Source organism: Triturus cristatus, chromosome 1_1, assembly GCF_964204655.1.
Source record: "Triturus cristatus chromosome 1_1, aTriCri1.1, whole genome shotgun sequence".
Classification (NCBI taxonomy): Eukaryota; Metazoa; Chordata; class Amphibia; order Caudata; family Salamandridae; genus Triturus; species Triturus cristatus.
The window spans coordinates 86,338,148-86,626,505 of NC_140579.1; the positions used below are offsets into that span (position 1 = coordinate 86,338,148).

Here is a 288,358-nt window from a genome sequence, read left to right on the forward strand (position 1 = left end):
GAAACTCAAAATATTTTACCAGGTAAATCACACAATCCCCTGCTGAATCACCCTTCAGACTTTCTGTCCCATCTGTAGCCTCCTCGCCACTCCTCAGGACCTTGTGTGGTTTGTTAAATCTATACAGTGTGGTGGGTGGAATACAAACAACCTCACAAAGGGAAGCGTAAAGGGCAAAATGTTCGAGAAATAAACAGAGAAGGGTGTATAAATTGGCTGCTCCTTTGGAGACAATCTAAATGTATAAAATAGTGGATTCCCCAGATGTACGACACTGCCACTCATTTCTTTACCAACATGTTGATCGCTACAGTGCGGTTTATTACAACGTAGGTTTTTACAATCCATTATGTGGTATTGTTCTATATATATATATATTTTATTTTTGGGGGATAACCCTCAACACCCCCTTTTTTAACTTGTATATATATCCAACCGCACAACGTCCTGTACGAGAGGAGCACTTTGTCAGTCGGTGCTCGCGGCGAGATCAGGACAGCATCTCGCTACAAAATATCCCGCACCGATAATTAACGCAGCACTCCTTTTGGCTTTTCAGATGTTTATTCAATCGTAAATCTCCTACGCGTTTCGAACTCTGTTCTTGATCACGGTAGTGTTGACACAGACCTTTACCAGTTTCTCATTATTTATACATGTATGAGTTAATGTTAAACAAGATGCATTCTGAGTAGGGTAGTTTACCCAGGAGTATGTGTTATTTGTGTTTACAATCCGCTATACTGATCTCGTTTGCCCCACTGCACGATCACGCCATCACAATAGTCATATTTATAATTTAGTGAGCACTGGGAATGTGCAAGATCTTTTGCTTCAATCTCACACGCATCGTGTGTCAAATGACCCAAAGTTAATTAACCGAATTCTGATGTCGGATGATTCGGTCAATATCAGAGCTCCTATGTGGACTGAGTGTCCAATGCAATCACCGCTGAGTGCCTAAATTGACCGTTGTGATATTGTGATCCTCAGCAAGACAACGTGGCCAAAGTCATTAAGCATTGTATGTCCATTTCTCCATTTGCTTATTCTCAAGCATTAGTGTTCCTTCCACTAATTAATTGGTGTTCTACACCAATACTTGTAGTTGGAGACCGTAACTATTCTCATGGTAAAGAGAGAAATATGTAGGTCAAGGGTAGGTGAAGGAGAAAACGGTTGAGGAAAGAGGGTAGAAATAATAGAGGGGAAGAGGGTTGGTCAGGGGGACGGGTGTAAATGTTCACAGTATATATAGTTCTGATTTGATGTCCATTTCATTTCCATTGTCATATGCCTTTGGATGGTAAATGTATTTTTGCATCTTCTTATTGAGATTATATTTTCATAAATGTACATACATCTCTTCATCCCCGTTCAGGCCCAGGGGATGTTTCGTTTTGAATCTTATAATCAGCCTTGATTCCAGCCGCCTGAGTTTCTGAGTTCTATTCCCCCCCCGTTCATGCAGGGGGATCGTCGCTAATCCAGAATATTTTATGTCCAACCATGTTTTTCCTTTGTGGGTACTGAGATGTTTCATGGTCTGAGTTCTGTATGGCTCTTGTATGTTCCAAAATGCATTTTTTGAGAGGACAGGTGATACTCCCTATGTATTTCAGTCCGCAGAAACATTCTAGGACATATACTACATAAATTGACTCACATGTGATTGTTTCTTTTATTTGAAAGATTCTTCTTCTTGGATCTTTAAGGGACTTTAGATTTTTACCAATTCTGCAGGCCTTGCACGTTGTGCACTTAGTAAACCCTTTTGATCTTTGCTGAAGCCATGTTTCAGGTTTTTTATCTTCAGAGTGACTTCTTACCAACGAGTCAAATAGGCTCGGTGCTCTTCTGAACGACACCATTGGTCGGTCTCCAATTATGTTGCCTATGTCTGAATCTTTCTTCGAGACACTCCCGTATTTTGCTAGTGTTTTTTTTAATCTTATAGCTCTCTTTGCTATATTTCAGTATAAGACGTGGCTGATCTTCATTATTTTCCTCTCTTTTCTTCTTCATGTCGTCCCCATTATCAGATTTTTTTATTTTTCTTCACCAGAGTTTCAGCTCTTGTTTTATTTTTTGCTTTCGCTTCTCCACGTCTGATGTCTGCATGTTTGTATCCCCTCTCCAAAAACCGGGTTTTGGTTTCATAAAATTTCCTCGTCATTTCCCGCTGTTCCGAGCAATTCCTCTTCATTCGTAAGAATTCCCCGTAGGGTATGCTTTTCTTCAATGATTGCAGGTGGAAACTCAATCCGTGCAATAGGCTGTTAGTTACGTTTTTTTTTCTATGTACCGTTGTGTGCAACTGATTATCTTTGACATAGATCTTAGTATCCAAGAATTCAATTTCTTTTGAGTTCAGGTTGTGTGCGAATTTTAGCCCCACATCATTCTTATTGACGACCGTCAGATAGTCTAGAAATTCCATTTCCTGTTCCCTTCCATAGCAGGAACAGGTCATCTATGAATCGTAGCCATAAGCCTACGTTCATAGTGTGATGGTCGTTTTCTTCTCCCCAGGCTATGTTCCTCTCCCACTACCCCATCATGAGGTTCGCTTAGCTTGGAGAGAAGGAAACTCCCATCGCAGTACCACAACATTGTGTATAGAATTTTCTGTTGAAGAGGAAGACATTGTTATGTAGACACATTGTTGTCTTGTCAATTAACATGTTTGTGTGTTGCAATTCACTGACTGGTCTTTGGTTAAAAAAATACTGGATGGCATTGAGACCTTTATCATGATCTATTGAAGTGTACAGCGACACAACGTCTATTGTAACTAGCCGATAGTTTGATTGCCATTGGGTGTCCATAAGTATGCGAAGGAAGTCCCCCGCGTCCTTAATGTATGAGCTTAATGTCGGGACAATCGGTGCTAAAAAGAAGTCTACATATGTTACATTTTCATATAGACTGCCGCAGCTCGAGATAAGTGGGTGCCCCGGTGGTTTGTTGAGTGTCTTATGAACTTTCGGAAGAAAGTACATCGTTGGAACTATCGGACTATCCACCATCATAAAATTTTATTTTTGATTCTAGTTTGTTTCTCAAATCCATCATTAGTTCATTCATTGGGTTCTTTTTTAGAATTTGTTTAGTTGCCGGATGGCTTCTTCCATATAATGTTGTTTCTCCATTACCACGATGTTCCCGTCTTCGTCGGCTGGTTTTATTTCTATTTGATTATTATTTCTGAGTGTTTCAATAGCTGCACGTTCATTTTTGGTAAGATTTTCTTTACGTTTTGAATTGAGACATTTTGCCCGATATCAAGATCTCCTGTCACTAAATCATGGAATGTATCAATTTTGTTCCCAGGGTGGAGTGCGGGCAAAATTTTGATTTTCTTTTGAAATGAGTTGGTGTCCGTTTATTAGCGTTCATCCCCATTTCTTCCAGCATTTGTGTGTCAGTTATATGCGGATTAGCCATTTTGTTTGCCAGCTCATAGGCGATATAAATATGTCTATTGTGATGGCGTGATCGTGCAGCTGGGCAAACGTGATCAGTATAGCTGATTGTAAACACAAATAACACAATACTCCTGGGTAAACTACCCTACCCAGAATGCATCTTGTTTAACATTAACTCATACATGTATAAATAATGACAAACTGATAAAGGACTGTGTCAACTCTACCGTGATCAAGAACAGAGTTCGAAATGCGTAGGAGATTTACGATTGAATAAACATCTGAAAAGCGGAAAGGAGTGCTACGTTAATTATCCGTGCGGGAGATACACACATATATATATATATATATATATATATATATATATATATATATATATATATATATATATATATATTTTCTCCAAAGCCCACGTCATTTCCAGAGCAGAACATAATCAGTGCGGAGCTGCATGGCGCATAGAGGACCTGCTCTTGCCTCCCATGAAACCTACAAAACTCTCTACCTCCCCTTTATTTCTACTTTCCTCTAATCTCTAAGAAACCCTTACCTTCCTTTACTCTCACATGGACCCCCTAAATGCTTTACCTTCTTTACCTCTACGGGCCCTTATACTCTAAAACCATGAATTTTTTAAAATCCAATTTCTTTTTCAATCGATCTATCTTGCCTGAGTGTTAAAGTACTGCATTGTAAAGTACCAAAAATAGGTTGCATGGTACTTACCTGTGTGATAGCGTGCTGCATTATAAAGGCTACATACTGTTCACAACATAACTTCAACTCACTTTGTGTAGGTCTAAAACTGTAAACATGGAAGCGGAAACATTGTACTTTCTTCAGAAACATTATATGTTGTGTTTCTTCAGATGCAGCCGACTTTCACGGTTTGGTTATAATATTCTGAGTTCTTTGTTAATAGGATGCTTGTAGGTCACCTTTCTTCCTGCTTAAAATGCCTAAAAAGATCTATAGATTTGCGACCTGAAATGTACAGAATCCTAGTGGTGTGCAATTAAAGCTGCATCTACACACCTGTGTATGTCTAAAGAATATACATATTGCAGTGCATCACTTGTTACATTGTTGTAACCCTGAAGAGGCCAACACGTTTCTTAGTTTTAAATTAAAGCCTTCTTCAGGGCTGCAGGAGAATCCCATAAGACAATTGTATACACCTGTTAGTTTTATCTTAAGAATTCACATTCACTGGTTCTCATGACCAACATCAATTCAATACCTAAAATGAACTACTAGCTACCTGAGGAAGAAACCTTAATTCCTTAATTGTATATACACATTTAAAAACATCATTATTTTTAAGAGACAATGTGGATTGTTAATGGTTCTCCCATAAGTGACAGCAAGTGAAAATATTAAGGCTAAAAACAACAATACTTCCATTAAATCCTAGGCCTTAACGTAAAAAGTCTGTTTTTACTACTCCTACAAACATTATTATGATATTCATTTTATATATCACATGTATCTTTCATAAAATCCTAAAAAGTGATGACAGCTGATATTAGACACCTCTGATCATAAGGATAATCAAGATCTATTTTTACTGAAAACAAATATGTTTGTATTAAGAGTAGCAGCTGGTACCCATGGCTACCTGTGTCGTGCTCCTGGCAGTGCCTGCTACACCCTGGTTTCAGGGATCATAAAGGAAGAAGAAAAAATCAGAAAATAAGTGAGTCTCAAAGACGTTCTACACCCTTTCCAATCAATGACATCGTAGGTATTGTGGGGCCATGGGCAAGAGAGATTTGGGGGTCCCCTCTTTGGTTAAACTTTGAATTTTAATACGCTTGTTTGGCTCAGTCAAGCCCTTGCTGTACCACACAATATCAATTAAGCCTTCAAGAAAGGGGGCACAAAAAAAAAAAAAAAATACTATTTACTTGTAGTAATTTATATGGAATTCAATGTCTAACTAGTTTATCACTTACATTATAAGGGTGACTTGTTAGATGTTAAGTGGACTAGTGCATAATATTAAAGTAAGACATCTGCACATAGTGCTTGCAATTTTAGATTTAGTTACTGATTGTTTGTAATCGCAAATATATCTCCCTGCGCTACTGGCAACAGTGAAAATCAAAGCGCGGCTCTGACGGGTTTCACCGTTCCATTGGGTAAAATCTTATAACTATCTTCTAATCTCTCTTCCCTGCATTGTCCTCTTATACATGTGCATTGCCCTGGCTAAACTGTTGCCTGGGTCCCTGCAAAGTAAAGGAAATGGGACAGGGTAGAATGCAAGAGATGGCAAGTGACATAAAGACACTATAGTGAAAGGCGAGAAGTAGATGCAGAAGGGGTTAGAGGTAGAGATGATGTAGAAATGTATGCGAGGTAGGGAGAAAAGTAAAATGAATAGAGAACAGTGAGGTAGCCAGAAGGACCGGTAATAAGAGCTATGAAGAGGAAGATGTAGGCATAAAGAGGCAGAGAAACACCCAAGTGGAAGGAAAGGCCTCTCTCTGATGACCAAACCCAAAGTTTTGGACGGATGCTGCTGGTTTTTCACTCTGGGAGTGCACTGAGGCCTGCCAAGACAGACCTCAGTGCCAGTGCTCTAACCCTCTACAAAATGTACGCTGAATTGGCTACCCCCGGTTGGCATAAGCTGACTTTCCTGTAAGTCCCTAGTATATGGTACCAAGGGTACCCAGGGCAGGTGTTAGTGTCCACCCAGAGCGGCAGCACTGACTGTGCTACTCTGCGTGTGACAAGGTGCCAAATGTCTCCCAGCCTGGAAGAGCAGTTTTAAAGCTGCTTGTTCAACTTTGCCATTTAAACCAATGGCAAAGCCCCCAATTCCCCTTAACAATATATGTGAGTCTCCACTAAGGAAGGCCTATCGTGCCCCACGGCAGGGAGCTGTGTATTATTCAGTGGGACACATACTTTAAAATGTCCTAGCAGCGAAACCTGCAAATTGTTGATTTTTCAGTAGTAAAGTTAGTGGCCCCATTGACTAGTGCAGAGTTACCAGCGTACCTTTCCGCTTGGCTAACGTCTGAATGGGACTGCTAAAATGGGTACTTAATGGTATCAAATTAATCGTGACATTAAACCAGACTTGATGACAAAGTCGAATTTAATGTCACTTTTGGAGATTGGAGACTTTTAGAAAGTTGCAACTCTTCCCAGTTTATCCGGTGGCCTTCATAGTTGCTGGCCCCCAGACAGCCTTCTGCTCTCCTGGGGTGTCGTGTACAAGACTCCCAGGCTCGGGGACAATAGAGGCTTGCTATAGAGGGAGGTGTTACCTCCCCCTCACTGGAAACCAAACAGGATGTTGGCTCAAAAGGCAAGCTTTAATGGAGAAGCTGACTTTGGTGGGCAAATTGCGATTGCACTGATGTAGGGCTGTGCTTTGTTCAGGTAGACAGGCTGGCGGTGGGATCAGGGAAATCAGAGGCCAAACCAATTTTCCTAGAACGTGTAGCCTACAAGTAGACACATCTCTAGAGTAGGCTTCCAAGCTCCTAACACCCATTGAAGGTTTTATACATCTCGATAGTGGACAGAATAGTGCACTCTGCATTGCTACATGCCACAAAAATCCAGAAGTCATCAGAGGGTGGTAGAGATCCTGGTAACCCATTGGCTAGTGACCACATCACCCCCCAGGGCAGTTTTAAATGTCACCCTGAACCTCAGATCACATCTGGACTGGAGAAAGGGACGAAGAAGGACGGCCCTGTTGACCCCTGAACCTGGCAAGAGAGGTTGCACCACCCGCTAGACTGCGCACTCTGCTTCTTGAGCTAACTAGGACAGTTCCTTCAGTACCTGGCTCGAGGAAAGGATGCTCCTCTGCCCCAATCATGACTCCAAGGGGCAGTCTGCTGGCCCCCTGTTCCCGCATCAGGGCTGAAGTAGACCATTACAGCTATTTAGTATCCACTCGCAAGGATTCACCACTGACTGCCATCATGCAGCTAAGGATGCCTGCACCCGGACGCTAAAGTTGCACACATGTCTGCTGGACTCAGGAAAGTCATCTGTGTGGACTGTGGATTGGTTGCCAAAGATGTACACTAACCCTCACCAAAGGATATTGTTGGACCTACTGTGTCCAGGCATCGGTAGCCCAGCAGCAGCTGGACCTCTACAGGCTCAAAGGGGACTCGAGATAATCCGACCTCTGTGGCCAAAATTGCTCCACCTTATTCGTGGACTGAGGAATAACCCCAAGAAGATCACCCCACCCCCCAGTCAAACGCACAGCACCCAGAGCATCTTTCAGCATCCTGCATCCCCAGCATCAGAATCACTCCATTGAAGTGTATGATGTTCTTGATGTAAAGTGTGGAACTGAACTTGAGACGGCTTTGTTGACAAGGCAACTGTCCAAATACTCCTTATTGACTCCCCTGACCTTCTCCCTGTTGAAACTAGTAACCCAACTCGGGCCGGAGTAGCCAAGCACAACTTTTCCAAACTTTGTGAACTTTACGGTTACCAATGCTTGATTACGCTTTGGACCAAAAAGCGGAGATTTACGTTTTGCTTAAAATTCTATATCCCCGAACCTTCTGGTGGATCATGTTAATCTTTGTGCCTAAATATGCATACAATATAATGGATTTATATTAATTGGAGTCCGATGTCTTTTGTGTCTTTAATTATCTGGTGCTTGTAAATGCCTTACACTAGTTCCTTTATTTAAGCCTTGCTGCTCTAAGCCACAGCTACCCAGTGTTGATCTAGAAGTTTTACAAAGGAGCCTGACTGGACACAAGACTGTTTTGTGAGTGTATTACACTGTAGGTTTGCACAACCATACCATATAATACACCACAATCCTACCTTTAAGGTTTTAGAGTGTGGTAGGGATAGAGAAGTAGGAAGAAGGAAATGTAGAGTAAAAGGTAGAAAAAGAGTCAATGTAGCAAAAATGAAGAGGGAATGGTAGTGCGAGATACATGTAGACAGAATTGAGGAAAACAAAAATGGATGGTAGAGAGAGAGTGTAAAATGATGAGGTACAGATAAAATGTGTCCAGTAAAGGGGTAGTGGGGAAGAGAGAACGTTGAAAGATAGAAAGACAAAAATGTAGTAGAGCGAAAAGAGACCTACGTGAAATTGAGAAAGAAACGTGAGGTTTAGATAAGATGGAGGGTGTGATATAAAAAAGAGGAAGAGACGGTGAGGTAGAGAGATCTATAAAGAAAGGTTGAGAGAGACAGTTGGGAAGGAAAGGGTGAGTTGAAATGGATAAGGTGGACCAGACAAAGATATGCAGTAGGGTGTGTGAGTGTGAGGCAGAAGGAGCTGATGATAGAGAAAAAGGAGTAGAGGTACAGAAATAGTGGTAACCAGAAAGGAGTAAGATTTAGAGAGGTGACGGAAAGGGAACAGATGTAGAATGACATAAAGGGGAGATGGAAAGGTGCGTGCGTACAGTGCAACACGCAGGCAATGTGTGGAATATTTGCAGAAATTCTAACATTCTCTATGTTACTTCCTGCTTCAAGTAGGTGATTTGTTTGATGCAAAGCCTGGTCTGGCTGCGGACAAGATTCCTTGTGCTAAACCATCCAAGTTACACCCAATTAATGCTCCCTTGATGCATAGTGGTGCAATGCGCTATTTGTGCTGAGAAAAGTGCACATTCCTGGCGCATGATAGTTTTTGCGATGGAATGTAAATACCCTTGCAAGAGTTTGCGCTGCTTTGCCTGACTTTGCCCCGAAGCAGACCCTTCATAAATGTGGTCCTAAGTTTCTGTAAAACATGCTAGACTGTCAAATTAGACAAATAAGTGTTTTTTTAATTACCAACATTTTTATGAGAGGTATTTAGACTACCACAATTGCTTTACCAGGGGGTCACTTGCAAGGTGGGGGCCATGGGCAATTGCCCACTCCTTAAAACGTCTCTGTTTCCAATCTACAGTGAAAAGGATGCTGTGGAGGGGTCAAAGGAGGGACAATGGTCTCAAGTCTGTCGTGACCTCAGCGTTCAAGGGATGCATGACGTAATTTTTGCTAACCCTGTGTTTTTGCTGAATAACGTCCATAAGAGTTGTGCAGCCATATGGAGCAGTATTTTTGTCCTCGTGTGACCATCCAGGAGAAACTGAGCGAGACGAGGAGCTTCTCAGGGGGCGGGGCAGTTGGCATCTCCGGTGTTTGCATCTGTGGTACTGGAGTTCAGTCCTGGAGAGAGGAAAAAAGGAGGGGGAGAGAGGGTACCAGAAAAGTGGTTTAGGTATCAGACCACAGTGGAGTAGTTTACAGACTGGAGCATCTACCCATGTTTGTCAAATGCCCATCCTACAAGCCCTGACTGTATTTTGAAACCTGTTGTTGGTTCAGGTTTAAGACCCATAGTAAGTCAGACCTTTTGGAGAATGTAGTGTTTCTCAAATGCATTTGAAGTTTAGAATGTAAACATTAATTTGTATTTTGTGTCTGTGGGCTCTCCTAGCCAGACTGTCTGAGCTGGAGTTGCTGCACACTTAAAGAACCAGATTCCAGGATTAATGGACTTGGACATAAGCAGGTCTTCGTGGGAATTGCCCACTCAGTACAACGCACCATGAAAGTGGTCCAAAATTATCAAACGGAACTTAAGAACTGAAGAAGTCCAAACAGTCAAGAGTCCAAACACCAGTCCGGTTCTTCACGAGAAAGCACCTTAGTCGTGTTCTGCAATACACAGCTACCATAATAGATTCCTTAGCACTTCAAAAATGTGTAAATTAGCTTTTTCAAATGGAATAGATTCTTTAGTCTCTATGTATGTAGCTGAGTGCCCCCAGCCTCTCAAAGCCCCTTCATAATTCAACTTGAAAGCAGTCGCCCGAACCTCACAATATTATCCAATTGACTCCAACGGAACATATGATCCAAAACCCAAAGTTATCAAATGAATCATCAGTGCCCCATGATAAGGGTGTCTCCTCTTTGCTGCAACAACACAGACCTGCTCCATTCCAGTTATGATAGAGGTCCAGTCTACTGTTTTCAAGTTGAATTTGAAAGGAGAGCTAAGAAGTTGGATACAAATCAGCCCTGAAGAAGTGATTAGCTTCCATAAAAGGAATGGCCACGCCAATATTAAACATCAATATTACATCATCCAGGATGTATTATAGTTGCCTCTCTTGCACAGGATACGATACATGTATGTGAGTTGCTGGCGAAGTATTAATGCAACAAAAAAAACCCCACAAAAAATAGCAGGCATCATACGAGCCGGTGTTGATATACCAGTCAGAGATACGCTGTAAGATTTTTTTATTTTTTTATTTCTTTTTATTGTTAACAAAAAAGCATAGATTTCCTGATATTACAATCAAATTATCATAGTCAGTGATGCGGTATATACAGTTCAGCATTCATATAAAATCCTTCATGGCTCGAGTTAGCTAGTATGCTAGGGGTATGATTCTTCTGGGGATAACTGTGATGGTAACTCAGGTGGCACACATACATTTCCTCTATATTCGTTCCATTTCCCCCATATTTGGATCCATTTTCTAGAGCATCCCCTTGATACGTACACTGTTTTCTCTGTAAACATGCACCAAACCATATCGCCTTCCCACTCCCTCAATGTCGAGGCCGTCAGCACTCCCCACTTTCTTGCAATGTTCCTCTTGGCGACCATCAAACCTAGTGTCACCCATGTTTACTCTTTGCTACCCAAGTCCGTTGGTTCCCATATATTTAATAAACGCCGCTTGGCATCCGTTGTTATGGTCTCTCCAATGTTTCCCCCCCCATACATGAGGTGACATCGCTCCGGTATCTACTAATATAAGGGCACTCCCATATAATATGAAAGAATGTGCCCTCTCGGCCCCATAATAGTCTACAGCTAGCCTCATCTCTATACCCCATCTTGACCAATGTTGGCCCTGTAACATAGATTCTGTGCAGTATTTTCAGCTGTACCAATTTTAGTTTAGAGAATATTGCCCCCTCCCTTGGGGATGTTAGCGCTTCCAGCCACTCCTCCTCCTCTTCTAATTCTGCTAAGTCACCTTCCTATTTTGCACGGAGTTGTGGAAGAGGGTCAGGTGAGTGATTTACCAGTTTTAAATATGTCGGGGAAATTGCCTTCTTGGGCATATATCTGCCCAGGAGCCTATCCTCGAGAGGAGAGGCCTCAGGAGGGGTTTCTCCTTTTGGAATCACCGCTTGTAGAGCATGCCGCACCTGCAGATATCATAACCCGTCCGTATCAGCTAATTTGTAATTCTGCTGGAGGGCTGTGAAGGGCACCACCCCTCCCTTTAACCAGAGGTCGCCCACCCAAGAGATTCCTATTATATCCCATTTATCAAATCCCTTAGTTCTCCAGAGAGCCCAGTTGTTCGGTATCCCATAGTGGGGTGGTTTGTGTTATAGTCTTTGCCATCCCATGCTCTTTTTGACTGAATGCCACACCTGTACAGTGTGTTTTGTGGGACCCGTGGGGTGACATTTCGTGGGCTTTGAATACAATGCCCGTGTGTGATTGCTACCAGGGAATAGCCATCTGCTTATGACATAACCCGGATCATTCTGGGGTCAATATATGCAGTGATTGATGGCCGCTAGTTGTGCCGCCCAGTAGTACTTTTTAATGTTTGGTAATCCAATTCCCATGTCATACCAGCCTTTCACAAGTTTTGGGAATTAAATTTGTGGCGGACCATTTCACCAAACTAATGTTCTCTGTGCAGTTTCCACCATTCTAAAGTACGATGTGGGGACAAGAGCAGGTGAGTTCTGAAGAATGTACAAAAAATGAGGCAGCGACATCATTTTAAAGAGCGTGGCTCTGCTCAAAAGCGACAGTGGAAGAGACTTCCAGTGTTCCACATCACAGCTCAGCTGCTGCAGCGGTGGTAACAAGTTAGATGCATAAAACAATTTGGGATCCTTAGTAATAAAGATTCCAAGATATTTAAACCCCCCATAGCTATCGTAATCTGATACTCTTTTGGCAGGATTGGTGGTCTTTCCTTTAATACAAAAATGAGTAATTAAGAAATAGAAAAAACAAACAAATACATCCCTTTTGATAAGTTGAACCGTGAGTTTTGGTTTTTTGAAACTAATGATTGTATGATGGCTCCAACCCCTCCACTCAAAACTTAAATGTATCAAATGAAGTTGATTAACTGAAAATTATCTGCAGGTGAGAATAGATGACCTGAGGTACAAAAAGAATAGAGCATTGATGGTCCAAGAGGCAAATGTTCATTGTTTTGCTTAACCGATTCCAGCCTCTTTGGTCCTTTCTTGGAACTGCCTGTGAGTGTAGGCACCACGCATACGAGGGATCTATGTGGAAAAAAAAGAAATTTCCAGAGGCTATCACCCTACTTACAATGGATCTCTGAAAAAACGCACATTTTGAGCCGCTTAACTATCTGATTCCTTAACATAAACTTTCCAAACATCATCTTACCCATACTTCCCCACCACTTCCAAAACACACGTCCTTAAGTTACCGGGAGGAAGAATTTGAGGAGCTTTTAAAAAGACCGTCCAGTATATAGGGAATACATCAACTAACCCACGACAACAGTCCGAATTAGGAAAAATAACCAGATTGAAGAAAAAACAAATCCGTACAGCTCTACATGGAGAAGTATTACTGGAACATCTAAGAGCAGGCACCATCCCTGTTGGCCTCCAGGACAAGAACATTTCGGTCATCTTTGTTGACCAACCAGTGTACCTGGGTGACTTCAGTCACATATGAACGAAGTCTCCAGAGACTGGATGTTCCTATCTATCAAAACAGCTGAACGCATGAGCCAAAAAGAATTGGAACAATTAGAGAGCTTGAAGAAGCCTTTTTGAGGGGATTGAAAACGCGAAGGCCACATTAACAAAGTTGGAAAAAGAAAACGCTACCCTCAAAAATAACACAGAGGATTACAAAAGAGATAAACTACAAAAACACATAGCAAATTTCAGTGAGATAAGAACCTACGCCTACCTGAAAAAAGAGTACTACAATCAACCGGCCAACACGAGGATATTATGAACCTTCGGGGGAAGAAGCAAAAGACAATTCACAACCTTCTCTGATTCTTCTTCATACTCGGATAGCTCAAACGACGCTGAACCTACAACAAGCACAAGGGGCAATCTACAAGTACATTTCTATCAGGGACCACAACCTCTTTTAGAAAGAGGCAATGGCCGCCCGGAGTACGAAACAGACCTTAACAGTGGTTCAACCACAATCCCAACCAGTACCAGGGAGAGATAACCACACGGAGGAACACCTACAGGTGGTAAGTACTGCACAAAGTCCGATTTACAACTTAACCAAGCACAAGCTCACGACTGAAGAAATTCAAGTCTTAACCAAAGGACTCTCCTTCATTCCGGCAAGTCTGCCAGACATGTGCCAAATGAAGTTGGAAATGATCCAGCTCTTTCGAAAAATGCGTCTCAAGTCCTTCTTCGCTGAAAGACCGTACAATCCGGAGAGAAGCTATTCAGGACTTAAAGACCGATCATCGTTCTTCTCTCCAACAGGTAGCATCCCAATAGAGCTACTCAGTTTTGAAAAAAAATGTGATGAGACCTTGACCTCCTAGACAACAAACAAAGGTAGACGAAATGGAATATGACTAGGAATGAAAAAGCGGCACTCAAACTCGAGAACAACGAGGACATCTGTCGGGAATGCGTACTGTACAGGGAGTTTCAGTGCTTGGGTAATTTATCAACATCCTAGAAGTTTCCATTTAAATCACATTGCAGTTAATAAATGTGTGAATAAGATCACATTGCAGTCAATACATGTGTAAATAGATGTACTATCAATCAGGAGTGAATGCATGCCTTTTGTATGACAAACTATGTTTTTATGTTCTTCGGTTTTATTCTTAAAGCATTGCTGTCACAATCCTAGTGGTGCTGCCAATGCTTGTTTTATTCTATTGGCAGCTGGGACTTCGTGTAATGAGAAATGCTGAAGCACGCAAGACTGTGGAGCATGACAGGTGCTAGACACGTGGAAATAGAACGTGGCTAGGCACGTTATGACACGCCGACAACGTCCTGTCAGTAGCTATAAATAGACGTTCCCTTCAGCACACGATGCTTGGCTTTTGTTTTCATCTCATCTGAAAGTGCATTTAAGCCTTTTTCCTCCTGCTGCCTGAGATCGGACTTTCCTGTTGCTGAGCCTTTTCAAGGACTCCAGACCTGTCAAGGTCAAGAATTCCAGCTGGTTTCTCTGAGGATACATTCAGGACTTCAAAGCTAAGTGAACATTTCTATTTTTTGTGAGTGACCTCCAAAACTAAAGTGAACACTTTTCTTTTAATCAGGATATCTGCTCAGTGCATTTGATTATTTGAACTACCACTTTTTGTGTTATTGAATGGATTGCTTTACTATTGTTTAGTTTCCCTGAAAAAATCTTCTTTCAGTGTTATTACTGCAGTACTTTTATGAGGACATCAACATTAATATTTCAGACTTCTGTTGACATTCAATTTTGATTATTTTGTTGGAACAATTGGAGCAGCAGAATTAACAATTATCTTCATGCGCCGAAGATAATGATCACAGTGGTCATTTGATATCTCCATGTTTTCCCACTATTCAGGTGAGAGAGTGTAGGAGTGAGGGCATATCATTACTTCAAAAGGAACTGTTATTTGCTTCATACATAATATATTTTGAGTCTTTTGATTTCAATTTTTATATTTAAAGCAATACCACAAGATGAGAGAACGAGTAACCAGTGTCTTACGCCTGTATTTGTAGAGGTAATTGAAGGGTGTGGAAGGACATATATAAACCTATGTATGCCGTATTATTATTGTTTGATTATAATCAATCCCTGTTTATTTCTAAGGTACTAGGCGCTACTCTCGCAGTCCCAGAGGTTCCATACTGCCTGGCCAGGTGACAGCAGAAGAGTAGCTGTGTCATTTTCTTTTCTCTCTCTCTCTTCCAAATCCCCTTCCCTCTTGGGAAACCTGCCAGGGCTACTATCTATTTCGGTAGCCCTGAGAGGTGTTCTAAGAGGATTGGGAAATAGACATCGCCCCTGGAGGTGGTCCTGGATTTCAGGTGAGTGGCTGGACTCACATCTAACATAAAGCCAAGCCACAACATTCACGTCTGCCGGGGTGATGGATTGCCCGACTGAGAAGACCCCCTCCATACAGGAGTTGTCTAGAACCTTTATGGCTCTACAACAGGAAGTAACAGACATAAAACAGGAAAATCATACCTTGGAATACGAACTACAATGATACAAACCACGAGGTAATTCCTGGGATGATACCTCCGTCAAACCCAAACCAGTTATTCAACCTCCTCGCTTTCACTTTTCCCCAGCTATCGCAGACATTTCTGGGGTTCAACAAGTGAATGTCACAGTTAATACACCTACGCCCGTTCCTTTAGCCCCTCCCGAATGCTTCTTTGGAGATCATGTAAACTACAATATTTTTATGAATCAATGCCAGTTACATTTTCTCTATCGCCCGTCTGCCTTCCCCAATGATACTGCATAGGTAGCATTCATTTTCTAATATCTTGGTTGCACAGCGGCTACGTGGTCAATTCCATTCGTGGAACGAAATGACATGATACTGCATGATTTTGATAGATTCAAAAAAACAATGCGCAAGTTATTCACTAAACACCAGTTCGTACAAGCAAGCGACAGCGAACTGTTGATTTTACGTCAGCGTAACAAGGACTTGCTATCCTATATTACATCCTTTCAGAGATTTATAGGCGAAACAGAATGGCCCGACGTAAAAAGAACGTCATTGTTCTATCGCAGTCTTCGGGATGAGCTAAAAGATGTGCTTGCCCAGATTGTGGATCCTCCCACTGATTGTGCAGAATTCAGTGATTTGGTGGTCACCGTCTTGGTGAACGAAGAGGTGAAAAAATGTGTGGAGAATTAACATGAGTAGTCCTAGTAAAACATGGAAAGAAAGAGGTTCCTGGTTCTAACTCTGCTTCTGATTCTACAGAACCTATGCATATCGGTAGCATCAGGGGACCTCTGTCCAAGGATGAAAAAGACCGAAGACGTTGCTTAATTCTTTACCTTTGTTGTGGTAGGTCCGGGCATTTCGCTCGAGAGTGTTCTTTCAAAAGATCACCTAAAAGGGTAATAGGTCTCACTGAAACGTTATCTTCTGTTTAGGACAATGACCAGTCGGGAAACCCGCTTGCCTGGTAAGGACCGAGGCCTCCTTATCGAGCATGTTCAACAATATGGCCTCTTGTCATTATTTGGCTAATACTACCACACCCACACCACGACATCAAACCTTGATTGTGACATTGCTTTTTGCCACCCAGATAAGGAAAGTTATTCCTATACTATTAAACTCAGGGGCTACAGGGAATTTCGTAGCCATGGGACTAGCAAAGACTCTTAATATACCTATTGTCCAAAAGGCTATTCCTGAACTACTACGGGCTGTTGACGGGTCTGAAATGTCTTGCGGCTTAATTTTTCATCACACAGAACCATTGACTATGATTTGTGCTGATGGACATTCCAAATGGATCCAGTTTGACCTTTTTGACACCCCTGTCTTCGGAGCCATATTGGGAATTCCATGGCTTCAATTACATAATCCCAAGATTGACTGGACTAAACACACGGTCACATTAGTTTCCCCACATTGCTGGCATGCTTGCTATACAAAAAGACAACAACCCACCACCCCGTTACATTGTGCTTCGACGCTTGGAGCTATGGAATCAGAGACTAAGAAGTCTGAATCAATCACTCTACCAACATTATATGACGATTTCCATGATGTTTTCTCGGAAAAACAGGCTACCCAATTACCACCCCATCTGTCTTACGACTGCCGCATCGATTTACTCCCTGGAGCAACTTTGCCATGTAGTCAGGTGGATGCCCTATCTGAACCAGGAACTTGTTATTTACGAGAATACCTGGATGATTTATTAATGAAAGGCTTTATAAGACATTCCACATCTCCTGTTAGTTCGCCGCTCTTCTTTGTGCCAAAGAAGAATCATGAACTTTGCTTCTGTATAGATTACCGTGCAGCGAACCAGGTCACAATCAAAACAAGTATCCCCCACCCCTAATTTTGGTGTTATTGGACTAGGTGCGCAATTCAACCATTTTTACGAAATTAGATCTTCGTTGTGCATATCACCTTATACGAGTACAAAATGGGGATGAATGGAAGACGGCCTTTTGGACCAAGTTTGGTCTCTTTGAATATACAGTGATGCCCTTCAAATTGTGCAATGCTCCTGCAGCATTCCAATTCTTCATCAACGAAGAGTTGCAGGACTTCTTGGACGTCTTTGTAATTGTTTACATAGATGACATCCTCATTTATTCATCTTCAACCGAGGAACACGCAGGGCATGTTCGGGCCTTCTTACAGCGCATGCGAGAACATAATCTATTCGTCAAATTAGACAAATGCATTTTCCATGCCACCAGTATTGAATTCCTGGGGTATGTGATCTCACCCAATGGTATTGCTATGGATCAAACTAAAGTGCAAGCTATACTGAGATGGGAAACTCCAGGATCCTTCAAAGACATCCAGCGATTCCTGGGTTTTGCTAATTTTTATCTGCGTTTCATTCCCAATTTTCCACTACTGTTTCGCCAATTACCCATCTGTTAAAAAAAGGGGTGAAGATATCTCAAGCCAGGAGATGTCATGGAGCTGTTACCTAGTTACTGGAAGTATGACATGGGGAGGTTCTAAAGGGACAGTTGAGGAGAGCCATTGGAGATAAAGGAAGATGCTCTCTGCTGGGATGCTGTTTTATTAATAAACCTACAAGAAAACTTCAAAGAAACCTGTGAAGGCTCTTCTTTTCATGGCGACGAGCTGCACAAGGAGCAGAAATCAGCATCTCATCCTTGGATTCACAAAAGAAGATTAAGGCAAGATCAAAACAGATTGAAACTACTTAATGAAGTAAATACTACTTTCAATAAATAATATAAATAAGACTATTCTCTTAAAAGAATAATTTTAAAGAGCAAGTTTATGAATAACTATCCACGCCTATATTTATAAGTGCATGGTTTTGAACATTGATCACTTTGGGACGCACTGCTTAAAAGAAACCAGATGATCATCATTCAATATTTTTCCTTGTAATGCATCTGACTGTTAAGCAGTTCCAAGTGAAAATATCCGTGTATGCCATAAGTGTAAACTGCATATTTAAAAGGATCAATGTTCCGCGCTGCTTGAAATGAACCACATGAATGTCATTCGCCTTTGTTCACCAGCTGGCATAAATATCTGCTCGTAGACATTAATTAGTTAGTGTTTAATTCCAAGCATTTCCAAGAAGCGCTCGAAAAAAAAACGATCAATTTCTAAGTAAACATCAACACGTTGTCGTGAAGTGCATACTTGAAAGGATCCACGTTCAAAATAAATATCAGCGCGTAGATGTCAATTGTTTAGACTATTTAATTTCAAGCATTTCCTGTGAAGCGCTCAACCAAAACCGAGTAAATACTAGCACGTATGCAGAGAAAGCTTCAACAATCCAAAGTGTTTACTTTCAAGCATTTCTGGCTGCATCACGCTGCCTTCATGCTCGAATGCTCGAATTAAATGAACAATGCCGCCTTGTCTGCCCTTCACGCTCGAGTGCTCCAACTAAGTGATTAATGCCGTCCCTTCACAGTTAACTGCGCAAGCTAAATAAACAATGCCGCATTTCGCCTGAAAGCTAAATATAGAACAAATCCACATTCAAATTGACAGAATAAAAGCCAAAATAACACGTGTTTAAATATATAAGAATAATTTCTTCAACAAAGGACCATACCTCAATGTACTTCACCAATTGCCTTCTCTATGGTCCAAATGAAGTAGAGTGGCAGTGCAAGCAACACTGAAAAAGGACTTTTGATACAACAGATACAGTAACAGACAACAGAAAACAGACAAATCCATAGGGATTTTTAGGAAATTATTTACACTGACAATAATTTGTCTTATAGTTTTTTTATTTTTTTTTATTTCTAACTTTTCCTTCTTTACAGGTACCATGTCTGATCTAGCCATGTCATCCCCTCCACCTTTCTTATCATCACCAGGAGAGCCATCTATACCTTGGCTACAATGGAAAAAATTGTTTATAACTTATCTTTTAGCCATTGGTGGAGACAAATATGGGCCAGTCAGACGCCAAGCTATTCTTTTACATTATTTAGGTGTCGAAGGTAAGAGAGTGTATGAAGAAATACCTGAAATCTCTTTAGGAATGGGGGATGGTCAACCTAGCAATATATATGCTATGTCGCTGCAAATGTTAGAATCACATTTCACACCAAAAATTAATGTTTGCTTGAACGACATACATTTTTTACAAGAAATCAAAAAGAAGGTGAAGATATCAAATCTTATGTAGCTACGTTAAGGGTATTGGCCATAACATGCAAGTTAGAACAACTAAATGATTCTTTAATAAGAGATCAAATTGTACGATGCACCAATAATAGAAAAATAAGAGAAAAATTACTAATGAAGGAGTATACCTTAGATGAAGCAATACAAATTGCTAAAGGTATGGAGCATACTGTCATATAGATAAAAGAAATGGAAGGACCTGTTAGCAATTTTAAACAAGAAAAAGTTGAACTTATTGAAAGAAAAGAGAGAAGGATGGAAGTAAAGGTCAATAGTGCTATCAAAAAACCTCCACCTCTGCTTGAAAAAAGCAATTTCCAGTCAAGAGAAATTAAATGTTTTAGGTGTGGCGCTCCCGGACATATAGCTACAAGTCTTAATTGTATGGCAAGAGGAACGCTATGTAGAAATTGTGGGAAGAGAGGCCATTTTGCAAAAATGTGTCGCACAAAAGGGTTTGGAAATAACAAGATCCAAGAAGTTGAAGATATTTGTGAATATGTTGATGATATTTTACTAATGGTTGATGGAGAACAAAAGGTACTAGAAATAAAAGAAAACCATGAGGGACAGGTGTCTAATGTAAAAATGGAGAGTACAGATAAGCTGGAAAAGCCACATTGCAATGTTTTGATTGATGAAAAAGAAATAAGAGTGCTGGCTGATTCGGGAAGCTTATATACCCTGATATCGAAAAAGTCTTTTGAAAGTAATTGGCCCAAGGGGAGTGGTCCTGTCATGCAAAACCCTGATATACGCGCAGTAGGTTATGCAGGGAAAAGGATTGGAATTCTAAATATGGCTTGGATGGCTTTGAAATTTAAGGGTGAGGCAGTTAGGGGCAGAATATATATCACAGATTATGGATCAGATCTTCTAGGATGGCGTCATCAGAAGGATCTAAATATCATCATCGATCCCAGGAACCAGTTATGGTACTAGAAAAATGTAAGGTCCAAAATGTAAATGATGATGTTAACTTTTTTGGGAAATATCCTAATGTTTTTAATTCTAGATTAGGACTATTGAGGGGTTTTGCACACAAAATTATTTTGAAAGAGAATGCCAAATCTGTTGTCCATAAGGTGAGAAATGTCCCAAACCTCATGTTAGAACCTTTGCGTCAAGAAATAGATAATTTGTTGAAGCAAGGGATCATAGAACCAATTGAGGCTTCTGATTGGTTGGCTCCGATTGTGATTGCCCCTAAAGATGGAAAAAAACTTCGTCTTTGCATAGATTTACGAGATCTTAACAAAAACATTTGGGTAGACAGGGAACCCTTGCCTAATATATCGGAAATGTTGTCAACAATGAGTGAGGGCAGGATTTTTAGTGTCCTCAATATGTCTGCCGCTTACCATCAGATTAATTTGCATGAGTCATCTAGGCATTTAACTTCCTTTGCTACACCGTTTGGTGCGTACAGGTACAAGAGGATGCCCTTTGGTTTGGCGTCAGCTTCAGCCGTCTTTCAAAGGGCAATGAAGAACATTTTTGGAGATATGAAGAAGATTTGATGTTTCCAAGATGATATTTTGATTGCAGGGAATGATTTGTTAGATCATGATAAGTTGTTCGACGAAGTGATGAAAAGGTTAGAAAAACATAATCTGACGATCAAACGAGAAAAATGTCAATTGAGAAAGGAAAAGGTTGAATATCTGGGGCATGAAGTGAGTTCAGAGGGAATACGACCTAAGAAAAGTATTGTTAATGCTATTACAATGGCTCCTGAACCAACTAATAAAGATGAGCTTAGATCCTTTTTAGGATTAGCGGAGTATTGTTCAAAGTATGTAAATAGTTTCACTGAGATTGTTGAACCATTAAGAGAAATTATGAAGAAGAATGTTCTTTTTGAATGGTCAAAAAGTTGTAAAGAAAGTTTTGATCTTATAAAAAGGAAGATATCTGAAGCGCCTACTTTAGGACATTTTGATGTGAGTGCTAAAACCTTTTTACCTACAGATGCGAGTGGAGTTGGTGTTAGAGCAGTGTTATCTCAAATTATCGGTGGGGAGGAGCGGATCATTGGTTTTGCATCAAGAAGATTACAAGGCGCTGAAAGATCATATTCAGTAATTGAAAGAGAAGCCTTGGCGTGTTGTTGGGTGATGTGCCATTTCAAGTTTTACCTGTGGGGTCTCCCTTTCAAAATACGGACTGATCATAAACCATTGTTGTATATCTTCAAGGGTGGAAGAGGATTAGAAGGGAGTATAACCCCAAGAATTTCTAGATGGCTATTGTCTGTCTTAGAATTTAATTATGAGATCGAATATGTTAAAGGAGAAAAGAATGTAGTTGCTGATTACTTATCAAGAATGCCTCTTGATGTAAAGTTTGATGAGATTTGTGTGAACACAAATACTGATTTTATTAGTAAAATTGATGTTGTTGCTTTATCACCTGAAGAATGGAGCAAAGCCATGGAAAATGATCCTGTATTAAGGTAGAAGGTAAAATTATTAGTGGTTGGAATTTTGAAGATTGCAAAGATTTGGAACTTGTGGAATTTTTCAAGATTAGAGAAGAGTTAAGCCTAAGTAATGGGAATGTTATGAGAAGATGGCAAGTTGTACCCCCTAAAGATGTGAGGAAACATATTCTTAACATAATTCATTCAGGTCATCCTGGGCAAGGAATGTCAAAACGAAGGTTGAGAATCTTTTTGGTGGCCTGGAGTAGATTCAGAAGTTGAAGCTTTGGTAAAAAATTGTCAAATTTGTTTAAACAGTGATAAATCTAAAGTGGTACGTCAACCCCCATTGGAGTGTACAAAATTTCCATCAAGACCATGGGAGAAATTAGCTATGGACTTTATAGGACCAGTGAATAAGTTGGGGCTAAGAGATAGGTTCATTCTAGTTTTGGTAGATTACTACTCTAAATGGTTCACGATAGTGTTGCAGGGATTCTGCTTATACACAGAACTATGCGTAGAACCCCAGGACCTCAGTGAGTTGTGGTGTACCAGAAACTCACCTCAGAACCCAGAACCCAGTATCCGGCTAGCATAAGTGTCCCATTCGTTATCCGAGATTTAGCTCGGAGGTCCTAATGAAAAGACAACCCAGAACACGCGACTCAGTACATACTCAGGAATGGTGGGAATCGGAAATACCTGTTCGTATATTATTCTCACATCAGTCCACAACAAGAATCAACAGAGACACGGTGAAAATAAAAAGAGTTTATTTTTATAGGCCACGTGTCCTAATATGCAGTACTTTGGCTAATACAAGCAGACAAATGATTAAAATCAAAACCATCAACATAGTTACAATTCCATAGAATATAAAAGGGGTGATCATGTTATAATGACAGTGGATACTACCACTTTCCCTTTACTAAGAAGCTAATATTATTATTAGTCTAACAGAAGGTCTCTTAGGCTTGAATAGGGGACCCCATACCTCAAAGATCAGCTTAGTGAAATCACATCACAGGAGCATCAGGAGTCCTCTCACAGGAAGGCTCGTCTTCGGTCTGAATAATAAACATGATGTCCGTGATATTAAAAGCACCAACTTTCAGGTATGTGCAGCTGCTCGTGTGTTATGACTAAATAGTGGGTCGATCAACCTAGAGTGGAAAACATGCATTGTCTAACAACTCAGACTGTTTGTCACATCGTGTGCAGACCAAGGTCGCTTCGCAGAGCTCGGGATGGTAACAACAGATTGCTCTCGTGTGAGGCAAAACTCGAGTCAGCAGTTCGTTTAAGCAATAACATGTGAACGCAGTGTCGTGTGCCAAAGCAGCAAGATGGCTTTCTAACTTCTGACGTGGTTATGCTAACTTAACAATGTATGTACGTATTAAGGGAGTCCTTACTACATGCCCCCTTGATCGAAGCACTACTTAGTATGCAAGAAAAGAGAGAACGCAGAGTGCAAGCGCGTCAGAGCAGAACAAGGCGTATCCAATTTAAAAAGGAACTGGTCAGTTCAGGCAAAGTTCGAACAGAAAAAAACAAAAAAAAAAATAAAGAGAGAAAAAACAAAAAACCTCAAACGTGCCGTGGGGGGTGAAAAAAGGAAAAAACGCCTCACCGGGCTGAAGTGCAGACGTACAGGGACAGTTCAAGACACGTGAGGAAAACACAGTGGACGAAAGTTCACTCAATCCATGAAAGTATATGCAGCATACGTGGCCACAGCCTCCAGCAGAAAATCATTGGCACGGCCACTGAAGGTTTCAGCCATCCAGTTAAGTAAAGAAAAGGAACATACGTGTTCTTCTATCAGCGGAGCCTCTAGCACCATCAGAGGGCAACCAGCGTGTACTTCCAAATAACTCATATTCAAGAAGTCATATGCCGCTCTCACGATGTCCCAATTACCCAGGATACCATGCGCCGCACCACAGGCCATAATCCGAACACCAGAACAGGCAGACTCGTGAGACACTAAGGGCTTCATCAGTCGATCAAAATCCGGGTCCGGAGGCACCATGTTGGTTAAGCACAAATCCATAGGCCATTCAAAGGGACAATCTAGGCAGTGGAAGACAGGTTGCACACAGGTGAAGTAGGAATACCGGAAGGATAATCCATATGCCAGGCTCAAAGTCGCCAACGGCAGGACACCATAGTAATCAAGCATCCTGTCACGAAGAAGCTGCAGACGGGACAGGCTGACGTGTGGCACAGAAAGAGCAGCCATTCCGCAAGATGAAAAGTAAAAGTAGCACACCTGCCACTAGAGCCAGAATTAACGGGACACCTCCAAAGACGCTGGAGAAAATAGAATGAAAAAATGCCGGAATCACACCAAAAATAGTTTGGAAAGAGGTCACGAGGCCCGAGCCCACAAGCTTAAAAAAATGAGCCAGGCCAGTCGTGGACGAGGCATTGAAAATTGTTTGGATCAAAGCTCCAAAATGCAGGGGGAGGTCAGTGTTCAAAAGCGCCTGTACCTCGGTGCGCGTATTTGGTACGTGAAGGACAAATGTTTCCCGGGAGGAAGTCAATGGCACCTCCTTTTGGGACAATAGCGCTCTTATTCTGCTCATCTTGTCGAACTCTGCTTTCAAGGTTGGAATTGAAGGCCAGATAGAAGCATCCAGCCTCCCATGCGGGGGTGGAAACAGGACGTTATTGCAGCAGACAACCCTCTGTGTTACAGTTACTATATACGGGATCCCTACTAACATCCCGCAGCAAGCTTCATTGTTTAAAATTAAATAACTACCGTTTGCAAGCAGCGTGAAAGATGGCGTAATCACCAGTACCGGGATACCTTTGAGGACGCAGGCCAAATTCGGCGCGTGCACATTACAAGCACCGTGCAATTGAATGTGCCTACACACAACAGAATGATCAGGTGACGTTGTACATTCTTCACCCTTCAGATAAACCTCAGTACCGTCCCTTGTACATCTATACGTAAAGGGGAGGGACCAGACTTCATGTATGAAAGCGGTACCCAGCTGTTCATATCTACCCAGAGCATAGTGTTTCATACAAGAGGTAAACTTAAAAAGCGCAAACGGTAGACTTATCAATCCGTGTAAGAGCCACACAGCGGAATCGACTTCCGCAACAGAAAAAGGTAACGGCTCCAATTTCTCAATATGGAGCAAGGAATATGTAGCATCCTTCATGGACATAAACTGCTGTTTGTCAGTAAGGTTAAAGGGAAGAAATAACGATGTTGTATTCAGATAGTCCCAAGGGACCTTCCCTGCCTTCAATGTTTGTAATGTCCATGCAAACTGCATAACAGAACGCAACTGGATTTGACCATGAGACAACACAGACATATCATCCTGCACAATATCCACAATTGAAGATACAATATTATCTAATGTATAAATGCGAGAAGAAAGAGTGTTAATGCTGTTATCAATAACCGCTAATACTTTTTCCATATTAGCCTGATCAATAGCTCTCAATCTTGAAGCTGCCTCAATTTGCGACAGTTTCCATACTTCGTTGTAAATAGCATACGCCCATCTCTTGGATCTGCCACCCACAGGACCTTTAACAAAATCATTCAAATCTATTTTGTCATGTAACTTTGATAAATGAACTTTGACAGATGCCAAGGTGGAATGTCGCAGCCAGGACTGACATAATTTCCCCACAGAGTATGTAGTTACTGTATGTGACGACTCAAACCGGGGGTCCACGCGATCTGGAGTATACCCCGGTTTCAGTCCTAGAAAACGACGTTGACAGGTATCAGAACTGCTTTGCCAAATTAACCATCCCTCACTATTAAATTTCGAAATATTGAAAGACGAATTGGAAACCAATAACTGCAAAGCAGGAAGGGACAGATCTGTGTGATTATACCAATTTGGGTAAGCACCCAGATCCGGCACAGAAGGTGAATTTAGTTTTTTAGAAGTGGCCAATCCGAAACAGGTGGTTTGGAAGATGGTTGCATTTAAAAACAACATATGATTTGGTACTAGACAGGCACGGTGTAAAGCTTCAGTTCCCCGAACCTGCCACGGTTTGGAACCCCAAACCGACTTAAGATCAATAGTAGCCTTCCATAGATCATAACCTTTGATTGACAACTCATCCATAAAGGACTTAGAATATAGCAATTTGGTGTGTGTCAGTCTAACCTTGGAGGCAGACTCAGGCTTAACTTTAAAATAGAAGGATGCCGGGGCCGAAACACTGAAATCAGTAAAATAAGTAAACTTATCAACTAATGTGTGTGAACTGCCAAACGAGGGGGTGGGACAATGTTCCCACTGGGTAAAATTTACAAAATTTCTAAACGAATTCGATTTATGCAGGAAGTGATTGCCATAATGTTGAAAACAATACTGTTCCGCATAATTAGCCGCATTTTCATACAAATCCTCAGCATCAAAGGCGGCATAATATTTCAAATCTGAAAACAGTGCTTCAATGGCGTGTACATCCCAATCATCAGAACGTATGTTCTGTTTAACTACATCACCCATAGAAACACGAAATACATTAGGCACATTAATGACCTCTGTAGGCCCATGAATGTGAAATTTAACTGCATCCCATGCGATTCCACCCATGACGGGCCAGGCGGTAATATTCACAAAAGTCTGGTCCCTTTTCATGATGTGGGATGAGGAGTGGGGGGCCAAAGTTCCATTGATAAGTCTAATTGTCGATCTCTCTTTGAGATAATGGCCATCCACCAAACGGAAGAAAACTACAACAAATCCAATGGACATAAACAAAAAAATACCAAAAAGCATCAACCAGATGTATGTCCAAGGAGCTACCAAAAAATGTTTCTTAAACCAGCTCACAAAAACAGCAATGTTTGATGGGGGAGTTGAGGGCAAAGAGTTAGTGTCAAAGGAAAAACGGGACTGGCCAAGTGCTGTAGATTGTAAAACAGGCGAAGGTCCATGTGTAGGATAAGCATACTCCGTCTCATCGGACAAACCACCAGCCGGTGGTATCAGCAAGGGATCAGTAACTGAATGCATCTCGATTGCAACATCAGACAAGGTGGTAGAAGCAGGAACCATCATTGAATTTCTTTGCATTGTCTGGCATGAAACTGCCGGAGTCATACTAAGAAGTATCGGCCACTCGCTGAAGTTTGACATTGTCAATAGAGATGTACCTGTTTTCTTTGCGACCAGGAAGTGGAGGTAAAATGACTGTTCTTGTACCCTGCACTCCAAGCACTGGAACTGGTGCACGATAAGAGGGGCCGAACTCCTTCTTGTTCTCCACCTTCTCACGGACCAGATCACCAACTCGGGGTAGCCAGCCGACTACCGGAATCTGAACCTCAGCTTCAGACGTGGAGGGCAAATGTTCTTTCAAAAGAGAGTCTCTGGCTTCTTGTAGAGTCTGCAAAACAGCACAGTGATCATCTACGTCAAAGGGTGCGGTCGACGCCGCCATGTCTAGACCATCAAGGTCTGGAACAAACATTCCGATTCCGAAGAGCATCATGTACGGGGTCCGCCCACCCAGAGACCTTCTAGGGAGATTATTTAGTGCACGTTGGACGTTATACAAATGGGCTAGCCAGTTCCGGCCCGTGCCTAAAACACGTGCTGTCAATGATTGCTTTAAGTCACGGTTCATTCGCTCCACCACACTATTACCCTCAGGTCGGTAGGGAGACGAAAATTTGACAAGGACCCCCAAATTTTTCATAGCCTCCTTGTAAGCCTTAGAGGCGAACGCAGGGCCCTGATCAGAATGGAAGGTACCACACGCAAAAGTTCCCACAAAGACACGCAAATCCCTGATGACAGTCCGCGAGTCAGCACTCCTTTGTGGCCATACCCATAGAAAACGTGTGCACGAATCCACTGCAACCAAGATGTACTTGTACGCAGTATCAGAAGAAAAAGGACCGCAGTGATCTAAATAAACACAACCAAATGGCTTATTAGAGATGTACAGCTGCGTCTGTGGTGGGCGCGCAACAGTAGAAGGTTTAATCTGTTGGCAAATGTCACAATCAAGAACATAAGCGCGCGCTTGTTTATATAAACCAAACCACCAGTAACGTTGTTGTAACAGAGATATTGTAGCTGACACACCGGTGTGGGCTGACGCCAACCCCTCGTGCGCAGCCAAGATCAGTGCTGGTCTGCAGTCCGCGTTGGGAATTATTCTATCACCAACGTCGTTAATCCTCACTAACGGGACGTTATCAGGACTTAAATGATAAATATACCGAGAGGGAAAACCCTTCGGGTAATCCCCTCCCTTCTCTGTAGCAGCAATAGCTGCCAAGATGTCATCATCAATCTTACTTTTGGATCTTGTAACTGCTGCCACTAAGTATGTAGCCACTGCTGTTTTCGCTGCCTAGTCAGCTAAGCTGTTGCCGACAGCATGGACACCAAGCCGCTGGTGACCAAGAGTGTGAATAACACTTACGAGAGGGAGACGTTCTTTAAAGTCCGCCACTCGAACCCAAAGCGTTTTATGCTTAATTGTGCTACCTTTAGTGTCGCGGTAATCATTCTGAGACCAGAAGTGTAAATTGTCATTGTAGGACTGGACACAGTAGAAGGAGTCACTCACTATAAGAGTAGTGACTCGGGGATCAGCAAACTCCAGTGCAAGCACCAGAGCCCGGAGCTCCGCCAATTGCGCGGTACAATCACCCAATGACTGCGTATGCACTGCATCAGATTGGAATTCACCATTCACGAATGTACCTACGACAATTGCGCAAGCCGCAGAATAAGCGTGCTTCGATCCAATTGCGGGTTGCGCAGACCCGTCAGTGTATATGACACAATGGTATTCTTCGAGCGGGCGCAAAGACAGAGGTGCCGGATGAACGAATTCATACTGCAAGTACTCTTGAGTCTGTAATGAGGCATCAAAGATGTAAGTGACGTCTGGCGACGTCAGTGTTGTGGCCCATTGTATCCACCGTGGATGCAAAGCCTTAGAATTTGGTACACTTGCTTTAGTCACTGCCTCTAAAGCAGGATATGGTGTTACAACCAGAATCTGTTTCCCATGCGACAGTGCGCGTTCCTTGAGGATCGCCATCTGCACAGCAGTCAGAACTTTTTCGACCGTGGAAAAACGTAATTCAGCAGAGGTGTACAAGTGGGATTTGTACGCAATGGGGACTGTGTCGCCCTCATTAAACGTCAAATACGTGAACCCCACGGCGCCCGGTACTATTCTGATTACCAGGTTAGTGCGGTTATCACGTGTCAGCAAGTATTGTGAAGCAAGAAGGTCAGCCTGTAAAGACTGTAAAATAGCAGAGTGTTCTAGCTGCCAGCTAGATTTCGAAAATGAAGGCTGTACCAAGGCGTAAAGCGGCTTGATACGCTGGGCATAATCAGGAATGTACGTACGGCCGAAATTCAGAAAACCCAGCAGAGATTGTAATTTCTTCAGTGTCGTAGGAGCACTTAAGCGTGCACACTTTTCCAGAAAGTGGGGGGCTAACCCCTTACCTTCATTGTTGAGCTCGTAGCCCAAAAACAACACCGTATATTCTGCAATGTGTGACTTCGCAAAATTAAATTTGTAGCCATAGTCAGCAAAACTCACGATAATATTGTCAACCCGAGACAGATGCGGCATCAGCTCATCATCCGTAAGATAGATATCGTCAACATAGGAGTATGCTTCGGGGTCTATTCTTTCTAAAAGAGAAACCACGCGAGCAGAAAAGACGCCAGGGCTATTTTTGTAACCCATGGCTAATCTTGTAAACTGTTTTTGTTTTCCGCCTGAAGTAAACGCTGTCCACTGGCTACTCAGTGTGGACAGGTTGTGGCTAAAAAAGCCATTGGAAATGTCAAGTGTCGTTTTAAATCTCTTACGCACGAGACTGTCGACCAAAGCCGAGCTATGTGTATTTTGTACCGCGCAGGTCCGGCAATGGGAGTTTAGGTGCCGGTAATCCAAAACTAAACGGTACGAGCCGTCAGGCTTCGTTACAGTGAATAAAGGGTTATTCATAGGGGACACACATGTTTCAATAACACCCTGATATTCCAATTGTTCAAGGATTGCCGCGACGTGGGGTCTCGCTTCACGACGCATAGGATATTGAGGTTGAGGCTGGGGCATAGACCGCAATGGAATCTCATGGCAGGGGGACAATCTGTCCCATCCCACCTGAGTACGATACACCGCCGGCGCAAGCGCAAGCGCCCACTCCTCAGCATACACTTCAGCTTGGTCCTTAGGCACTGTGTGCGCAAAGGACGGGAGGATTACTTCCTCCCCTCTAGGAGCCTCTAAAATGAAAGCTGGGGGCCAATCTGCCTCCGCTAGGAGGATATCATAGGTGGTGGTCAGATTATCCCAAAAAATCCCTTTTATTGTACGTTGTATGTCACCCTCTATTAATAAGACTATTTCATAAAGTCTGTCAGGGGGAGCCACTCTGGTGTCAGCTGTTTCCACAGTAACCGATATATCAGTTGCTGTCACCGCCAGAAATGGACGCAGAGCTTGACGGACTATGGTAATTTCCGCTGCGCTGTCCAGGAGCGTCAGCGCCCATGTCCGGTTCCGAAGCTGTGTCCGCACTATCTGAGGCATACCTTGCCGTCAGAGCCGCCACTTTCTTCTTCTGAAACGGGGGTCTTTGTCGTGCAAATTCGTCCTGCTTGCCTTTACCCTCAGTCTGTCGGGGCTGGTCACGCTGTTGTGGAGCACCCCGACCTTTGCCACCGCCTCCGCCACCGGACTGTGTAGCCGATGTTTCCTGTGAAGAACGAGGAGAGCGCTGTTCAGAAACCTGAAATCTATCAGGAGACTTAATAGCAGCACGATCGCGCAGATCATAAGTGCGTTCACTACTAGACTGTACGGGAGAGGCAGGCCGAGAGCCCTGTTTCTGTTGCTGCTGCTTTCCCTGTTGTTTAACCTGGCATTTTTGTTTAGGAAAAAAGGGCCGTTCGTCCTTACCAGACGTTTCTGCCTTACCCTGCTGTTTTAGATCGGGATTCTTTATTACAGGCTTAACTCCTAAAGAGCTACGACCCAAATCCCGATATGCCTCTGCGATTATTTTCGCAAATTCCTGCGGTTTGTCCTCCTCAGGAACTCGTTTCAGTTCATTACGAACCTGGAAATGCAAAGCATCACCCTTCAGGTTACCAATTATCATGGTAGCCACCAGGTCAAATTGCCCGAGGAGCCGCATCCCTAACTCTATCGCAGACTCCGCACCATGGTTCTCTTGAACGCGTTTGATAACGGAGGGCAGCTGCAACATAGACGGAGTGCCAAAGCACTGCGCGTACGTCGCTGCAAAGACCTTGCCCCAAGTTACACAATCATCAATGTGGGGGACCAAGTCCTTAGGCAAACTAATGGTGAGGATCCTGTGTTTCTCCACAGGAGTAGTATTCGGGTAAACCGCTTCTATTTGGTCAAATTTTTCAGCAAGCCAAAAGGGGAAATCATCCCTAGTTTGGGGGCGCTTGCCCATAACAGAATTAACCATAACAGGACTAATGACCACCGCGTGGTGATCAGTAGGCTGTCCCGCAACAGCAGGTGCCCCCGCCTGCATATTGCGCGACACATACTGCACTAACGCCCTATATACCGTAATGAGGGCAGTGTGTAGTACATGCAACTCAGCCACCGTCACCGTGAGGTAACGGGGATGAGGCGTAAATCCGGCTAGTACCGGCCAAGTGGCCCCTGCAATTGATAAAGGGCCCATTCTCGGCGGTATAACCACATGGGGAAGGGCGCCATTAAACCAAATATGGTGCTGCCAAGCAGATATTGGTATTTCCTGTGTCCTATACGGCGTATAGTTCGCCGGCACTGCAGCGGCAGTGTAAGAATGAAAGGTGTCATCATCCCCCACCGCTGGAATCGTCACCCAAGAGTAGAACAACTCATAGGGATGAGCCGCATCGGCTCCCACTACAAAGATGACGTTCATACCAGTGTCCGGTACCCCATACTGCGTCAAATGACGTTTCAGAGCTGCACGGCTGTGCGCCGCAATCTCCACCGACATTAGGACAACACACACTTGAAACTATCAGTAGCACAAGGGTTCAATAACCTTTTTAATTATCAAGCTTGAAAGAACCTATATCAATAGACCTAGGTAGGTTTTAAATCCGTCAGACTTGTTATCCGGAAACAAGAATGAGGGTGTTGTGGACAAACGCGAGCACTACTAAGGCGTTTCAACTCATAGACCAAACGTTAGGTGCGCCATGTTGCAGGGATTCTGCTTATACACAGAACTATGCGTAGAACCCCAGGACCTCAGTGAGTTGTGGTGTACCAGAAACTCACCTCAGAACCCAGAACCCAGTATCCGGCTAGCATAAGTGTCCCATTCGTTATCCGAGATTTAGCTCGGAGGTCCTAATGAAAAGACAACCCAGAACACGCGACTCAGTACATACTCAGGAATGGTGGGAATCGGAAATACCTGTTCGTATATTATTCTCACATCAGTCCACAACAAGAATCAACAGAGACACGGTGAAAATAAAAAGAGTTTATTTTTATAGACCACGTGTCCTAATATGCAGTACTTTGGCTAATACAAGCAGACAAATGATTAAAATCAAAACCATCAACATAGTTACAATTCCATAGAATATAAAAGGGGTGATCATGTTATAATGACAGTGGATACTACCACTTTCCCTTTACTAAGAAGCTAATATTATTATTAGTCTAACAGAAGGTCTCTTAGGCTTGAATAGGGGACCCCATACCTCAAAGATCAGCTTAGTGAAATCACATCACAGGAGCATCCGGAGTAGGCCTGGGCAAAAATTTCGTTCCGTTCGCGGAAATTGCGATAATTTGACATTTTTGCGTTCCGCGGAGAGCGCGAAAATGTCAAAAATTCCGGTTTCCGCAGCTTGGCGATAATTTGTTTCTTGCTCGCGCTGTAAAATGATACATTCTCGCGCGCGCGCGATCGCCTTACCTGAATCCCTGCGTTCGCCGACAAGTTTTCTTGATCCGGTCGCGTTCTCCATGAGATGTTGTATTGTTTTTAGCCATTTGCGCTGTCTCGCGACAGTTCGCGCCCGCAGTGACGTCATGCGTCGCGCGATCACGTCTTTCTTCTCGCGATCATGCACCGCGAGAACAACTCAAAACAAGATGGCCGCGCCCGCAAGCAACCACATGGGTAAGTTGGCGACCCGCAACCATGCAGAAAATCTCGCGAACATGCCGGAAAAAAACTTCCGCATCTTCGCGATATTTCTGCTTGTTTGCGATAATTTTAAACATTCTCGCGATAATTTGCGAAGGTTAATTCCGCAAATTCCGCCCACCCCTAATCAGGAGTCCTCTCACAGGAAGGCTCGTCTTCGGTCTGAATAATAAACATGATGTCCGTGATATTAAAAGCACCAACTTTCAGGTATGTGCAGCTGCTCGTGTGTTATGACTAAATAGTGGGTCGATCAACCTAGAGTGGAAAACATGCATTGTCTAACAACTCAGACTGTTTGTCACATCGTGTGCAGACCAAGGTCGCTTCGCAGAGCTCGGGATGGTAACAACAGATTGCTCTCGTGTGAGGCAAAACTCGAGTCAGCAGTTCGTTTAAGCAATAACATGTGAATGCAGTGTCGTGTGCCAAAGCAGCAAGATGGCTTTCTAACTTCTGACGTGGTTATGCTAACTTAACAATGTATGTACGTATTAAGGGAGTCCTTACTACAATAGGAACAATGGGTGAGATCAATACTGGTAATGTAATAAAATTCCTTGAAGAGATCTTTCTTGAGGAAGGTATACCAGGCAGTATAGTGACCGATAATAGTGTACAATTTGTTTTGAGGGAGATGCAAGAGTATCTTGAAAGAATGAGCATTGTTCATGAAAAAGTGTCTCTTTTTAGACCTCAAGCTAATGGTCTGGTGGAAAGGGTTAACCGTATAATAATGGAGAACATTCAGTTATCCCTTGCGAATGGTTTGTCATGGAGGGAGGAGTTGCAAAAAATGATGTGGGCACATAGGATTACTCCTCATTCTAGCACTGGGATAACTCCTTTTGTATCCCTTAAAGGAAGAGAACCAGGGAAAAAGGAGTGTCCTGTTTGGTTATGTAAGAAGGATAAGATCTGGGTTGATCGTGAGGAAGTGTTGAAGAAAGTTGAAGCGGGTCAAAAGAAGATGGAAGATACGTATAATTGTAGAAAGGGAGTAAAGCATATGACGTTGCAAGTTGGTGATTGGGTTGTGGTGCGGAAGAATGAATGGGTTCGTAAAGGTGAAAGCAAATATATGGGACCTTTAAAGATCAAAAGTATGAAGTCCAATATCGTGATATTGGAAGAGGATACGATGTGGAGTGTAGGAAATGTTTGCAAAGTACAAAGACCATAGGATGTTTTCTTGAAACATAAATTGGAAAACAAAAACATTAATTTATGTTTGCAATGTACAAATGTTACAAGATGTTTTCTGGAATATAAATTGGAAATAAGAATGTTAATTTTAATTTGCACTTGTGTAATGTATTTTTAGTAAAAAAAAAAAAAAGTTTAATTTTATTAATCTTTCTGTATTCCCATGATAGTCTTTTACACTGTATTTGTTGTTTGTATAAAAGGGAGATATGTAAAGAACTCCAGCCAGGAGATGTCATGGAGCTGTTACCTAGTTACTGGAAGTATGACAGGGGGAGGTTCTAAAGGGACAGTTGAGGAGAGCCATTGGAGATAAAGGAAGCTGCTCTCTGCTGGGATGCTGTTTTATTAATAATTTATTAATAAACCTACAAGAAAACTTCAAAGAAACCTGTGAAGGCTCTTCTTTTCAAGGGGTTAGATTACATTGGTCTCCAGCAGCTGAAGATGAGTTCCAAAAGCTGAAAAAAGCTTTTACTGGGGCTCCTATTTTACATCGCCCAGATCCATCTCAACCCTTTTATGAAGAGTTTGAGTTTATCAATGAAGATCCTCAGTAGCAGAAGGAGGTTTGATTCCAAATGATGTGAGTCTGCCTTTCATGTGTAATCAATGGAAGCAGAAAGTGTAGGACTGGCCATTAACATTATAGATCAGAAGCTGCCTGTTCTGCACAATTTACAAGGAATGTAAAGTGATTCAGCGTCCTTGGGCAAAACCACAGGATTGCTTATTTGGGCAGAGAGTCCTCCTGAATGAGTCTGGTTCAAACTGTGTCATAATATATGCAGAGGGCAAATGGATCAAGAGTGGACGTGGGACGCCTTCCACACTTGACTTCATTTCAAACTCGGAGGCACTGAGTTTCACACCACCTGATTCTTGGCTGGATTCCCAGCCCATTGCTCTGTCAGCATTTATTGAGACTCTTAATGGTATCTGAATTGCTTATTTTGCAGAGATTGGATTACCATTGACTTTTGACAAGAAAAAGTTCCTTGTTCTCTGCCACCTGTCTCAGTCTTTCTCTCTGGGTGTATTTTGGAAATTGTTTCCTCTGAACAAGGATTGGAGGACTCCAATTTGGTTGTGGACTCACCTTTCCACCATTGGATGTGGTCCTCTCGCCACTTCATGTCTCTGACGGCCCAGTCGGAGAGGTAGTGTCCAATCTGGATGCGGATCTGGAAAGGTAGCAGAGAGAAGAGATTGGAGGTTGGTGAGCTGGGGATGACGTTTTGGAGAGTAGGCTGGTAAAGTCTCATCATGCTGGATGTTGGTTTTCTTGCCTGATCAGCAATCATTGACTAACTTTGGCAATAGCCTCTGCACTGGGCCCACTCCCAAACTGCCATACATGTCATTCTTCACATATATTTTCCAATAAGGTTTGCCAACACATGCATGTTTTGTTTCTTGTGGTATATGTTGGCCGCAGTTTATTTTTGCATGACATATACAAATTACTTTTTGCGTTACAGTAGTGTGGTCATAACCTGCTATGACCATGCCATGAACCAACATCACAGGATGTCATAAATCATTTTGGCAAGCTCATAATCTCCTCATAAGCTCATGGATGTGACAGTTCATTAATCCATCCATTTAGCAGTCACAAATCATTTTGGCAGACTTGTAAATCACGTGAAAGATCATAACTCACAATGGCTGACAGGTCATAAATCATTTCTGACATATCACAATCCTGCTCTGTTATCTATCAACCATACTTGTGACATCTCATAGTTTGTTCAGGCCATCATACATGCTATTTTATGGGGTCATAAAGTTCCCTGTTGGTTTTCTCGCTGATTGCATGGGGGGGTGGTTGCCTCTCCCTGGAGTTAGGCCCCAACTCGCTACCTTATTTGTCCTTTTTGTGCCCTGCCAATCGGCAGGTCTGGGCTGCGAATGCCATCTCCGCTTGCTCCCCCCTTTGGGCCTAATCACCCTGCCGTAAGGTATCCCAAGGTGAGTGGCCTTCCTCCTGCACACCGCCCTCCCTACTAACAAATGTACCCCTTCTTAGCCGCCATGCCGTAAGGGAGGCTGCCATCTCCTTGGGGCTACCCCATCCTGTTTGTCATTCCGCTTTCTGCTTGTTCTCTTTTTTTTTTTTTTTAAAGGTGCAGCCTGCCAGTGCCATGGCTGCCCATGGCTGGCAAGTCTACATGTGTGCACCATGGTATAAGTGCTAAGCCATGAGCATTGATTTACACAATGAGTTACATGCTGGACAGTGTGACTAAACTCAACATGGTATCAGATGTCAAGAGGATCTAGCCTCCCCCACCACCAGTCATTCGTTATTTCAACTCTTTATTCAGAGTTACTGGTTTGCAACAGGTCTGATAGATCTTGAGTTCGCCTTCAAAGTGTCCTTGTCCAACTTACTCTCTTACGAGGTGTTATTTGCCTCGTCATCCTTAATCAGGCAACCATCATGGCGTAAGAACTGCTGAAGATGACACTGGCTTTGTCATGTGCTGAGCTCTTGAATATATTTTATAATGTTAATAGGGATTACAGGCTCTTGCATGTTAGTATGCTCTAGATTTGTGTTCTGCATTAAGTGTTTAAACTAGGGCAAAAATGTGTGCTAGGGTTGAAAATCAGGCCTGAAAATAAATATGTGTTTTCTTGTTTTAGTTTGTGGACAGTTATATAATGGTTTGTGTCCAAACTGTTCTACACTGCTTTAGTAGAATAAAAATGTACCTCTTTTCTGCTGACTTTTGGTAGTAACTGCAGCTAAAAGGTAAGATTTTTCTGTGACATGACAGACTTTGGTTTCTGTAACTGAGAGGTTTAAAAAGTAAAAAGAACTAATGGCTTCCACTGGAAGAATGGTCTTGGGCTGGGTGATGCTGGCGTGGTGTGAGTAGGTATGTACACTTAGCCCAGTTAGGAAGGTGAAGAGAGAAACCACTTGGTGGAAGACATGCTGTCTGTTGTGACCCTTAACTGGGAACCCTCTGATACCAAGGTCTAGTGGGGGTCATTGCATGACTTGGCAACAAACTGAATAATAACAACAATGTAATACCATTAGGCAAAAAGTTAGTTTTTGTCTATCTGGTTACGGCTATCTTTGTGGTCTAAATTTTATTCACTTTATAATATTCATGAGTTTTTTATAATATTGTTTGTTCAATATATAATTTTTTTTCACATTTCTTTATTAGGTTTTAAACAGGTAGCAACACACAGCTCTGGCAATTACCCGCACAGAAACAGTGATGTTGAAGTCATATAACCGCGGCAGCTAACCTCCCCCTCGATTGTAGAGGGATTGCCCTACATATACAGACATGATCAGCATGTATAAAAACAAAGCATATAAAAACACGCTCTGATAGGGTAAATAATCATGCACTGTAGAGACTCACAACTGCAATAAACAGCAAGTTCTGGATGCCAATACCTCAAGGACCCCTGGGCACACAAAGCGTCTGTGAGGGCCTCCGCTGAAGCCATTCCATTAAGCTATTTGGGGAGTGTCCAGTTTACCGTCCAGTTTAACCCTTCCGCCAGTTCCATGTACCACTGATCCTGGCTATGGCAGCTTAAGGAATTGACTGCCATTCAGTTGGCCTGTAAATGTAAATGTATGTAAATGTATGTGTCTTGTAAAGCGCACTGCTGCCCTGAGGCGTCGTGGCGCTGTAGACCGCTGGGGAACCCGTCCTGGCTATCCCTGTGAGATGGTCCCTCCTGGGTATCTCCAAGGTGAAACCAGGCATCCCCGGCGAATGTGGGGGGCCGTTGTGGAGATGAGGCAAGCTAATGCCCAGAGTTGCCGAGTGTGTTCCTGGTTAGAGTAGGTACCGAGGCGAGAATTATCGAGTCCGTTTTGACCCTGGTCCACAACCCTGCCGCGTCGGGAATTGAACCCTGGTCCCTGGCCGATTCTCTGCTTGCGGATCTGCCGCCTCTAACCAGTGAGCCACACCTCTCCACTGTGGAGAGTCCAAGCCTTTCAAGTTGGTGTCTTATCCCCAAATTCAGTGAAAGCTGATGCACTTGCGCTCAAGGTGGTCTTTCATCTTCGCTTCCATTCATGACATAGACATCGCCTGTTGTACACCCGAGCCCTCGCCTCCTTGCAATTGGGCCAGTGTGATGATATCCAATTGTGCCCTAACCCATTTCAGTAGATCTTCTAGCCAGTGCTTTGTGTTGGGGGAACACACAGGCCTTCTAAGACATCGCTATTTGTCTTTTGAAGAGTACATAGGCTACGTCTATGATCCTGCATAGATATTTGTCCCCTTTTCTGCTGTGGGTGGTACAGTGCAGTCCACTAAATCCCTGTCACTGCTTCCCATGCACGGTGGATCACTGGACAATCCCACACCGTATGATAGAAGCTTGCATCAGGCAGCTGGTACCGATGATGCCCCTGTGAACATAAGCCAAATACGTTTCGGTGTCAAGTAGGTCTGATGCAGGTAGTTGAAATATGTGTATTGGAACACTTGGTTCCTGGAGACCACTTTCACCTGTTGAGTAGCGCACGTCCATTGTTCGTCAGTGAGGTATGTTTGCTGGTTGTTCACCCACCTAGCTCTGATTTCTAGGTCTGTCATGTATTGCTGACTAAGTAGAGCATTGCACACAGCAGTTATGGCGTTTCACATGCCACTGTGGGTGAGTATGGCCTGTAGGGGTGACGTTGTGGGCAGTTCAGAATGCCCTTGCCCCACTGAGTAGTGAACGCATGTTGTTCTGCATTGTACATTAAAAAATGGCTTGCCTGTCTTCAGTATGTGTCACTGCTCTCCTGGAGGGGTTGCAGAATGCCCTCTGTATATAAGCCCTCAGTGAGCAGCACCCCAGCTTCCGCCCATGATCGTACGTCATGTCACAAAATGACATCCTGTGTTTTCGGTTGTAACAACATTGGGAGTGTGACCCTCCGTTGTGTATGATCTGTGTTAACCTTTACATACCACTCACTGCTGCTGTGTTTCCGATGGCAGTGTTGTGGAGGGACCAAGTAATCAGGTAAGAATGCGGTCCCAGTTAAGGACTAGATGGATGTCCAATCTCTCCGCATTTATGACGGTCCTCAGCCAGGGCATCGGACATTGCAGTTGTGCTGTCACATAATACAGTTTGTAATTGGGTGTCCCAAGTCCCCCGTCCAGAAAATGGCACTGCCTTTTGTTTAATACACCCCTTTTTTCACTCTTTCCTCCAGATCAAGTCCGATAGGAGCCTGTGAAGCTTGTTAAAGAACTGTTTCCGAAAGAGTATTGTTAGGGCATCAAAGAAATACAATAGTTGAGGTAGTATTAGCATTTTAGCTATTGTCATGCAGCCTAGCTTAGTTTAGTAGCTTGTAGAGAACCTGGTTACTCCGACAGAGTGTCCCCGCGCTAGGAATTCTTCTTCTAGGTCGAGTCCGCCCCCGTCCGAACATACTTTAGCACCAGTCTACCTGGGATGACCTAAAGAACCATGTTTTATTCTTCCTACAGAACAGCACTTCTGAGGGCTGCATCCCAAGATCCAGTGGCAATTGGTTCCAAACTTTTGCTGCCAGAAAGCTAAAAGATCTATCTCCTAAACGTGCCCTATGCATTTTGGCAACTTTCAGCCTTGCAGTGCCTGCAGATCTAAGATCACGACTTGGTCTGTAGGGGGTGAGTAGAGGCAGTAGAAAGCTATGGCCTTTCTAGTTTAGAATTCTGTGACACAAGCACAAAGCTTTAAAAGTCACTCTGTCCAGCACCGGTAACCAGCGTAGTTCCCTCAGGACCATTCCCACCGGGGCTCGCCTTAGGATGTTCAATAGTAGCCGCGCTGCAGCATTCTGTACTCTCTGCAGCATTCTCATACTACTTTTGGTGACCCCTAAGTAGAGAACGTTGCAGTAGTCCAAGCGAGATATAATCGCAGCCTCAAAAATATTTTTTTTGTTGCTGCCAGACGTAGAAGATCTAAGATTTTTCGTAACCTCCTCAGTAGGTCAAAGCATGTGCCGGACAAAACTGATATATGTTACGCAAAAGATGGGGTGTTGTCAAACCATACTCCTAGGTTTTTAATCTTAGATTTGGGAACCGGGGTCAGACCTAGCTCTGACGGCCACCAGATGTGGGACCAAATGGAGGGTTGTTTACCAACAACCATAATGTCAGTTTTGCCTGCATTTAGTCAAAGACAACTGAATTTCATCCAATTGGCCAGGTCGATTAAGCATGCTTTGAGTTTAGGCGCAGCCTCCACATCATTCTGTTCTAGCATGATAATCATCTGAGTGTCATCAACATAAGACACCAGCTTCACCCCGTGTTTTGTGACTATGTCCCCTAGCGGGCGCATGTGGACATTGAATGGCTTTGGGCTAACTGCAGAGCCCTGTGGAACCCCTTGTAACAGGGGTCGGATTTCAGACTTGAAAGGCCGTAGGGGGACTTGGAAGGATCTATCATGAAGGAAATGCTTGATCCATTCCAATGTACGACCTCTGACTTCAGCATCCCACAACCGTTCCAAAAGAAGGATGTGGGATACCGCGTCAAAAGCTGCACTTAGATCCAACAGGATTAGTGCTGCTGTCTTACCTTTGTCCATGGCCATTTTTAGTGCTTCGGAGGCCAAAAATAAGGCGGATTCAGTGCTATACAAGGCTCTGAAACCTGACTGGTTTTCGTGGAGCACATGGTAATCTTCCATAAACTTGGTCAATTGGAGGTTGAGAAATGTTTCTGCTATTTTAGCAAAAAAAGGTAGTGATACTGGTCAAATTGTCTAGAAGTGTCTGGTCCAAGGAGGGCTTCTTCAGTAAAGGGACCACCATCGCATGTTTCCAGTGGCTTGGGACTTGCCCAGAGCTAAAAGATAAATCTGGTGGGGATGATAGAAATATCCCGAAGGGGAGAGACCAATGGATTGATGCGAGCACCCTGAAAAAACTGCCCTCATTTAAGTCTATATCAGTGTAACATATGTGCACTCCCAAGTATTTAAGTCTTTCAAAGTGCCATGTGAGTCTAGTTGGCATTACATCACCTCTCCAATATTCTGGTACTTGTTTTAGCAGGAAGAAAAAGTCTTTAGTCCAGTTAATTTTAAGATATGATATTTCTCCCAATGGGTCTAACAGGTTCATCAAGGGCGGGAGTGAGGTGTGGACATTGTGCAAGTAAATTAAGTAATCATCCGCGTATAGTGACACTATGTGCCACCTGCCAAAAGGTGATATGCACAACATATATGCCAGCAGCTTCATGGGGAGAGCAAAAATGGTTTCTTTCTGTCACCTACGCACGTGCACTCTTTTCAAGCGCTTTTATTATGCACAATGGAGCACCCATTATATGTAAATAATGTATATATATGTATATGATCCAACTTCAGTACAATTTTGAATTAGTTTCAATTAATTTCGGTTTCTGTGTGTTGTAATGCCAATATACTCTTCCCTTTATTCAGGAATGATACATTCCCTTCTCTTTTGGATTGGGGTCTCATATCCGCTTGTATGGAGTTAGGATCGGCTCATTTCATTACCATATCCTTAAACTATCAGTCAGGACCAATTGGTGTCTGTATTGGATTGTACCCAGGTCCTACAGCCTATTAAGTTACACCATTGTTTTGTAATGGGTTATCACACTCTAGGGCAGGAGAGATCAGTTGTCCACTTTGCTCCCTCACAAAGTGTGTGGTCACACCCAGACACATCACAACTTTCCTTTTCCTCAATATGCCAAGATATGTGAAATCCTGCACTGGGGCTAAGCTCTTTAATCTGCAGAACTCATCAAATTTATCCAATCGGTTCAGCAGCCCACTTGGTGTCTGAGACCAGTAAATTGTCATTGGCAAATCACAGGGTTGCAATCGTAGGGGCCTATTTATGGAAAAGTCACACCGTTCAGCAAGTGACCTTGCTGCACTGCACTGTGTGACAGGAAAAGGGCAGAACGTAGACACCCTTGCGCCATGGTGAAAGGGAGCCTGCGTTGCATGCAGGATTTTATCTGTGCAAGAAAGGCCACCTTCCTGCACAAAAACAATCATGGGAGGCATAAATATAGAAATGGGAAGAACAGAGGATAAATAGAGATATTTGTCCTCGTTACACCTCCAATGCGAAGGTGTAACATTTTGGTGTATCTCCAGCTTTTTTAGTTCTTGTAAATCTGGGAGTATGTCAACATCCATGAAAGTTGCATGTGAACACCCACGCAACATCCATGGAACGCCGTCCCAGGGCAGAGTAACGCAATGCAGCGATTTGCACTGCGTTGCGCTACTCCAGATTTTTAGAGCCACTCAGAACCATGCAAAGTGGCTTTGCGTGGCTTCAAAAATGTCTTAAGATTTGTGTCGCTCTTGTACCATGTTGCGTGGTGCACGAGTAATGCATAAGGCCCCTTAGCCCCTTCTGGCATTAGGGCATCATTTGTACATGCACTGTGTATTACACTTCGTTGATATACAAGGAAAAGCCAAGGGCGCCCTTGAGGAACCTTGGTGGAAGCCTTGGTTTACACAAGAGGGCTCTGTGGCTTTCCCGTCCGATCCACATCGAACCATGACAAATGTTCCTTTGTGGATCCCTAGCATGTTATTGAAAAGATCATATGAAATACCCAGAGCATGTAATGAACTCTAAATCAAGTGGATGAGGTCCACAACCACCACAAAAAAAGGCACTTTCCTAAGGATGTTATCAAGTAGTTTTACCTGGAGGTCATTTCATGGATCATTTCTAGACGCCGTCTAGTGTGAAGGCACAAGCTGAGCTCCCAGTGAGGGTGCTATTGAAGGGGCTCCATTTACAATTGGATTACTCCCAAGCTGAAGGTATTTGCCTCACATGAGAGGTTCGGATTCCTTCGGATTTATGCAGGTCACCTGCTAGTTTATGATGTCCGGGGCCAAGCTCTCTTTTTATATTTTAATTACCTGTAGAATCTTATTCAAGGTAAACAGTTCTAGTTGTGGAGGTTCACATAGTAGCAATATAAGGAAAGGAGCGGTCCCTGCCTGCAGGGGCGTTGTAAGGCATAAGAAAAGTGGAAAATTGCCCAGGGTGCCCACCATCCAAGGACCCCCTGGGAAAGTTAACTTTCTCTCTAGATCACTTCTGTGTATTTTGTATATTAACCTTTAATATGTAATTCACTATTGTTAGGCAACATAGGGCTTGAATTACAAAAAAAATAGTAATAAAATTCAAAGTTGCTCCAAACAGGGTCCCTCAAAATAAGTCTTACCTAGGGCCCCATAACGCCTAATGTGACACTGCCTGCCTGGTCTCCAGCAGCATAGTGCAAGGATGAAAAGGGTGAAAACCAATCCATCTTCCGTGCTATACATCGCCAACTTTAAAATGTACTTTTTACTGCCATTTGCTATGTTATTCCAGAAGGCTCAGGCATTTTTGGGTCCAAGGGCTCCAAGTCAATCTTCCCCCTGTAATGATCCCATTCTCATTCAGCCTGCTTCTCACTCAGGTGAGTCTTATTGTACTCCCTTTTAGATAGTATGTTTCCTCGGCTATTACTTATTAAAGCTGCCAGAAAAGATTCCTTGGTTTGCTCTAATGGAGGAAGGGATGAGTATCTATTCAGATGGCCTTCGATAGGTGGTGGTTTTGGTAATATGCGGAAGTTTTGTGTGTTGATGTGGTTCTAATGCAGGAATTTCAGTGGGTCCATGGCCATTGTTATAAAATTCATTATTAAGGGTAGTATGGCTCCTGAATCTATATGGTCCCACTTCAGTCTTCTCCCGTTGCCGGATACGCACGCGTTGTGACAAGCATCTGCACAGGTTAGTGGGACATGAAGGCGCATAGATCTTCTTTGTCTATGAAGACACATAGAGAAAGAATTAAGGGCTCGAGATCACTTTCAGGGCCCTCTTTATTGATCATATCAAAATCAAACTTAATCTCTGGCTAGAGTGGTCCGGCTTTATATAATCAATTGTAGTTGTGTAAAGGCTGTTAAATGTTTGGGGTAAGAGAAGGTCTGATTTGGACCTTCTTTTGCAGGCCTGCACATCAAGCGTTAAAGTTAACAAGGCTAGTTACTGTCCTGTCAGACAGCAATTTTTCATATGCCGGCCGACTATGACCGAGATATCCTATGCCTGGTCATCTTCTTTGGACGTAGCAAGATAATCAGTGGTTGGCTCAGATGTGGTGTTGATATCACGGCAACCACTAAAACTGGCCTGTTTTTACCTAATATTTTGGACCATATGTTGAGAATGTTCAGTATAGGTGATTTTATATATATATATATTCACTGAAAAAACCATAGGTTTCACACATGTTATAGTTAGCGGAAATTTTACTGATAAAAAACCAATGAAATTCCCCCGTTATAGTTACTGCAGGCAACTATAACTCACGCGACCGCAATCCTCTGCTGATGCTAATACTGTATTTAGACACTTATTTGCCCATGTCTTCTTCCATACATTTTTAGCTATACATATATTACAAATATTTTTTTTTCATAAAGACACACATGTCATCAGCAGAAGATTGCGGTCGCGTGAGTTATAGTTGCCTGCACTAACTATAACGGGGGAATTTCATTGGTTTTTTATCAGTAAAATTTCCGCTAACTATAACATGTGTGAAACCTATGGTTTTTTTCAGTGAATTTGCAAGGTTTTTTAAATGCTAATTCCTAACTATAACGTGTGTGAAACCTATGGTTTTTTCAGTGAATTTGTACGGTTTTTTAAATGCTAAGTTACTTTACGCCATTCGTGGCGTGCGCGCCCACTTAACGCAGTTCGTTCTGTGCGCGCACGGTGCGCTTCACGCACCGTGCGCGCACAGTGAGCACGCGGTGCGCTTCGCGCACCGCGCGCCCACTTTACGCAGTTAGTGCCATGCACGCACGGTGGGCACGCGGTGCGCATAGCGCACCGCGTGCCCACGTTACGCTAGATGGGCCATGTACGCACGATGCGCTTCGCGCACCGTGCGCACATATGATGCACTTCGTTTTGAAAGGTAATATTTTTATTTTTCGTATATTTTATAAGCCATGCACAAATGGTGCCCTTCGGGCACCATTTGCACACGGGGTGGAGAGAGTGTGGATAATTTTTTTTTTTATTTGTTTTTTTTTTTAAATTTTAGTTTTTTTCAGCTGTGATAAGCCATGCACAATAGGTGGACTTCGGCCAACAATTGCACACGGGGTGCAGAGAGTGTGGATGATGTTATTTTTTTTAATTAATTTTTACCGTACGAGTACGGTAAGCGTAATCGGCGAAATTACCGAAAAAATTAAAATTCCGTTTTTGGCCTTGGAGGATCTTTGGGGACTCCCTCAAGATGCCTATGTGTGTGGGAGCTGTCTAAACAGCACCTTTACATGTTTTTGGGCTTTAAATTTTAAAAATCGCTCTCAGTGCGAGAGAGAAAATGGCGGCCGCAGCTCCCTGGTTTCGGCCGATTCGAATGTTTACTAAGATCTAAGAGCCAATCAGAATCGCGCTCGCGCACGCCACCGTACGCGTACGGTAAGCGTACCGTAAGCGCACCGTAAGCTGGCTCAGATATATATATTGATTTAAAGGCTATTTTCTCAGAATCTACTGAACAGATTTACACCAAACCTACAAAAGGCACTTCCTTGACCTGAGGACTACCTCTCTGCCAAATTTCTAGTAATTCTGTTCAGCCGTTCGGGCTGTAGCCCTGTCTAAAGGTCCTATGGAAAAATGCATGGGAAAAACGCGTTTTGGGACCCCCCTTTTATCTCAGCCCCCGCTTGACGAATCCCCCCGAGACTTTCAGGGTAGGAGCGTAGCGTAGCGCCCCACCTATTTTGAAAAATTCGCGAGGATTTGTCGACCGGCGCAAAAGTTATTCAAAATAGAATGTTGCAGATTTCCTATGGAAACGTGGTCCTAACTATAACTACCTACTGGCGACCGCCAGTAGGTAATATATATATATATAGCCAAACTCCGAACGGAAGCAGACCCAGGATGCGGTGAAGAATCCAATAATTTATTTAAATATAACAAGCACCAACGCCGCCATTACAGTATATATATATATATATATATATTTTTTTTTTAACAATAATTAACAGTTGAGCTTAATTAAATGCCGAAGGTAACTGCTGAATATCTACCCTACCTTTGTCCTTGTTTCCTTCTTTGACATCTGTAATTGAAGGGTAAATGTTCTAATAGATTTTACTGCGGAAGGCCAATAGTCTTTGGTTTGTTGTCGGAATCGGGGGAGACCCCGGTAGTAAAGTAATCGATGTTCCTGAGGGTTTTACTAGGAACAGTGCATTTTTGTGCAATATGGATCGTATTAAGGACTCTCATTCCATATGATCGGCTGGTCTCTAATCTATTGTTGCTGTACAAGTCATAATTTACTTTCATGCTTAGCTCCTCAACTGAAACATTGATATTGGCCTCAATTATTAACTAAACACCTGCATACTAGTTGTCTGTGAGTGGTTACAGCGCTGGGGGAAGTTCCTGTTTCAGAGATCCTCATCACAAAGGGATACCTTTGGTACCTTCCTGCTTAAATGTCTCAGCCTCTTCTTGTAGGCGTACATGATCTCCCAGCGACCCGTGGCCTCCCAGTAGATTCTTGTTTTCTCTTTGTTACCCATTCCTCTGCATGTTAGGAATTCTACAAAAGGAGATGTTGCTTGAGGTGACTTCATTCATCGCCTCACAAAGTTCCAGAAATGAAGTAAATTGGCTCCATTGAGAACGGGTCCTCCAGAGCATAGGTGGAGGTCAAGTCTACATTCAATTGATTGAAAGGCACCATGGCTCTCCGGTCCTGTAGAGTAAATTGCGCCCCTGAGTGGTGCAGGAGGAAAGATCTGTGCATGCAAGTTAAAGTAAAGTAACTCTTGCAGTATCTGCAAGATGACAACCTGGCCTGGCCTTCTCTCAACAATCTTAAGGTGCCCGTGAGATGCCTTCCCTGATGTTTCAATGAGGTTCATGGTTAATGTTTCCAGTTTGTACAAACTTTCCGCCTCTGGATCTGTATGTGTATTAAGGCAGTTCCTTTCCCTAGGTATGCAGTCGGAGTCTGATCTAAAACTACAGGTTGATGGTACTGAGGCTGCCAATCAAATGTTGCCCAGATGACAGAGTTCTGTCTCTTCGGTTACCCACCATGGTGTGCCCACACTGCTTTGAGTTGGCTGCCAAGAAGAAAGGAAAAACTTGTTTGTTCATTAGTAAAATGCTTGCTTGTGTTGTATTGCTTTATTTCTGCTTAGGCCATGCCTGGCCTCGTTCTTTTCTTTAGTTTGCACAGCTTCCTCATCTATGGCAAGAATCACCACAAATGAAATGTAAAAGTCTTCAATGGTCAAATGAAAAGATCTATCAAATGCCAATTAAGTTCTCTTAGTTCTGTTCAGTTCTATAGATTACTTAGATTCAATTCAAATTCAGCTCTGTTCTACTCAGTTGGGTTGCACAGATGGATCCACTCACTCAACTCTCATTCTAACAAGCCTGTAACTCTCTTGTAGATGGTGGTGGATGCGGGCACTGTAGACACCTAGCAGCCTTCCCTCTCATCTGATAGCTAACCAAAGGGGCTACTCTGCATGTTCAAGAGTTGGAGGACAGGGGACAGGCACCACCTTCCTTCCTCCACATTACTGTGGGTTATCTGGTCACCTTTAAGATGACCATGCCGTCTGCAGCTGGGGCAGCAGTCCGTAAACATCCACACCACCTGCTATATGATCCCCAGCTTTCTGAGTGGGGGAGAATGTTTGAATCATTCAGCATTCCGTCCATCATTTGTTGCAGTTACACTTTTCACCCTAAGTGGGACGGGTATGCCCAGACATGGGTCCCTTGCTCACTTTGCCACTGGTTTCAAGCTAGTGTGGCTGATGAAGGGTGACATACCCCGAAACCGGTCCCAGGATGCTTGTTTCCGTTCCAGGGAGGACCTGGCTTGGCAGTTTGGTCTGGACTGTTCCCATGAGGCACAGGATCCAGACTGAATTGCATATGGCTGGGTCCAAACTGGGGTAGCATAGTGGGCAAAAGAACGATGGATTTAACGCATATATCTTGACTAGGGGAGAATGTTTGAATCATTCAGCATTCCGTCCAGTTTTCTGACAGCTACCAGACAGTACAGAGAGTGACGCTTCAGTTTTTGTGTCAAGTCAGACCCTGGGGCAGAGATGTTACTTCAGTATTAAGAGGGTAGTGGAACAATCATACTCAACCACTCACAGTTATACCAAGGTGTGCACTGATGATGCAAGCTCAAGATGGGGTATTTTATCACTACTCTGCAAGAGGGAGACATTCTTTGACAGAACTGTCAGATTCTAGAGACCACTTTTCTACTGAAAGTACATCTCAGAGGAAAGGACTGGAAATAACTGCTAATTTTTCTTTTTCTCCCTAAAACATAAAAAAAAGTTGCATTTGGGGGCAATGGCAATCTATGGGATGTGGTCCTCATAAACGGGGGGCTTGATGAGACCGCCTTAAATTGTATGTGATGCTCATACATGATTACTAGACCCCATACTGAACGAATATCTGGCATTTCTCTTCATCCGTGCTCCCCTCCCTACACTTCCTGTGTCTCCTACCACCCCTCACATTTTGCCTACGTTCAAAGACAAGCCCAGGTTATAGTTGGATCTGAAGCTCTGGCTTTTTGAGGGGGAGGGGGAGCGACATGCCTTGTTACCTGTTCAAAAGTCTGATTCTTCTTTTCAGGGGTCTCCAAGAGATTGCCATTCATGGATGTAGCTGTGATCTTCAAAGCCAGCCTCTGATCTGCAAAGAGAGGGATGCTTGTATTAACATTTAAAAGCAAGGGGCAAACAATGATGAATGATATGAAAATGTTAAAACATAGCGTAAATTATAATCATAATAAGGCAACATTTTACTTTAATACATAAACCTTTTACTTTAATACATAAAAATATAATTTAATTAAAGTTAGGGTATGAGGTAATGAAACAAATGTAATTAAAAGGAAATTATGATGAAATACATTATAGCAAGGCTGGCAATAGAGAAGGAAGTAGAGGTCGGATGAAGAAAAAACAAATGAATAAAGATCATTTTAGTTTTATGGATCTGTGGGCGAAATGAAGGCAGGACAAAGTAAAGGTAAGGAAGTAAAGTGTACAAAAGTAAAGTCATGCCCATGCTACCTGCTCCTGATTCATTAGGGGTGATGGACGCTGTCTGCTACTTCCCTGCTCCAAGTAACTACCCTTCCCATGCCACTCGCAGATACTCCGCCACCTACACTCATAGATACCCTTTCACCTTCCTCCCGCCTCCAAGAAACGACCCTTCCCATGCCACTTGCAGGTGCTCTGCCACCTACCACTCATAGATTCCCTTTCACCTTCCTCCCGCCTCCAAGAAACAACCCTTCCCATGCCACTTGCAGGTGCTCTGCCACCTACCACTCATAGATACCCTTTCACCTTCCTCCCCCCTCCAAGAAACAACCCTTCCCATGCCACTCGCAGGTACTCCGCCACCTACCACTCATAGATACCCTTTCACCTTCCTCCCACCTCCAAGAAACGACCCTTCCCATGCCACTTGCCGGTGCTCTGCCACCTACCACTCATAGATACCCTTTCACCTTCCTCCCGCCTCCAAGAAACGACCCTTCCCATGCCACTTGCAGGTGCTCTGCCACCTACCACTCATAGATACCCTTTCTCCTTCCTCCCGCCTCCAAGAAACGACCCTTCCCATGGCACTCTCAGGTACTCCGCCACCTACCACTCATAGATACCCTTTCACCTTCCTCCCGCCTCCAAGAAACGACCCTTCCCATGCCACATGCAGGTGCTCTGCCACCTACCACTCATAGATACCCTTTCACCTTCCTCCCGCCTCCAAAAAACGACCCTTCCCATGCCACTTGCAGGTACTCTGCCACCTACCACTCATAGATACCCTTTCACCTTCCTCCCGCCTCCAAGAAACGACCCTTCCCATGCCACTTGCAGGTGCTCTGCCACCTACCACTCATAGATACCCTTTCACCTTCCTCCCACCTCCAAGAAACGACCCTTCCCATGCCACTCGCAGGTACTCCGCCACCTACCACTCGTAGATACCCTTTCAACTTCCTTCGCCTCCAAGAAACGACCCTTCCCATGCCACTTGCCGGTGCTCTGCCACCTACCACTCATAGATACCCTTTCACCTTCCTCCCGCCTCCAAGAAACGACCCTTCCCATGCCACTTGCAGGTGCTCTGCCACCTACCACTCATAGATACCCTTTCACCTTCCTCCCGCCTCCAAGAAACGACCCTTCCCATGGCACTCTCAGGTACTCCGCCACCTACCACTCATAGATACCCTTTCACCTTCCTCCTGCCTCCAAGAAACGACCCTTCCCATGCCACTTGCAGGTGCTCTGCCACCTGCACCTGAAACTCACCATCTGGCGGAAGAGCAAAGACCTGCACCTCGGCCAGCAACAGATACTCCCAGCGTCCAGGAATGCTGACCGTCACATAGCGCCCAAACATGCCACCGCAGTTGAAAGATTTTGTTATTCCTGCACTGAGTGTGACAATAGTGATGCACCTGTGAAGAGAAGTACAAAATGTTGAGTATGGTGAATGCCTTTCTTGTGCACAAGAGAATTAGGACCTGAGAGTTCTAACTTCTTGGAGATAGCACAGCAAATCCTGAGACTGTGATCCTTAGAATGCGATCTGTCTCTGAGACAGAAAAGCAGTGGAGATAGCACAACCAACTCTGATAAAGGGCACTAGATCCTCGTAGGTGAGCAATTTGGAGATAGGAAAGCTGATCATGGGACCGATACCTTAGGAATACACAGATATGCAAATAGCATAATGAATTCTGAGACTGGGGAAAAACTCCTGGAGGTCAAAGGTATGGACATAACTCTTCCAATCATGAGGCTGTGGGCTACACCCTGGGAGTTCAAAGATGTGGACATACCTTTTCAAATCATGAGACTGTGGGCTAGAGCCTGCGAGTTCAAATGTGTTGACATAACTCTTCCAATATTGAGACTGTGGCCTAGAACCTGAGAGTTCAAAGGTGTGAACATAACTCTTCCAATCATAAGACTGAGGGCTAGATGATGAGAGTTCAAATGTGTGGACATAACTCTTCAAATCATGATATTGTGGGATAGATCCCGAGAGTACAAAGGTATATACATAACTCTCCATCTCATGAGACTGTGGCCTAGATCCTGACAGCTCAAATGTGTGGACATAACTCTTCCAATCATGAAACTGTGGCCTTGACCCTGGGAGTACAAAGATATGGACATAACTCTTCCAATCATGAGACTGTGGGCTAGACCTTGAGCGTTCAAAGGTGTGGACATAACTCTTTCAATCATGAGACTGTGGCCTAGACCCTGGGAGTAAAAAGGTGTGGACATAACTCTTCAAATCATGATACTGTGGACTAGACCCTGAGAGTTCAAAGGTGTGGCCATAACTCTTCAAATGATGAGACTGTGGGCTAGATGATGAGCGTTCAAAGATGTGGACATAACTCTACCAATCATGAGACTGTGGCCTAGACCCTGGGAGTACAAAGGTGTGGACATAACTCTTCCCATCATAAGACTGTGGGCTAGACCCTGAGAGTACAGCGGTATGAACATAATTCTCCATCTCATGAGACTGTGGCCTAAACCCTGGGAGTACAAAGGTGTGGACATAACTCTTCCAATCATGAGACTGTGGGCTAGAACCTGAGAGTTCAAAGGTGTGGACATAACTCTTCCAATCATGAGACTGCGGGCTAGACCCTGAGGGTTCAAAGGTGTGGACATAACTCTTCACATCATGAGACCATGGCCTAGATTCTGACAGCTCAAAATTATGGACATAACTCTTCAAATGATGAGAGTGTGAGCTAGATGATGGAGTTCAAAGATGTGGACATAACTCTTCCAATCATGAGACTTTGACCTAGACCCTGGGAACACAAAGGTGTGGACATAATTCTTCAAATCATGAGACTGTAGGCTAGACCCTGAGAGTTCAAAGATGTGGACATCAATCTTCAAATCATGAGACCGTGGCCTAGACCCTGAGAGTTCAAAGGTGTGGACATATCTCTTCAAATCATTAAACTGTGAGCCAAATGATGAGAGTTCAAAGATGTGGACATAACTCTTCCAATCATGAGACTGTGGTTAGACCCTGGGAGTACAGAGGTGTGGACATAACTCTTCAAATCATGAGACTGTGGCCTAGACCCTGACAGTTCAAAGGAATGGACATAACTCTTCCAATCATGAGACTGTGGGCTAGACCCTGCGAGTTCAAATGTGTAGACATACCTCTTTCAATAATGAGACTGTGAGCTAGTCCCTAAGAGTTCAAAGGTGTGGACATAGTTCTTCCAATCATAAGACTGAGGGCTAAATGATGAGAGTTCAAAGGTGTCAACATACCTCTTCCAATCATGAGACCATGATCTAGACTCTGAGAGTTAAAAGATATAGATATAGTAAAGCAAAGCATGAGGTTGGGACATTGAGAGTGCAAAGAGTTGGAGCTAGCAGGGGAACTCCGGAGACTGCGGCGAGACCCTGAGAGTGAGGAGGAATAGGAATAGCACAGATCTGCACTGACTTTCAGCACTGGAAGCAAGACCTTGAAAGTCCACATTTGTGGAGCTACAACCGCACAGCCTGTGAGTGATAGGGGTCAGTCTTAGGAGTTTGTAGTTCCGAGGTCCTGAGCTCAAATTTATTGTGGCCTGGATGGAGATCGCTGTAGTTCCAGTCACCTAGAAGAGGGCCATTGGGTTGGCAGCATATGGCTAGCTACCTGGGGTTCACAATGCCGTTGTTCTCCAACGAGTTCCCGATGCGGATTTCGGCACCATTGAGTCTCTGAGGCACTGCGTCCCTGTTGGTCACGGCCACAGACGCTATGCGATACGTGGCCTGCAGGTCCACCCTCCACCAGGCTGGGAAGTCGAGGTTTGTGCAGGTGGTTTGATGAAGCTGGTAGGTACTGGCCAGTTTTCCATCATTGGCGAGGCTTGCCAGTGATAATAGCGATTCATTGCTGGACTGCACGGCCACACCCTTTAGAGCCACATTGGTCACTGGAAGAGAGGTCACAGAGAGGTCATTGTTCAAAGGGATCTTCCTGATGCCCTCTCCCTCCCCTTGCTTCTGGTATGTCCCGAATGCTAGGGATTATAGAGGAAGATGAATTTTACGTCCTTAAATCCTTAATATTCTACTATTTGAAACATCTGGAATACTATTGTGACCTATATGCCGGTATGGATGTTAATTAGGGAAGCAGCTACTGACCCTGGCTTGCCTTTTCTCACCCCTGGAATTGTTCTTCGAATCCTGAGGTCAAAGGTCATAAGGGCAGAGGCAGAAGCAGAAAGTAAGCAGGGTTCTAAAAGGCATGTTTCTTTTCCTGTATTTGATGTTCCCCTGTGCTCAGCCTCAGTGGGCGGACGCTAGCTGTGGGCGGGGTAAGAGATCAATGCTGCGCTCTTATTGGGTACATTAGGGGTATTTGATTTCACATTTACTTCCTACAGAATGCTTATGAAGTGACGTTCATGTAAGCGGGTATTCGTGGATCTGGAGCAGTGGTGTTCAGATAAGGTCTAGAGGGCCAGAACCGAGGCAGATTTTCGTGATCACATAAAAAAGATACTGTTCAAGCTAATTATTCTAAATGGACCTAATTTACATATTGTTATGAATATTTGGAGTGGGTCTGCTTCCCCTGGACTTATATTGGTTTCACGTGAATTAGAGCAATAGGGATACATGTTAAGAAAAACATATGCACATAACAGCTGGAATGCTTTCAAAGGTCTCAGGCACAGTTCATATGCAAATCAGTCTTTGCCGTGCTCCAATGGGAACAGTCCAGCAGCGCCGCTATAGGAGAGCACGAGCACCCCGGGCGAAGATCCGCCCACCTCAGCCTCATCAGGGAGGTGCGGCGCGCGCCCCGCAGCACAGTGAGCGCGTGCCTGTCAAACCTCAGGCGTCTCACTAAGGGAAAGGAGAATATATTGAACATACAAGTCCACAATTCCACCCTTCGTTCTATGCACGCACGGCACCAGTTTATATTGGGTGAGGAAAGATGTCCGAAACGGAAATTAGTTACATTCTGAACGTTCAAGGAACACAAACATTTCCAGAATATTTAGTGGAATATCTTTTGTGGATTTTGACCAGCATTGTTCGGCACATGTGGGCTTCCCTTATTTCTGCCAGAGAAGACTTACATTATGGAAAGGCTTGGGAGTAGAAGTAATATAGGGACTGAGGCAGGGCCTCTCAGCTGGGCGTCAGGGCGTAGCAGTAGAATGGGAACCGATGCAGGGCCTCTCAGTTGGGACTAGAACAAGTAGAATGGAACCGAGGTAGGGCCTCTCAGCTGGGACTAGACTAAGTAGAATGGGAACCGAGGAAGGGCCTCTCAGCTGGGACTACAACAAGTAAAATGGAACCGAGGCAGGGCCTCTCACCTGGGACTAGAACGATTAGAATGGGAACCGAGGCAGGGCCTCTCAGCTGGGGGTAGAAGTAGAATGGGAACAGCGGCAGGGCCTCTCAGCTGGGGGGGGTGAAGTAGAATGGGAACCGAGGCAGGGCCTCTAAGCTGGGACTAGATCAAGTAGAATGGAACCAAGGTAGGGCCTCTCAGCTGGGTATAGAGGTAGAGGAAGAAGTGAGGCAGGGCCTCTCAGCTAGGATAGATGAAGAAATGAGGCAGGGTATCTCAGCTGGAGGTAGAGGTAGGTGAAGAAGTGAGGCAGGGTCTCTCAGCGAGGGTAGAGGTAGGTGAAGAAGTGAGGCAGGGCCTATAAACCGTGGTAGAGGTAGACTCAGAAGTGTGGCAGGGCCTCTCAGCTACCGTAGAGGTAGATTAAGAAGTGAGGCAGGGGCTTTCAGCTTGGGGTAGAGGTAAATTAACAAGTGAGGCAGGGCCTCTCAACTAGGGCAGACGTAAGTGAAGGACTGAGGCAGAGAATCTCAGCGGGGGATAGAGGTAGGTAAAGAAGTGAGGCAGGGCCTCTAAATTGGGAGTAGAGAGAGATGAAGAAGTGAGGCAGGGCTTCTCGCGGGTGGGGGGGGTAGAGGTAGATGACAAAGTGAGGCTGGCCTCTGAGCTTGGGTAGAGGTAGATAAAGAAGTGAGGCAGGGCCTCTCTTCTGGGGGTTGAGGAAGATGAAGAAGTGAGGCAGGGCCTCACAGTGGGGGATAGAGGTATATGAAAAAGTGAGGCAGGGCCTCTGAGCTGGGGCAGAGGTAGATAAAGAAGTGAGGCAGGGCCTCTCTATTGCGGGTAGAGGAAAATGAAGAAGAGAGGCAGGGCCTCTCAGCTAGGGGTAGATGTAAATGAAGAAGTGATGCAGGGCTTCTCAGCTGGAGGTAGAAGTAGATGAAGTATTGAGGCAGGGCCTCTCAGCTAGGGTAGAGGTAAATCCAGAAGTGAGGCAGGGTCTTTCAGCCGGGGTAGTTGTAGTATGAAGAAGTGAGTCATGGCCTCTCAGTTGGAGGTAGATAAAGTTTTGAGGCAGGGCCACTAAGCTAGGGTAGAGGTAGGTGAAGAAGTGAGGCAGGGCCTCTAAGCTTGGGGCCGAGGTAGATTAACAAGTGAGGCAGGGCCTCTCAGCGAGGGTAGACGTAAATGAAGGACTGAGGCAGGGCCTCTCTGCTGGGACTACAACAAGTAGAATGGAACCGAGGCAGGGCCTCTCACCTGGGACTAGAACGATTAGAATGGGAACCGAGGCAGGGCCTCTCAGCTGGGGGTAGAAGTAGAATGGGAACAGCGGCAGGGCCTCTCAGCTGGGGGGGGGGGGAGGGGGGTGAAGTAGAATGGGAACCGAGGCAGGGCCTCTAAGCTGGGACTAGATCAAGTAGAATGGAACCAAGGTAGGGCCTCTCAGCTAGGATAGATGAAGAAATGAGGCAGGGCATCTCAGCTGGAGGTAGAGGTAGGTGAAGAAGTGAGGCAGGGCCTATAAACCGTGGTAGAGGTAGACTCAGAAGTGTGGCAGGGCCTCTCAGCTACCGTAGAGGTAGATTAAGAAGTGAGGCAGGGGCTTTCAGCTTGGGGTAGAGGTAAATTAACAAGTGAGGCAGGGCCTCTCAACTAGGGTAGACGCAAGTGAAGGACTGAGGCAGAGAATCTCAGCGGGGGATAGAGGTAGATAAAGAAGTGAGGCAGGGCCTCTAAATTGGGGGTAGAGAAAGATGAAGAAGTGAGGCAGGGCTTCTCAGCTAGGGTAGAGGTAGGTGAAGCAGTGAGGCAGGGCCTCTCGCGGGGGGGGGGGGGTAGAGGTAGATGACAAAGTGAGGCTGGCCTCTGAGCTTGGGTAGAGGTAGATAAAGAAGTGAGGCAGGGCCTCTCTTCTGGGGGTTGAGGAAGATGAAGAAGTGAGGCAGGGCCTCACAGCGGGGGATAGAGGTATATGAAAAAGTGAGGCAGGGCCTCTGAGCTGGGGCAGAGGTAGATAAAGAAGTGAGGCAGATCCTCTCTGTTGCGGGTAGAGGAAAATGAAGAAGAGAGGCAGGGCCTCTCAGCTAGGGGTAGATGTAAATGAAGAAGTGATGCAGGGCTTCTCAGCTGGAGGTAGAAGTAGATGAAGTATTGAGGCAGGGCCTCTCAGCTAGGGTAGAGGTAAATCCAGAAGTGAGGCAGGGTCTTTCGCCGGGGTAGTTGTAGTATGAAGAAGTGAGTCATGGCCTCTCAGTTGGAGGTAGATGAAGTTTTGAGGCAGGGCCACTAAGCTAGGGTAGAGGTAGGTGAAGAAGTGAGGCAGGGCCGTTAAGCTTGGGGCAGAGGTAGATTAACAAGTGAGGCAGGGCCTCTCAGCGAGGGTAGACGTAAATGAAGGACTGAGGCAGGGCCTCTCTGCTGGGGGTAGAGGTAGATTAAGAAGTGAGGCAGGGCCTCTCAGCTACCGTAGAGGTAGATTAAGAAGTGAGGCAGGGCCTTTCAGTTTGGGGTAGAGGTAGATTAACAAGTGAGGCAGGGCCTCTCAACTAGGGTAGAGGTAAGTAAGGACTGAGGCAGGGCATCTCAGCGGGGGGTAGAGGTAGATGAAAAAGTGAGGCAGGGCCTATAAACCGTGGTAGAGGTAGACTCAGAAGTGTGGCAGGGCCTCACAGCTACCGTGAAGGTAGATTAAGAAGTGAGGCAGGGGCTTTCAGCTTCGGGTAGAGGTAAATTAACAAGTGAGGCAGGGCCTCTCAACTAGGGTAGAGGTAAGTGAAGGACTGAGGCAGAGAATCTCAGCGGGGGATAGAGGTAGATACAGAAGTGAGGCAGGGCCTCTAAAGTGGGGGTAGAGAAAGATGAAGAAGTGAGACAGGGCTTCTCAGCTAGGGTAGAGGTAGATAAAGAAGCGAGGCAGGGCCTCTCTTCTGGGGGTTGAGGAAGATGAAGAAGTGAGGCAGGGCCTCACAGCGGGGGATAGAGGTATATGAAAAAGTGAGGCAGGGCCTCTGAGCTGGGGCAGAGGTAGATAAAGAAGTGAGGCAGGGCCTCTCTGTTACGGGTAGATGTAAATGAAGAAGGGAGGCAGGGCTTCTCAGCTGGAGGTAGAGGTAAATCCAGAAGTGAGGCAGGGTCTATCAGACGGGGTAGTTGTAGTATGAAGAAGTGAGTCATGGCCTCTCAGTTGGAGGTAGAGGTAGATGAGGTTTTGAGGCAGGGTCACTAGGCTAGGGTAGAGGTAGGTGAAGAAGTGAGGCAGGGCCCCTCAGCTGTGGTAGAGGTAGATGAAGAAGTGAGGCAGGGCCTCTAAGCTTGGGGCAGAGGTAGATTAACAAGTGAGGCAGGGCCTCTCAGCGAGGGTAGACGTAAATGAAGGACTGAGGCAGGGCCTCTCTGCTGGGGGTAGAGGTAGATTAAGAAGTGAGGCAGTGCCTCTCAACTAGGGTAGAGGTAAGTGAAGGACTGAGGCAGAGCATCTCAGCGGGGGGTAGAGGTAGATGAAAAAGTGAGGCAGGGCCTCTGAGCTGGGGTAGAGGTAGACAAAGAAGTGAGGCAGGGCCTCTAAATTGGGGGTAGAGGAAGATGAAGAAGTGAGGCAGGGCCTCTCAGCTAGGGGTAGATGTAAAAGAAGAAGTGAGGCCGGGTCTCTCAGCTAGGGGTAGATGTAAATGAAGAAGTGAGGCAAGGCCTCTCAGCTAGGGTAGAGGTTAATCAAGAAGTGAGACAGGGTCTTTCAGCCGGGGTAGTGGTAGATGAAGAAGTGAGGCATGGCCTCTCAGCTGGAGGTAGAGGTAGATGAAGTTGTGAGGCAGGGCCTCTAAGCTAGGGTAGAGGTAGGTGAAGAAGTGAGGCAGGGCCCCTCAGCTGTGGTAGTGGTAGAAGAAGAAGTGAGGCCAGGCCTCTAGGCTTTGGGCAGAGGTAGATTAACAAGTGAGGCAGGGCCTCTCAGCGAGAGTAGAGGTAAATGAAGGACTGAGGCAGGGCCTCTCAGCTGAGGGTAGCTGTAAATGAAGAAGGGAGGCAGGGCTGCTCAGCTAGGGTAGAGGTAGGCTAAGCAGTGAGGCAGGGCATCTCAGCGGGGGTAGAGGTAGATGAAGAAGTGAGGCACTGCCTGTGAGCAGGGGTGGAGGTAGATTAAGAAGTGAGGCAGGGCCTCACAGCTGGGGTAGAGGTAGGTTAAGTAGTGAGGCAGGGCCTGTGAGCAGGGGTGGAGGTAGATCAAGAAGTGAGGCAAGGTCTCTCAGCCAGGGTAAAGGTAGATTAAGAAGTGAGGCAGGGCCTCTCAGCTGGGGTAGAAGTAGATGGAGAAGTGAGGCAGGGCCTCTCAGCCGGGGTAGAAGTAAATGAAGAAGTGAGGCAGGGCCTCTCAGCTAGGGTAGAGGTAGGTGAAGAAGTGAGGCAGGGCCTATAAACAGGGGTGGAGGTAGATTAAGGAGTGAGGCAGGGCCTCTCAGCTACCCTAGAGGTAGATTAAGAAGTGAGGCAGGGCCTCTCAGCGAGGGTAGAGGTAAATTAGTGATTGAGGCAGGGCCTTTCATCTGAGGGTACCTGTAAATGAAAAAGGGAGGCAGGGCCGCTCAGCTTGGGTAGAGGTAGGTGAAGCAGTGAGGCAGGGTCTCTCAGCTGGGGGTAGAGGTAGATGAAGAAGTGAGGCATGGCTTCCCAGCTGGGGTAGAGGCACATGAACAAGTGAGGCAGGGCCTCTCAACTGTCGTAGAGGTAGATGAAGAAGTGAGGCAGGGCCTCTCAGATGGGGTAGAGGTAGATGTCAAAGTGAGGCAGTGTCTCTCAGCAAGTGTAAAGGTAGATTAGGAAGTGAGGCAAGGCCTCTCAGCTGGGGTAGAGGTAGATTAAGAAGTGAGGCAGGACCGCTCAGCTGGGGTTGAAGTAGATGAAGTGAGGCAGGGCCTCTCAGCCGGGGTAGAGGTCGATTAAGAAGTGACGCAGCGTCTCTCAGCTAGGGTAGAGGTAGATTAAGAAGTGAGGCAGGGCCTCTCAGCTAGGGTAGAGGTAGGTGAAGAAGTGAGGCAGGGCCCCTCGGCAGGGGTAGAGGTAGGTGAAGAAGTGAGGCAGGGCCTGTAAACCGGGGTGGAGGTAGATTAAGAAGTGAGGCAGGGCTTCTCAGTGGGGAGTAGAGGTAGATGAAAAAGTGAGGTAGAGCTTCTGAGCTGGGGTAGAGGAAGATGAAGAAGTGAGGCAGGGCCTCTCAGCTAGGGGTGGATGTAAACGGAGAAGGAAGGCAGGATCTCTCAGCTAGAGTAGATGTTGGTGAAGCAGTGAGGCAGGGCCTCTCAGGGGGTTAGAGGTAGATGAAAAAGTGAGGCAGGGCCTCTGAGCTTCGGTAGAGGTAGATAAAGAAGTGAGGCAGGGCCTCTGAGCTTCTGTAGAGGTAGATAAAGAAGTGAGGCAGGGCCTCTCTGCTGGGGGTAAAGGAAGATGAAGAAATGAGACAGGGCCTCTCAGCGGGAGGTAGAGGTAGATGAAAATGTGAGGCAGGGCCTCTGAGCTGGGGCAGAGGTAGATTGTAATTGTAATTGTAATCACCATTTATAAAGCGCACTGTGACCCTACAGGTATCCTGGTGCTTGAACACGTGAGAACCAGCTAACTCTGAGTATAATGAAGGGCAAAGGATCAGAAGCATAAACGTATACACTAGGAAAGAGCCAAGTCTTCAGCTTCTTTCTAACTGACAGCAGATTTTTCCATCTGCCTAAGTTCGGCTGGGAGTTTGTTCCAAGCCGAGGCTGCTGCAATGCTGAAGGCCCTTCCTCCTGATCTAACTCTTCTGAGCCTGGGCACTCTTACCAGTTTAGCCGAAGATGACCAGAAGTTATGCGAGGGGACATACCACTCAAATCTACTTTGTAATGGCTTGGGCCCAGAGCCATGCAGAGCCTTAAAAACTATGCATAGCGACTTGAACTGTATCCTCTGCATAACTGTGAGCCAATGAAGCTCGGAGAGAGCCTGAGATGCCGATGATTGACGTGGTCTCATTAAAGCTAGCTTGGCCGCCATCGACTGGATACTCTGGAGTCTTCCTATCTGCTGTTTAGGAGACTCCAGAAACAATGCGTTGCAGTAATGCAGTCGACTCAAAATGATACTCCTAACTACCAATGGTCTAGTCTGCTTAGGAAGCAATGGGAGGATCCTTCGGAGCACTCTAATCAGGGCAAAGCATTTTCCGGCTATCTTATTTACTTGAAACTCTAGACTCAGATTACAGTCAAAACTGACTCCCAGATTACGTACTGCCTTAGCGGGAATCAGTGGAGCTGACACTGGGAGTGGCCAAAACCCAGTGGGTAATGGGAGTGGAACCTTCCCGGGTGAGCAACACAGGATCTCGGCTTTTTCCAAATTAAATTGTAAATAATTTTGTAGCCATAATGCGGCATCTTGCAGACAGTCATGAAATGTTTCCAGCGAGAGTGACTGGTGGCCTTCTAAAGATAAAATCAACTGGGTGTCATCAGCATAGACAAGACTTATGTTATGTGATTTGATGACAGCAACCAGAGGCCTCATATAGATATTAAATAAGATAGGACTGATGGCAGACCCCTGAGGCACACCATGCTGGACCTTCATGAACAGTGATTGGTACGGGGGAAGAGCAACCACCTGTTGCCTATCAGAGAGGTATCCACTCCAGTGCCGGTCCTCCTACTCCCGCTCCAGCGAGCCTGGCCAGTAGTACCTCGTGATTTACCGTGTCAAATGCGGCGGACAGGTCCAATAAAATCAGAATTGCTGATTGTCCCCTGTCCGCCCGCATTCGAAGATCATCCAATATGGTCACTAAGGCAGTCTCTGTCCCATGTCCTGGGCGAAAGCCAAATTGCACATCATCCAATTTCTCACTGGCTTCAAGAAACTGGGAGAGTGTTCTACTGACCGGTCGCTCTATGATCTTCACTGGATAAGGCAACAGAGAGATAAACAAGTGAGGCAGGGCCTCTCTGTTGCGGGTAGAGGAAGATGGAGAAGTGAGGCAGGGCCTCTCAGCTAGGGGCATATGTAAATGAAGAAGTGAGGAGGGCCTCTCAGCTAGGGGTAGATGTAAATGAAGAAGTGAGGCAGGGCTTCTCAGCTGGGGGTAGAAGTAGATGAAGTATTGAGGCAGGGCCTCTCAGATACGGTAGAGGTAGATCAAGAAGTGAGGCAGGGACTCTCAGCCGGGGTAGAGGTAGATCAAGAAGTGAGGCAGGGTCTCTCAGCCGGGGTAGAGGTAGATGAAGTATTGAGGCAGGGCCTCTCAGCTAGGGTAAAGGTAGGTGAAGAAGTGAGGCAGGGCCCCTCAGCTGGGGTAAAGGTAGATGAAGAATTGTTCACTGCCTCTCAGCCTTGGTAGAGGTAGAAGAAGAAGTGAGTCAGGGCCTCTAAGCTTGAGGGCAAAAGGTAGATTAACAAGGGAGGCAGGGCCTCCCAGCGATGGTAGAGGTAAATGAAGGACTGAGGCAGGGCATCTCAGCTGAGGGTAGCTGTATATGAACAAGGGAGGCAGGGCCTCTCAGCTGTGGTATAGGTAGATGAAGAAGTGAGGCATAGCCTCTCAGCTGGGGTAGAGGTAAATGACGAAGTGAGGCAGTGACTGTGAGCCGGGGTGAAGGTAGATTAAAAAGTGAGGCAGGGCCTCGCAGCTGGGATAGAAGTAGATGAAGAAGTGAGACAGAGCCTCTCAGCTGGGGAAGAGGGCGATTAAGAAGTGAGGCAGGTCCTCTCAGCTGGGGTAGAAGTAGATGAAGAAGTGAGGCAGGGCGTCTCAACCAGGGTAGATGTAGATCAAGAAGTGAGGCAGGGACTCTCAGCCGGGGTAGAGGTAGATTAAGAAGTGAGGCGTGGCCTCTCGGCTGGGGGTAGAGGTAGATGAATAAGTGAGGCAGGGCCTCTCAGCTGGGGATGTAGGTAGGTTAAGAAGTGAGTCAGGGCCTTCCAGCTGGGTGTAGAGGGAGATGAAGGGAGGCAGGGCCTCTCAGCTGGGGATAGAGGTAGATGAAGAAGTGAGGCAGGGCCTCTCAGCTGGGGTCAGAGGTAGATGAAGAAGTGAGGCAGGGTCTCTCAGCCAGGGTAGAAGTAGATGAAGAAGTGAGGCAGGGCCTCTCAGCTGGGGTAGAGGTAGATGACAAAGTGAGGCAGGGTCTCTGAGCTGGGGTAGAGGTAGATGAAGAAGTGAGACAGGGCCCCTCAGCTGGGGTAGAGGTAGATGAAGAAGTGAGGCAGGCCCTTTTAGCTGGGAGGTAAATGTAGTAGGAGAAGTGAGGAAGGTGCATAGCTAGGAGTTGGAGGTAGAATCAGAAGCTAGGCAGAGCCCTTCAACTAGCATGTGGAGGTAGAATGACAGGTGAGGCAGACCCATCAGATGGGCACTGGAATGATACTGCCTCTACCTGGGATGTAGAGGCAGTAAGAGAAGTGAAAGAGTGCCTCGAAGCTAGGAGGAGCAGAGGGAGTGTGGCCAAGCCCCACAGCTAAAAGGAAGAGCTATAATAAGCTGAGTGGCAAAGGGATTTAGCAATGAGGGAGAGGTACCAAGACAACAGATGTAAGATAGCACCTCTCAAATGGGAGGGACAATAGTTATAAGAAGTGAGGCCCGGTCTCAGTGAGGACATATAGGTGGAAGGGTAGCCTAGGCAGGCCCATTCAGCTGTAGAATGAGATGTAACAGGGCCTCTCAGCTGGGAGTGGGACAGGGCCTCTCAGACTGAAGGGGCAGCGGGCATTGGAAGTGATGTCTGGCCTCTATCAGGAGCTGAGCTATGGGATCTGATGTGATTGCACCCCTCTCCTCTTCACCATAGCCCATCATTACTACCAGTGGTCATCCCTTCCCTCATGCAGTATAGGACTCACCTGGTTTGGGTGCCGCGAAGACTTGTACCTCACAAAGGACCAGATATTGATACGCTGTTGCACTACTGATCATGACGTAGCGCCCTGCCATCCCTTCACAGTCGAAGGATATTGTTCTCGTCTGCTCTAAAAAATTGATTTGTGCACACCTGCATGTGAAAACACAGACTGGTGAATGACTGCTCCCTTTTAGGGCATTCCTGTGGTATTCTGTCCTCACTCCTTGCCTGGTGGTGGATGTTGTGAGTCACATGCATGGCGAAAAGCTCTTATCCTTATCAGTAGGAGCATCCTGACTCCTAGCCTGATGTGGGACGTTGTGAGTGACGTGGACTGTCTGATTTCATACATGTGCGTGTCCTTTCTCTATTCGTTGGAGTATACTGACTCCTAGCCTGGTGTGGGATGTTGTGAGTCATGTGGACTGTGTGATATCATATGTGTGCATGTCCTATCCATATCCGTTGGAGCATCCTGACTCCTAGCCTGTTGTGGTACGTTGTGAATCATGTGGACTGTGTGATATCATACTTATGTGTCTCCTATCCCTATCCGTTAGAGTATCCTGACTCCTAGCCTAGTGTGGGATGTTTTGAGTCACGTGGACTGTGTGATATCATACGTGTGAATGACCTATCCCTATCCATTGGAGTATCCTTAGTCCTAGCCTGGTGTGGGATGTTGTGAGTCACTTGGACTGTGTGAAATCATACGTGTAAGGGTCCTATGCCTTAGAGTATCCTGACCCCTAGCCTGGTGTGGGACGTTGTGAGTCACGTGGACTGTGAAATATCATATGTGTAAGGGTCCTATCCCTTTCAGTTAGAGCATCCTGTCTCCTAGACCGGTGTGGGATGTTGTGAGTCACGTGGACTGTGTGATATCATACGTGTAAGGGTCATAATCCTATCCGTTAAAGCATCTTGACTCCTAGCCCGGAGTGGGATGCTGTGGGTCACGTGGACTGTGTAATATCATACATGTAAGGGTCCTATCCGTTAGAGCATCTTGACTCCTAGCCTAGTGTGGGACATTGTGAATCACATGGACTGTGTGATATCATACGTGTAAGGGTCATATTCCTATCTATTGTTGTATCCTAACTCCTAGCCTGGTGTAGGACGTTGTGAGTCATGTAGACTGTGTGATATCATATGTGTGAGTGTCCTATCCCTATCTGTTACAGTATCCTGACTCCTAGCCTGGTGTGGGATGTTGTGAGTCACGTGGACTGTGTGATATCATATGTGTAAGGGTCCTATACCCTTCCATTAGAGTATCCTGACTTCTAGCCTGGTGTGGAACGTTGTCAGTCACGTAGACTGTGTGATATCATGTGTAAGTGTCCTATCCCTATCCATTGGAGTATCCTGACTCCTAGCCCAGTGTGGGGCTTTGTGAGTCTCATGGACTGTGTGATATCATATGTGTGCGTGTCCTATCCCTATTCGTTAGAGTATTCTGACTCCTAGCCCAGTGTGGGACATTGTGAGTCATGTGGACTGTGTGACATCATACATGTGCGGGTCCTATCCTTATCCGTTAGAGTATCCTGACTCCTAGCCTGGTGTGGGATGTTGTGAGTCAAGTGGACGGTGTGATATCATACGTGTGCATGTCCTATCCCTATACGTTGGAGCATCCTGACTCGTAGCCCAGTGTGGGACGTTGTGAGTCACGTTAACTGTGTGATATCATGAGTGAGTGTGTGTCCTATCCCTATCCGTTGGAGTATCCTGACTCATAGGCGTGTGTAGGATGCTGTGATTTATGTGGGCTATGTGATATCATGAGTGTGCGTGTCGTACCCCTATCTGTTGGAGTATCCTGATTCCTATCCCGGTGTGGGACGTTATGAGTCACATGGACTGTGTGATATCATACGTGTAAGGGTCCTATCCCTTTCAGTTAGAGCATCCTGACTCCTATTCCGGTGTGGAACGTTGTGAGTCACATGGACTATGTGATATCAGACTTGTGATTTTCCTATCCCTATCTGTTAGAATATCCTGACTCCTAGCCTGGTGTGGGTCAATGTGGGTCATGTGGACTGTGTGACATCATATGTGTGCGTGTCCTATCCCTATATGTTGGAGCATCCTGACTCTTAGCCCGATGTGGGACATTGTGAGTCATGTGGACTGTGTGATATCATGAGTGTGCATGTCCTATCCCTATCTGTTGGAGTATTAGGACTCTTAGCCTGGTATGGGATGTTGTGAATCACATGGACTATGTGATATCATATGCGTGCGTGTCCTATATCTATCCGTTTCAGTATCCTGACTCCTAGCCTGGTGTGATACGCTGTGAGTCATGTGCACTGTGTGATATCATGAGTGTAAGTGTCATATTCCTATGCGTTGGAGTATCCTGACTCCTAAGCTTGTTTAGCACATTGTGAGTCACGTGGACGGTGTGATATCATACGTGTGAGGGTCCTATGTTGTGAGTCACTTGGACTGTGGGATGTCATACGTGTGAGCCTCCTATCCCTATCTGTTGGAGTATCCTGACTCCTTGGCTAGTGTAGGATGTTGTGTGCCATGTAGACTGCACACTGTGGTAAGTTCAAGTGTTCTATCCTTGCAGTGATAGTTTTGATCTGCAGCTTGGGGCTGAGCTATTTACATCACAGCTGCACCTGTCAAACTCCTGGGTCTCCTTAATAGCCTGCAACTTGTAAAGGCAGCAATTCTTTCTCTAAAAATGGAGCTAGAATATCATTTCATAAACACCCAAGCAGCTGGAGATAGAGAGAGAGAGAGGGAGCGAGAGAGAGATCGTTTCAGGATCTGTCAAGCAAGAGTTTAGAAAAAATGGGGGTCCCAAAACACAAAATTCCCATGCATTTCCATAGACTTCTTTAGGCAGTGCTTCTCCAAAATCTATGGAACTGAATTACACCAAATTCAGCATGAAGCTAGATCTTGGTCCATAGATTAGTTATTGAAAAATGAAGGTGAAAAAATATTTGTATATCTGGACGATTGACTGTCTCGACCCCAGTTTAAAAAATAGAGATTTTTGTTTGTCCTAGGGAGCTTTTTTTCCCTTAGGCCAATTTGAGCTCTTGAGAGTCAAACTCATGCGTGTGCAACACTTTGATTGAATGCCAGCAACATGAGAAAAATGTTCCTGGCAGCCATTATAGGACTCAGGGACTTACTCATTTGTCCTGAAGTTTAAAATTATAAATAATATAAAGGGGCAGAGTAGGCATACCCTGTGCCCATAGTCCCTGTGAAGGGGATCAAGAGGGTCCCCCTGTAGCCATAGAAAGAAAAATAATTAGTGGCGTTTTCTGTGACCCTGTGGGACTCCAGTGGTATTGCGATACACAAAACAAATCAAAAAATGCCGGCCTGCCATTTATTATAAGTTAATTGGGGAGGGTGTGTGAATGGGGAAACCCTCCCCAAACCTATTTTGTGCCCCAGGGACTCCATCCCCCGATGTTTAAAAAGAGCAGGGCATTTTCGGGCAGGGAAGGCATGTCTACTCCCAAGCATCGGGAGATTTCAACATGCTGCTGCCAGGTGGGAGCAGGGTCCTTTTTATCTGCCGACAATGCTGCAGGAAGGGAAACAGATATTGCTCCCACCCGGAGGGAACAAGGAAGCATTGCTGCTCCCTCCAGGTGGGAACAATGCTGGCTCCTGCACCATATGGGGAGCCGGCTTGGGCCTCAGGGGCTCTCTCAGCAGCCCCCCAACTTGAAATCTATGGGTGCCCTGGTGGGTGGTGTCCTTAGGGCCCAAGAAGGCTCAAGGAGGAAATTTCAGCCCCCACCCCCACTTTTTATTGTAGTTGTCCAAAGGGGATGGGATCCCAAAGGCCTATTAAGGTGAAGGGAGGGAGGGCTGCACGCCCCCCTCCTTTTAGATTTTGGCCCCAGGGGATGAGATTGACGAGGCCCAAGAAGGCTCGAGGATGGATTTGCATGCCCCCTCCCCTACTTATGCAGGTCGGCCTGGGGAATTGTGTCCCAGAGACTTAATAAGGCTTTGGGATGAGGGCCATGCAGCTCTTCCCACATTTTATTGCTTTGGCCCAGGGGGATGGGGTCAATCTTTATGTTTTAATCTGAATGGAGAATTTTGTGGGAATGATGTGTAGGTTTGGCAAATGGTAGAATTGTGTAAATTGAGCAGAACGTATCCAGATATACTTGTGTCGTCTATCGAGACAGCTTTGAGTAGGGTGCTCTCTTTATGGAAGAACTGCTTTAGTTAACTGTTCCTTTTGAATCAACTTTATAATAATTCTTCCTCTTACTTATATGATGTTGATTGATTTGAACTTCATATTTATTAATCCATTCATGTATTGATTATTGACTGACACTAATGTGATGTTTGTGAATCTGTAAACATGTTAACCTTTTTGTTCAGTAGTCCAGTAGGGTATGCAGTTTCTGTCAGCTCACAAGAAAAGAAAGAGGGAAAGACCAGTGGGGACCTGAGAAAGCAGATGGGGGGATCTGATTGCTCAGAAGCAAGAGCCCTCACACACCCAGGTGGGTGTCATGCTTTATCATCGGGCAGCGCATGTAACTGTCCATGGTTTTTAAGCAAAATCCTATCTACTAGCATTTCTTCAAGTCAGGAGCGAAGTCGCAGAAAGGTTTTCTGTACAGCACACATACAGAGTGGGCAACGTTTGCCAGTATATCTGAGCTTAGTACTTTGCATAGTAGAGTACCAGTACAAAACCTGCGCTGGGAATCATGCATCCCTCAAAGACGTGAGCTTGGCCCAAGGCAACAAGAGAGTGCACCAGCAGAGGGGGTGTCAGCAGCACAGCCATAGTTTGGTGGATATAGGGCTGTTCTGCTCGCTCCCTTTCATATTATGCACAGCGGGAACTTTGTTTGCCGGGCTGTGTTGTGTAAAACAAATGTAAATTTACATAATATATGGGGTTGAGGTGCAAAAACAGGTGGAATATGAGGAATATGTTTAAAAATAACAGAAATTGAATAAAAAAACTAAGAATTATAAGTGAAGCTATGGTTTGTTTTGTTTCATGTTTAAAAACCTCTTAACTCCACTGAAAATACCAGTTAAAGTGCAGCTGTGGTTTCTCGTTCGGAAAGCATACCAACCGAATCGGTTCCAGAATGCTTTCCGTATGACTCGGATTGGTGAAGTCCGACTAAACGAAGAACGCCGAAAACTATGTTCCAGGCCGCATACTGCGGTCTTCTGAGGCCTGCCGCCTAGCCCTTCCACGATGCAATACTGCATCCAAAGGGGGCAGAGCTTTCTCTGTCCTGGTTCCACAACTATGGAACCAAATGCCTGAACACCTTCACAAGGAACCCGCACTCCTCCCGTTCAGGAAGCAGCTCAAAATGGTCCTGTTTAGAGAAACCTTAAACACCGTTTAGCTCCCTGTTCCTGCACTGTTATGGTACCGCTAGTAGTTCTGACTACTCTCTTCAAAGCGCTACAAGACCTGCCGTTGATTATGCCCTATACAAATACCAGTTAACATTAACATTAATGAGTACGATGCATCCATATGCATCCGGATACGATTCGTCTAACTCCCATTTAAAACAATGGGAGCGTGCATTCTGAACGTGAACACAGGCTACCATTGAAGAAAGGGGTGGTTGGGGAAAATCATGCACCCTGTGGCGGGCACCCCTTGGTGCATGCCACACTGTGCATGGTTGGTAAGGGGGGGCCCATGGGTACCCCCACGGAACCAATTCAGAGGGTCCCAGGTGAAGGGCGGCCTGCTATGGGCCACCAAAGACTGATTCCAGCAGCCATTTCATTCCGGGCAATCAGAATCAGAAAGGCTGTCTGAATCGGTCATCGTACTCGCTCATTCGGAAACCAAGTCCATAGACTCGTTGCGCCTAGCTACGCCTTCCCTGGGTTGGCGTAGCATTCTGACTTATTTCCAGATTTACAATTGCTCATACATTTTTAAAGGCATTAGTGGACATGGGTGTTGTGGAGGAACAGGCACAGCAACACCCATGTCATGCTCCTAACACGCACAGTGTTGCATGAAAATAGGATGTAGTGACAAGCACACATAAATGTAAATGTGCAGATATTTATATAGCGCAAATCACCAACCGGTCTCTAAGCGCTTGCTTAGGGAACCCATCCTGGTATTCCCCTGTGAGATAACCCAGCAGGGTATCCACAAGGTGAAAGCCAGGCATCCCGCCGCGAGGGGCCATTGTGGAGATTAAGCAAGCTATTGCCCAGAGTCGCAGAGTGTGAACCCATGAATCGAGTATGCACTGGAGCGAGAATTATCGAGTCCATGGACAATTTATGGACTCAAGACCCAGCCGAGCCGGGAATTGAACCCTGGTCCCAGGCTGACCTCTGCTTCCAGGTCTGCCTACTCTAACCAGTGAGCCACACTTCTCCACATAAAGCCACGCAGAGTGTCTTTACTTGTGCTCATAAATTACAGCCCATTTCATGCAACATGTTGCGTGTTAGGAGCATGACATGGGTGTTGCTGTGGGTGTTCACACGCAACACCCATGTCCACTGATGCATTTCCAAATTTCCAAGCAATTGTAAACCTGGAAATGCTTTAGGATGCGCAAGTGTCTCCCGAGCGCCAATGCACGCACCCTTTATCCATACTGCAAGGGTCTCTGCTTTGTGGTGAAGGATGATTGTGTGCAGGAAGGATCACCTTTTTGTTAAAATACTTCAAAATGACCTGATAATCACTTACTATGTGTGCCGTGAAATGCAGCCAACATTGAATTACCAAATGCTAAACTTAAGGCAATTTCACATTCGTGTGCATCCATAATGCCACACGGGGCTACATTAGGTTTGGATGCATACCCAGACATATGATTTCTCAAACAGCTGGGAGTGTGTCTGTTCCCATGGTTTATTGTGTTGGAACACCAACATCAAGACAAATGTTATGCCACTGTCACGCAGTGTCATGTGTGAAAGTGGCACACAATTACAAGGCCATGAAAAGTGTTTTCAGGTTGCTTTGCATCGCTTTGTGTACATGTGCACCTTTCACACAGAACAATGTGTAAAAGTGACATTTCATGGGTCTTGCGGTGGTTCTCACAACGCAACAACCATTGAAGCAGACAAACTCACAAATCTAAGAGACCCTGTACATCTGGGAATGATTATAAATTAAATGCAACCCCATGTGTGGTGTGAGGGAGGTCCAACTACCATAAATGTGTTGCTGGGGGCGCTCCCAGCAACATCCATGGCTATTTGGCAGTGCCCCACATCTACGTAAAATCATAAATCTGACGCATCTGCAGGGGAGGCGTAAGGGAGGCACAATGAGGAGAAAATCCTTTATTTCTCATTGTATAACTTTTTCTGGACTCTCCACTGCTCCCCCAACTGGACTTTCCTCCGCTCCATCCTTTGAACCTTCCACTGCTCCCCCATCTGGACCTTCCTCCGCTCTACCCTCTGGACCCTCCACTGCTCCCCCACCTGGACCTGCTGCTGCAACCTCAGACATTGTGGTAGCTCAACCTTTGACCAGGGTTGATAAACTTGATAAGGGCCCGCAAGACTTGAGTCTAAAGCTGGCGAAGGTTCAATTTCAGCTGGCCACCCTATTAAGGATGGTGGCATCCTTACAGGATACTTTACAACAAATGGACCAGAGGTTAGAGCCCCCCCCCCCAGCTTGATCTCCAACGTTTGTGTTTTAAGTGCTCATTTTAAATATATATAGAATAATAGTAGTTTTACAAATTTTTTAGTATTAGTGTAGTAATAGTTTGTTTTAGTGCTTACTATTAGTTGTAGGATAAGTCGCTAAGTTATAAGTAGTGCGTGGGAGGTTGATGTTTAGTAATTGTTTAATCTATTTTAAGAAAACAAAAACACAAATAATTTATCTTTGTTTAGTATGCTAGCTGTAGTTAGTCTGTATTTAGATATTTTGTATGTGTGTCTCACGTTTCATTGTTGCATAGGGGGCTGAGGGTTGATGTTTTAGCGGGCTGTTGTGATGCATGTGTAAGGTAGTATAAAGTATAGTTATCTAGTATAAGTTTAGATGATAGGATGTTAGTGTAGTTGATTTAGTTTAGTGTAGTGTAGGAATTACCATGTTAGGTATTTATAGTGTAGTGGTACTCAGGATAGCGTTTTTGTGATTTTACAGATTTAAAAAATAAAGTATTGTTTGTTTTTCTAAACGTTACGACTTGTTGTAGGCATCATAAGTGATGAAATCAGCTTAGGTTGGGTCTTACACATGCTGTGCGCACACTGTCAATTTGGATCTTATGTCTACCAATAGGTTGAAAGTACAAGTAGTCAAATAGGGTCTTTGCCAAGCAGCACTTACTAGTATTGGGAGAACAGTATCTGAAACCACGCTTGTAAAAGTAAAGTACAACACATCTCGTAGACCACAGAAATGCACCATTCCTGAGTTTACTAGGCCTTTCACATTTATGGTCTATTATTCTGCAATAGTCTGTGTGACAGGCCTGATCAAATGTTTATATTGTGGGTGTGTGCAAGCTACATCCCATTCCATTCCATAACTTTATTTCGGTCTCATGGACCACAAAAGTACATAATCATAACATTTCTCCAAAAGGGATATACACAAATGGATCATAAATAATACATAACCATACAGTTGATTCATATAAAGGAAAATATACTAAAAAAGTGTGCCAATAAAAAGAGCTGTACAGTTTGAAACATTTAACAATAATAAAGCACATTTTAGATTCTTCCAAGGCATGATCCTAGGCGTATAATATAGTACAGAGCAGTCACAGGTTTAACAACATAATTCAAGAGATATTATCGATAAAACTGGTAAAAATGAAGGAATAGATACAAAGACAAAAAAGAATACAAAGAATACCAGTTTGTAGGGCTGTAATTACTGATTTAAAAAAGTCCAACGTATACGCCACATTGAAATTAGAAGGACAGAAAAAAAGACATGTAGCTCTGTTTCTTCCTTATAATTACAGGCAGGGCATCCTCCAGATTGAGTTTTGGACCATTTATTCAAAAAAGCATAGACCAGTAGAGTCTTAAATCTAAACTGTACATACAATTTCCTTGCCAGAATTGGTTGGATGACATCCAGGAAAGATTCCATAATGTACTCGTCTTTGATTTTTAAAAATTCGGCTGTCAGACGGCCGGAGGAAGAGCTTTCCTGGATGTCGGCAAATGTATGCCTCCTGAAGTATTTTACTAATTCTGAACGCGAGATTAAAAGGCACGATTCTTCAGGAGTGCACCATAGACCTGCTTTACCCAGCCTGTTACAGACATCCTTTATGTATACAAGCCAAGGTACGTTACTAATACCCGGGAGACTCAACAGCTCTATAAGCTCAAACCGATAGGCAGCCAGTTCCGGGGTCACCCACAATTTACACCAAAAAGTTACGGGTCTAAGGGCGATCTCTGCCCTAATGGGCCTAATGCCCAGATCCAGGCGTTTGGGGGGTCAGGGGGGTGGTAGTGGGGAGACCTAACAACTGCCTCATGAAATTATTCTCTACATTGTTCAGGCTGCTAGCGGAGCAATGCCCCCATAGTTCTTCCCCATATAATGTAGTACCCCTTGCTTGCACTTTATAGATTTCTGCTATTGGCCTGGCTGGTTTGTGTATTGAAGTTCTGTACAATTTTGCAATTCCTCCTACGGTCTAAGCAAGCTTGAGGCTTGCTTTGGCCATTTGCGGACCCCACTCCAGGTTTTCTGTCAAGGTGACACCTATGTAGTCAAAGACTGACACTCTTTCAAGCATGGTGCCGTTCAGACAGGGGTTACAGCAAGACTTGTTGGCAGGATTGAATACCATAAATTTGGTCTTCTGTGTATTAATCTCCAACTCCCTGGCTTTACAGAAGACAAGAAAACTATTGAGAATCCGCTGGATTCACATAGGCGACTTTGAGAGTAAAAGGGTGTCGTCAGCATACATCATTGCTGGAACCTTACCAGGCGCTAACTTAGGGGCATCATTATCCCTGACCTTCTGAGTTGGTCAACCAGTGCATTAATGAATAAACAAAATAAAGTAGGTGAAAGGACGCACCCCTGCCGTACCCCTTTGTTAACCGGAAAGCGTGGGACTAATTCACCATGTCTTCCATACCTCACTTGGGCAAAATTACCTGCATGCAGCCTCATCAAAATACTAAGGAGGTAGGGAGGAATCCCCAGAACTCTAAGTCCTGTTGGTCCATCTCGGCAGGAAATAGCATCGCGGAGGCAGAGGCTGCAGGCTTTACGGGCACAGTACCAGTGGCCCAGGAGGAGGAGGATTAGGCAGCTGTCAAGGGCCTCAGCCACCTGCCGTTGTTCCATCACTGCTGCCCCGCCTCAATTTCAGACTGCATGTTTGAACGCCACATCCTGCTGAGGCTGGCGCAAAGGAAGTCAGGCAGGCGCAGATGGAGGGCCACCTCAGAAATCTCCTGGCCAACTAAGTCTTGTGCCCTCTTCTTTAAGCCCCCTTTTTAACATTTGTTTTGGTGGGTAGGACTTGTTGTGGGTGGAGAAGGTGGGAATGCTGGAAGTTGGGACCGGGACAGGTTAGACTAGTTTTTTGTTGGACATTTTGGACATTAGCTGGGGATGGTGAGATTTGTTTGGGGAGAGGGGTGGGCAAGTGTTGGGTGGAAGGGGTGGGTTCTATTATATTTTTAAAAAGGGTAATAAATATTTATTTTACTTTATTTATGCCTCACATCATTTATTGGGTGTTTTACTTTGCACTACTGCCTTTTAGCACACCCTGTTTTTAAAATCTGCTTATAGTGTATAACGGTTAGTTATGCTGTACCCTAGTCCTACTGCTCTCCTAGTCTCTGCAGTCTGCAACAGGTTCTGTTACCTGAATAGATGACACGAGGGCTTCATGATTTCCCAAGGTGCCATCATATGGTGGTGGTAGTAGTAGCAGGCTAGCACACTAACAGGGAAGGAATCGGAAGCGAGGTCCTACTCCCACCTAGGTGAACTCTAACTGTAGGATTAATCAGAAGGATTATTCATCAAATGCAAGTAAATGTATATAAAAATAACGAGTTAGTGGGACAAGGTAAAGCGTTTATGCAACACAATGCCAGATTTATGATGCTGACAAATGATGTTCTTCTATATCTAAAATAGCAATCAGTTTTTTATGCGCGGGTGGGTAAATGGGGCCAGTGTGGGCTATTGTTTAGGTAATAGAACTGAAAATCCTGCAGGGAGTTGGTGTTGTTTTCACCACATTCGCCCCACCAAGTATGTGATTAATTATTGGTGTAAATTAAGTCACATCTCAAAAAATAACACAGCCTGGGGAAAGAGGGTTATGGGTTTGATGACAAACACAACACAAAGACAATGTTAATTTGGGCGAAGAGCAGCCAACCATCATCAATCTGTTGTGAAAGGAAAAGTAGGAATGAGTATGACACAGTTAAGTTAAATGCATTGTAAACAGTCCGTCAGCCCCAGAGACCCAAGTTATTATAGTATTATATATATAAATGTTCTGTCACCTAGGTTTGAAAAATTGTAAATACAAATTATGAAGGACTTCTAAAAAATGATCCTTAAAAGAAAAATGATACTGTATTGCCAAATTGGGTGGTGCATCTGCATTCTTCTTGGATCGTCTGTCAATTTTGGGTGCCAGGTTGTAGCGGTCCGGTAAGATAAGCAAGAGTTCTATGGTGGTTTTTGCCTTTTGTGCAGAAGAAGAGAAGGCCTGGGGAGTGTAAAACAGAAACAATATTGTAGAGTCATGGAGAAGGACAGAAGGTAATATTCATGAGGAGGGTACCAAGAAAACTCAGAAGCAGAGCAAGAGCATAGTCCTTCGCAATCATTCATTTTATGACTCATGTGCGACCAACTGAGTTAAAGCAAATACAACAACCAACAATCACAGACAAGTGGCTGCATGTATCGGGCTGATCAAATTTGCAACTGTCATGATCACCATATAAAATTTAGCCCAGTGTGTGTATAATCACATGTCTGTCTCCAGTTACCTACAACAGAAGGCCTCTCATCCATCCACATAGTTTCAAAATTGAGCCAGCCAGCACTCACACTCAGCAGCATTGAATTTCCCAAATCAAGAAATCAAAGCACCTCTCACCAGTCCACAGAGTTGAGTAGGCCTCTTGGAGTCATCACCATGTTGGTTTTCATGAACTAGATAACTTCCTTCTTCTGGCAGTTGTTGAGGTAGTCACGCCCTGAGTCCTTCTATCATCATCCTCACTCCTAGTAATGAATATGTCTAACACCGTTCCGACTTCCAACCCAAATGAGAGAGATCGACCTGTAGTGCAATGCTGTTGATGAACAACAAGAGAAACATTAAGTTATTTTTTGTATAGACAAGATTTGTGTTTTTAGCGAAATGGACAGGTCGGGTCTTTGAGGAGTGTGAACCAGAAAACAAAGCAGTGTAGAAATAACCTTCAGGAAAAAAAAGATCACCCATTAGGCCAACAACATTGTAAATCCTCACAAAAACAATCAAGCTTACAATCCACCACATGAATCATATATCACCATTGGTGCATTATTTACCTGTTCCAATTCAAGGACAGTGGTATATTGCTGATCCTCTTTGATTCACGCAACACACTTTGGTCAGCCTTTAAATAAAAAATTCTGGGGCTGTCCTGCTGGGGGTTGAAAGAAAGAATAGGCACGGGATGGAGGCAGGCATTGTCTCCGCAATGTCCTTGAAGGGAATGGGGGTGGGAGGCTTCTTCACTGCACACTGGTCCAGCTCCAATCCAGCCATACATGTGTCTAAAATGGTGGGGCTGCATTAGTAAGTCAGACACAAACAAAAAAAATAACATAATGTTTCCCTAGCTATATCCTTTTTTTTTTTGTCAAAGTAGTTCAGTGATAGAAAGTTCTATGGTGGCCCAGGCCTACTCAGTAGTCAGGGAAGTTGACTTTGTCCTCAAACCCATGTGGTTTGCCCAGAAGTTGGTCAGCTAACACACTACCATGACCTGAGTTTGACCAATCATCCCCCATTCTCCTCCTGTCGTACTTCAGGTATAGTGTAGTTTGGTGGTATAAAGTGTTGATTCATTTTGACCATGGTTAATCTCTTCACGCTTTTTTCGGGTGAGAGACTGGTCCTTCTCACTGTGACAACTGCACCAGCTGCCCTGAACACACGCTCAGCAGACATACTGGTTACAGGACAAGCCAGATGCCTTATGCCAGCCTGTTGAGCACTGGCCATAGGCACTTCATCACACACCAATACACCAATAGGATTTGATCCAGATAGACCTCTGTTTGGTCATCCAGATAGGTCTGGACCATCCTCTCAATAGTCATTGGTGCTCCAACTTGCTTGACCTCCTTTGTCCTTGCCGCTGCACTGGGCTTGAGCCCTGCCTTTAGAAACCAAATGCAGATTTTGGGGCCCGATGCTCCTGTTCCTGTTCCAGGTGTTCTTGTTGTTGGTTTTGGCTGCTGTGAGCCAACAGCACTGCCTTTCAGCTCGGTGAAAGTTGAATGCTGCACCCCAGAACTTCTGCCCAGGAGTGGGCCTCTAATTCCCAGCCGCTCTTTTTCTAGGTCACTGGCTTGCTCAGCAATCCACATCGTGTAGTTTGAAACATCCATATACGTAAAAAGAAAGAAAGTGGCCGGTAATTATTTGTACCGTGGATCAAGAATTTTGTCAGAGAAGTAATGTTTGGATGACACAATGTCTTTTTTGCAGGCTTGTATTAACAGCCAAGTGAAGGATTAAGCTCTCCACCAACTCATGCATATCTTTTGAGCATCCACACCTGTGTAAATTTCAAACACCTCCTTTACCTGATCCTGCAGCACCCCTTGGCCCGTGGTACTGTCCACCTTGCCAACTTCCCGTGTGAAAACCTCAAAAGGAAGCAGCATCTCTGTCAGGGATTTTACTAGGCCCAATTGGTCCATCACAATGATCATGCCTTTCACAGTTGTATCCCCTCTTTGCATGAAATATTCATTGATCGGTCTGTACTGCTCAAACAGACGTTACGACATGTAATGCGTCGAATTTTGACATGTTGGAACCTCTTGTATGAGTGCTTTAACTGTATTATATTATCATGCTGAATGATCCTCGGCTATTTCAGGGCTTTAATAGAATGGCTGAAATGAGTGCAGAATCTTCTGCAGGTTAAAAGTAAGTTGCTGACTCGGTCTTCTATTTGAGAAAGTCCTGTAAAATGATGTTAATGCAGTGCTCCATACACTGGACCCTGAAAAAGCCACCATCTGACATGGCCTTAAATATATTGGTGCCATTGTCTGTGGCAACAAATCCAATGTTAAGCCATCTGGGTCACAGCCATTCAGAGGCCTTGTTGTTAAAGTCATCCACGATATTTGCAGCTGTATGGGATTTCTCCATGGCAAACATGGCCACTTTTGCATGCTTCCGAGCACCATTGAAAATTTCAGCAGTGTCAGCACCTGCAGATATCATTTCTTTAACTCCCACAAAAGAGATCCAGTGTGCAGTGATGCACATGGAATCAGTAGGTGGGCAACTGATCCACATGCATGTTGTCACAGCACTCTTCTACAAAGCTGGTCCAACCAATTCCAGCACATTGTGAAGTAGCGCAGGAACAAGCAACTCTGGCAAGATCGGTCCGGCTGGAAACCTTCTATTTCGGGCAGATAGCGGCCACAAATTCTAGAAAACCCACTCCTTCCACAAAAGAAAAAGGAAGGAGGTACAGCGCTAACATTTTAGCCAGCTTCCCGTTGTACAAACGTGCCATTTGGTGGTTGCGTTAGTACTGCCCCTCCTGCCTAAACATGCCAGGAATAGTAGTATTCTTTTCTGGTGTCACTGATGCAGGCAACTTCTTGAGAGCAGAAGGTGGTAGGCTTAATGTGCATCTCAGCATGGCAGTCACTGTATGCTCTTGCCTTTGTGTCAGGATCTGACTCTGATTCTTGTGCCATTGTGATGTTGCTGATGTGGGCGATACTACTGCACTGCTGGGGACAGGGCTGATTTGTGTAACAAAAATGTCACCTTCTTCTTCACTTTCATCGTCCACCGTAATCAGATCAGATTTCCTGCATTCACCACCTTCATCAACACCAGTTGCAGTTTTTGGGCTAAGGTGTGCCTCCCAGCAGATTGTGCAGTGTTTTCTCAAATGGATTGTTGGGCCTGCTGTACCATAATTTGTACCAAGCTTACACTGACTAACACTTGCTTTGCAAATGGATCATACGGCAATGTTTGCCTCCAGCTTGCTAACTGTAAAGAAGTACCAAACTGGGGAGGTAAACTTTCTGACACTAGTGCCACTGCCAATGTCAGAAGAAGTGGCGGTAGGTGGGTGTTTCGACATTTGCTTTTCTGCAGTGCTTACTTCCACTGAGCTGTTTGTGAATGTAGGTCTCAGGTGCCTTGCAAATACGGAAGCTGACAGTGGTGGTTTCTGTGCCACATCCCTCAGAGAAGGTTGAGATGGAGTAGCGTCAGTCTCATCAAAACAACAAAAGAGGGAGATAGAGTAAAAAGGGGAGGACTTGTCCTCCAAACTTTTATCAAATAACCAAAAGGACATCACAAATAGCAATGATGTCAACCTCGTTTCGGGAAGGAAAAGGTTTTCCTTTTAAGTAACCCTCACCCACCAGGGTTACCACTTAGTGGTATGCTTCATCATAAGGTTCATCCCTAACCTGCTACGGAACGGGGTGAGCTGCGACCGACGGATACGTGAGAGCACTGATAGTATGTTTTGACTACACACCTACGCTGGTTGTAATGATATTGAAGTGGGGGGTTTTGTGTAAAAAATGGGTTAAAAATATCTGGTTAGTGGAAAAAGGATTTGTTTATTCAATTCCCTAGTCGATATGGTTAAAAAATGGGGATGGTGAGAAACATCTAGGGTAAATGACCTTTAGTTTCTCTGGTCGACAAGTTTCAAGCCCTACCCCAAGGCTTTTCATCAGGACCTAAGTGGATTACTCCCTGTTACCACTCCTACAGTCATCAGATCTCTTAATAAGTGCAAAATATAGATATAATAAAAAAAAGTGAAGATTAAGGAATACAGATCCTATTTGGTCTGTTCTTATCTTTTCAAATTTTTTATGCAAAAAACCCTAGCTCCAGAGCCACGGGTGAACAGTAGTCCCACAACGAGGGAGTGGCCTTGATGAAAGTATGACTACAGGCATCCCTTCTACCTCGAATGGACTCATGAGGCCTAATCGGGCTTTATACATAAAAAAAGATAAGAACAGACCAAAAAGGGGCTCTATACCTTTATCTTCACGTTTTTTCATTATATCTATATTTTGCACTTATTAAGAGATCTGATTCCACGACAAGGGTAACGTCAGTCTCGTCTGTGACTGGGCTAACATTCATGATGACTTGGTCGTCATTATACGCCTCTTCTTCATCGGTCACTCTAAGAATTTCAGGAACCTTCCTTTTCCCTAGTCTTTCCTGGCATGTCTCAGATTGAGGCGGCATCCAGGTGGAGTCTTGATCATCAGAAGGGGGGCTTGCAGAAGAAGATGGTGGGGTACCCTTCCTTTTTCTTGCTAATGATCTGGAAGACAATGGATCTTCTGGAAGAGGGGCTTCTTCTACTTCCTCGGCATGAAGCTCAATATCCTGAAGTGCTCCTAGTTCAGGGAGAGCTACTATTGCTGGCTGCGGCTGTTGTTGTCCAATTAGCTGAGTATCTGGCAACGATTGGGTACTACTTTGTGAAAGAGATGATTCCAATTCACCGTCACTGCTCGTCGGCATTGCCGTGAATACAGTGTCTGCCTCTGTGACAGACATGAGCTTGGGCCCAGGTTAGGAATGGGCCGTTGAGGCTAGAGTGCTGCTCCCAGGATGCTCCCCGGAGGCCAGTGTGGCAGGCACGCAACGTTGCCCCAAAAATGTCTGGGGTGACCTACTAGTTTTGGTAAGCTCCTTCTTATCACTGGCCATTTTCTTGGTAGCAGCTTTCTTTGGGGCCATCTTGAAGCTGTCAGTTGGCAGTGGCACAAGCTGAAGAGATGACCGTGTTGTGTTGTCATGCGTACATGCCTTCTGTCTGGCAGTACTGTGGGCGATGTCTTTTCTCTTGTGCAATAAAATGCAGACAAACAAGAAGTGAAACGTGGCATTGTCGCAGTTTGAATTAGTAGTACAAACAACATAATTTAGTGTGGTTACTTAAGTTATAAATAATTAACAACAAAACAGTGTATCCATTCAAAAGTAGAACCACACCAACATAAACTTTCATTTACAATCAGGAAGGATAAGAAACAGCAATAACATGCAGATGTAACTGTTTGCTTTATGTGCATCGAGTTGGAATGTGGCACTCAGGGAGGTGCAGGTGACAATGGAAAAATCCTTAGAAAATGAATATGGTTGTGCGGCTGTGTGCCTATGGCAGACAGGGGGTTGATGGATGCAGGGAAAATGTGAAAAAGAACATTTAAAAAAATAATAATAATTTAAAAAATGTATTAATAATTAAAAAAATAAACTACAACTACTACAAAAACAAATAAATGAATATTAAATAAAAAAATGTGAACGAAAATTATCATATATATATGGCCTCTCATTTTGCCGGGTTAGTTCATTCAACTACGCTACTACACGACTCGATGTCTATAAGAGCATAAGGAAATTGAAATTAAAAAAGCATTTTCATCAAACCGAATCACAGTTAAATAAGACCAGCAATGACACTATGGCCATACAACCTATTCAAATGTCTGCTGAATCTACTCTGTTCTCTCTCACCCAATCTGATAAATGTTTTCTAAGTGAGATGCAAGAACTTGCAGATGAAAATGCAATTTTAACTTTGAGTCCCTCGATACCAGCCAATTATGAAGGCGAAGATAGAAACATGCAACTTAAGCCTAAAACACCGTTTAAACCACGCTCGACATTTCATCCATTGATGATTAAGGATGCTATAGACAATTTTCATGACAATGTGATTAATGGTTTGAAAGATTTAAATTTTAAAATTCAAAAAAATACTAAAGCAAAATCCAACAAGCAGGAAATTCAATTTTACGCTTTAATGGCCAAGTTGAAAAAGAACTCTGACATAGTGGTGCGCAATGCGGACAAGGGCGGCAATGTTTTCCTTTGGAAAAAAAGCGACTATATTTCCGAAGCAATGAAACAACTGCAAGACAACAAGTGCTATTGTCGCAGCGATTACCCCACATTACGCAGTGTAACCAATGATTTCATGTTGAAACTGATAGGATGGAAAAATAAAGGACTCCTGACAGCGGATGAATTTAAATTTTTAAAAAATGATCATCCAATAAGGGTAGTAATTTATTTGTTAATTAAAATCATTACAAACATGTGCACACACACAGAAAAATAAAAAATAAAAACACCTTTGAAAAGAACCACTACCTGTAAATTAATAATTAACAATTTTTCAACCTTACGTTAAAACCTTTACATAAAATAGTAATTAAAAAGCATTATAAACAATAGAGTGCATTATACTTCCAATAATTACCATTTAAAATGCAACAAAATAAAACAACATATATTAGCAGCGGTTATTGTAATTTGCAATTATTTCACTATTATCATTTCATGTTTGATGAAAAAAAAGCATTATGCTTACAATAATACCTTTTACTGACCGCAAAAAATATTTTAGCAACATCTTTCTAAAGTAACATATATTAGCAGCAGATATTACAGTTGAGATCCTTTTACTATTATCCATTCATAAACTACTATAAAGTGCATTATGCTTACTAAGGAGCTTTATGTTAGCAGCAAATATTGTTTTAACTGCATCTAATTAGAGTACCATGTTTTAACGTCAGATATTTTAACAGCAACACAGTTGATATAATATGACCTGTGAGCTACAATAACTTCTAATAATAACACGTTTCATAATTTCAATAATTAGACATTAAGAGATCATACCAACTAAAAAAAGAATGTTATCTCTAATAATTGTCTACAAACTCCTAAATTATATTAAGTTGCTGGTACTCTATAGTCGTGTAATATTATTCTTCAAGCAGCTATTTTTTGTAATTTCTTTTCCACAATAGTGATGAACTTAATAAAGAGATGAACAAATTTAATATCATCACCACTTAAACAGGCAATAATTGCATTCCTACATGTTCTAAAACCCGATTCATTAAAAATTGGTTTAAGGATAGACTTTCGAGCATCTGTTAGCCCTGGGCATATTGTTACAATATGCATTAAGGTTTCTTCAGTTAACCCACAGAGCCTGCAGACATTAGATGACCATTTACTTTCCCATTTTGGTATTCCATCCTTTGTTGGATATCTTCCCAACCTTAAATGAATAAATTTGTTCTTAATCAAAGGTCTCAAATGGTATGACAAATAAAGTTGGGGGGACAACCTACCAAAAGAGTTAGCTATTGTCCAAAAATGAGTTTTTTTTCTTAGGTCATCCTTGTCCACTATAGTGCTAAGCAAAGCAGCCATTTGATTCATTTCTTTCTTAAATACAGTTTTACTCCTCATTTCGTCTTCTAATTTTAAGCATTTATAATTGCTTAAACAATCATTTAAATATGACTGCCAAGTTCTCGAGTATTCACCTTCTGAAATTTCGAGCCAACACAACTTCGCTAAAGATCCTTCCTCTGATCGGACTAATGATAATAAAGACTTTAAAAATACAGATTGGCGTGCCAATAATTGGTTCTTCAAACCAAATTCTAATCTTATATTGGCACGACTAATATATTTAGGTATCTTAAAAACAGATTTGTATGTCCTAATTTCTATATCATCAAGCAATTTTGCGTCTTTGCCCCTAAAGATGATGGAACAATAATCTAAGGATGGAATCAATTTTGCTCTCATCACCCTCATTAAATGTTCATAATTAGGACAGACCAATTTGTCTCTCAATTTTCTAAAAGCAAAAGCGAGGGATAAACCCCTGGCTTCAAGTTTATTAAAATGCTGCCTAAATATCAGTCCGTCATCAAAAATAATACCCAAGTATTTATACGTTTTAACATTTTCAATCACCAGGCCGTTAATATTCCATTCTTTTATTCTCGATTTACCCTTTCCCATAGTCATTATTTTTGTCTTTTTTATATTAATAGTTAGTCCATTTTGTATGACATAGGAGTTAAAGGAATCAATTAACCTTTTTAGGCCTATAGCGGTTTGGCTCATTAAGATGGTATCATCAGCATATTGCAAATATTTGATTTCATTACCGTATATCGAGGGTGAATGCGAATTAATAGTATTAAAATGGGCTGGGAGTTCGGCCATAAAAAGATTAAAAAGGCAAGGCGCCAAAACACAACCTTGTTTTAGTCCTACGTTAGTAGTCAAACGACGAGTCGTATGTTTACCATCGCCAATCTTAATCTGAACCCAGGTGTCGGAATAAAGTAATATAATCATTTTTAATAAAGTTTCCGATATTCCCCAGTTCCTTAACTTCGACCAAAGAATGTTTCGCGGGACAGAATCAAACGCAGCTTTTAAGTCAATGAAGCACACATACAGTGTTTGCTTCCTCATTTGAGCTTTTTCACCTAATAATGTTAATAAAATCATCCAATAGTCCCAATCCTGTATTTTATTCCTAAAATTCACAAGAACGCACAGCAACCACCAGGAAGACCCATAATTTCAGCTCGAAATAGCCTTTTGAAAAAAAATACGAAATATGTGGATTATTTTCTACAAGAACATGTTCAGAGTTTAAGATCTTACATCAAAGATACCAGTGACTTTTTGGCTAACCTTTTAAATTATTCATGGCAAGAAAATAATCTATTGATGACGCTAGACGTTACATCTCTATATACGTCCATCAATCTTAGAGATGGACTAAAGGCCATTGATTTTTATTTGGCAAAAAAAGGATACCAATATATTGAACACAGTACTATGATTGTTAACATGGCAGAATTTTGTTTAAAAAACAATTATTTTGTGTTCCAAAACAACTTGTACCAACAATTGCGAGGCGTAGCAATGGGGGCCAGCTTTTCCCCCAGCTATGCCTGTCTCCACATGGGTTGGTGGGAAGAGCTGGTCCTCCCCAACAAATACAACACATACGTAACTAAAAATATCAAAGTTTGGTGGAGGTATATAGACGACCTTTTTATTATTTGGGATGGGTCAAAAACTGAAGCAGAAGAATTCCTAAGTCAACTTAATATCAATGCCCTAAATCTGGAGTTTACCGCATCTATTAGTGAGACAACTGTAAACTTTTTGGATGTAGAAGTTTACACACAAAATGGAAAAATCGAAACCAGGCTGCATAGGAAGCCGACAGCTGGGAATACTACATTGCATGCCGGCAGTTCTCACCCTAGGCATCTCATCAACAGTATTCCTTACGGTGAGATGCTTAGGCTGAGACGCATTTGCAGCAATGATACTGATCTTACTAAGGAACAGCATATCAGTAAAAAAAGATTCCAGGAAAGAGGCTACACGACTTAATGTCTAGACAAAGCCATTGTCAAAAGTAGAAGCAAGTCCAGGGAATCGTTGCTTGAACCTTACGCTAAACATGGGATGACAGAACTAGAGGATACATTTAGATTCATCATCCAATTTAGTAAACATGAAAAAGAAATCAGAAAATTGATTACTAAAAATTGGCCACTGGTTTTAAGGGACCCTGTTATTGGTCAAACTCTGACAAAAAAGCCAGCTATCACATACAGTAGGGCCTCATCCATGAAGGATATTTTAGTTCAAAATGATCCTGCCAGTACTAACTTCAATACTTGGCTAGCCCAAAGAAAGGGTTTTTTCAAATGTAAGGTTTGTAAGGCTTGCAAACATGGCCTAAACCGAACATTCTTCACAACACCTTTCTGTGAAGAAGAAAAACCAATTACGAAAGCCCTCAATTGCAAATCTGAATATGTGATATATGTGTTGCAGTGCCCTTGTGGTCTGAAATACATTGGCAGTACCACCTTGCAAGCCCACAAGCGGATACTGCAACACATAAGAGCAATCAAGAACAGGGATCAGCAATATCCAGTGGCCAGACACTTCAATGAGACACATAGCGCTGATCCTACAGGCATAACCTACTTTTTAATTGACTCAATCCCTTATAACAAAAGAGGGGGAAATAGGCAAAAAGAATTGAGACGCTTGGAAACTAAATACATTTTGAATTTAGATACAAAACATCCGAGAGGTCTCAATGCAACTGAGGAGCTCCATACATGCCTCTAATTAGCATAACTTCTGCCATGATTATCTCATCAGATACTAATCTATAGGACACTAGATTAATGGCATTTATGCATAACAACATTCATTATATGGCATTCAACTAGATAACATGTCCGCCGCCTACACTGTTAAAAATGTTGTTAAAAATTCTATTAAGGTACTATTTTGCACATAGGGGTGATTTTATAGGTTGTTTTTAGTTTTTTATAGGTATTTTAGATATTTTTAGCACCTTTATGTACATTAGAATTGGTGAATTTTTTAGAGTAGTTGGCACTTGCACTTTATTAATGTATTTTAAGACAGGAAAATTCTATTAGCAAATCAACATGTAACATTTTGTTTCTGAATAGATGAACTTTGCAATTTTATTGAAAGGGCTTTTAGAATTGTTGGTTTGAAGTTTTTAGTATTTATACTGTAATTTTACTTCGCCATTAAAAATACAAATAGCCAGTCATCTTTGGTGCATTTATGCAGACAATACTCTAATTGCAATCCACAACATTGTTATTTGACTAGAGAAACAAATGTCATTTTAACAAAGTTGAATTATTTATTTCTTTAATTTGCTCAAAATGTAAACAATTTTAGCTAATTACAATGTGTTTTAACATTTGTTTTAGACACTAAATTGTTTTTCCTGCCAATATTAATTACTTACTCAGGCACTAGCACTTTATTGTTAAGCACTTTATAAAGTTTTGTTGAAAATACAGCATAAAAAAAGAGCAAAAAAACCTATAAAATAACCAATCACCTGACAGAGCGTGTCATGTGATCAAGGCCCTTCCAGGCTGAAATGCGTCATGGCTGTAAAGGTCGAGGGGACTAAAGAATAAAACCTTTGCTGGTTTACCTTGTGGTCTGTGCTTCGTTGTTGGTTAAAGTCTGCGCAAGCCTACGGAGTTCAAGTGAATATGTATATATATATATATATATATATATATATATATATATATATATATATATATATATATATATATATATATATATATATGCGCTCACTCCCAGTTACTTTCAAGAACTTGGAAAAGCACTCAGCGGGAAATTCCTGCAGTTGTTAGATCCTTTATTACATAGCGAGTATGGAAAACATGACGCGTTTCGGCTATGCCTTAGTTGAATGTTTCTCGAAGTTCGCGCCAGAAAGCAGCATATTTAAAAGAAGCGTTGCGTGAATCACATGACGACATAATGCATGGACAACAAAAGAGGACAATCCCCTCACAGTATTAGACGCCATATTGGAGTGTAGGCATAATGTTAGCATAATTTGAGTGACATTGAGGTAGCTGATACACGGCTGAATTTTCTCTTTGTATTCAATACGAACTAATATGCATTTGACTTATTATATGTTGCCTTGACATCACAGGTACACTGGTGTAAACAGTCTATTGCTCTGATATTCATTATGTGGTGATGATAGCCGATTTACGGCTTTATAATGGTCAACTTAGTGACAACGTGTAAGCCGATATACGGCGGAATGTCAAACAATTTGAAATTCGTATTTATGAGTTTCAAAACTACACTCCAATATGGCGTCTAATACTGTGAGGGGATTGTCCTCTTTTGTTGTCCATGCATTATGTCGTCATGTGATTCACGCAACGCTTCTTTTAAATATGCTGCTTTCTGGCCGAACTTCGAGAAACATTCGACTAAGGCATAGCCGAAACGCCTCATGTTTTCCATACTCGCTATGTAATAAAGGATATACGAACGCGAATGCACCTTCGCGTTTAAAAGCACCCGTCTTTTGAGTGCGCTGGTCTGGAGGTGCAGATGGAGCGATGATATATATATATATATATATATATATATATATATATATATACTGATGTACTAAGGGACTACCATAAGAAACCCATTGGGATTTGGGAGGCAAGGAGTGGCACAGGTAAAAAATGCAAAAAAAGTATACAATAACATAAAACACTATCCATGCAGCACATTTAGACTAGTATGAGCATGGAGCAATTAGGCTTCAAGAATATTATTATTAAACTGATAACAGGGAACACTAAACAAAAAAAAGATCACAAACAAAAAGGCGTAGGTGTCTACATACAAAATGGCTTTGAAAACTGAAAAAAGGATGGTTGCCAAAATGGCCACATGGTCAAACAACAAGCAAGGACGCGTGGAAAAAAAAGAACACATTTAGGCCTATGGCAAAAAGCAAACTGGCTGGCTAACAAAATGGTCACATTGTCAAAAAACAACGGCCAGCATGGATGGATGGCTACAACAAAGAACACATGCAGGCCTATGGCAAAAGCACACTGGCTGCCTACACAAAATGGCCACCAGCCACATGGTCAAACAACATCAACCAGGAAGGAGGCACAGCCACAACAAAGAACACATGCAGGCCTATGGCAATAGCACACTGGTTGCTGACACAAAATGGCCACCAGCCACATGGTCAAATAACAACAACCAGCAAGGAGGCATGGCTACAACAAAGAACACATGCGGGCAGGAGGCATGGCCAAAACAAAGAACACATGTAGACCTATGGCAAAAGCACACTGGCTGCCCACACAAAATGGCTGCCAGCCACATGGTCAAACAAAAATAACCAATAAGGAGGCATGGCCACAACAAAGAACACATGCAGTCCTGTGGCAAAAGCACACTGGCTCCTACATAAAATGGTCACCAGACACATTGTCAAACAACTAACAGGAGGCATGTAAAACAAAGAACACATGCAGGTCTATAGACACTGACTATGCAAAATGGCCTCTGGCCATGTGGCATGGGGAACAAAGACAAATGGTGGCCTATGGCAAACACACTCACACACCGGCCAGACAAGGAGGCATGGTAACACAGGGCAAAACAGTATTAATTCAACAATGTCAAAAAACGAAAATTAACTGGCCAACAGTTTTTTACAACACACATCCCCCAAAGGCATCAAATATATTACCCTACCTATACACTGTTTGCAGAACGACAACATGAAATATCCCTGAAAAAAAGAGATTTTGTAATTTAATCCAATGCCATCCATGGCTTAATGATGTTTCAATTCAATAGACACCACATAAACAGTTGTTTCATACACTCATGACCAATACTGGTCCTACTGGCTGGATGGCCCATTAGCAGACTAGGCAACATAGAGAATTAAATGAATATTGCAAATGTATTAAAACATAGAGAAAATTTACTGAATTGTGCAACATTGTTCCTTAATAAAAGAAGAAAAATTGCATGCAAAAAAAATAGCTAGGCCCCTACTGAAAATGCAGGCCACCTACCACAATAAATTCTGAAAATCAAATAAAGTACAAATAAATCCTGGTGCATGCCCTCTATCACACAAACAACACCCTTATACAACAGTTGTTAACTTACTTGTGATACCACAAAAACAAAGTCGTCAAATCTGATGATATATATGCAAGCAAACAAATAGAGTGATCCTTCCAGCTAAAAGTCCAAATGAAATGTGACCAGGACATATCACTGGGAGGAGCCTGCTGGACACGAACAGGAAGTTGGAGTCTCAAGGCACTTCTTCCTTGTTGAAAAAAAAGTACAATAACAAAAGGGCTCCTCCCACAAAAAAAAGAATGTGAACGGTCCATTTGAGATGTTTTTTTAGTTTTTCAAAAGATTTAGCTGCTTTTAGAAGAGAGAGTCTTCTCCAAGTTGTAGCAGCGGTCCCTCGCGCTCGCCTCCATCACAAAAGAAGCGTCCGAAGTCGCTGGCACAGCTTAAAGCCTCGTTAAGCACGCGCAAAATCTAGTGTGCTGCCAGAACATTTTTTGTCGGCGCTCATGAGTCCCTGGCAAGTCTCGTCTCACTCCTCGCGTGCAACAAATGACGTGATTGCTGCGCCAACAGAAAAATAATTCCGCTCCATTGCGGAGTTTCGGAGTTTATCTGTAACTCTGCATTCTCCCCAGGAACGCCGAGTTGCTGAATTCTGCTAACTCAGCGGGCAGAGCAGAGTTTTACGCCCAGGCCTACTTAAAATATAGTATGCTATATATGACTGAAACCCATACTTCCCCTCATAAATATTTGTTTTCAGATCATTTAATCCTCAATGTTCAATTAATTCAAGCTCAAGAAGAAAAGCTTTAAATCCACCAACTCCTATTCCAGCAATATGGCATTCAAATGTGATTCACATTTGTCATTAATATCCATTGTCAGCGTTCCAGTAATTCATTAGCACTATAACGTTACAACAGAACACTGGGAATCAAATGGCCGACTCTTGCTCTTACACACATTTCACTCAACATTACAGGCTTCCAATGTGTATCATTCTGTTTCTCACTGTTTATTTTAGAATTTATATATTTTAGAACATTATACCCTGAGTGGATGGAATGCTCTAATGGGATTATAGACCTTCTGCCTTGGGCTATATTAGTTGTTAAAGGTTCTTTACCTCATGATAGACCAACTATAGTATACCACAAATTAAGTTAATGACCCAACAGTGAACTTTCCATCTACTATCTTTTCGATGCATTGTTTCAAAGTGGTGCTGCCCATCCTTCCTTACCTTGCATTCAAGACACCATTACTCTCCAAGGAACTCCCAACATACATGTTGGCAATGATGGTATTGCCATTTGTGTTGGTTATGCTGACTGAAGCAATGCTATAGGTGCCCAGCAAATCCACCCTCCACCAGGAGGAATAGTCATTATTGGTGTGAGAGCAAAAACCATGATCAAAAATATTCCTCAGGTTCCCATCAATGCTTCGACTGGCAATTCCATTTTGGTAAGTGCTTGACTGAATCGCCACTCCTCCTCGGGCCACATTGACAACTGCGTAGAAAATCCAGTGTTATTTCATGCTATATAAATTCCATTGCTTTAGTGTAAGAGAGAGATTGGAGACATATGGAGACAATAAACCAAATCTTATGCCAGCGCACAACATTTTAAAATGTGATTTACAAATTAAGGCTGAGACTTAGCAACCGCACCTATCACTTAGAGTGGAAACAATTTCAACAAGTGGAGCTCAGATCTGGAGGATCGGCCTCTTTATCCTCCGTATAGGGATATAGGTCCCCAAATTATTTTAGCACAAATGATCAGCACTCACTATATATTCTTTAAGCAATAATTATACATTCCTAATAATCTGAATTAAGTAATGCACAGACTCCATTCAAGTTTTTTATAAAAATCTTTCTTCATAGTCCTTTATTAATGTTTTTCTGTTTTTCACATTTTATTCATCAATATAGCCAATGTAGCCAACGCGTTTCATCTCTTCCAAGAGACTTCTTAAAGGCTACAAAATATAGACAATACATACATATATTTAACATCCATAATTACAGAACATTTATTCTAAAATGATTGCATTAATTGCTCATATGAAATCCACCTGATGGCACCATAATCAATATACCGAAAACAATGCACAAAACCAGAACATAATGAATTCATTGGTGAGGCCAATAGATGACATCTGACTGATATCAAACGATTTTTTTTATACATTGCATCATTTGCTTATGAATAATACAATTCTTAGCTGCTCATCACATGACACCATAATCGATACGGCATAGACATTATGTAAACCAAAGTATGAAGAATTTATTGATGAGGCTACTCAATTGTATATTCTTACCCTATTAGCAACATTCTAATTTTAAGTCTGTAATGAGATACAAGGAAAAGGAAAGAAAAAGCAAAAATAAAGAAGAAGGGGAAATAGGACGGAAAAAAAAGAAAATGAAAAAAAGAAGAAGAAAATGGAAGAGAAACGAAAGAAATAGAAAGAGGAAAGAGGGGCCCAATTTTTATTATACCCATTACTGTTTCCACTTACATAGTGATAACACATTCATATTTATTTCACATGATTCCTTTCATAAACCCATTTAGTGCATGTCCAACTCATTTTCTATGTAATAATAAAGTAAAGATACCTATTCAATGTTCTCCTTCTTGCTACTTTTCGCTATGGGACTGATTTGTACCAAACTATAGGACTCTTATATGTGACGATATAATATAAAAGGGCATTCAAAGATGGTGAATGTTGAAATGAAAAATTATGGGAGTTTTTTGGATAATTTTTTTTTTATTGAATTGCATCCTGCCGGTAAGACTCTTGATTAGCAAAAAGGATGCAATATTGTGATGTTATAAAATTCTCATTGGAACGCGATACAATGAGAATTGGTACTAGTGAACATTAATACTGTTACAATCTCACGTGAGAATCTAATGGACAGATTATTATTATTATATTTTTTTAAATCTTTTTATTACATAAAATTAAAACATTGCTAAGCGACAGCAATTCTTAATTATTACATAACATTTTGCAATACATTCCGTCAAAAAGGAGGTGACATTCATTGTGATCCAATACTTAACTCTTAAGTCTTTCTTCCTACCCCTGAGATCTTCCATACCCCCTTAGGTGTCTTCAAACAATTCCCTTTGCCCTCGAGGGGGCAGTGGTGAACATATCGGTAGAAAACAGGCAGACACAAAGTGTAGTAGGCTGGTTATTTATTGGCTACATGGGGACCAGCTCTGCCAACAGCTCCAACAAGAATGTACTCAGCTCATACAGTTGCCAGGAGAGATACATTCTAGAGCCTAAGACATCATAAGATATCCTCACAGGGTTAAAGGTACACAACATAAGATACACTACAACATATCTTCTCTTCTAAACAAAAAAAACAAAGATAAACAGAAAACCAAACAACCAAATCACGACCTGTACCTAGCAGGCCTAACAGTGTTTCTAGTTCTCTTTTTGGAACAAGTTTGATCAATACGAGAAGGAACCAATTTCTCTGAACGCGAAGTGGCATCTTTTACCCGGACCCTCACCACCTGCTAAGGTTCCACAAATGACCACCCTCAACCTTTACCGCATTTCCAAGAACTTTCATAACTTTGACCGGTTGACTGAATTTGCTGTCTCCCTTTTTGGTATGAACAGCAGTTTTGATTTTAATCATGTCTCCCACTTCAAGCGGAGCTACTTTAGCACCTTTATGAGTCAAACCACTGCTTCTGTTTGGATTGAACAACAGACATATTCTCACTCGCCAAAGACATCAGCTGGGCAACATCAGACTCAGACGTGACCCACTTGCTCATCCACGCAGGCCTGAAACTAGTGTTTGGCTTCCGTCCCCGCAAAAGTTCAAAAGGAGAAATCTTAGTGATGGAATGGGCGTAGTCCTATAGAACCACACCATTGCGTTCAGTGCCTTGCAAATATCATGACCTCCAGCTCTGGCCCATTTAATACACTCCCCTACCACCGTATTCATTCTCTCAACTAAACCATTGGTTTGTGGGTGGTAAAGGGAGCTCTTTTGGTGTTTCACACCAGACTCAAGGAGAAAAGACTAAAATTCCGCACTGATGAACTGTTTCCCATTGTCCGAGACTAAGGTCTGAGGAAAACCCTCTCTCAGCCACACGTTTTCAAGAAACTCCACAATGGCTTTCGTGTTGGCTTCTCTCACCATTTTAACCTCAGGCCATTTAGATGCATAGTCCATGAAGATCAAAATGAAACGAGAACCACCTGGGAGAACTTCATACGGTCCCATGACATCAATACCAAGTTTTAACCATGGACCTTCGGGGCATTCAATGTGGATCAAGGGGGGAGCAGACACTTTCAAACTTTTGTCAGCTGCACCGCAGACACAACAATTAGCAACTGCACAATCAATTTCAGCATCAATCCCTGGTCACCAATAGACATCCCGGATGCACCGCTTGGTGTGCGTGGCACCTAGATGACCTTTGTGGGCTCTATCAATGATGATTTTGTGGAAAACATCAGGGGGTACGAACTTGTGCGCCCTGAGCAGCAAACCATCTTCAATAGAAAGTTTACCTTCAACCTTCCAAAAAGATTGGAGAGGTAGTGGGAGCATCTTTTCTCTGGGCCATCCATTCCTGACGAAAGTACAAACTTCACGTATCACGCCGTCAGACTCCAGCGCCTGCACCCAATCGGTCTCAGAACCCAGATTCAAGTCAGGTAAGTCTAACACAGTGACAAGACAGTCAACACAATCTTCATTTGAAAACTCTTCCAAATTTACCTCGTCATGTTCACTCAATTTGATGGGAAAGCAGGATAAGAAATCTGCCGTGCCATTCTTACCACCAGAAACGTGCTCCACTCCAAACGGGTACTGAAGGAGTTTTGTTAGCATTCGCATAATTCTACGGGGGAACAGCACTTACTCACACTCCCCCCCAGAATGTTTACCAACGGTTTATGATATGTCAATAGCAGGAACCTCTTAACCCAGACATAAGGTCGAAACTTCTCAATAGCCCATGTACAGGCCAACAGCTCCTTTTCGATGACAGAGTACTGGAGCTCAGGAGTTCCTAATATTCTGGATGGAAAACAAGCTGTATTCTCACAATTGTTGTCCCATTGGGTTAAGGTGGCACCAATGCCAACTTGACTGGCGTCAACTGTTATGCAACATGGCAAACTAGGGTCGAATGGTTTCAAAACGGGACCGTTCCTTATTGCAGATTTCACAAATGGGAGAGCTACCACACATTCATTACACCATTCAAACTTGACTCCCTTTTCGAGAAGATTACTTATAGGATGCACAATGAATGCAAAGTTCGGAATAAACTGTGAGTAGTACTCACATAGCCCCAGTAACGACTTGACCCCAGCTTTGTCTTCTGGATCAGGAGCATCCATGATGGCTTGAAGTAATCCTGGTCGGGGGCTGACTCCATCGTGAGAAATGACATGCCCCAAATATTCAACTTTGGAACACAGAAATTGACACTTCTCCTCCTTCAACACAACACCACGTTTTTTGAACAAGGTTAAAAGACTGTCATGAGAAACACATCTTTACCGAAAATGAGTACATTGTCTTGGAACACCAGGACGCCATCAACACCTCTGAGTATATTGCTCATTATCCTCTGGAAAACAGATGCTGCTGACTCAAACCCAAAGGGCATGCGACAGTAGCAAAATGTCCCCAGAGGCGACACAAATGCAGTTAAATGGCGTGATCCTGGATCTAATTACACCTGGTGATAGGCACTGGCTAGGTCAAGCTTCGTGAAAAAACATGCCCCCTTGGTGGAAGCGAACAGGTCATTAATTTTCGGTAAGGGGTGGGAATCTACCCATATTTCTTTATTGAGGGATCGCAAGTCCACACAGATGCGGAGATCTCCTCCCCTTTTTCTGGCTACGACCAAGGGGGAAAGCCATAATGAAGAGTCCGTTGGTTTGGTGATCCCTTTATCACAAAGCCCCTTAAATTCCTTTTCTAGATCCTCCCTCACACTAAACGGCACTCCTCTTAGTTTGTGTTTGGTGGAAAGTGCGCCATCTTTAACAATAATTTTGTGCGTGAATCCTTTGATCCTTCCCAGGTTCTTGCTAAAAACTTTAGGAAACTTGTTTGACAACTAGCACTTGCTCCTTATCCCCGGGATTCAATATTATGCCGAACAGGCCCTGGTGGAACCAACCCAATATGTTGAGTCCCTTAACTGCAACATAAATCTTCCCCTTGATTCTCCTGCCTTTGAATGTCATTTAGCCTTCAAAAACACATTGAATCTATCTTTCGTCCCTTATACGAGACAGGAGAATGATCAGGTGGAGATAGGGCTTGGGAATCATTCCAGGTCTCCTCAAACAATTTTTGAGTAACCATCGTGATCTTTGCCCCTGCAGCTGGTTTCCTTACATTCCTTTTTTTTAAGCAGACTTTAGCAAAATGCCCCATCTTTTTGCAATAATTGCACATGACATTGCTAGCATGACAACGGGAACCCTTGATATGTGGGGAATTACCACACCTAATGCACATGTTATTACCATTAGCCCTAGAGGAACTGGCTAAGTCAGATTTGGGCTTGGAAGGTTGATTGATCGACTGACTAGGCTTGGCACGAAAGTTAAGAGGATTACTAGTATTAACAACATTTACAGAATCTAAAGGTTTGTCTTCCAATTATTTCAGTGAAACTATGAATATCTCTATGCTTTTAGCGATTTTGATAGTCTCGTCAAGAGATGGATCTCCTAAACTCACCAGTTTTTGACGTATATTTTTGTCCTTGCACTGGCAAATGAACTGGTCCCTGATGAGTTGGTCTGCAAAGTTTTCAAACTTGCAGTCAGATGCTAATCTACGCAAGGAGGAAATGTAAGCATCATTATCTTCTCCTTCAGCTTGCTTTCTCTTAAAGCTTCCTCATATTCATCAATGCCATCACGTTGTTCATCCGGCAGAGGTGGTAAGTGTTTATAAATAGACCATCCCTCAAATCCTAGAGAGTGGAGAAGAAGTCATCTTTTTCTCTCTGCGCTGAAACGTAGAGCGCTTATAGCACCTAGGTAGGTTTGAAAATCGTCATACCAGATTTCCCACCGGACTGGAGGATCACTGGGATAGTTAAGGAATAAAGGTGGAGGATTAACAGACTGCATAGTACACAATTCTGCTAAGGAGGGTAAATTTTAGCGAAAAATGATGCAGAACAGACAACCAAAATAAATATCCAAAAACATTGGGATACAGTATGATAAAGACCAGAGTGTGGAAGAAATGAGAATTCCACACTGTTAATATGCACTGCGAGTAGAAAAAAAATGTTATGTCACTTAGATGAGGTGTGTATATCACTGTAGATTAACATTGGAAATACACAGTCGAAAAGTGACACAATTAATGATTTGAGAATGCGCAAGTGATAAACTGAGGATGAAACACTTGTAGGTGTGTGTAATGCTGAAGAAGTAGCAGCACACCAGTGTAGTTGGAGCACAAAATGGAAACACTGTTTGACTATTGTTGATAAAGAAAAACAACACTAGAAGGTGTGTGTGTCACCGTATGTGTAGTAGGCTGTTCACCTTATTAAACAAACTGGAGTGGTGTGAGTGTCACCTTGTGCCTCACGGTAGACACACTTGACTTCCTGCTTTTTAAAGAAGGTGTGTGTATCACCGAAGTAGCATGGGAACACATGTGGCTGTGTTGACTTGCTTGTTTAAAGCATGAATAAAGGGTGTGTGTATCACTGAAGTCGATAAAAACACACACTGCTGTGTTACTAAGGCAACGTGATGCAGGGTCGAAAAGTCGCTACCTGAATTCACAGAGATGGCCGCGGCGTTGTGTGGTAGATAAGATAATGTTTCCCAACTTGTTAAAATAGTCTCACTGACGTTACGTGGTGTGACGGCATGATGAAAAGGCAAAGCCGAAGCAAGTTGGCAGCTTCTAACAATGGATGCAAGTGACCCAAGCGGGAGATGGCTGATGGAGCAAGACTGATGGCGCGAGCAAGATGGGAGCGTGAGGAAGCTGCGCGAGGCAGGAAGGCAGTTGCTAGAAGTTTAAAGGTAAACATAGTCCTTCTTTGGTAGATTTGGGAAAAATTAAGCGTAGATGCTAGCGCAGGGCAACGCAGATAATACATTGTGTGTAGTAGTCCATCGTTGTTATTTCCTTAATAAACTCAAAGTTGGTATGACAGTGAAGTAAAGTCAGGAGTAGTTCTTCCATTTAGTCAAAGATTGTCGCCAAAATTTTGTAGTAACCAGGCAGACACAAAGTGTAGTAGGCTGGTTATTTATTGGCTACATGGAGACCAGCTCTGCCAACAGCTCCAATAAGAATGTACTCAGCTCATACAGTTGCCAGGAGACATACATTTTAGAGCCTAAGACATCATAAGATATCATCACAGGTTTAAAGGTACACAACATAAGATACACTACAACAATATCATTCCCCGGTATTCATTCCATTTCTCCCAGGTCTTGGACCATTTTTTGGGACAGCCCCTACTTTCATATACCATCTGATGGACAGAATATGATCGTTTTAACACTACACTAGACATTTTCTTAACATGGTACCTGTGCACTTAAAGATTATGGATGCTAAAATGTAAAATTTAATGGATTAGCATTTTAGTCTAAATATTTTTTTTTTTTAAATTAGATATATAATTGTTATGGATTGTATTAGATTCTAATGCCAACACGGGCAAGAACCAGATTTATTGATGATAACCTTCTCTGTATGAACCGCAGGAACATGACGTGTAGGATGTAGTATTTAATATAGCTGATTGACATAAAGAATCTTGTCACACTCAATGTAGCTCTAATGGGTTAATTATTCTATCCTTTGTAGGCTGGGACAAATGACATTATCCACACATAAAAAGTACGGGTGTGAGAACATTGAAAAGATATCTTTAACTTATTTTTACTTACAAAATTAGTTGGACATGCAAAAAATGGGGATAAGAAAGGAACCATGTGAAATGAATATGAATGTGTTATCACAAAGTAACTATGTAAGAGGAAACAGAAATGGGTATAATAAAAATTGGGCCCCTTTCCTCTTTCTATTTCTTTCCTGTCTCTTCCGTTTTCTTCTTCTTTTTTCTTTTTCTTTTTTTTTCCCTCTTTCCCCTTCTTCATTATGTTTGCTTTTTCTTTCCTTTTTGTTGTTTCTCATGAGAGACTTGAAATTAGAATGTTGCTAATAGGGTAAGAATATGCATTTGAGTAGCCTCACCATAAACTCACTATACTATGGTTAACATAATGTCTATGCTGTATCAATTATGATGTACTTTGATGAGTAGATAAGAATTGTATTATACATAAGCAAATGATGTAATGTATTAAAAAATAATTGTGATATCAATGAGATTTTCTCTATTGGCCTCACCAATGTATTTATTATGTTCTGGTTTTGCATTGTGTTTTGAGTATATTGATTATGGTGCCATCTGGTGGATTTCATATGAACAATTAATGCAATGATTTTAGAATAAATGTTTTGTAATTAAAGATGTTAAATATATGTATTGTCTACATTTTGCAGTCCTGAAGAAGTCTCTGTAAACAGACAAAACGTGTTGGCTACATCTGCTATATTGTTGGATATTATGTTAAAAAAAAGAACATTAATAAAGTACTATGAAGAAAGATTTTTCAACAAACTTGAATGGAGTCTATGCATTACTTAATTTTGGTTATATGGAATGTGCAATTACTGTTTAAACAAGCATTTGCAATGCAATCGGTCTCGCCTTTTGGACCTTTTATGTATTTAGCTATGCAGCACATTAGCCCGGGTGCTGAAACATCTACTGTTCTTTAACATGGAGGGAAAGTAAGCACCAAACTGTGTGACATGTCAGGTAACTGCATAACCCACCACATGTAATACAACTTGTAGATTGCAACAAAATAAAATCTATGTTTCTAGTTCAAAGAGATCAAAAGTTACTAAAAATGTACCACCTGTGCAGCTGCCTATAGATTATCTTGTCACATTTTAGTTTATGATTGCAGCTTTCAAAATGTTATGCTGATAGTAATAGAGTGAAACTTTTTCCTCATGTAGTAAGAGTGTTAAAATGACAAGAGTGTAATAAACCTGCCATAAAATGTGCCACGATATATTGCATAAAATGCCTTTTTCTTGTCACATATTCAAACCTACCACATAATTTCGTCGACAGCTGCCGCATATACTGACAAGAAGTTTCACACTCGGATCCGGACGGCAAGTACCAACTGGAACAATTCAGGGTAGAAACCCCCAACCTTGACTTTTACCAAGAAGCAACAAATAGGGTGACATACTTAAAGACGGCCATGTCTAAACCTCTGTACCACCCAACGATCCCAAAGTCTCACTATTGTCTGGTTTCACTTGCTCCATTGACTTTAAGGGGGCACACACATGTAAATCGAGATACTCATTCCTTTTTTTTTTTTTTTTTACTTTTTATTTGAGATCCATAGCAGCGAAATGCATAATACATAAATAAAAACATACATAAAAACATCCATCATTGATTGTAATAAGCCATAACGAAGAAAGAACCATGGTCATGCATAGTATCCCCTTACATCAAAATAACTTGACAACCTACTAAGTTACATATGGCCGAAGCTCATTAACCTGCCATATAATCCCTCAAGACCCCCCAAATCAGTAACCCCAATTTCCTTTTTCTATATCCTTTGACAGCATAAAGACTGTATTCCATGTTAAAAACATTAAAGAACTTGGCGCGCCACATATCGAAGGACGGGGCCTCCTGATGTAACCAAAATGACGGTATTGGTAACCGAGCCACCGCCGTAGCCATAAAAATTAAATAGCGATATTTATACAATAGTTTCTCCTGACGGAATTCCAAGCAACACTGTAGATTGAGAGATTTTTACGGGAACGCCCGTAAGTTCTGACAGGAATCTCTCTATAGATCCTATCAGAGAGTCCCAATGCAGTACAAGCAAAAAACACATGTAATATATCTGCACGGTCTATTCCACAGCGAAAGCATTTCCCATCATGCTGAGCCCCCCACTTCATCATCTTAACGGGGGTATGGTACAGGTTAAATAACATTTTATAATGTTGATTTTTTAAATTAGCTGCCATAAAAATCCTCCCAGACAGATCAATAGATATCTCCAATGAAATTTCAGGATTTCGCAGCCAGGTTCTCCATATAATGTTGTACTTTTCTAAATCATTGGTTCTACCCTCTAACAATATTTTATAAATCAACCCGATATTTCCCTGTCGTCTAATGATTTCTACAATTTTAGACTTTGTGGTACAAATAGGATGTTTTCCCAAGAAGTCCCTTACTTGCAAATATTTGAAAAATTGGGTTGGGGTAAATGGTATTTCTCCGCCAACTCCGAAAATAAATATAACTTCCCATCGGCCTGATACATATCGCCAAGTCGGATAATACCCTTCTCTCTCCTAGTTGCAGCCACCTGGTCCCAAAAGATCAAAGGCAAAACTCTGGTGGCATTAGTAGGGGTATAGAAAGAGAGTACAGGAATCTTAAAGTTTTTCCGTACACTCTTCCAGACTTTAAAGACGGCATTTAACACCTGAAAAATGGGTTCTTTTAAAGTAGCTGCCTTCCAACCTTTTGAACAGGAAATGCTTCACCTCCGAGCCAAGAATCATCTGGTAGATTGAGGGGGCTTCAGACAAATTACTAACCTCTTCCCCAGTCAGCAAAATGCGTACGTTAACCAAAATACAAGAATAATAATAAAAACCAAAATCAGGTATAGACCACCCTCCTCTTTCTCGAGAGAGTGTCATATGTCACGCCGCTCTTCGAGGTTTCCCCGGTGCCCACATGTACCTGGCACAGAGTGATTGTAGATGCTGGATTTGTTTAGCAGATACCTCCAGAGGAACTGCCCTAAAAAAATACATAACCCGTGGCAAAACATTCATCTTCAGAACATTGGCTCTGCCAACTAGTGACAGATGAAGATTCTACCACCTTTCGAGTGACCGTTTTACTCCTCAAATAATATCGCACCAATTAACCTCAACAATCTCTTTTACAGAGGTGTGAATCTTAATCCCCAAATATGTGGCTTCCCTAACCAGCCTAGCATCCCTATCCATTGCTTGACTTGTACATAAGATTTGGGTTTTGGCTGTATTTAATTTATACCCAGATGCCGCCCCAAATTTCTGCGCTACATATTATATTTCGGGTATTGCAAGACAGGGGTTGAAAGTAACAATCGCAATATCATCGGCGTATGCTATTACACAGAACCGTTCTTGTTGTACAATAAAAGGCATATTCTTTTTACTCTGTTCAAGCATAATAATAAAGGGGTTAATATACAACGCAAATAAAAGTGGTGAGCATGGACACCCTTGTCATGTGCCTCTAGAGATCAGGATGGTCTCCGAATAATGTCCCATTGAGCATATTTTCGCCGCAGTGAGATGGTATAGGGCCTGTAAAGCTTGGATATATCCCTGCCCAAAACCCATTTGTTGTAATCCCCTCCAAAGAAAATTCCAAGACACCCGGTCGAATGCCTTTTCGGCATCGAGTAAAATCAGCCCTAATTCTCGAGCTTCTACCTGTGCAATGTCAAAGAGAGTAACTACTCTACTCACATGGTCTACCATCCCTCTTCCAGGTATGAAACCATGTTGTTTAAAAGATACTATTGGTATTATAATTTTGGCCAGCCGTGTGGCCAAAATTTTGGAGTAGATTTTACCGTCAGAGTTAAGAAGAGAAATTGGACGGTAAGACCCAGGTTGCTCAGATGGTTTCCCCTTTTTCTTAAAAATACAGATATTGGGGGGGCGTGGCCAACTACTATGGCCGACCAGATGTGTTTCTGATCGGCTCCGTCCCTGGCCGCGTAACTATTTATAAAAAAGGCATAACGGCCATACACCGGAGGTGTTCTTGCACACCCCCGGACAAGGGGATGACACAAATTGCCGAGGGAACCCCAGTTGCATACCTGTGAGAGCAGGAGATCGCTTTACAGATCGGCGATCCTACAGAGGAAATGGTGCCTTGCATCGCGGTGATCTCTGAGCGGCACTCTGCCTAAATCCTCGAGACTCCTGTCGCTGCTGCGGTGGGTCAATCCAGCTCATGAAAGCAGGTGAGGGTGCTCCCTGTGTGTCCCCAACACTCTATTGCGCCCCAAAATCACGGCGGAGACAGAGGGAGGTGACCGGGTAGTGGGAACTGCAAGATGGTGGACCTGGAGCGGCGAAGATGAAACGATCGGCGGTGGCACTGACTCCTGCTCTGGGGACATGCTAGCTACACGAATGTGGGTCTTACGTCCCCCTCTCTGCGAGACATCACAGAGCAGCAAACGGATTGCAGAACGCAGCGGGGGCCTGGAAATCCGATACGCTGCAGGTGACGGAGCTGATGAGGAACGGGTCCAGGAGGCACCATTCAGTTAGCCCTCAAACGGCAAGTACAGCACAACAGGGGGAGGACGGATGCGTGCTAGCTGAAGAGATCCTGCGATCAGGATGTATTCACAAGGAGGGATACCCTGGGGCCCCCCTGCACGATATTGAGGAGGCCTGTGGCTTGACCCTAACATGGCCGCTGAGATGGGGAATTAACTACATTAAAGTGCACAGGCAGCACCTCAAGGGCTACTAGGCGGGACCCCCAAATTTGCAAGGGCGAACCCTGAGATACACTAAATCAGGGGACATAGCGAAGGCACTGTGGGGATCCACAAGGTCTGCGGGACAGCTGGGTCGAGGGCTGGACAGGACCCCTGCGAGGGAAGAGAAGCGGCCTGGGACCTACCGGTAGACACAGAAGCTCCGCACTGGTTCTGCGAGAAGGAAGGGGCGGCCAGGAGCTGACCAGGAAGCGGATCCTCTTATGCCACCCAAAAAGACCCCCCAACAACAGGGTCTCTAACTACTTTGCTGCCATTGGCACCGGAGGGGCAGGCGATGAGGCAGCATCATCAACGGGGACCATGGCGCTAACTAGGGAGGACCTCCTGTCTTCCTTGCGGGAATTCAAAAAAGGAACTTCGGGCAGACATCAAGGCTGACATAGATGCCTCCTTTGAGTTAATCCGGGACAAGATGAGGGAGGAAATGGTTTCCCTGCAGGCAGATGTAGACTCAGTGAGCACCCGCACGTTGGACCTTGAGGCCAAACATCAAGAGCTGGCCGAACGCCTCACAACCCTAAAAGAAGGGTCGGCGGACTTGTGTGGCCAACTGCGAGCCACCTTGCTTAAATGCGAGGATTTAGAGAGTCGCTCTTGATGTGACAACATCCGAGCAAGAGGACTGGAGGAAGATTGCAAGGGCTTGGACCTGGAGAGTGGGGTCGCGCCTGCCAGGGGAGAACCGGGGGCCCCGTGATGTGCTGGCCAAGTTCAGCTCGTTCAAGACCAAGGAAATGGTTCTTCAAAAAGCGAGAGCTACCGAAAAGGTCACCTTCCAAAATGCTACATGTGAACTCTACCAAGACGTGGCACAGGCCACGCTCCTACGGCTTCAGCAATTCCGCCCGGTTACCGATTTTCTGAGAGAGAAGAGAACCAGATATCGATGGACCTATCCGTTTGGAATAGCCTTCCAATGGGACGACAAATATCAACATTGCACGGAGTTGAAAGAAGCTGCAGACTTATTGGGAATCGAGATCTCCTCCTCACATGACAAAACCTCTTCACAAGACACGGAAGGTGCACGGCGGCGCAGGCGACAGGGTGGGGGCCCTTGGCGGACAGTAGGCTCCAGTGGTATGAAAACTACAGATTGAGGCCAATGACGGATGACTCCTATGCTGCCTAACACGAAGCTCATTGGGGGCAGGAATAACCCGAATTGCCAGGTCGACGAAGCGATGCCGGAGGGAGCGAAGATCTGACCTCTACCCTAACTGTGATAGGTACGCGACAGGATGGACTCGCGACCGACCTCACCACCAATCGGCGTGGTTCTTTCTACTGATGATGAACCCTATGCGGTACCTCACGAATCTTTGAGGACTTGACAGATCCCGAACGTTCAGAGGCTGGACAGAGTGAAGGACTTGCATTTATCTTGCTGATAAAGCTTGCGCCACACTTCCTCCGTTGGGGGCGATCGGACGAAGCCATGGAGAGCTGGATGGAGTGGAGGACTTGCATGCTTTGTCCCCTTGGGGGGCCTAGGAGCCTGGTCCTTACAAGACGACCCGGTCCCAGATGCTGTCTTTGCGGCCACTTGGGAGCACGATGCTGGTTGCGAGAGGATGAGGAATCTGTCCTATCTCCGCTGCGGTAAGAGGTTTCCAATTGGAGGGAGGTGGTTGCGGAAGACTTGCATTTCTTCTGATTGCCTGCGAAACCACTGGGACTCTTTGTTTGGACTGTTTTTTGCAGGGGTCTTTATTTATATGTTCACTGATAAATAGCTGTATATTGTTACAAAGCCTATGCCTTGATTTTTGTTCATAGAGGGGCTAGGGAATCGGGAAGGGTAACGTTGTCCGAGTGCATCTTCCTAGGGAGATCCCCCTCTAGGAGGGAGATTCTCCACACTCGTTTTCATTGTTTTCTCTGGTTAATTAATTTAAATCGATGTCATGGTGCCTTTTTATGTTGTTTATTGGATGTGGTGGGAGGGAGGGGGTCCAGGAGCTACACTCGGACAGAGATTCTCGCCTAGGGGGTAAAATCCCAACCAGTTATAAATGGCGGACAGGACTATAACCTGGAATGCCCGTGGCTTGAACTCCCCTAACAAACGCCACCGCTTCTGGAAATACCTGCTGGATCACAATGTCCAGGTGGCGGCTCTTCAAGAGACGCACCTCAAAAGATCCGAGAAACACCGGTTGCATCATAAAGCTTATCCCCTTATATTTAGGTCTTCTCACTCCTCCAAACAAAACGGGGTGGCATTGCTGTTTCACACGGGGATTCCGTTCCAAGCACAAGACTCCAAAACTGACAAAAACGGGAGGTTCCTTATGGTTCGGGGAGAGCTATGGGGTCGTCCATGCACATTCACAGTCATCTTTGCACCTAACTCAGGCCAGCAGGACTTTGTTCTCTCCATTCTTATGACTTTGGAGACTTTCGCTCAGGGGAATATTCTGCTATTGGGGGACTTTAATCTTGTTTGGCACCAGGTGTTGGACTCGTCACACTCACAGAGAGCTCTGGGGGGGTCTTTGGTACAGCACTTAAGTCACAGCGAAAGCTCATGGGGCTGGGAGATGTATGGAGAGAGGCCAATCCCATGGTCCGTGATTATTCTTTCTTCTCCCATTCCCACAGAACCTACTCCCGTATTGATCACATTTTCATGAGGCAATCACTGCTCCCCTCAATGCTGCAAACACACTTCCACCCGATTTGCCTGTCAGATCATGCCCCCTTAGAGATGTCGCTCACTTGGCCGAATCCGAGCCCAAAACACGCACGCTGGAACTTCCCCAACTTCCTCTGCAGGGATAGACTTCTCTTTGATGACCTCTGCAAAACTTTTAAGGATTTTCTTGTTCAGAACGACCCAGAGGCTTCTTCCCATGCATTCACCTGGGACGCTCTCAAAACAGTAGTCTGGGGTAAATGCATCGAGTTGGCCACTACCTTGCAGTCGCAGCAATGCGAGGAACGCCTCCAGTTAGAACAGAATTTGGTAGCCGCAGAACAGGCCCATAAGGCTAGCCCCTTGGTTCAGACAATGCGGAAAGTTACGTCCCTAAAGGGGAAACTTCAGGCCATTTATACCAACATAGCAGAGAAAACCATCTTACGTCTACAGTCCAGGGGGTATATGGGAGGGAACAAACTGGGGTCCTTACTAGCGCGTCAATTACAGGCTAAACAGGAAAGGGAATATATCAAACTTATTGTAGATAAGGAGGGCATTCCCAAATGGGAAACATTTTTTTTAAAGCAGCCCGTGTTCCATACAATGGTCCCCATACAAAAGGTCTTTAGTACATTTTAAAAAGGCCTTTTGCGGTTGCAGACCCTGTGATTTTGGGAATTAGAGGGCTTCCACCATAAAAGAGCTTTCTGCTGGAGGTCCTTGGTCTTAAAATGAGGATCATTGTGCAAACAAAGAGTAATATTAAACAGGTAGAGAATTTAAGTTCAGAGATATAGTTATGAATGAAAGACACTGGTGAGAGATTAGAAAGACCGTCGGCACATCAGGGCTTATATTTTAACGAAAAAGATTTATGAGACAAAGCGTTAATGGGTATTTGAAATTGTTGTTGTCACGATAGATCGTGCCTGCTGACTAGTCTCCGCGAGGCCTGGGTTGCCGACGGGCTGGAGCTGGACGACGAGGATTGGATTTCCGCGGTGGCCTCTCCGAAAGAGGTGGCCATCCCGGCTCGCCTTCGTTTCGTCCAGCTCAAGATCCTTCACCGGGTGTACGTGACGGGGCCAAGGCTTCTGCGTATGGGTTTTGCTGGTGACGGAATGTGTAAGCGTGGCTGTGGTGCGTTGGCGACTTTCATGCATATACTGTGGGAGTGCCCGAAGGTGGAGCGATTCTGGCGTGGTGTGCATGAGGTCCTGCGTGTGGTGACGCGTGTCACGCTGCTGCCTGAAGCGAGGAGATGCTTGCTGAATGTATGGGAACCGAATGACTATTCGGTCCCGCAGACGCGGTGGGTGACTCTGGGATACATGATAGCTAAGCGTGACATTGCTCAATTGTGGGGATCCCAGAGGCCCCCTGCGGTGTCGGCCTGGAAAGAGCATATGGATTGGTGTATGTTTCGTGAAAAGGTGGTGTATGTGGCGAGGGGTAAGCCTGGGGCGTGGGTGAAACTCTGGGGCCCCTGGAACGCCTACCGCGGGGGTATTTGTGAGCCACCACTGCTACCGGCTGCCTCGCCTGCTCCGTCTCCCTAGACTGCCCCTCTCCCTTGGCCGCGGGCGCGCGGTCCCCCAGTCCCTGATCTACTCCCATTCCCCTCCTCAGAGTTCTGCTGCTGGTTTGGATCCCCCACTTATGGAGCACGTGCTGTCATTTTGGATCGCGGGTTGCCTTGCGGGTGTGGTTTTTTGGTGTTGTTTTGTTTTAAGAAAAGGGAACCGTACTGTGGGCTTGGACCTGTGTGGCCTGCACCATTGACTACTCCTGTTTCACTGCTCTGCACTGCCGAGAGACTTTTACTGTATCTATGCAATATGCTTTTGCCATTCTAGCGGCCGGCCGGGTGGTTGTAGGCCCATACCTGTAACTTTTGCAAACTGCAATAAACGGTTTCAAAAAAAAAAAAAAAAAAAAAAAAAGAAATTGTTGTTGTCGGACAGAGTAACTGAGTTACTACAAAAATTGAATGAAGAGGCATTGTCCTATGTGGAGGATATTTATCTTATGGACGATGACCTAGAGGAACACTTTAACAGAGTGAATACTGTAATTTTGGGATTTGCATCTGAGGGCTACAAATGTAACTTTAAAAAATCAAAAATTGCCCACCTCAATGTCCTATTTTTGGGATACGATCTTTCAAGTAAAGGAAAAAGCCAGGAGGCAATTTTTTTGAAAAATGCGCGCTGCTCCAACCTACAAAATCATTTCAAAATTTACAATCAATACTGGGATTCCTAAATTTTGGTTGAACATACATTTTGGATTATGCAGAAAGAGTAAAACCTTTCTACGATTTAATTAATCCTGATTTCTCAGCCAGAAATTGGACACAGGAACATACAGATACACGATGTTCCTTACAAACTGACATGATAGCTTCCAAACACTTACAAATACGCGTTCACGTACGCCACCTGGTGATTTGCAGAATTGCGGGTCAATATGGGTACACCTATCTCACATATAATGAAGGAGAAGCAATACCAATTGCATACAAATCACACCTGTACACAAACGCAGAGATGTGTTTTACATCGACAGAGAAAATTCTAAAAGCAGTACAAACCGCTGTAGCAAGAGAAAGAGCACTAGCTCAGGGTAAACGCATATTTGTCGTTACCCCAGTACCAGCCTTAGAGGCTGTTACGAAGGCTAGCATTCCTAATGCAAAAGCCTTACATCCGAGATGGATACAATGGGCTAATTCTCTTACTGCAACGGATGTTGAATATAGATTCTACCCTAATTTAAAGACACAAGCATTCCTGCAATATGAACAAGAATATCCTCTACCTAATGAAATCATGCCTCTAGATCAGCATTTACACTGATGGATCTGCTCAACCGGCCATAGGAAGTAAGCAACAATATTGCACGGCATGTGCAATTGTTAAAGGTCGCATGCAGGATGGAAAGTTCTATCCAAGTTGCACTAAAACGCAATCTCTAGGAGACTGCACGGCACTGTTGGCAGAGTTAAAAGCACTGATACTGGCACTTGTAAATACGGATCGTGAATTTCCCCCACTAATTGTGTGCGATTCCTTTTACTGTGTGCAGTCCTATAATGAATACTTGCAATACTGGGTTCAAAACGGGTTCAAAGACGGAAAAAGGTGGCACAATTGAGCATAAAATGCTATGGGAACAGGTAGTGGAGTTTAAATCCGAACTACCAAGGATTCACATGATACATACACTGAGTCATCAGCGTGATGGCGTTCACATTGAAGAGAATTTATTGGCTGATGAAGCCGCAAAGGGGGCTGTACGTATGGCTTCCGTAGCTGTAATCACTCGTTCTAAAACGAAAATAGACTGTGAGATTATGGTGGCTGTTATTGCTTCACGCAAAAACAGCGGTGCAGTACCAAAAAGATTTCCACTCAAGTACTCCTACAAGCTAGATGCCAATAACATTCCATTTGCTCAGATTCCTGGAGTGGGGCATAGAGTAATTCCAAACATGGATCGTAGGTTAGGTTTAATCCTAGCAGCACACGAAGGGATAGGTTCTGCACATGCAGGAGTTACGGCAAATGTTTCCTTATTGAAACAACGCTATTGGTGGCCTGGTTTAACAAAGCAGACTAAAGACTATGTCTTGAAATGCAACATCTGCCAGCAGATGAAAGGTTCCACCTTAACACGTCCTGCGCAGTCACCATTGTTAATAGCTGACAAGCCATTAGCGTGTATCTACCAAGACCACTGTGGCCCCTTAAAAAAGTATATCATGGTAGCAGTGGACTACTGCTCAAGATTCCTCTGGGTGTGGCCTCAGCGCTCGGCTGACGCTCGAACTGTTATAGGGGCATACGCAATTGGCACATTACATTCTGACCAGGGCCTGCGTTTAGCTCTCGGGCTTACAAGGAGGCAATGGAAAGTTAGGGTGTATCATTGTGATACTTATCTCCGTACCATCCCGAGGGAAATTTGGTAATGGAGAGAAAAAACCGAGACCTAAAGTAGTCTTTAACAGCTAGAGTATTAGGCCCAGGCAAAAGTTGGGTAAAACATCTTTATGGAGTCCAGCGGGCCCTTAGTAACATGCCAAGAAGTTCTCTGGGGGGGTCACTCCATATGAGGTCCTATTTGGGACAAGAATGTGGGTAACTGATCTTGATTGTGAAGGCACAGTGGCAGATGAAAAGCCTTTTGACATCCCTATTTGTTTGGCTGTTTTACAGAATCTAAATGAATCCAGGACAAAACAAAGTAACGTCCACTGGGGTAGTCAAATCAGTCATGGCAAGACCTGTCTGGATCCCAAAAGTCAGGATCTGGTCAGGTAGAAAATAACTGACATGAAAGAATTTGATTATGAAAAACAATGGGAGAGAAAGGGTTTTTCTGGGTAGGGGGTACTCCTATTCCCCTTGAACAAATGTTTGGCAAACAAAAGAAGGAGCGCGCCCTCTGAGGTCAAATAATACCTCCAAGCTAATGAGAGGTGTACTGAACGGGACAATCCTTTATTTTGGTTAAAGACCCCTCACTCACCAACCTAGTTGGTGACATGCTTCATCATCGGGGTCCCACCCAGAGGCCGAGTGCCATCTGGGTGTGCTGCGACACCTGATTACAGTGGAGCTGGTGTTATTTGTGTGTGCAAGTGCTAGTGGTGATTTAAAAATTGGTCAAGTTTTTTAACTCTGTAAAAAATTATTTAATCATAGAGCACCTGATCAATGTTAAAAGAGAAAATGGGGATGCCATATAGGGTTAAATTGACCCGTGGTATCTAGCAATAAAGTGTGAAGTGAGTGAAAAAAATATATATGGGAGAGAAAGAAAAACCCTTTCTCTCCCATTGTTTTTCATAGTCTAGGCAGCGCACAGCTGTGAGAGACACAACTTTTTGTATCGCTCTCCATACTTTACACTCGTGAAACTCCTGCAACTATGGGCGAAAATCAAGGCCTCTCATACACCACTGAAGAAGTGGATGCAATTCTGACAGATCCTTCATTATTTGCCGATGCCAGCATAGCACAAACCATCTCACAGACGACAGACTGGGAAAAACTCACAGAAATGAAACAAAACAAAATAAGAACTATACTCCATGGAACAATCTTGAAGGAATACCTAAGAAACAATATGGCACCGAAAGGCCTACTAGTTACTAATGCGCCTCGCATTTTTCTAGATGACCCGACTTTTAGAAGAGATTGGGCACAAATCGCGTGGCATTGCACACGTGATTGGATCGTGTTGATCATCAAAACTGCACTGAGACTCTCAGAAACGATCCTAATTGAAATCCAACTCACCGAGAGTCACCTCAAAACTACCATATCTGGTTACAAAAAGAGATTAGATGAAATTAATAAAGAGATGAATGAGTACAAAGACAATCTGACTCAACAGAAAGTACAAAAATTTCAAAAGGACTTGAAAAGATTTTCATATGTAAAAACCTACCCATATTCTGATCCTGAGTATACTCCCCCTACCAGATCAGATCAGGATTCAGATGTTTCCAGTAATGATTCCACAGCTAGTAGTAACTCAAGCACTAGTAGTTATCGCCAAAAACAAAGAGGAAGGAACAGAGCTCAAACTAACTGGCCTGCCTTCAATACTCAAATGTTGCCCGGTTTTCAAAACCCTTTCAACCCACAACAACACTATCCTATGTTTGGTTGGCAACCACCCTTCCAACAGCCCATGTTCCCTCCAAACCCGTACAGACCTCCTTTTTTAGGCAGGGGCAGGAGGGGAAGAGGCCGAAGAAGAGGGATGAATCAAGTCCATTGGGAAGACGAGGATCCAACAGGCCCCAACACACGGAGCAGAACTCTGGAAGCGAAAGCAGGGCCAAGCAACAGCCGAGCCTAGTAACTAACCTAGCAAGCAGACCACTCACAACTATGGAAGAAAGTGTTTTGAATAAAGGCCTTGGCTTTGTCCCCACTGCGAGACTAGATAAGTTCCAACTTCACTGTGAACTTGCCAGTTTTTTCCGCAAGTTGAAACTAAAAGCCTACTTTGAAAAACAAGAAGAGAAATCACAAGAACCTGATCCTAATGAAACAGGCCTACGACCCAGGTCCACATTCACTCCTCCCCCTCATACAGTCCCAGTCGAAGTCTCGACTTTTGAACAGGCAGTGTTTAATGACATTGAAAACCTAGAACCCAAACAACCTTTTCAAAACATCAGCAAGGCAGAACATTCAGCACTTGAAAGCCTTAAGAATTGTAATACCATTGTCATAAAACCAGCGGACAAAGGAGGGGGGATAGTGATCCAAGATAAAGAAGCTTATTGCAATGAATGTTTAAGGCTACTGTCGGATGAAAGGAACTACCAAAAGATCATCAGTGATCCTTCCAGGTCTCTCCGACAAGAGATAGCAACTCTAATTGAACAAGCAGAAACCCATGGTGACATCTCTAAACAAGAGGCTATGTTCCTTACTGGCAGTGAAGGAAGAATTCCATATTTCTACACGTTGCCTAAAATGCATAAAAATAAGCTCCCACCCCCTGGTAGACCCATTGTCTCGGGCATAGGTTCTCTGCTTGAGCCCCTATCCCAGTTTTGTGATGTTTTTCTGAAACCTATTGTGCAAGACACATCAACATATCTTCAAGACACTAAGAGTCTACTTCGACTTCTGGAAGAAATCAGAGTCAACGATACAACAATTCTAGTAAGCTTTGACATCGAGAGCTTATACACAAGTATTCCTCAGGATGATACCATTGAAGTGCTCAGGAATACCCTTGACACTACAAATTGGACATACCGAACACCTAAGAACTTTATTTTGGAATGTGCTAGTTTGGCACTAAAGAAAAACTTCTTCGAATTTGAGGGTACCCTCTATTTGCAGATAGGGGGTACTTCTATGGGAAGTACCTTTGCGCCGAGCGTGGCGGGTCTCTATGTGTTCAATTTCGAGAAGAAATTCATACTCACTGAGCAGAATCCTTTCCTCAAATACATCTCTTTTTGGAAACGTTATATTGACGATGTCCTTGCAATTTGGCAAGGACCAGAAAACATCTTAGTGGAGTTCTGTCAGTGGATCAACACCTGTGACCAGAACCTGAGATTCACTCACACCAAAGATAAAAACACCATGGTCTTTCTGGATGTTGAGATCACGAAAGAAAAGGATCGCCTAGAGACAATAACCCACTATAAACCCACAGCAAAAAATAATCTATTGAGATTTGAAAGTTTTCATCCTAGGCCTCTTAGGGAGAATCTCCCGTATGGCCAGTATTTAAGACTACGACGAAATTGCAGTAAAATCAACGATTTTAAGAAGCAAGCCCTTGACTTGACTATAAAACTTAAATCAAAAGGCTATCCGGAGAGGATCCTCGACAAATGCCAGAAAAGGGCACGCAACCAACCAAGAGCGGCACTTTTGGACAACAGACCTCCAAAAGAAGGTACTACACCACTAACTTGTGTAACCACATACAATAGTGTTTCAAACCTAGTGACAAAATCCGTCAATAAACATTGGAAAATCCTCAATACTGGGATCTTCAATTGGGAAAAACCATTGTTTTCTTACAAGAAAGCCAGGAGTCTAAAAGACACTCTGGTGAATACACGCCCAAGAATGACGGATCAATTAATACAACCCACTGTTCTGAATGCATGGGGTCTACCTGATATCACTGGACACTACAAATGTGGCAATTGCAGTGTCTGTCATCTTACTGAGAACACTAAAACTCTAGATTTGGAAACAGGTAAAATATGGACCCTGAGAGTTCACACGAACTGCAACAGCACTAATGTAGTTTATTTAATCATGTGCCCATGTAAACTACAATACGTGGGCATGACAACCAGAAAAATAAAACAAAGAATCTGCGAGCACCGCAGCACAATCAGATGCAAGAAATCGATGACAAAACTAACTGAACACTTCCTAGTAAAAGGTCATACAACCAACGATCTAAAATGGACTGTCATCGAACAAATTACAGCAGGAGAAAAATTGCAAGAAAGACTTTTTGAAAAAGAACAACGTTGGGTGTACAGACTTTCCACTCATAAGAAAGGGCTGAACGACAATATCCCATGGAATTCAGTTTTCTCCAAGTAGATGACTTTCCTTTTGGCACAGATCTAACACCTATTCTATCTGAAAATCAGTTCTGTCTCCTTCAAGAAATACTGGATTTACTGACATAAGTATGATAGATATGGTCGTTGTTTTATCTGTGTGGGTTATATCAGGTCAAGTATGCCTGGTAGTTACACTTACTATTAACTTTCTGACCTTAACCTGGAATTTCCCGGCCCCCCGTGAGAGGACCACCTTCCATTCGTTCCTCAGCTCACAAAGCTTTGACCCTTGTTTTTTTTTCCCTTAATTAAGCACTTGATGATGATACTTCGCCTTTTCTGAGGCTTACCGCTTTATGCGTGTACATTTTTTCCTTCTCGCCTAGTCCATTTCGCCTAACACAACCCCCTTTGAGCCTATAACGCTCTTCCTACAATTCTGTTTTTGACCCACCTTCCGCTGTCGCTTAGGCCTTCACCCATTGGGCCTTACTAGTAAACACACGTTGCTATTGGCTGAATTCCAACCATTCACATGCAACCAGGAAGTATTTTACCCGTCCGTCCGGTGCCTCTCCGCATCCCGGGCATTCCTCGGGACGCGGTGGCGGGACACGGTTGTAGGCAAAATTGCTGATCTACCTATTCACCAAGTAAGTAGACAACTCTTTCTCGTGGGTGGGCACCACGCATCGTTTAGGATCGCTCATTCAGCCCACTTACGTTTTACCTTTTTACCGGCAGATTTAAGGTGAATTTTCTGTCCGTGCTCTCGGCATCCTCGAGGCACTTTCTCCCCGCATTACCAGTAAGATCAACCCTGATGTTACCATTTCACTTTTCCCGCCCTCTGCACGGTTGTTTCAGGAGTGTTGTTATGTAGAGTATGCGAGTTAGTTGTAGCTTTTTGAACCAGTAGTCGGTATAAATAAAATACTGGCATGGTGTGTTTTCACTTGTGACGATTGGCATTTGTGATTGTCACTTGATCACTCGTCGCTAGTTACGTGCACCCCGCAAATTACCATGTGAGTGCACAGAATCACCAGTACGATCAATGGTGGATACACGGAGTGACAACACGAACGATTGATGTTAGTCACCTGATCAGCACACCGCCATTCACGTGCACCTCGGTAAGCTACCGTGCGAATGCACTCTCTCACCTGTTGGATCAACAGTGTATGATTGGAGTAAGTTGTAGCGCGCTTTTGATGGATGCAAGCTGTATTCCACAAATAGAGCACATACACGCTATTTCACCATAATTTGGATGACTGTATTAGCCGGTTAAACTCACAACCACGGCTTAGCATCACTTTTTAGTGATTGAGAGGAACCTGAATTTATAATGCTTTACGGAAAATAAATGCAATGTATATATCTTTTCTGTTTTCCTCCACAGGCTCATTCCCACTGGAATTTCAGTAGGAACTTTTTTAATCCTAACCAAGGGCAGGGTACACCTTAGCGTGTGTATACCACCCTGGTTAGCACCATCACCTTCGGTCCTGAAGAAAACCTTGAGACTTTTTCCACCAGGGTTGAAACATGTAGACCATTTATATATATATGACCAACTACATATATATTTTTTTCACTCACTTCACACTTTATTGCTAGATACCACGGGTCAATTTAACCCTATATGGCATCCCCATTTTCTCTTTTAACATTGATCAGGTGCTCTATGATTAAATAATTTTTTACAGAGTTAAAAAACTTGACCAATTTTTAAATCACCACTAGCACTTGCACACACAAATAACACCAGCTCCACTGTAATCAGGTGTTGCAGCACACCCAGATGGCACTCGGCCTCTGGGTGGGACCCCGATGATGAAGCATGTCACCAACTAGGTTGGTGAGTGAGGGGTCTTTAACCAAAATAAAGGATTGTCCCGTTCAGTACACCTCTCATTAGCTTAGAGGTATTATTTGACCTCAGAGGGCGCGCTCCTTCTTTTGTTTGCCAATGAAAGAATTTGAGCCATCCTACAGAAAGCCTGTACCGGTCCTAGTAATTGAAGGAACAAGACGTGTACTTCTACCGCCTCTTGCTAGATAAAAGGAGAAAAGATTTGTCTCAATTGACCTAATCAAACCACACTATGTGGCCGATACTAAGCAGTAGGCTACGTGGACTCCAAAGTAGCAGACGCCCTCCTCTCGCTACAATTCAAGAAATCCAAACTGAAAGACTAATCACGTTGGAAGAATCACCGATACGAAATGATGGACTATGCAACAATGCCATGGAACTCGTTCCTCTTCAACCTGAAATTCAACTTCAAAATTCAACTCAAAATAACACTCAGGTTGCAATTAGACCAAATACAGACGTCTACGTCAACATGCCTCGACAAGAGCAAACTACGATTTCAACAAATCCTGATGCAATTCCAACAATTGATAAAACTGCTTCTGGCTACTTCATAAACTTTGATATGTTTTCATTGGATCCAAGTGAACCTAAACAACGCCAGCCCAAAAGTCACGCAAGCAGCAAGTTAAAAACATTTTGAGCTTTTTTAGAAAGACTTACCTGGTATCACCAAGGGGAGAACTATGGGTATCTTCTGGGATTCTTTTCTTTCTTTTCCAGTTAGCTTAGTGATAGTTTTTAACATGCTTATTAGTTGACAAGACATTCGGCAGAACTCTGCAGCCCAAAAAGTGAATATAATTTTGAAGCCTCATCGATCATCTCATAGAAAGAGACTTGTTGTCAGTGACCATTACAGCAGTTCCTGTACCGGATGGTATAGTGTGGGACAAAGTTGATTTCGATATATTTGGTCCAACTGAACTTTAAAAAATTCCACATTTATTTAAAATATCATTGAGTGATATCATTACCTCAAGTACATTTTCCAATGATTGGGATTTTGAAACTGTGAATAACATGTTCTTTGATTTAGAAAAATCTGCTGCATTTTCTAATAGTGAAACATTGGAGAGCTCAGCAGATTATGAATCTATGTACTGTTATCAACATTATGGTCTTAATGTTTTGTATAAATCTGCTAATCCTAGAATTGTGTTCACATACCATCAGTGGAAACATTGTCCAACACCGCTAAAGAGCAGTTCAAAAACAAGAAGTTTCCATATTTTATGGGGTTTAATATGTCTGACCCAGCCTCATTTTATTATAAGGTTGCACCAACATCAGCACAAAAAAATGTTAACAAACACCAAACAGATTTACTCTGCATCTTTTATTGCCCAGTTGTCTGAACAAGGTTATGACTTATGGAGCGACACCATAGACTTAAAATCGGTCTGGGGTACTAGAGAATGGCAAGTGCAGGGAACTGAAGCTTTATTTAGAGCATGCCTTATCCCACAACAAATAATGTTTTTGAATGAGACATCTTGCCTTGACCTGGTCAAAAGCAAGGACTTGAACACACCCCGATGCCAACACCATCAGTAGCCGAGGGTAATGAAACATCACAAGAAGGGTTTACATTGGATGACATCAAACAATATAACAAATCAGACCCCTATTGGAGGAAATGGTTGATTTGGCCCACAGACACAAATATCTGTCAATCTAGATTCTTGGGTAGGACCGAAGGGTTCAATATCCATAGGCCAGATCCACACTATGTACAGAGACAATATCCAGGGGTAGTGACATCCTACAGTGTTGGGAAGTTGTGCCTCAATTGGCTAGAAACCTCAACACTCACAGAGGTGAAACAACACTTATCTTTACTCACATGAGACATGGATCTTAGGGATTTTTTACTAGGTCCCAGGAAACCACGCCAAAAACGTTTCATATGGGAGCGTGGCCAGGCTCATGGCTGAGTAAGTCGCATCTAAGGTGGGCTCCCGCCGGGGCTATGAATCCGTCCTAAATCCTGCAGCAACCTACCTGAATTGTATTCTTGTACGGTCTTCCTTGGTGAAAGGTAGAAGCCTGTCCTATGCCTCCGACAGGGAGAATCGGCCGTGCTGGCTCCAGGCCAGACGGTGTCCGGAGAAACAAGGTGGCGGCTCGTTGTCGTTGAGGTACAGACCCGTGAGAGATCTGGGACGACCTGCTTGTGCCTGACTCCCCGGGAGTAAACCGGAGGAAACCAACAGTAAGACGCTTCCCTCCCCTGGGCTTCGCAGCGCCGCAGAGAAGCTGCGGACCCGACAGACGGACTCCGTGGAGAGAAGGGGGCCCACAACACTGATGCAGCTTGGCGATCTGCGAGGGGTGAGGAGAACCGAGAAGGAGTGTAGACCCTAGAGGAGCCCAGACTTGTCCAGGGTGAAGACGACCGCAGCGCCGTGGACCGCGGCTGGAGAGAGTCACAGGGGAGCCCCCGGACCCCTCCATGAGAGTCACTGAGATAGAGTGCGCCCTGTGGTGGCTGGAACCCTTCCGGTTGCTGGAATTTACGACTGGGTGAGGCACGGCCCAACCCCTCCCCAAGAGCTGTGGCGCGCTCCGAAGCGGGCAGAGGGGCCAGTGTGGAGAAGTGGAGACCCTCCTCCCCCGGGGGATCCCGTCGAGTGTTCCGCGGCCCGCCGCAGATCAAGAGCTAGTGAGAGACCATGATTGAGCTCACGTCATGAACAAGGTAACCTAAGGGAGCAAGCACTGAGGTTGGCACCGTAGCGGAGGGGCCCTGAGACACCTGCAGGGACACCACACGGCCAATCGCCCAATGACTGCGAGTCATTCACCCCCCCGAGATGGGTGGGGACAGGTGGGAACAGGTGGGACCACTGCGCTGGAGGGATATTCTGGCCATCAATATTGTAACCAGAGAGGCTTGTGTGCAAGCATATGGCGCCAGAGGGACAGCGGTGGTGAGATACTCTCCCCGAAGTCAGTGGAGCAACGAGGCCATACGAGTGCACAGAATTGGTCACTATGACCAGGCATACATGAGGACATACATAATCGAACTCTGTCTTATGGTCCCATAGTGCTAGTCGGCACGATACAGGTCATTCCAGTGCAGCTGCCACAAGGCCAGCCACTAAGGAGATTGTGGTGGGGGATGGAACACTGACTTCTCTTGAGCGACCCAGTGAACTTTGGGGCGGCACTTGGCACAAACTGCATCAGAGTGAGCACCGGGTAGGGCATGAGACTCTGGACTTCTGAGCCTGGTGCGTTGCCCTAGGGGCAGAGAGCTGTGGGATCACAAGAGGGCCCCATAGGCGGGCTGACCTGCTTGGCACGCTGACCTGGGCATTACATTCAAGAGGTCCGCGGGATAAGATGGCAGGCCGCCTCATTGTTCCATAAGGAAGCCGCAATCGCAAGGGAGAGCACAGAGAGCAATTCCCCGGGCCTGCTGCACAGGCTCATCCAGGAAAGGTGGGCATAGGTCTCTGCCATGGCCAACGATAAATACCCGAAGCCTCCCAGACAAGGAAAAATGGACAAGTACAACAAGGTGCTCTCGGCACCGGGAGAGGTGGCGGAGGCGATACAGCCGCCAACGGACACCGCATTGCTCCTCCAGCCCATACAGAGCTCTAGGGAGGTTTTAGAGGGGAAGATTGGACAGGTCGGTTCAGAAGCGTTGCTGCTCTGGCAGGATCTCCGTAAGGTGTCTGAGCGAGTAACATAGGCCGAGACGCGCATATTGAAGGTGGAGGATGCCGTCAAGGACCTCCAAAGAGGGATGCACGACATGCATAGTGCTGCGGTGAACCTGCTGTGGAGAGTCGACGACGCAGAGAATCAAGCCCCAAGAAGCCCGAAGAAACAATCTCCGCTTTGTGGGATTTCCGGATGGGTTGGAGGGCACCAACGCGATGGCCTTCCTGACGACATGCCATGGACGCTATTTTCTCAATGCTTCATCATAGAACGCGCACACCGCTCACTGAGCGCCAAGCCCCCTCCAGGGGCCCCGCCTAAACCCATCATTGCCAGAATACTGTACTTCATGGACAGAGATATAATACTCTGTGAAATACGCCACAAGGGAGAAGTCTGTTACGAAAACCGGAACGTTTACAGTCGAGCAGTCCAAAAACAACGCTGGACCTTCGACTCGGTTAAGGCTAAGTTGTGGGCCCTACAACTTCAATACATGCTCCTGTTCCCAGCAAAACTGAAGGTAATCTACCAGGGAAAGGCATTCTTCCAGACCCCCGAGGAGGCCTGGTCATGGGTGGTGGAACGACCGGCTCTTCGACCCTCAGTGGCAGGCCCGCAATTAGATAGCCGGATGACGCATTACGGTACTAACAGAGAGAGGTCTCCCCGGCGCAGGGGCCGTGTGACCAGGAACTGGATGCGGAGAACAGGAAAAGGGACTCCGTACGCCCTGCGGAAGCCCAAGTATGATAAGGGGCGGCGTGACCTGCAAATGGTTGAGCGCTCCCAATCCGAAACTGATCCGGTTCAGGGAAGGGATTACCCTATCCAATGGACGGACTCTGAAGATGATGATTTGTCCCCGGGACCAGAGTCAAGACATCCACTGGAAGTGGCAATTCAGGAGCACGAACAAAGTGAGGAGAATGAGAGGCTGACGGATGGATATCCACCCATGGCGGCCGACTTGAACGAAGTGGGCGCTGCATCTTGAAAACCTGCGGGAAGGCACAGTGGGCCAGTATCGACCACCCCCATTGAAGCTCACAGAGCTTTGAACTGTGAACAAGTTGGACAGCTGAACATCAATTTGTACGACTTGGGGTTTTGGGGTATATAACCGAGGGGTTAGGGGGGGATGACAGACCAACCGACTCTCTCCTGTCCAGAGCCCTTCCCAAGTTGGGGGGGGTGGAAGAATGAGGGGGATGTAGGGAGGGGGGGTAGGGGAGGGAGACCACACAGTTGGGGTTTATTTGTTTGCACATCGGTTCACTGAGCACAGGGCCCGCCCTAGCGACACACTCCTATACACTAAGTGACATTAGGGAGCATCACCTTTCCTCGTTATCAGACCATGGGGTCACATGCACTTTGCCTCTGGAAGTGACATGAGCCGACTTCCTAATCTAGCGGTTCTGACCTGGAATGTTAATGGACTGGGGGACAAGATAAAAAGGGGGCTGGTATCCCAACACATTAAGAGGTTTCACCCGGACATAGCCATGCTAACAGAAACACAGCTTAGGGGCACGCAGTGCGGCGTCATAGGTCAAGGGGCCTACACGGTCCTGGCGCACTCAGGATTCACATCAGGGGCAAGGGGAGTGGCTACTCTGATCAAGAAGTGCATTCCCTTCCAAACCTCCCGCCTCTGGCAGGATCCTTTAGGTAGATACGTGGGAGTCACAGGGCTATGGGGCAGGTCTGAGGTCACGTTGATCTGCGTTTACGCACCACCTAGACTACGAGCACCCACCATGACCAAGATAATGGATAGCTTGATAGAGACGCCCTCCGCCTTACACATAGTGGGGGGGGCGACTTTAATGATGTTATGGACCCAGTAATGGACCGCACGCGGGAGGGAGACGGCTCCATACAATCCACACCCCTGTAGCGATTTTCCACGGCGATGGGCCTGACGGACACATGGAGGGTCATACATCCCCAGAACAGGCTATTCTCATTCCATTCAGGGGCCCACGATTTGCATTCCAGACTGGATTACATCTTCATCCCTAAGGGGGAACTACAGGATGTAAGACGGGCAGGATACACAGCTAGGGGCCTTTCTGATCACTCCCCACTCCTAGTGGAGGAAGGGCTAAAGGATCGGTATAAGCCTCATTCCTGGAGGCTGAACCCATGGGACTTACACAACACCAAAATAGCAAAAGGAATTCAAGCGGACACAAGGCTTTTTTTCCTTGAAAATAAGGACTCAGTCCCTTCTGAGGTGACAGTATGGGAAGCATATAAAACGGTGTTGTGAGACAGAGCCCAAAACCGTATAGCCTGGGAGAAAAAAGAGAAGGACAAATATCTGGTTGAGTTAGAGCAAAAAATATGCGAGCTGGATGCTCAGGTTTCCCAGAACAGGGACGCCAAATTGGCTCGCAGGTTGACCACCCTTAGACTAGAATATAGGGAAATGGCCACAGACATCGCCAGGAAATTGCACTTAGCGACTTACACCGCCTCTATGAAAGCTCTTAGCCTGGATTAACAGGCAGGAGGCCCAAGACAGATGGATACAGGAGGTGGTTGACCTCCAAGGTATTAACCACTCTACTGATGAAGGGGTGGCAAGTACATTTGCAGAGTACCAGAGAGACTTGTGCCATGCCAGAACACCCACATCGCAGGTCGAAATAAGGGAGTACTTGGCGGGTATCCCCACTCCGGTACTAGGGAATGAAGCAGCTCAGGACTTAGAGGCAGTGACGAAACTTCACCCCGGGAAAATCCCAGGCACCAACAGGTTGCCAGCGGAATTCTACAAGTGCTACATGGATATCCTGAGCCCCCACCTCCTTCGGCTCTTCATAGATTCCCATTAAGAGGGTGCCCTTCCACCAGACCCGAGGATGGCCACCATTGTGGTCATACACAAAGAACGCAAGCCCTGCATCCAGTGCAGTTCCTCTAGAGCCATTTTATTGTTTAACTCCGAAGTTAAAATTCTGGCTACAATTCTGGCGACCCGTCTCCTGGGGGTGACCATGACCCTGGTCCATGAAGACCAGTTGGGATTCATGCCGGGCAGGTCTATTCGTCTTAACCTGAGATGAGCTCATAATTGGCTCATGAAGATACTGACCCTAACGAGCCCACAGGTGTTCCTATCATTGGACGCCGAGAAGGCGTTTGATGCCGTAAACTGGATGTATCTCGATGGCACACTGGAGAGATTCGGATTTGAGACGAAGTACCATAGCTGGGTGACGCTCCTCTACAAGCAACCGGTGGCGTCAGTACGGGTCAATGGCAGATGCTCGGCGCCATTTCCCATCGAGAGTGGGACGCGACAAGGCTGTCCTCTCTCACCCCTCCATTTTGCTTTAAATCTGGAGTCCCTGGCCTGCGCCATCAGAACACATCCCTCCATCTGTGGCTTTGGTATCACACCTGCAGATACCGAAGAGGAAAAAATCTCTTTACGCTGACGACAGTCTGTTGTTTATCACTAATCGTGTCGAGACCATACCGGCCCTGTTTGACACAATTACTGAATATGGATGCCACTCTGGCTACAAAGTTAACTGGAACAAATCTACGCTTTATTGCCCAAATACCGCCCAAACGAATTGGCCTAGGCTTGAAGAGCTGCGAGTAGTGCAGGAGGGATTCAAATACCTAGGAATCTTTGTGACTCCGTACTCGAGGGTCTGCAGGAAGGAGAACATAGGATTAGTCCTCTGTAAGTTTAAGACGGACGTGGAGAGATGGAGAGATCTCCCCCTTATCCTGCTCGGATGAGCGGCCATTTTTAAGATGATCACCCTGCCTCCATTGCTATATGCTTTACAAAATTCATACCATCCCCTAATCCTTACAAAGGAGGGATAGCGATCCCCGATATGGAGGCTTACTACTGGGCGTCCCACCATATACCCATAAATGAATGGATACATAAAAACAGGGATCATCCCACATTCCACCTCGAGTGGGAAGAAATACAACCACACACATACCTACATTATCTGTATGGAAGGAAAGGGGTTTCCCGTCCGCTTCCTGCTACCCAAGTGACCTTGGTGGCATGGGGAAGGGCGACTAAGACTATTGGGTGGATGGTCGCGTCACGAAGACCACCCCGCACTGGGAAGGGACTTGGTTAAAGGAGTTGCATAAGCTCACGGGGTTTGGGTCCTGGTATCTCCTGGGGATCTCCACAATAGGGGACATAATTGAGAAAGGGGAGCTCAAAACATGGGCAACACTTAAACCTGAGCATGATATGAGCAACTCTCAATTTCTTAAATAGGCGCAACTACAGCATGCATGGCAGAAACAGAATATCCCCAATGAGCACCTCCCGGAATAAGCACCCCTAGAGGGGCGGCTCCTACAAGAGGAGTTGATCCACAAGGCAGTCTCCATCATCTATAAAACGATCAATAACAAAATCCCAGATGGGCTGACTGGACTCCGGATACAGTGGGAGGGGGATGTGGGCTCCATAGAGGACATTGACCGGAAGGCGGCGTTGATAAACCCCAGAGAGGTTGCCATAATAGCAAGGCTTTGGCTCATTCAGCTCAAGATACTGCACCAAACTTATTATGACAGAGACAGGCTGCATAAAATGGGAAGGGCGAAATCGCCACTGACTTGCACTACGACACATAGCAACTTCTTTCACACGATCTGGGCCTGTCCCGAGCTCCAGACGCATTGGGCGTAGGTGATTGAGCTACTGGGTACGGTCCTGGGTGTAAGACTGCCAATGGAACCTCGCTTTGTGATATTGGGGATATCAAGCGAGGTAGATGTCACTAGACCACAACTAATTTTTGCTTCTCTGGAGCTGTTGGTCGCCAAGAGGGACATTGCCCGACGATGGGGGGTGGCAGTTAAACCTAATATACAGGAATGGATGAGAGGGATGGACACATACATGGTGGCTGAGCAAACCACATATTGAAGCAGGGGGTGCCCAAATAAATTTTGCAAGATATGGGACCCCTGGAGAAAACATTTTGGGCTGGACGTGGGTGGAGATACACAACAGTCCTTAACGAAACTGACTTCAGGGGTCCTCCACACTGGAAACTGACAGAGCCTTGCCCTAGGCGGCATCTCTGGTGCCCACCTATTGCTGTTTCACGACTCCCAACGAATCCACATAACCAAATTGACAGGTTATGACTGGAAAATACAAGCTCATATTAATCCAATGGCGGGGAATTGCTCTGTTCGAGACTCATTTGTATTTTATCTATACGGGAATGATCATGGATGAGGCTCAGTGTAAGTACTGTATTGTGCTACTTTTTTATTTGAAAAAATATATATAAAAAAAAAAAGAAATGTTTCATATATGCTGGCATTTACGCTACCTACAATGAAATTTGGAAAATATCCCAACAAGAGGCCGCAGAAAGAATACGGGAAATAGAGATTTCAATGCTGGAGTGGGGATCGAGAAGTGTTTCTCAGTGGAACAAACTGTGAGAGCGCTTTAAGTGGATCGCTCATATGTTAGGACATTATTCTGCATGGGCTTGTAATGGTTCTGTGGCGAACCTATCCTGTCATCTGAGGGGTGCCCCAGCTGCAGTGATTACTCCAGCATTCGGGCTACTTTCGAATGGGAGTTACTTGATGCTGAACAGTCAAGGCTGCTGCGGAATGCTCCTGGGCATCGCATATCTGATAACCGTGAAATCCAGGGTTACTTGTATTAAAGTATTGTTTCCCCCGACACATACAGTCAGGGATGCGCTATTATGGCCTTCACTGAATGTTTCTTTAAACTGTTTGATACTCTAGGCAGGATGAAAGCCATGCTTTTACAGCAGTCTGTGACCTTATCCTCCGCTCGAGAGACTTTTGAAATGGAGATCGCAAGGTCTTAAGCTGAGATACAGGTGCTTATTAATACAAATTCTCCTTTCCATTTCGTAGAAATTGTAAATCGTATCTTTAACATGTCTGATACGACTGGCATTGTCCACCTGTTTAAGACCATAGGTTCTGGACTTCTAAGCACCTTTCAGACGGTACTTGGAGTTATACCAAACTTCATACACTCCATGTTAAGAAGCATCTTTAAAGGACTTCCGCTGATCCTGTTTCTAATTGCAGGTATCCTGATTGTCTTCTATCTTCTACGCAATGGACGTCCCAGTCACCAAGGAAATACTGTGACCGAATAATACAACACCTAGGCACGCCTCGCCTGAGAGAACTAAGTGCATCTTGGTTCTGATGCCTGTTTTGCGGAGAAGAATGCGTGTTAGACCTTGAGCCACCACAGGTTGTAACTGCACCTGTTGGTATGAACACCGGCTCCTCCACTGGCACCCAGGCTCTGGACGGCGCACAGGCTGCCCCAGCACCGGCTGCAGACACCATGGAAGATCAGCTGTGCTCAATTGACGTACTCTGCGAGGTGCTACAAGGGCCCTCTACTGCGGAAGCAAGCAACCAAAATGTTGCGTCTACCAGCCAGGACACATAAACAATTTACCCACTTTGGCTCGTCGTGTGCTGGAAGAAATTTGCCCTTTTTAATAACAAGCTCAATTTGGAACTCAGATACAAAATTGACATTCCTTTTAATTTATTGGGTATAAATGGCTTTCTAATGCTTATAGTAGTTTGAACTATAACTATGAACACTTTTAGAGCAATCGTTTGCAAGTATTTTTCTTTTACCATTTTAAAAGATTTTTAGAAGTTTTTAAACATTTTAACAAAGCAAATGTTTTATGAACATTAAGCATACCTATATCTAGTTAGGCTAGTAGTGCGCTATAGGTTACATATGTCGTCCAGTTGGAAGAGGACTGGGTATTATATTCCATATAGGTACCTTATATACGCATATGTAAACATCACAACTTTTCTCCTATATTCTTCCCCACATTACATACATAACGGTTCTTAGGCATTAACTTTTTACCTAGATACGACACTGCATTCAGAACGCTGGTTTTTCCCTGGTTCGATACTCATACATTATGCATGAGGCTTCTTGGAGGCACAGCAGGACTCACAGAAGGATGAATATCTCATGTATAATATCTATGTTAAAGTTCAGGCCCAACGTCATCCTCTAGGCTGACACAGTAACACAGCAAGGTAGGACCCCTGGGAGACCTGTGGGTAAATATACATCATGTCTTGCTTAGACAAGCAGAGGAGACCGTGACTTCCCGGCTGACACACTGACCAGAGACGCTGATGTTCCTGCATGCAGATGCTCCAGCTCGCAGTGGTCTAACATCCCTCGCGGGGTGTCCAACTCAAGACCAGGACAGGATCCCATATTCTCTCCTTACTCAGGTAATGGGGTTGACTAGACCTTAGAGGGATTCTTTGCATAACACCTACACCGATGCCTGGTACATTTAGGTACATCTGGTTAGGGAGGCGTCTTAGGAGTACGCACTTTCTGATCATGTGTTTTATGTACGTGTCTATATTCATGATTACTACAAGATGATAGAACTGTACCATCCCTTTACTTTCGTAGTACTGCTAATCATATATCTCTGCTACTGTCTAATGGTTGTTGCAGCACATCTATTCTACACGAGAATAACAACTGTTCAATAAATACGCCCATACTGTTTATTCTTTGTATCTCTGAGACAAACTAAGTGAGCACGAGTGACTGAGCGAAAAGTAGTATATTGTTTCCACGATCCTGAGGGATCAGGGTTGTCATGTTCTAAGGTTGCCAGAAACTATTCTCTCCCCGCTGAGAGGAGACTCTAGTGACACTGTGAGCTAGCTAATGCAAACAGGCTAACATATCCGATGGGGCTGCTCGGAACCAGTCTGCCACAAAACCCACAGTTTATGTTATCCGAACGCGCAGATCCTGTATAGGATATATAGGAACTACACAACAGGTTATGCTGTAGCATGCAGGACCTGTATATTTGAGATGTTCTAGTTTGTTATAAACAGGAATTTTACATTCTCCAAGTTTGGAGTTCAGTCGGTGCTGACAGCTGACTGGAGCAGATCTTATTTTGTGGTTTTATTCTCTTGAAAATAGGAAACTTTCTGTGAGAGGGAGTAGCCAAAGATAGATTTTAAAGTGATAGACTGCCCAGGATATGATAAATCCATCAGGAAATTGTGAGAAGGGACTGAACAGACTAACACTGTATAGAACCGATTGATGGTGAAATTAAGACAGCTTCATGTAAGTTGCAGGTCGATAGCTGGATGGGGGCACTGGATTTCTTAGTACCACTGAATCAGCACTCTGCCAGAGAGGAGCTCACCTGGCTTGGGTGGGGCGAAGACCTGCACTTCACAGAGAGTCAGATATTGGTAGACTGAAGGAATAATCACTGTGACGTAGCGTCCCGCTATCCCACCACAGTCGAAGGATCTCGTCTCACCAGGACCAAGAGTCACGATAGTGGCACACCTGTACAACAGAAAACAGATTGTTGATTTCTGTAAGATCATTTCACCATTCATTAAGATGGTATAAGCAATGCACCTCTTACATCTGAACACTTCATGTGAGAAAAGAGACGCACAGAGATCCACTCTCGTCTGATCTTATAGGCCTGTTTTGGCTTCCTCTGAAGACTCATTGTGGGTCTGACTGTCTCCCATTTGGGGTGAAATTTACAAGGCAATTGCGCAGCATGGCACTGCATGCAATTTAGCAGCTCCGTGCTGTGTCATTTAAAAATGCCGGGATGCACCGTGTTTACAAGAATACGGTGCACCAATGGGGGTTTCCCCTCCACTGGCACTAAAAAAAAGCTGCCTAGTGCTAACACAGACACCCTTGCACCAAGGTGCCAGGGGGTGTGTTGCAGGGATGATTGCTTATGTGCAGGAAGGGACACCTTCCTGCACATAAGCAATCTTTAAAGGTGATATGCTCTTTCTATGTGTGCTGCAGGATGCATCACACATAGAAAGAGCACAAATTAGGAGAAATAAAAGTATTTTGCCTCATTGCGCCAATCTAATGACTGCTATTCAGTGGCACCAGTTTTTGGCGCTGCCTCAGATTTACAGATCCTTGTAAATCTGGGCCAGCATGAAAAAGCAAAGGGTGTTGCGGTGGAACACCCACAGCAACATTCATTGCATGCCCCTTTCACACAGATACCTGCGTGAAAGGGGACGATATTTACAAAGCGGCATTAAGTGACGCATGGTGGCTTAATGCCGCTTTGTAACTATGGTGCAGGGCATTGCGCCAAAGTAATGTCGTAAAATGTGGCACTCTGGTGGTGCAATCTCCTTGGTGTCTCCAAAGCTCTTCACCTATTTGATGTGGGACTCTGTGCACCAAGCCCTGGTTGCCCCATAGCTTTGGGAGAAGCAATGCTGCAAATGCTGCTCCATCCCCGATCATCAAATCTGCCAGTTTGGTTTATCAAAACACGGGCTGTCCCAAGAAGTGGGAAAAGGTGTTGGGACGTGGCAAGCCCACAGGAGGTATTGATGGGCAGGGAACACGTTCCAGGGTGATTGACGACTCTATATGCTAGATGGGAGGTGGATAACTGCGATATAACGTGCAATGAACCGTAAAAGGGCCCCTACTGATTGTAATTAATGTTCTCCTATGGGATATTGCCACTTCTTAACTGCCATGTATGTACCATGATATTCGTCATAGCTTGACTGTAAACATTGTATGATGAGCATGGTTTCAATAAAAAAAAGTTTAAAAAAAATTCTACTAGTTTTATATGATAGAAGCAGACAGGTTTCATAAAATGTAAAAAATAAATAAATAAAAGAATGAACAGAGAGGTACCTCGGGATGAGGGGAGGTAAACAAACCTCTTGGATCCTTGTCGTTGAGCAAAGCTTGGAAGCTAAAAAAACTCCTACAAGGTGCTAAAATCGCCTGAAGACGTGAAAAAAGTAATAGCATTCAGCATTTTTTTCAGGGCAGACAAGAGCTGCCCTTGGAGTCCTTTTCCCCCACTGTCTTCCCCAACTGCTAACGGGGCACCTTTGCAGCTGACCGCTGTCCTGGTCCTCCTTATCAATTCTATCGTGAACAGTGGTTATTTTGTATGAAAATAAGTGCCTGGGCTCTCGCCAGAAGGCGGCTTGTACCAGCCCATTTCTCCTGTTAGTGGTGCCTAAAACAGAACCAACTGCTAACCATGAAGGTGAGGAGAGGATGTGGCATAATGGCCAGAGCTGCAGACTTCTGAGTTAGGGAACCAAGGAGTCTCGATGTCGGCTCAACATACTGTGATTCTGGGCAATACTCTTAATCTCCTTGTGCATATTATGCGTGTGTCGTTAACTGGTGCTCATGAAAAGGTCCGGGGTTGATGATTAAGTTGCGGTGCTGAGCACCGGAAACCATCGGCACAAATTAAGCACTGCTCATGAGGTTGCAGCATAAGGAGTTGTGGGTTCACAATTGCCCACTGCCTTGTTTGCAATTATGCAGGTCTCACTGTGGCAGTTGACACTAAAACTGCTTCCTTACTATTTGCATATTGCTTGCTTATAAATTATAAATGCATAATCACATAGCCTTGCATTGGCCACTTAGTTTTTCACTTATAATTTATATACAACTGATCGAAAATATACCAAAGCAGTGAAAGGCTTTATTTTGCAAACCCCCATATCACGGAAAGCATTTACACCAAAGCTAGCAGGCTGAAATGGAGAGTGCAATACATTTTCCCAAAGTTTGGTGCAGATTCCTGGGTGGAGGGGTGCTTTATTAAAGATGCAAAAAGAAAATATGTCTTATGGAACACTGTATCAACCTTTACTGCCGAGGCACAACTGTTGGTTGCCTGCAGCAATCATGTAATGTGCTATATGGCCCTAAATGGCCATCAAGTGTGCGTGGGTGGGAATGCCATGAGACCAAAGGCCGAGCGCTTCGTAGATGTTACATGTTTACTTTATGTTTCATTTCATGTTTATTTTGGGGCCGTTAGCAGGAAAAAGATGCTTTTTAAACAGGGCAATGTTTCTTGAATAGTAATTGAAACATGGGGCTATATTGTTCGGTTGTCTGAAGTAAAAATAGAGAAAAATAATTGAGAATGTTGTTATGTATGGCTCTCATAACAAAACTGGTTACCCACTGCTGTGGTGACATAAATGCCTTCCAGGCCAGGCAGACAGGGCTCTCTGGGAGCTTGTCAGCACAGCTCTGCTGGTCTGCTTTGACTGAAATCAGAGAGCTCAGCTGCAGGAGGGGGAAGGGGGCATGGGAGGTGGTGGGTGCTGGTCAAGAAATGCAAGGACGCTTTTTTAATCTTTGGGACAGGGGTAGATAACAGGGGTTATGCCATTGCGCAGCAGTTGAAAACAGGGGCAGATGATTTTGGGGCCAAAAATAACATAATAAATATGGGTAAAAAGTGATGTTTTTCACCTCAGGGTTCTCAGTGGCATCATAGACAATCCGAGCTTCACTCTTCTTGTCTATTTGATGTCACTCAGAACCACTCGGTGAAAATCATACACGTAATTCACTGTTTCCCATCTGTAATTCCACATGTTGTTGGAATAGAATTTTAGAATACTCCCTTCACTTTGTTAACCAGTACATTCTGTCTGCAGTAGAAAGGGGCTGTAGATGTTGCTCTTTGCAAGGTGTAGCTTACAAGGGACACTGACTGGGATTAAAGTGCTCAGACTTTACTCCCCTTTCAAAAATAAAATGCTGAATGCATATTGGACAATGGTGAGCCTGTGAAGAGTGGTTTGGTGCTGTCACTATAATAAAGGAATATCAAGAACAATGATGATATAGAAACTATTCACATGAAATGAACAGATGGCACATCTCATCCCCACAATAACGCTCCCAAAGTTAAAAAGATACATCATAAAATTCATTATTCTCATGGCATCAAAATATGTGAACTAAGGAGCCAAAATTAGAATCCAATGGCATCTATTACACCATCCTTGGAAACTGTAACAATTATTCTTCAAAGACCCTCATCTCCCAGTCATTCTCCATTCATCAACTATGATGGCATAGTTTCGGCTTGGGAATCTACGCTGTCTTCATCAGGATAATAGATATATAGGCAGATAATTCTTAGAGATATGGCTCCGGGTGGTTATATTTTTATTTTGGGGCAGTTAGCATGGAAAATATTGAAAAGGCTGTTTTCTTCAAAGTGCAGCCGACAATGAGCTCTGATAATTCTGATTCAGAATGTTCAGGCTTTGCTTACCTTTCTGGCAGAAACTAGGCATTGGTGAGGGTCAGCGGAGTTAAGAGATTCTGTGGCTGTAGTGTTACTGCGTGATTATGGATTTATTATATTTGCAAAATAATTTGCCACATAATTTCCCACACAATTTTCAGACTGCATCAAAAATGTTGTTTCTATCTCAAATGGATAAAAATAATACTGACAGAGAATGTGCCGCATAATTTGCAATTTTTGCTGCATAATTTTTTATTTAACCTAGCTGTATGATTTGGTCCTCCGTGCCCTGTTCAATTGTTTCTATTGGTAGAATATTGTGATCAAACTTCAGAGCAGGCGCTTCACTGTGCACCGAGTCTTCATTGTGCAGCAAGTACTCCACATACACATGTTTTAGCATCATCCATTAGGGATGTAGTTAATGTTTCTCTCAGAATTTCAGATGTCCTTCCTGCTAGTCGTATGTGCTGAACATGTTCCAGATCACAAAGTTCTTGGACTAAGTTATATATGAGAGAACATTCATTAAGTGCTCCCATTGTTCCCTACTGAGATAGCTTGTGAGAGGCTTTTGTATTTAAGCATAGGAAAGTCCGTTTTTGATTCTCTTACAAAAATTAGCAGATGTGGTGCCAAAACTATTTGTTGCAGAAAGTATACATTGGCTCTAATGAACAGCAGTGATGGGCTCAGATCCATTAACTAACTGCAGCATGGCCAGGTTTCTCTAAAAATGAAAATGTATTCAACATTGGCTTTAATTTTCCATTGAGGGACACAAAATAGCAACTGGGCACTAGACGGTACCTGAAGAGAGACTCAGATTTGACTAAATGCAAGGACACATATTTAACATCCAAACAGAGGTAACCCACACTCCTAAAAGACTCAAATGGAAAAAGACTCAAATGTCAGTCAAAAAGCTAACAAAAGGTCCATCTCTAAACAAGCAAAATGTGTTGTTGTTCAGCTTCCACAGGTGACAACCAACACTGGTGCACAAAGTAATAAAGAAAATATATTGTTTCTTAGAGTGTTTCCATTTCAAAATAAATGCTCTTTGACATTTCAAACTAAAGGCCTGTTTTGGAGTTTGGCGGATGCAGGACTGTAGGACTTGGCCCTTTTTCCCTCAGTTGTTTTCATTTTTCATATTGATGCAGATTCAGGGAGCCATTTTAATTACCCCTGAAAACTTCTGCCTGGGGGCCTGAAGCACAAGATGGTGGCCACCTGTGACATCACCAGCATCCACTGGAACCTACCAGCACCTTCCAGAACATTCCAGGAGATTCCAGAACTCTGTGACAGTTGGAGACCGTTTAGAATGTTGGGAGGATAAGAGAGGCAGTTGGCAGTTGGAGCTGGCAGTTGGCACCTGACTGGTGAAGAGAGAGCAGCACAACAGTGACGGAGGAAGGAGTGAAGCAGCAGGGGTGGAAACTTGTGCCTGGAGTGGGGTCCATAAACCCACCCTTGATACTTGTCCCTACTGATGGATCCCAGCCTATAGCCCTGTGTGGGAAAGAAGACAGAAAAACTCATCCTAAGGACCTGAACAGCAGGAACAGGCCTTAGAAGCAGAAAGCAGCAAGATCCTGACCTGAGAACTGGTTTCCCTGGAGTCCGGCGTCGAGTAGCCTGAAGACCTGGAGCCCGAGGTGGAGAAGCGGCGCTGACTGAAGTAGCAGACGTCGTACCCGGAGCCGCCTGAGGTCGTGAGAGGGCGCCGACGGAGGTCGTGAGGAATACCAGAGGTCGAGGAGGAAGTGAACCGAGGTCGAGCGAGCGGCGTCATCGGAGGAGTGAAGTCCGCCCTCCGGAGTCGTCGGAGACCGAGGTAGAGGAGCACCGGAGGTCGGGAGTGAGGATCGCACTCCGGAGTCGCCCGGAGCCTGTGAGGAGGAGCACCGGAGGTCGGGGGTGAGGATCGCACCCCGGAGTCGCCGGAAGTCGACATCGAGGCCAGGCCGGCCGACGTCATCTGAGCCGAGAGCGCCATCAGACCGGAGCCGCCCGAAGTCGACATCGTGAAGAGACTGCCCGACGTCGTCAAATCGGAGGTAGAGATCGAACCGAGGCCGCCGACATCGGACCGGAACCGCCTGCCGGCGTCGTCAAAGAACTGACATTGTGCCGAGGCCGCCGAGACCGAACCGGAACCGCCTCACGGCGTCGACACGACTCCAGCGGCGTCGGAACATCAGGAAAAGGGCAGTAAGTGGAGTAGAGGGCGCCTAAGGCCCTGTGGAGACCTGAGAGACTGCTCTAAGGGGCTAGGGAGGTGCTGAAACCCACCTGACTGTGCCTGGGGTGAACTGGGACTAACCTAGAGAGGTTGTGTGGAGAAGGAAAGCCAGGGCATTGGTATTCCCCCCCTTTGATCTACCTCAGTTTAGGCCTCAGCCTTGTCCCAGCCAGGGAGTAGCCTCCCCCCTCAAGCCTTCCACAACCCTACAAGCTGTGCCTGGGCCAAATCAGCCCTTAAGAAGTGAAGTGTCATCTGATTATATGAGGGGTGCTGTATACTTGTAATTATTTATTGGGGATACTGTATTTATTGAATTTTTATCTATTTATTGCTGCACTATATTTATAGGTCCACAGGACTTGTTGGTGTACAATATTTATTGATACAGTATTTATTGCCTCAAAGTATTTAATTGTCTGTATAGATTGCACTTGTATTTATGCCCTGTTATTTATGATCACCCCTATTTATTTCATCAAACAGCCAATATTTATTTGACCTGCACTAATTGAAACTTGTATATTGTGATTGTCTTATTTATTTTTCCAATCAGCAACTAAGAGAAAAAGATAAAGAAGAATATTTTCATAATTTTTACGGTGTAGAGTCGTTTTTGGAACGGATGCACGCATGGTTCTTGTATGGGTATATTGTATGCTTAGCACTGCGCCTGTTTCCTGACCACTCGAGCCAAGCTACCACAGTGTGTTCGGGGAGTCCACCACCACCCTGCGGAGTGGGAGTGGGCTGTTTCCAACATAAATTGGTGTTCAGCGGTGGGATAGAGCTGTGCCTACATATACTCAACAATAACTGTGGGTAGTCCATAGGCCTACACCGGGAGTTTTCTCAAAGCGGCCTTCCTAATTGTGGGTTTTTGTTTTTTCCAAATTTACTCTGGTGGTGGGAGGAGGTATTATTAAAGGTACCACCCTACATTGTTACTGCACAAAACCTGTCCTCTAACCTGAGTGGGCAAGATGGAGTTTGTACTAGAAAATCAAAAAACGTACACTGTGGCCCAAGTCAGGAAGTTAACAGACCGGAGGGAGGAAAGACAGCTCACAGGGGACTTAGCAAGGCTGGAGAAAGAGATGGAGGAGAAAAGGATGGCGCACGAGCTTTGGATGAAGGAGATGAAGCTGCGTGCCCTCCAGATGAGTGTGTCCAGCGAGGACACTGGTGGCAGCATACCAGAAGCTTCACAGGAGCTAGAAGTTTATTTACCCCAGGAAGACATCACCAGGGTGTCTGAGGAGGCATTGGGGTGTGAACCTGAAGGGGGTAGTACAGGGATCTCCCAACCCAGCGAGGTGAGAGAAGTGGCAGATAGCCCAGCTAGGTCCCAGGGAGAGAGGGTTGTAGGGCCTCACGACCTATCTGCAGGAAGGCGTGAGACGGGGAGGTGTCCCGAGGTGCCCCAACCGAAGTCTCAGGGCCTGGAGAGTTCCGCAAGGGAGCCCCAGGTTGGGAGCCTAGGCTGTCCCGATGTGCCCTCCAGTGCAGGGGAGCCCCTAGTGTCAGGAGGACCCAGGGCGACTGTAACCAGCGCGCCTGAGGTTCTGGGGTTGGCCCAGTTTCAGGGTTTAGGTTCTGGGCTGGGATGCCAGGCTCAGGGGTTGCCTGACCTGGTGGGTGGGGCCTCGGTTAACCGGGTCCCCCCGAAATTGACTTCCAGGGGTACTTTTCCCGTTAGGAGGGTGCTGAAATCTGGAAGGGGGTGCAGAGGGAGGAAGGTCTCGCCTCGGGCACCGACTCAGCCTAAGGGTTTAGACCCAAGGTTGAAGGATCAGTTGAGGGGTCAAGGCCCTAGACTGAGGAGGAAGTGTTGGTCTGAGGGTGCCTTGCAGGGTAGGGTGAGGAACCCCAGAAGGAGAGTTAGGGGGAGGAGAGCCTCGCCCCTGAAGGCTGGTCAGCCTAAGGGTGCGAAACCCAGGAGGAGGACCGGAGTGGTCAACGGGCACTACAGGCCTGGGGCTACTGCCCCCCACTCCGCGAGATCACCCGGGCCAGAGACATCTGGATGGCCCAGGGGCCGATCCTGGCCACAACTAGCTAGGGAGCCCCCGTGGGGTGGTTTTGTTGGTCCAGGGAGGTTTGTTAGGGAACCATTGGGTTCCAGAGCGGAGGAGAACTTGCGGGTGCTCCTGCCGTTGCGGGCCTGCGTCCACCTTTTCTCGCCCCAAGCAGGGAAGACCATCAAGGCATTGATCGGTCTACCCTGGCTTTTGGCTGGAAGGGGGTTGTGTAGGACTTGGCCCTTTTTCCCTCAGTTGTTTTCATTTTTCATATTGATGCAGATTCAGGGAGCCATTTTAATTACCCCTGAAAACTTCTGCCTGGGGGCCTGAAGCACAAGATGGTGGCCACCTGTGACATCACCAGCATCCACTGGAACCTACCAGCACCTTCCAGAACATTCCAGGAGATTCCAGAACTCTGTGACAGTTGGAGACCGTTTAGAATGTTGGGAGGATAAGAGAGGCAGTTGGCAGTTGGAGCTGGCAGTTGGCACCTGACTGGTGAAGAGAGAGCAGCACAACAGTGACGGAGGAAGGAGTGAAGCAGCAGGGGTGGAAACTTGTGCCTGGAGTGGGGTCCATAAACCCACCCTTGATACTTGTCCCTACTGATGGATCCCAGCCTATAGCCCTGTGTGGGAAAGAAGACAGAAAAACTCATCCTAAGGACCTGAACAGCAGGAACAGGCCTTAGAAGCAGAAAGCAGCAAGATCCTGACCTGAGAACTGGTTTCCCTGGAGTCCGGCGTCGAGTAGCCTGAAGACCTGGAGCCCGAGGTGGAGAAGCGGCGCTGACTGAAGTAGCAGACGTCGTACCCGGAGCCGCCTGAGGTCGTGAGAGGGCGCCGACGGAGGTCGTGAGGAATACCAGAGGTCGAGGAGGAAGTGAACCGAGGTCGAGCGAGCGGCGTCATCGGAGGAGTGAAGTCCGCCCTCCGGAGTCGTCGGAGACCGAGGTAGAGGAGCACCGGAGGTCGGGAGTGAGGATCGCACTCCGGAGTCGCCCGGAGCCTGTGAGGAGGAGCACCGGAGGTCGGGGGTGAGGATCGCACCCCGGAGTCGCCGGAAGTCGACATCGAGGCCAGGCCGGCCGACGTCATCTGAGCCGAGAGCGCCATCGGACCGGAGCCGCCCGAAGTCGACATCGTGAAGAGACTGCCCGACGTCGTCAAATCGGAGGTAGAGATCGAACCGAGGCCGCCGACATCGGACCGGAACCGCCTGCCGGCGTCGTCAAAGAACTGACATTGTGCCGAGGCCGCCGAGACCGAACCGGAACCGCCTCACGGCGTCGACACGACTCCAGCGGCGTCGGAACATCAGGAAAAGGGCAGTAAGTGGAGTAGAGGGCGCCTAAGGCCCTGTGGAGACCTGAGAGACTGCTCTAAGGGGCTAGGGAGGTGCTGAAACCCACCTGACTGTGCCTGGGGTGAACTGGGACTAACCTAGAGAGGTTGTGTGGAGAAGGAAAGCCAGGGCATTGGTATTCCCCCCCTTTGATCTACCTCAGTTTAGGCCTCAGCCTTGTCCCAGCCAGGGAGTAGCCTCCCCCCTCAAGCCTTCCACAACCCTACAAGCTGTGCCTGGGCCAAATCAGCCCTTAAGAAGTGAAGTGTCATCTGATTATATGAGGGGTGCTGTATACTTGTAATTATTTATTGGGGATACTGTATTTATTGAATTTTTATCTATTTATTGCTGCACTATATTTATAGGTCCACAGGACTTGTTGGTGTACAATATTTATTGATACAGTATTTATTGCCTCAAAGTATTTAATTGTCTGTATAGATTGCACTTGTATTTATGCCCTGTTATTTATGATCACCCCTATTTATTTCATCAAACAGCCAATATTTATTTGACCTGCACTAATTGAAACTTGTATATTGTGATTGTCTTATTTATTTTTCCAATCAGCAACTAAGAGAAAAAGATAAAGAAGAATATTTTCATAATTTTTACGGTGTAGAGTCGTTTTTGGAACGGATGCACGCATGGTTCTTGTATGGGTATATTGTATGCTTAGCACTGCGCCTGTTTCCTGACCACTCGAGCCAAGCTACCACAGTGTGTTCGGGGAGTCCACCACCACCCTGCGGAGTGGGAGTGGGCTGTTTCCAACAAGGACATATCAAAAAGCAGAGGCCATCCTGTCTGCATGTTAAGAGTGTATAGATACCAATACATTGTAAGTAGGACAGACGAGGTGTAAGCCACTTCTTAGCAAATGTCCAGTATTCACATAAATCCACCACTAACTTTCTTACTGAGACCACGTTGATAAAAAGGTAATGACAATGCAATGTATGTGTTACTTCTAAGTTACTTTTTAGAATGCATGATAAATGATGTACTGTGTAATTGGGTTTTGTATACTAACATTTTTTCCATATGGTTCTGTGAGTGAAGACAAAATGAGCACAGTGCAGTGCACCTATTGATGACTTCATTATTGTGATCAGTCATTGTATTTGAGAATTGAAAAACACACCGTGGAATGATTTTAATATGCAAAATCTACAAAAGAAGTGTAAAAAAGTGATAGATTAACTTGTTCAAAAATTATTTTATTTTGCAGAAATGACTGACATGTTGAAGAAAATCTGAGAAGTTAATTGAAAACCCAATATGGTAGATTTTTATTACCATAACTAGTGAAAAACAGAAAACACTCTGCACTACAAATCCTCATCACTCATACCAAACATTCTTCACATGTGACTTGGATCAAGGTACTCTCAATATGTTAAATTAACCACTAACTTACATATTGGTGCCACATAGCTTTCAGCCATCCTTACCTGGTGTTCAGGACACCGCTCATCCCCAGCCAGTCCCCGATGTGGATTTGGGCACCGTTGATTCTCGCTGACTCATTGCCTGTTGGGTTGGTGATGGCCACAGAAGTTACAGGCAAGGTGACTTGTAGATCCACCCTCCACCAGGGGCTGAAGCTGTACTCCGTGGTACTGCAGTCACCCTGTGTGTAATCGCTCCTCAGATCCCCATCTATGGCCAGACTCGCGACAGCCACATCGTCCCGCGTGCTTGATTGACTGGCGACTCCCCAGAGTGCGACGTTGATCTCTGTGAAGAGAAATTGTGAGTTCCAGAGCTACATCCGGGCAATGAGAAGTGAAGTCATGAGAACAGAAGGAAGACTCATAAGAAGTGCATTTAAAAAGACAGAAGGAGGTGACTGGCAAAGTCCCAGAAGGTCCAGCGAAATAACAAGGTGAGTGTCAGAAATATCCAGATAGTAAGTAAGAATCATGCCGCAGGCAGGTTAAAGCCCGAAGACATAGAAACAAAAGGAAGACTGGCATATAAATGATGGCAGTCGCATGTCTTTACAAGGCACGTGTCTTTACCAAGTATGCCTTTATCATGCATGCCTTTACAGCGAATTTTGTTGTAAAGGCATGATGTGTAAAGTTATATGCGTGGTAAAGATCCCACCTCCACCCACCTGCCCTGAGCTCTAAAATTTAGCTCTCCTGCATTGTAATCGACCTGCCCCAGCCCTTTGAGCTACCCCGACCCCCTACACTGAGCCTCAAAACCCAGCCCCAGTCCAAAAACGCTACCCAACCCCAGCAGTCCCTCCATGAGCCCTAAAAACTGGCCCTGAGCCCTGAAAAATGACCCTTCCCCCTGCCCTGAGCCCTAAAACTCAGCCCCCACCCCTAAAACTTACCCCCCCAGCCCTGTCCCAACTTACCAAGCTACATTCTGGTCCTTCCTGCCACATGCCTTCCGGTTCCTCTCCCCGCCCATATGCTCAGACAGCTAGAACGCCGACTGCCTTAATCACACATATGCGTGTTTAAGGCATATGCGTGGTTAAGGCAAGCAGTGTTCAGCTTGCGGGGAAATGGCACTTATGATTAAGTCTGCGTTATAAAGGCTGTTTACTATAAACAACATCAGGCAACACTAAACTCGCTCATACAAAAATTTGGAACACGAGGGAGATTTAGAGATCATGTGAATCAGATACCGCATGGGAGTCAGAATATCAAATATCACACAGTAGTGGGAGCCACATGGGGTGAGTTTTCGGTTTTGTTCTGGAGATGTTGAGGCTGGGGCTGTTACAGATGTTCAACGAGGAAGGTGTTTACAGAAGTAGATGGCCATGCCAGTGGAATATCCTTCTCCTCTGCTCCTGCCCATGGGTCTGGGGCTACTAGGAGCTGTCCTTGGCCAAAGAGTAATCGCTAGAAAGGAACTGTAGGGTTGGAGTTTTTGCTTGAGGTTCTCCATTGGCCAAATAGGGGGTGAGCTGCTGCATTATCAGCTTTTTCATTTTTTTTTAACTTGTTTTAATGGCAGACATGAGTGGAGGCTGTTGCCATTGTCCAGGTGCAAGTTAACTTTAGGATAGTTTCTCGAGTGAGGGTAGGGTTTTTAAGATGATTCAGATGGTAGAGGCTGAGTGCTGCACTGCTTTCATTTGGATGCTATGCCAGGGGTGGGGTCTGCATTTTAAGCAAAGGATCTGCCTTCTCATGTCTTACATGAAGGCTGTTTCTTTGGAGACGTGGATATCTAGTGAGTTGTATTCTTTGAGTAGGTTGGATCTACCTACAATATATGTATTTTATGGCTGTCACATTTTTTAGACTAGTTTGGCCCATGCAGGAATATGTTGCCTCAAGACCTTTGGCTGGAGCTAACACTTTGCCCCTTCTCCTGTGAAAAAGAAATACCTAATACTTCTAGAAAAGTATGCTGTATGGTTAGGGAATTATGTCATCCAGATTTGGAATCCTCACCGCTGCTTGCTGACACGTTGTCCAATTGAGGTAGACCTGGAAAATATGGCATCAGAAAATTTATGATATTTTTCATTCCTTGAGGACACCCTGCTAGAAGTCAATAAATTAACACATCTCACACTGGAACGCTCTCACTGCTTCATATTTGGTATGTAACGCTAGGGTTGTCACTGCGGTAGCAACTATAACTACTAGCACACTCGTTACACAGTCAGTATATATAATACAGCAGAAAAGCTATCAGTGTTACACAGTCAGTATATCTAACACCAGAGCAACTCTACCACCAGACATATATCTAACACTAAAGAGGTCTCACTGTTGCACAAAGAGCATAGGTGCCAACAATAGAGCGCTTTCACTCTAACACCAGCGGTATATCTAATACTGAAGCGTTCTCACTGTTGCACAAACAGCATAGGTGCCAACAATAGAGCGCTTTCACTCTAACACCAGTGGTATATCTAATACTGAAGCGTTCTCACTGTTGCACAAACAGCATAGGTGCCAACAATAGAGCGCTTTCATTCTAACACCAGTGGTATATCTAGCACTGAAGCGTTCTCACTGTTGTACAGAAAGCATAGGTGCCAACAATAGAGCGCATTCACTCTAACACCAGTGGTATATCTAGCACTGAAGCGTTCTCACTGTTGCACAGACAGCATAGGTGACAACAGTAGAGCACTTTCACTCTAACACCAGCGGTATATCTAATACTGAAGCGTTCTCACTGTTGCACAAACAGCATAGGTGCCAACAATAGAGCGCTTTCACTCTAACACCAGCGGTATATCTAATACTGAAGCGTTCTCACTGTTGCACAAACAGCATAGGTGACAACAGTAGAGCACTTTCACTCTAACACCAGTGGTATATCTAGCACTGAAGCGTTCTCACTGTTGTACAGAAAGCATAGGTGACAACAGTAGAGCACTTTCACTCTAACACCAGCGGTATATCTAATACTGAAGCCCTCTCACTGTTGCACAGACAGCATAGGTGACAACAATAGAGCGCTTTCACTCTAACACCAGCGGTATATCTAACACTGAAGCACTCTCACAGTTGCACAAACAGCATAGGTGCCAACAATACAGCACTTCACTCTAACACCAGCGGTATATCTAATACTGAAGCGTTCTCACTGTTGCACAGAAAACATAGGTGCCAACAATAGAGCGCTTTCACTCTAACACCAGCGGTATATCTAATACTGAAGCGTTCTCACTGTTGCACAGACAGCATCGGTGACCACAATAGAGCACTTTCACTCTAACACCAGCGGTATATCTAACACTGAAGCCCTCTCACTGTTGTACAGAAAGCATAGGTGCCAACAATAGAGCACTTTCACTCTAACACCAGCGGTATATCTAACACTGAAGCCCTCTCACTGTTGCACAGAAAGCATAGATGCCAACAATAGAGCGCTTTCACTCTAACACCAGTGGTATATCTAGTACTGAAGCACTCTCACTGTTGCACAAACAGCATAGCTGCCAACAATAGAGCGCTTTCACTCTAACACCAGTGGTATATCTAACACTGAAGCACTCTCACTGTTGCACAAACACCATAGGTGACTACAATAGAGCGCTTTCACTCTAACACCAGCGGTATATCTAACACTGAAGCCCTCTCACTGTTGCACAGAAAGCATAGATGCCAACAATAGAGCCCTTTCACTCTAACACCAGTGGTATATCTAGCACTGAAGCACTCTCACTCTTCACAGACAGCATAAGTGACAATAATAGAGCGTTTTCACTCTAACACTAGTGGTATATCTAGCACTGAAGCACTCTCACTGTTGCACAGACAGCATAGGTGCCAACAATAGAGCGCTTTCACTCTAACACCAGCGGTATATCTAATACTGAAACGTTCTCACTGTTGCACAAACAGCATAGGTGACAAAAATAGAGCGCTTTCACTCTAACACCAGCGGTATATCTAACACTGAAGCCCTCTCACTGTTGCACAGACAGCACAGGTGACAAAAATAGAGCGCTTTCACTCTAACACCACCGGTATATCTAATACTGAAGCGTTCTCACTGTTGCACAAACAGCATCGGTGACCACAATAGAGCGCTTTCACTCTAACACCAGCGGTATATCTAATACTGAAGCGTTCTCACTGCTGCACAAACAGCATAGGTGACAACAATAGAGCGCTTTCACTCTAACACCAGCGGTATATCTAACACTGAAGCACTCTCACTGTTGCACTGACAGCACAGGTGACAGCAGTAGAGCGCTTTCACTCTAACACCAGCGGTATATCTAACACTGACGCACTCTCACAGTTGCACTGACAGCATAAGTGACAATAATAGAGCGCTTTCACTCTAACACCATCGGTATATCTAACACTGAAGCGCTCTCACTGTTTCACAGAGAGCAAAGTTAACAAGAGTAGAGCGCTTTCACTCTAACACCAGCGGTATATCTAGCACTGAAGCGCTCTCACTGTTTCACAGACAGCATAAGTGACAATAATAGAGCGCTTTCACTCTAACACCATCGGTATATCTAACACTGAAGCGCTCTCACTGTTTCACAGACAGCATAGGTGCCAAAAATAGAGCGCTTTCACTCTAACACCAGCGGTATATCTAACACTGAAGCGTTCTCACTGTTGCACAGACAGCATAGGTGCCAACAATAGAGCGCTTTCACTCTAACACCAGCGGTATATCTAATACTGAAGCGTTCTCACTGTTGCACTGACAGCACAGGTGACAGCAGTAGAGCGCTTTCACTCTAACACCAGCGGTATATCTAACACTGACGCACTCTCACAGTTGCACTGACAGCATAAGTGACAATAATAGAGCGCTTTCACTCTAACACCATCGGTATATCTAACACTGAAGCGCTCTCACTGTTTCACAGAGAGCAAAGTTAACAAGAGTAGAGCGCTTTCACTCTAACACCAGCGGTATATCTAGCACTGAAGCGCTCTCACTGTTTCACAGACAGCATAAGTGACAATAATAGAGCACTTTCACTCTAACACCATCGGTATATCTAACACTGAAGCGCTCTCACTGTTTCACAGACAGCATAGGTGCCAAAAATAGAGCGCTTTCACTCTAACACCAGCGGTATATCTAACACTGAAGCCCTCTCACTGTTGCACAGACAGCATAGGTGACAAAAATAGAGCGCTTTCACTCTAACACCAGCGGTATATCTAACACTAAAGCACTCCCACTCTTCACAGACAGCATAAGTGACAATAATAGAGCGCTTTCACTCTAACACCAGAAGTATATCTAACATTAAAGCACTCTCATTGTTGCACAGACAGCATAGGTGCCAACAATAGAGCGCTTTCACTCTAACACCACAGGTATATCTAATACTGAAGCGTTCTCACTGTTGCACAAACAGCATTGGTGACCACAATAGAGCGCTTTCACTCTAACACCAGCGGTATATCTAATACTGAAGCGTTCTCACTGTTGCACAAACAGCATAGGTGACAACAATAGAGCGCTTTCACTCTAACACCAGCGGTATATCTAACACTGAAGCACTCTCACTGTTGCACTGACAGCACAGGTGACAGCAGTAGAGCGCTTTCACTCTAACACCAGCGGTATATCTAGCACTGAAGCGCTCTCACTGTTTCACAGACAGCATAAGTGACAATAATAGAGCGCTTTCACTCTAACACCATCGGTATATCTAACACTGAAGCGCTCTCACTGTTTCACAGAGAGCAAAGTTAACAAGAGTAGAGCGCTTTCACTCTAACACCAGCGGTATATCTAGCACTGAAGCGCTCTCACTGTTTCATAGACAGCATAAGTGACAATAATAGAGCGCTTTCACTCTAACACCATCGGTATATCTAACACTGAAGCGCTCTCACTGTTTCACAGACAGCATAGGTGCCAAAAATAGAGCGCTTTCACTCTAACACCAGCAGTATATCTAACACTGAAGCGTTCTCACTGTTGCACAAACAGCATCGGTGACCACAATAGAGCGCTTTCACTCTAACACCAGCGGTATATCTAATACTGAAGCGTTCTCACTGTTGCACAAACAGCATTGGTGACCACAATAGAGCGCTTTCACTCTAACACCAGCGGTATATCTAACACTGAAGCCCTCTCACTGTTGCACAGACAGCATAGGTGACAGCAGTAGAGCGCTTTCACTCTAACACCAGCGGTATATCTAGCACTGAAGCGCTCTCACTGTTGCACAGACAGCATAGGTGACAAAAATAGATCGCTTTCACTCTAACACCAGCGGTATATCTAACACTAAAGCACTCTCACTCTTCACAGACAGCATAAGTGACAATAATAGAGCGCTTTCACTCTAACACCAGAAGTATATCTAACATTAAAGCACTCTCATTGTTGCACAGACAGCATAGGTGCCAACAATAGAGCGCTTTCACTCTAACACCACAGGTATATCTAATACTGAAGCGTTCTCACTGTTGCACAAACAGCATAGGTGACAACAATAGAGCGCTTTCACTCTAACACCAGCGGTATATCTAATACTGAAGCGTTCTCACTGCTGCACAAACAGCATAGGTGACAACAATAGAGCGCTTTCACTCTAACACCAGCGGTATATCTAACACTGAAGCGTTCTCACTGTTGCACTGACAGCACAGGTGACAGCAGTAGAGCACTTTCACTCTAACACCAGCGGTATATCTAACACTGAAGCCCTCTCACTGTTGCACAGACAGCATAGGTGACAAAAATAGATCGCTTTCACTCTAACACCAGCGGTATATCTAACACTAAAGCACTCTCACTCTTCACAGACAGCATAAGTGACAATAATAGAGCGCGTTCACTCTAACACCAGAAGTATATCTAACATTAAAGCACTCTCACTGTTGCACAAACAGCATAGGTGCCAACAATAGAGCGCTTTCACTCTAACACCACAGGTATATCTAATACTGAAGCGTTCTCACTGTTGCACAAACAGCATTGGTGACCACAATAGAGCGCTTTCACTCTAACACCAGCGGTATATCTAACACTGAAGCCCTCTCACTGTTGCACAGACAGCATAGGTGACAGCAGTAGAGCGCTTTCACTCTAACACCAGCGGTATATCTAGCACTGAAGCGCTCTCACTGTTGCACAGACAGCATAGGTGACAAAAATAGATCGCTTTCACTCTAACACCAGCGGTATATCTAACACTAAAGCACTCTCACTCTTCACAGACAGCATAAGTGACAATAATAGAGCGCTTTCACTCTAACACCAGAAGTATATCTAACATTAAAGCACTCTCATTGTTGCACAGACAGCATAGGTGCCAACAATAGAGCGCTTTCACTCTAACACCACAGGTATATCTAATACTGAAGCGTTCTCACTGTTGCACAAACAGCATAGGTGACAACAATAGAGCGCTTTCACTCTAACACCAGCGGTATATCTAACACTGAAGCCCTCTCACTGTTGCACTGACAGCACAGGTGACAGCAGTAGAGCGCTTTCACTCTAACACCAGCGGTATATCTAGCACTGAAGCACTCTCACTGTTGCACTGACAGCACAGGTGACAGCAGTAGAGCGCTTTCACTCTAACACCAGCGGTATATCTAACACTGAAGCCCTCTCACTGTTGCACAGACAGCATAGGTGACAAAAATAGAGCGCTTTCACTCTAACACCAGCGGTATATCTAACACTAAAGCACTCTAACTCTTCACAGACAGCATAAGTGACAATAATAGAGCGCTTTCACTCTAACACCAGAAGTATATCTAACATTAAAGCACTCTCACTGTTGCACAGACAGCATAAGTGACAATAATAGAGCGCTTTCACTCCAACACCATCGGTATATCTAACACTGAAGCGCTCTCACTGTTTCACAGAGAGCAAAGTTAACAAGAGTAGAGCGCTTTCACTCTAACACCAGCGGTATATCTAGCACTGAAGCGCTCTCACTGTTTCACAGACAGCATAAGTGACAATAATAGAGCGCTTTCACTCTAACACCATCGGTATATCTAACACTGAAGCGCTCTCACTGTTTCACAGACAGCATAGGTGCCAAAAATAGAGCGCTTTCACTCTAACACCAGCGGTATATCTAACACTGAAGCCCTCTCACTGTTGCACAGACAGCATAGGTGACAAAAATAGAGCGCTTTCACTCTAACACCAGCGGTATATCTAACACTAAAGCACTCTCACTCTTCACAGACAGCATAAGTGACAATAATAGAGCGCTTTCACTCTAACACCAGAAGTATATCTAACATTAAAGCACTCTCATTGTTGCACAGACAGCATAGGTGCCAACAATAGAGCGCTTTCACTCTAACACCACAGGTATATCTAATACTGAAGCGTTCTCACTGTTGCACAAACAGCATTGGTGACCACAATAGAGCGCTTTCACTCTAACACCAGCGGTATATCTAATACTGAAGCGTTCTCACTGTTGCACAAACAGCATAGGTGACAACAATAGAGCGCTTTCACTCTAACACCAGCGGTATATCTAACACTGAAGCACTCTCACTGTTGCACTGACAGCACAGGTGACAGCAGTAGAGCGCTTTCACTCTAACACCAGCGGTATATCTAGCACTGAAGCGCTCTCACTGTTTCACAGACAGCATAAGTGACAATAATAGAGCGCTTTCACTCTAACACCATCGGTATATCTAACACTGAAGCGCTCTCACTGTTTCACAGAGAGCAAAGTTAACAAGAGTAGAGCGCTTTCACTCTAACACCAGCGGTATATCTAGCACTGAAGCGCTCTCACTGTTTCATAGACAGCATAAGTGACAATAATAGAGCGCTTTCACTCTAACACCATCGGTATATCTAACACTGAAGCGCTCTCACTGTTTCACAGACAGCATAGGTGCCAAAAATAGAGCGCTTTCACTCTAACACCAGCAGTATATCTAACACTGAAGCGTTCTCACTGTTGCACAAACAGCATCGGTGACCACAATAGAGCGCTTTCACTCTAACACCAGCGGTATATCTAATACTGAAGCGTTCTCACTGTTGCACAAACAGCATTGGTGACCACAATAGAGCGCTTTCACTCTAACACCAGCGGTATATCTAACACTGAAGCCCTCTCACTGTTGCACAGACAGCATAGGTGACAGCAGTAGAGCGCTTTCACTCTAACACCAGCGGTATATCTAGCACTGAAGCGCTCTCACTGTTGCACAGACAGCATAGGTGACAAAAATAGATCGCTTTCACTCTAACACCAGCGGTATATCTAACACTAAAGCACTCTCACTCTTCACAGACAGCATAAGTGACAATAATAGAGCGCTTTCACTCCAACACCAGAAGTATATCTAACATTAAAGCACTCTCATTGTTGCACAGACAGCATAGGTGCCAACAATAGAGCGCTTTCACTCTAACACCACAGGTATATCTAATACTGAAGCGTTCTCACTGTTGCACAAACAGCATAGGTGACAACAATAGAGCGCTTTCACTCTAACACCAGCGGTATATCTAATACTGAAGCGTTCTCACTGCTGCACAAACAGCATAGGTGACAACAATAGAGCGCTTTCACTCTAACACCAGCGGTATATCTAACACTGAAGCGTTCTCACTGTTGCACTGACAGCACAGGTGACAGCAGTAGAGCGCTTTCACTCTAACACCAGCGGTATATCTAACACTGAAGCCCTCTCACTGTTGCACAGACAGCATAGGTGACAAAAATAGATCGCTTTCACTCTAACACCAGCGGTATATCTAACACTAAAGCACTCTCACTCTTCACAGATAGCATAAGTGACAATAATAGAGCGCTTTCACTCTAACACCAGAAGTATATCTAACATTAAAGCACTCTCACTGTTGCACAAACAGCATAGGTGCCAACAATAGAGCGCTTTCACTCTAACACCACAGGTATATCTAATACTGAAGCGTTCTCACTGTTGCACAAACAGCATTGGTGACCACAATAGAGCGCTTTCACTCTAACACCAGCGGTATATCTAATACTGAAGCCCTCTCACTGTTGCACAGACAGCATAGGTGACAGCAGTAGAGCGCTTTCACTCTAACACCAGCGGTATATCTAGTACTGAAGCGCTCTCACTGTTGCACAGACAGCATAGGTGACAAAAATAGATCGCTTTCACTCTAACACCAGCGGTATATCTAACACTAAAGCACTCTCACTCTTCACAGACAGCATAAGTGACAATAATAGAGCGCTTTCACTCTAACACCAGAAGTATATCTAACATTAAAGCACTCTCATTGTTGCACAGACAGCATAGGTGCCAACAATAGAGCGCTTTCACTCTAACACCACAGGTATATCTAATACTGAAGCGTTCTCACTGTTGCACAAACAGCATAGGTGACAACAATAGAGCGCTTTCACTCTAACACCAGCGGTATATCTAACACTGAAGCCCTCTCACTGTTGCACTGACAGCACAGGTGACAGCAGTAGAGCGCTTTCACTCTAACACCAGCGGTATATCTAGCACTGAAGCACTCTCACTGTTGCACTGACAGCACAGGTGACAGCAGTAGAGCGCTTTCACTCTAACACCAGCGGTATATCTAACACTGAAGCCCTCTCACTGTTGCACAGACAGCATAGGTGACAAAAATAGAGCGCTTTCACTCTAACACCAGCGGTATATCTAACACTAAAGCACTCTCACTCTTCACAGACAGCATAAGTGACAATAATAGAGCGCTTTCACTCTAACACCAGAAGTATATCTAACATTAAAGCACTCTCACTGTTGCACAGACAGCATAAGTGACAATAATAGAGCGCTTTCACTCTAACACCATCGGTATATCTAACACTGAAGCGCTCTCACTGTTTCACAGACAGCATAGGTGCCAACAATAGAGCGCTTTCACTCTAACACCAGCGGTATATCTAACACTGAAGCGCTCTCACTGTTGCACAGACAGCATAGGTGACAACAATAGAGCACTTTCACTCTAACACCATCGGCATATCTAACACTGAAGCGCTCTCACTGTTTCACAGAGAGCAAAGTTAACAAGAGTAGAGTGCTTTCACTCTAACACCACCGGTATATCTAGCACTGAAGCACTCTCACTGTTGCACAGACAGCATAGGTGACAACAGTGGAGCACTTTCACTCTAACACCAGCGGTATATCAAATACTGAAGCCCTCTCACTGTTGCACAGACAGCATAGGTGCCAACAATAGAGCGCTTTCACTCTAACACCAGCGGTATATCTAATACTGAAGCTTTCTGACTGTTGCACAGACAGCATAGGTGACAACAGTGGAGCACTTTCACTCTAACACCAGCGGTATATCAAATACTGAAGCGTTCTCACTGTTGCACAGACAGCATAGGTGCCAACAATAGAGCGCTTTCACTCTAACACCAGCGGTATATCTAATACTGAAGCTTTCTGACTGTTGCACAGACAGCATAGGTGACAACAGTAGAGCACTTTGACTCTAATACCATCGGTATATCTAACACTGAAGGATTCTTACTGTTGCACAGACAGCATAGATGACAACAGTGGAGCGCTTTCACTCTAACACCAGCGGTATATCTAACACTGAAGCGTTCTCACTGTTGCACAGACAGCATAGGTGCCAACAATAGAGCGCTTTCACTCTAACACCAGCGGTATATCTAATACTGAAGCTTTCTGACTGTTGCACAGACAGCATAGGTGACAACAGTAGAGCACTTTCACTCTAATACCATCGGTATATCTAACACTGAAGGATTCTTACTGTTGCACAGACAGCATAGATGACAACAGTGGAGCGCTTTCACTCTAACACCACCGGTATATCTAACACTGAAGGATTCTTACTGTTGCACAGACAGCATAGATGACAACAGTGGAGTACTTCCACTCTAACACTAAAAAGAACAGATGATAGACGGAAAGCTAAACAAATCAAATATTCACCCCACGTCACTGATCTGGGTTAAATCCATCATTTTTTTGCGAGCCACGCCATTCCAGTTCTAGACCCAGCCATATGCAAATCAGTCTCAACCCTGCTCCCATGTGAACAGTCCTGCTGGAAGTGCCAGGCCAGTTCCTCCCTGGACCGAAAACAAGCATCCTCTGTTTTCGGTGTATCACCCCTCATCAGCCAGGCTAACTTGAATCTGGTGGCATAGCGAGCAAGGGACCCACGAGTGGGAATACCCTTCCCACTTAGGGCGATAAATGCAAAAATGAAGGATGGATGGAATGCTGAACAAATCATGCATTTACCCCAAGTCACAGATCTGGGTTGAATCCACAGTTTTTTTGCTCGCCATGTCATTCCAGTTATAGAATCAATCTTGACCCTGCTCCCCAAGGGAACAGTCCAGCTGGAACTGCCAGAGTGCTGTCTAGTGTTCAATATTGTCTCACTTTTCTCCCACTCCCTAACCACCAGAGTGTTGCTTCTAGCAGAGTCACTACTATAGGGGCATGTCTCACTCTTTTTCATCTTCCCAATCCCCGAGTGCTGCTTTCAGCAGGGTCAGTAGCTAAGGGGTGTGCCTCGCTCTTTTCTCTCATCCTGACCCCAGAGTGCTGTTTCTAGCAGGGTCAGTAGTTAAGGAGTGTGCCTCGCTCTCTTCCCTCTCTCTGGCACCCCCAGAGTGGTGCTTCTAGCAGGGTCAGTAGTTGAGGAGTGAGTCTCATTCTGTTACCTCTCCGTGACCCCTAGAGTGCTCCTTCTAGCGGGGTTCGTAGCTCAGGGACGTGCCTCCCTCTTTCCTCGCTCTAACCCCCAGAGTGCAGCTTCTAGCAGGGTCAGTAGCTAAGGAGTGAGTCTCATTGTTTCCCTCTCCGTGACCCCCAGAGTGCTGCTTCTAGGGAGGTCAGTAGCTAAGAGCTGTGCCTCGCTCCTTTCTCTCTCCGTGAGCCCAGAGTGCTGCTTCTAGCAGGGTCAGTAGTTAAGTGGTGTGCCTCTCTGTGACCCCCAGAGTGCTGCTTCTAGTGAGGTCAGTAGCTAAGAGCTGTGCCTCGCTCCTTTCTCTCTCCGTGAGCCCAGAGTGCTGCTTCTAGCAGGGTCAGTAGTTAAGTGGTGTGCCTCTCTCTGACCCCCCAGAGTGCTGTTTCTAGCAGGGTCAGTAGTTGAGGAGTGTGCCTCATTCTTTTCCCTCTCTGTGACCCTCAGAGTGCTGCTTCCAGCGAGGTCAGTAGCTAAGGGCTGTGCCTCGTTCTGTTCCCTGTCAGTGGCTCCCAGAGTGCTGCTTCTAGCAGGGTCAGTGGCTAAGGGGTATGCCTCGCTTTTTTCCCTCTCTCTGACCCCTAGAGTGTTGCTTCTAGCGGAGTCAGGAGCTAAGAGGTGTGTCTCACTCTATTCCCTCTCCCTCAGAGTGCTGCTTCTAGTGGGTCAGTAGCGTCACACTCTCTTTCCTCTCCCTGAACCCAGAGTGCTGCTTCGAGTGGGTCAGTAGCGTCACACTCTCTTTCCTCTCCCTGACCCCCAAGTGCTGCTTCTCGCAAAGTCAGTAGTTTAGGAAAGTCTCTCTCTAGCTCTTACCTGTCCAGAGCCAGAGGGCCAGCAGAATGCCCCATCGCAACATGTCTCCTGTGCTCTGTATGGGAAGAAGAACACAATACGTGTTATTGTTATCCAACTCAGTGGTCATCTACTGTTTTGAAGTATTGCTGAGTAGGATCCTAAAAGGATATATGCCACCTCAGTTTGGACCCAGCTATATGCAAATCAGTCTTGACCCTTTTCCAATAGGAACAGTCCAACCCGAACTACCTGAACCTGAACACAAGCAACCCAGGGCCAGCTTCGTCCTGATTGGAGTTATCAATCGTTAGTAGGGACTTCTAGTGTCACAGCGAGCATGGGACCCACTGCTGGGTGTGCTCTTGATTCTTAGGGCGGTACATCAAACACACAAAAAGCGATGGGGGAATGCTATCAATTTGTCGATCCACTGGCAATCGCTCGGGTAGCATTCCAATCTATCGTTCTTTTGCTCGCCAGGCCACCTGAGTTTGGATCCAGCCATACGCAACTTTGAACTTTTGACCAGTGAATCCCTCAAAAGTCTGACTTTACTATAGGCCAAGGACGGAGAGTACCCAAAAGTCCCCAAGAGTTTAGTGTCTGCTTCTAACAGGTCCCAATGTTTGTTGATTGCCCTTCTGATTTGGGAGCCTGTGTGCTACAAGTTATAATGAAGAGTGTAACTTTTCTCTCTCTTGTGATGTCACTTTAGTGGTAAACAACTCGTTCCTTTTGACCTTGCCAGTTGTATTCTTGGATTCCACTGGAACATGTTCAGGTTCTTCCTTTCCCTGAAAGCCCCAGATAGGACCATATCGACACCACAAAGAACCTACAGATTTCTACTTATTTATTTCCAGATCAGGATGACATTTCTAGGATGAGTTTATGTTCTAACATAGATGGAGGTAGCTTGGTAGGCAGGAAGGATGGACAGCATAAACCAGAGCAGGTGACGGAGGCGCAGTGCAATGATGCTGTTTGTGATGGAAACAGCAAAACAACAAAAACCTTTAGAAGGTGCAAAACACCAAACACTGCCCCAGCCCCTCTGACTGTGCGTGCACGCACTCTTTATAGTGTTTTAATGCACTGCGCCAAGATGGACACCACCATTCTTGGAACTGTAAATGCAAAGTGAAGAATAAATGTCCACCGTCGGGTGATGAGACATAGGTGAGCATGCGTAGTGGCGCGTGCGCGAACACACGCAGACATGTGTAGTGACGCATGCGTGAACACATGCAGACATGCGTAGTGACGCCTTCATGTGCATACATCCTCATACTGGTGCTTTCCATTAACAGTCTTATGCTTTTGCCGATGCTTTTAACCACAAGCAACAAACCTTGCTAATGTAAAAGGGTTTCCTAATGTCTTTCAAAGGAGAGACCTATTGGCTTTGCTAGTGCTCGTTTATTCCCTCATCACAACTCCCATTCCATACAGCACCCCCTCTTGTATTCTTCTATCCTATATGTGCTTTGAAGTGATTGTAAAGAAAGAGTCCAGGAGATGATGGAAACCTAAACTCCAAGAGCAGTGAGCGCTCTAAGACAAAGATGCCTGCACCCGCTCACCCTTAAGGAAAGACAGACCAACAGAAATACATTGAAATATAATGACTCTAACAAAGCACTGACCTTTCTGAATAATTAGCGATAGACTTTACCTACAGTGGCAATCTTTACGGACCCAGTTTGGATCATGTCAGGAAAAAGACCTGTGTAAAAGAGAAGAAAATATAAAAAGAAGACTGTCAGAGAGAAACCTCACGTTTCTCATTGTCGAAATTCCGACAAATGGTGCAAAAAAGGTGCCTAGCTGCTTGATAGAGAGGGGCAAATTTTAAATTTTGTACAGGCAAAAATAATTTTTTAGCACAAATTGTTCCCACAAAAAAACAATTATAGGAAGAAAAAAATCCTTTTACGAAGTGATTATTTGAAGAGATTTTTGTGAGGAAACCCTATTATTCCGGGAATTTTCTTGTTCCTCCTTTTAAACTTTGCATACTCGAGAAGCTGCAGAAGGTTGCAAACTTTTTTTAAATTAAAAAACCATGTTCGCATAGATGTCAAAGGGAAACAACGGCAGTTTCACTCCTTAATTCTGACACGTGTCATTTCATCATCAGCCCTTACAAAGTCATACCACGCAATATATTCCATCAAGGGTAAAAGAAACTTATTTTTCTAGTTTAGGTAAATGCATTTTCACAATACAATGTAAAAAAAATACAAACATAAAGTTACGGTGTAAAAATAGGAGAAAAATGAAGACCAGATAATATTGAAAATGTGAAAGGTAAAATAATAATTAAGGAGAGTCTCAATAACATTACTGAAAAGAGAACAGAAAAGAGAATCGGGAATAGAAGCAAAGGAAATAAAAAGAAACATGGAAAATAACAAGCAAGATCAATAGGCTAAGAAGAAAGATACAACTTAACCATCGGGAAAAGAGGACAAGCAGGAAGTGAAAAGGATATAGGAAAACATGGAAAGGAAGAGAGAGAAACGTGGCAATAGAAAAATAGAACGAGGGGAAGGGAGTAGGTAAGCGATGAAAGTTCAAAGAAAGAGGAAGAACAATGAGAAACAAGGTAGTGAGAAAAGAGAAGAATGAATGCAAGCCGGAGAAAAAGGTGAAGAAAAGGGGAGGTAACAAACAGAGGAAGAGAGAGACACAGAAAAAGATAGAGTTAAATAGAAAATATGAAGGACAAGAGAAAGTGGAGAGAGACAGCAAAGTAGCACATGAGAAAGAAAATTGTGAAAATGATGAGAGAAACTGTAAAAACCCTCAAGAAAAGTAGAAGAAAGAGAATGATGAGACAATTAAGTGAAATTGGAAGAGATCTAGGTTATGGAGAGATGAGAGGCAAAGAAGTATGAAAATGTATCCTTTGCAATGATCAGTAGAGGTCTCAGGAGTGACACCAACCTGTCTGTGGGGCAGAAACCCCCGGTAAAGAGTGCACAGAAACCAAACTCCAGGAAGGACGTGAGCTCTGCCTGCAGACGCCTCAGCGTGAGTGCTGACGTCACCTGCGTCCACACTAAGGAGACCACAGAACCCGATCTTTGCATCCGCGGGGCCCAGGTGAGGGGCCGGCAGGTGTGTCAACAGACATGCTTCCAAATCTCCCTCGCTCACGCAGACATGCCACCTTCTGCCAACATTGACCTTTTCCCTCCATGTCCTATTGCCCACCATCTTCTCTCCCTCCTACAAACTGTCAGCAACTAACCTGTGCTGATAAATAGGTTCGGACCCAAAGGGGGCAGCCCACGCATGTATCTGCGAGTGCATATATGGCAGTTTCCCTGTAACTACTCCACAAAGATGCTGACGGGGACCTGCAGGCTCCGAGCCTAGTTTGCATGTGCGTGTTCACAGCTGTGAATGAGAGAAACTACACACACGAATACCAACACTGTAGGTGTGAATATGGAAATGGCACGGGGAAGTGTTTGGAAAATGGGGATTAACAAGTGGGAGGAGCAGGAGGAAAATCCAGGGGGGTGCAGGGAGAGACATGCTAACACAAAAGCTTAAGTTAGTTCCAATCCTCTAAAATTACACCCACATCTACCCCAGCAGTACTAAGGCCAAACCAGGCTCTAGCCAAGCCTTGGGGTAAGTCACACTGTTTCAGTTGTAAAGGAATGAGTGCCGGTGCCCAAAGCTCTGCCCAGAAGCCCGCCGCCGGCGCCATCACATGTCGGTGTGCCGAATACAAGGCTGCGCAGTCTTGAATCTGCCTCACGCCTCTTTAACCCAGTGCCAGACATTCCCCTCCCCGTATCTCACTCTTGAGGGTTGTTGCTTTCTCCTTTTGTGAAAGACACACAAGTGATGGACGGAATGCAGAACAAATCAAAACATTCACCCCAGAGAAGAGATCTGGGTTAAATCCATCATTCTTTTGCTCACCATGCCACCCCAGTTTAGACCTGGCCATATGCAATTCAGTTTTGACCATGTGCCTCATGGGAACAGTCCAGCCCAAACTGCCAAGCCAGGTCCTCCCTGGACCGGAAACAAGCATCATAGGACCGGTTTTGGGGTTTCACCCTTCTTCATCCAGGTTAGCTTGATTCCAGTGGCACAGTGAGCCCTGGACCCACGTCCGGGCATACCCGGCGCACTTAGGACGAGAAAGCAAAAGACACACAATTGATGGACGGAATGCAGAACAAATCAAAACATTCACCCCCAGCCAAGAGATATGGGTTAAATCCATCATTCTTTTGCTCACCATGCCACCCCAGTTTAGACCTGGCCATATGCAAATCAGTCTTGACCCTGTGCCTCATGGGAACAGTCCAGCCCAAACTGCCAAGCCAGGTCCTCCCTGGACTGGAAACAAACATCCTAGGACCGGTTCCAGGGTTTCATCCCTCTTCAGCCAGGATAGCTTGATTCCATTGGCACAGTGAGCCCGGGACCCACGTCTGGGCATACCCGGCGCACTTAGGGCGAGAAAGCAAAAGACACACAATTGATGGACGGAATGCAGAACAAATCAAAATATTCACCCCTAGTCAAGAGATCTGGGTTAAATCCATCATTCTTTTGCTCACCATGCCACCCCAGTTTAGACCTGGCCATATGCAAATCAGTCTTGACCCTGTGCCTAGTTCCAGTCCAGCGCAGGCTATTGGCATGATCTGTATCAATAATTGGCTTGCCTGTGCCCACAGAAATTGTTGCTATGCCGCACAGCAACAGAACACCTGTCCGACCCAGAGATTGTGGCAGAATGATGTTCAATTTCCTGGCTGTGCCCGGGCCCCCAGGTCTTTGCTGCAGCAGTGCACTGCCACCCGGCAACAGAACAAATGTGCTGAGTGAGTCGGAGATCAAAGAGGTGCTGAGTGGCTATAAAAGGCACACAGGCCACGGCTCTCTCATAACAGCATAGTCACCAGTTTAACTAAGCAGAGGAGAGCTCCTTTCACAGCGTTTCACATTGCATTGCCCCAGGAATCTCATTTGACGCTTCTGGTAGCCACTCAGCTACACCATCTGTGTGGTCAGATCTTTACTACTGATTTCACCTCCTATGGCCCGGGAGTATTGATCTGGATTTAGCCAGGGGTCTCCTTTGTAGTGGAAGATGTAGTGACGGACCTAGAGGGTTGCAATGTCTTTTTCAAGAGCCACCTAGACCACATGGATAACTGGCTTGTGGCGGCCAAGCGTTCATAGCAACGTCGCTTTTTGATCCTTTGATGTCGGCTCTTCCTATCATTGTGAAGCAGAATTCACCAAACGTTGGATTGCTCACCCACTGATAGAGACCGTGAGCTGGGATTAGACAGTCGTGAGACAGGTTAGTTTTACCCTACTGATGATGTGTTGTTGCAATAGTAATCCTGCTCCGCCATCTACTTCTAGGCAACATATATGCCCCAAATACTGATCAAGCAACATTCCTGCACATGCTATTGTTGTGTTTCGATTTAGATGTCCGTACATAGGTTTTCCTAATTCATGATCTTATATAGGCACAATTTGCATTGCCCTTATTTAGGCATGGAATCAAAGTCCTTATTTAGGCATGAGCCATGCTATCCAAATACAGGCATGGTCGCCTACATCCGTCCATCCCAACATCACAACGAGTTCTTAAAAACCAGACCCCTAAGTCATTGGGACTTTCCCCAGCTAGGATTATTGATTTCTCCAAGAACTCATCTATTATGCATGAACTGCTATTCCTTAGGGGTTCATTCATGACGTCTTCCTCTGCCTGACTTTTCGTCAATGCTAACATTCCTAAGCACCTTCCAGGTATAAATATACCTTCCCTTACCATGGCAAACCATGGCTCGACTGCACAGCTCGATACGGCTTGCCACGGCAAGTTCAGAAGAATTTGAGTCCCCGCCTGACGTACTAACACGACGCTGTCATCCTAGCTCACAGAGAATCCAGCTTCCAGTGTTCTGACTCCCTTCGCGGGGTGTTAGAGTTTGAGACCCAGAAGAGGTATGGAGCTGACTGGAACCCAGAGGGACTCTTGGCATACAAACTTAGCATATGCAAAACTATAGCATACCATACTCTAGAATTCAGCACCTACTTCGTACCTTGTACTACACTTAGGTTAGGTAGAATGATTTAGAAGTATCAAACGAGTATCCACTTTTTAGCCTATGTTATTTATGTATGTGTATATGAATATATGCCATAGCTAGAAGACAATGCTGATGCAGTATTATTTCTTCTTACTGCTTACACTGTACGTATTATATCTCGCATACTGTCTTGCTATTGTAACAGCTCATATCTCTTATACGAGAAACAAGACTGTTCAATAAATTCTTTTATTGAAACGCCGTCTATCTATTTCTGTGTAACTCTGAAGAAACTAAGCATGCAAGATAGACTGAGTGAAACTGTTATCTATTGTTTCCACGATTCTGAGACACGTTCCGATTCTAAGGGAAATAAAGTTGTCATGTTTATGCGGTTGCCAGAAACTACTTCCTTCTTGTTTATTCAAGGAGTTTCTAGTGGCCTCTGAGTTAGCTGGCACACAAAGTAATTAAGTTTAATGTACTCGATAGAGGCATACTGACCTCAGTCCTATGCCACAACTATAGTGTATATTATTCCAATGTGCAAAGCCTATAAAGGAAACAGGAACTACACTACATGGCGCCCTACGGGTTTGGTAAGGCACTAATTTACCGCTAGATACTGAAGTAACTCAGTCGTGCTTTTCTCTGAGAACCCCTTCTCATAATACTCCATAAGACGTCTGGAGTTGGTAGGGTTAATAACCCCATAACTGAATAGGACGAAAATCCTATGTATTAGCTATTTTGTTTGTTTAACGTTGAAGAATACAGTGTTCCAAAATATTGTACACCTTATCTTTGTTTCCTTGAACCGTGTTCTACATTTTTTCAAAAACAATGTCCCAAAATGGGGATAATAATACCGTGACCGGTGGAGCTGCGGCTGACCAAGTCTTAACAGCTTTTAATCCTACAGGTTTAAATGAAACCGATGAGGGTGTTATAAACATCCATCCAGATTTAAGGAGAGCCATCACTCTAAAACTTATAAAACATGGCCTAACACCAAGAGGTGGTAGAGAAGTTTTTGTGATAGAGGCACATTAATCTTTTCAGACAGAGATATTCTATTGATGGATAGTATTCCCAGAATCAAATCCAGTAACAAAAGTGTTTCACTTCTATAAAGAAGATGAACCACCTGAGGAATATATTCCTTTCGAGGATGTTGAAATTCTACTCACATACCAGGAGCATAATCTGTGGTTTAAAGGTGCCCTAAAACATTACAATCACATTACCAGGCTCGGTCCACTAGGTAGACCAGGAGCAACATGGCCGATTTTAGCCGGCTACACATCTCATCCTGACATTGAAGCAATGTCAGACGAGGAATAACTTAATCCAATACAAGAATTAATAAAATTACACAGTTGAACCACAACTGTCTGAAGGTCCTGAGAAGGACTCTATTAAACACAATCCTACGTCTTCTAAAAAGAAGTGGGAAAATAACAAACAACATTCAAAAGAGAAACGTTCTCAATCCTGAGGTAGGTCTCCTCAAAAGGAGCCCTCTGAAAGGAGGTATAACCTCAGGAATAGGGATAATTTGGAAAAACCTAACAGGTATCAAGATACTGATAAACGTTCTTCTCGTACCTTTCAGATATCGTCACAGACATCCGAAAGAAGAGGACAGTCAGATCACAAAGAAGAACGCCTGAAGTCCAAAGACGATCAACACGTTCAGAAAAACAAACCAAAACCTCAATTCACTAAGAAGAAGGTAGCAGGTCTGAAGATCAGACATGCCGAGAATTCTGAGAACACAGCTCAAGAACGGAGAATGGGCTCAGACAATGCTGGACAATGCAGCAGAAGTAACAATAGCTCGCCAGAACCTGAAGGAACTTCTGGAAATAGCGGACTTGAATAAGTACACCACAGTTGAGACTGTAGACACCAGGGTTAGTACTCCACAAAGGTTATATGAAATAACACTCCGGATGGAGGGAGACATACCAAGAAAAGTGGGAGCACTCTTTTGGGAGAAACTTTCAAGGGGTTATGATATACTTCTAGCAGAACAGGACTGGCCACCAGAATTTGTCAGGGAGTGCCCACATGGCGAAGACATCATTATGCCAGTCTTCTCCAACCATGTTCCAATACACCTTAAATATACATATGCCAGGAAATGGGCAGTTGCCCAGGCTACAGCATTATACATAAATCATGTAGGATGGGATGAGGACTCACCTCACCACAAGATGCAGTTACAAAGTAAACCTTAATCTGCAGCCCAAAAGGCTCTTGAGTTATTTTTCCATTGAAAGAGCCCATCGGGTCCCAGGAGGGGGCACAAAGCCAGGGCACCCCCACTCATCACCCGTGTCTTCAACTATAGGGACAGAGATATAATACTACAGACGGCACAAGCTAATCCTCTGCTCAGACTGGACAATAGCTTGGTTACTTTCTTCCCAGACTTCACGGCCAAGGTCCAGGCCCAACGACGTAGTTTTTTGGCAGTGAAAAAGGAGCTTCGTGATCGGCGAGTGAAATATGCCACGCTGTTTCCGGCAAAGCTCCGAGCTGAGTCAGAGGGCAAGACGTGGTTCTTCACCTCGCCGGAGGACGCATGGGACTGGCTGGACGGTTGGCGCAAAGTTGGCGGCCAGCGAAGAGGGTGCAATGGTGGACTCCGACCAATCAACTCCACTTCGAGAACAGAGCAGGAAGAAGGCCTGTCCATGGTAGAAAGGGGTGAGAAGACGCGCAGTGGATCGGACTGAGCCCAGGATTGGACAGATATGTACTGTTCACAGATAAGTGGCACTTTTGGTGGTAGGGGAACGAGGGGGTGATTCCTAAATGTTTCTTTTGCTTGCAGGACCGACACGGGCAAGGACTTAGTTGATTTACCAGTTGGTAGTAAATGCACCACGGTGTTGTGAGGCGGCCTGGATGAAACCAGACAGCGGACCTCAGTTATCGCATTGAGAGACATGATAGACTTTGTCTAAGGAGGGGAAGGGAGAGCTGCCAGCCAGCACCTACGAGTAATTGGGGGGGGGGCGAACGAGGCACTCTGCCGAGTTGGGGTGTGGGTAGTTCTAAATCCATTGCCAGGGAGGAGGGTGGTAGGGACGTTTGGGGTAGGAGTGGGGACTTTTGATTGTTTGAATATGCAAGTCACGACTCAAATGATGTCATGTTTCATTTCCACTATCGGCATTAACCTCAATGAGACGATAGCCGCTAGCTGTGTGGCTATATACGAATGCATCAGTTTCGACAATTGTGAACATGGAGTGCCACGCCACCAAGTTGCAGACACCGAACCCTGGAGTGTTCTGGAGCACTCAGATCTATCTTCCCTGACATCAGATGACTGGGGTTAATAAGGAAACGTCACTCTCCATACTGACCTGGAATGTAAATGGAATGGGGGACAAGATGAAACGAGGTATAGGTCAGCGATACTTAAAACGACAGGCCCCTGATTTGGTGTTATTGCAAGAGACACACATGGTGGGCAATAAATGTAAAGCCCTCACAAGGTGGGGATATAAATTACTGATACATGCAGACTATACTCCGGATCCCGAGGGATGGGTATTCTGGTCAGGAAGAACCTTGCACTCACATCGACATGCACTTGGGCGGACCCGCGGGGCAGGTTTGCAGTATTAGAAGCGCAATGGGAGGGAAGGGCGCTAAATGTGGTATCGGTGTACCTCCCACCGGCGCTGGGTAAAGAAGAGCTGGCGGATTTGGGGAAGATTTTAGCTGACCTCCCTATGGGCACCCTAATAGTTGGTGGGGACTTTAATATGACTATGGGAGATCAAAGGGATAGACTTCCACAATGGCCACTGTCCCGACCCCATACCTATATGGCAGATTTGACTATGGCCATGGGTCTCACTGATGTGTGGCGTACACTGCAGCCCGATGGCATTCAATATACTTACTATTCCAATGCCCACAAGAGCTCATCCCGCATTGACTATTTCCTAACACATTTGACATCTCTCGGTCACTTCCGCAATCCCCATGCTCTACCAAGAGGTATATCGGACCACTTTCCAGTGTGGGTCGAACTTACAAATTTTGATCGCCAGCCATGGGCCACAATAGCTATCAGTCCGTGGTTACTAACGGTCCCTCACATCAAAGTGGAATTACTCACACAAATTGTCAACTATTTCAAGGAGAATGTACGGTCAGCAGAATCAGGAAAGATAATATGGGAAGCCTTTAATGTGGTGGTGAAGGGACAGGCTGGATATCACACAAAAAAGCAACAACAAGTTGTCAATTTAGAAGAAGAACTCCAGCAACCAGAAGGCGAAAGTATCACTGCCCCCTCGGAGGAGGCCACACATTGCCTGCTGCTTAAACAGGCAGAAAATAAGATCCTAGCCAGAGAACAAATGCAGGCTAAACTTCTCCGCACTAATAAAAGGCGATACGAATTAGGAGACAGGACAGGGAAATTACTAGCATGGTTGGAGAAGAGGGAGCAGGGTGAAAGGTGGATACCTAGGTTAACTCCCAGAGATGGGTCGCTGATCACACACCCAAGAGACATAGCGGAAGCATTCGCAGACCACCTGGAATACATTTATTCCCCATCCACTACATATACGACAGAAGACTCTCATCAACTCCTCTTGGTTAGTGACCTACCGACACTCTCTGACAGTGACAGGGAAGCTCTAGACAAAGATTTGACAGACACTGAAATCCAACGGGCTATGAGCAAAATTCAATCTGGGAAGGCGATGGGGCCTAATGGGATCCCCATAGAATTCCTGAAAATGGTAGCCACCCAGACTGCACCTCATTTACGGGCCATGTATGAAGAGAACTATGAGACGGGGATCCTACCAGAAGATCAGAGACTAGCCTCTATAGTAGTGATCCGAAAGCCAAGGAAACCCGCTGACGATTGCGGCTCCTACAGGCCCATATCTCTGATCAATGTTGAAGCGAAAATCCTAGAGAAAGTGCTGGCCCTCCGCTTAGTCAAGGTTATTTCATCGCTACTCCACCCGGATCAGTCAGGCTTTATGTCAGGGAGAAATACGGCGCTCAATATCCGGTGTCTTCATAACGTGCTCGCGCGCCGAGAGTTTATTGAGGAAGATGCAGTGGTGCTGTCCCTTGACGCCTCAATGGCATTTGATTCTATTGAATGGGCATACTTATTCGAAGTCCTAAGCCATCTGGGCTTTGGTCCAAAATTCATGGGTTGGGTAAGGCTGCTGTACACAGATATACGGGAGCAAGTTTGGGTGAATAACTATACATCTTGCATTTTTTCACTAAAGCGGGGAACTAGACAAGGCTGTCCTTCATCTCCACTAATTTTCTCCTTAGTGCTGGAACCGTTGATGAATACAAGCCCCAGCTAGGCCCGCAAGAGACAAGGGTTCGCTCTTCTGTAACGAAATCTATAAGGAAGTTGGCACGGAAACTGCAAAGTACAAAAACAACGTTTATTAACCCTTAAGGGTGGTCCTACAATCCACACAACACTCTTCAGTATTGCAAGGAGTAGCACAAAGAACTTGCATACACAGTCCCCTTTTATACACAGCAAAGGGGCTCATGAGTGGGTGGATACCACAGAGTTGAAGAACATTACCATTTAGGGTCATTCTCGATACCGAATCAATACATGGGCGGAGCTAACACACTCCTTGGGCCCGCAAAAACACATGGTCAAGCGAAGCTAATTATAACAGATGTGGTCAAGTCTGGGCATGCGCCAGACGGACAAGGGAGAGCTATTTATAACCTGTTGCTAGGCAGATTACAAGAGCAACTAACACAGAGGTCGGACTCTCCTCGTGGTGGACACATGGCAGCATGTCAATACAAAATGGAGTCCGGACTTCGGTCAACATAATGAGGAAAACACGATAAAAGGGAAACACTAATGTTTTCAGTAAATGCTTAATCACACTCTGCCTTAATTTACAACAGACGACCCTTTCAGCATTTACTGAAGACATCTGGCTTCCAAGAATAATCATCGTATATGTCAATTATCATCATTCCTTTAACCTCTTTAGCTAGACCCTTCTGGCGGGCAACATCGGCGATAGCTTTCTTATCTGGAATGCAGAATGAAATACATACGGAACAACACAATGGTCCACATTGAATACACATACAGAGGAAGAACAGAATTGCTATAATAATGCAGAGACCAGTTAGGACCTTCCATCCCCAGGCAGTGACCAACGCCCAAAACCATCCAGAAAAGGACCAAGTGCCGTTTTCTGTGTGGATTTCAGCTGCTATTTTATGCAGCTTATTAATGGCGTTATAAACGGATGGCGTATGATCAGGAATGAACACACAGCAGCTACTTCCAATAATTTTACAGGCTCCTCCTCGATCAGCTAGCATTACATCCAATACCATACGGTTCTGCAATGCAACAATTCTGGTAATCTGTAATTCTTCCGTAAGATTCCCAAGAGCAGCAGCAGTCTGATTAGTCACAGCTTCTACCACTCTTGTTAATCTTCGGATCTTCCTACTATTCAAAGCGGCTCCAACAAAGAAGAACAATCCTAAATTAAAATCAATATACTGTTGCAAACTGGTATCTGTTTGATCCACCTCGTCAATTGATAGAGTACGTTTATATCTATTTACAGTCACATTATTCAACAGTTTTAAATCCTTATGATATGACGCGGGTGCTAAAAATACAGGAGGTAATAGGAATGATACATAGCATACCCCAGACCACCCAGCCGGCAAACGGTAATAGCCTTTATTTCCGCATACAAAGTAGGTATTATGGGATGCTAGGAAGGTGCTGTTATTTAACCCATCAATGTTTAACACAGTTATACAATCACTGACACCAACAGGGATAAAACCCACACTCTGGACACACAGGTCCGCTTGGGCTTGTGCTACTTGAATGACAAATTTGTCCTTCCCCACAGTGTCTCTGGTGTTCGTGAAGATATAGGGGATGGATTCATTGTCCGGTCGGTATTCTTCCCATTCCCAAATTGTCCCATTCGCTTGTGGATATCCATTCTTGTCCTGATGGCATTCTTTATTAAGTCTGAAAAGCAATCGTCCCACTGTCGGTTTTCGAGTGGCAAACAACAGAGTGTTCCATGCTCTACAGGAGCCATTGTGAGAGAAAGGAAGTGGTATGAATGGCGTACCTCCTTTCTTCTGATGGGCTGGCATCATCCCACATATCCAACAGTTCGTAGCATTTGTAGCAACGTGGGTGTGATGCAGCATCTGAATGAAAGTGTTATTCAAATAAGACTGACGATGCTTCAACTCTTGATATGGCAATGTGTAAAAGTAGTGCTCCGCAGGCACTGGAGTCGTCAACACAAGTGTCTCTCGAGCAGGAGTTGCCTCCTCCACAAACCATGTGGTTATACCAACGATGGCTACTGTTAGCATGAACCCCAACGCACAAAGAATTTTCTTCTTCTCCATGTCAAAGGAAACAATACCCTGATATCTTCCTGAAACTAAAAAGTCTGTCAGAACTCTTCCCCTTGGGCAGCGGTTGATTTCTTCACCAGCGGGCCAAGACGGGTGTCGCTACACTAATGCAGGGCTGATCCCCCCCCCTTGCCTCATTGGCTCTCCGTTTCACTAACCCAAGGGCCGTTCTGACAGTATGTCCCGGTACTGGGAACCTCACTTCCTTGGTCGCAGATGATATCGCCTTCCTCCAGAAGTCGTATGGTCCGGAAAGAGCTCCTCAGTGTCGTTTGGCTCTGCAGCACAGCCTGTCTCTGCTGCTAGGATGTCTCATTGATCGGTCAGCACGGCGGACTCCACCAATCCGGGCGGTACCTTTCGACAGTGCAAGGAATGGATCCAATTCTTCCTGTTCGAGACTCGCACTGCCGTCCTCGTTGCAAGAAGGACTTGCTCAGGTCCGACCCATCTCGGCTCCAAACTGTTCGTCCTGTCGAAGACCTTCAGCATGACATGATCCCCAGGCCGGAGACCATGTCCTTCACCGGTAGACCGATCAGGGAGCGCCTCTCGGACCTGTTGATGAATGGAAACCAAGTTATCCGTTAACTGTGCCAGATAATCACTCATCATCACACAAGGTACATCATACACAGCCTTAGGCCTTGGTGGACCCCAAATATTCATTGGGCGTCCAAATACAATCTCATAAGGTGTAAGGCCGGTTCGAGAGTGTGGCACCGACCTAATTGACAATAACGCCAGTGGCAAGGCGTCTGGCCAAGTCAAAGATGTTGAAGCTTGAATTTTGGCGATCTTAAGCTTCAGTGTACCATTATACTTCTCGACTAGTCCTGCAGACTGAGGATGGAACACGGTGTGGAACTTCTGGGTGATGCCTAGGCCCTTCAAGACATACTTTATAACATCTGCTACAAAGTGAGGGCCGTTATCACTCCACAGAAGTCTACAGACGCCGTATCGGGGGAAAAACTCTTTCAGCAATAGCTTCGCTGTAGTCATTGCAGTATTGTCTTTCGCAGGGTACGCCTCAACCCATTTACTGAAGGCGCAAACCACTACTAGAACATACTTCAAATTGTTACAGCGCTCAAGCTGGATGTAATCCATCTGCAGAACCTCAAAGGGTGCAGTGGGTGTCGCAAATCCTCCTGCTGGAGTTCGCGTACCTTTCCCTGGGTTATACTTCAGACAGATCATACAGGTCTGCACCACCCTCTTTGCTGTGCTAGCAATCTCTGGATGCTCCCAGACTTGGGTAAGCAATTTCACAATTGCGGAAGCTCCAACATGTGCTAGCCCATGTGCCATCTGAACCATAGGTTGTACGAAAGCCGTGGGTAACTTCCATCTATCCATCTGCTTATTTCTCCAGCAACCCTCGTCATCCAGTTCTCCTTCGCTAACCCATTGTTCCCGCTCTTTGTCAGAAGCGGTCTTTTGTATTTCTCGCACTTGCTCCTTCGCATCATGCCATCTCTCCACCTGTGACTTCACTACATACATGGCCGTAGTATCGGGCTGCATCGCAGTCTCCCGTGCTACTCGATCCGCTAACGCATTTCCTTCTCCAACCTTATCAACCACTTTCCTATGGGCACTACACTTAACAATGGCAATTTTCTTTGGGTATGTCAATGCAGTTAAAAGGTTGTGAACTAACTCCCCATGCATTATCTGTACCCCATGTGACGTTAGAAACCCTCTCTCCTTCCAGAGTAGGCCGAAATCGTGCGCTACTCCGAAGGCATAGCGGCTGTCTGTATAAACATTCACACACAATCCTGTACTGAGCTCACACGCTCGTGTTAACGCTATCAGTTCCGCTGCTTGAGCTGATTTCTGTGGTATGCGTGCTGTCTCCACTATCGTCTGTAACGTGGTAATTGCATACGCTGCTGAAGTCGTACCATCTGGTAGCTTCAGGCATGATCCATCCACCCACAACTCTCCATCTACATCTGAAAAGGGCGTATCCTGGAGATCAATACGACCCTTTGTTTGTTCCTCAGTCACAAGAATACAATCATGCGCTTTCTGTGCCTCAGGCTGGGTCTCGGGGTATGGCAACAATGTGGCCGGGTTTAATGTCACGCACCTTTTTATCGTAATATGAGGAGCTAAAAGCGTCAACTCATATCCCGTTAAGCGGGCACTGGTCAAATGCTGCGTCTTTGTTTGATTAAGCAGGGCATCAACAGCGTGGGGAACTAACACCAATAGTTTATGGGACAATACAATTCCTTCACTCTGCCGTATTGACACAGCTGTCGCCGCAACCGAGCGAAAACACCCTGGTAATGCTCGGGCGACAGGATCAAGCACAGCCGAAAAGTATGCACAAGGGCGCTGCTTATCGCCGTGCATCTGCACTAAGACTGATAATGCACATCCATCTTTCTCATGCACATACAACGAAAAGGGTTTTGCATAATCAGGGGTCCCTAACACTGGTGCTGAACAAAGGGCCTGTCTCAATTGCTGAAAAGCAGCATCACACTCATCTGACCAGGGGATCGGGATGGGCGTGTCTTTTGTCAAGAGCGCTAGTAATGGCTTAGCTATGTGTGAAAACCCCAATATCCACTGTCTACAAAAAGAAACAAGACCCAAAAATGCACGCACATCCTTCTGCGTGGATGGCCTTGGTGTGTCCAAAATTACTTGTATACGATCTGGTGTGAGTGCACGCCCCTCCTTAGACAAAAGGTGACCCAAATAAGTCACCTTTGGTCTACAGAATTGCAATTTCTTCCTAGAGACCTTGTGATTGTGGGATGCTAAAAAGGAAAGTAAGGCTATCGTACTTTTCTCGCACAACTCCAGGGTGTCAGCCGCCAACAGGATGTCATCGACATATTGGATGAGGGCGACCCCCTCGAGTAAGGCAAAGGAATCCAACTGTCGCTTCAAAGCCTGACTATAAATACTAGGGCTTTCTGTATAGCCCTGGGGAATTCTACAAAAACGATAAGATCTATTGTTTAATGTGAACCCAAAAAGAAATCGGCTATCAGGGTGAATGGGAATAGAAAAGAAGGCATTTTTCAAATCAATCACTGAGAACATGGTCGCCGTAGGCGGGACCAAGGTAAGCAACGTCGTGATATCGGAAACCACCGGATACTGAGGTATCACGATCTTGTTCACCTCCCTCAAATCAATTATGAACCGATAAACCTTTGCATCCGTGTCCTTTTTCAGAATAGGGAGAATCGGACTGTTACAGATATTATAGGGAACTTCTTCCACTACTCCTACTGCGATCAGGTCTTGCACAATCTGTATGAGAGCTTCCTCGCCCTCCTGGGAAATACGATACTGGGGGAGGCGCGGTAGTACCGCCCCCTCCTGGACACTAATGTGGACCGGGGGAATCACCATTTGTCCGACATCTGTGTCCGATGTCGCCCATAAAGTTCGGGGGAGGGTAGCCAACAACGCATCCTCTGAGATCGTACACATCCGTCCAGATCGGGGGTAGTTGTCATTTAAAATCACCCTCACACCCTCAGGGGAGCAGCGGATTGTAGCCCTAAAGTACTTTAACATATCAAGGCCCATAATGTTATCCGGTGTGTACGGAGCAAGCAGAAACGGACAAGGCGCAGAAAAACAATCAACTTTAAATGCAAGGGGCTGTGAAAGAGGGCTTCGGGAAAGTGTACCGTCAAACCCTACCGATGTAACTATTGAGCCGGATGGGGGAGCCCCCGGAACCAAGTACCTAGACAATGCACTACGTGTCGCTCCTGTATCCACTAGGAACTGATCAGTAGAACCTAAAACCTCAGCCGATACATAAGGACCCGTCTGATCGACCGGCACCTCAACTGATTCGGACCCCCATCCAACGCATTCCTATGCATGCTGAGAATCGTGATATCCCAATCGATCGCTGTCCGATACATGATACTGGTGCTGGCGATCGAAAACATTTGAGCTATCTCGGTGCTGTCCAGCAGTATCGAAACGGACATTATCGTTGGAATTCCCTCTAAAGTTCGAGAAGCCCCCTCTACCTCTCGGTCCACCCGGAGTGTGCCCCTGACGTGAAGCACGCAACGCTGGGCAATCCCTGGCCCAATGGCCCAACTGCTTGCAATACGCACACTGGTTCCTATTCAAATCAGGTCGGCCCGAAGGGGGACCATAAGATCCGCCCCTTCCCCTATTATTATTACCCCGGCGGGGCGGGCCATATACTTGTGCTAACATCACTTTGGTTTTAAGATCTTTCGATTTCTTCTCCTCCTGGCCCTTCGCCTCGTGCTCCTGACGCTCATAATACTGGGCAATGGTCAGAAGGGCCGTCGGTGTCGCGGAGGACCAAGAACTCTCACTCGCTTTTAACCGGGCCGCAACTGCTGGCAGCAGATTAGCCACATATTTGTCCGCGAAAAGGTGGCGGCCCGTGTCGTCAGTAAGCGACTGGCCACTAAAATCATGGAACGTTTCCTCGAAACGCGTAAAGAAGTCCGCGACTGACTCGTCAACTTTCTGTTTACATGCTGCTAACATATTCCAGTCAATCTTTTTAGGGGGGATAATCGTCTTCAGCTTAGCCACAATAGCCGCAGGGAGATCTAAAATATTCTGGGGTGGTTTTTGTGCGGGCTTCCGTTCCCTATCCTCATCCTCAAGGTCAGACCACCGGGCCTTAAAGGCAACCGCATCATCTACCTTCCGGACAGAGCGCCACGTATCCGGCGGTAGGATAAGGCCAAAGAACAGGTCTATATCCGCCAAGGTCATAATGCAAGAATTCAAGGCCCCCTCGACTTCTTCATAGAAGGCCGCTGGATTCTTGCGGGGGTCAGGCAGCGCATTCTTTAATGCCATAACATCGGCCCTATGCCATGGAGTATAAACCCAGTTATATACAAAATATCCCCTTGCATCGGCGGAGTTAACATCCGAGCTAGTCCCCGCTCCCTTAGGAGGAACATACAAAGGCGCCGCCTCTCGCATTGGTTTAGCATGCACTATGTCATCCTTATCTGACTGGGAGGCGGATGGGTGGCCCCCTGCTGCAGACGAATCCGACTGCTTCTCCTCCTCCGTTTGTTGACGTGCTTTCTCTCTAAGGGCCAGTACCTCGTCCCGCAAAGCGAACAGCCGCCGAGCCGCCTCAGAAGCCTTAGGGGGAGAAAAAACACCATTACGTAATGCTCCGGCATCCGAAGACACGTCGTCAGGCTCAAAGACACTAGAATATTTTCGGAAAGCTGCAATTACTTCTTCTGAAAAATGAGACAGAAAATACACCCTCTCTCTATCTTGCCACGACCCCCAAGCATGGAACAACTCATCCATAGACATCTTGCCCTTAAGTGCACGGAGGGAAAGTTTCCGAAGCTCAGCCATATGCTCGGCCGATAACATGGACCGTGTGTCGACCTTACCCGGAGCCGGGCCAGAATCTTGCGGCCGTGGAGCAGATGCGCCAACATAAGGGGGCGGAGAGCGATCTAGTAAATAAAAATCGTCATCAGGATTATTAAGGACAGGATAAAGCGGCTGACGAACAACATATTGACCCGAAACTTGTAGCCTACGCTCTTTCTCTTGTCTGTCCGTTTGCTCTTTGTCCTCCCGACGCTTCGCTTCCTGCACTCGCATATGATCATTCTTTCGCTGCTCCTTATCAAACAGCGCTTTCTCACGTTTCTCTCGCTCACGCACTTCCTTCACCCATAATCGCACACACTCAAACATATCCTGACGAGCACGTCGCTTACACATACACTGTTCCACATACTCAATCTTACGTATATCAAACGATCCATACAAAGGCCATCGCAACTCAGGATCCTTCCTAGTATATTTCCTCCATAACGTGCTGTACATTATGGAAGAAAGACCATGCTTCACGTACATATCCCTATTAGGAGTCCCCTCTGGGGGAGCTGGAGCAGATTCCTCGAGGTTCAACCGGTTCCCAAGACAGCAGCACCACTTACGAAGTGCGCTAAAAGCAGGCATGCTAGGAATAATGCAAAATATGCAGTATTATCAAGAAAAATGGCACTTAATCGTTGCGCCGTTCAAAGTTTACACAGCTCCGGAGAAATTTCTCCACATTACCTGCCTATATGTGTTGCAACGCATATATTTTCACAAAGACAAATTCAAAATATGACTAGTCACCATCAATCAAACTCAAATAGCCAGACCAGGCTTCAAAACTCGGAGCAAGTACCGTACAACGGTTCTTACCAATCAAGAGTCCAGGTTCCAACTGCCAAGCTCCACAATCGCCCAAACGGCTCTCACGGCAGGACCGACAGAAGAGGTCTCAGTCGATGACCGGCGCCACCCAGATGGTCAGCTCGGAAGGGAAGGAAGAAAAACCTCGGGATGCCAAGGCTAAGACGCCGCTGGCAGTGATCACGTCCCTGGCCAAACTCCTCACCTTCGTCGCGACCAGTCCTTCGAGCATCCGAGTCGCCGATGAGCCCCACGTGACGGGCGCCAATTGATGAATACAAGCCCCAGCTAGGCCCGCAAGAGACAAGGGTTCGCTCTTCTGTAACGAAATCTATAAGGAAGTTGGCACGGAAACTGCAAAGTACAAAAACAACGTTTATTAACCCTTAAGGGTGGTCCTACAATCCACACAACACTCTTCAGTATTGCAAGGAGTAGCACAAAGAACTTGCATACACAGTCCCCTTTTATACACAGCAAAGGGGCTCATGAGTGGGTGGATACCACAGAGTTGAAGAACATTACCATTTAGGGTCATTCTCGATACCGAATCAATACATGGGCGGAGCTAACACACTCCTTGGGCCCGCAAAAACACATGGTCAAGCGAAGCTAATTATAACAGATGTGGTCAAGTCTGGGCATGCGCCAGACGGACAAGGGAGAGCTATTTATAACCTGTTGCTAGGCAGATTACAAGAGCAACTAACACAGAGGTCGGACTCTCCTCGTGGTGGACACATGGCAGCATGTCAATACAAAATGGAGTCCGGACTTCGGTCAACATAATGAGGAAAACACGATAAAAGGGAAACACTAATGTTTTCAGTAAATGCTTAATCACACTCTGCCTTAATTTACAACACCGTTGGCCTCATGGGTCAGACGTGATGTCATGGTGACAGGGCTGAAGTGGGCGAAAGGGCATGATGATCGCATATCGCTGTATGTAGATGATATACTGCTGTACCTCGCATCCCCCTACAGATCCATTCACGGGGTATTGAATATATTCACACATTTCGGGAAGTACTCCGGCTACGCAATAAACTGGAGTAAGTCAGTACTGTCTGTCCTCAAGGGCCAACCTCCTAGGCTCCCCCCAGGATGCACAGTAGAGGTAACTACAGAGGGATTTCGCTATTTAGGTGTCTTCATAACCCCAGACTCCCAACGTTTTTACGATTGCAAACTAGCCGATCCTCTCGCTCTGCTGCATGCGAATGTTAAGCACTGGCGATCTCTGCCCCTATCTTTAGTGGGTCGAGCGGCTCTTTTTAAAATGCTTCCATAATTTCTTTATATCCTGCAGAACTGCCCCATAGGGTTCCAGACGCATACTTCACACGGGTGGAGAGCGAAGTACGGACACTGCTATGGGATGGTAAAACCCCTCGTATAGCGTTGAACAAGTTAACCAAGCGATGGTATGATGGAGGCATTGCCCTTCTAGATATTAGACTCCACTATTGGATATCGCAGCTTATGGTAGTGAATCACTGGATTTATCGCTCCCCAGCTGACCCAGCATACTTGTTAGACAAATACCAAATGGGAGTTGTGGGATACCTGGGAGCACTATACTCGAAGGATCGAAAAGGACAGTACTTCGGCCCCACAGCGCACACACTGGCATAATGGCACCAGGCAAACGCCCGTTTTGGTTGGCTAAATGTCCTCACTAAAGCCACACCACTGTGGTACACCCAACGACTTGGACTTTTATGTAACCAACCTGGATTTGATAAGTGGGACCTCATCGGGATTTCCACTATAGGTGACTTGGTGCAAAGGGGCACACTCCTTAAATTTGGAGAATTACGAGAGAAATATGAGATGGGCCAAGGAGAAGTATTTAGAGATCTACAAATCCGACATGCCCTCACCACAGCTCTGCCTGACATGACGGACATACCGGACTTGTCCCCTTTGGAAGACAGGCTACTTGACGGACCGTTGCTTACCAAAGCCATATCTCTTACTTACAAAAAATGATGTAACAACATACCCAACACGTTCCATAAACTTCGAGAGAATTGGCAAGTAGACCTTGGACACATTGACGACGAAGACTGGCAGGCGGCACTGATGTCACCCGAGAGGTGGCCATCACCCTTCGCTACCGACTTATCCAACTCAAGATTTTACACAGATCTTACCTGACCAGACTAACACTAGCGCGAATAGGCTCAATGACGTGTGCACTTTGCCTTTGGGGCAGTCAACAAAAAGCAATCTTTTATCATATGATCTGGGACTGCCCGGGGGTTCAACCGATATGGGAAGGGGCCACGGGTCAAATTCAAAATGCCCTGGGGAAAGAGCTTGCCCTTACGCCAAGATTGGGGCTCCTCAACATGTGGGACCAGACAGACTTAACGGAGGTTGAACATCAAATGACGATGATGGGATACACTTTAGTTAAAAGGGAAATTACGAAGAGATGGGGTGTGGCGGATAGACCTTCGCTGAGACTGTGGATCAGAGAATATGACAAATGCATGATAGCGGAAAAAGGGGTGTTTAAAGCAAGAGAATGCCCCAAGAAATGGGACAAGAAGTGTGGTAAATGGAATGCCTACCGGGGGGAATTGTGTGTTTCCCCTACAGTAGAAATGGAACTGCAGCGTAATAGAGAGTGTCACCTGGGTGAACCATGATTGTAAATGTCATTACTTCCCCATCAACTTTGCTGTACCATGTAAGCTGCCATAATGTCGATTGGAATATGTATGTGACATCTATTACTGTGAAATTAATAAAAACACTTCATAAATAAAAAAATAAAATTAAAAAAAAACTACTGCACAAAGACAGTACCCAATTAAGCAAGAGGCTAAAAAACAGGTCAGGGAGATCTTAGATCAACTTGAATACCAACGGGTGATTGAAACGAAACATGCACCTCATAAATGAACAATCCTTTGTTTCCTGTCTCCAAACCAGACAATACATATCATCTAGTTTTGGATTACAGACACCTGAACACTTGTTCTAAGACATTTGCAGTGCAAAATGCACACAGTACAGCATTAATGAATAACATTGTGCGTAAAAAAAATATAAAACCACATTGGACATTGCAAATGGTTTCTTTTGTCAAAACATAGCATCTGAAAGTAGGTACTTGACAGCTTTCTCATTAATGGGGACTCAGGGTCACTTATGTCGACTCCCTCAAGGGTTCAAGAACAGCCCGGGGTTATTCTCAGCAAGAGTAACAGAGTAACTACAAATTTATGATGACGAGGCATTGTCATATGTCGATGATATATATCTGACAGACGATGACCTGAATAGGCACTTGAACAGGGTGAATACCATTATACTGGGCTTTGCCTCTGAGGGCTATAAATTCAACTTTAAAAAATCCAAAATTGCCCATCTCAATTTTCTTTTCCTAGGATATGAGCTTTCAAGTGAAGGCAAAAACTGGCAGCTAACTTTTTACAAAAGTGTGCGCTGCTCCAACCTCCAAAAATGTGAAAAAACTTACAGTCGATTCTAGGTTGCCTGAATTTTGGAAGAACTTTCATTCTAAATTACGCAGAAAGGGTTAAACCCCTCTATGAATTAATCAAACCTGATTTTCAAAATCAAAAATTGGACACAGGAATATACAGGTATCCTGCGTTCACTTCAAGCTGACATGTTAGCAACAAATCACTTACAGACACGCGTAAATACACGCAATTTAGTGATCCGAGTAATTTCGGGTCAATGCAGATTCACCTACTTAACTTTTAATGAAGGTAAAAAAGTACCAATTGCATACAAATCACATTTGTATACACAAGCGGAAATGCGCTTCACTTGGACAGAAAAAATTCTGACAGCAGTTCAAACCGCTGTAGCAAAAGAAAGAGCTCTAGCTCAGGGGAAACGCATTATTGTCGTGAATCCGGTACCAGCCTTAGAGGCAGTTACAAAAGCGAGCATTCCAAATGCAGAAGCTTTACATCCAAGATGGATACAATGGGTTAATTCTCTTGCTGCAACGCATGTTGAATATGTTTTTGATGCTTATTTAAAAACACAAGCATTCCTGCAATATGAACATGAATGTCCTCTGCCTATTGAGATTCTCCCTCTTGATTAGTACGAATTTATAATTTATACTGACGGATCAGCACAACCTGCTACGGAAAGTAAGCAAGCTTACAGTGCAGCGTGCGCAATCGTTAAAGGACGCATGCACAATGATAAATTCCGACCAATGGTCACTAACACACAATCTCTAGGAGATTGTACAGCTCAGTAAGCTGAACTACAAGCATTCAAATCGGCACTTGAAAATACAGATCGTGAATTGCCCACACTTATAGTGTGCGATTCTTTTTACTGTGTTCAATCATACAATGAATATTTACAGAATTGGCTTCAAAATGGTTTCAAAGATGCAAAAGGTGGTACAATCAACCATAAAACGCTCTGGGAACAAGCAGTTCAGTTGTGAAACGGACTACAAAACACTCACGTGATACACACACTGAGTCATCAACGTGATGGCGTTCACGTTGCAGGGAATTCATTGGCTGACGAAGCCGTGAAGGAGGCTGTGCAAACGGCTTCCATAGCTGCGATCACTCGTTCAAAAACGAGACTAGACAGTGAGATATTATTGGCTGTCAATGCTTCAAGCAAAGGCAGCAGTGAAGCGTTACCTAAAACATTTCCACTCATATATAAATGATGCGAACAACGTTCAGTTTGCTCGAATCCCTGGAGTGGGGGATAGGGTAATTCCAAACATGAAACGTAGATTAGGACTAATCCTAGCAGCACATGAAGGTATAGCCCCTGCCCATGCAGGTGTTTCTCCCACAGTATTGTTATTAAAACAGAGATATTGGTGGCCAGGCATTAGGAAACAGACCAAAAACTATGTTTTGGAATGTGAAATATGCCAATAGATGAAGGTCTCTACAGTGAAACATCCTGGGCAGACACCCCTGTTAATTTCAGATAAACCATTAGCTTGTGTTTACCTGGATCACTGCGGTCACTTGCAAAGGGATGGTAACTATAAATATATCATGGTCGCAGTGGATTCGTGTTCAAGGTTCCTATGGATGTGGCCTCAGTGCTCGGCTGACGCTCGAACTGTTATAAAAGATTTGCGAGTCTTTATCAGCACATACGCAATTGGCACACTACATTCTGACCAGGGCCCTGCGTTTAGCTCTTGAGCTTACAAAGAAGCCATCGCCAGTTTGGGTGTTGCATTGTGGTACTCCTCTCCATTCCATCCTGAGGGAAATTCCGTTGTGGAAAGGAAAAACTGGGACATAAAGCCGTCTATAACAGCTAGGGTATTAGGTTCGGGTGATGGGTGGGTCAAACATCTTTATGGGGTCCAACAATCATTTAACAATTTGCCAAGAAGTTGTCTAGGAGGGTCACTCCATATGAGGACCTATTTGGGACAAGAATGTGGGTTCCAGATCTCGAATGTAAAGGCACAGTGGTGGAAAATAAACCATTTGATATCAAAGATCGTTTGGCTGTTTTACAGGACTTAAATGAACTAAGGTTGAAACAAAGCAACGTGTTCCTGAAGCCAACCACCACTGGGGAAAATCCAGCCGTCCCAGCAAGGCCTGTCTGGATCCCAAAGCTTGGGGATCTAGTCAGAGAGAAGATCGCGGACAAGAAGGAATTTGGGCCTTCTTACAGACAACCAGTACCTGTCTTAGCCATCCACGGAACAAGAACAGTACTTCTGCCGCCCCTTGCTGGAAAAAAGGAGAAAAGATTTGTGTCCATCGACCTCATGAAAACACACTATGTGGCCAATACTAAGCAGTAGGCCTTGTGGACTCCGACCAAGTAGCAGACGCACTCCTCTAGCTACTATCCAAGAGGTTCAAACTGAAAGACTCATCACCATCGAGTAGTCAGTAGTAAGAAATGAAGGACTAAGCAACAATGCTATGGAACTCATTCCTCTTGAAACCCAAATAACAGTTTGTCATGATACACCTGTCTACACCAACATTACACGTGATCAACTGGTGCCAGCGATTTCAATGAATCCTGATGCAATTTCAACCATTGACAGAAATGCCTCTGGCTATTTCATTAACTTTGATATGTGTTCTGAGGATCCAAGCGAACCGGAAACAATGCCAGCCAAAAGAACTTTCAAAGAACAAGCACAAGACTTTTTTCATCTCCTGAAAAAGACTTATCTGGTTTCACCATGGATTGAACTATGCACCCTGTCCCCTAGGGGGGTGCGTGTCCCACTCCCCGTCCACCGTGGCATTGAAATTTCCCCTACTATTAGTTCCCCAGGGGAAAGGCCCAGAAGGAAACCTCCCAGAGCCGGAAAAGCCAGCGAATGCAGTGCTGGGGGGATGTATACCGTAACGAAATTGAAGTTGCGTCCCTCCCATTGTCCCGACATCGCCGCAAATCGTCCCTGGTCGGGCTATCATTTGAAAGCCCCATCTATCAAGCGCTTTCACGGCTGTGCCGACCAAATGGGTCTCCTGTAGGAGAGCCACGGACGGAGAGTGTCTCTTAATGTATTGTAGCACCAACCCCCTCTTAATCTTGTTACCCAGGCCGTTCACATTCCACGATATCACGGTCAGCGGGGCGGCCCGGGCCTGTCGATCAGTATGTTGTACACTCGCCGTTGTCATGAGATTGCTTGTGTTGCATGTGTGTGCACCCATGCATCATGGACCAATCCTGTGTTGCATTTCCCCATACAAACTCAAGGTGTCTACTGAACAATGAAAAAGAAAGAAAAAACAAAAAAAACATACATAAATCCACTAATAAGAAAAAAAACCTTCCACCACCCCCCTCCCTGCTCCCCTGCCGGACGAATCCCCAACTACCCGCCACCCCAACATAGTAGAGTGCTTTAATCCCATAAACAGTACTTGCGTGTAGGGGGGGAGAAGTCAAAGAGCTGTTGCAGTTTTCCCCAACTTCAAAGACAGTCTTGCAACCATGATCGCTGTGCATCGTCTCGATTGTTCCTGCTACCCTTATCCATCGAGCGCCCAATCTGCGAGGGAGGGTCGCCACGTCCATGTCCTCCCCGCTTAGTCAAGACATACCTCATGCTGGGCTCACCTCCTTCCATCGTCGCCGGTCTTGTTGTAGCTTCTCGCCCTATTGCTCCCCGGCGTGCGCACTTGTGGGATTTGACTCCTTCCGCTCCTTTCCGGATAACTTGGGGTCTTCCTCCTCATCATTATCTTGTCGTTGCCTCCTCCTTTGTCGCCCGTTACCCTCCACTCGTTGCCAACCCTCAAGCCAGTCATAGGCCTCCTCCGGCGTTTCAAAGAAGCACGTCTTTCCATCCGCCACCACCCTCAGTTTTGCTGGAAACAGCATTGAGTACGGAAGCTCCCGGCTGCGAAGTTCCTTTTTCACCTCCATGAAGATTCTGCGACACTGGGCAACCGCCGCCGTGTAGTCCGGAAAGAAGGAGATCCGGGAATTTTGGATGCGCACCGGCGGCGCCACCCTCACTGCTTGTAGGATAGTGTCTCGATTTTGAAAGTTAAAGATGCAGGCCAGTATGGGTCGGGGGGGGCGCCCCAGGTTTGGGCTTACCCCCCGGTACTCTGTGCGCCCTTTCCACGGAGAAGTGGGTGGAGAGCCCCCGAGGCTGGAGCTTCGACTGTATGAGATCTTCTACGTAAAGGTCCATGGCGGGGCTCCCCTCGCTCTCGGGGACCCCCGTAATGCGAACATTATTCCGCCTGGAGCGCCCCTCTTGATCCTCCAACTTTACCGCCATGAGTCTATTTTCGGTCTCCAACCGACCAACTCTCTGGAGCAACGAGGCGGTATCTTTAGTGAGGGTTTTCACTACCTGCTCCGACTTCTGTCACCCTGGCGGTCATTTTTGAAAAATCAGCCCGGAGGAGGGAAACTTCGATGGAGATCGAACCCACCGTGGATTGCACATTGCACCCTCGAGCGACACCAAGAAGGACGCCCTGAAGTTTCGGGGAGACCTGGAGGTGGTCGCGGAATGGATGACGGCTAACTGCCTCCAGTTGGATGCCAGTAAATCTGAGGTGTTGTTGGTGGGAAAGGACCATGGGTTGTGGAGTGAGCTTTGGCTGCCAGAAAACTCGGGGAGTCGCCCCTAAGCAAGTTGTCAAAAACCTGGCGTATGATTAGACTCATCACTCAACTATCAAGTTCAAACTAAAAAGGTAGCAGGGACGTGTTTTGGGCTCCTGCGAGGGCTTAGACCCCTATTGGTTTTTTTTTACCCCCAACTCGCCAGACTATTATCCAGGCAGCTATAATGTCCAGACTGGACTATGCCTGTTCCCTGAACTTAGGGGCTAATAAGGCCGAGATTGCTCGGCTTCAACGGGTTCAGAATGCAGCAGCCAAATTACTGATTGGCTGCGCAGTTCCTGCCCGGTGTCATCCACAATCCACAGGCTTCACTGGTTGCCGGTGGCCAGGAGAATTGAATTTAAGGCCCTGTGTATTACTTTTAAGGCCCTGATACACTCCGGGTATTCTGGCCAACCTGGTCACCTCCTATGTTCCTACACGCCAGTTACGGTCACTTGGACAACACATGGTGAGGGTCCCTAGGTTCCAGAGAGTACGGACAGGAGGTCGTTCCTTCCGTAACAGGGCAGACCTCCTCTGGAACTCACTGCCCATTCACATACGTAGCCACACTAACTATCTGATGTTTAGGAAGGCCATAAAAACATACCTATTTCCCTGTGTGTAGCTCCTGTCTTCTTCCGTGTTAGTCGCTCTGCTGACAGCGCCGGGACGCCCCTTTGCTGGGGCAGCTGTTGCGCTATATAAATGGCAGTAACATAACATAACATAAAAATGTATAAACATTACTACTCGCACTTCACACAACAGTAGGAAGACTGTTACATCACACATTTAAATTGCACAATTAACATAAATTATTATCAATTAAACAATTAATATTAATTAACTAGTTATTAATTATTTAGAATTATTTACTTCCCAACCTGTACCCTTATAAACTCTACAGCCCGCATTTAAAATGATTTTTTTAAACAAAATTAATATAATTAATTATCAATTAAATAAATAATATGAATTACCAACTAATTATTAATTAATGCAATTTAAATTATTTCCCACCCTGTATCCCTATAAACCCCACAACTTGCACCCAAAATTTGAATTAAAACAAATATTGCACGATTAACATAATTAATTACCAATTAAATAATATATATTTATATTAAATAAAAACAAATTTATAATTTAATATAATTAAATGACTTCCCACCATGTACCCCTACAAACCCGCAACCCACTACGGTCCTAAAAATCCCAAGAAATACTTTAAAACCATTTCATAATTGCAAAAAATTAACAACTATCTTAAAAAACATAAACAATAATTAAGCAATAAATTCACATCATATAGATTTAAAATATATCCTAAAATACATAATAATTAAAACAATATATTATAAACAACTATATTTTTGTAAACAATATTAATGACTTCAATATTTAAAAAAAGCGATATTACTTACCTTAAAATCGATATTCTTGACAACGATATTTCTATAGCACAATATTTTGCTATGAAGATATTTTAACTTTGAAGATTTGTCTGAATACCGCACCAATAACCCAAGTAGGGAACGTTGCAAAGCCAATCTCACTTTCCAAGACACCACGCCTACTCATCTATCATAAGGGAAACTATTTAATGACAATCGTAAACCTTTGTAGTAGGCCTCTCTGCACTATAGAACAAAGAGTACATTCTGAATAAAATAAAATAAAAGGCGAGGTGTCAAATACAGAAAAGCAGAAAAGGTTTGCTTTTCCACAGTTCCTCACAATGCTCCACCTATATAAAAAAATACCTCTTCCATACCCCTAGGGATAAGTGTGGGAACACAGAATGGCAGCACCCCAACACCACCAGCATATTGTCCCCCATTGGGGGTATACTTGTTTTTAAACTCTCCGTGTGGGGCCCATTGCAATATATATGCAGGCATTCTGGAGACAACCTTTTATGACGTATGGATATTGCAATAGGGCAGTCAAAGGAGCAATGCAATTTCTGACAGAAATGTCAGAATCTGTTTTCCAAAATTTCTTCACTAATTGTGAGATATCCATCCTATGGAAAAAAGGCTTCCACAGGTCCACACGACCTTCATCCTGTACTTGACGGGTTCTCCTATCATTGACAAGCTCAAGCACTGGCTCACCTTCTTCATAAGGACCCTGAACAGCCGAGCAAAGATCAGACTCTACGGCCAGGAGAACTGAACACATCTGGAAATGGTGTCAGAGATACCAAGCAGGTGAGGAGAAGGGACTCGCTGTACCTTAACTGCACCAGCGGCCCCTGAGAAGGAGGGACTCACTGTACCTTAGCTGCGCCAGCGGCCCCTGAGGAGAAGGGACTCACTGTACCTTAGCTGCGCCAGAGGCCCCTGAGGAGAAGGGACTCTCTGTACTTTGCTGCCCCAGCAGCCTCTGAGGACATCCCCTGAGGAGGGGCTCTCTGTACCTTAACTTCCACCAGCTGCCCCTGAGGACTACCCCTGAGGAGGAAAGACTCACTGTACCTTAACTGCACCAGCAGCCCCTGAGGACATCCCCTGAGGAGGGACTCTCAGTACCTTAACTGCCGCAAGCTGTCCCTGAGGACTACCCCTGAGGAGGAAACACTCACTGTACCTTAACTGCGCCAGCGGCCCCTGAGGACTGCCCCTGAGGAGGAAGGGACTCACTGTACCTTAACTGTGCCAGCAGGCTGTGAGGACTACCCCTGAGGAGGAAAGACTCACTGTACCTTAACTGCGCTAGCGGCCCCTGAGGAGGAAGGGACTCACTGTACCTCAGCTGTGCCAGAGACCCCTGAGGAGGAGGGACACACAGTATCTTAGCTGCACCAGTGGCCCCCGAGAACTGCCCCTGAGGAGGATGAACCTGGAGACGGATCTCGACGCTCCTGATCGACATTGAGAAGAGGTGAAGATGTGACTACGTCCATCATGCAAAGATCAGACTCTATGGCTTGGAAAACAAAACACAACTGGAAACGGCATCAGAGATGTCAAGGAGGTGAGGAGTAAGGACTCTCTGTACCTTAGCTGTGCAATGGCCTCTGAGGACCGCCCGCGAGGAGGAGGGACTCTCTGTATCTTAGCTGCACCAGAGGCCCCTGAGGACTGTCCCTGAGGAGGAAGAACCTGGAGGCGGACCTTGACACTCCTGAATGGCATTGAGCAGAGGTGAAGTTGTGACTACGTCCATCATGTTTGATGTTTTGCATGAGCAAAGTGCTGCTAGATCTATGCTTCCCATGGTTCCAGGTCTAATCGAACAGGCCATGCAGCTGTTTGTTACTCCAGCTACTTTTGAAGTTCACTGTGTCACTAAAGTGGACACCTATTGGCCCAATTGTGTAAAGTTCAATTTCTATGCGCTAACCCAGATCCTAGTGCTAACATCCCAAGTGTATGTTGTGCGTGTTTGTGAATGTGGCCTGGGTGGTACATGCATTGTTTGAGGGAGCCAGAGTAATGGAGGCCTCTCGCCGGTCTCTGTGCACAAGACAGATTAATGGAGGCCTCTGGGTCCCATGTGGAAGCCTCTCACCTGTCCCTGTGCACAAGACAGATTAATGGAGACCTCTGGGTCCCATGTGGAAGCCTCTCACCTGTCCCTGTGCACAAGACAGATTAATGGAGACCTCTGGGTCCCATGTGGAAGCCTCTCGTCTGTCCCTGTGCATGAGACAGAGGTGCAGTTGTTTTCCCAGACAGTGGAAGTGTTTTGCTGACATTCCTGAAGCTTGAGGAGGAGTCCTAGACACTGAAGGGGGACAGAGGGCACAAGACCCCTTTGTAAATTAAGTTAGGCCTTTTGCTGTGAGGAGCTGCTGATTTGTCTACCTGTAGCCTGCCCTTTGGTTGTGGGTTGTGGTCTCTGTTGTTTAGGTGAAAGGGACCGCTTTCACTGAGTCCAGCTTTTTGTCTCTTCTCTGATCACTGCTCAGTGTGACTTTTGAAAGCTCACACCTTGTTGTGCCTCTGCTGTGGGTGCTCCAGGTTGGCGACTATGCTGCTGTGAGGAGCATCACTCTACTCTATATTGTGGAGCTAAAGTCCTAAGACACAGCTCTGCAGACCACGTCATGCCCTCTTGCACTCCAATGTGTCCTCGTCGGTCTAGCTTTAGGTGTCTGCCAGGTTCATAATAAAATCAAAGAAATATTAAAAGTAATCTAAGTATACTGGGACTTTGGGTCAACACTCTCCAGCCACTGGTCTGGTCGAGTTTCATTCAGGTTTAAATCCACCCACAGGAGAGCATTCAGCACGGGCCACTTGGACATCTCACTTCAGCCCTAGGTGCTATTTTCTTTAGTTTGAGCTGTTTTGCCGCACCATGTTCATAGTCAATGAGTGTGCTGTTCTAGCAGGGCTGGTGGGCACCGCTTTACTGTTCCCACCACCAGCCGCTCCTCAGGCCATTCCTTTTGTTTAGAGAGCACAAGGCGGCTCCTCTTACCAGGTCCCTTGTTTCACTTTTAGAGCTCCCAGCGGCCTCCCAGTGAGTGCTCAGGCCACTCATTGCAGTGCGCCACAGCCTGCATGGCCACTGCTTCTAAACTGGAAGGCCCCACTCAAGCGCTATTGTGCAGACCGCACCATCAGTCGAAGAAGACCATCCTCTTTAGAATCAATGTGGTGCCAAAGCCTGGGAGAGTGAGTCAGTTACTTCAGCCTCTGGTTCTTGCGCACTGTGACTAGCAAGGTTTTTGTGATCACTGTTGGAAAATATCCCTGCTTGGGGTGTTTCCCCAAATTTCTGCTTTTACCTCCTAGTTTTCTGACTCTCTATTTGTTGACCTTAGGACTCTGGGTGCTTTACCACTGTCATTCATTGCTAAAGCGCGTGTGCGTTTTCCAAACATGTTAATAGTTGGGGTATCCCGGATTGGCTTATTTTGAAATACCTGTAAGTCCCTTGTACAGTGGTCTAATATACCCAGGGCCTGTATTTCAAATGCTATTAGCTGGCATGCAGCACAGATTGTGCCACCCACATAAGTAGCCTTTCAAACGTGTCTCAGGCTTGCCAATGAAGGACCTGTGCACGCAGCTCACTGCCATTTCACTTGGCATTTAAATATGCTTGCCAAGGTCTATTGTTCTCTAATTACTACAGCTAGGTCCCCCCAAAGTAGGCCCTAAGGGTTCCTGAGGGTGGGGTGCTATGTAGGTAAAAGATAGAAGGGGCATCCACGAGTGTACATGCCCTGATAGTGACTAACACTGCCTTTCATTGTCACTACAGTGGTTCTGTCCCTCTCATAGAGTAACATGGGGGATTCATTGAAATACTTTCCAGCTGCAGTTTCTGATTGCAGAGGGGTAGGCACATGATGTTTCACATCTTTGGATTAGTAATGACATCCTCTTCCCTGCCGGTGGTTGGATTTGGCATTACTAATACAGAAGTGCCACTTCTAAAAGTGGGCACTCTGCTGCTCTTCACTTTTGTTGTGCCTGACAGCCTGTCTCCAATACACATCTGTGCATTCCCCATAGACAGCCATAAAACACGGGGCACTCAATTACAGTTGCAGGCCTCTGCAGTCTGGTGGGTCTTCCTAGGCAGAGGAGGGGGTGTGGAGCTGACCCCTGGGCTTGAATAGCCAAGGTCCCGCTCCCACTAAAGATACTAACCTTCCTCCCGGGGTCATCAGGCCGACAGGACTGGATTGGAGGGGACAGATGCATTTCAAAGAGGATTTTTTGATCTATCCTCCCTTCAAAGGCATTTCAGGTTATAAGTACTGGGGCTGCCCCTTAGAAGGGCAGAGATAGTTTTGGGCTAGAATCTTATCATCAGCTGAACCAAGCGCTGCACATTGCCAGAGCAGATATAGTGCCGCCTCTGCGGACCGCATCTGGGCTGAGCGGTCTCAACAGCACAGCTCAGAGCTTCTTACAGTGGATATAATGCCACCTCTGGGCCAAGCGGTCCCAGCAGCACAGCTGGATATAGCGCAGCATCTGGAGCGAGCGTTACCAACAGCACAGCTCGGCGTTCCTTACAGCAGATATAGCACCGCCTCTGCAGGCCACATCCTGGCCAAACAGTCCCAACAGCACAACGCAACACTCTTTACAGCGGAAATAGAGCTGTCTCCGCGGGCCGCATCCAGAGTTAGCGGTCTCAACAGCACAGCTCGGCGCTCTCTACAGCGGATATAGTGCTGTCTCCGCGGGCCGCATCCGGAGTTAGCGGTCTCAACAGCACAGCTCTGCGCTATTTACAGTGGATATAGCGCTGTCTCCATGGGCCCCCTCCGCCGTACCGGGAAGCACACAGGTTTCTTGGAACGGAACCTAAAGAAATGTTTTCATAGTGTTCATGTGGGGGCAAAGGCCATTGTCCCCCATTTGGCAGGAGGGCGCCCCGAGCACTGTGGCATCACTGTACTCTCCCAGCAGCTCTGGTTTTGCTCCGCACACTGTAGTACTCCAGGTGTGGCGACACCAAGGCGTTTTTTTTTTTTTTTTCAAAAGAATTTTATTATTTTAAAAGCGCAAATATGAAACATAAGATACAACCTAAAGTGATACAATTGATATCGGACACTAAGATGATAAATACATTAATATAGAATTCATTAATAGGAGAACAAATCATTGTCATTCAGTACTCTGCAGACATCAGAAAAATAAATACTTAAGGAGGGAAGACCCAAAATGATATCTGGCAAAGATATATATCAAAAGTATCACCCACAGATGGCAAATTAGGGAGAAGAGGAAAGAGAAGAAAGAAAGAAAGAAAAGACGGAAAGAGTAGGAAAGAGAGGAGGAAAGAAGAAGAGAGACAAAGAGAAGAAAAGGAAGAGGAGAGGATTTCCAGAGGAATCACCCAACACACAAGACAACACTAACCAGACAAATCAAAGGGATATTGCTCCACCAACCCTTCAGAGGCCAACTTCATGTATGAATCTAAGGCTTTCCAAACACTAGAGGAGATAGAAGGAGAAAGATGAGAATGGTCCACTGACGTATGAGCACTTCGTAGAAAGGAAACCCAAGCCCACCAAGTATGGTAAGAGACGGACGAAAAGGATTTCCACTCCATGAGAATTACTTTGACTGCAATAGTTAATAAGAGGTCCAACAACTGTAACTCCATGGGATCTAAGGGCAGAGGGACTGGGGCCGCCAACGGACCCAAAAGAATTAATGGAAAAGACAGATGGAATTTGATGTTAAAGATGAGCATGAGGTGTTTGTGAACTAAGTCCCAAAAGGGTTGGAGAAGGGAACAATCAAGGAACATATGTTGAAAATCGCCTGGTAGAAGCCCACAGCTCCAGCACAAATTGTCTTCTTTGAGATTAAGTGAATACAGACGAATGGGAGTCCAGTGAAGAAGATTAATAGAGAAAAACTTAGACTGCGTTAGAGAGGGGGCAATTTTATTACGAAGAGAAAACTTACCAATATCTTGCCAGGTATCAGAAGAGAGATGAGCAGTAACACTATGATCAAAATGATGTAACCATTTTTGCTGTGTGACAGTTTGGGAAGGGAGTGTAGAGGACGATAAACATTTGTAAATCCGAGACGCAACATGACCAGTCCTGATCCAAAGCTGAAAAAGCGTAATCATAGGGGATGAAGTCTGAAGGCGTACTTTAGCAAGTGCAACCTTAATCTTAAGAAAAGTGTAAAAGTCTAAATTAGATAAAGAAAATTGTTGAGCAAGGGATGAGAAAGGGGAAGGATCATTGTTGGAATCATAGAGATGTTTAACAAGTGAGACACCTTTCCCAGCCCAGTAAGACATCAACTCAGGGTCAATATTAATTTTGATTTTAGAATTACGCCAAATAGACGACCATCTAGTTTTATGTAAAGGAATTGCTACTCTCCTATCAACCTTACGAACCGCAGTAATAGTGTCTAAAATAATAGAGCGAGAGAATGGAATAGAAAGGGTGTTTGTAGTTAAAAAAGATGCAGTCGGCAGAGGGGAGGCCAGTTCCTGTTCTATTGTCAACCATGCTGGAGCATAAATAGATGGAAAAGAAAACCAAAGGGCACCCTGGGACGCCAGAAAAGCAGTTTGATACTTCCCCCAATCAGGAAAATTACAGCCACCCATATCATAAGATTTCCTTAAAAATTTATAAGCAATCCTAGCCCTTCTATCATTCCATAAAAAATTAGAAGTAAGCAAATCAAGTTCATGGAAGAAGGAATCAGAAAGCCTTACTGGAAGCATAGAGGAAACAAAATTAATAATAGGAGTGATCATCATTTTGAGAGTCTGCATACGTCCCCACCAAGAAATATGCTTCGGAGACCAATTTTCTAAAAGACGTCTCACCTTAAGAATAGTTTGGGATTCATTATAAGTAGCCGTAGCATATAGGGTGGAACAAAAATAGATACCCAGATATTTTAGCTGTTTAGATTGCCATTTAAAACCCGCCGAACCCATATGAGATGAAAAGCAGTAAGCATTTAAAGGAAACATCTCTGTCTTATCTTTGTTCAGCGTGTACCCGGAAACTTTTGAAAAAAGAGCAATCGTATCCGAAATAGCAGGGATGGCCAGTGCAATGTCATCAGAAAAAATGAGAACATCGTCTGCATACGCAGCTGTTTTTATCCGATGAGACCCAAAAGAGAACCCCTTAATATCTGGATGCGAGTCAATCATTCTGAGGAGAGGATCAATGGACAACAAAAATAGGAGAGGGGACAAAGGACACCCTTGTCTAGTGCCCTGACAAAGGTTAAAAAAGGAAGACGTAGCACCATTCACCCGTATATTAGCCCTAGGTCGGGAGTAAAGAGACATAACCATACGAATAAAGGAATCGCCAAGATTGTGTGCACATAGAACAGCTCTTAGAAAAGGCCAAGAGACCTTATCAAAGGCCTTTTCAGCGTCAAGGGCCAAGGCTGCCGCCGGAAGGTTAGATCGTTTAGCGGCACCCAGAATATGACAAAAAGTACGAATATTATCCCGTGCAAGACGCCCCTTTACGAAACCTGTTTGTGAAGGATGAACCAATTGGGGAATAAAGGATTCTAAGCGTTTAGCTAAAATTTTAGCAAAAATCTTGGCTTCCATGTTAAGAAGGGAAATGGGACGAACATTTTTGGGATCTGCGTGATCCTTCCCTTCTTTGGGGATAACTACAATAGTAGCATCAGCCGCGGAGCCAGACACAGAACCATCCTTAATAAAAGCATCAAAAACGGATTGGAGTTTCGGGACAAGCACGGGAATAAAGGTTTTATAAAACGCAATAGGATATCCATCAGGACCAGGAGCTTTACCAGACCGAGTAGCTTTAATCGCGGAAATGATTTCATCAGAAGTAATCGGGCAAGTTAATGATTGATTATCTTCCTCCGAAACAACTTTCAAAGGAACCGACTTCAAGAACTCCTGACATTGTTCAAAAGAAGCTTGAGCCGACGGGGTATATAAATTGTTATAAAAGTCACGAAACACCTCAAGAATTTCTGAAGTTTGAAATTTTTTCTTACCAAGCTGGTCAGTAATAGAAGGAATTTGGAAAGTGTTACAAGAAGATTCCTGGAACTTTAAAGTGGCTGCAAGAATCTTGCCCGCACGATTTTTTAGCAGCAGTCTCTTAGATTTCTGAGCCTGCAGGCCAATATGAGCTCTCTTAGTGACTATAGTATTATACGAATACTTTAAATTCTTAATAGATTGGAGGCAGGACTTGTCCTGAGAATGTCGAAAAAGGGATTCCTGACGTTTGATCTCATCTGCTAAGTCCGTGAGTTCCTTTTTAATGGCTGCGTTTCTCCTTGACATACATTTGATGACCTGACCACGGAAAGTACATTTAAAAGAGTCCCAGAGAACAACAGGGGAACTGACTGACCCAACATTCTCAATAAAAAAAGTCTCAATGTCATTGGAAAACTCTCGCACCAAGGACTCATCATGTAAAATTTCTGTGTTGAGTCTCCACGAACGAGCACGAGCCCTAGGGACAAAGGACGTAAGAGTAAATGTCACTGCGGCATGATCAGAAACTAAAATAGGGTGAATAAGCGGAGAGGAAGAAGATTGAACCAGAGAAGAGTGAACCAAAAGATAATCAATGCGTGAAAAGGACGAATGAGGGGAAGAAAAAAAGGAAAAGTCACTACCAGTGGGATTATGAAGACGCCAAACATCCTGAAGATGGGTAAGAGAGCCCATATTAGTCATTTGTTTGTGTGTTTTAGGGGGACGAAAGTTAAAGGCAGAATTCCTGTCCAAGATAGGGTCCATTGGCAAGTTAAAGTCACCACCTACAATAAGATTACCAGAATGAGGAGTATCCTCGAGCTTTTTGGTGATCGCATTCCAAAAGGACGGGTCATCCTTGTTGGGGGCATAAATATTCATGACGAATAAGTCAGCAATACCATTGGACAACTTAGATAATAACCAACGAACCTCTTTATCCTGTTCAGAGGAGACGATAGATAACCCAGAGTGTTTAGAAACTAAGGTAATTACCCCATTCCTTTTACCACAAGCATCTGAACAAGCAACATCAAAGACCCACTCTTTCTTCAGAAACAACGCCTCCTTGGCAGAGAGCTTTGTCTCCTGAAAAAGGACGAGATCCGAAGAAAGAGATTTACAGTAGTCCAAAATCTTTGACCTTTTTACTGGATGATTTAACCCTTTGACATTAAGGGAGAGTATATTTAGTCCAGACATAGAACCATTATCAGGAAAAAAAGATATTCCATATGTGACAAATGAAGCGCAACAACCAGGAGAGCTAACCAGCAGATATCAACAGCCAACACAAAACAGGGTGAGACCACAGAGGAAATCCGAAGAGAAAAAAGGAAAGAAGAGGAAAAAGAAAGCAAGAAAATACAGAGAAAGAAAGAGAAAAGGGCCCATCCGGCAGGTCTGAAAAAGACCAAATTCATACAAGGGGGGACATGGGAAAAAGAGCGAGGGGCCAGCAGGAGAAATAACAACAACAGCATAAAAAGCCCCAGACCAGTGCATAGCTAAATATACATTTTTAAAAGAAAAACTATCTAAAAGCTAAGAACTGGAATTATTTATAACTTTTTAGAAAACAAAGCGAAATGAGAGACTATAAAGGCAACACGTTTGACCAAAATTAATATATAGATAACAGCTAAAATGAAGCATAGAGAACGGTAAGAGCAGGAAAGAGAGAAAAAGAAAGCACGTTCAGGCAATAAGAGCAGGTGAAAGGTGAACTGAAAGGTAACATTACTATTAGATAGAACCAGACCAAAGCGGACTCCATCAAGAGAAAAAGGACCATAATGAAGAGAAAAGAAGAAATACAATCTAAAGCATACGATATGATACAATATGGGAAAAATAAGTGAAATATAATAAAAAACAGTATATAGCATCTTATCGATATAACAGTCAGTGAATCCCTATGGCAGCTAAATAAAAGACCTAATACTATATATAAATATGTAAAATCTATATACAAACTTATAGATAGCTGGCCATGAATAAATAAAGCCATATACACACAAACTGGCAGAATAAATATGCTTGCCTAGGTAAGTGAACATGTAGCTAGGAGAGGCATAAATCTATCAAGTACAAAACGTCTATAAAAAGCTAATCTACTCGAAAAGACAATTAATAACACAATGTAATCAAATACTCAATGAAAAAAACAATAGAGTAGGTGTCTATATGATACAATATGGGAAAAATAAGTGAAACAAAATAAAACGGTATATAGCATCATATCAATATAACAATCATTGAATCCCTATGGCAGCTAAATAAGAGACCTAATACTATATATAAATATGTAAGATCTATATACAAACTTAAAGATAACTGGCCATGAATAAATAAAGCCATATACACACAAACTGGCAAGATAAATATGCTTGCCTAAGGAAGTGAACATATAGGTAAGAAAGGCATAAATCTGTCAAGTACAAAGCATCTATAAAAAACTAACCTACTCGAAAAAGACAATTAATAACACAATGTACTCAAATCATTCAATGAAAAAATCAACAAAGTAGGTATACCTAGCAACTATATGAACGACCCATACTGACTCTAAATATAACCATAAATAAACACCAAGTAAACATATATGATTAAAACATCCAGACAAACCATACAACACCACGATGAGAAAGCAAAGGAAAAAACAATGACCTACTCCATAAAATACGAAATAACAAGAAACAAACATGAAGCAAAAAGACCGACCACAAAAGGATAAGATAAACCAAATTTCATCACAAAAATCGACGCACATACCGAAGACATACAACGGAAAAGGAAAAAGACCATGACCTCATACGACGAGAGACGAACTGGGGAGGCAAGGAATAACAAACCGACACGCGAACAGAAATGAAGTCAATCCATCAAGAGATGTTACCACAAAAAATTAAAAGGTTTATACAATAAAACTAACAACACTAAAGACCAATACACCATGACGATACTAAGGGAGCACCAAGAGACGACAAAAATACGTCAAAACCAATGGACATAAAGGCCACCGCGCAGATCTAAAAGCAGCTAGACTTAATAGATCTGACAAAGACAAAAGACAATGCATTATATATAGCCGCATCAGGTGCCAGAAGAACCAGGAACAGGTGAAGCCCCCGTTTGAAGATCCATCAGCAACTCCATTTGATTATCCAAAAACGAGGCCAAATCCGCAGGTTCGTCAAAAATTCTGACACGACCTTTGAAAGTAATGCGGAATTTTGAGGGACCAGCAAAGGAGAAGGGGATATTCATCTCAGACAAGCGCTTCCGGAGATTAAGAAAGCCCTTCCTCCTCATCACCGTGTCCCTGGCAAAGTCTTGAGAAATTGAGATACGATGGCCATTCCAAGAGACAGCTCTAACCTTCCGCATATGAGCCAAAATCTGCTCTGTATGTTGATGACGCAGCGGTTTAAAAATTATCGCTCTTGGCTGCGTAGCAGACTTGGGGCGAAAAGAGGGGACACGATGTGCCCGTTCCAGTTCAAAATCTTTATGGAAAGAAATTTGTAGTGTAGATGGAATCCATTGATAAAGAAACTCAATCATGGAAGATGCATCTTTCTCAACATCCTCTGGAAGACCAAAAATACGCAGATTGGATCTACGATTACGATCCTCTTGTTCAGTGAGGTCTTTCTTCAATGCTGCCATGGAACGCTCTATCTGCGTGAGAGATCTAGAGTGCTTTTGCATGGTATCCTCTGCACCACTAATCCGTGCCTCTGTACCTGAAACACGAAGGGAAAGGGCCTTGAAATCATTCCTGATGGCTAACACCTCCACCTGCAGTAGATCTGTATTAGTCTTAGTAGACTGCGCAATTTCATAGACCTCATTAAGGCGCGTCAGGATGGACTCAAGAGTCGAATTAGTGTCTTTAGGAGCAGACTCAGGTGTTGGGGATACCTGTTTGGACCTCTTAAGAGATGCTTTAGAGTCCTTAACGTCTTTAGCATTCGGAGAAGGGGCCATATTCTCAGCCATAGGGCAGACCACTGTGGTAAATATTTCATTACCGGTACTATTTTTTATGCGGTAAAGTCTAGTAAGAATAACTCAGTAAATATAAGAGGCAGAATCCGTGGTATTAGAGGTTCTAAAAGGCTTTATTCCTTTACAAAGGAAATACAATTCGAATTGCAGGCTTCAAATTCCATCACCACGAAAGTTCAGGAAGGAAGGGCAATACATTATTGACAGATAATGGTATTTATATGGAAAGCATTACATTAAGACAGATGCAAGAGGCGTAACAGCTGATAATACAGATAAAATGTGCATACGTAACTAATAAAGGCGGACATATAGGCGTAACTTAGTAAACGTCATTATACATGATGTCACAAGTGGGTGGATCCATAAGAGAATCCTGCAATGTCAGCAGAAATATTTGGCAAAGATGCGCGCGCAGCCGCATGACGTGTGATTGACGTGCAACTAGAGGGTGAAGGGGACTTGACATTTAGCTCTACATGTGGAGACAGAAGTCTGGGGGGTCATGTCAACCTAATCCCAAATCATATCTAATATCCTATGTTTAAAGAACTGTGTTATCCAAAAGGAAAGGTCTCTAGGATAGAATCTATTCTATACTGACTGTTAGTGCGTGTACAAGCGTCTAAGTGTCTACATGAGATGCGAGGGGGTAGGAATATTCCATGGTAACAGGGGCTATGAATTACTTGCATGAGGACAGCGAGGCCTGGCCCTTTGCACGGTAGCTGGAGGAATGTTTACCTAAACTACTAGACAGGAATGCATCGGATGAGGAGCGGAGCAGATAATCTTGAAGGTGAAATACAGTTTTTTGGCAGGCAACAGGCTGGATCAGGCACCGTTAGCCGCGCAGGGAGTAGGACAAAGTTCATGGATACAGTTGCAGGCTCAGACTGGAGCTTTCAGAGGCAGAAGGCAGGAAAAGGCTTGATGACAGAATTCTGGGCCTACTCGCCTGAATCTGTAAAATGTGGAAAGTGAACCACATAAAGTCGGTGGCCTTTCATACTTAGGAATGGAATATCTGACCCATTCATGGCGGAAACTGAAAGATGACATGTTGACGGTGGACGCACATATATTTGCGTCTTCAAAACTGGAACTGGAGGGAACATACATGTACTTATAGCATGCACATGGAGCCGTTGGGGTCTACGATAGGGGACATAACTGATCACAAAATTCATATTTCCTCATTCCCTCCTTGTCCCCTACGGACCCTCAGGAGATATCGATCTTCATCAATCCATCGATCTGTTCATATAGCATCATTTGTTCTTCTTTCTTCTTCCGGGATCTTGAACGAAAACGTGGATGTGGGATACACGATGTGGCACACAGACCACAAATCGCTGGCCCACATTGTAGACATAAGCAGCAACTGAATAGTATGAGAAAGCCAATACCTAGGAAGGATAGGATTCTCCATCCCCAGGCTGACAACACGCTCCAAAACCAACCGGACCAAGTCCAGGTGCCTGGACTCTGGTGTATCTGGCTCACAATCTTATGAAGGCGAGTTATGGCTTTATATACTGACGGCGAATTTTCTGGTATGAAAACACAGCAACTTGATCCGATGACCCTACAAGCTCCGCCCCTATCGGCCAGGATGACGTCAAGGACAAGACGATTTTGAAGCACAACAATCCGCATAGCAGACTGCTCTTCTGTTAAATTGCCTAAGGCGGAAGTAGTCTCGTTCACTACTGCTTCAAGGGTTCTAGTTAATCTACGTATCAGCTTACTATTAGTGACTGTACCTATATAGGGAAAGAAACCTTTATTGAAATCTGTGTATTGCTCCCATGCTGTTTCAGTGTAATCGACAATTGGGAGATCTCTCTGCTGTCTATTGTGTAATAAATGGGTATTTCTGTGATAATCAGGAGGAGCTAGGAAAACAGGTGGCAGAAGGAATGCTATGTAACAGGTACCATCCCAATCTAGAGGTAGACATATATATGCGGTCTGGCCACATATGAAGTAGGAATGACGGGAAGCTCTAAATGTAGACTTGCCTTGATCACTGAATTTTATTACAGTGGTGCATTTACTATGGCCCATGTGTATGGAACCATTCTTTCTTACACATAATTCCCCTTTTACTGGGAATACTGACATGGCGGGCAAGATTGGTGTAGCTTCAGATTCAACGTTCAGGATCATGAGGTTAAGTGTAAAATTACCTAATCCATATACTTCATTTTCTAGATCAGTTCCTGTTCTTTTGGGAAGTCCCTCCTTGTTAGGGTAGCAGACTTTAAGCAAAACTAGGTTCAGGTTTCCCCATACCCAGTTGTCTCGATAAACTGCGGAATTTGAATCTAGGGAATTAATCAAACTAAACCATGCTCCACAGGAGCCATTGTGTGTGAACGGATATGGAAAGAGGGGCAAAACTCCCTTATAGTTCTGATAGGGAGGGAGTCGGCCACATATCCAACAATTTGTGGCATTGCTGGTCTGATGGGAATGATGTAACATACTAATGAATGTGTTGTTGCGCAGCGCAAATCTATAGGACAACTCATGCGGAGGTAATTCGCTAAAAGAATGTTCTGCAGTTACATTGTAAGCACGCTTAAAAATAGGGTAATACATGTGCAATAGTATACTGGAAATGATGATCAGAAGACTTAGAAAAAACAAAATTAATAATGTTACTGTGCAGTGACTACGAAGTGATTTACAATACGCATGCTTTTTAAGCTGCATCTGTTGATTTCTTTCTCTATTCCGGTCTAGAGGATACATGTCAGAGACAAATTCAACCGATTCACCTTGGAGAGGACTTAAACAATCAAATTGTCTGACTTGCTAGACCTTAATTTTAGTTTATAAAGTTCCGTTTCTGACTGCTCAACCAAGGGGAGCTTAGAGTCTGTCTGTGAGGGAATGCAGGGTTGAGTATTCACACTGGATGGTAGTCCATAACATTTCTTGATATGACTCGAGTGCAACCACCCTTTACGTCCCTCGATCTTCACAGCTGTCCTTGTGGTTAGTAGAACAAGCTTTGGCGATTTCCACCTAGGCTCCAGTTGGGTCTTCCGGTCGAAATTCCGGACCAGAACCAGGTCGCCTGGAACCACGTCATGGGGCTTCACCTCAGTATTATCGGGAAAAGCTGCAGCTACCTGTGAACGACAAGATTGTAGTGCAGACATCAAGGAAGCCAGGTAATCTGTCAGCATATTACAGTCAACATCAGTGATTTTGCGAGGTATAGGCGTCCCCCACATATTTGGTGGTCTACCGAAGATCACCTCGTACGGGGATAGCCCTGTTCGAGAATGTGCTACCATTCTCATGTAAAAGAGCGCAACTGGTAAGGCTACTATCCAATCGACACCTTTTTCTCTACATATTTTGGACAATCTAATTTTCAGAGTTTGATTATGACGTTCCACGAGACCTGCTGCCTCGGGATGTCGGACACAGTGGAATTTCCATTGGTAGCCTAACAAAAGGGAAACGTGTTTCATTAGTTCGGATGAGAATGGCTGGCCGTTATCTGAGTAGACAACACGTGGTAAACCATACCGTGGGAAGAATTCTCGAACTAACTGTTTGGCAGTAGTCGGGGCAGTGTAATCTGAAACCGGGTAGGCTTCTGTCCAACGAGAAAGAGCACAGACAATTACGAGAACATATTTGAATCCTCGACATCGTTCCATCTGGATATAATCCATCTGGAGGACTTCAAAAGCATGATCGGGAGGTTGAAATCCACCCTGCTCTACGGGGATGCTTTTACCTGGATTAAACTGACAACATATCATACAGGTACGAACTTTTTGTTTAGCTGCGGCTCGTAAATGTTTGTTGAACCAGATGTGTTGAATGCTGTCTAGCATAGCTTTTTCTCCTAGGTGCGCTGGACTATGTATTGTGTTAATGATGACTTGAACCATGGAGTCGGGAAGAAACCATATAGATTTTTCCTTCGTCATCCATCCCTGATCCGTTTGGATCCCTCCTAATTCAGTCCATTTCTTTATTTCTTCTGGTGTAGCATGTGTCTGTATGTCAATTACATCAAGGGCGGGATCCTTAACTGTCATGCAATGTGTTGGTGTCGGAACTATTGTCTTTGTCGTGTCAGTTGTGTGAGTCTGATTCTGAGCAGTCTGTTTAGCTGTTCTGTCAGCTAGGTCATTACCCTGAGAAATGATATCGGTAACCTTTGTATGGGCTTTGCATTTCATAATCGATATTGTAGTAGGTAGATGAATCGCGTCTAATAGGGCTTGAATGAGGGGTCCGTGTTGGATGTGGGCACCGTGAGAAGTTAAATAACCTCTCTCTCGCCACAGTACGCCGAAGTCATGGACGACTCCGAATGCATAACGTGAATCTGTGTATATGTTGACTTTCTTATTTTTGGCTTGAATACAGGCTTGTGTCAGAGCGATGAGCTCTGCTGCTTGAGCTGACAAAGTGTTAATACAATTTGTTTCAATGACTTCAGTGTCTGTTGTAACTGCGTAAGCAGCCACTAACTCTCCTGTACTTGTTCTCATACATGAACCATCTACATACAATGTCAGGTCTGGATCTGATAAAGGGATGTCTGTCAAGTCTTGTCTGGGTTTCGTCGTGATAGTAATGACTTCAACACAATCATGTGCCAAGGGATCTGTTCCGCCTACTGGTAACAGTGTGGCAGGATTTAACGTATTACAACGTCTGATTTCTATGTGTGGCTGAAACAATGTCAATTCGTAACCAGTGAGTCTCGCTATAGTCAAGTGTTGTGTTTGTGTGCGGTTCAAGAGAACCTCTACTGCGTGTGGTACTTGTACTGTCAATTGGTGTCCTAACACTATGGCATCGCTTTGTCTGATTGCTAAAGCTGTTGCTGCCACCGATTTCAGGCACGCAGGAAGAGCCTGAGCTACTGGATCTAATGTACTAGAGAAATAAGCACATGGTTTGTGTGATCCTGCTTGTTCCTGAGTGAGTACTGACAAGGCAGTACCTTCGCGTTCTGTAACAAAGAGTGTAAACTGTTTACTGTAACATGGTGTTGCTAAAACAGGTGCTTGGCATAAAGCTTTCTTTAAGCTTTCAAAAGCATGTGTATGTTCTTGAGTCCAAGGGAGGACAGTCGATGTGGCTGCCTCCTGTGTTGTCAACTGGATGAGTGGTTTTGCTAGAAATGCATATTGAGGGATCCACTGCCTACAGTATGAAGTGAGACCTATAAAAGCCCGCACCTCCTTTTGTGTCTTGGGTGGTGGCATGTTAGCGATTAACTGGATACGATCAGGTGTAAGCTGTCTTCCCTCCTTGGACAGCGAGTGCCCAAGGTAAACAACTCGCTAGACACAGAATTGCAGCTTAGAAGGGGACACCTTGTGCCCCTTGTCGGCCAGAAATTTCAAAACCGTCAGTGACGCTGTTTCACATTCAGGTTCGCTTCGGGCGGTGATCAGCAGATCATCGACATATTGAAGCAAGGCAGTGTTAACTGGCATGTGGATACTGTCAAGTTCTGGTTTCAGTGCTTGGCTATAGATGCTGGGGCTTTCTGTAAATCCTTGAGGTGCGCGTGTGAATTTAAAACTCCGTCCATATAAACTGAATCCGAACAGATATTGACTTTCCGGATCTATTGGGACGCTAAAGAAAGCATTCTTGAGATCAATTACAGTGAAGAATGTTGCTTCTGAGTCAATAGCTGTTAGTAATGAAGAGATATCTGGGACCACAGGGTATTGTGGTACAATACATTTATTTAATTCGCGCAGATCAATAACTAATCGATATACTGGTGGTGCTTTTGGATCCGTTCTTTTAAGAATCGGAATTATCGGGGAATTGCATACATTGGAGTCGGTTTCAACAACCACTCCTTGTACAATGAGCTCGTCAATGATTTGCAGCAAAGCCACAACAGCATCTGGTGGTAACTTGTATTGTCGCATTCGTGGTAGTACTACTCCTGTTCTTAGTGTGACACGATATGGTGTAATGTTCATGCAACCAACATCAGTGGGGCCTTGTGCCCATAAATGTGTAGGTAAATTCTGCAGCCGGTGATCCATGTCTCTGGACACGTAGTGACCTTTAAAGTCACGTAAAAATAATCGTACTCCCTCCGGAGAACAACATATTATAGCTCCTAGAGCTTTCAATGTTTTTATACCTAACAAGTTTTCTGGACATGATTTAGTAAGCAATAAATCTGTAGTACGTGTCAATGGACCAACCGTAAGTGGAAGAGGTTGTGTTACGTCATTAATTATAGGTTTTCCTGAGAATCCAAGAGAAATATTCTGTGAGCCTGAGAGGGGTGCCCCTGGAACTTCACTGCGTCGTATAGTTGTTCTGCTTGCCCCTGTATCAAGTAAAAACTTTCTGTCTTCCCCTAATAGTTCACTATGTACATAAGGTCCCTCTTGATCTACTGGAACCTCAATAAGGGGTAAGCCAACTTCCCTCTCTAGGCTATTTCATGTGTATCGCTGATAATCGGGATAATCTGCTTGTGCATACTGATACATCTGTTGTGTCGTTGCTTGTGTTGCAGCAATAGGCTGCGTTTGTGGTGGTGCTACGGTCTGTTGTGGAGCTGCCTGTTGCGGAGCTAGTTGTTGCGGAGCTAACCTAGGTTGTGCATGCTGAGGGATTTGTTGTTGATTCTGATCCTGTCTAGGTGGACGTGGTCTTTCCTGGGTTCTACCTGTGGCAATATTATGTTTCAGGACTGGACAATCGTGTATATAATGACCTTGTTGTTTACAATAGTTGCATGTCCCTTTCGTAGGACCTGCGGAATCACCCTTTAGATGACCATCAGCTGGAACTGACTGAGCAACAAGCATTTTCATTTTTGTATCTTTCATACGTCTTTGTTCGTGTTCTTGTTCTTCTCTAATTCTATTGTGGTGATATTGTAACATCTGTAACATCTGTGACGGGGTATTACCTTGCCAGGTACTTTCGAATTTCAATACTCTATTCTTGACTTGTGGTAGGGAATTTTCAACTAATTTTGTCACAAACAGATGAGGATATGACTCGCTACTTGCTTTTATGCCACTATTTATGCCAAAACATTTTTCAAATCGGGAATAGAAATCACTAGTGTCTTCATCTTGCTTTTGTTTACAGGCTGAGATTGCACCCCAGTCTTCCTTTTTCGTAGTTAATAAACGTGGCAGTACCTGCACTAGTAATCCTGGTAATGCTGTAGTCTTTTCCCCAAGCCCTGCTCCTGCAGCTCGGGCCCTTTCTTCGTTTTCTAATGCTGTCCAATCTATCTTTTGGTCTCCCACCTCCCATTCCTTTTCTTTGAGTTTCTCGTAAACACCGGCGGGTAATAGGACTTTTAATATTTTCATAATGTCAGGGTAGGTATATTCTCCCATGAGTAACATGTCTTTTATCTCACGGTGGAAACCTGCTGGATCCTTGTCATGGCTGGGTACTACTTTCTTCATTTCTAATAATTCAATTTTAGTTATAGGCGTGTACACAAACACGCGTGTAAAGTTATTACCTTCACCTCTGATTGGGTGTACTTCGCGTAACGGATTCTGTCTATCTATGTGATACATTTTTCTTCCCATAATGGGAACTGGAACGTGTTCTGGGCATACGAAAGTTATATACTGGTTTCGAAATTCTAGAATTTCTTTAATCAAATCAGTACCTGACCCTCTCCATTTATTCGTGAGTAGTTCTGTCAATATGTCAGGTAAGGGTCCTGGATCGGAGTGTTGGCTTTTATATAATATAAGGAGGTGTTGAATCATGTATATACTAGCTAGACGCTGTTCGTATGGGGCAAGATTCAGAAACGTGTGTGCTAGTGCATCATCATTGTATTCGCTGGGACTATCAGCCCATTGTACTGCTGACCTGGCTAATTCTTGTTCGTCCATGGAATCGAGCATGTGGTACCCCCTTCGATCTCGGAGTAATTTATCAGCGGCTTGGAATAGGTGTTCAGGGGATCTTGTATTTAACATAGGGTTTGGAAAATGTCTATTACATTCTGGACGTATCGGACGTATCGGATCATTAAAGCCTCTAGTATTACTATGGGGTCTTCCTCTACCTACGTAAGCTATCGTTTCTAATTGTTCTGAGTCTTGCTCCTCCTCTTCCTCTGATTCAATTCTGTCTGCTTCTCGTCTTTCTTTATGTATTCGTTCTACTTCCTTGCGGATCTTTCGATACATGGCGATTATACACGCCTGTTTATCATGTTTCTCTTCTGATATGTTCTGACCCCATTTGGCAAGTTTTGCATGGTATCATGATCTGCCCCAGGCCTATCTTGGTTCCTAATCACGCAATTTATAAAAAAGCGTAGTAGTTGTCTTTGTACATCCACTTTCTGGTATTCCATAGCTTCGTTAATACTTTCTGGACCTCGCCCTGTTTGGACAAAGCGATATATATTGTCTAGGTGTTCAACCATTCCTGGTATCGTCATTAAATACAATGTAGCTCATCGTATACGTAGTGATGATATGAGCAATTTGTCCTGTTTACCTGGCACTGGATCGTATCTACAATCCACAAGCTGTTCTTTAAACATGTCGGATGTCGCTAGTTGGGGTGTACGTTGGAGTGCTAAATCTCTAAGGGTCTGTTTATTTCGCGGCGGTGTGGCAAACATGTCTGTCGTACCTCCTGTAGCACCATCTGAGGTGCTGGGCAAGAAAGGATTCGTTGGACGTAGGATAGAGATTGTAGATGCGGGAAAAACTGTAGAAACGGACGGACCTGTGGGAATTTGTGTAGGAGTTTGTTGTTGTGGGGATACAGACGGATGCTCTTGATGTTGAACACCATCGGCAAGCGGTGTGTGTGGTATGGTATTAGCATACTCGGGAGCTACGTCATCTAAATAGGAGGAAAGGAAAACGTCCTTTGCTGTTTTGGGATGTGTTTTGGGATGTGCTTTTATCGGGAGCAATGGAGGAGTCAAGTCTTTTGGTATTTCCGGGGTAGCCTTGGGTAACCCTTCAGCCAGAAGAGGATACATACCGTTCATAAGAGTGTTTCTTTGTCTGTCTACTTGTTCTGATTTTACTCGGGTACCTTCCTCAATTAATAGATTTTCTCGGGTTTTGTTTGAACTCTCCCTACCTTTCTCTTCCTGTCTGAGCGCTTTTTCTGTACGTCTATATGATTCTTTACGCCATAATTCAATGGCATCTTTCTGTGACTGTCTGGCTTTCTTTTTCCATAATTCTTCTTCTACTCTCATGATGCTATCTGCATCCCAGGTCCCCGCTGCGGGCCATCTCTGATTTTCTGGCAAATCCTTGGTGTAATCCACCCATAAATCAAGAAATAATACGGCATCTAGGCCATGCTTATGATACATAAAGTACCCTGGAGTGTCCCTAGGTGGGATGGGAACAGCTTCTTCGAGTACACCTTTTCTAGTTTTGATCTGTCTTAATTTCGGAAAGAGCGGCATTTTTAGACCTTATTACTAGGACACACTTTATACAATAAACACAATAATGAACAGTCATTCACACCACAATATATAGAACGTATTAAAACATTTAACACTTAACAGTTTAACGAACGATGATAACTAATAGAAAACTAGTTATTGACATAATACTGACACTAGATAATACTTATTTATATGCAAGACATACTAGATATACTGCTAAACAGTACAGATACACTGCTGAAACAGTGCAGACCGGATTTGTGTACCCAAACCCGTCTTGACCGGCACAGACTATGTGCACGTTAAATGCCTCCCCGGCAATGGTACTCACCGGGTAGCTCGGAACGGAAGGCCTCGGAACGGAACTGAAACTGGACCGGACTGGACTCGACTGGACTCGGAACTTCGGAACCTGGTGGGCCTCTGTATACCTCGGATCTTGCTCTCCCAGCTAGGCTCTGGTCGGGATACTTCGCACTTCTCACCGCCTCGTCTGGGTGTTGATCGCAGCCTCAGTCGCCCCCGCTTGGCCGGAGGGAGATACAGGACATCCTGCAGGTACGCGTTTTTGTCCGTTCAGCTGTGGCAGGAGACCGGGCCTGCAACGCACCTCCGGCGCGTGAGATGAGAAAGTGTCCCTATTCGGGCGCCAATTTATGTGGTAAATATTTCATTACCGGTACTATTTTTTATGCGGTAAAGTCTAGTAAGAATAACTCAGTAAATATAAGAGGCAGAATCCGTGGTATTAGAGGTTCTAAAAGGCTTTATTCCTTTACAAAGGAAATACAATTCGAATTGCAGGCTTCAAATTCCATCACCACGAAAGTTCAGGAAGGAAGGGCAATACATTATTGACAGATAATGGTATTTATATGGAAAGCATTACATTAAGACAGATGCAAGAGGCGTAACAGCTGATAATACAGATAAAATGTGCATACGTAACTAATAAAGGCGGACATATAGGCGTAACTTAGTAAACGTCATTATACATGATGTCACAAGTGGGTGGATCCATAAGAGAATCCTGCAATGTCAGCAGAAATATTTGGCAAAGATGCGCGCGCAGCCGCATGACGTGTGATTGACGTGCAACTAGAGGGTGAAGGGGACTTGACATTTAGCTCTACATGTGGAGACAGAAGTCTGGGGGGTCATGTCAACCTAATCCCAAATCATATCTAATATCCTATGTTTAAAGAACTGTGTTATCCAAAAGGAAAGGTCTCTAGGATAGAATCTATTCTATACTGACTGTTAGTGCGTGTACAAGCGTCTAAGTGTCTACATGAGATGCGAGGGGGTAGGAATATTCCATGGTAACAGGGGCTATGAATTACTTGCATGAGGACAGCGAGGCCTGGCCCTTTGCACGGTAGCTGGAGGAATGTTTACCTAAACTACTAGACAGGAATGCATTGGATGAGGAGCGGAGCAGATAATCTTGAAGGTGAAATACAGTTTTTTGGCAGGCAACAGGCTGGATCAGGCACCGTTAGCCGCGCAGGGAGTAGGACAAAGTTCATGGATACAGTTGCAGGCTCAGACTGGAGCTTTCAGAGGCAGAAGGCAGGAAAAGGCCTGATGACAGAATTCTGGGCCTACTCGCCTGAATCTGTAAAATGTGGAAAGTGAACCACATAAAGTCGGTGGCCTTTCATACTTAGGAATGGAATATCTGACCCATTCATGGCGGATCTGAAAGATGACATGTTGACGGTGGACGCACATATATTTGCGTCTTCAAAACTGGAACTGGAGGGAACATACATGTACTTATAGCATGCACATGGAGCCGTTGGGGTCTACGATAGGGGACATAACTGATCACAAAATTCATATTTCCTCACCACCTCAACAGGAACAGAATACACCTCCTCAGATAGAGTGAGAGCAAGAAATGCCAGGGGCTGTAAAACACTCAATGTGCGAAAGGAAAAGTGGGCAGGAAGGAATACTGCACTTGCATCAAAAATAGCCGAACAGAGAATATGGCAGGCGATCCCAGTCAGAAAAAACCACCTCACAAAAAAATATCATGTGCCGCAGGCGCAAGTAGGCACACACCGACTACGAATATCACCAAAATCAAGCCAAGAGCGAAGAAGCCTCACATAAGGAGATGGCAGTGCGTCTGACGAAAAATATAGTAGCAGAAACCTCAAAACGAACACACAGTGGGCCACACTGCAATAGGCGGCAGAAAAAAAAAATAAATAAACTCAAGAAAAGTGAAAAAACGTCACCAGCTCCTGTATGCCTCCATTCCTAACAGGATAGTCCAGTAGCGTCGTCGTGTAGAAGCAAGAGTAAAACTCCCTCACAGAAGAAACAAAATGGCGGCCGCTCGTGAAAACATGAAGCGCCACCTTAAAATGCCGATAAATGGACTCTGGACATTCTCCACCACCAGAAAACTCCCTCGTAGCGTGCACGGCAGTTTCCCAGGCAAGATGACATCCTCTGTGCTGAGCGGGGCATTCCTCATCGGCAGCAATGTCTCCGTCGGCCCTCACTCTTTACGGAGCTCAAGCGCGATCCGCCATCTCGCAGCGGCGCGCAAGCCACGCCCCTTGGCGACACCAAGGCTTTAAGTGAGCCGGGTCTTGCCGGTGCTCAGCAGACTCCAGCCGTGGTGATGCCAAGCCATATGTAATCGTAACGTTGTTTTGATCAATGATGCTCTGTATAACTGTGATAATCCCAGTGTGATCGATGCCAAAGTGGGCATAGTGTCAATGCCGTGTTTGATCAATGTTGGTCTGCACAACTCTGCTAATCAGAGGGGGTTATACGCTAAAGTAGACACAATATCGATGCCGTCTTTGATCAGTGATGCTCCATAGAACTGTGTGAAACCTCGTGTGACGCATGCGGAGGTTTGCCCGATCAGTGTTACTTAGCATTACAGTGATGGATCAGCTGTGGGTTATACGGACGCATCCCTAATGCTCAAGGGTTCGTTCACATGCGTGATACATGCCAAAGTACATGCAATCTTCATGCGGGTGTGATTTGTTTTGCACAGCATACCAGGATATTCAAATGGTGATATCTGACAATGCATGCATCATACTCATGACGTTCTTATCCTAATGTGTATTTAATATAACGTTTATAATTTCGACTTTTCTTGCAGCGCATTCAGGGGCATATTATCAAGAGATATATCGCTGCCTTTTCGGAACATAGCGCCGAATAAACGGCGATTTTTTTATCTCAATATTATCAAGGCATCGCTAACCTGCATTAGCGCATGTTAGCAGCCGATTTTGTAACGCATCTCATGACAGCGATAGATTTTGCTAATGAGATGCAAAGTAGGCGTTCCCTCCTAAGACAACATGAGAAATGATCACAAACCAACATCGCGGTATTAACAACGCGGCCCCTGAACAGCGAAGCGATAACAAAAGGCGTGCTAAGCCCCCATTATTGCATGATTCCAAGGCCTGCAAAAAACCTGACTTAGCCTTATTGCATATGGGAGGTCGATTGTATGGTTAAGTACACACTATCGTATCAGCGAGCTTTTCTATTATCGCTGCTCAGTTATCTCTGCATTCCTCGCGATAATGGGTGTTTTCGCCGCTATCGCTGGATTTCTTATCGCCTGTGAGATGAACGTTGATAATACCGCGCTATCACGGCGATGAAATACAGCGATAGCCGGCGATAAGAAAAACAGCGCTAAGCGCGCTTTGCGATAATTATCGCAACTCGTTGGTAATATGCCCCTCAGTGTGCCGCTGTGTGTGTGCGGGTGACATACTAATGTTTAAAAGTCACCTCGATGATAAGCTTCTCTGTTCTGTGCCAAGCTACCAAAAGGTGAGCACCGGTTATGTTTCATGTGTGACTTCCTTACCGTGGCACAAGTGGTCAGGTCTGCCTGGCTGGGGTGATTGCCCTAGCCAACCAGAGGCGGCCAGGTCTGACAATCACGAATGCCCATCCACCGAAAAATAAGTGCACTTCCTTGCCACGGCTGGTGGACCACCACATTACTTTGCCAATGCTATTCTTTATTCATTATTTACCTTTTTTTCTCATCCTTGTGTTTAAACTTTATCTTCGGGTTACAGTAATTCAAAACCTATTTTCTGCACCAAAAAACAGCCATATTATTCTGTCATGGCCATTACAAAGGCCTCTATACCTGTTCTAAGAATACCTGCCTTTCAGGAAACCCCTGCTACACAATGGTGATGTTTAAGTAGAAGTTGTATAGCATGCATTTGGCCACCATGTTTAGGTGAAGGCATGTTTTTTTTCCTTCTTTTCGTTTTTGTGATGTATGCTTGCAAAACAAAAAATTAGTCAAATTAACCATCGCACCGCCTTGCCAAAGCCAGACCTATCGGCTTTGCCAGTGCTTGTGTCCATTTGTGAATTTACCTGAAGTGTAAAACGTGGAGTTCTTAGGCAAAGAGAATGAAATAAACAAGGGCCCTAAAAATACTTAAGACGGCACTGCATTCAGATCTATCCAAACCACTGATGTGCCTTTAACACGTGTTTACTATGGCTTGCTCACAATTGATGCAGTTTCTGACTATATTAGTACGGGTGTGGCACTGCACCTCTCTACTGCCTTTACACTCACGTTTAACAAATGCAAATAGGTCAGACTTATGGTTCTCTTCTATTCCCAACATGGGGTTACACTGCCACCTAGTGGAGACGCTTCTTATCGTGGTTAAACCAACGCCACGTGCGGCCAGTACCGCGCATGCGCAGCACACGTGTCCTGCTCTTCGGTGTGGCCTGGATCCTGGTTCTCTTGTGCTCTCTGATTTCTCACCACTGAGTCTCAGCTTCTCTTTCTCTTCCTTCCTTCCTTCCGAGGGCCTGCGGCTGCTGCTTGCCTTCGAATGTAAGGCATTCTGGGCCTCAAGCTCTTTACTTTGGCTATGGCGTAAAGTGGCTGCAACCTGAGCATAAACTGCAGAATCTTTAAAAGGAGCAGATTTCCTCTACTTCTAGGATGAAGGAGGCAAAGTGATTGGAGCAGGGTTCACGTCCCTAACCACTCTCAAGCAACCACTGGCTCTCAAAGGCAGACAAGCCCTAGTTGGGTCATGGCTCAGATCCCAGCCAGACTGGCACTCTGCACATGTGGGTGAGAGAAGTAGCGCTTGGAGGGGTGCTGCTCGGACAGCGCTAGAGCGAATCGGCTTGCCTCGTATTACTCTGTTGCCCTCACTCCCCAATACTTTTCTAAGATCCCAGAAACACTTGCTCTTTTAGGCTTACATAAGGACTCTTTCTGCTGACCTTCTAGAATTTCCTCCCAGAACAACTTCCACTTTCATTATTAGACATGGGTGACATTTTTAGCTAAAAAAGAGACAATATCTTGAAAGGAGACTTGCCCCGCTGCCATTGCTTCACCTAGGAAAGCTGCCTGGCAGTGACCTTGCATTGTTATGTGTCCAGCCGTCCCAGCTCTTCTCTGTGGACAGGGTTCCTCTTCTCTACATTTCACTGTTAAAAGGGAGAGCCATGTATGGCTCTTTTCAATGCAGTCATTTTTAGGTCTGTCTAGAGGCAGGTGTCTGCTTGAGCTCATGTTATGAACAGTAAAACATCTACAGAGAGCAGTCATTGGTTGCTTTGGGTCAGCCCTCTATATCTATTGGTTGATTTCCATTCACATGCTGGATCAGCAATAGAATACGTGGAGCATGGACCACGTGATCGAGTGACCTAGTCATCTGCTTCTGAAGCGCTGTATTCTCTTCGTTGATTGCATTGCCATAAAAAGACAGTTACATCCTTGTGTATTGTTAACAGGCTATCCATCAGAAAGGCCTGCGCTCCCTACAGCAGACGCCTGTGCGTTACTGCCCCGTGCGCTGCTTGCGCTCTGCTAATACCAACATACTCACTGTAACTGAAATCAAAGACTCGAGTCAGTGGCAGCGCGTTCTGTGTTCAGGCGGCTCCCCTCTGGAATGGGGCCCACTTTCTTTGCAATGGATCATCTTCTGTTTTTTATGAAAGCTGTAAAAAACTTGTTATATACTCTATAGTATTTATTTATTTTACGTTGTGCCCATCTTTGTTTGACGTACTCAATGTGCAGTTTCTCCTTTTAGCGCCAGGAAGCCTTTGTAGGTACAGCGTTCAATAAAATGAATAATAACAAAAAGTGATCCCTCACAGCCTCAACTCTCCCTCCCAGTGGATCCAGGTACCCAATGTGTCCACGCGAGCACAGAGGAAGAGTGGGCAGGGACACTCACCAGCCACCACTCCATCCAAGTGGAGGACAGCTGGAGACAAAGGAAGGGACCCCCAGTGCAAGAGAGACACCGGCAAAGGAGAGAGACATAGAGACATGCACAAGAGCTTCCAGTTCCACTGACACACCCAGGCCCCCTCCAACTGTGAGTCCATAATATTCTCCACCACAGCCACTTTCTCATTCCCCTGCACATCAAAGTTGTCTTCTCGATTCTTGAATTCTGCAAGAAATTGAAGACCTGGCTCTTCACCAAGCCTTGCCCAGACTTGGTCCATACAGCTCCTGCTTAGGCACCAGGATACCCCTGGGTGAGTTGTGCGCTACACAAATACACATAACATAACATACCATTGTGATGCTATGGCGTCTTGTGATGTTAAACAGTGGTCCACATCCCCAGAACTGCGTCACACTCCAAAAAGATTATCGCACAACCCCACCTGTGTTTCAAGACACCAGTTCCATATCCCAAGAAGCCAATCACAAAACACTATGCCCACATCCCAAGACAAAACATCTGTAACACTTGAAAGTGATTCCACAGCCACACACTAACCATCCCAGCTCCAATGTACATACATCAAGGAATGAATGTTGAAAGAACACCACATCCCAAGATTTCCCCCTCCAATAACACAGAAGATAATGCCATAATGTGCACAGATTCAGAGACACCACAATATGCACTAAAAAGTAATTTAATCTCACCCCACGTGCATAAAAACACTACCCCACCAATAATGATGCAACATAATGCACATGTCCCAAGATATCTTATTTTTTACACAAGTAAATGACACATCCTAAGAAGAAAATTCAATAACATCACACAAAGACACTGAGCCCATGACCCAGGAAGGTAATGGCAAATTACCTTACCTACTTCTAAAGAGACCACATCCAGATCCAGAAAATGTAAAGCAAAGAGCTGCACCCACATGCCAAGGCACCACTTCAATATCCCTAGGAGATAATGCCACCACATCCCAAAACAGCACATCTAAAACCAAAGCAGAAAACAAGTTAATGCAACCTACCTTCCCATTACACCACACCCTTAACCACAGAATCTTATTCGAAACATCATGACGCCTTTCAAAGGCACCACATCCATATCCCTAGGAGATAATGCCAAAACGCCTGCCAATATCGAAAAACACTACAACTACATCCAAAGCAGACCCTACCTTAATACAATACTCCATCCCATGACTCCGCACCCTTAACCACAGAAGACAATGCGAAACATCATGACATTTCAAGACACCACATCCATTTCCCAAGGATAATGCTCAGCTCCATCCCCTCGAATGGCTTTGTGCAGTCAGGCCCTGAACGGAGGCCGCTGGGCCAAGTCCTCTTCCCACTCCAGGTAGGTTTTCTTCTTCACCAGCTTGGCCAGTTGGTGCTAGCGGGAGAGGCTCCTCATGGACACTTTCTCTAGGAACACCATCACCAAGGAATTCTTCCTCTCTGCCAGAAGGTGGTATGTGGCCATCTTCACTTTCAAGGAACACCAGTGGCTGGGAAGGTAATGGTGGCTGACCAGACACCACACATTGGCTTCTATAAGTGCTGTCCATGATGTTATCCAAGATGTCTTTGCCCTCCTCGAATTCCCTGCCATGCAGACACACCTTGAACAATGGCAGTCCCCTCGCTTCCAAGTTGGGCAGGAACTCACAGACAACCCAAGCCTCATCGCAGCTGCTGTAAGAGACAAAGGCATCAAAGTCATATTTGCTCTTTCTGTCCTGCCTCCCACGATAGTTCCACCAGGTCCATAGCATGTAGTAGAGATACAGGAGGTACCAGCACACCTTGTGATACAGCAGGACCGTGATCAGGAACAACATATTGAAGGAGAAAGTCCCAATGAAGAGATGGTATCCTATCAGCAAGCTGCAGTCTTTCTCCAAGAAATTAAGATAATTCAGCTTCTGTGACCCAAGAGAGCATGTCTGGATTCCCAGCTCTGGCACGCTCACTTGGGGGTGAGTGGTCACCCATCTTCTGATCCAGGATTGTTCACACAAACAATCCAGGGATACATCCTTCAGGTAGATGTAGCGCATACTTTCCACGTTGTCGAGCAGACCCTCCTGTAGGGTTTTCAGAGGCTGGGACTTCAAGATTAGGAGTTCTAGAGAGACAAGGTCTCTAAACATGGTGGCTGTAAAGTCCTCTATCCCAGAATCCTCCAGGATCAGGGTTCTAAGGTGTGTCAGGTTCCAGAACAGCTTCTCAGGAGTCAGGAAACTCCTCTTTATGTCCAACTTTAGGTTTGTTAGATGGAGATGACGTAAATTGTGAAGATAATACAAGCTGTTATTCAAGGGGCTAAAGGATTTATAGAGAGGCATATCTGCAGATGAACTGTAGTACAAATATTCAACTTTAGTAAAAAATGGGAGACCCCCTTCAGTCTCTGTGCTCCCAAGTGGTAAACATTCCAGTATGTGGTTTTCTCGTAGGTGAAGTTCTTTCACAAATTTGAAGGGCCAATATTTGCACCAGCGAATATAAATCACTGAAGCACTCATGTTAAGGACTTCAAGTGAGCTGCAGTCATTTGTGCATTTCAGAGTTATTGCAGACTTTGCTTCCAAGGTGAGAATAGTCAGTTCTTTCTGTTTGATTTCAAATTTCCCATGAGTCTCAAATGTGATGGATAGCTCCTGAAGCTGGTTCAGTGCTATCAGGGAGCTATTATCATTTTTCAGTAAATTTCCCCTCAGGCCCAGCACCCTGACACTACTCAAGTGATCAAAATAGAAGTTCTCAAGCAGAAAGAGTTTATTGTAATCCAGCTGCAGAGAATGCAGCCTGTCAAGACCAACAAAGGCGTCCTTGTCCAGGGACACAAGGTAATTACTACTGAGATCCATTGTTTCCAGATTGGCCAGGCAGAAGAGCCGCCCAGAGCCGAGATTGGTGATGAGGTTGAAAGACAGATCCAGGTGTGTGAGGTTGGACAGAACATTGGGGGTCCCGGGTGCACACAGGTCTAGGCTTTTTATCTTGTTTACAGAGAGAAAGAGGGACCTCAGGTTCAGCAGTTTCTTTGCCATATCACTCGTGAAAGCTCTAAGGAGGTTGCCGGACATGTTGAGAGACAACATCATGGAGCATCCTTCAAAGGTCTCAGCGGGAAGATCTGAAATAAAGTTTTGAGCGACTGTCAAGTTCCTGACCCCCAGCCGAGACACCACAGTGCAGACATCTTTAATCTTCAGAAAGTCCTGATTTTTCATAGCATTTAGGGACAGCATTTCAATGCTCTTTATTCCAGACCGGAGAAGCTCGATGACCTTGAGACCAGTCGCCTCTACCTTGAGGACAGTAAGACGAGGGAAGTTGCAAAATGCATTTTTCTCCACACTTTTTAGATCATTGCTTGTCAAATCGAGGGTGGTAATACTTGGAGAGAAAACTGTGCTTGTCTCAATGCAGTCCACCTCCCGAGCGACAACAATACCGTTCCTCTTGATTTCCAGGGTCCTCAGAAAGGCCAGGGAATGAACCATAGTGGTCAATCTGTACAGTCTATGAGCCTCATTCTCAGATAAGGCTATCACTTGTATTCGATGTAAGGGTTTAAAAATATTTTTTTGAAAAGCTGCATCAATTTTCACATTTTTGAGGTCCAAGCGTGTTAGATTTTCCAATCCACCAAACCCCATATCATCTATGTTCATGGTTGGAGTGTACCTAATGTAATCTCCTTTGACTCCCAGATGTCTCAGTTTGGCAGCACCATCGAAGGCTCTTGCGGAAACATTAAACGATCCATACAAATAGAGACGGGTCAGGTTCTGGTACCTGGAGAAGGAGTCTGTAGGGACGGTTGGCACGTCTAACACCAGGCAGAGGGTGTCCACGTCCACTGGAACCTCTCTTAGATCCACCTCCATGTTCCTCACTGTGCTGCATTTGCTGAAGACCCTGAACCCCTCCAAGGGGAATCCAAAGCAGGTCGGGGCTAACACTCCTTGGAAGCCCAGCTGGTCCCACTGGTAGATGTCGCACGTGGCAGTGACCACGCCTGACACGATGGTACAGCAACCGGCAACCACTGTGCAAACCACGGCCACAGAGAACGTTCTCAGCGCCATTTCACACCACTGCTGTCTCATCAGTGGTTTGAAGTGCAGGTGTCTGTCTGAGCAGCGGCGGTTGTCTGTATGTCTACCAGACAGGGTTATCTTAAGATTGAATGAACCGCCTCCTTCCTCTGTTCTTTGTAGTTTGAAGACACGACATGCCTCTCAGAAAGGTACTGAGGCTGAATTGCTGCCCGGTGCAGTGGAAGTTCAATGGCTGGTTCACACCAGGGTTTGAAAGAAATAATATCCGTTGCAACACATTTACTGGGGACTGGATGTGACACATGAAAGGCGTGGTTTATAAATTTACATAAAAAAAACACACACCAGTTGTACACCACTTTACAATGTACTTTGGCAATTGTACCCAATAATCCTTTGGTGGAAGTAGTGGCAAGTGGTAAAAGTAGGTATGCCGCTCTCTTAAATAAGTGACACATCTGTAGTGTCGTGAGGACGCGTCGCAGAGCAGCTCCTTCTGCTACATGGGTTTCCCTACATTTACACACACACCCATTCCTCGAAGCATGCCCTCTCTCCAGTTTCTGCCAGTTCTCTCTGTGCCATTGGTTTTCGATGCCCACAACACTTTAGTGGTATCAGTGTATAGCTGAACCCCAGCTTGTCGCCCTGCTTTTGGTGAAACTAGCTCAGATCATTGGACTACCGATGACATCATGGCCTGCAGCCTACTCCTGCTTCAGGAACATTCTTTCTCCTGTTGGTTGGAAAAGGGGCCTGTCCCACATGGGGGCACCTCAAACTAGTGTGGCCCATCCTGCAGGCACAACCACCCCTCCCCTTCACCAAGCATGAGTAAACCATCGGCCTGCCACAACTCTGCCCACAGAGAAGAACAGGAGGGCCTCCTGTACATCCCCTCCCACCCCAGAACCAGAAGGACGCCACTGTGTTGAGAGTGACGTCACCGGATGACAGAGTCAAAGCCACTACTCAAGAGTGGTCCTGCTCCAGCAGGGTCATCGAGAAGATACATTGCTGCAGGGTCTGCATCCGCGTCCCTATTGGACAGTGCTGGACTTGGCAGCATCTTCCATGGACACTGCCTGCTGCTGACTGGGCTAGGGTTACCACCATTCCAAGAGAAAAATACTAGGTGTTTGTTCTTGTTTACAGATTCTGCAAAGGCTGGGGCATGGTACTAAATAGAACTTTAAAAAGTATGGTATGTATGCATTTGTAGCATGTTTTTTTTGCTTTTGTTCACTTTTATTATTAGCCATGAGTCATTAACACAGCTCTATAACACATTTAAAAGTGCATTCTGTTTATATTGGTTTGAAGTATGCTCAGACAAAGGCTAAAAATACCGGTTTGAGGTGATTTTCCTTATTTTCATAGCTGCCGGGACATCAAAGTACTGGTGGTGTTAGTAGAAAACCGGTCGGGCGGCAACCCCAGACTTGGCCCATACAGCATTACCCACATCCCTGCTCTGCCTCCCGGAGAGCATGTGCTGGGCCATCACAGACTCTAAGGGGCCATATGTACAAAGAAGTTGTGGAGTGAGGCGTTCCCCGTCATGGCTTAACGCCTCAGTCCGCCACTTCAGAAGCTCAAGGCTGCAACATATTTACAAGTATATGGTGCAGCCTTGTGTTTCCCCCTGCGCTGGCGCTAAGTTTAGCAGCTTAGCGCCAACGCAAGCACCCTTGCACCACAATGCAAGAGTGTCTGCATGCAGGGGAAGATTGTTTATATGTAGTATGGTGTCCCTTCCTGCACATAATATAATGATGTTTTGTCATTTGATTTTGTGTGCAGCTCAATGCAGCAACATGGAGAAGAAAAAAGAGGATAAATAAAGCATTTCTCCTGGTTTCACCAGGTTTTCCCTGGTCTTAATTTTGGCGCTGCCTCCTATTTACGCCACCCTTGTAAATAGGGGGCAGTGTCAAAATTAATGAGTGTTGTGGTGGAACGCCCACCGCAACACCCACTGCCCTCCTCTTTCACGCTAACCATAGCGTGAAAGGGGGCCTTATTTAAAAGGCAGTGTTAAGCCACGTCAAGTGGCGTAACTCTGCCTTGTAAATAAGGCGAAGCTCCTATCGCCACAGGAACGTTGGAAAAAGTGACGTTCCTGTGGCAATAGGGACTTGTACATATGCCCATATGTTTTTTGCCCTGGGGTTTGTCGTCCTGTGGGGCATGGGCGGAGTTCTCTGATACAGAGTCCCATGTAAGGCATTTACTCAGTGGTTGCTGAAATCTTGAAAATATGGTGGGGCATGTGCCCCAAAACTCATCATAAAGGCTGCGTCCCATCTGGCGTTTCTCCGGCGGCTTCCTGGTGACTACAAGCAGGAAAGGAAAAAACGTCCTTCCTGCCTAGTGGATGCGAATCCAGGTAATCCTGGAGCTACTCTCATGCTGTTTTTGCAGAAAGTAGCCCCGCCCCCTACCCTCATACTTGTGCTGAACACAGTGCGAGCTGGCGGCATTTAAAATGGCATGGTAATGCCATTTTATTTATTTGTTTTTACGTTCTGCACTTGCAGCAGGCAGGGCGACGCTCCTCCGTCCTTTAGGAGGAACAGCCACCGTATTCACTGTCACCTGTAGCACAGGTTGTCAAGTATCACACATTGTAAGTTGAAGTAAGTCAATTTAATGCCTGTCCCCGCATTTCTGCATTAAAAATGTACGTCATGCATAACCATAGCTGCTCTGTGCATTGCTTGAGGTGCTATCTGCAGTTTCCTGAAGCCCTAGGCAGTCTGTTAGAGCTGGGCCTAAAGTCGAGGAAAAGTGATTGTGGTTTTAATGGACCCTGCAGTTACCAGCCTAGGCTCAGCTTGTTTACATCATTGGTTCACACTTCAATTGAAATTTTTTTTATATAGCACATGGCTATCCGACTTTTTTATGATGAAGCAAGTGCTGGGAGCAACCCTAGCTCTTTTGGCCAGCTAAGTTAATTCGAACAGGAGGCATTGTTTCCAATCACTAGCACCTCAGTTTTATTCCATTCTGCTTTAGATTCAGCTTCCTCCTCGCGACATCTGTCTCCTCCTCGTGACATCTGTCAGCATCCTCCTCAGGGCATCTGAAGCCTCAGTGAACAGCACTGCTTAGACAAACCAGCCAGATAGAGATGTCCAGCCTCTCACCACTAAAGCCAGCCTGGCTGCAGCATGGCAGACACTTGTCTTCATGGACGTTTTTAATACAATGTACATGCCACCTGGGTGAGAAAGCAGGTGGGTCCACTCATCAATTGGCTGTGGGTAGTGACACTTTGGTGCCTCAGATGGGAAGGTTGGTTTCTGGGGACACTGAACTGTGTGCACCACTCAAACAAGGAACCCAGTTGACTGAGTGAGTGAAGGTGCAGCGACTGTCCTTATACTAAGAGGCATCTGGCGGTTCTGTTCACTTGCCCTTGTTTGTAATCTTCTATGTCAGGGGTTTCACAGCAGTTTCAGGCTATGGGAGAGCTTCTCATCACTCAGAGTGGGTAATCTGTGATATTTATCTCTTTAAATGGATGTTCTTACTTTGGTTTTATCAGTGATAGAGTCACTCAAGGCATCACAAATTTAGACGTGTGATGTAATTTGCAAACTATAATCATGGAAATGACACACATAGGCAGTCTGTAAACTTGACACTATGCTCTGGGTCAGACGCTGCTGAGGATGAAGTCACCCTTCCCTTGCCTACTCCTTGCACCCCGCCAGGGCTGAGAAGTGAGGGGAGCACATACCTGAAGGCCTGTTGCTCCTCCAGCCATACAGGTTTTAACAGCTCTCTAGATTGTGAAATAGGGGAGCACAAGGTGAAACACTGTGAGACCCCCTAACCTAGACCTGAACCTGTTGTGTCAAGGCACCCCGTGGACGCTGACATCAGCAACCAATGACTGGCCATCACACCACCCCACTGTCCGCCTGTCTGAAGTGTTGTGTGAGTTAGCAATGAATTAACCCTTTTGGGTCCTGATGCACTCCGCAGAACTGTGACGTAAATGTTAGAATGTAGTGAAGTGAATCTAGGTTTAGAATGCTGAGTTTGCGCTTACACGCAGAAGAATAAAGATGTGTGATACCAAGGTCTGTGTGTGGTGTAGTCAGTGGAGTGTACCCAGGCTCGGGAGGACTCGACAACTGCCAACGAGATAGGGGTTACGTAACCTGACAGGGCAGTCCCAGAGAGTTTGCCGTGGTCCAACAAACTGCTTGCGTGTGCCACGTGTGCCTCTGTTGAAGTGGAGAATCTACGTTTTCTGTATGTGGAGTCAAAGCCCCACTCCCGCTGGTGGGAAGCAACTAACGATAATTAAAGCTTCACTGAGAAGTCAACACATCGTTGGCCAGGAACCTGTTGGTAATGCCATAAAAAGAGGCTCCTCGCCACTACGCATCATAGAGCTATACATCATACGAAACAATAACGCTAAAGGCGGATGCAACCAATTTTTCAAAGAGCAACAAAGAGTGGCAGTAAATTGCAAAATAACACTGTGATCAGAAGCACTGTGAAGCAGTGATAACTAGGCACGGAATGCACAATGAGTGGCAACAGCCAGGTGCAAAAGAACATTGGTGCACATGCATCAACAAATCCAAAAGCGATTCCTTAATAGCGATAAACAAGGAATCGTTATTAAGGAATCGCTTTTCAGAATGCATCAACAGATTCAGGAAAAATTAGCGATTCTTTAAAAATCGCTAATATTTACCGAATCAACAATAGCGAGTATAGCAAACACCGAATAGCAAAAAGCAATATCGGTATTACCGAATTAGCTAATAGCGATTTCGGTGATAGCGAAATCGGTAATAGCGAAATCACAATAAACGGGTCGGTCTGGGAACGGTCTTATGACATCACTACCAGGAAGTACAGCAGCCCCACCCTCATTCACTCGCCAGAGGAGCTAACAGGAGCAGGAACTGGAGACAGCCTGAGCCCAGTGAATCACCACTGACAGGACTACCATCCTACCCAACCAGGATGGAGAAAGATGCACCAGCCAGCGCAGAATCTGCGAGAAAGAGAAAGCGCAAGTTCTCCGACCGGGAACAGGAGCACCTGATCGAGGGGGTGAGCAGCAAACACGATCGGCTGTTCGGGAAGCTGTCCCTAAAGGTGCCAGAGGCAGAAAAGCGTTGCATATGGCTGCGCATCAGAGAGAGGGTCAATGTAGTGGGAGTGACGCCCCGCAGCATAGACGATTTAAAAAAGAGGTGGTACGACCTCAGGAAGCGGGCCAAGGAGAGGATCGCTGAAAGGCTCCGGGAGGCAGCTAGAACAGGAGGGGGACCATGGAGGAGCTGGTAGAAGGGACCATCGAGCCAGAGGCCGTCGTGGGAGTCACACAGATGGACACCTCCGGCGCAGCCACAAGTGCCCAAGGTAAGATGCATGGCTGTGCCCATACTCAGCATTGCGTACAACCATTCCCAACCCCCCAGCACGATCACAGTGTGCATGCAGAATTGCCCCACACATCTTCACTCATAACAATAGTGCATCATGGGAGTTGTAGTCATGTCAGCCCGGTGTGCATGTACAGGAAGAAAAAATATACATTTTTCACAACATCAGTAGAAGCTAGAAATAGACTTTAATTTACTGATTCCACCACCACCACCACCTGCTGATGCGCCAACTGCAACAAAACAGCGGAGACGCAGGTCACAAGTCCCACCCATGCAGGTGATGCATGCTTCTCAGACACCTGCAACACCATCGGGCCAAAGTCCAACACTCGTCCCACCGCCTGCAGCTCTACCAGCACGTGTCTGACTCCCACTGCGCCGCAGGTCTCTGCGCAGTACACCAAATGTAGGCGAAGATGCAAGCTCCCCAAATGGTGGCATTGAAGAACAGATGCTGCGTGTCCAGCGCCTGCAGGGGAGACACATGGCTACCATCAGCAGTCACATGGCGCGCCTAGCAAAAGAAATGCGTACCCTGACTGCGGCAGTGAGGGACATGACCACTGTGGTGGCAGAGGGTAATGGGAACCTTAGGGAGGACATCCAGGAACTCACCCGTTCCATGAGAGCAGGGCATGACAGCGAGAGAAGGAGGCACCGGCAGAACTTGCTCCGGTCCGCAGCCTCTACGAAAGCCATCACTAGGCTGTGCAACAGCACTGCTGTTTTGTCACGCCGCTCGGTGTCACTGCAGGTGGACCTGGGCCATTATTGCGGTGATGTTGCCAAGACCCTAGGCCAGGTGACCGCTGCAGTGGAACACCTGCAGAGCGGTACTTTCAGTGCTAGCGCATTGGCAGGGGAGGACGGCAGTGAGGCTGCCTCAAGTGTGAGCAGTGTTTCCGTGGCGGAGGCCAGCACCAGGAGGCGCAGTTCGTGCTGCTCCACTGCCACAGGGACAGGCCGTGGTGAGGTTGAGGAGACACCTGAAAGGAGGCTGGGCGTTCGTGGCAAGCGCCACTAGACATACTGAAAGCCATCCATGACCATGGTGGGGTAACCAGGGTCCTCTCCTATTTGACACTTGCACACCCGTGAATACAACGGGCATGTTTTGTTACACTTGTTTTTGGGGAGCTCTTATTTTCTTTCATGTGTGCCCGCACATACCTCAGTGCTCCTGTGCATTAAACAGTAGCACCACAAATGAAATCGTCATGGTTCATTCTTACCTGGATCAGAAATGATGTTGCGTGATGTATGTCCGCCTCCTTTGCCCCTCAGCTGTGTTAGGGACGTGTGCCTGTCGGTGTTGTGCGGGTGGTTGGTCATCCCGGTAGTCGTCATTCATGTCCACCTCTATGGGTATCCCCCTTCTGGTTGCGATGTTGTGCAGCATGGCACATACAGCTACAATCCTGCAGCAGGTGTCAGGTTTGTATTGCAAGGCACCACCAGTCTTATGTAAGATTCTAAAGCGACTCTTCAGAATCCCAAAGGTCCTCTCTATTACATTCCTGGTGCTTATGTGGGCCGCGTTGTATCGTTGCTCCTGTGGTGTTGCTGGATTGATGTAGGGGGTGAGTATATATTCCCGCAGGGCGTATGCACTGTCACCTAAAAGATGGAAGCAAAGGCTTAGCAACGGTGATGTATATACATGAGTGGTGCTCATGTTTGGAAGAGGTATGTATACGTACCAAGCAGGAGTCCCTCTCCAAATTCTCCGTTGAGTAGGCGCCTGTGGATGCCACTGTGTCTGAATATGTAGGAGTCGTGTGTGCTCCCCGGAAAATGTTCCACTAGGTCCGTGATGATGTGCTTGGCATCGCACACAACCTGCACGTTAATTGAGTGGTAGGACTTCCAATTACGGAATATGTACTCATTGGCAGAGGGTGGACAGATGGGGACATGCGTGCAGTCGATGCATCCAATGACATGGGGGAAATGGGCCACCTGGTAGAATGTCTGTTTGTTGCGGTCCAACTGCTGTGGGGTTGTGGGGAAGCTCATGTGGGTGTGTATCATTGTCAGCATGGCATCAATGAATTTGTGGAAGAAGCGTGAGAGTGCGCTTTGCGATACGCCTCCGGCTACGGTGATGACCCCCTGGAAACTTCCTGAGGCCAGTAGGTGCAGGCTGCATAGGACCTGGATGTGCGCAGGAATTGCATTGGTCCGATGTGTCTGGTGCTGCAGTAGTGGTTCGAGGTCTGCAATTAGGCGCATGATCATGGCACGATTCAGTCTATACTTGGCGTACACCTCATCCTCATTCTGTCCTAGCAATGTGATGCGCACTCTGAAGACTCTCTCCTGGACCCTTCTCCTGCGCTGTCCTGTTGCATTGATTCGCATCATCCTTGCAAGCACGTAGAGGGCTGCCATTTTGTGCAAGCCAACAGGGTCTCCAGGGCCAAATTTAAGGGCTTACTGATTGGTACCATCTGTGGCACATGTATCTTTTTTTTCATGCTTTTTATATTTTTTTGTAACTTTACCTCCAGGTTCTGATTCCCCTTAATCTGCTCATGCTAAATAGCGATTTTTGGGATTTTCGGTATTTGCGATTTTTGATGCATTGAGTAGCGATTCGTTATTAGCCATTGGCACTTGCCGGGAGCTAATAGTGATTTCGGTGATAGCGAGTTCGGTATTTTGCGATTATTTATTTTAGCGGGTTGGTTATTAGCGAATCGTTATTTTTCCGGGTAATTATTTTGCGATTCTTTATTTTATCCCGATTAGTGTTGATGCATTGGGATTCGGTTTTTGACACTCGCTAACGGCTGATTTTACCGATTCGGTATTTTACCGATTGGATTTTTCCTTGATGCATGTGCCAGATTGTGGTTGGAAGCAGATATACGTGGAGTATCCAGGTACAATGCAAAGAGGTGAGGGGGGAAACAGTGGTTTCAAGGCGGGTAATACTATGCTGTTAGGTTACAATGTGGACGTTACATCGTCCGCGTTGTTACCACGCATGGCATTACATCGCAAGTCATTTCAACGACTTGCGCTAGATGGCCCACAACACCAGGGAATGTGTTGTATGTTAAATCCAACACATTCCCTGCTGTTGCGCTAACTGGAGTAGGAATAGTAATTTATATTATTCCTAAATCCAGCGCACCATCTAGTGCAAGTTGTAGAAACGACTTGCGATGTAAAGCCATGCGTAGTAACAACGTGGACGATCCAACGTCCGCGTTGTAACCTACTGCGTGGTATTTGCTTGCGGTGTAAAGAGACATATTCGGTAAGGGTGGTAAAGACCCTGTGCAAGAAACAAAGCCATTACTCACTGTCAAAGAAGACAAGCATTTGCAATGCAATAGGTCTCGCATTTACGTAAGTTTGAGCTATTGGCATGGTAAATGAAAATGGCAGTTTTTTTATGAATTGGTTTTTAAAACATAAATAAAAGGCATTGCCATTTACAATGCCAAAACTTAAACTTGCGTAAATGCGAGACCTATTGCATTGCAAATGCTTGTTTTCAATGGGTTTCTGGAATAGCTCCTTGTTGGTGTGATTGGGGGGGGCAGAAGGGGGATATTGTGCAAACAGCACGTCCTTGCTAATGCCACACATTATTACCACCCTAAGGTGTGCACGATGCATCCCGCTCCCACAAAGAGCACTGCATTTTTAGGTGTGCCCTTTGGTTTCTTGGCCCTCGTCTGTTACATCATAACATGTATTGTGTGCTCATAAAAAGTTAGCAAAAAATGCACAATGCAACAAGGGAAAACCATGGAGTCACAACACGGCCGAAGAATAATGCAGAATAAATATACCCACGGCCATCATTTCCTAGCCTTTTGTGCTCTGCAAGGAGAAAACGTAAACAAAAAAACCCAACAAAGTCGCAAACTTCATGAGGCACAGTTGACACACCCGGCGTTGGGAACGTGCCTGCCTGGTCTGCCAGTTTATGAGTGTAGCCCTCTGATGTTTATTTATGTAAGTGATAGGCCGCCTGTCCTTCAGCAATTAACCAGAGCCATTAAAGAGGTAAGAAGCTCCAGGCCCCTCTAGTGCCCAGACAGGACCCAGCTGTGGAGGGATTAACTTCCCCTATGGAGTCTGATCAACAACGGTTTAAATACATCCCTGCCGTGACTCAATGCCACCTAGTAAGTCCCTGCACACCTATATTGTATTGTAATTGCATTTTATAGCACTTACTACCTCTAACGAGGTGTCAAAGCGCTTATATATCCTTATGTTTGACAAGGCTGTATCAACTGAACTGCGCAATTAGCATATTACATTTGTTGTAGGAGCCACACGCCAGCCCTGGAGATCTATATAAAGTATGTGCGTCTCGATTGTAAGTAATTTCTGCCATCTTGAGCCAGCTACACTAATTCGTATATTAAGAGCACGAGGGGCATGTAATCAAACTATTGTCTTATATCTCTAGCATGACTTTTTTTTTGCCCATCTGCCTTTATTTCGCTGCTCACACAACACCACATTTTTGGATGATTTGCCCTTTGCTGAGAAAAAGAAATGCTTGTGTTAGACCTGGCACCATTGGCGTGAGTCTCCCTTCTATTTTTCGCTGTGTCTCCTCTGTTTTTGCTGGTAATAGATGCTCTGGGCGCTGTGCCCCTGCCAATCAGTGCCACAGCGCGAATGCTCCCTGTGTAAAGTTAACATGTGAATTGGTATATCCATGATTGGCTTATTTGGTTTACCTGTTAGTCCCCAGTAGCGTGGCTTGTGTGTGCCCAGGGCTGGTAAACCAAATGCTGCTGATGGGCTTGCAGCGCTGATTTGCGCCACCCACAGAAGCAGCTTGTAAAGTGTGTCTCAGACCTGCCACTGCAGTGTCTGTGTGCAGCCCAGAACTGCCATCTTGGCTCTGAAGTGCACCCACTTCCCAGCCCCTGAACCTTCCCTTGGCATCATGTAAGCCACCACTATGGTAGGGTGCATTGTATGTGTAAGGTAGGACATGCTCTGATGTGTGTAGCATGTCCTGGTAGTGAATTACACCCAATTTCGTTTTTCACTACTGTAAGGCTACCTGTTCTCCATAGGCCAGAATGGGAGGTTTGGCTATTACATTCTATAGTCCTAACTGACCCACAGAACATGGTAGAAAAACGAATTTAGTATGCCTGAGCTCAGAATATTAAAATACATCTTTTAGTGAAGTTTATTTTTATATTCTGTGTTTGAAAATACCACTTTTAGAAAGTAGGTATTTTCTTGCCTAAGCCTTCCAGTGTGCTCTGCTGTTATGTGTATTGGCTGTCTGGTTTTGGAGGGACAGGGCAGGCTGAGTCAGACCTGGGTTGAATAGAGAGATCTGCATTGGAGTATGGGGAGGGGTAGCTCCTGGACCTGAATAGGGCTGTGCTTGGCAAGGTGAATGCTGGCTCCACCTCCCACTGTGCGTCTGATGGCAGAGCCCCTCTTTCTGAAAGGAAGGATGCAGCCTGGTAAACAAAGTGCTCCAGGGCTGGGCAGAACTGGTTCTGGCTGGGTTCCGTGACTTGTGACTCTTTAGAACAAAGACTTTTGGGGTATAAATATCTGTGCCCAAACCCCTACAATTTGTATTGCTCCTGGACAACAAGAAGAACCTCTGTCCGTGTAACTACAGGAATCTGCAGGAGAAGGACTGTCCTTGTGCTTGTGTGCTGTTTCTTGGACTGGTCTGCAGTGGTTACTACTGGACTTGGAAGAAGAGGAAAAGGACTTTGAAGGAACTTTTATTTTTGCTACAGCAATCACCCAAGGGCTAGAAGAGAGCTAGCCTCCTGCAGGAGTCTCAGGCACATCAGACTCCACCACCAGCCTCCTGTTTCCTCCTAGCGAGGATTTCTATCTGCAGGTGAGGCTCCTGTGAGTTCCAGGGCCTCTAGTTCTACTGTGGAGAAGAGAGCGCTGAAAATCGTCGCTAACCCCCGTTAGCGAGCCACTGCAGCTGGAAAGCTTGAGGAAAATCGCCGCTCTGCTGCCGCCGAGTGCTCGCTACCGAAGATCATTGCATCACCTGTCGGCGGGCCTGAAAACGCTCGCTAAACCCGAAGATTATCGCATTGCATGTCAGCGGGCCCCAAAACGCTCGCTAACCCAAGTTCATCGCATCGCCTGTCTGCGAGCCTGAAAACGCTCGCAAACCCGAAGATTATCGCATTGCATGTTAGCGGGCCTCAAAACGCTCGCTAACCAAAGATCATCGCATCAAGTTCATCGCTTCACGACTTCACAGCGCGGACGACGAGCGTTCGCCATTTTCATCGCATCGCATCAGGATCGTCGCTCCCTCGCGGAGCGCCATTTTCTTTCATCGCAACAAGATCGCACACGCAACAGGCTCGGCGCATCATTCTCCCTTTGCGGCAAGGATTTTATCGCATCGCCGGCTTAGCGTGCAGAAGTTTGTCGCCTTGTCCTGCCCACAGACCAGCGCATCATCCTCCCTTGCGGCAAGGATTCAACGCATCGCTGGTTAGCCGCAGGAAAATCATCGCTACAACTCCATAGCGAGATTTTTGTTGCTTTGCTACAGAATCCAGGTATCTTGTGAGTAAAAGGGTCGCAGAGACACTGCCTTGAACTCAACTCCTCTTTGCACACCTTGAACTATTTTTGCAGCCTTTCAAGAGTAACCCTATTTTCTAGTATTGTGGATTTTTACTGTTATTGGTCTTGTGTTAAGTCTATATATAAAGATACTTATTTTTTTATAATTACTTGTGTGGCGTCCCTTTGTAGTGTTCTTCACTGTGTTACTGTGTATGGTCATAAATGCTTCACACACTGCCTCTGAGATAAGCCTAGCTTCTCGTGCTACGTTACCACACGGTTGAGCAGGGGTTATCAAAGGGTGTAGTCTGCTTACTCTGACTTAGGAAGAAGGGTCCCTACTTGGACAGTGGCCAGCCATTGCCAACTAGAGACCCCCATTTCTAACAGCTTGGATTTTAGAAAGCAATCACCGCATCTGTCACAAAACAAGTACAAGCGCGCGCGCCTCGTGCAGCAGCAGGGGGAGAGAGGAGGGGGCCTGCGCGATTCACTTGCGGGAGCGAGCGGCTGGCGCCGCGATAATTGATAACATATGGCGCCAGCCACTCGCTCCCGCAAGTGAATCGCCACACGTGCACGCGTTACCATTGAAGGCAATGGAACACGTGCACGTTTTTGGCTGCAAAGCTGTGCCGATGACTAATGGTCTCTCCTATGAAACAGCGCATGTGCGCTGCGTAGGCGAGACCTAAAAAAAGGAGTCCACTGACCTCCATTTGGTTATTATGGCCTTGTTTGTCTGTTGGTTTGAATTCATCATTTACTTTCACATTAAGTTATGGAGCTTGTGACAATTCGCCTGAAAAGACATGTCACATATGTGATATTGTAAACGTCTGTTCATTTTCTCTGCATATATTTTACTAGGGATGCTCAACTATCAATTTTGCAAGTGTTGGTAATGGTAAATTGAAATAACTACAACTACCATGATGCCTTGTTTTTGTTTTGTGAAAACAATATTGGAATGTGATGTTGGTCATTCTCTCTTATCTTTCAGATTTCCAAAGATATGAAAGTGTAAAGTAAATATCATTCCTTATATTATGCTATGTTCTGAAATGTCTTCTTTTTTATCATTTTGTATGTTGTCACTTTTTGCTTATGTCATTAAATAGATGTAACCTGCTTCACAAAATAAGTCTGTTGATTTCAATATGTAGTGTTGTTTGTTGAATACAGGTTCCATTGAAAACAAATGTACTTCCCAATGTTTATATGATGTCTAATGATATTTATCCTTCTAAGTCATTTAAAATTGTCATAATTCAACCCTGCGAGGCCTTGGAACGGTTGATTTCCCATCTCTCCTCTCTACTGTGTTGTGTTGAATATTTGGTATATTTAATGTACCCTTCCTAATTATTCTTTATCTCTTCAGGACATCTCTTTATCTGTTTCATAGAAGTACTCATGTGTGTAATATAAACTGTTTATGTAATCCCTTAAAAGGACACAGAAAGGTAAATTCATTCTAGTCATCATTTTAAACAAAAATATCCAGAATGATTGTGATATAATATCACCGCACACTGTATAGTTCCCTAAATCAAAAAGTGCTCACTCTTAGGGCCAATCGTCCAAATTATAGTCATCATCTTTTTCCTTTTATGTTGCTACTTCTTTAGCTTCATACTCATTTGATGTATAATTCAGACTTTTACAAACTCATATATTTGTTATTCATATTAGGTCCAACACCCAGAGCACGTGGACAACCATCTGCCACTGAGGATACCTGCACTCCAGACCAAGATCAAGCCTTCACTGAGGACAGCACTCCTGCAAGTCTGGATGACGAGGAGCAGCCTGGCCCATCTGGCCTGCCTGGGCAGCCAGCTCCAGTGAGTCTCACTCGGCCCACACCCACACCTCACACCCCAGCTGTAAAAACCCCTCAGCCCATGGATACCTCTACTTCCTGTGTCCAAAGCAACATCAATCCAATGTTGTGCCCTCCAGTAGGATAGGGTAGACTGGGTCAAGGGCAGAGGGTAGTAGGGGTAGGGTTTAAGGAAAGGAATCTGTGGGCCAGCAAAGTGAGGCCAAAGTCAGTCACCCAGGCCACCATTGATCAAGTCTTGGGAGACCTCCATCAGTCCACAAACATAATGGGCTGGGTCCTTACAGAGCTCTGGGAGACGAAGCATTTGCAGAAGGAGCACAATGTACAGATGGAAAATCTAAACTCAAATTTGGGCTCCCTGAAAGGGGTGCTGCATGACATTTATGCAGGGCTTTTCCAGCAACATCTTCCCCTTTCTGTGGTCCAACAACATCTCAGACACGGAAGGGGAGGCCCTGCCGCATGAGGAAACAGCTGCACCCACCCCAGTCCCTGCAACTGTGGATCCACAGCCCCCACTCCCCCATCAAGAGGGGACGTTCAGCTAGATAAGCAGGAGTAGATGGCAAGACCTCCACCAGCAGCAATTTCAATTTCAAGGAATTTCAATCTCCTTGGGCTGCCTGAAGCGTTTGTTTTATTTGTTAGAGATTGTACCTCTAGTGGCAGAATGTTCTAATAGCCTTATAGCCCTTTGTAGCTGGGCTATACCGACTATTAAAGTCCCACTCCCTTGTTAAAGGCCCGAACCGATGGAGTGGGCCTTTAATGGCCGGTAAAGCCGCTACAGCGAGCTATAAGGCTATATTACATCTTCTTTTCCTACAGTCTCTTTGAGTTTGTACTAGAACCAAAACTCTTGCCTGCTACCGTAATTTGTCAGAATCTATGTAACAAAGTTCCTGCCTACAGGTTTCTGCACAGTGTAATACCAATACACTCTTTAACATAGTGGTTTGTCACCATAAATAACCCAGGTCTAGCCTATGGAGCATAACATTACCCACAAGGCGCGAGCAGGCATACAGACATATAATTATAAATGTATACAAAATTACATTTGCTAACCCGGTCAAGATTTCAAGTAACAAAACAGGGCTTTAATATAGACTAACAACAATTCACCCTTAAATGCCTATTGACTTTCACATATGCACATGTGCTACACTAGCACTTTTTTCAGTGCAAGCACACGACTTGAACCCAATGGATATCCAACACATGGGCATAGCTTAAACTGCTAACTCCAAAGTACTTGAGTACACTTAATGCTCTATGGTACTGTTTACAGAAGCTGCAAAAATTCATTGATCTTTCTGCCATCAACGGAGCATGATGGGAAACTGGTAGAGTGCTCTTGCTTAAAGGAACAATGTTCATTTTCCAACTTCTGAAGATTGCAGCTGATCCAGCTACATTAGCTTGCGCATGAGGCTGGTAGCTCAGTGTTCAGTTATACCATACTATCCTCTGGTGGCCATTTTCAAATATCTTCCCATGGAAAAGTAAACAGGCAGAGTGAATTAAATAAACCATTACTGTTAATGTTACTTAATGTGGACAATCACAAAAATGTCCCGATTCACCAAAATCCTAATTTGTGAAAATATATGCTCCTTAATTGCACCTCTGCTGGCTTAGGGCCAGGACAGGAAACCTTATGAGAATAGGGGCTTTAAAATCCAGTAAACCAAGCCTGGGTGGCAAACTCCGCTCCGCCAGCACCGTGGGAACGCGGAGTTCAGGCAAACGCTTAGCGGAGTTAGCCCCTGCGCCCACACCCAAAAACAGGAAATAATAAGCACTTACCTTCTCTGGTGTCTCCGGGCTGCCCTCCTCCTCAACGTGGTCTCCTCCTCGCCGTCCTCGCGTCCTCAACGGTCGCAAACCCCTACTTTGTACATCTTCCTGCGCAGTCCTTGCAAAACATACAACATAGGGGTTTGCAACCGGCGAGGACGCGAAGACGACAAGGAGAAGACCATGGTGAGGAGGAGGGCAGCCTGGAGACACCAGAGCAGGTAAGTGATTATCTCCTTTTTTGTTAAATTAGGGCGAGCGGGGTGGAGTTCCACTGAGTTTTTTTTCAACTCCGTGGAACTCCGTGTAGTGGCACTCCGTCAACTCCACCCAGGGTTAAAGTAAACACTCACAAACACTCACGTGTCCATGGAATAAAACAGACATGTCATCTTGTACAATATCTACAACAGATGAAACAATAGCATTCATACTCTTTCTTTCAGAATTTACACATTAGATAATATTGTTTCATCTGTTGTAGATAATGTATAAGATGACATGTCTGTTTTATTCCATGGTCAGAATCAATTGGGTTCTATAATGCAGTTTGCATGGACTTTACAAACATTGAAGGCTGGGAAAGTTCCCTGGGACTACATGAATACATCATCTTTATTCCTGCTGTTTAATCTGACTGATAAACAATAGTTCATGTCCATGAAGGATGCAACATATTCACTATTGCATATTGAAAAGTTGGAACCTTTACCATTCTCTGTGGCTGAATCAAACTCAGTTGTGTGGCTTATTCATGGGCTAATCACAATACCTTTTCCGTTATTTAAGTTCAGTTCATGTATGAAACACTATGCCTTAGGCAGATATGAAGCATTGGGTAGCGCTTTTCTCCATGAAGTTTGGTCACTCCCATTCACATACAGGTGCCTGAGGGAGGGTAAAGAGGTTTATTTAAAAGGGGAGGAGTGCACTTCTACACCTGATCACTCTGTAGTTTGCAGGAACATACAATTGCATGCAACGTCGCTTGCAACGTTCACACACCGAATTTAGCTTGCATTTTAAAGGAAAATCCTGTTCCAGCGATAACACCAACTTTCACGTTATTAGCTAACGGTAGCTATTTGCTTTTAAATAATGAGGCGTGTTGTGGGATGCTAGCAGGGATTCCATACATTGTAACTGTCTCCCAATGAGTAGTCTGTTGTAAGAATGTGCTTTTCCAACCTCCGCATGGGAGACTCGACATATCCATCTGGCCTTCCATACCAACCTTGAAAGCAGAGTTCAACAAGATGAGCAGAATAAGGGCTCTATTGTCCCAAAAAGAGGTCGCCCTAACTTCCTCTTGTGAAACATTTGTCCTTCACGTAGCTAACACCCACACCGAGGTGCATGCGCTTTTGAATACTGATCTCCCACTTCATTTCGGTGCTCTGATTCACACTATATTCAATGCCTCGTCAACAACTGGCTTGGCGCATTTTTTCAAAGTTGTGGGCTCCGGCCTTGTGACCTCGTTCCAAACAATATTTGGTGTGATACTGGCATTTTTTCATTCTATTTTTTCCAGTGTCTTCGGCAGGCTTCCGTTAATCTTCTCCTTGGCAGCTGATGTGCTGCTGTTGATTTGTTTGCTCTGCAATGGCTGCAGAATCTGTGTCACATGACAGCCTGCACCGGCTGCACCAGCTTCGTAACCGGATGCTTGAATACTATGGAACGCTACCCCTGGCCACTTTGAGTGTAGCCTATGGATTGTCCTTCCGGTTCTCGTACTTTACTTGCGTGCAACCTGTTTTTCATTGCCTAGATTGTTCATTTGAATAGGCTTTGGATTTGTGCCTCTCAAACACGGCGTCTCCTGCTCCGGATTATGATCGACTAATGAGTCCCTTAGTGGCTCATGAGTTAGACTGTTCTGGTATCGGGATAATGGCCTGTGCGGCTGCGCATGGAATCCTGGGAAATTGGGATAAATGTGCATCAGCCCATGACTTCCTGCAGAAGTTATCTCGAAGAACACGCAAGTTTGCCTCTGATGGTACTAGAGGCTCCGGCTATTGAAGAACATGCATGTTCATTTACTTTATTAGATTGGATGGCTGAATCATTTACTGAAGATTACAATGACTTCCTCTTGGAGGCTGTTGCAACATACTGTGCCTGTACGTTGATGGATTAAATTGGCAATCGTCCATCTTCCACACGTACGCACATTTTTTTTATTTTTTTTGCTCCAGAATGGGCTGTATACCGCCTCTGCTTGACAGTTCAAACCAGCTCAGGGAGCAGTTGGCTCCCGCTGTGGTGTGAAACTGGACAAAGGACTTTGGAGTATCCTCCCCATTGTCCAAACCCTCCCCATGGAGGGAACCATGAATCGTCCCAACACTTTCCTTAGGGTACTTAAGGGCTTACCTCAGGGTGGGTCCCTAGATTAGTCGTGGGACATGATTCATTTCAGACACCAGTTCAACTTCAGCCGTCTAGGCATACTGGAGTTCGCTCAAATTCGTTTTTGGCATTAAGGCTGCAACCAGTAAGATTCCTGCTGTTCCTGATCTCTTCGCCCTGGTTGTCTGCTGCAACGTCCGTGCCTGTGCTCCATACAGGAAGTCTTTCAAGGCCTGTGGGCATCCATGACACCTGAAGGAACTCCCTTGAAGTAAAGGAGTCACTTCTCTGCATCTGCAGGGACCGCAACTAAGCTGACCTGTCTGATGATCTTGGGCTCCCACGGACTCTGAAAGGCTCCGCAATACAGGTGGTGGTTCTTCACATCCCTCAAGGCCTGCTCTGTCCTCTTACCAAGTTTGAGGCCAGTATCCCTCGCTGGAGCGGCAGAAACCGAACCCCTGTGTACCACTTCAACTTGCCGTTGCAAAGGTTTGTTGGCTTCCTTCCATCAAGATCTTCGGGCTCCAAGTAGCCCCAACCTCAAGTATCTCCAGTGACCAGAATCTTCAACCGCATCGCATGCATCTTATGGTGATCTGCTCGAGGTTCTCTTGCGACTCCAGTGCCTCTGGTCTGCGAGTCTTGTTGAGGGTGACCTTTTAATTCTTTGGGCTCCCCTGATTGCTCGGGGCCTGCCCTGACTCCCCTGCTTGGGGTGAGTCCTCTGGACCTTGCTGGTCCCGACACTTCACCCTCCTCGCTTTCCACGTTGGTTGTAGTTGCCAAGGTTTGTTGGTGCTCCCGATGGACACCGACCCCTCAACTTTCGACATCCGATGTGGGGCAGCTCGAGAATGGCTCCTGGTCCCCAAAGCTGCAGCTCCAAGGTCCCCATCATCTTTCCTGCAACACCCGACATCGGTGGGCACTCTTCTTACATGCCCTCTGGTCTCTCCTGAGTGACCTAAACTCTGTCCCCTCTGCTTGTACTCTTCATCTCAAATCCATCTTTGGGTTCCACCTGATACTTTCTCCTTCTCCAGCAGCAAAGTACAGCCAAACCACAGGTGGTTTGGCTGTACTTGCTCCGTAGAGGGTGGGGCTGTAGTTGACACGGCTGGTGTCGTGGACCTGGGGGACGGTCTGTCTTGCCTTGGAGTGGATCTATCTGTGGATCATGTGCATCATGCGGAGGGTGTTGCAGCATGAGGTACAGATGCTGGTGAGTTGCATGGCAATTGTGAGCGACGAGTCCATGATGCACACCATCTTGTGTGCGTGGCCACTGGGTGCTGGTGCAGTGCCCTGGTGGGTGGGACACAAGGAGTTGACCCAGCTGTAAGGGGACTATCCTCAGATGATTACCTCAGTCCTGTACAAGTCCAGCCTCAGGTGGCTGATGTTCAGCCATTCATCAACGGACCTCATGCCTTCTTGAAGGTTGGAACTGGCAATGGCTGTGTCTTTGGTGAGGGTGAGGAGCAGCTGGCTGTCAATGGCATTCGAGATGATGATGAGGTCGTGTGCGCATGTGATGGTGGAGAGGGGGGTCATGGACACATTGAAGATTGACACGCTGAGAGATGAGCCCTGGTCCATGTGCCAGATGACGCCACTGTACTACATGCTGAAGGCTTGAGTCCCACTCCCATGGCCTTGCTGGTGAGCTACTTGGTGATTTCATCCTGGTCCATCCCCTGGATACCAGTGTTGGAGATGTGTGAGCTGACAGTGTGTGAGCACATCGTGTATAATGCTGTGGAGAGGTCAAGGGGGGTGGCCTCACCATTGTTGAGCAGGGCAAAGTTGTCGGTGTTGGTGGCAATGATGACGGTTGCAGTGGGGTGATAACTGTGGAAGACGGTCTTGTGCAGGTTGCCTGGAGCTCTTTGCATGGAGGAAGTTTGTCAGTTGCTCGTCGCCTGTCTTCCTGATTACATTTTCGGGCTAGGGAAGCACGGTGATGTTCCTTGAGAGCCAGCGTTCCTGCCGTCCATTGTCTAAGAAGGGCCTGGGTCACTGCATGCCTCTATCTACCATGGAATGTGGCTAACTCCAATGATAAATACATGACGTGCTGGACGGGGCTACAAGGATGGGGACTGATGTGGTTGAGATGTTGTGTGGGAAGGGGCCTGATGGAGATCCCCAGGGGATGTTGCACATGAGCCGGGTGTTGTATCTGCTGATGATGGAAGTCCAAAACCTGAGGGGGGTTGGTCCCGCGTATAATAGTGCGTTCTGCCTCTGTGTGCCAAGGCTTGCGTGTATGTCCATGAGCTTGCAGTGGTAGAAAGTTGCAAGGGATTGGCTCAGCCTTGCAAGGGTGGGGTGTCTTTTGGATGGAGAGCTGATGTCAGTGCACTCATGATGCTGATGAGCTCCTTGATGTCGTGCGGTTTTTTGGCCTCGGCCCATATGGTGATGGCTGTGTGTGCCGTTTTCAGGGTTGTAAGGCCACTGATGGTTATTTGTGTTGCAAGCTGTGCACAAGAGTCCTGCTAGACGTGTATGAGTCCAGTAGGTCTGCTTTGTCCCAGGTGGCTTAATTGTTGATGTGCGTCACAGTAAAGTCCGTCAACGTGGCTAGATTGTTGGATCAGTTGCTGATCCAGTGTGTGAGGTTGCAGGGTGTGGTGGTGGTGTTGGTTCCAGTGTCCCACACAGCATGTCTGTGTTGACTTACATCAAGCATCTTTGGGGGATTGGTAGCGGGGTGTGTGGCAGTGTGTTGCTCGTCGGAGACGTGGATGCTAATGTGGATGGACCAATGATGGATGCTGGTGTGGTTCTCATCCAGCTAGAAGTTCCTGGCCCACAGCCACATGTATCCTGTGGATGTGAGGGCGTGCGTGACGATGGACGTGTTGATGGCTTTGCGGAATTGTGGATGTTGGCCTGGAGATCTGTAGATGAGTGTTACTCTGAGGGTTTGCAGGGGGTTTGTGCCAAACCGGATTTGTGACCCTGAGTGCGTACTTGGGAATAGATATCAATTCATCCTCCGGGATTGTTAGTGCCGTCCCTGCGGGTGCTCTTGTATCCGTCTGAGATGGCAATGAAGAAGTTGTGTGCTGAGGATGCTTTCATCCAGGTCACTGTCATGAAGGTGATGTGTGGGCCTGTTGTGTTGAGGAGGTAACAGAGTCCAATGGCGTGCTGGTGGACGGAGCTGGTGTGGAGTAGGAGGGACATGACCTGGTTGGTGTGACAGGGCCTGGAAGGCGGGGCAGCGCTGTGTAGGCAGTTGGAGTTGCACACTCAGCATGCGAAGGTGCCGTGTGTGCACTTAGGGTATGCCTGAGAGCAGGCGGTTGATTTTCGGTTGGACATTGCTTGGAGGGTGGCTGCAACATGAGACTGTTGTGTGATGTGTGTCATGCAAGGACATGAGGGTCGTGCAATGTGCACATTGCATGCACTGATGGTCCTGTCTTTGGCACCGCGTGGCCACAACAGTGGCACAGACAAGCTGATGGCAACCTAATGAATGGGTGGAGGGAGGAAGGGAGTAGCATCTTGGAGGCGTGTGGGTTGCAGAATCCGGGAACTTGGTGGGCCCTTGCCGCAGGGGCCGCAGCAGCAGGTGGCATGTACTGGAAACTAGGCCGAAAGTAGCACACAAAGACAAGGATGTCAGAAAGGACAAATGCAACAGGAGTATGTAAAGGAAGGAGTGTCAGGTTACTCATGGGTCACCCAGAGAAAATGGATGAACAATCACCAAAGATGACTGACACAGGATCAGGAAACAGAAGGCCGAGCTGCGCACAGGAGACACATCCTCAGCAGGCGTTGACGGCCCGTTGGGGGGAGCAACCTGCCCAAATACATACACAACCATGGACTTCATGCACAATAGAGATTATAAGTTCTGTAAACGACAGGGGATTGATTCTCTTAAGGAGAACAGAGGTTGGAATCAAAGATACTGCTAGCAAAACATAGTACCTCTGTCACCATAAATCAACTTTTTTACTTTTTAGAAGTAGATTTTTATTTTCTACTACTTGTATTCACTGTACACGTATTGCATTTCATATTCTTACATCAAGACCTGTTGATTCTGTGCAACTGTGACTACAAAATAACACAAATATTTCAAAAGATTTACAAAAATTAAATGACAGATAGACACAATGTTATATACTTGAACAATCTTCACATACAAGACAGCAACGTCATATACTTAAACAATCTTCACATAACAGACAACGTCAATTCTATATACTAAACACAAAAATCTCCTCATACTATTCTTAAACAACTATGTGTAGAATGTTGTACATATAGGAAAGGTCCTACATTGTTCATATAGAGTTCCAGGGACTCATGTTTTTCTAGTCCTCTCAGAATGATACTTTATTAAGGTGCCAAATCGAGGTAGCCTGAAGGGTTTTTTCGGAAACCGAGTTTAAGACACTCTTTTGAATTCGTTTCAAATGTTGTCGAAGACTTAACGTCTTTCTGTTTCCTTAATTCTTTAAGGCTTGCCTCATCAAAAAACCAACGCGTTTCGACCTTCAAAGTGGCACTTATTGTCGAAGGTCTTCATCAGGGTGGACAAGGGTTGAACAGAGGACTGGAGGTATCACAGGCGTATTTACAGATGTAAGATTCCTGGTTCTTCTATCTCTGAGTGGAAATCTGTTAGACTAAATAATACTGAATGCGAGCGTTCGCGTTCCTTTCCAGCTCGCTCGCCTCAAAGATGGCCTGGCGCAAGGTAATTGTGTGACGGCTCCGGAAAGTGTTCCTGGGCGGTGGGACGATCAATCTGCTGCTGCAACTCACTTTATAACACCTCTAGTTGTATCAGAAAGGAATCTTCCAAATTTGGGTATCACCACAAAGGGTACTTGTGGGAAAGCGAGTTCCTTTTGATTGAGAGAGCACTGTTCTTCTGCCTTTGAGCCTTCCTCGTTCTACTGTCTTCAATGAGTCGTGAAGTTCCTTTCATTTCTTACGCATGATGAAGACCTTCGACAATAAGTGCCACTTTGAAGGTCGAAACGCACCTTAATAAAGTATCATTCTGAGAGGACTAGAAAAACATGAGTCCCTGGAACTCTATATGAAAAATGTAGGACCTTTCCTATATGTACAACATTCTACACATAGTTGTTTAAGAATAGTATGAGGAGATTTTTTGTGTTTAGTATATAGAATTGATGTTGTCTGTTTTGTGAAGATTGTTTAAGTATATGACGTTGCTGTCTTGTTTGTGAAGATTGTTCAAGTATATAACATTGTGTCTATCTGTCATTTGATTTTTGTAAATCTTTTGAAATATTTGTGTTATTTTGTAGTCACAGAATCAACAGGTCTTGATGTAAGAATATGAAATGCAATATATGTACAGTGAATACAAGTAGTAGAAAATAAAAATCTACTTCTAAAAAGTAAAAAAGTTGATTTATGGTGACAGAGGTACTATGTTTTGCTAGCAATAGAGATTATAAGCCATGAAGAACTGCATGCATGTTGCGAAACTACACATACACTCATATGCACAATCTTTGACAACTATGCCAGAGATGACGCATGCAAAGTGGCAAGGGACCTGCATTGACAGAGATGAGGCACTTTGGAGGGTGAGGGACACCTTTATTACTCAGGATCACACTAAGGGAAATGCATCAATATGAACAGACTCACAGGTCATTTGACTGAACATGTTGGACCTACGCTGGACACCCCCTTCACAACACGGATGTTGTAAATCCAAATGAACTGGCACACAAGTTAAGGGGATGAGCCAAACACCTCCTGCTGCACACGGAGAGGCTGCAATTCCCCATTGAGCCTGTTATGGGGATGTCCCACACTATGTCCACCCGTAGCATCCCGTATGTTTCAGAGGGAAGTTTTACACACATAGATGCCTTCATCAGAATCCAAAAACCATTACAGATGACTGTCACGAAGGGTGACTATCAATTCAAGGGAGTCATGCTACATGTTATGTGCCCCATGGTGAGTTGACATGTATGCATGGTAACACAACATGCACAGAAGCAGTCCCCACACATTCCCAACCCGTACCACCCCCAAAATGCCTTGCTGCAATCCTTACCCAAAATTACATTTCCCCATGTCCATGCATGGAACGCTGATTCAGCACACGTTGCAATACTCATGAGGAATAGCAGGAGGAAAAACGATGACACGAGCAGACAGAATGCGCAACAACCTGGGAATGACAGACACACAAGAAGTCAGCTAAAATATTTTTCTCCGCATCCATGGTCATTTACTAAACAGGAACAATGTTGTCCCCATGCTCATTTAAAAGAAAGTGTCTCAGCTAAAATATGTGGAATTACATCATCACTCGAGTGACACATCAGAACACACATCTAAGTCACTTAGCATACAGTCAGCTGGACACACACATTACAACACATGCCACCCAAGGCTACAAGCGTGCACACTCAGACCCAGTGACTCACCATTATGAGAAGAAGTTGCGTATGAGCTGACTCCGGATATCCTCCTCCTCCTCCTCAGTTGCCTCGTGACCAAGTCCTTCATCCTCCACGGGTGGATGTTCCTGCTCATCCTGCTCCAGGATGAGTGGCACTGCCTTCTCCACTGCCATGTTGTGCAGCATGCAGCACATGAGGAAGATTTTGCAGACCTTCGCCGGTGCATATGGGAGGGACCCGCCTGTCTTGTGAAGGCACCGGAATCGGCTCTTCAGGAGGCCAAACGTCCTCTCAATCACTCGCCTGGTCTGCCCGTCAGCATTGTTGTACCGGTGATCTGCAGCTGATCTTGGGTTGCGGAGAGGCTTCATCAGCCATGGCATGTTGGGATAGCCAGAGTCCCCTACATGGAAACATCATGTAAATACGTGGGTCAGGAGATGCCGTAAGAGCCAAAGATACCGCAACACACAGGACAAACAGAGTATACCCAACAACAAGACATGCTCGTTCGTTGTGCAGCCGCAGCATCATTTGTGGCACCCTGCTACGCCTCATGATGTAGGCATCGTGTGCTGACCATGGAAAACGTGCACAGACATGGGAAATCAGCATGTTAACAAGACACACCACAAGGGCATTTATAGAGTGGTAATGTTTACGGTTGCGATAGGCTACCTCTTGTGCCTGTGGTGGTACCAAAGCCACATGTGTCCCATCAATGGACCCAATGACATGGGGCATCCCTCCCAGGGCATAAAAATCACCCTTGACACCTGTCAACTCCTCAGGAGTCGGAAAATGGATGAATTCATCAAGGTGATCCAACATGGCTGCCAAAACATCACGTAGGACACGGCTGAACATTGTCTGTGACATGCCACCAACATCAGCTATGGTGAATTGAAACGTACCTGTGGCAAAAAAATGTAGGGCTGCCATCACCTTCATCTTGGGGGTCAGCGCAGTAGGATACCTGTGTCGCGGTTGGAGGTGTGGTGCCAGCTTGGCGGTCAAGTCCTCAATCAACTGTTGAGTGAATCTGTAACGTCGGATGCAGGCATGTTCCCTCATGGCACCCAAGTCTGGCATTGGTCGGGGGACAGGCGGTGCCCTGCAGAATATTGTAATGAATAACGAAGATTGAGAGCATAACAACATCAATGTCAATGAACAGAGCACATGCTCAACTGCTACTACACATCTGCTAAATACAGTCTGGTCTGTGCAATACATCCAGGACGCGGATGCCAGCTTGGTGATACTCCTACGAAAAGCCAAATACACCCGTTGATTGGCAAGTCTGCATGACATGCCCTGAAACGAGCTGGGGGCCAGTCTGAGTGAACAGCCAGATACATCACAGGAGTGACATACATCCACATAGCTGCATTTAAAGGATGTCATCCCATACAGACAGCTGACGGCAAGCTAGACCCACAGGTCACATGGAATGTCAAATGTACAGATCAAACACATTGCGATGAAGGGGTACACGTGAAAACAGAAAACACAGACATTGAGACGACGCAGATATGTCCTCATGTCAAAATATCATGTTCGATGCATACAGACCCTGCTTACGTGGGAATCCACATGTGGCATAGTGTGCGTAGATGTGTGCCATGCCCATCTCCACACAGACACATGTTGGATGCAGCAACAACAGATGTAGTTGACGGAACACTAACAGCAAGCTCATGGGAACACATGACACACACATGACATAGTCACATCGGGGCACGCTGATCGTGAAATGTCAGTTGTTAGTGTCCCTGGCATCAGGGGACAGTTGCGGGTGGTGGTGACTGTGCCATACCAGTGATGCTGTGTTTGACACGTTTGTACTACAGGCACACATGTGCAAAGTGTGAAGGGGAAGTGTGCCACATAGTGCCCCATCACACATGACATGTGTACACAGGTCATCACACATCAATTGTGCAACTACATGAGGAGACATGTGCAATATCACTGCCTGACACACCTAGGCCCTGCACATGAAAGTCTGCAATGACAATGACTTGATGTACAGCCTTGTGCGAGTCGGAGACCTCCATTCCTTTCGTGTGCGCCTCCTATCACCAGTGTAAGCGTGTGAAACGCTGTATCATTATTGTAGTGGTGCCGTAGGAGTACGTGTGGTACGGACCGTACACACGCTCTCAGAGCGTGTGTACGGTCCGTATCACTATTGTAGTGGTGCCGTAGGAGTACGCGTGGTACGGACCGTACACACGTCGTGTGTACGGTCCGTATCACTATTGTAGTGGTGCCGTAGGAGTACGTGTGGTACGGACCGTACACACACGCGTACTCCTACGGCACCACTACTATAGTGACACGCACCGTACCCACGCTATGGATGTGTGTGTACGGTCCGTATCACTATAGTAGTGGTGCCGTAGGAGTACGCATGGTATGGACCGTACACACACGTGTACTCCTACGGCACCACTACTATAATGATACGCACCGTACCCACGCTATGGATGTGTGAGTACGGTGCGTATCACTATTGTAGTGGTGCCGTACGTGTACGGGTACGTGTGAAACGCACCGTACATATTTTTGGGTTCAAAAACTACATAGGGGACAAGCATTAGGCCCAAAATGCATGCTGGTTGTCATGGATACAGAGATTTCAGTTGCAATGTGGCCATCATGTGGCCTTGAAAAGTCAGTTGGCCCAAAAATTACAATGTTGCAAAGTGGTGTTTGCCTTGCTATGATGCTCAAAATTTGAACCATGCAAATTTGTGTCATTGGTGTATGTTTAAAGGGATTGGAGGAAACGTAGGATGCAAATGAGTCTGACCAATCACTCTGTAGTCCTGCAAATGAAAGCCCCCAGCAAGACAGATATAAGTCAGCCAGAACCCATGAGAGGTCACTTGCCTGCACTACTTTCCTGTCGACCACACTGCTGCTGTCTCTGCATCCTCTGGCACCATGTCGCGGACTGTGGAGAGGGCCCAGCCATTCACACTTGAGGAGAATGAGGCATTGCTGAATGTCCTCCTCCCACAGTACCCCAGCCTGTATGGGAGACCAGGGGTGCAGGTGAGTGCTGACTCCACTACCTTTGACTGTGCACTTTTTTTGTGACTGTCACTTCTGGCATTGTGTCCAGGTGTGACAGACATGCAATGTGGTTTCGAGTGTGTCCCAGGGGGGTAAAGGTTTATGTCTCTCATGAAGAGCATGGTGTAGTTCCTGTGTGCACTCCTCACTTGCATTGTGCTTACTGTGACATTCACTGTATAGTGCATGAGACATTCAGCCTGGCAAATCCTTGGTGGCATTTTCTGGCTATTGTCCTGAGGTGATCCAGTGTTCCCCCCGGTGTGACAGGTGACTGTACCCACAGATGTGTATGAGTTGAGTGGAGCTGTGGTGAGAGTGTCCAAGTGATGTGTACGCCCTCCTGGACATTGATGTGTGTGAAGGTTCCTTGTCGTGTGGGTGAGTGTCTATGTGAAGTGTTGCACCACAGCTGCATGGAGGAGGCAACAGCTCTATCCATCTGATGTGAGAAGTAAGCCATGCTGTGTGTCTGACTTGCTGAGCTAGCCCAACACCTGTGACACCCCACAGGCAAGTGGCACATGTGCAGAGTGAGGTTTGTATCCGCTGTTGCCAATGGCAGGTGATTGATCTGTGCCTGTGTGTGTCTGTGTACTCTGCTTTGGTTGCGTCAGTGGCCTGGGGCATGTAACCGCTTTGAGGTGCTGTTCATCAGCCTGGTGTTGCATGTGATGCACAGTGTGTGCCATGATCAGGGAGTTTGTGGCACCCCTCCTTCCACCTGTGTACTTTCAATGCCATGTAGTGTATTGGGGCTTCCACAGAGGCCAATGTCTATATGAGAAAGATACTAATCCTTGGCAGCATCCTATGCCCTGTTCAACATATCAAAGATGTTCAAATGTGTGTCTCTATGACATGGAGCAGGTGTAGTGATGTTGTCTCACTTTGTCATCCTCACAGGTAACTGCCTACGAGAAGGGGGGGATCTGGAAGGAGATCGTCAGGGCCGTGAGAACGGCGCCTAGCCCAAGTCCGAAAACGATGGCAGGACATCCGGTGCTGGACCCGGAGGATCGCCCGGGTCCAGCTGGGGCTCTCACCTCCACGCCCCCACGGTGGGTGCCGACGCCTGACCACCCACATGATGCGTGTCCTGGCGGTGGTCTTCCCTGACCTGGATAGGCAGTTACAGGAGAGACAGCAGCAAGGAGGGGGTAGGTACATGTCTGTTTGTTGTGTTGTGTGTCACCAGCTTTTGGAAGTGCTCTGTAGCCTGGATACACTGCCAGGGTTTATATGTGCAGTGCATATTCTGTTCCCCAAAGTCTACCGGTGCTCTTATTCGTCCCTTACCCTCCTTGACATGTGTCCCCTGGTCTGTGTGTAATCACAATTGCACATGGTCATCTAGGCTGCCAGTTAATCCAAGTGAACATTGCTGTCTGCATCATGTGGGAGGGTGGTCTGTGACATTTGTTGGTACCTTGCCTGTACCCTGTCCTGTTCACTCTGTTGGGGGTCTATATTTGTTGGCACTGATGATGAGTCTCAACATGGGAGTGTGAGGTTTCAAATGAACACACTTGCAGCATGCATGTCAATGTTGTGGCCTCAGACAAGATATGCATGAGTGGGAGATATGCATAGTGCCAGGACGGTTGCTCATGTTACAATCAAATCATTCCTGGAACATTTAGCAGTGTGCCCACTACAGTCCCCTGAGACACCCGTGCCTCGTAATCATGTGTGTCATCCAACACTGTGTCCATTCTCAGTGTGTTCAAAATATGTTAGCCTCTGTGGCATTGTTCCCTGGCCTCATTTGTATTTATCCAAAGTGTGCTACATGTGTCCACTGGACAGGGAGACCCCATTTGGCGTGTGCATACTCACACTGGGCAGTGCCTGTGTGTCTATTCACAACTATCTGTCGATGGTTGTTTGTCACAAATATGTGTTGGCAGCCTCACGAGGTGATGTGGAGTACATTTGGGAATTCTTGCAGCATATTTATGTAAACCCTGATTAAGAGGTGTCACTTCTTGATCTGTCTCAATCACATTGTCTCAGGTATGGGAGATTTGTGCGGGCGAGGCCTACATAGACAAACCTTATGTCTCCTTGCCAGGTCTGACCTGTGTGTGATAATTGGCTGGACAGAGACTCAACGTGCCGTGACCCAGTGATGTTGTGCAGGGTTTAATGTTTGTGCTTTGCAGCATGTGTCAGTTGTTTAAATTAGGGGTGGGCGGAATTTGCGAAATCCACTTTAGCAAATTATCGCGAAAATGTTAAAAATTATTGCAAACACGCGGAAATATCGCGAAGATGCGGAAGTTTTTTTCCCGCATGTTCGCGAGATTTTCTGCATGGTTGCGGCTCGCCAACTTACCCATGTGGTTGCTTGCGGGCGCGGCCATCTTGTTTTCAGTTGTCTCGCGGTGCATGATCGCGAGAAGAAAGACGTGATCGCGCGACGCATGACGTCACTGCGGGCGCGAACTGTCGCGAGACACCGCAAATGGCTAAAAACAATACAACGTTACAACAAACAAATGATGGACGGAATGCTGACAATGCATACATTCTCCCCCAGTCAAGAGATCTGGGTTAAATCCATCGTTCTTTTGCCCACTACACCACCCCAGTTTAGACATGGCCATATGCAAATCAGTCTTGACCCTGTGCCTCATGGGAACAGTCCAGCCCGAACTGCCAAGCCATGTCTTCCCTGGACCGGAATCAAGCATCCTAGGACCGGTTTCTGGCTATCAGCCGTCATCAGCCAGGATAGCTTGACTCCAGTGGCGTAGTGAGCACGGGTCCCACGTCTGGGAATACCCATCCCACTTAGGGCGAAAAGCGTTACAACAAACAAATGATGGACGGAATGCTGACAATGCATACATTCTCCCCCAGTCAAGAGATCTGGGTTAAATCCATCGTTCTTTTGCCCACTACACCACCCCAGTTTAGACATGGCCATATGCAAATCAGTCTTGACCCTGTGCCTCATGGGAACAGTCCAGCCCGAACTGCCAAGCCATGTCTTCCCTGGACCGGAATCAAGCATCCTAGGACCGGTTTCTGGCTATCAGCCGTCATCAGCCAGGATAGCTTGACTCCAGTGGCGTAGTGAGCACGGGTCCCACGTCTGGGAATACCCATCCCACTTAGGGCGAAAAGCGTTACAACAAACAAATGATGGACGGAATGCTGACAATGCATACATTCTCCCCCAGTCAAGAGATCTGGGTTAAATCCATCGTTCTTTTGCCCACTACACCACCCCAGTTTAGACATGGCCATATGCAAATCAGTCTTGACCCTGTGCCTCATGGGAACAGTCCAGCCCGAACTGCCAAGCCATGTCTTCCCTGGACCGGAATCAAGCATCCTAGGACCGGTTTCTGGCTATCAGCCGTCATCAGCCAGGATAGCTTGACTCCAGTGGCGTAGTGAGCACGGGTCCCACGTCTGGGAGTACCCATCCCACTTAGGGCGAAAAGCGTTACAACAAACAAATGATGGACGGAATGCTGACAATGCATACATTCTCCCCCAGTCAAGAGATCTGGGTTAAATCCATCGTTCTTTTGCCCACTACACCACCCCAGTTTAGACATGGCCATATGCAAATCAGTCTTGACCCTGTGCCTCATGGGAACAGTCCAGCCCGAACTGCCAAGCCATGTCTTCCCTGGACCGGAATCAAGCATCCTAGGACCGGTTTCTGGCTATCAGCCGTCATCAGCCAGGATAGCTTGACTCCAGTGGCGTAGTGAGCACGGGTCCCACGTCAATACAACAACATCTCATGGAGAACGCGACCGGATCAAGAAAACTTGTTGGCGAATGCAGGGATTCAGGTAAGGTGATCGCGCGCGCGCGAGAATGTATTATTTTACAGCGCGAGCAAGAAACAAATTATCGCCAAGCTGCGGAATGCGGAAATTTTGACATTTTCGCGCTTTCCGCGGAACGCGAAAATGTCAAATTATCGCAATTTCCGCGAACGGAACGAAATTTTAGCCCAGGCCTAGTTTAAATACATGATTCCTGCTCATACATTTTTGGCACCAGTGTGTGGTCCAGATGCTACGTAGTTATGTGTTTGTGAACTGACATCTGTGTGGACATTCTGGCTTGCCATGAGGGTGTCTCCTCAGTGCAGGTATGCCTTTTTACGACAAAATTGCAGGCCCATTAGCTTATGTATTGTCCTGGGTTTGGACATGTGTGCCACTCCACATGACAGGCAGTGGGTCAGATGTGATGCCAACTGTGTCCTCAGGTAACGGATGGCCATGTGACAACTGACATAATTCAAGTTGTTAGTCAAAAGGTATTGTACCTTGGCACTCACAACACTTGTCAACAGGTCTTCATGTTTTAAATGCTTTAGTTTGATGTTTTCTTGTTAAGAACAATAATGTGCCTGCATGACAGATGTCTCCCAAGGAAGTGCACAACAAACCACCTTTACACTTTCAGGGAACACGCTGGCACATTTTAAAAGAATGCACTGTTCTAATGAGACTGTTTTTCAGATTATACAGATACATGTTCCCCCAGTGTTGTGGAATTTGGGTAAGTCCTTGGTTGTTGGTGATACCAACTTACGAGTGTCAAGTCATCAAGACCTCCGTGGGCCCATGTATATGTACTTTCTGCAACACCATTTCTTTCTAACAGTGGCTTCTTTAAAGAAGGCTGCCAGCTTCTTCAATGACTGGGTAAATGTAGTTTTGTGTGCACCTCCTCGGGAGCCATCTTTTATGGAGGCACATGTGTGTTCTGTTCACAAAATGGCACATTCCCAGATTCTGACCAAGTCGATTGTGTAAAGTATTGTGATTCCCAAGGGACCAACATTTTTCCGTTTTGTTTTCCTAAGTACTTACAGGTTTCGGAGTGTGGGGACACCTTTGGTATTGAGGTGTGTTACTTTGCCTTGGGTGCACCACTACTGTTTCTTTCAGGGTAAACAAGAGGTGGCATGACTTCATTGTATTGCTGTGCTCACCTGTTCCCAGACACTAGCTCCTCAGTGTATTTCTCATTCAAGTTTTGGGCTGGTGTGTCCTATTTTTCCTTGTGTCCAAGTGGCATGGTGGGTCTACCAGCTGGGGAGTACAGGGCTTACATATGTGCGGAGTAATCTAGCTGTTACTCATGATGCATTGCCTGATATGCACTGTGACCTATTGGTTTTGTACTCATGTGTCAGATGTATACAGGTGATTGATGTTTTTCTGTATCTTCTCCTTGCCCACAGCATCATCATTGGAAACTGAGGGAGACACCTGCACGGACCTGGAGGAGGGACCCAGCACCAGTGCCACCACTGCTGCCGAGTCTGTGGGAGCCAGTGGCACGGAGGGCGAGGGGAGTCAGTCGGAGGACCTGTCTGGTGGCGATTCCAACTACGACGCAGACGGGTCTGAGGCTGACCTCATCGAGGGGGCGGAAGCTGCTACAACACCTGGCAGCATCCCAACATCTGTCCCCGCCTCCTCTATTCCCATCACCGCCCTCCCAGTTGCTCCGGTCCCTTCTGTCCGTGCAGGGCACCACCATGTCTCCTTCGGGACAGGCACCGCACCCGCTGCCTCTGTCACCCCTGCTGCCCTCAGTGCTGAGTCTGTGGACATACTGCGGCAGTTGCAGGTTGGGCAGGCATCGGTGCTGACTGTCCTCCATGGCCACACCACACTGCTGACACAGATGGTGTCATTCATGGAGGGCATGTCAGCAACAATGTCTGAACAACGCAGGTTTCTGCGGTCCATGGGCTCTTCCCTGATGGCAGCAGTGGCTCTCCCTCAGTGCTCCATCCCCCCCTACCCCAGCCCCATCCACACTCTCCCATACCTGTCCCATGCACACCCAGACATTCCCAAGCACGCACCCCACCAGACACAGGTAGCACACCACCAAGTAAGGGCAAGCGCACACCTCCTGGCACGCACACTCAGGGGGATGTAGGCACACCCACTGGGTCTGGGGCAAAAAGACATACATGCAGCCACAGTCTGAGTCCGCATACCTCACAACCCAGTCCCTCCAAAAGCACTCCCCTTGGCTCCCCTGCCAAACTGATACCCAAAGAGGTCGACATGGGTGAGCTGCCCATCACCCCCACTGTGACACCACCCCGCAAGCGGGCGAGAAAGTCCCCGGGCAGGGTAGTTGAGTCCCCCCCTGTCCACCCTCTCCCCCAAGAGCGCTGCACCACATCCCTCGGCCACCCCGCCCTCCGTTGGCCCTGGGGTTTCCTCCGGTGCAGGGCTTACCCTGGACGCCCTGGCAGCAGTGAGCAGCGACGAGCTCACCTCCACCTTTGGTGCTGCCCCACCCCCTGTGGTGGAGACATCCACCCCTGCACCCACCACACCTACCCTTCCCCCTCCTGTCCCTGCGGTGCCTGGTCCTTCCCCACATGATGCCCCCCCCCGGTCGACGAACCTGAGGGATCCACTGTGCAGGCAAGCTAGGGGAGACGCGTGCCCACGTGTCCCCCCAAGGACTTCTATTATGGACTGGCCATTGACCTTTGTATATAGTGTGAGTTCATATTTTCTTTTTTATGCTGAATAAAGCATTTTATTTTTACTTTGAACACTATTGCAATTCAGGTATTGATGTTGGTGCTGAGGCTCCAGGAGTTGGTGTTGTGGTAATGTGTTATGGTTCTGAGAAATGTTCTAGTCTGATGGTCATGAGGTGGACCATGGTATCTGCGTGCCATCACAAGGTCTCTGCAAAGAATCATTGGTAGTGTGTGTTATTTTGGTTTTGAGACATTGTCCCAAGGAGTGTTCCTTCCTCTGTGGCACCTGACATCTTCCCTGCAAAGAGTTGCACAATTGTTGTGCTGACCTGTGTCTACATTTCCTTTGTTGGTGACGGATCCCTTCAACTATGGCCATGCCTGCTCAGCAATGTCTCCGGCTGCATCGTCTGTGCCATCCTTGCTAGTCACTGTACTTGTGTATTGAGTATGTCGAAATGCCTTCATGGAGAAATTCTCCCTTTTCTGCACTATGCATGTGTGTACTCCCGGCCTAGCACACATATGATACATGTTCTGCAGGGTATTTGGGCACCTGACTCACAATTGTGGGCATTGTATCTGTGGGAACTCCACCCTATTCCTTCCATGAGAGACAACGTCTTGGTGGCTGGCCCAGCACCTGTACATTCCTATCAGTCCTGGGATGTGCGTGACAGTGTGTGTTCCCTTGGGCTCTCTTAGTTTAGTAGGCAGTTGTAGGAAGGTGGATATCTGACTATGGTTACCCCCAAATTTTTGCCTAGTGTCTAGCTGGTTTTTCGACTTAGTTGGCCTGAGATCCTGCTATTCAGGATCTCAGCCTGGCTGTTCTCTCTTTAAAATGGACTCCATGTACCCTAGGTACATACCCAATTGGTTGGATCACCCTGTCTGCCCCTGTACCAGTGTACACTAGGTACCCAGGGCATTGGTGTACCCAAGGCCTGCCAAGGGCTGAAGCATGTATTATGCCACCCCAGGCTTGGCCTAACAATTTGACACAACTGGCTGATCACTCAGCTGGGGTAAGTTGGTGTAATCACCTCTTACTTAGGTGTAGTATACCTATACCTAACCTTAAATGGGACACCTGGTAACCTATAAGTCACTCCTATGGCAGGCCTTAACAATCCTGAAGGCAGAGTGCTTGGTTCCATGTGAGATGGTGCTCTGGCAGGAGCTGAGCCTGTCTGCAGTGGTCGGAACAACTTCCTTCTACTGTTTCCAGGTATCGTCATACCATATACTCTTAAGTGCATTATGAACCTCGCGGTTAAATGCTATCTTTGGTTTGGCTTTATCAAAACATGTCGAGTAAGGTGTCATACGAATTGGAATACTAACCCCTCGCCAATTCTGGCGACGGGGTTAGCATTCCACCCTTCTAGAGGGACACGACATGTACAGTACCTGAAACCCGGGTAAAATCAGACATAGCCTCAGCTCCACAAAATGGATGCTGCCACCACAGACACAAGTCTGCCCTCCTGCTGCTGGGAGTCCTTCCAGCTTGGGAGGTGTGGACAAAGGGTTTCCTGCCAGGGGAGGTGCGTGCACCACCCCAGACAGGATTTTGTGTATTGGTCAGGTAGGGCTTGAAAGAAACCAGACATGCCTGTGGCTCACAAGGAGCCTCGGTGCATATGCCAGTATAAACCGGTCCTGGGGCACACCAGTCCCGGGCCTGGGGCGAGCTGGACAAAGGATTGGGGGTGTAACCACCCCCCTTCCTGGTCCCACCCTTAGGGAGGGACCTAGCAGGTAGTCCGGCCCCTAGAATCCGCTTAAAGGTAGGAGCTGTGTCCTAAGACTTCAGACATCCTGAAATCAACTTAACACTAAGAAGAAGACGGGAACTTCGACGCTCTGCTGCACAGAGGACTGAAGCCAATCTCCCCTGTGGTCAGGGAGTGACCACCTTGCTAACGCAAGCACCATCCAGCGAATCAACGTCTGCTTTGCCGCCGCCTCCCGCCGGAGCCCAAGCCCAGAGACTGACAAGACCTGGACCTCCAGACCTCTCACCGCCCGATCCACAGTCCCTGAAAAGAGGAGACCCGGGGAGGCACCGAGACACGTGGAGCCAGCCATCTTGAAACGACCACGACAAGCTGACAAGTGCAACAACCGAGGCTCCCTCCAAGTTGTGCTTTGGGATCTGGGAAGCCCAACCCTCGAGCAGCATTTGCACCAAAGGTGAGCCCTCCAGCATCTCCACGATCTGCGTGGGGCCCTTCTGCATTTTGCCACTCGACGCGCCTAACCGGTTGCTGGCCCGCTGGCTAGTGGCCATCTTGGCGACGAACTCTACGAAAAACACCGCTGGTCTGGTTGCTCCAGACTGGCCCTTGCTCCTCTCCAAAGGAGCAATCCCTCTGACCTTGCTGGTCAGAACCAACAGCTGATTTCCGAATCCTCCTACAATTGCTTTTGCCAAGGCTTGTTTGCTTCGACCAAGTCGCCGACACCGCCGACAGCGAGAGCCTGCGTGGGACAGCTCGTGAGCCGACTCCTGGACGTCGTCGACCTTCAGGGACCACGTGGCTGCGGAGACAAGCTACCCCTCATCACCTGTTTGCACCCGACATTGCCTGGTACCTACCTGGTGCCACGCCGGTCACTGGCTAGTGACTGTGAACACTGTCCCCTCTGCTTTCAGGTCTTCTGCAACTCCGATCCACCATTGGATCCACCGCATCTCTCCCGGACCGACCGCCTGCAGCATCTTTGTCCCAGGCTCAACGGAACAGATAGAAGAAACCCGACGCACTTTGAGGCCTATGCACCCGCTTCCTGTGGGTGAGGTAAAGCTGGTACTCCGGTGCCCATGTGTAGTAATACATCTCTAGTGCCTGTGTTCCAAATCTTAAGTTCCTAGTCAACCCGGAAGATCTCCTTTGCAGTAACTTTGTACTTTTTACGCACCCATTGAAACCTATGGGAGCCCGCGTGTGACTATTTGCGCTGCACACGCCACCCGTGGACTTCCTGGTCACTAACTGACGTTAGCTCCTTGTAGGCCCAGCGATTCTAGAGGCCCTAGGCCTTTTCCCTTTTCTGTTCGTGGTACTTATACCACTATTTTAGTATATGGTTCGAGTGGCCACCAGGGCCTATCCATATAAAGTGCAACTTCTGTGTATTCTGTGATAATCTTGTTTGACGATTTGTGCTCCTGTGCTCATAAAGAGACTAGGGGTTACTTTGAGAAATAAATACATATATATTTTGAATATATATCTGTGTGGTGTCCTTTCATTGGTATAAAAGGGGGTTGCATTTGGTAAAACAGCTGGCTTAACACGCATCACGAGTTTAGCCTCAAAGACTGCTTAGCCTACGCTACCACTAGGGCAGCTAGTCCGAAAAGGTTGACTTACAACCACACCATAAGGGTTGCTTGGCATGGTACAAGGTGGTCACTTTAACTAGTGAGCATCATATACCAGGCCAACTTCTCACATTGGTGAGCAGCGGTTGGATTTGAGCTTGCTGTGTTTTACCATTGTAACCTCTTGGTTACCAATTGAAAGATCACATAGGTACCTGTAGGTACATATAAAACAAGATTAGATATACTTAAGTTCTACTGAACTTAGTTGTTGTAGAGCAAAGGGAGTAGCACACCCTGACTACAACTACTAGATAGGTTTAGTAGGTAAACCCAAGTGTAGGTAGATTGCAACACATCCACCCACACTTAAGAGCAATGGCCGGGGCAGAGGGGTCCACTGTACCCATCTCTGTTGAGAGTGACCCCCAGAGGGCACCATCCAGCTTTGCTACCCTTAATCAGAATGAGCTCAGGCATTTGGCAACTCTTAGAGGCCTTAAACAGCCCAAGAACCCTACCTCTGCTGAGCTCAGAGAACTCTTACAGAATGATGAGAATCAGAGAGAACTCAGGAAAGCTTCCCAGTTAGCCCCCTCAGGGTCAGGAACAGGAGGCCCCCCTTCTGAAGATACTACAGAGGTACCCAGTTCCAATAGCCATCCCTTAGATGAGAATCATACTACAGGGGAGGAAAGTGGTGAGGATACAGAAAGTAGTGATGATGAAGGGAGAACTAGCCCAGTGCCAAGTATTATACTTGGCCCAGCTAAACTAAGGCTATTGGGGACTGACAATGGGTTCACCCCATTGGATCTCCCCAGTGGACTTAACACAGGGCTTGGGAGGCAAAGGAATCGCTCAGGTGACTCCAATGCTTCTCATGGCTCTAGAGGCTCTCAAGGTCACTCCAGGAAAAGGATGACCACCCCTCAGAGGAGGGAACATGAGGCCAGAATGCAGGAAGCCCAGCTGAGGATCAGGAAGCAGGAGCTAGAAGTAGCCCTGATGGAAGAAAAACTGAGGAAGGCTAGGCAACCTAGAGAGAGTGGGTCTATACCCACTGGTGGCAGCATTGTCCCTAAGGACAAAGATAGGGTCTTTGATAATAGGAACCTGTCTAAGGTTGTGCCCCCCTACAAAAGTGGGGATGATATCCACAAATGGATAACTGCTCTTGAGAGAGCCTGCAAAGTACAGCAGGTTCCTGAAGACCAGTGGGCAGCAATCCTCTGGCTCTCCTTTGAAGGAAGAGGCAGAGACAGACTCCTCACTGTTAGGGAGGAGGATGTCAGAAACTACAGAGTCCTGAAGAGTGTCCTAGTTGATGGGTTAGGCTTAACCACTGAACAGTACAGGTTAATGTTCAGAGACACCCAGAAGACACAGACTCAGGACTGGTCTGAATATGTTGAATGTGCCACTAAGGCTTTGGAGGGTTGGTTGCTGGGAAGTAAGGTATCTGATTATACAGGATTGTACAATTTGATGATGAGAGAAAAGATTTTAAGTAACTGTCAAAACCAGCTCCTCCATCAACACCTGGTAGACTCAGATTTGACCTCTCCCCAAGAATTGGGAAAGAGGGCAGATAAATGGGTCAGGACCAGGATCAGGCCTAAGAATCAGGGTGGTGACCAAAAGAAAGATACCACCAAACCTCAAGAGAAGGGTGGGGATAAAGCAAAAGAGAAATCTTCCTCACGGCCCCAAAACTCCACACAGGGTGGTGGGTCCCAGGCTCCCTCCTCTACCACAGGTAAAAAGCCTTACTGCCATGAGTGTAAAACTCCTGGGCATTGGAAAACTGACAGCAGTTGCCCAAGGGCTACAAACAAAACTGTTCCTCCAATTACTCCTGTCACACCACCTATTACTGTCAGCAGTAATCCCCCAGGTGGTGGGAGTGCCCCCAAAAATTTGGGTGGGTTTACTTGGGGAACACAGGGGGACCCTGGCTTAGCCAATTCCCCTGCAGCAGATACTCTTGTCTGTGATGGTGGCATGGGGTTTGCCAACTTCACTGCCTGTCCCAACACTTTGGGTAGGTACAGACAGGAGCCCTACATCAATGGTACAAAAGCTGAGGCCTACAGAGACACTGGAGCTAGCATCACAATGGTCGCCCATTGGCTAGTTCCCTCTGAGCAGCTTTTGCCTGGTTTCTCCTACCAGGTGACCAACATTGATGGCAAACAGAACAGTCATCCCATGGCAGAGGTATGTCTCAGCTGGGGAGGTGTCACTGGCCCTAAAAGGGTGGCAGTGTCCCCAACCTTGCCTGTAGACTGCCTACTGGGGAATGACTTAGAACTCTCAGCTTGGGCTGGAGTTGAACAAGACACCCATTCTAAAATGGTAGGCCTTTCACAAAAGGGTAGTGGGGTTGTGCCATTCACAACCCCTGTCCAAATAGATTTCCTCCCTGGAAAGGTTGGAAGGGCAGTGGTAGCCACAGCCCAGGCACAGACAGACTTCCCTGTAGAGACTGGCAGAGCTGTGACAGTCACAGCTCAAACGCAAACTGAGTGCCCCCCTGAAAAGGTTGGCAAGGCTGTAATGGTCTCAGCCTATACTCAGACTGACATAGGTGTCGTGAAGCCTGAAACTATGGATCACTCCACACAAACAGAGAGTAGTGGGGAGGAAGAAAAGTCTCCCTCTCCCCAGACATTAGGAAAAAGTCAGCCTCCTCAGGGAGCTGACCTCACCCCTTGTGAAGGAACTGCCCCAGAGGTAGCCAGGCCTGGCCTGGCAGAGCCTCTGATGTCAGTGGCCCCTTCCAAGGTGGGACCCAGTCTGGTGCAGGTAGCCTGCCTCTCTCTACCCTGCCTCAGTCAGCCCAGGGCTGCAGAGGTCAGGGAGGCCAGTGGACCCCAAGAGGGCCCCTGTCCACAAGAACCCCCCCATCAAAAGAATGAGGATTGCCTGGCTAGTAGCCCTAGTCAGGTGAGGGGTAAAAACATTCCTGAGGGATCTCCTTTACAGGTAGTTAGGGACCTCCCCCAGAGGGATTCTGTTGGGTACAGGCAAACATGGGACCTTAGGGCCCCAGACCTGACCTGTCCCTCCAGTAAGTCCACAAAAGGGACCCAGCCTCACGCTTTAGGTAGCCAGAGGCTGACCCTGAGAGCACAGTGCAACTCAGTTAAGGAAAGAAAGGCATCCATGGTGGAGGGGGATTGGAGGAAGGTGAGGCCTCACTTTGAGGACACTCACTTCAGTACTCCATCTCAACACCAGCCTTTTACTTTGCCAAGACACACCAAAGGTAGAGATTCCCTATGGTGGAGACCCTCTGATACCCTTAGGGTGAGGGATTGCTTAGTGGACCATGAGACAGGGGGTAACCATGCCAGTGCTGGTTCCTCCTTATATGGCCACTTGGGCAATATAGGCTTACCTGGTCAAGGTCAGCCTTATCTCCCTTCGTTTGGGGGGGGGTTGTGTAGGAAGGTGGATATCTGACTATGGTTACCCCCAAATGTTTGCCTAGTGTCTAGCTGGTTTTTCGACTTAGTTGGCCTGAGATCCTGCTATTCAGGATCTCAGCCTGGCTGTTCTCTCTTTAAAATGGACTCCATGTACCCTAGGTACATACCCAATTGGTTGGATCACCCTGTCAGCCCCTGTACCAGTGTACACTAGGTACCCAGGGCATTGGTGTACCCAAGGCCTGCCAAGGGCTGAAGCATGTATTATGCCACCCCAGGCTTGGCCTAACAATTTGACACAACTGGCTGATCACTCAGCTGGGGTAAGTTGGTGTAATCACCTCTTACTTAGGTGTAGTATACCTATACCTAACCTTAAATGGGACACCTGGTAACCTATAAGTCACTCCTATGGCAGGCCTTAACAATCCTGAAGGCAGAGTGCTTGGTTCCATGTGAGATGGTGCTCTGGCAGGAGCTGAGCCTGTCTGCAGTGGTCGGAACAACTTCCTTCTACTGTTTCCAGGTATCGTCATACCATATACTCTTAAGTGCATTATGAACCTCGCGGTTAAATGCTATCTTTGGTTTGGCTTTATCAAAACATGTCGAGTAAGGTGTCATACGAATTGGAATACTAACCCCTCGCCAATTCTGGCGACGGGGTTAGCATTCCACCCTTCTAGAGGGACACGACATGTACAGTACCTGAAACCCGGGTAAAATCAGACATAGCCTCAGCTCCACAAAATGGATGCTGCCACCACAGACACAAGTCTGCCCTCCTGCTGCTGGGAGTCCTTCCAGCTTGGGAGGTGTGGACAAAGGGTTTCCTGCCAGGGGAGGTGCGTGCACCACCCCAGACAGGATTTTGTGTATTGGTCAGGTAGGGCTTGAAAGAAACCAGACATGCCTGTGGCTCACAAGGAGCCTCGGTGCATATGCCAGTTCAAACCGGTCCTGGGGCACACCAGTCCCGGGCCTGGGGCGAGCTGGACAAAGGATTGGGGGTGTAACCACCCCCCTTCCTGGTCCCTCCCTTAGGGAGGGACCTAGCAGGTAGTCCGGCCCCTAGAATCCGCTTAAAGGTAGGAGCTGTGTCCTAAGACTTCAGACATCCTGAAATCAACTTAACACTAAGAAGAAGACGGGAACTTCGACGCTCTGCTGCACAGAGGACTGAAGCCAATCTCCCCTGTGGTCAGGGAGTGACCACCTTGCTAACGCAAGCACCATCCAGCGAATCAACGTCTGCTTTGCCGCCGCCTCCCGCCGGAGCCCGAGCCCAGAGACTGACAAGACCTGGACCTCCAGACCTCTCACCGCCTGATCCACAGTCCCTGAAAAGAGGAGACCCGGGGAGGCACCGAGACACGTGGAGCCAGCCATCTTGAAACGACCACGACAAGCTGACAAGTGCAACAACCGAGGCTCCCTCCAAGTTGTGCTTTGGGATCTGGGAAGCCCAACCCTCGAGCAGCATTTGCACCAAAGGTGAGCCCTCCCGCATCTCCACGATCTGCGTGGGGCCCTTCTGCATTTTGCCACTCGACGCGCCTAACCGGTTGCTGGCCCGCTGGCTAGTGGCCATCTTGGCGACGAACTCTACGAAAAACACCGCTGGTCTGGTTGCTCCAGACTGGCCCTTGCTCCTCTCCAAAGGAGCAATCCCTCTGACCTTGCTGGTCAGAACCAACAGCTGATTTCCGAATCCTCCTACAATTGCTTTTGCCAAGGCTTGTTTGCTTCGACCAAGTCGCCGACACCGCCGACAGCGAGAGCCTGCGTGGGACAGCTCGTGAGCCGACTCCTGGACGTCGTCGACCTTCAGGGACCACGTGGCTGCGGAGACAAGCTACCCCTCATCACCTGTTTGCACCCGACATTGCCTGGTACCTACCTGGTGCCACGCCGGTCACTGGCTAGTGACTGTGAACACTGTCCCCTCTGCTTTCAGGTCTTCTGCAACTCCGATCCACCCTTGGATCCACCGCATCTCTCCCGGACCGACCGCCTGCAGCATCTTTGTCCCAGGCTCAACGGAACAGATAGAAGAAACCCGACGCACTTTGAGGCCTATGCACCCGCTTCCTGTGGGTGAGGTAAAGCTGGTACTCCGGTGCCCATGTGTAGTAATACATCTCTAGTGCCTGTGTTCCAAATCTTAAGTTCCTAGTCAACCCGGAAGATCTCCTTTGCAGTAACTTTGTACTTTTTACGCACCCATTGAAACCTATGGGAGCCCGCGTGTGACTATTTGCGCTGCACACGCCACCCGTGGACCTCCTGGTCACTAACTGACGTTAGCTCCTTGTAGGCCCAGCGATTCTAGAGGCCCTAGGCCTTTTCCCTTTTCTGTTCGTGGTACTTATACCACTATTTTAGTATATGGTTCGAGTGGCCACCAGGGCCTATCCATATAAAGTGCAACTTCTGTGTATTCTGTGATAATCTTGTTTGACGATTTGTGCTCCTGTGCTCATAAAGAGACTAGGGGTTACTTTGAGAAATAAATACATATATATTTTGAATATATATCTGTGTGGTGTCCTTTCATTGGTATAAAAGGGGGTTGCATTTGGTAAAACAGCTGGCTTAACACGCATCACGAGTTTAGCCTCAAAGACTGCTTAGCCTACGCTACCACTAGGGCAGCTAGTCCGAAAAGGTTGACTTACAACCCCACCATAAGGGTTGCTTGGCATGGTACAAGGTGGTCACTTTAACTAGTGAACATCATATACCAGGCCAACTTCTCACAGCAGTGACATGACTATACAGTCTTGTGGCATGATCTCAGTGTGTGTATTGTGCTGCATCCACCAGGGGTGGGTATGCATGTGTTATTTGTCCTCACACCCACATGTGGTGTGTCATGCAGTGGGGGAACGACATCCATCCTCATGGGAGTGGGACACTGCTGTCAGTGATGTGTTGTTATGGCACTATCATCATTGTCCAAAGTTAGGGATGCGTACATACACCCATGGAGTTGTGGTCATCTGATAATGATGTACACCCCCCATGTCTCTGTCAACTGCTGGGAGTCCTCTGCACCCACCCCCATGTCTCTGTCCACTGCTGGGAGTCCTCTGCACCCACCCCCATGTCTCTGTCCACTGCTGGGAGTCCTCTGCACCCCCACATATATGTCTGTCCACTGCTGGGAGTCCTCTGCACCCACCCCTCACATGTCTGTCCTCTGCTGGGAGTGATATGCACCCACCCCTCATATTGCAGGCCACTGCTGGTGGTCATATACACCCACCCCTCACATGTCTGTCCACTGCTGGTGTTGATATGCACCCACCCCCATGTCTCTGTCCACTGCTGGGAGTCCTCTGCACCCACCCCTCACATGTCTGTCCTCTGCTGGGAGTGATATGCACCCACCCCTCATATTGCCGGCCACTGCTGGTGGTCATATACACCCACCCCTCACATGTCTGTCCACTGCTGGGAGTGATATGCACCCAACCCCATGTCTCTGTCCACTGTTGGGAGTCCTCTGCACCCACCCCCATGTCTCTGTCCACTGCTGGGAGTCCTCTGCACCCACCCCTCACATGTCTGTCCACTGCTGGGAGTGATATGCACCCTCCCCTCATTTTGCAGGCCACTGCTGGTGGTCATATACACCCACCCCTCACATGTCTGTCCACTGCTGGGAGTGATATGCACCCAACCCCATGTCTCTGTCCACTGTTGGGAGTCCTCTGCACCCACCCCCATGTCTCTGTCCACTGCTGGGAGTCCTCTGCACCCACCCCTCACATGTCTGTCCACTGCTGGGAGTGATATGCACCCACCCCTCATTTTGCAGGCCACTGCTGGTGGTCATATACACCCACCCCTCACATGTCTGTCCACTGCTGGGAGTGATATGCACCCACCCCATGTCTCTGTCAACTGCTGGGAGTCCTCTGCACACACACACATATGTCTGTCCACTGCTGGGAGTCCTCTGCACCCACCCCTCACATGTCTGTCCACTGCTAGGAGTGATATCCACCCACCCCTCATTTTGCAGGCCACTGCTGGTGGTCATATACACCCACCCCTCACATGTCTGTCCACTGCTGGGAGTGATATGCACCCACCCCCATGTCTCTGTCCACTGCTGGATGTCCTCTGCACTCACCCCATGTCTCGGTCCACTGCTGGGAGTCCTCTGCACCCACCCCTCACATGTCTGTCCACTGCTGGAAGTGATATGCACCCACCCCTCATATTGCAGGCCACTGCTGGTGGTCATATACACCCACCCCTCACATGTCTGTCCACTGTTGGGAGTGATATGCACCCAACCCCATGTCTCTGTCCACTGCTGGGAGTCCTCTACACCCACCCCCATGTCTCTGTCCACTGCTGGGAGTCTTCTGCACCCACCCCTCACATGTCTGTCCACTGCTGGGAGTGATATGCACCCACCCCTCATTTTGCAGGCCACTGCTGGTGGTCATATACACCCACCCCTCACATGTCTGTCCACTGTTTGGAGTGATATGCACCCACCCCCATGTCTCTGTCCACTGCTGGGAGTCCTCTGCACCCACCCCCATGTCTCTGTCCACTGCTGGGAGTCCTCTGCACCCACCCCTCACATGTCTGTCCACTGCTGGAAGTGATGTGCACACACCCCTCATATTGCAGGCCACTGCTGGTGGTCATATACACCCACCGCTCACATGTCTGTCCACTGCTGGGAGTGATAAGCACCCAACCCCATGTCTCTGTCCACTGCTGGGAGTCCTCTGCACCCACCCTCATGTCTCTGTCCACTGCTGGGAGTCTTCTGCACCCACCCCTCACATGTCTGTCCACTGCTGGGAGTGATATGCACCCACCCCTCAATTTGCAGGCCACTGCTGGTGGTCATATACACCCACCCCTCACATGTCTGTCCACTGTTGGGAGTGATATGCACCCACCCCCATGTCTCTGTCCACTGCTGGGAGTCCTCTGCACCCACCCCCATGTCTCTGTCCACTGCTGGGAGTCCTCTGCTCCCACCCCTCACATGTCTGTCCACTGCTGGGAGTGATATGCACCCACCCCTCATATTGCAGGCCACTGCTGGTGGTCATATACACCCACCCCTCACATGTCTGTCCACTGCTGGGAGTGATATGCACCCACCCCATGTCTCTGTCAACTGCTGGGAGTCCTCTGCACACACACACACACATATGTCTGTCCACTGCTGGGAGTCCTCTGCACCCACCCCTCACATGTTTGTCCACTGCTGGGAGTGATATGCACCCACCCCTCATTTTGCAGGCCACTGATGGTGGTCATATACACCCACCCCTCACATGTCTGTCCACTGCTGGGAGTGATATGCACCCACCCCCATGTCTCTGTCCACTGCTGGGAGTCCTCTGCACTCACCCCATGTCTCGGTCCACTGCTGGGAGTCCTCTGCACCCACCCCTCACATGTCTGTCCACTGCTGGAAGTGATATGCACCCACCCCTCATATTGCAGGCCACTGCTGGTGGTCATATACACCCACCCCTCACATGTCTGTCCACTGCTTGGAGTGATATGCACCCAACCCCATGTCTCTGTCCACTGCTGGGAGTCCTCTGTACCCACCCCCATGTCTCTGTCCACTGCTGGGAGTCTTCTGCACCCACCCCTCACATGTCTGTCCACTGCTGGGAGTGATATGCACCCACCCCTCATTTTGCAGGCCACTGCTGGTGGTCATATACACCCACCCCTCACATGTCTGTCCACTGTTGGGAGTGATATACACCCACCCCCATGTCTCTGTCCACTGCTGGGAGTCCTCTGCACCCACCCCCATGTCTCTGTCCACTGCTGGGAGTCCTCTGCACCCACCCCTCACATGTCTGTCCACTGCTGGGAGTGATATGCACCCACCCCTCATATTGCAGGCCACTGCTGGTGGTCATATACACCCACCCCTCACATGTCTGTCCACTGCTGGGAGTGATATGCACCCAACCCCATGTCTCTGTCCACTGCTGGGAGTCCTCTGCACCCACCCCCATGTCTCTGTCCACTGCTGGGAGTCTTCTGCACCCACCCCTCACATGTCTGTCCACTGCTGGGAGTGATATGCACCCACCCCTCATTTTGCAGGCCACTGCTGGTGGTCATATACACCCACCCCTCACATGTCTGTCCACTGTTGGGAGTGATATGCACCCACCCCCATGTCTCTGTCCACTGCTGGGAGTCCTCTGCACACACACACATATGTCTGTCCACTGCTGGGAGTCCTCTGCACCCACCCCTCACATGTATGTCCACTGCTGGGAGTGATATGCACCCACCCCTCATTTTGCAGGCCACTGCTGGTGGTCATATACACCCACCCCTCACGTGTCTGTCCACTGCTGGGAGTGATATGCACCCACCCCCATGTCTCTGTCCACTGCTGGGAGTCCTCTGCACTCACCCCACGTCTCGGTCCACTGCTGGGAGTCCTCTGCACCCACCCCTCACATGTCTGTCCACTGCTGGAAGTGATATGCACCCACCCCTCATATTGCAGGCCACTGCTGGTGGTCATATACACCCACCCCTCACATGTCTGTCCACTGCTTGGAGTGATATGCACCCAACCCCATGTCTCTGTCCACTGCTGGGAGTCCTCTGCACCCACCCCCATGTCTCTGTCCACTGCTGGGAGTCTTCTGCACCCACCCCTCACATGTCTGTCCACTGCTGGGAGTGATATGCACCCACCCCTCATTTTGCAGGCCACTGCTGGTGGTCATATACACCCATTCCTCACATGTCTGTCCACTGTTGGGAGTGATATGCACCCACCCCCATGTCTCTGTCCACTGCTGGGAGTCCTCTGCACCCACCCCTCACATGTCTGTCCACTGCTGGGAGTGATATGCACCCACCCCTCATATTGCAGGCCACTGCTGGTGGTCATATACACCCACCCCTCACATGTCTGTCCACTGCTGGGAGTGATATGCACCCACCCCCATGTCTCTGTCCACTGCTGGGAGTCCTCTGCACCCACCCCATGTCTCTGTCCACTGCTGGGAGTCCTCTGCACCCACCCCTCACATGTCTGTCCACTAATGGGAATCCTATGCAGCCACCCACACATCCACCCCCTTGGTGCAGTACACTGCTGTCCTGGGCCTACACACACACCAATATAAAGGTAATATGCTGCACCAGGCCATAGGCCGACATTCGTGGCGTGTGTACGCCTTGCATCCCAAATGTACTGGTGCCGTAGGGGTACGTGTGATACAGACTGTACCCCTGCATTCATAGGGTGTGTACGGTCCGTACCACGTGTACCCCTATGGCCCCAATACAATAGTGATACGGCCCGTACCCACGCTATGTATGTGTGGGTGCGGTCCGTATCACTATAGTAGTGGTGCCGTAGGAGTACACGTGGTACGGCCCGTACACACGCTCTATAAGCGTGTGTACGGTCCGTACCACGCGTACCCCTACGGCACCAGTAAAATAGTGATGCGGCCCGTACACACGCTCTGAGAGCGTGTGTACGGTCCGTACCACGCGTACCCCTACGGCACCCCTACAATAGTGATACGGCCCGTACACACGCTCTGAGAGCGTGTGTACGGTCCGTACCATGCGTAGCCCTACGGCACCACTACAATGGTGATACGGACCGTACACACGCTCTGAGGGCGTGTGTACGGTCCGTACCACACGTACCCCTACGGCACCACTACAATGGTGATACGGACTGTACACACGCTCTGAGGGCGTGCGTACGGTCCGTACCACGCGTACCCCTACGGCACCACAAATATAGTGCTACGGACCGTACCCACGCTATGGATGTGTGAGTATGGTGCGTATCACTATTGTAGTGTTGCCGTAGGGGTACGCGTACACGTCCACTTCCGTTGTTGCGGGACGCAGGGATTGGTGGACACGCCCCCCGGAGTGACCAGACCCTGGCGGTAATGTATGTCCTCAATATTGTAGGTTTTAATTTGGGTATGGGGTATGTTTCCTGCCCCTCACCCCCCCTTGGCCCCTGGGAGTTGTTCTCACCATCTGCGGCATGTGCGTCGGGTTCGGTGCACCAGGTCGTAGGCTAAGAGGGCCGGGATGACATGTAGGTTGGGGTCCATGGCTGTCCGTCGCTTACCGGGGCTCCGTTTGCGCGTCGGACTCAGTTTTCCGGCATTTTTTGGCTGCCGTAAAAAAATAGCTGTGCGGAGTGACGTAGGGACGATTCGTACTTGCTGGTCCGTAAAACGCTGCCTGACTCCGTACGGACGTCGCGAACGCGCTGTCCAGGATCAGACTCGTAGGTATTTTTTAGCCGTACGGTGTTTTGTACGATTCATTCGGAAATGGTATTTCTGTACGAATCGTACTTGCTGGATTGTACGGTGGATTTCCCGGGTACGAGTCGTACGGAGAATACGCTCCATATGACGAATCGTACCCGGGTTTTACAGGATTGGAATCGGCACCTATATGTCTCATGCGCCACATATATCTCAACAGTGTGTGATTACAGGAGTCCACCCCCTCCAGGATCCATGACAGCTACCTAATTTACTTAGCTGGTGGAAGACATTGCTTTACCTCTTGCCATTTTTTCTGCTTGTGATATAGAGTGTGCATTTATTAAGCATGGAGTGATTATGCATGCACATGCACTAAGGTTAACCTCTTTCACAACCAGCAATCCTAGGTCTATTTTACCCCTTGATACAACTACACTATTCGTAGGCACACTAGTATACACAGCAAATTATGGCTAGAGCTCCAACCACAGTTTTGGTTCGAAGCCAGCACATGTTTACCGTTCACTATGATACATGCATGTCTGCACTAATCACTGTGCACAAATGTGCATACACTACATGTATGTCGCATGTCCATGTGTGAATGACTGTTCTTTATGAATCCTGAGATCGACTCACAGATTGCACTTGAATATAGTTGCAAGCACATTATCTTAAGCCGGACAAGGTAATTACTAAGCAACAGTCACAAAGATATTGCTCTATGTTGTGTATGTCCTTTATGTTGTGCTTTGTCTTCCAGATTTTAACCAGACAGTGGGGCCCATCAGTACGGCAACAGCACTGCATGCAGTCAACACACATTAGCGGGTGTGCAGAAAAAATTCACGTGGCCACATTTTCACATCTCTATGGTCCTGAAGAAAGCCTCGATATTGAATACGAGGCTGAAACATGTCGACCAGCTAATGGGGATAATGAAGAACAATTTTCATCTTCACAATATCCCCTATCTGTTTTTAACTGTGTCCTAGGACCCCAGGAATAAACACTATCAATAGGGGATCCCAGAGACTTTTTTAACATCACTACTTAGAGCACCCTCCACACCCAAAAACCAAAACCCACCCCGCTGTAATTCAGGCATTGAAGCACAGCTGGGTTGCTCTCGGCAGCCCAGCTGGGAACCCAACGATGAAGCATGCCACCAACCAGGTTGGTGGGTGAGGGTTCTTCTTACAAACCTATTGTTTTTTTTATATTCCAGTGTATAGCACTGAGTCATCCTAGTAAGGCACCGACCAAGGCATCCGGTTTGAGGCAGCTGCTGAGCTCTGGGTCCACCGATGCAGGAGCAGCCCAGGAGCAGGTCAGCATACTTAAGGAGGTCAGATCCATCTCCCTACAAAGTTTGGAGACACCAGGATCCCTACGAGCCTCCCTGCACCAATACCTGATCACTTGCCGCGACCAAAGCTTGTTTAGAGTCCATTCCGGACTCCACCAACTCCAAGACCGACTAGCCAATGAGGGACATCAGCACCACAGATGCCAGCAGCAAGAGTGGCTCCCCATCCTGTTCTGTCCCCCTTTTCAGGACCAACCAGAGAACCATGAGCGTCCTGATGCACCGGAGCCAGCCAGCCAAAAACACTGTGCACATGAGCTGCCTGGACCGGATCCATGAGCACCGACTGCTCCCCCTTTCTCCCAGGACCCTCATGAACTGAACCCCCATTGGGAGCTCCTTGACTAGTCCCAAAGTCCTCCTTTTCAGCCTATTTCTAAGTGGCTCCATCTTTACCTATGGTGTAGTGCGCAAGACCACCAGTCTGTCCAGCACCTCTGCCCCTAGACTCACCGGGGCAGGTAAAACTGAACTGCTGCTGAAACTTGGACCTTGAACCCCTAACTCCACAAGACCAAAAGTGTAGCCTCAAATTCCTATTGCAACTGTCCGTGTGCAGTTTATGTTCTTCTCTCTATAGGAAAGCCTTACTTTTTAAAAACGAACTGTTGATAACATTGCTAAAAACTGTAAAAAGTATATCTCGAAAAAGTACTTACCCAATTACGAAGTTCTTGGTGCTAAAATATATGTAAACATATGTGCTATTTTTGTAAATTGGTGTGGATTTCCTTTTCGAGTGTGTGCATCATTTATTGATTCTGAGTATGCAACAAATGTCTAGCACTCTGCTCTGGTAAGTCTAACGGTGCTCGACCAAACTACCACAAAGAGAGGACCTTGGAATTCTTAAAGCAAGCCACTGTCCAATTGTTAGGCATACCTGGTCTCCTTACTCAGCATACCTCTTGTTGGTATACTATATAACAAGCCAGCTTCCTACAATGACTAAAGACAGTCTCTCGTCTAAAGAAAGTAAAACGATTTCTTCCAGAAGGTGACTTCAGAATTGCTGTTCAAGCCCTCGTACTCTTGCATCTGGATGGTGGTTGTGCTCTGCTGGATGGACTCAGAATCAACAGTGGCACCCCTTAGGGGCATCCTAAACACACAAGACCAGTCCCTGTCGGCTGAGGCCCGCGGAGGAATCGGGTTTTTGCATGCAGGAATTGGGAGGCGAGATACTAGCCTGAAACTGTCCATCTACCGTCTGAATCGGGAGGGTTGGCATGGCATGTATGCTTCAAGCACATCTAGGGAGCTGGTATGCCTCCGGTAGCTTATGTCTGCGGTGACTCTACACAATTGTGCACCCTCCTTTTCAGAGCATGAATAATTTTTGTTCCATCTTCAGCATCTTGTGGGTACCCTGAGACCACATTTAGTTGTCATTGATCTGTTCTCACAGTTGACTGCAGGTCCTAGATGGTTTTTCATGATTTAATTACCAGCACCCCCGTCAGAGTGGGTTGCCACTTCCCGTGCTGAGACGTCAAGCTCAGGCATTTGTAGACAAGCTGTCTGCTGGCAGCCGTTGCAGTGCAGGCGGAAGGGGTTGTGTCAGGGGCACTGAATTCACAGACTGGCAGTGTATCCATGCCATGTACAGCCTCCCAGACTGCAGATGATGCTTGCGCCTCTAACCAGGTGCCAGGATTGCAGATGTTGCATCCAACTGATTTGCCACCAGTTATACTGTTCCACATTTTTTTGTTCACATGGGCTCAAAACGCTGATGTCAGCATCATTTGGGAATGCCTGTTCAATGCCAGGCGCAGTAAAAACAAGCTTCAGTTTTGGTGTGTGGACCCCGGATGGAAGACTTCAACATGATCCACCTTCAAATAACCCACAGCACTCACGCACATGCGTGCCTTTCATCTGAGTGTTGTAGGAGGCGGGCTGTCTATATAGTGCACAATGTGTAGTGGTGCGCTGTAACGCACAATGATTTCCTATGGAAGGAAAAAGCAAGTCGTAATAAAATACAGTGCGCTTGGATGCAGGGGGTTTGGGAATCGGAATAGTAGGGAGCCAAGGTTCAAAGTTCCACCAGCACTTTCTCTGGAGCGTCCCGTATTCGACCGGGAGCAGGGTGCTAGGGAAGCAAGTAGCTGGCACACTACAAAGATGGGGAGCCACCTAATGACAGGCTGCACAGAGGGACTTGCAAGCGAGTCCGAGGGCTCCCCAAAGGAAACTAGGGTTGCAAAGGACTTGGGATAACTGGAGCATAGTAGGTAGGTCGATACCCAGGCGGGGCGGGGTGGGTGCAGAGTGTTCTGGTCGGTTGGGCTGCGATGTGCATAGTACACCTCGGGGTCAGGGGCGGACACCTTGAGAAGACAATATTCAGGCAGCTGGGCCACTCTTGATGTGGCTCTCAGGGGTAATGATGTCCCTCAACGGGTGCAGCTTCCTGGGCAGTTGGAGTCCAGTCTGGTCTCTTCCTGGTTGATCTTGGATGCGGGGCGTCCAGTAATCCAGGGTTAGTGCTGTATGGCTCTGGTTGATCCTGGTGCCTCCAAACTCGGTGAGGAAACAGATTTGACCTTTCAGAGTACAAGCACTTTCTCCTGGGCAGTTGCGGCATCGGTGGGACTGGAGAGCTGCAAGCCAAGGATTTGGACTCTGCAGTTTGGTGCCTGCGGTTGTAGAAGAGTAGCTCCTCTACTCCAAGGGAGTTCTTAGGCAATTTGCTGTAGTGCTGTAGGGCCCCTGGGGTTTGTGGAGGATCAGGATGAGACAGGATTCCAAGACTGTTGAGTCTTTGGGTCTCAGACGAAATTCCAGTTCAGGCCCTAGGTTCTCAGGTTCAGCAGCTCTTCTTTGTCCTGTGTCTATTTGAGTCCTCCGTATCTGAATTTCAGGATTCAGGGGTGCCACATAAATGCTAAATTTAGTAGCATTAAAGGGAGTGCCAGGTAGTAGCCAATGGGCTACCTACCCTTAGGGTGACTACACCCTCTATGTGCCCACTTCTGTTGGGGACTGTGTATAATGCTGTCCCTGATAGGCTACTTTCTCTCATCTTCAAAAGCGAAGAAAGCGAAAAGGGGGGTCCAAATCACCTGCCTCACCATATGTTTAAGATTTATGTTTAAGATGTGTAAAGTGCATGGCTACCCGAGGGCTTCCTAGCACTGATGAGAGTACTGAACAGGGTGACTGTGCCACATAAGAAGTTACTGGGAAATAACCATGTTTTTTTCTGAAGGTGACTTTCTCTTCCAGTAGTCTCATTCCGAGGGGCATATCTTTCCATAATTTTGGGTGCAGATGTGCAAATGATCTTCTACCCCATCTTCCTCTTTTAATTCTAGAAGTTCTAAGGAGGTGTTCTTGGGACAATCTTGTGCATCTGGCAGGGACATAGGAGAGAACCAATCATGTAAGTTTGGTAGGGCCTTTGTTCTTTATTGCCTTACATGCAATGCAAAGTGATTTAAATGTAATCCTTGCATCAACAGGTAGCTAGTGAAGCTGCTTCAAAGGCTCTCTTACTGGTTTATGATTTGGGATTTTGAGTAAGCCTGGGCGGAGTTCACTTAGCGGCACTACACGGAACTCCGCAAAGCTGCAAAAAACCTCTGCAGCGGAATTCCACAAGCGGGCGGAGTTGCTTATCCCACCGGTTTGCATGACATTTTCCTCCGTACGTCAACGCGGATTGCGTGTTCGGGGTCAAAATATTGCGCAAACTTCACCACGTGGTCGCGCACTTGCGAGGCCATCATGTTTTTCTTCTCTGTTATGTTGGTGGGGCCTACTTTTCAATCTTGCCTAAATCTTTCCAATCCTGTTCGCCAAACTCTTTTTCTGATCTTTTTCTGATCTTTTTATCTATTCCTTTTTCTTCTTAAGTGTATATTTTGCATTTTTTTGTGTGTTTTTTTGTGAGTATTGCTATATATACTATTTTTCTCTATACTCCTACTTCCTTCCTTCTTCTCCCTATCATTATTTATACTTTCCGCCTCATCACCCCCCAGCATCATGGCAGAGAAAGATAGCAGGGTCAAGGTGGCAGAGAGGAGTCACCTTCCTTCCGGAAGGCGGAGCCCAGAAAGGGTGCAGGCCCAGGCCTTGTTTTCTGAGGTGGAGGTGGCAGTTCTGTTTAGTTTTTTATTCAGCGCCACCTCCCCTCAATCCTGGCAGCAGGTGGCAGGCCTCGGCCCGGGCTCCGGGAGCACCATCAGAGGTGGGAGAGAGTATGCCGGGCAGTGTATCGCTGCTCTGGAGACAGCACTCCCACAACTAGCTGACGCACCGGTGGTCCGACATCCTGGACCGAGAGCAGGACCTGCTAGGTGTTGAGGTCACGGGGCTTGGTGAGTAGCCAATTATATAATGGAGAAGTGTGGCTCAATGGTTAGAGCGGCAGACCTCGATGCAGAGCACTGGTCCGGGACCAGGGTTCGATTCCCGTCGCGGCAGGGTCTCGGGCTATAAATTCCGTGGACCGGATATTCTCGCCTCAGTGCCTATTCTAATCATGGGTCCCACGCTGCAACTCTGGGCAATAGCTTGCTTAATCTCCACAACGGCCCCAACAGCGCTGGGATGCCTGGCTTCACCCTGGGGATGCCCAGGAGTGGACATTTCACAGGGAAAAAGCCAGGAAGGGTCCCCTAGCGGTATGAGTACAGCGCCGGGAAACCCCAAACCGGGGTAGCTGTGCGCTATATAAGTACAAGCACATTTACATTTAATTATTATTGTGTGTTCTATGTTATTGCGCATAATATTTTTTTCCCAAGTAGCAAGAATGCTGCCGCTCACATGCAGGTAACTTACGTTTAAAAAACTTATATTATGTCACATGATCATTATTCTAGACAGGTGCTCATGCTCCCTAATCATACTTTTATTTGCAACTTTGCTCTCGCTTGGGCAGATTATAAAATAATTTAAGTTAGGTAATGCAGACAAGGGAGACTCCTTTCCTTTGTCTTGTCACTAAGATAGTGGTAGTTTGTTAGTTACTTAGTAGTATTAGTAATAATTTAGCAGACTGTAACCTTTTTGTTTTGTAGTTCGTATAGTGACTAGCAAGTAGCAGCAACCAACCAATTTGGTGTATGCAATATGCATGCGACCAGCTATGCATACGACTAAATGCAGACTTATTGGCCCGTCGAATAGATGATTGTGATTTGCGAATGAGATCAGAACTTAAAAGCAAATATCATTTTTTTGCAATTCATTCCAAAGTCTTTGGAATACGCGGGTTAGGTAGGTGTAGGAGTCAGGAATCGGATTGTTTGTATGAAAAGTCAATGTTATTGCAATTGCCGTTTCCTTCCAAATAATCTTTTTGGAGCGGTTTAATATTTAACACCAATAATTTTTTTGTCTCTTTCATTATGTCTTACATGATCACCAGCATCCAGGGGCAAGAGTGAGATGCAGACGAGATCGTCCAAGGTGGGTGCGGGAGCTGGAGGTGCCTCTCAGCAGGAACGCTCCTCATCTGATGGCTCTGCTGGCCCCAGTAAGTCCTCCTGTTGATTATATCATATATATATTTCCTTAACCTTTACTGCTCCTTATTCTGAACTATTATTTCCGTTTCCTAATTCTCCTCTTTCCAAAATCCTCTTCGATCGATCTACTGTTTCTAAATTCTTGTTATCCCTGCATTATCCTATTTACTAATGTAGTTATTTTATATTTCTAGTGTCTGTATTTTGATTTTTACCTCTAACTGCCTCTGTCTGTTTTAGTCTGTCTGTAACTTGCTGTCTTCTGGTTTTCTATTCGGCTTTCCCTCTCCTCTTATATATTTTGTGTACTGCCTAGTGGTGGTACTGTAAGACTCTGAGAACCCATTGCTCCTACTACTACTAGTACTACTACTCTGCCGTGCAGATTGTATGCCCAAGTAAGGTATTATTCTACACATTTTTGTCGAGATGGGATTGAGAATTGGAAGGCTTTCTTTTACTTTCTCATGCACAATCAGTAAAATGAGTCCAACAAGAGTGGCCATAATCACGTTGGACACTCCAAAGTTGTGTCTTCATCTAATCTAGGCCTAGTATTATATATATTAGCAGCAGTTGATGGTGAACTGATTGCTATGCAACATGACCGGAAGGGAGTAATGAGGATTGAGGACGGCACCATTACATTTTCCAACCAAGAAGACCCCAGGTCTGATTGTCCACCCTGTTGCCCACTCTTATTTCTTTTCAAAAACTCAGATTCACCAATAGCTCTAGCCACTCAGCCCAGTCCTTTACTGGTTGTCTTCTTGAGAAGCATTTTAAAAATTGCCACCACCAAAATGCCCAACCGGATATTATTATTTTTGATAGGACATACTGTCCTCTGTAGTCTATACCAGAATTGTAGTGATGTGTGTGGTCCATGTATTTTCAATCGTGCTTCAGAAATAAAATTAACAGAAGGAGGCTTATATATGCCATTTAAAAATGTGTAATGTTTTTTCTAGGCCCCTACTGAAACTACAGGCCACCCACCACAACAAATTTTAAAAAATTTATGAAAAGTACAAATAAATTGTAAAGTCCTCAAATCCAATGATTTATTATGCAGCAAACACAAAGGGGCCGATTCCGATTACGGCCGCAAAATGTACCAACTGACACGGACCCGGACCGGATACCGACCGACACGGACCAGCGCCATATGACTTGTGCAGTACGATGCAAACCGTGTGAATTACAACCGACACATACGGAATACAAGCCGTACGACCGAGCCGTAGGGAAAATAGTGGTCCGGCTGGAAAACCGACGTGAATTTCACCGACCGACCCGTACCCGCGATGTCTGATCCGCGCAGTACGATGCAATGTGTGGAAACTCAGACCGACTCGCACGAAGACCAAGCCGCACGACCGACACGCACAGAAAACCGGGCCCACAAGCAATAGAGATCTGTGCGACCAACGCGTATGGAACACAGAAGATAGGCAGCGTGAACGAGGCGGAGAAGCCCGCACGAGACAACATCAGCGACCGTATCCGTCAGATGAACGTCTCCTTCATGCCTACAAAACCCAAAGGAAAAAAGACAAAAAAAGGACCAAACAAGCAATGACAAAGCCAATACATACCAAATAAAAAAAACCTGGGATAAAGACACACCCACAACTCCAAATATCTAAAGGACTACAATCACTACCATCATTCCTTGCAAACAGGAGACACAGCCAGCAACAAACACCATTACACAGCAACCACAGACACACTCACAACTCACCCATCACACAACTCACACACCATCAGCACCTCATTCAACATCACACACACATACAGCCAGCAAAACCAACACCAACCCACCCTTACTTGCACCCTCACACACACATCCCTCACCACCATCACCCATCACCATGCCCCCAAAGAAGAATCCAAAGTTCACAGATAGTGAGTTAGAAGTGCTGGTAGACGAGATCATCAGAGTAGAGCCACATTTGTTTGGTACATTGGTCCAAAGGACCCCCATGTCACAGAAAACAAAGATGTGGGCGAGGATTGTGGACAAGGTGAACGCACAAGCACCAGCAAGGCGCACAAAGGATGATATCCAGAACAGGTGGTATGACGTGCGCAGGAGGGTCAAGAAACTCATCGAAAAAGATCACGCCCTGAGTCAGTGCCCCGGCGGTGGACCTCCTGCCAAACCAGTCTACTTCAGGAACTGGGAGGAGAAAGGTGCAGGACATCCTACCACCAGAGAGCGTCCATGGGCTAACAGACATACCAGAGCCTGGTGAGTACACAAACAACATACCCAATATTGTGTGGCAAGGGGACAGTGAAACCATGCACCGCAAGCAAAGCTACACTAACCATTAGATAATCAACCCAAGATGTGTATGTCAGTCAGACAAACACAATACCTGCCATCTCATAGTGACTTGGAACTGTGTCATGACATGCACCAACCTACAAACAAATAGAGCAAGGCAGTGGCACAATGCTAAGTAGACACTGCCAGACAGTTTGCCACCACAAACACACTACATCACAGTGCAGCTGTCTGACAGGAAGGAATTGTGGGGATGAGGGTGAAGTGAGTGTATCCAAAAGCTTGATGGGGTTTGTAGTCACAGATAATGCTCCCCCTCAAAATTGGCCCATCAAGCCCTCCCTGAAACATGCCCACATTACAGGGAGTGGAAAATGACTGACAAGATGGCTGACACTGGGTCCTGCTGTGGGGAGCACAAGGCCCTGCTAGGGCATGTGCGCAAATCAGAAGCAGGACACCACTGACTGACATCCTGAAAGACAACTTGCACGCCCTACAATGGAAGCACGTTTCATCGTGGGATGTTTGGCCGGGTGGGAAGGAGGACTGACAGCTCTCACCATACTTATCAGCATTTGGAGACACACACCCCCTCAACGCAAACTCCACACAACTCACCGGGTAGAATGCATTGACTCACACCTCTGTGAAACATCATCAAAAGACACCCCATACTGGGTGCAGCTGTGTGAAGCACAGGGGCTCTCTTTGGACTTGTAGCCAAACAAACACCAGGATTTCACAGTCAGCCATCTTGCCATTGCTGTCGCACCCCCTCACAGGGAAGCAGAGTCAAGAGGGAGGAAGTATGGGCATGCTGGGAAGGAGGGTGTAGCCAAGAGCATGATGGGAGTCGCAGTCACAGACAATCTACACCCACCCACATGGCCCAGCAAGCATACAGTGAACCATGCTCGCCTCACAGGGAGTGGGAAGGGACTGACAAGATGTCTGACACTGGGCTCTGTTGTGGGGAGCACAAGGCCCTGCTGGGAACTGGGCAACAACAAACACCAGGACTTTACAGTCAGCCATCTTGCCATTGCTGTCACACCCCCTCACAGGGAAGCAGAGTCAAGAGGGAGGAAGTATAGGCATGCTGGGAAGGGGGGTGTAGCCAAGAGCATGATGGGAGTCACAGTCACAGACAATCTACACCCACCCACATGGCCCAGCAAGCATACACTGAACCATGCTCGCCTCACAGGGAGTGGGAAGGGACTGACAAGATGTCTGACACTGGGCTCTGTTGTGGGGAGCACAAGGCCCTGCTGGGAAATGGGCAACAACAATCTCAAACTCTGTCCGTGACAACCTGGAAAAAAGCAGTGTACAGGCAGGCATCTGTTCGTACAGTAGAAAATGTCATGTTTGTGAACCATTGATGCCTGTAGAAACATAACTCACATTGTGTTTCTCTTCCAAACACCGGTGGTGCTGGGGACCCAGCACCAAATGAAGAGGATTCCCAGGCCCAGACTCTGGTGGACACTGAGCTCTCTGGTTTGACTCTGTCTCTGTCCTCTTCGGATGATGACGACCAACCTGGCCCCTCCGGTGTGAGTCATCATGCAGCACCAGCAGCATCAACATCTGCACCCCCTGTACCCACACCTCCAGCATCTGGACACCGACAGGGCACCACCACCAACACGGACAGACCAAGGCCACTGAACACCCACAGCACAGGGACACAGGACCCCCCGGAAGCTACAGCAAACACCACCAGCAACACCACCCAAGGGTTCCCAGTGTCACCTGTGCGTCCCGCCGCTGGCCCTGCCCATGTGGATAGGGGTGCTGGGAGGGGTGGGAGGCACACAACTCGCCCACATGACATGGAGGGTTCATGTTGGGCCAATATAGCAGATGACTGTGGACTTCACTCTGGACATTGGCCGGCTGCCTTCCAACAGCCAGTCTGACATAACCACTGCAGACCCAGCAAAACCAGATATGTGAAACAGGCAGGGGATTGCTAACGCAGGCCCCCGGCCTGAAAATGAGCGCTTGGTTAGCCTGTTCCAACCAATCCTGGAGCTGCTCTCCTTCTGAAAACAAAAGACACACAATTTGTGAATAGCATGGTGAGAAAAAAAAGATAGATTTAGGCCCAGGTCTCTGTACTGGGGTGAATGTATGACATTGTTCTGCATTCTGTCCATCAACTGTTGTTTTTGCATTTGTCACCCAGAGTGGGACGGGTATGCCCAGACGTGGGTCCCGTGCTCTCCATGCCACTGGAATCAAGCTATCCTGGCTGAAGAGGGGTGAATCCCCGAAACCGGTCCCAGGATGCTTGTTTCCAGTCCAGGGAGGACCTGGCTTGGCAGTTCAGGCTGGACTGTTCCCATGAGGCACAGGGTCAAGACTGATTTGCAGATGGCTGTGTTAAAACTGGAATGGCATGGTGAGCAAAAAAACAATGGATTTAGGCCCAGATCTCTGTACTGGTGTGAATGTATGACATCGGTCTGCATTCTGTCCATCAACTGTTGTTTTTGCACTCATTCTGAAAACAGCATGAGAGACGCTCCAGGATTGGGTGGATTTGCATCCACTAGGCAGGAAAGATGTTTTACCCTTTCCTGATGGTAGTCACCAGGATCCTGCCAGAGACACACCAGATGGGACGCAGCCTTTATGCTTCACCATATTTTTAAGATGCCAGCCACCACTGAGTAAATGCTTAACGTTGGAGTCAGCATCAGAGAACTCCACCCTTGCCCCACAGGACGACAAGCAACAGGGAAGCAAACTTAGAGACTGGGATGGCCCAGCACACGCTCTACAAGAGGCAGAGAAGTGATGCGGGTGATGCTAGGTGGGCACCATCTAGGGTTGCCGCCTGGCTGGTTTTCTACCAGCACCACCAGTAATTTGATGATCCGGCAGGTACAAAAATAAGAAACATCCCCTAAAACCGGTATTTTTAGCCTTTGTCTGTGCATAACTCAAACAGCTAATATAAACAGAAAGCACTTTTAAGTGTGTCCTAGAGCTGTGTTAATGACTCTAATATTAAAAGTGAACAAAAGCAAAAAACATGCTACAAATTCATACATACCATACGGTTTAAAGTTCTATTTAGTACCATGCCCCAGTCTTTGCAGAATCTGTAACCAAGACCAAACAACCGGTATTTTTCTCTTGGAAAGGTGGTCACCCCTAGCCCCGTCAGCAGCAGGCAGGGTCCATGGCAGATGCTGTCAAGTCCAGCTCTGTCCAATAGGGATGCGGATGCAGACCCTGCAGCAACGTCTCTTCTCAATAGCCCTGCTGGAGCAGGACCACTCTTGAGTAGTGGCTTTGGCTCTGCCTGGCATCTGGCGACATAACTCCCAATACAGTGACGTCCTTCCGGTTCTGGGGTGGGATGGGATTGGGTTAGCCCTCCTGTTCTTCTCTGTGGGGAGAGTTGGGTCAGGCCGATGGTTTAGTCATGCTCAGTGGAGGGGATGGGTGGTTGTGCCTACAGGTTGGGCCACATGAGTTTCAGATGTCCCCACACGGGACAGACCCCTTTCCAACCAACCAAGAATGTTGGTTTCCTGAAGTAGGGGTGGGCTGCAGGCCATGATGTCATCTGTGGTCCACTGCTCTTAGCCAGTTTCACAAAAAGCAGGGCGACAAGCTGGGGTTCAGCTACCCTGATACCACTTTAGTCTTGTGGGCATCGACTACCAATGACACAGAGAGAACTGGGAGAAACTGTAGTAAGGGCATGTGCGCCTGACTAGCTTTGATGGGTGGGTGTGTGTAAATGTAGGGACAACCATGTAGCAGAAGAGGCTGGAATGTGATGCACCCTCAGGACACTACAGATGTGTCACTTATTTTAGAGAGCAGCATACCTACTTTTACCACTTTCCACTGTTTCCACCAAAGGTTTATTGGGTACAATTCCCAAAGTATATTGTAAAGTTCTGTACATAAGGTGTGTGGTTTTTTAATGTAAATTTGTGAACCACGCCTCTCATGTGTCACATCCAGTCCCCAGTAAATGTGTTGCAACGGATATTATTTCTTTCAAACCCTGATGTGAACCAGTCATTGAACTCCCACTGCCCCGGGCAACAATTCAGCCTCAGTACCTTTCTGAGAGGCATGTCGTGTCTTCAAACTACAAAGAACAGAGGAAGGAGGCGGTTCATTCAATCTTAAGATAACCCTGTCTGGTAGACATACAGACAACCGCCGCTGCTCAGACAGACACCTGCACTTCAAACCACTGATGAGACAGCAGTGGTGTGAAATGGCACTGCAAACGTTTTCTGTGGTCGTGGTTTGCACAGTGGTTGCCGGCTGCTGGACTATCGTGTCAGGCACGACCACTACCAAGTGTGAGATCTACCAGTGGGACCAGCTGGGATCCCCGGGAGTGTTAGCCCCGACCTGCTTTGGATTCCCCTTCGAAGGATTCAGGGTCTTCAGCAAATGCAGCACAGTGAGGAACATGGAGGTGGATCTAAGAGAGGTTCCAGTGGACGTGGACACCCTCTGCCTCGTGTTAGACGTGCCAACCGTCCCTACAGACTCCTTCTCCAGGTATCATAACTTGACCCGCCTCTATTTGTATGGATCATTTTATGTTTCTGCAGGAGCCTTCAATGGTGCTGCCAACCTGAGACAACTGGGAATCAAAGGAGATACCAGGAACACTTCACCCGTAGACATGGATGATCAGGTGTTTGGCGGATTGGAGAACCTAACACACTTGGAACTCAGATATTTGAAAATTGATACAGCTTTTTCCAAAAATCTTTTTAAACCCTTACATAGAATACAAGTATTAGCCTTGTCTGAGAATGAGATTAGTAGGTTGTACAGACTGACCACTATGCTTCAGTCACTGGCTTCTCTGAAAGTCCTGGAAATCAAGAGGAATGCTATTGTTAAAGCCTGGGAGGAGGACTGCATTGACACAAACAACATCATAGAGAGCACAATTTTCTTTCCAAGTATTACCAGCCTCGATTTGACAAGCAATGATCTAAAAAGTGTGGAGAAAAATGCATTTTGCAACTTCCCTCGTCTTACTGTCCTCAAGATAGATACGACTGGTCTCAAGGTCATCGAGCTTCTGCGGTCTGGAATAAAGAGCATTGAAATGCTGTCCCTAAATGCCATGAAAAATCAGGACTATCTGAAGATTAAAGATGTCTGCACTGTGGTGTCTCGGCTAGGAGTCAGGAACTTGACAGTCGCTCAAAACTTTATTTCAGATCTTCCCGCTGAGACCTTTGAAGGATGCTCCATGCTGGTGTCTCTCAACATGTCCGGCAACCTCCTTAGAGCTTTCATGAATGATATGGCAAAGAAATTGCTGAACCTGAGGTCCCTCGTTCTCTCTGCAAACAAGATAAAAAGCCTAGACCTGTGCACACCCGGGGCCCCCAATGTTCTGTCCAACCTCACACACCTGGATCTGTCTTTCAACCTCATCACCAATCTCGGCTCCGGGCGGCTCTTCTGCCTGGCTAATCTGGAAACACTGGATCTCAGTAGAAATCACCTTGTGTCCCTGGAAAAGGACACCTTTGTTGGTCTTGACAGGCTGCATTCTCTGCAGCTGGATTACAATAAACTCTTTCTGCTTGAGAACTTCTATTTTGATCACTTGAGTAGCATAAGGGTGCTGGGCCTCAGGGGCAACATACTCAAGAACCAGCATAGCTCCCTGACCGCGAAGAGCGAGCTTCAGGAGCTATCCATCAGCTTTGAGACTGCTATGGAATTAAAAATCGAACAGAAAGAACTCACTACTCTTACCTTGGAAGCAAAGTCTTCAATACTCCTGACATGCACAAACAACTGCAGCTTACTTGAAGTCCTTCACATTAGTGCACCAGAGATTCGTATTCGCTGGTGCAAGGACTTCAAATTTGTGAAAGAACTTCACCTACGAGAAAACCACATATTGGAATGTTTACCACTTGGGGTCTCAGAGACTGAAGGCTTGGGGCTCCTGTCTTTTACTAACATTGAATATTTGTACTACAGTTCCTCTGCAGATATGCCTATCCATAAATCCTTGAGCCCTTTGAATAACAGCCTGCAGCATCTTCACAATTTACGCCATCTCCATATAAAAAACCTAAAGTTGGACATAAAGAAGAGTTTCCTGACTCCTGAGCAGCTTTTCTGGAACCTAACATACCTTAGAACCCTGATCCTGGAGGATTCTGGGATAGAGGACTTTACTGCCACCATGTTTAGAGACCTTGTCTCTCTGGAACTCCTAATCTTGAAGTCCCAGCCTGTGAAAACTCTGCAGGAAGGTCTGCTCGACCACTTGGAAAGTATGCGCTACATCTACCTGAAGGATGTACCCCTGGATTGTTTGTGTGAACAATCCTGGATCAGAAGATGGGTGACCACTCACCCCCAAGTGAGCGTGCCAGAGCTGGGAATCCAGACATGCTCTCTTGGGCCACAGAAGCTGAATTTTCTCAATTTCTTGGAGAAAGACTGCAGCTTGCTGATAGGATACCATCTCTTCATTGGGACTTTCTCATTCAACATGTTGTTCCTGATCACGGTCCTGTTGTATCACAAGGTGCGCTGGTACCTCCTGTATCTCTACTACATGCTCAGGACCTGGTGGAACTATCGTGGGAGACGCGACAGAAAGAGGCAATATGACTTCGACGCCTTTGTCTCTTACAGCAGCTGCGATGAGGCTTGGGTTGTCCGCGAGTTCCTGCCCAACTTGGAAGAGAGGGGACCCCCGTTCTTTAAAGTGTGTCTGCATGGCAGGGACTTTGAGGTCGGCAAAGACATCTTGGATAACATCATGGACAGCATTTACAGGAGCCGCTGGGTGGTGTGTCTGATCAGCCGCCATTACCTGTGCAGCCCCTGGTGCTCCTTGGAAGTGCGGATGGCCACATACCGCCTTCTTGTAGAAAGCAAGGATTCCTTGGTGATGGTTTTCCTGGAGAAAGTGTCCATGAGGAGCCTCTCCCGCTACCACCAACTGGCCAAGCTGGTGAAGAAGAAAACCTACCTGGAGTGGAAGGAGGACTTGGACCAGCAGCCTCTGTTCTGGGCCCGACTGCGGAAAGCCATTGGAGGGGATGGAGCTGAGCAATATCCTTGGGAAATGGATGTGGTGTCTTGAATGTCATGGCGTTTCGCATTATCTTCTGTAGTTAAGGGTGCGGTGTCATTGGATGGAGTATTGTATTAAGGTAGGGTCTGCTTTGGATGTAGATGTGGTGTTTGGGGATGTTGGCAGGATGTGGCAATATCTCCTTGGAACATGGATGTAGTGCCTTGGAATATTGTCATCATGTTTTGCAGTATGTTTTGTGGTTAAGGGTGCAGCGTCATGGAATGAAGTGTTTTATTGTGGTATTATCACCTTTGGTTATAAATGTCGTGTTTTGCTTTGTTGGCTGGGTGTGGGGTATTATCTCCTTGGGATGTGGATGTGGTGTCTAGGAATGTCGTCATGATGTTTCGCATTATCTTCTATGGTTAAGAGTGCAGTGTCATGGGATGGAGTCGCAAATTAATTGGGGTCTGCTTTGAATATAGATGTGGTGTTTTGGGATGTTGGCACTGTGTGTTGGCATTATCCCCTTAGGATATGGATGTGGTGCCTTTGAAAGTCGTCATGGTGTTTTGCATTATCTTCTGTGATTACAGGTGTGGTGTCATGGGATGGATTGTTTTATTATGGTATTAAGTGTTTTGGTAACAGATGTGGTGTTTTGCTTTGTTAAAACCAAAGGAAATGATGGATGGAGTGTTGAACATTGCATGCACTCACCCCCAGTCAACTGATCTGGGTTTAATCCATCACCATTCTTTAGCCCACTCTGCCACCCCAGTTCAGACATGGCCATATGCAAATCAGTCTGACCCTGTGCCTCATGGGAACAGTCCAGCCCGAACTGCCAAGCCATGTCTTCCCTGGACCGAAAACAAGCTTCCTAAGACCGGTTTCTGGCATTTCAGCCGTCTTCAGCCAGGTTTGCTTGAATCCAGTGGCAAAGTGAGCAAGGGACTCACGTCTGAGCATACCCTGCCAACTTATGGCGAACAAAGCAAAAACCAAAGGAAATGATGGACGGAGTGTTGAACATTGCAAGCACTCACCCCCAGTCAACTGATCTGGGTTTAATCCATCACCATTCTTTAGCCCACTCTGCCACCCCAGTTCAGACATGGCCATATGCAAATCAGTCTGACCCTGTGCCTCATGGGAACAGTCCAGCCCGAACTGCCAAGCCATGTCTTCCCTGGACCAGAAACAAGCTTCCTAGGACCGGTTTCTGGCATTTCAGCCGTCTTCAGCCAGGCTTGTTTGAATCCAGTGGCAAAGTGAGCAAGGGACTCACGTCTGAGCATACCCTGCCAACTTATGGCGAACAAAGCAAAAACCAAAGGAAATTATGGACGGAGTGTTGAACATTGCAAGCACTCACCCCCAGTCAACTGATCTGGGTTTAATCCATCACCATTCTTTAGCCCACTCTGCCACCCCAGTTCAGACATGGCCATTTGCAAATCAGTCTCACCCTGTGCCTCATGGGAACAGTGTCTGTTTTGAATATAGATGAGCTGTTTTGGTATGTTGGCAGAGCGTGTTGGCATAATCTCCTTGGGATATGGACGTGGTTGGTGCCTTTGAAAGTCGTCATCATGTTTCAAATAAGCTTCTGTGGCTAAAGGTGCAATGTGATGGAATGGAATGTTGCATTATGGATTTTTCTGCTTTGTTTGTAGATGTGCTTTTTAGGTCTCGCCTGAGCCAGCGCATGTGCTGCAAAGGCGAGAATTTTAGTTACTGGGTTTCAAAAAGCCAACCACAGCTTTTTGTGAGGCATAGAGTGTGCGGTTACGCGCAAAAGCGAGGAACGCCTCGCTCCGCCTCTCCGTCTAGCTTGCCCCTCAACGCTCCTCCCCCTTCTTCACCACAGAACGCGCTTCGTGGCCGCGCGTCTTTTTGTTGCTTGCTTGTTATCCACTGTATGCGAGTTTATTATCTGCTTGTAAGCAAGCAAAGCGGTTTACCAATGTCTATAAACTTTTGGTTTTAGATCTTTCCACCTCACTACTCTTCCAAAGTTATTAAAATTAATCTAATTTAAACACAAAAGCCATGCAGCAGTCTGTATTTCTTTCTGGACGCTATGAGCGGTGCTTTATTGCAGGCTTCATAAAATGGACGGCTGATGTTCGCCTTTCATCTGTTGGCAAATAGGTTAACTGTTTGTTTAGCATGCTTTCTTTGTGCCCATTTTCGATTGACAGGAAACTCCGAAGGCTTCAAGTGCACTTGAAATGTATATTTTCATTTTATAACTGAAATGCGCTTTCCAGCTGCATTGCTTGAGTCGCACATAACTGTTTACAAATTGAAATATGTATTCACTATTCCGCGAGGAAGGATGCACAGCTCACAGAAAGTACACCATTGTGGGGTTTACTTTCACATTGTCAGTGTTACCAAATATGTAAGTTGAGGTTGCACTTAACTTTATGCAATAGGTTAACAGGGCTTGACAGCGCCAAAGCACGCCAACCCTGTGCCACTTTTAAAAAGCATCTTTTTAGGATGTTTACACCCCAGGAGTACTCTTTAAGGCAAAAATAGTCCCAAGACTGAGCATGGGCAAGCCAGCTTTAGGCCACAATATCTTGAGTAACTCGGTCGCCTATTTCCTCTTCAAACATTTCCCTAGCTGTAGAAAGGAGTGAGATGTACTGTTTAAAAACACTGAATGCAATAATTCTTTTTCAACTTTCCCGTAGAAGATCCTCAATCTTTCAATTGTACATGTAAGACAAATAAAGGAAAAATGCTGCTACAATCGCTTTGGACTATTTTCTGTAGTAGCGGTGTTCTTCAGATTGTCAACACAGCTGAAAACGGATATTTTACTTTTTTTAAAAGCATGAAGTCTGTGGTTACCCCTGTCTCTCATGTACGCCAAAATTTGCATTAGTCGGGCGGATTCCCCAAAACAGGGAGGACGCAGGCGTAAATTAGCGGAAATATTATGTTTTATATTATTTTTCATGCTTTGATTTAACATACAAGGGCCTGGTGGGGAGCAGTTGTTTGTACCCACAACAGAACACAAAGCTCCTCTAGGAACAATTGGCAGGCTCGGACTACCCAGGGATCCTCTAATCTTATTTTGCACTTTTAAAAGATTGTGGTAAGTATACAAAGTACTCTGCTAAAATATTAGATACACACTTTTTGTTTGGTTCATACTTCTGCAGAACAGGGACTCGACCAGGGGCCTCTGCATAGCTGCCAAATTTTCAGTTTGCTTATGTGTGACATTTTCATGGATTTAGCGTGCGTATGTGTGACCTTTCAAATGTTAATGCGTGACACTTTGAGAGACACTTTATCTGACGTAGAACAAAGCAATTATGCCCCGGTAATGTAATAAAGTGATAAAATGAGTATTTACTTATGCAGCATAATATCCTTGGTACAACAACATCAACTGTTGCATGGCTAAACACTTATACGGTCCCAAAGGCGAGACCTATTAGCTATGCCAATGCTTGTTTGGGATGTGGTTAGTTTGTGGTGGCATTATGTCCTACGGATATTAACATAGCGCCTTTGTATGTGGGTGCAGCTCTTTTGCTTTACATTCTTGGGGTCTGGATGTGATCTCTTTAGAAGTAGGTAGGGTACTTTGGCGTTATCTTCCTGGGCCATGGGTTCAGTGAGTTTGTGTGACATTATGGCATCATAGTCTTAGGATGTGTGTGTGCAGTTTTGGGTGTGGGATTATGGCATCATTTTCTTGTGTAATAAATAAGATATATTGGGACGAGTGCGTTATGTTGCTTCATTATTGGTGGTGTAGTGTTTTGATGTGGGTGGGGTGCTGTTGGATTACTCTTTAATACAAATTGTCGTGTCACAGAATGCAGGAACATTATTGCATTATCTTTTGTGTTATTGGAGGATAAAAGTTTGGGAAATGGTGATCTTGCAGCATTCATTCCTTGCTGTATGTACATTGAAGCTTGGATGGTTGGTGTGTGTCTATGGAATTTTCTTCACATGGGACTCATGTTTTGTCTTTGGATGTGGGCATAGTGGTGTGTGATTAGTTTCTTGGGATGTGGAACTGGAGTCTTGAAATGTAGGTGGTGTCGCGTGATAATCTTCTTGGCATGTGACTGCAGTTCTGGGGATGAGGAACACTGTCTAACATCACAAGACGCCCTAGCATCACAATGGTATGTTATGTGTATTTGTGTAGCGCACAACTCACCCAGGGGGTATCCTGGTCCTGAAGCAGGAGCTGTATGGACCAAGGCTGGGCCGGGCTTGTTGAAGAGCCAGGTCCTCAGCTTCATGTGGGATTCAAGAACTGAGGAGGATGCTCCCATGTGCAGGGAGAGTGTCCTGGTGCTGAAGCGGGAGCTGTATGGAACAAGGCTGGGCCGGGCTTTGTGAAGAGGCAGGTCCTCAGCTTCATGTGGGATTCAAGAACTGAGGAGGATGCTCCGATGTGCAGGGAGAGTGTCCTGGTGCTGAAGCGGGAGCTGTATGGACCAAGGCTGGGCCGAGCTTGGTGAAAAGCCAGGTCCTCAGCTTCATGTGGGATTCAAGAACTGAGGAGGATGCTCTGATGTGCAGGGAGAGTGTCCTGGTGCTGAAGCAGGAGCTGTATGGACCAAGGCTGGGCCGGGCTTGGTGAAGAGCCAGGTCCTCAATTTCTTGCCGAATTTAAGAATCCAGAAGACGGGTTTGATGTGCAGGGGAAAGAGAAAGTGGCTGTGGAGGAGAATATCATGGAGAAACAGGTGGAGGGGGCCTGGGTGTGTCAGTGGAACTGGAAGCTCTTGTGCATGTCTCTAAGTCACTCTCCTTTGCCTGTGTCTCTCTTGCACTGGGTGTCCCTTCCTTTGTCTCCAGCTGTCCTCCACTTGGATGGAGTGGTGGCAGGTGAGTGTCCCTGCCCACTCTTCCTCTGTGCTCACTTGGACGCTTTGGGTAACTCGGTCCAGTGGGAGGGAGAGGTGAGGCTGTGAGAGATCACTTTTTATTAATATACATTTTATTGAACACTGTACCTACAAAGGCTTCCTTGCGCTAAAAGTAGAAATGGCACATTGAGTATGTCAAACAAAGATGGGTACAACATAAAATAAAATAAAATGAGCAAAGGTGTCTGGGACATAAGAAAAGTATTGGGATCGCAAAGAGGAGTGAGGGCTACAGAGTAACACAAAGCAAGCCGATTCGCTCTAGCGCTATCAGAGCAGCACTCCTCCAAGCGCTTCTTCTCTCACCCACATGTGCAGGGTGCCAGTCTGGCTGGGGCCTGACCCACGCACCAACTAGGGCTTGTCTGCCTTTGAGAGCCAGTGGTTGCTGAGAGCGGCTAGGGACATGAACCCCTGCTCCAATCACTTTGCTTCCTTCAGCCTGGCGGGAGTAGGTGGAATCCGGACCTGTCCTTTTAAAGATTGGGCAGTTTCTGCTCAGGTTGCCGCTTGGAGTGCCTCTACACCTCTGCCTTCCTTCATGGGGTATTCAACTGTAGGCAGTATCCCTGCCTTTAAATAAATGCAAGAAAATAAAATGGCCCAAGGCTACTGCTTACGTCCCAATCCCATTGTTGCCCTTCTGTTGCCCTTTACTCCCTCAGCATCACCTCTGCATGTCAGCAGATGGATTACTGGGCCTTCTCGGATTTACCCCCCTTGTTGTGGACACAGCACCCTGCCACCCCATGACTAAGCTGATTGGTCCTTACAATGTTTATAATCTGCACCTCCATCTCTCACGTACCCTCACCCAACAAGTAGCGCTGCTCCCTGAACCTCGATAACCGCACCTCGTTGGTCATCACGCATGACTTGGAAACACTTCTCACATAGGAACAGACTAATTCCAACAACACACCTTACACAATATAGCGTAATATCCATCTGGTTAAGCGCTTCAGTGCCCCACACACGGTTAGCAAGCACTATATAAATGCTATAATGTAAGACATTGCCACCTATGTCCAGCCATGGCTACAGTAAAGAGCTTGGCTTGAATTCGAAGGTAATCAGCAGCCGCAGGCACTCGGAAGGAAGGAAGAGAAAGAGAAGCTGAGACTTAGTGGTGAGGAATCAGAGAGCACAAGAGAACCACGCTCCAGGCCACACTGAGGAGCAGAGAAGTGAGATCCGGTGAGGGACACGTGTGCTGAATGTCGCGCATGCGCAAAACTGGCCGCACGTGGCGTTGGTTTAACCATGATAAGAAGAGTCTCCACTAGGTGGCAGAGTACCCCCATGTTGGGAATAGAAGAGAACCACGAGTCCGACCTATTTGCATTTGTTAAAGGTGAGAGTCAAGGGAGTAGCCGAGGGCAGGCAGAGAAAGGACAGCACAGACCCAGAACCGTCCTGCCATCCATAAACATTAGGGGGTACCGTGAGCACTTCCCAGAGCACTGGATATAAAATACAATCTAAACAAAGGCAGCATTATTAGTACAAATATAGTAAGAAAGTGCAATAATTGTGTACAAGTCATAGTACACAAGTGTTAAAGGCACATAAGTGGGGCTGGGAGAGATCTGAATGCAGGGCCCTCCTAAGTATTTTCAGGGCCCTGGGCAAAGAATATTTTGGGGCCCCACTATTCGGAAGAAATTCGAATTTTATTACCTATTTTCTACTAATTCAAGCCAACATGAGGCCAAACAATAGAAAACAGCTGAGAGTCTTTCCTGGGACAAAACATTCCTAAAAAGGGCACTGGGTAGTGAAAGTCAGAAGTAGAGAAAGGGAGAGAGAGATTCTGATAGATTTAGTGGCAGAAAGATCACAGGGCAGTACCTCTTGTCACGCAGAGGTCGTAGCAAAATTACTTTGCCCTGCCCCGACCTGGATCTTCTCATAGATATTCTTAGGGAGTCTCCTAGCAACTGAATGTCCTATCTGCATAAAGCATCCCCAGATCCATCCCTCTTCGATCTGGCTACCAACTCGCTGAGGGCCCCGAAAAATGGCAGGCTGAATGCAGCAGCGAAGAGGCTAGCCTCATGAGACAAATATGTGGTCCTGTGCACTTCATCTATAATACCCTGTACTGTATGAAATTCAATAGGAAACCTAGAGTCTGGTACCCATGTCTCCCCTCTAGCCCATCCCTTAAGCACCGCCTGTATGGAGCACGCCCTGTTGCCCCCTGAATCTGGCAGGGTGACTCGCTGCAGCTAAGTGGCCCGTGATCCAGGAGTCCAGATCCTTGACCTACAGGACAAATTGTTGCACCTTGTGCTCCAGTGTTGCCGTATCCCCGCCCCATGTCCCTGACATCTTGCAGAAAGTGGAGGCGCAGGATTTGTACCGCCTCCTGGTTCCCGTCGGGAGAAACAGTTCACCGAATTCCATTAAGCGCTGTTCCACTGAAGTAGGTGCAAGAGATGTGCAGGGAAAGGAGTCATCTCTGGTCTCCCTCGCGGCCAAGCCTCCCAGAAACAGAGCCACTGAAAATGAGAGAGAGAGTCAGCTGGCACGTTCTTGTCCCTTGAATGTGCCTAGCCCGAAACTCCACATTCTTATGCATGCAAGCCCTCACTAGTTCCCTCAGTGGGCAGAGCACCAGTGGACACTTTGCAGATTGCGCATTTATGGCCTGTACCACCGCCATTTTATCAGACCAAAACTAAACCCTTTTAGACGCCAAAGCCTCCGGCCATAGGTGTAGGGCTGCCACTATGGGGAACAGTTCCAAGACTGTGACATTGGCTGTAATCTTCCTTTTGCGCCAAGCGGTGAGACATTTCTGTGCACACTACTCACTCCCCATTATTGCGGCAAAGCCTTCCCTGCCCGATGTGTATGTAAATAGGCACAATTTGGTGCTGCGCGCCCTGGGGGCTCTCCATATCAGTGTGCCATTGAAATCAGCCAAAACGTCTGCACACATTCTGAGGTCCTGTTTCAATCCATAGCGAAGTCTGACTAGGTGGGGTCTCTCTTTAACATTAGTCATGGCCCTGGCCAGCCTTCTGGCAAAAACCAGACCCACTGGGATCACCCTTGCTGCAAAATTCAGTTTACCTAGGAGGCTCTGAATGGTGCCCAACGATGCTTTGTCCTTCGCCAACGTTGCCTGGATGTCCGGGATCAGGGCCTGCACCGTGCCCACCAGTAGTCTGGAAACACCCTCCACTGTGTCTAGCTCAATGCCCAAAAACGTCAAGACCTGCGCTGGACCCTCTGTCTTCCCGGGTGCCAAGGGAACCCCTAGGTGTTCATTCAATCCCTGGAAATTAGTCAGTGCCTCCCTGCAATCTTGAATCTCCTCCTCCCCAATGAACAAGAAATCGTACAAATAGTGTGTCACCCCTTATACACCATAGAACCATTGGAGAGCCCAATGAAGGAAGCAGCTGAATACCTCAAAGTAGGCACAGGACACTGCGCAACCCATCGGCATTCACCTTTCGTAATAGAACTGTCCATCCAACTTATAACCTAGCAGGTGGTGGCTGCCTGGGTGAACGAGCAGCAAGTGTAATGCTGATTCGATGTCCGCCTTTGCTAACCAAGCCCCTTTGCCCGCTCTCCTTACCATGTCCACTGCCAATATTGGGTTTATGCATCCGATTATTCTTGGTCATTGTGCCCCCATCCCTGCCATACTCAGTTTCCAGATGTGAGCCGTGGCGCCAGGTGAGAACCTGGCATACTGTCAGTCTGCCCTACCGGACATTCCACAATTACTTCTCAAAGCGCAACCTTGAGGGGGGTATGAAAGATAAGTACAGGTTATCCTCTTGCGCCTTGCTCACCTGGCTAATCCAGGCAGTTTTGCCTGGGTCTAACCACGTACCCTGCTTCCCCCCATGCACTACGACTTACCCCTTTAGACTTCGTCCCACTTAGGGGCTGTTCAGACGATGCCTCGGCGTGCTATCGCTGGGTTGAAGCCACAATACCTTGAATAGTGAAAAGAAAGGTGGGGGGGGCGGCGTGGTTACAACATCAAAACCTTTACTTCCTGATAGGCGTATGCCTTATGCTAGCCACAGGAAGGGCTTACGCCCACAATCGCTCTGATCCTGCAGGTACCCTGCTCTTTGTCCCAACGGGAAGTTCAGGAAGTAGAAGATTCCCCCTGCTAGTCTAAGAGCACGTGTCACAAAAGCAATTGTGTTTCCCATACCTGGTAGAGGCTCAGGGTCCCTATTGCCCCCTGTAAAATATTCTCGCTTTATCTACCCCGTCGCTCGCTCCTTGTGATGTTGAATGTTGTTATCTAGGATGAACATGGTTAGTAGGTGCCTGACAGCAATCTCGCTTACTCCATCTCCATGGCCCTACGCTCATAACACTGTGGAGCACTTTAATTTTCCTTCATTAAACCGAGCCATCCGGTGGCCACCGTTGGTAAGCCACCTTGTACCTGATGGCTTGCGTCCTGCGCAGTGAAACGCTTTGCTGTACCGGCTCGTTCTATTTCCTTCTGCGGTGCAATCGAGGCAAAGCTGCAGATACAACGGGGAAAACCAGGTAAGCCTTCCCCTGCCAGCAAAACCGCATTGCTCTACTTTGCCGCCGGGGAGTGTCCAATAAAACGCGTTGGTGGATAAAAGGGGCACCCCATCTGATAATGACAAACACTAGAAGGAAAATATGAAGGAAACATACAGCACCACGCATCCCCCTGCTGTCTACCATTCAGGACTAACGAGGCCAAACC

General features: G+C 45.8%; 2 protein-coding genes and 1 pseudogene across 2 annotated transcripts; 1 reads left to right on the forward strand and 2 right to left on the reverse strand.

The window, feature by feature from the left end:
- Window positions 1-9,379: 9,379 nt before the first annotated feature.
- Window positions 9,380-154,060, reverse strand: LOC146869545 (uncharacterized). Its single transcript, XM_085654201.1, has 12 exons — window positions 154,010-154,060; window positions 152,353-152,407; window positions 140,817-140,852; window positions 138,840-139,125; window positions 127,861-128,009; window positions 90,825-91,095; window positions 64,015-64,163; window positions 53,485-53,767; window positions 51,093-51,241; window positions 49,361-49,449; window positions 35,750-35,834; window positions 9,380-9,608 (listed from the first exon to the last, which is right to left on the reverse strand). Exons 2-12 carry the CDS (start codon window positions 152,393-152,395, stop codon window positions 9,550-9,552), a joined length of 1,599 nt encoding a protein of 532 aa, XP_085510327.1. The 5' UTR covers window positions 152,396-152,407; window positions 154,010-154,060; the 3' UTR covers window positions 9,380-9,549.
- A 56,560-nt stretch (window positions 154,061-210,620) lies between these two features.
- Window positions 210,621-213,477, reverse strand: LOC146869546 (uncharacterized; annotated as a pseudogene).
- A 62,431-nt stretch (window positions 213,478-275,908) lies between these two features.
- On the forward strand, window positions 275,909-278,776 carry LOC146869547 (uncharacterized). The gene has a single exon (XM_085638141.1). It carries the CDS (start codon window positions 275,909-275,911, stop codon window positions 278,774-278,776), a length of 2,868 nt encoding a protein of 955 aa, XP_085494267.1.
- The last annotated feature ends 9,582 nt before the right edge of the window (window positions 278,777-288,358 follow it).

Coding starts and splice junctions, on each gene's coding strand:
- LOC146869545 (XM_085654201.1), bottom strand. CDS start 152,395: ATGTTGCGATGGGGCATTCTGCTGGCCCTCTGGCTCTGGACAG. Junction 139,126..140,816: donor CAACGTGTCAGCAAGCAGCG/GTGAGGATTCCA, acceptor TTCTCTTCACAG/AGATCAACGTCGCACTCTGG. Junction 35,835..49,360: donor AGAATCAGACTTTTGAACAG/GTAACAAGGCAT, acceptor CTACCTTTCCAG/ATCCGCATCCAGATTGGACA.
- LOC146869547 (XM_085638141.1), top strand. CDS start 275,909: ATGGCACTGCAAACGTTTTCTGTGGTCGTGGTTTGCACAGTGGTTGCC.